The sequence below is a fragment of the Acipenser ruthenus genome, chromosome 2, assembly GCF_902713425.1.
Source record: "Acipenser ruthenus chromosome 2, fAciRut3.2 maternal haplotype, whole genome shotgun sequence".
Lineage (NCBI taxonomy): Eukaryota > Metazoa > Chordata > Actinopteri > Acipenseriformes > Acipenseridae > Acipenser > Acipenser ruthenus.
The window spans coordinates 109385251-109673608 of record NC_081190.1 but is presented as its reverse complement, the minus strand read 5'-3'; the positions used below and the strand labels follow the sequence as shown (position 1 = coordinate 109673608).

The 288358-nt window shown below is 38.8% G+C and overlaps 4 protein-coding genes and 1 long non-coding RNA gene across 11 annotated transcripts in view; 3 read left to right on the top strand and 2 right to left on the bottom strand.

Moving 5' to 3' along the window:
* The window catches only part of LOC117408712 (gamma-aminobutyric acid receptor subunit beta-1), a 100270-nt gene extending 4706 nt beyond the window's left edge, over positions 1 to 95564 (top strand). Inside the window, exons 4-9 of the mRNA XM_034013957.3 lie at positions 45413 to 45633; positions 68762 to 68844; positions 78597 to 78734; positions 80443 to 80595; positions 87273 to 87523; positions 94498 to 95564. Of these exons, the coding sequence (XP_033869848.2) occupies positions 45413 to 45633; positions 68762 to 68844; positions 78597 to 78734; positions 80443 to 80595; positions 87273 to 87523; positions 94498 to 94845 (1194 nt within the window). The 3' untranslated portion in view covers positions 94846 to 95564. The remainder of the gene's footprint in view (positions 1 to 45412; positions 45634 to 68761; positions 68845 to 78596; positions 78735 to 80442; positions 80596 to 87272; positions 87524 to 94497) is intronic.
* Positions 95565 to 130873: 35309 nt separating this feature from the next.
* On the top strand, positions 130874 to 132522 carry LOC131705402 (uncharacterized). The gene is made up of 3 exons (XR_009310364.1): positions 130874 to 131018; positions 131778 to 131848; positions 131992 to 132522. It is a non-coding gene; the product is annotated as an uncharacterized LOC131705402 (long non-coding RNA).
* Positions 132523 to 146609: 14087 nt separating this feature from the next.
* On the bottom strand, positions 146610 to 191938 carry LOC117408956 (COMM domain-containing protein 8-like). 2 transcript variants are annotated; one of them, XM_034014427.3, is made up of 5 exons: positions 191829 to 191938; positions 171467 to 171622; positions 159197 to 159349; positions 150827 to 150982; positions 146610 to 147076 (listed from the first exon to the last, which is right to left on the bottom strand). In XM_034014427.3, exons 1-5 carry the CDS (start codon positions 191871 to 191873, stop codon positions 147056 to 147058), a joined length of 531 nt encoding a protein of 176 aa, XP_033870318.3. In that variant the 5' UTR covers positions 191874 to 191938; the 3' UTR covers positions 146610 to 147055. The 2 variants fall into 2 exon arrangements, with proteins under 2 accessions (XP_033870318.3, XP_033870319.3); XM_034014428.3 differs by lacking the exons at positions 146610 to 147076; positions 150827 to 150982 and adding an exon at positions 152607 to 153265.
* Positions 191939 to 199545: 7607 nt separating this feature from the next.
* On the top strand, positions 199546 to 233742 carry LOC117408733 (phospholipid-transporting ATPase VD-like). Of its 4 annotated transcripts, none has more exons than XM_059006344.1 (23): positions 199546 to 199939; positions 213260 to 213594; positions 213895 to 214089; positions 217655 to 217859; positions 218065 to 218150; positions 218877 to 218983; positions 219359 to 219490; positions 220115 to 220495; positions 220839 to 221059; positions 223100 to 223285; positions 225435 to 226062; positions 226326 to 226429; positions 226558 to 226684; positions 227690 to 227874; positions 228960 to 229224; positions 229391 to 229467; positions 229582 to 229707; positions 230040 to 230240; positions 230419 to 230499; positions 231377 to 231481; positions 231872 to 232059; positions 232495 to 232910; positions 233507 to 233742. In XM_059006344.1, the coding sequence occupies exons 2-23, from the start codon at positions 213317 to 213319 to the stop codon at positions 233542 to 233544; spliced, it is 4332 nt and encodes a 1443-aa protein (XP_058862327.1). In that variant the 5' UTR covers positions 199546 to 199939; positions 213260 to 213316; the 3' UTR covers positions 233545 to 233742. The 4 variants fall into 4 exon arrangements, with proteins under 4 accessions (XP_058862327.1, XP_058862320.1, XP_058862323.1 ...); XM_059006337.1 differs by adding an exon at positions 207392 to 207487 and having other exon boundaries at positions 232495 to 233742; XM_059006340.1 differs by having other exon boundaries at positions 199546 to 199932; positions 232495 to 233742.
* A 342-nt stretch (positions 233743 to 234084) lies between these two features.
* LOC117408734 (atrial natriuretic peptide-converting enzyme-like) lies at positions 234085 to 287399 on the bottom strand. Of its 3 annotated transcripts, none has more exons than XM_034014003.3 (22): positions 287270 to 287399; positions 284243 to 284387; positions 279590 to 280003; positions 274787 to 274997; positions 266077 to 266258; positions 261722 to 261835; positions 260407 to 260514; positions 259769 to 259879; positions 257767 to 257889; positions 257365 to 257472; positions 256040 to 256271; positions 255705 to 255850; positions 254900 to 255007; positions 251688 to 251801; positions 249179 to 249289; positions 247354 to 247477; positions 245907 to 246032; positions 242362 to 242411; positions 241890 to 242064; positions 236566 to 236837; positions 236335 to 236468; positions 234085 to 235914 (listed from the first exon to the last, which is right to left on the bottom strand). In XM_034014003.3, exons 2-22 carry the CDS (start codon positions 284361 to 284363, stop codon positions 235735 to 235737), a joined length of 3264 nt encoding a protein of 1087 aa, XP_033869894.3. In that variant the 5' UTR covers positions 284364 to 284387; positions 287270 to 287399; the 3' UTR covers positions 234085 to 235734. The 3 variants fall into 3 exon arrangements, with proteins under 3 accessions (XP_033869894.3, XP_033869891.3, XP_033869893.3); XM_034014000.3 differs by lacking the exon at positions 287270 to 287399 and adding an exon at positions 285474 to 285712; XM_034014002.3 differs by lacking the exon at positions 287270 to 287399 and adding an exon at positions 285135 to 285253.
* Between the last annotated feature and the right edge of the window lie 959 nt (positions 287400 to 288358).

The following is a 288358-nucleotide window of genomic DNA, read 5'->3' as shown; positions in this document are numbered from 1 at the left end:
GCATCAGTCAGTTTCTCCCTATTTCCCTATTAAACGTAGAAGGCAAGATTTTCTTCTGCATTATTGCTCAGAGATTGTCAACTTACCTATTAAAGAACTGCTTCATTGACACTTCAATGCAAAAAGCGGGCATTCCAGGTTTCCCAGGATGCTTAGAGCATGATCTGGCAACAAATTCAATCAGCTAAAAAGGAGAGGAAGGAGCTCCATGTGACATTCCTGGATTTGGCTAATGCATATAGTTCAGTGCCACATGAACTTCTTTGGGCAGCTTTTGATTCTTTCAGTGTACTGATGACAATAACAAATTTAGTGAAAGCCTACTTTGGAGATTTGCCATTTTGTTTTTCAACTTCAGAATTCAGCACTACATGGTAATGCCTAGAAGCTGGAATAATGGCAGGATGCACCATTTCTCCACTGGCTTTTACCATGGCAATGGAAGTAATTATTAGGGCATCAAAATGGGTAGTGGGAGGAGAGCGCTTGGCTTCTGGAGTGTGACTACCACCAATTAGAGCATACAGTACATGGATGACATGACAACCATGACTACAACAGTAGCCTGCACTAATTGGTTATTGGACAAATTCATTAATAACATTGAATGGGCACGAATGCAATTCAAGCCCACTAAATCAAGGAGCATCTCTATACTTAAAGGTAAAGTAGTAGATAAAAGGTTTTACATTAATGGTGAGGCAATAGCAACAGTGTCTGAGAAGCCAGTGAAAAGTCTTGGGAGATGGTTCGAAGGGGATCTAAAGGACACAGTTTGTGTGGGAGAAGTTAGAAAACATGCAGTAGAAGGGTTGAAGAGCATAGACAGCAGCGCTTTACCGGGCAAACTGAAACTCTGGTGCTTTCAGTTTGGTCTACTGCCAAGGTTCCTGTGCCCACTGACTGTGTACGAGGTTTCTTTGACAACAGTAGAGAAGCTGGAAGCTTTAATCAGTTCATACATCAGGAAATGGTTGGGAGTTCCACACTGCCTCAGCAGAGTGGGACTTTATGGTAAAGGAATACTGCAGCTACCAGTCTCCGCTCTAGCCGTGGAGTTTAAGCGTGCCAAGGTCCAACTGGAAATGACATTAGTAGAGTCACATGACAAATGCGTAAGGGAGGCAGCACCTGTGTTGAAAACTGGAAGAATATGGGCTACAAAGAAAGCCGTGGAAGATGCAAAGGCTGCCTTTCGAATTGATGATATCATGGGACAAGTTCAGCATGGAAGAGGGGGTCTTGGTCTCAGTTCAGCTCCTCCTACATGGCACAAGGCAGCACCAGCTCAACGGAGGAAGCTGGTAGTCAACAAGGTGCAAAAGCAGGAAGAGAGGATGAGGTGTGTAAAGGCCGTTTCCCAGGCCAAGCAGGGAGAATGGATGAGAGTAGTGGTGTGGAGTAGTGGTTAGGGCTCTGGACTCTTGACCGAAGGGTTATGGGTTCAATCCCCAGTGGAGGACACTGCTGCTGTACCCTTGAGCAAGGTACTTCACCTAGATTGCTCCAGTAAAAACCCAACTGTATAAATGGGTATTTGTATGTAAAAATAATCTGATATCTTGTAGCAATTGTAAGTCGCCCTGGATAAGGGCATCTGCTAAGAAATAAAATAAAAAAAGGGAGAGTATGGAACTACGCAAGATTGGCTGGCAAGACCTATGGACAATGAATCAGAGCAGGATCAGTTTCCTCATCAGGTCAACATATTATGTTCTCCCATCACCACAGAACCTAAACCTCTGGGTAGGAGAGGATCCCTAATGTCCTTTTTGTTCATCACCTGCAACATTAAGGCACATTTTAACAGGACGAAAGGTGAGTCCTAGCCAAGGACGGTTTACTTGGCGCCATGATCAGGTGCTGCGATGTTTGGCCTTAGCATTGGAAGACAAGCGTAACATGACCAATAAGTTGCCACCAGTTCCATCAAAGCATTAAACACAAAAGACAACATTCCTCCGTCCAGGAGAGCAACCACCAAGAAAAGGAGTTTAAACCAAGCCTTGCCCAGGACAACTGGAAGCTGCTAGATACTGGAAAATGCTGGCAGATGTTGGTCAATGGCTTATTTTTCCACCTGAGATTTCCACCACTAACCTTCAACCAGATATTGTCTTGTGGTCTGAATCAGCATGCCTTGTTTACCGGGTAGAGTTAACAGTGCAATGGGAGGATGCTGTGGATGAGGCGTATGAGAGGAAGAAACTGCAGTACATTCAACTAGCTGCTGAAGCGGAACAGCTCAGATTGAGAGTCCGGGTTTACCCAGTGGAGGTGGGTTGCATAGTGAAGAACTTACCTGAAGCAGCAGAGAGGAGCAGCAACTGGCTGTGGTTGAGACGGAAAGATTCTGGCTGGGGATGTCAAGCACAATAGAAAGAAAGCAACGGTGATGTACAGGTAAGTACGCTGGGCTGAGTTGAGTGGGGGACGGAGGGGGGTGATGCTGGGACGCCAGAATCACTGTCGAGCTCTCTTGAGGTGTTGTGGGCTAGTCGATGAAACACAAAGGATGGAAGGTGCCCACTTGAAGACCCCAGTGATGTACCCTACTCAGCTCAATCCAGACGGTTGTCATGCTGACGCGCTGGGGAGACCGCACTGTGGTTGATCCCCAGAGCCAGCATCACAGCCGTTGTGTGTGCTGATGTGCTGGGGAGGCAAAATAAGCTGATCCCTGGAGCCAGCATTACACTTCAGCCATCAACACCAGTCAGAAGGATATCTACATCATCAGATGTAAAGAAACACAAATGGATGGAGACGCAGATGGATCACATTAGTTTACTGTAAAGCTGCGTCTTAGTTGGTGCTTATCTTGGCAAGAGCCGAGTTCAAGTCAGCATGAAGTTTTAACATCTACTCTTATGTAATAGAAATCATAAATGATTCTGCAGATGATGCATAGTTCACATATCCTAGTCTCTGTAAGTCACCTTAGATAAAGGTGTCTGCTAAATAAACAAAATAATGAGAATCACTTGAAAAAGAATAACAGAAGCTACTAGATGCAACCTTAGGTTTGAGGAATAAAACAAAAGAAAATTGATTGTAATGTTCTCTTTTCAACTTGACCTTTTCATTTATAATTTTGATTGAAACTGGAATGCAAAGTTGGTTACCCATGACTGAAAAAAGAAAAATGGACAAATGTAGTATAAATGGCTTGTTTGGTCTAAATTGAATCTTGTTAAAGAAAGTGATTTATAACTGAATACTGAAATGCCCTGCTTGTCAGAGGGTGGAAGAGCTGGCATGGGTTCTCTGATAGAACAAGAGCTGACTGTCCTGATATAGTCCAGGACACACATAGGCAGTCCCATCATCTGAGAAATTAGTTTGGAAAAGCAGAGCAAACAACCAAATAAACAGGTGATACTGTATTGAGACAGCTGACCTTCTCTTTGCTGTGGGACCAGTACAGATCTTGAAACAAGCTGTTAGTGGCATGGGATCCTGCATACTGATAATCCAAGAGGGATAAGATATCACCACCTTACACATTGGCAGATCATTCATGGTATCACTTGGGACTACAAGGTGATAAATCTTCCTACACCGGATTACTCATGCTTGGGATGAAAGAAGGCAGACAACCTTAAAACCCAGCAGTCAGGCAGAATAACGTTCCGCATATAGTTTCAAAATAATAGATACTGGTTCAGACATTTCTTGTGTTCGCAATTCTCTGACAAGGGGAACAATTATGTAAATGTATGAAACAAATAAGGAACAACTCGAAAGGTTATACCCTAACATATACCCAGATTAAACTGTAATTAAGGCATCACAATTCTTATAGCTGATTTTAATAATTACCAAATAACAACGATGATTCGTGTTATTTACAGTTATATTTAATGTTAAAAACATCAGCTATCTTTATCCCAATGTTTTATTTTTTGTTACTTGTTACTGTTTAAAAGCTGCTACAAAAGAGTCATGATTGACATTCCATTCTAGATATAGTATAAGTGTTTGTTTTATAGATCTGTCAGTCCTTGATACCTTAATGATTGAAGGCTTTTGCGCAACAACGTTGATTGAACAGTCTCTCTGTAATTGCCATCCACTTTGACAAAGCTTCATACTGTGGGCTGCATCAAAGCCTCTGCTCCTTCTGGCGAAACTATATTTAATTTCTGTAACCTAATTGCTTTTTTCTCTACACAATTACGTAGGAATTATACAGTCAAAACAGAATGAATAAAAATATGTAATAAATGGTTGTAGAACTACATTGTGCACTGCATTAGAGGTCTCCTGTTTTAGCTTTTTGGTAGATTCAAATTCATAACAGCATGTTTTCTTTCCTTATTCTCTAATTTTTATTTTTTTTTACATTATGTCATTAATGAGAAGATTATTACTCTGAAAACCAAAAACTTTACCCTAAAATGGCTAGCAATGATTCCCTCTGACCCTTGCATTATTTGCTTAATCCATGTGTATTGTAACCTGGGTACATGTCTGACTACATCTGAAAGGATCAGTAAATACCTCATAGAACAAGAAATGAACATGGGCCATAAAGTCATGCCGTTTTCTATGATTAAATCCACTCCGAGGTCAAATCATAGAGAAAATGAGCTAGAGTTAAGGTTAGGATTAAAGGTGTGGGATGTTATAAGCATGTACATCATTTGAACACACAACTTCTTTGTAGTTTCTTACAATCCTTCGTGAAAATTCAGTAGTATTTATATATAAAATGTTATCTATAAATACTCTATCCTGATTGGCTATTACAGCAGATCATCATGGGTTGGCACTTCTTTTCAAAAAGGGACAAATCACTGATAGAATTTTGAACAAAAAATGGCAGACATATTGGAATAAACATGACTGACAAGATTTATGTAGATGTTAATCTTTTGGTCAGACACCAATGATTAGTTAAAATAGTGAAAAAAGCAAAAGTATTCAAATCAATTCAAAACTTGCCATTATTATTATTATTTTTATTTCTTAGCAGACGCCCTTATCCAGGGCGACTTACAATTGTTACAAGATATCACATTATTTTTACATACAATTATCCATTTATACAGTTGGGTTTTTACTGGAGCAATCTAGGTAAAGTACCTTGCTCAAGGGTACAGCAGCAGTGTACCATACCAGGGATTGAACCCACAACCCTCCGGTCAAGAGTCCAGAGCCCTAACCACTACGCCACACTGCTGCCCCATTCTGATCACTCTGCTGCATCTCCCTCAACTACAGCGTTTTCCATATCCCATTCTGAAAATAAAGTTTTAAAAATATATATCTTACACTTTCAGCTTTATAAAAAAGATGTGGATGACTCTTAAGAGACTTTTGTGGTTAAATGGATGTTTTGTTGCCACTGCCCCCGTCTTCGTGACACGGGCCCAGTAGTTTTCCACGTTGTCCAGCCGTAAACTGCAAAGTCAGTTTGATAAGTAACCGGGTATTCCATGCAAGTAACATCTTTCTCGCCACTGTGAAGCTGTAGCACAAATCTGGTATCCCTCACTACACCGGGTAACAAAGGACGATTTATATTATAAAAATTAATTTAAAATAAACATAAAAAACATCACTGTCACCTGATACTGTTGCAGGTGTTGTGAGGAAGGGCCTGCGTGATTTAAAGGCAGACTCATTTGTGCTGCGTCATGATGAACATGGTCAGTAATATTTTACTTTAAAATGTAATGAACAAACCAAGAATTACAAGATACCCGAAAAACTTTCAATGGCAATGTTCAATTCAACATCTATAAATCGTTTTTTTTTTTTTTTTTTTAATTAATTATTATTATTTATTTTTTGTTATATGGAACTATTTTTCCTTAGCTCAGTTTTAGGAGAAAGGATATTAAAAAAATACTTTAACTTTTTTTCAATTTAGTTAGTTAACCCATTCTAAGCGAAATAAGGCACTTCAGGGTGTGATTATATATATATATATATATATATATATATATATATATATATATATATATATAGATATAGATATATATATATATATAGATATAGATATATAGATTATTTATATATATATATATATATATATATATATATATATATATATATAAAATAGAGTAAGCAAGTAAAATTTGAAAAATCTCCTTGTCTGCAATGAATGCAAATTCATGGGACCGCAGGTCATCACAATGCACCGGGTACTATGCATTGTGGGTTTTAGTAGCAGGTCATAGTCATTTTTTGGAAGGGCAGGGGGTACCTTGCACTGGTCCAAAATGAAACAAATCTGACCCAATTTCTATTATTCTGCTCGACTTGGTTTTAAGGTTGTCTGTCATATCTCACCCCAGGCATGTTGAATCAAGTGTAGGGATATCAGTACTGTAAAGTAGTTACAGGACAGATAACTGCCTCAATTAAAGTGCCTCCTGGTGGATTAAAACAGAGCTAATAGTCTCTACTGAGTTATTTTGTCGGTCAGCTTGCTACATTGTTTTTTCCAATCCTTTAAATTGGGATTGATGCACATTTATTTCTCAAGCTTGACAGTCTAATGAGGACTGCATATTTCAGGAAAATCTTTGAGCTAAACTTTGTAAACAGAATATGTAAAGTTTTCCTAACTATACTACTGCTTCATCAGTCTTTCTATGTAAATCATAACTGGGTTCTCATTGTTCCTTGAAAAACATTAACAAATAGAAACTATTACAAATTAAAAACCCTCCTGAGGCGCATACTGCATAAAGGCATAAACATGCGTTCCTGTTGGCTGAGATATGACAACTTAAATCACTACAATACTTTTGTCAACCTTACTGAAACTAGAATAAACACCCAGTCTTCTTTTGTCACCTGCAGACTGCATGTTAGAATTCCCAGTTTCCGTGTGATTGTAGTTTATGATTTGGAGCTGGTAGTCAGTGTCTATATATATAGCCTACACAGTCACCACAGTCAATTCAAACAATACAGTATTAGTTCATGAACATGCTTTTTTCCTGCTAGATCTGTTTCTGCTAAGACAATCCTATAGAACCCAATGTGTGAAAGGTTCTTCAATAACAACTCCCTGAACTGATACATTACATAGTAAATAGTTCAATAACAACTCCCTGAACTGATGCATTACACAGTAAATAGTTCATATTTATTTTATTTTTAAATTACAGTTTATTTACAGTGCACTGCAAACAGAACATGCTGCTTAAAGAAGAATTTCATAAATAAATATTTTTTTTACAAATTAGAGAGATAATTTTGACTATTGTGTTACATCACCGTGCAGACAAGAAGAGTGAAGGACAATTCACATTCAATATTCAGTCCTTTGTACTCTGCATTACAGGTTGCCCATTCTAATGAAGCCCAGCGCTGATCAAAACATCAAACCACTTTAATGATATTGCTTGATAATGTTGAATGACATCTATTTAATTTGTATTAGATTTGTGCTTGACAAAAACACACCTTAAAAATGTCATTTGTTTCCTGCATCTAGTGCATGTACCAGAATTGTTTAAATACGAATTTACTTGCCAACTTATGATTCAAAACACAGAATGTTGTTGCTAAGCAACACTCAGTCGGTAGCTCAAACGGATTTGTTGTAACCAATCTTTTAAAAAGATACCAAATGAATAAGTGATATTGTGTTCATTGGAGGTCTGGCAGGGCAGAAGAGAGCCCTACACATAATTAGGGAAATGCACTGTGGAGGATATGAAACACAGGTGATTTACTGTATTGTAAATACTTTATTGTTGTTGTGTTTGTGGTCTGGCAGAGGCGGTGTTAGCAACTCGTCTCTGCCAGACAGCTCGTGCGAATGCATGGTCAGCAGTCAGTGATTATTGACAAATTGACTGTCGGCCATGCAAACTAAATCTCTCATGCAGAATGTGTCCGTCTCCGAATTAATTAATTGGTTGTGAATTCAGGACAAATCACGTAACCATTTTGTCAATGTTTGATAGATTGTAGCCTAGACCCTTTTCTACATTTCCTGCAAGTTTGATTTTGTGCCTGCCATTGGTTGAGGCACAGCACAGAGTTGAATGCAGTGTCAGGTGAATCTTCAAGTGAGCGATTACACACCTAATTATTGTTTTACCAAGAATAAAATTGTAAATGTATTACTGTCTTTTAGAAAATATAAAAAGAAAAAAGAAAATAGGCAGCATAATAAAGATGTGTCAAATATTCATATTTTCTATTTTTGAACCATATATTTAAAATCCTGTATATTTTTTAAACTGCAAGCACAGAATGTTTTGTTACAGCTATTAATTCATTTAAATGAAAAGTAGACAATGCATACAATTCTTAATATTAACATACTGTTTTTAAATCTTTCCCTTTTTACCATACTAATTCTGCAAATATAAAACTGCAAAATAATAATACTCATTAAAATGTGCTGACATTGTGTGTTAAATCCAACATCTTTTGCTCCACAAGCCCGCTTCTTCAAGGAGTGTTTCAAAATACATTTCTTAGCTCTTATTAACACTACAAATATGATTACTGGTCCACTTTTCTTCTGGTGAAGATTTTTTTATTTTATTTATTTATTTTTTGCTTGAATTTTATATTTCACTTTGAAATATGAATATAATTTCGAAGACAATTCCATTGAAGAAACATTTCTGCCACTTTGTGGTACCTAATCAGTTGATGTGCTGTAGTTCAAACTCATTCCAGTGTTCTAGCTGCAATGAGACCTACATCAAAGATACCAAGAGGCTGCATTTTATGTAAAGCATTGTATAGGATATATTTGCATTCTCAGCACAATCAAAGGGGTAGTAAAAAAAACTAAATAAAGAGTATTATAAAGCATTTCATTAGCATTCCTTGTAAAGCAAACTAACCATTGCTTCAGCTCAACTTGCTTCAGTGATGTTTGTTACAGTGTTTACAACTGAGTAATTTAGGTAGGGATGTATGTTTGTAATTGGCCACTTCGAGTAAAGTTATGTGCAGGTCCCTGTGTGGATTGTTCTGTCTGGTAGCCAATAATAAAAGCTGATATTTAATACTGTATAAAGTATACCAATACAAGCATGATGTGCCCTGGATGTTACAATTGTGAATAGATAAGAAACTAGTATTGTGAATAGATGTAAACCAACAATCTGAAAACATATAGGCTGTTCTGAATCCACAGCAGTTCTCCTTCTGCTTGAATATATTTGACTCAGACTTTTATTTACAAGAACATGATGGAGAAGACAGAAATGGGTGATGAAATGGTTTAGAACAGCAGTTCTCAACTGGGAGGGGGGGGGGGGGGGGGCAAACATTCCATGGGGGCGCAGTGAACATTTGAATAATACTGTAATTATAGTAACATAATAATAATAAATTACAAAAATAATCATTTTAAAAACTTTAAATGTGATTCTTACAAATTCACACTCATTAGTATTATTATTATTTAATTTTCTTATTTTTTTTAACCGGTCGAGTTTACGTTTAAGCATTAGTTACCCACCGCTTTGCACACTGCACAGTACACAAAATGAATCGTTCTGTGGTGCTTGAAAAAAGGCAGAGCGATTCTGTAGCTTCATCCTCATCATTAAAAAAAAAAACCCAAAAATTAGAAAATATGAAGAAAGCTGGAGCACCACAACTGCTTGTTTACGTCCGATTTGTACATGAAGAGTCACTTCTGGAGGAATTTCTTTTTTGCAGACCACTTCCAACTCGCACAACCAGCGAACACAAATGCAATGTTAGATAATTTCATTTGTGAAGAAGGTATGCACTGGGATGAATGCATTGGGAGTTGCAGGGACTGAGCTCGATCCATGACGGGGAAGCAGAGTGGTTTAATCACCAGAGTTCAGCAAGTGGCCCCCTGTGCTGAATGGACACACTGCATGATACATAGAGAAGCCTTGGCCGTGAAGAAAATGCCGGAACCACTGAAGTCTGTAATGCAGCAAGCAGTGCAGAGAATCAATTTTATAAAAGCACGGCCACTTAATGCACATTTATTTTCGGTTCTGTGCCAGGAAATGGGATTTGATTTGGGCCTCTCAACTGTCAGAGGGAAATTTCAACATGTTTCCTACGTTTTCAGATTTCATCCAGGATTGTGGCGGCAGTGTGGATTACAATGATCTTAAAGCCCTCATTGTTTGTACATGTCACAGGACTGAAACAACAGTTCAGCAACATCTTCCAGGAAGATGGCAGTTCACTTGTATGGGTTTGTGATCCGTTCGTTACTTCAGTTGGTTCAACCAATCTTTCTAAACCATTTCATCACCCATTTCTGTCTTCTCCATCATGTTCTTGTAAATAAAAGTCTGAGTCAAATATATAAATATGTATATATATATTTTTTCTTATTATAATGCGGACTGTGAAAAAACTAATCATATACACACATATAAAAAACATACTTTGTCAACATTTAGGCTAAACGCTTAGCCCAGCTTTTGTGTGGGCTTGCATTGCTTACAAATGTATTAGTTTTAACATCATATTGTTCTGATTCAGTTTTAGTGGAAATTATGAGGTGTGCACCCTCTGTTGTAATCCCACCAGTTAGTTTCTTCTCAAGGGTACAGCAGCAGTGTCCCCCACCTGGTATTGAACCCACGACCCTCTGGTCAAGAGTCCAGAGCCCTAACCACTACTCCACACCTTATATTTTTCATATATAGAAATTGGCCCTGTAATCCATATATTTATTTTATATGGATTACAGATTAATGAAAATATATGGTGCACCATATATTTTCAATATATAAAATAAATATATGGATTACAGATTAAATATATCCCATATATTTTAAATATATAAAAAAGGGGCCAATTTCTATATATGAAAAATATAAGGATCATACTATATATATAAAATATATGTTTTTTCCATACGAGTGTGCACGTTAATGACTTCAGTATTTACTATTGGAATTTTATTCATTATCGTGCGAAACAGTGGACATATTATGGTGCACACTAATTTTACTGTGTGATACTATGGTAATCAGAATGAATATACGGAAAAATCTTGCAAGGGTCATGTAAGTTAAGACTGTTCACTTGGTGGGCCGCACAGTAAAAGATATATACATATGTATACATTGTAATATACGTGAAAATGTTAATATAAATTGTATGTAGGCCAATAAAGTCAAATATACTACTTTACACAAAAAACTCAATATCAGAAATATAATATAATGGAGGAAATGTATTTTACTTTCAATGGAAATCTCAAACAGTAAAAAAAAAAGATGTCAGAGTATATAATGCTAAGTCTCAATATTTAACTTATATTCCAAAATTTAACATTTTTAAAAGCACTGAAAAAAGACAAGCTGTGAAAATGCAAAATAGTAAACAGTACCACTTTGAAATGTACTTTTTTATGACACTTGACTTCTTTTCTCACACACTTGATAACAATGCTCATTACATGTTCTAATTCTGCAACTTTCCACATAATGTCTGTTGATGCAGAATCCAGTGTAAAAAAATGGGTACTTCTGCATTTCTTTCTTACTCACTCTGCTACTGGCCAGTGTACTCAGTCCTATGTGGTGCACCCTGTTGTAATCCCACCAGTTAGTTTCTTCCAAGGCAATTCTGCACTTTCCATGGCTTCTTGAAGTTAAAGTATTTTTCCTTTCATTGAGACTCCATAGCTTCTTTCATTTCCAGTAAACTCAAAATATGTTGCTTTGTGCAGCGTATCACAGTGACGTTATATGGTGGTGTAATCTATAACTGCAACACTTGCACTGTAAATCAGACATGTTGCCTTGTCATCAAAATTATTCAGTGAAAAAATAATCATCTGGTTAACGATTTTGGAATCTTCTGCATTCCGCCTCCACCTTTCGCTTCTGTGATATTTCCAACTACTTTCTCTATTGATATTTAAACTTTACACAAAGAAAAATAAATCGTTTAAACAAGCCTTCGCTTAGCTATCCTAATCAAAATTAGGAAATGGATCCTGTGTGCTATTTGATTGGCTATTTTACTACCTCTGTGAGCTGTGATTGGCTTAATGGGAATGTCACTCATACAATGCAGACTGCACATGTTGAATACGCGTGTTATATTAAAGAGGCGGGTTGTTTTTAAATAATTCCAAAACAATGCAGTACATCGATGGAATTTTATAAAGTAATGGGGGCCGCCAACAATTGCCCCATGGGCTGCATGTTTGACACCCCTGCTTTAGAGTATTAACTATTTATTTTAACCTATGTTGTTCAGCTTTAACTGCAACCTATTTAATAAACTATGATTTACACACACAAAAAAAGCCCTCCTAAAGCTCATGGGGAATTATATTAAATTTCCCACTGAGGACATGTTTACAGGATATGTACTGTACTCACACAGCACTGTCACCCTGATCCATGGAGCCTGCAGGGTGGCAATGCAGACAAGGACGGAAATTGAGGCTACCCCTCATAAATCAATATTTCTCGAGTAAGCAGAACAAAAAGAAAAAAACGCCATTGCACAGCATGACTTTTATTGTATATGCATTGAAGGAGAAAGAAACTGGCAAGTCTCTGACATTCTCGTGCACAATACATTAAAGCTCACAATACATGTAATGTGCACGGTATGGTATGTATACTGTGCACGTAAATTAATGCATTCTCTGTTAGTAAATAGGGCTGTACATTTAGATTTATCGCGCACGTTTGGCTCACTACTTTACGCACACGCTAACTTTCTTAAATGAGGCCCATAGAACTTTGTGATAACTTCAGTAGCTTGGCAACATTCGCTTCTTAGCTTTGTTCATGTGAACAGAGTTAACTGGGTCAGTGTGTGGATTGCAGCATTGAAACAATTACACCAAAACCCTGCTTCAAAATCCAGAACAGGAAACCCCCCAGAGTGAAGACATTGCCATTGCCCTTGTTAGAAGTTTAAATAGGTCATTCTATGCAGGATTTAAATTTGATCTCCACTCAAAGAAAATGTGCACATTTAATATTACAGATTTTGAATAATTAGGATGTGATATGCATAAAGAAACCGGAAAGTTAGGTAAAACTGACCATGATCTATTATTAGCTATGTTTATTATTTTATTGTTCTTATGATATGTGTATCCAAAGCAATACAAATAACTCCTCAGACATACAAAATAAACACATTTTTTGATTATTTATTGAAATCTTAAAGGATAATGGAAGACAGTCTATCCAGAATTCAAGGGGGTCACTTTTGATTTGATTTAAAAAAATCCAATAAATCATTCTAAGAAAAATACTAGCACATCCCAGCCGTGTGAAACCACCTTTGTCTAGATTTTAATTTGCCAATGACAGTAAGCTCCAATATCTATTTTGGATGGTGTGCTGCTGTTTTATTGGGCCCTGGGGTAGAGATGATGAGATTTTAAAATGGCAGTAGATACAAAGTAGAAAAATCACATTCTGTGTGAGCTATAGAGTAATAACCTCTCACAGTATTGTACACATTGCTCATCTCAGTTGCTGTATTTCCCATTAAAAGGGAATTTTCTTTCTCAATAGACATATGCTCATCTGTCATCTGAGATATGAAGCAGGATTTAAAAAAAACAGTGTTATTGTACCAAACTCGCGGTATAGTAACAAGAGCTTTAGTAGCCAGCTTTAGAGTAATGCAATCAATCTGTTATGCTTTGAAATAAGAACATAAGCAAGTTTACAAATGAGAGGAGGCCATTCTGCCCATCTTGCTCGTTTGGTTGTTAGTAGCTTATTGATCCCAGAATCTCATCAAGCAGCTTCTTGAAGGATCCCAGGGTGTCAACTTCAACAACATTACTGGGGAGTTGGTTCCAGACTCCCACAATTCTCTGTGTAAAAAAGTGCCTCCTATGTTCTGTTCTGAATGCCCCTTTATCTAATCTACATTTGTGACCCCTGGTCCTTGTTTCTTTTTTCAGGCCGAAAAAGTCCCTTGGGTCGACATTGTTAATACCTTTCAGAATTCTGAATGCTTGAATCAGATCGCAGCGTAGTCTTCTTTGTTCAAGACAACAGATTCAATTATTTTAGCCTGTCTGCATATGACATGCCTTTTAAACCCAGAATAATTCTGGTCGCTCTTCTTTGCACTTTTTCTAGAGCAGCAATATCCTTTTTGTAGCGAGGTGACCAGAACTGGTGATAAATGGTTAAAACAAGTGTATAAATCTCATCCATAACAACAAGTATAGAAAAGGCTAATCTATTTTCATATCTACAAATATTGCATTATCTAGGTCAGTGGTATTCAGCTCTGGCCCTCGAGATCCAATCCAGTCCAGGTTTTTACTCCAGGAAGGTTCTAATGTAGTTAATTGAAGCTGCTAGAAGCAATTAACTAATTTAGCAGTCTGTTAAATTTCTGTTTCACGGTGAGTTATATACTCTTTAATTAATTAAAACCCTCCTTTTCCAAGTGCAACTCCTGATAAATTATAACAATTAACATGGATTTGCTTTTAAATTCCCACGCAAACAAAAGAAATAGTCGCAAGAAGCCCTGCTCATTAAGATATTAACATTGTTTTGTAAATCAACATAATTTCGGAAATCACATTAGCACGATTATTTAATAACGAAATTGGCATAACGGCAGCTTGAAAATGCCAGGGGAAGGGGTACTGTTGTTGTTGCGGGGAGACCGGTGAAAGAGAAAGCAAGAAGAGGTAAGCTGTGTAACCATGGCGAAGTGCTTATATTCTTTAATGAAAGGGTGCACACTTTTCTTGGAAGAATATTGCAGGAAGGGTGGTGTTTTAAAATACAAAATACACAGTAAAAAGAAAATAACTTACTTTTGAATTCGACCATAGTTTGTTTTATTCGGACTGCCGTGGGTGATGCGCTGTGGGGGCGAGCGCACACCCAAAGAGCATGCATTTATATTGTAGCTAGTGAGATTAAAGAAGGTGGGGAGGGGCGGTGAATATTAATTTTAGTAATATAGGAAAATACCTATATTAGAAATAATATTAGTAACCAGAAATGAAAATCTAATGGCCATTCTAATGTATTTATTTTTTTATATGTAAAGTATGGAAATTAATGTTTTATAAAATATTTTGAAATAATTACTCCCTACTCACTTGGATGAGCTGAGAGGGTGGGGCTGATGATAGTCATCTGTATATAAGCTCACCTAGTCAGTAGAGAGGGCATGTTTTTGGTTATTGTGGTTTGAAGTAGCAGCAGCAGCAGCAGACAGGAGCGCAGTAACTGTTTTGATGGTTGGAGAGGCTAGAGAGCAAGCTAACCCTCTGTTAAAGCCGAGCTTAACCCTGTATTTGGGCTGACTATTAATTCATTATTATTTTGGACTTTTGAAGAGCTCTGTTTATTCTTTTGTTTATCCTTGTTTTTGTTTTTGTTTGTTTGTTTGTTTTTATAATAAAAATGCATCTGTTGCACCTTCCATCTCTGACTTCACACCGATCTTTAATCATCCATGAGACACAGGCAGCCATTTTCAAAGAAGCGTTATTAGCTTCCTGAAAAATTCAAAGAGAAGCTTTTAACATTTCAGTGGTTATAACAAACAGTACCAGCTTGGCGAGCTCAGAAATGCTGATTAGACCTCCTGTATTTTTCAACATGCCAAGCAATATCACAGTTCTCAAATTGGGAGAAAAACAAGTGTGAGTAATCATGACTGGAAATGAGAAGGAGCACATAACTAGAATGCTATGTGTGACAGCAGACGGCCGCAAACTGCCTCCATATGCGTAACAGAGGTTGTATCTAAATGCGTATTTATTTGATGTTTTAATTTTTCTTCAAATTCAGGGTGGGAAATTTAAGCTGTGTCTTAAATTCGAGGGTGTCTTAAATTCGAAGGAATACGGTATAGTAAACAAGCAGTACCCACTCACACTACAGATGGTCTGTAAATCCAGTGTGTGCACTTTCTTGTTGTTTCTGTCTCGCACGGTGCAAAACAAAGTGTAAAATTGCTTTAGTATAACTGTTTTTGGAATGCTGTTTTGTAAATTGACAAATGCTGTATTACAGGGCTTTGTTTTGCAATCATTTTCTCAGATTTTTTTTTTAATAGTATACGTGCAGCACCATACCTTGGTGTTTTAGACACACTGTTGTACCTGAATTTATAATTCCCCGACATTAATAAAGCAACTGCAATGTAGTACAACCACTCCCTCTGAGATATTATATTTTTAGATATCTGATGGACCACTAGAACCAATTAAATCGGTTATACTGTATTCTTGTACCTCTCATAAACTAATCAGATCAAAGTGCCATACCGGCACTGAACATAAAGATAGGAGGCTTGTTTCTATATAACATTACTATGTGATATCTGGCTAGTACGACGTTGGTAGCAAAATATATACGACAGAAGTAGCGTTTCTATATAAAGTTGCTCACACTACTCGATTGTATTACCTGTTATATTCCATCGTCACCTACTTATCTGTCTGTGGCGGAGTGTCCCGCCCCTAATTATTATTATTTGTATTATTGTTTGCGGCGCGGATAACAGCGCCGCGTATTTCTTATTTATATTTAAAAACCTCGTGAGGATGCATGACTGATCAGCTACTGATTATTTAACTAGCTGACAGTCATGCATCCTTACCAAACGCGTGCAGACTGTGGCCGAGGGGTAATAAGATAATTAACAGCTAGTTAACCCCTCGGCCAGAGTAGAAGAACCTGCAGCTGCCCGTGCTGCGGGGTGGAGTGTACAGAGGAGAGTACGGGGAGCAGAGAGAGCGAGGAAAAATAACAAACATTTAAAAACGACTGCTAAACAGTCTTTGTTTATTCGTTTGGCCCTTGTGCCTTTTTATTTTGTGTTTTGTTGTTTTGTTTAAATCACCACTGCAAGCCAGCCTGTCACATATGGTGTCCTGCGTGGGACAAAACAACGCCTCCAACAGTTGGACCAGGAAGGAAAAGGACGTGTTTTTTTTAAAGGAAAAAAAAAATGAGGAAAAGTAGCCAGAGGAGAACGCAGCAGCAGCAACAACAACAGCAGCAGGAGGTGCAGCAACAGCAGCGGGTCCTTACCATGCTGGTCTTCTGCCTCACCTGCCTGAAGGGTGAGGAGTGGTGCTTCGCGGTTGGTGAGGTCAGGCACGTGGCACCGGACCAACCCCCTCCATGGCAGGAGAGGAAGGAGCCTGAGCATCCAGCAAGGGTGAGAGAGGACCAGCATCCTCCGAGGCGGAAGAATCCTGTCTCCTCTGAGGGGATCTGGGACTGGCTGGCTGAGCCTGAGAGGGATATAATGGTCGCCCTCCCTACTGTGATCAACCTCCTGTGGGCGAGAGATGGGGAGCGCTGGGAGGCCTGGGAACAGAAACACCACCCAGCATCCCTCCCAGACATCGCAGCCATGGTGCTCAACTACCTGGCTGCAGATATGGGAGGGGCCCCGCTGCTGTTTCCATTGCCAAAGGGAGAGGAGCCATTGCTGTCATCTCCAGCGCCCGAGGGAGAGGAGCCATTGCTGCCGTCTCCAACGCCAAAGGGAGAGGAGCCAGTGCTGCCGTCTCCAGTGCCAGAAGCAGAGGAGCCAGTGCTGCCGTCTCCAGCGCCAGAGGGAGAGGAGCCGTTGGTGCCGTCTCCAGCGCCAGAGGGAGAGGAGCCATTGCTGCCGTCTCCAGCGTTAGAGGGTGAGGAGCCCTCGCCACTGTCTCCAGCACTAGGAGCAGAGAAGCAGGAGCTGCCTCTGTCTCCATCACCACCAGGAGCAGAGCAGCAGGAGCTGCCTCTGTCTCCACCACCACCAGGAGCAGAGCAGCAGGAGCTGCCTCTGTCTCTACCACCACCAGGAGCAGAGCAGCAGGAGCTGCTTCTGTCTCCACCACCGCCAGGAGCAGAGCAGCAAGAGCTGCCTCTGCCTCCGCCACCTCCACCAGCAGAGGGTGAATGCCTGCTGGTTCTGCCTCAATCGCCGTGGGAGGACTGCTTGCCCCTCCCACCTCCACCAGCAGAGGGTGAATGCCTGCTGGTTCCGTCTCAAGCGCTGTGGGAGGACTGCTTACCGCTCCCAGCTCCACCAGCAGAGGGTGAATTCCTGCTGGTTCCGCCTCAACCGCTGTGGGAGGATTGCTTGACCCTCCCACCTCCACCAGCAGAGGGTGAATACCTGCTGGTTCCATCTCCACCTCCACCAGCAGAGGGTGAATACCTGCTGGTTCCACATCCACCGTCATGGGAAGGACTGCTCCTGCCCTGCCTCGCACCGCCCAAGGATGCCTGCTTCGCACCGCCCAAGGATGCCTGCCTCGCTTCGCCCAAGGATGCCTGCCTCGCTTCGCCCAAGGATGCCTGCTTCGCACCGCCCAAGGATGCCTGCCTCGCTTCGCCCAAGGATGCCTGCCTCGCTTCGCCCAAGGATGCCTGCCTCGCTTCGCCCAAGGATGCCTGCCTCGCTTCGCCCAAGGATGCCTGCCTCGCTTCACCCAAGGATGCCTGCCTCGTTTCGCCTGGGGCTGCCTGTTGCTCCGCATCGCCTGGGGCTGCCTGTTTCTCCACATCGCGTGGGGCTGCCTGTTTCTCCACATCGCATGGGGCTGCCTGTTGCTCCACATCGCCTGGAGAGCCACCAGTTACAGGGAACAAGGGAGAAGTGGAGCTCCCGCTGCCGCCTCCATGGCCAGGGGCTCCCCTCCCGAGTTCGCCTCCGGAGGGTCCGCTGCTGCTGCTGCTGCCGTCGCCTCCCGAGGGTCTGCTGCTTGTATGAATGTAATGAACAATCGTAGTGTACAGGATACCGCTTCACTTCCTTAATCGGTTTCTCGTCTTTCATGTTTATCGCATATTTGTGTTATGGCCTGTGTCAAGTTTATTGATATTGCTGACATTGCTTCTGATTCGTTCATTTCACTCTAGTCACCCTCGATGCATGTGAAAAATATAACACAGTTCTATTCCTGTGCAGTCGCTCGCTTCACCCCAACTGGTCACTTGTATCGCTCGCGGGTGGTGTAGACGCACCCATACATTCCAGTCACTACTAAATGATTCGCTTGCATCGCCTCCAGTATAGAACCACCTTGATATACACTTCCTCAACACGTCAATGATTCACCATTTCAGTTTGGCTTACATATTGTCCTGTGAATATTAAAAGACCAGCAGTCATATTTGATGTCCTAGATACCAATTTCAGTTTTTTTTTTCAAATGCACGATAGTCTTCAATTAATCAGTGCTATTATACATAAACTCTTGGTGCTCAATGTGGGTTGTAAGTATTATTAAGTTTGTGAAGAAGATGAATAGCCTCATGTAACATTCCAGTATAAACAGCAATGCTTGTCATTGTACTATTTATATCAATTAGGTAAATCCAATGGTATGGGGTGAACAAACATACTATAGACTGAAGGTTTAGCTCAGCTCAGTTTAGTAAGCAGCCATCACAGTACGCTTTCATTTAGCATTCAGCAGTCATATAGTGATAAACATTAAACTCATTTTTAGTATATCTGAGGCTTTTAACTCCCAACCATAATTTCTAAAGGGATAATTGTATGGTTTCTGCTCAAAATCTAGGTCGAACTAGAGGAGGCAAAATACATTTAAATGATGTTGCCAATACAATACTTTTAGCTAGGGATTTGCAGTTTCTCTATAGATGTATCAGATATGAAATTACAGTTCTGCTAAAGACTGAAAATTGTAAACACCACTAATTGTTTTTATACAACCTTAAAGGCTGCAGTATCAAACACAACCAAACAGTGGAGGCTCAACACAGTGAAGCAAATCCTTACTAACAAGAAGGTTGACATCCTAGAGTTTTAATGAGGAACTTGTTGAAACACCCTGTGTAATGAGCCTGTCAGGTTTAAAAACAAGTTTAAAGATATGATCATTGATCCCCAAGTGGCTCAGCTGGTAAATGCTTGACCACATGGTGTGCTGGATTTGTCATACGGTCAGGGCAGTGCATGGTCACTTCACATCAAGTTGTTATTATTATTATTATTATTTACTTTTTAGCAGACGCCCTTATCCAGGGCGACTTACAATCGTAAGCAAATACATTTCAAGTATCACAGTACAAGTAATAATACAATTAAGAGCAAGATAAATACAATGACTTTGGTTCAAGCAAGTACAAGTGTGACAAAATACAATTCAATAATACAGCAGATAACAGTGTCAGTGATAGTTACATCAGGATATGATTAAATACAAAATACTACAGATTAAACACTTGGCAGATTGCAGTACTCTGAAGTACAGGATTAAATGCAATAAAATAGGGGGCAGATAAGAGCAAGTAAAGCACATTTAAGGAAGGGTGATAAGTGTCACAGGGGAAAAACAGAGGAGTTCTACAGGTGCTGTCTGAAGAGGTGAGTCTTAAGGAGGCGCCGGAATGTGGTCAGGGACTGGGCAGTCCTGACATCTGTAGGAAGGTCATTCTACCACTGCGGAGCGAAGGTGGAGAAGGTGGAGAAGGAGTGGGCTCTGGAGGCAGGGGAGCGTAGAGGAGGTAGAGCTAGTCTTCTAGTGCAGGCGGAGCGGAGAGGTCGAGTGGGGGTGTAGGGAGAGATGAGGGTCTGGAGGTAGCTGGGTGCAGTCTGGTCAAGGCATCTGTAGGCTAGTACAAGAGTCTTGAACTGGATGCGAGTGGTGATCGGGAGCCAGTGGAGTGAGCGGAGTAGTGGAGTTGCGTGGGAGAAGCGAGGCAGAGAGAACACCAGGCGGGCAGCGGAGTCCGACATCATCAAAAAGACGCAAAAAATGGGTTTCTAGTCATTTTTTTCTCCGGAAAAAGCCGAGAAAACCATTCAATGGCCGAGTGGGAGCGACTAGAGCCGAGACAAGCCGAAAAATAAAAAAAGGGTGTATCTCATGAATAGTCATACTTGCCCCTGGCATCAGATAACGGCGGCCATAAGGAAACAAGCTGGCTGTTACTGCATCAGCGCTCAGAGAATATCACAGACATTTGCGAGCTTTTTTGAGATGTTATAGTAATAAAGTAATTCCTTGGATCCCATTATTGAGGCGTTTGGTGATAAAACGAGTGATCAGGAGATGATTGATCGGTATGTACGACTATTATTATTATTATTTATTTCTTAGCATATGTGAAAGCTATAGCGAACGAAAGGGTGGGGCGGGGCTGGAGATGCCTAGTGAGTGCTTTGTTGATATGCAGGGCCTTTTAAACCCGTTTGACTGTGAAAAAAATACTTTTAAACAGCGCGTCTAAAATTAACTGCGCGTGTGAAAATAAATTGGACCTGACACGCCTGACACACACTTAATAAATGGACTGCAAAGGGTTAATTAAACCTAAACATCCGGTTTGTTAGAAAGCCTTTATCTCTAAAATTAATATTATACCTTTTGGTGCCAGGCTACTCCTTAAAAAAAATAATATGCTTTACCGGGCTTTCTCCCACTTTTCCAAGATAAGACTATATGAGGTTTTCTCTAAAACTAATAATATATGTTCCTGTACCATGGAGTTCGTCTCGCTTGTTAAGATAAAAAATATAAAGTGAGGTACCCTTAAGTTAGAACACCTGTTATGTCAGTAAGTTCTGTTTTGGTTGCTAAAACATATTTTCTTTTACCATGAGAATTCTAGTCCTTCCACAAGATAAGAATATAGAAGTGAGAGGTCCTTAAGTCCTCATTTGCAACTGCTGATAAGAAACTTAGCTACATTGCATTCCAAGAGGCCCCATCAAGGTTATTAAATTATGTCAGTGTTCCATAGTTCACTGAGTTTCTCATTTAGGCTAACACAGATTTCTGTAATAATACTTCTGCGTGTAGCTTTTTTTTTTTTTTTTTTTTTTAACATTTTCTAAACTAGTACAGTGCTTTACAATGATAGTATTGCCCTTAACAGTTACTTTTCTTCCAATGGTCTTTTGAACACAGTATCCAGTTTGCATCCAGGATATCAGAATGCTCCCAGCAGGATTGGAAATATTTTTCTGGCTCTGTTCTACATCATCTAATTTAACATTTAAATGGGAAAAGGATAATCCCTGTGGATCATCAGGGACACATTCAAATATGATCCTACAAGCTTTACCATATGGGTACATGCAGGACACGGATTTAGTTCTGCTAGTGGCAATTTTTGGCACTATTGGCCATATGAAGAAAGCTCTGATCTATTACAGTATACAGCCAATATGCCGCATAAGCAGGGCTTAATTTGTAAATAAATAGGTACCCGATATTCTAATTAAGGGAGAGGGAATAGCATTTTAGTTTCTACACCTAATGTACTGATCTTGATTTGAAGTAGCTTCCATATATGCTTCAATTTCTCACCTGTTTGGTGGTTTCATGCCTTATTGTTGGTGTTGGTAACTGCTTGCCGACCTTTGCCTAGAAATGTTTGAACATAATCTTCCGGTCTGAACACTGCCAGTGCCGGGCTGACTAATCTGATGAACAGGAGCAAAAATCTCAAGTTTTTTGGCATTTCGCCGTTTGGGGTGTGAAACAAAACCTAGTCATTTTCTTACTCGCATCCTAAAATATATTGTTAAAGAACACTTTTGTCATTCAATTCATGGAACAGGAAAGTTCTTTTTTGCAATTTTTTTCCACACGGTTCATCATTTGTAAACTGCACAGTTCTCACCTGTCAGACAAAAAGGTACCAGATCTGGACCCCTACTAGACTATTCCTATATAAATAGAAATTGTCATTAAACACAAGTCTGAACAAATACACAGCTCCCTAATGGCTAATACAGACATTAAGGATTCACTTAATGTGTTTGGAAACCACAGTACTGCAGTACTTCTGCTTCAGGCCACCCTATCACAGACAAATCCATCCTGTTATATCTCTGACACTTTGCTTCTGTAGCACCAAAGCAAATAATTATATTAGAGAGCCAGGCATCATCATCCTGGATATTTATTGCACACACTTTATCACCTTAACCTTGGTGGTGCAGAATGGTTGGACAAGAAAGAGTGTGCTGAAGAATGAACTGTGCTGTCAAGATATGGCACAGTGCTACAGATTCATGACTACTTCCCAGTAGCATAGCATTAAACTGGGAAAACTGAATTCATATGTGTAATGGGCAGTGTTGTGTGATACATTGTCACTACGGATTCTGTCCCCTGTTGTTGAAATGAGATGAGGTTAAAAGCTCCAAAACCAGGAATGCAGATGAGCCCCTGCATTGCGGTTACAACACTCGCTTGTGGTGCGCGGGGTCGCAGGTTCACACCCAGCCTCCACCTGTTACATATGCTAGGATCCTACAGTTCACAGACAGCATTTGGATAAGCATTATCCTTTTGCAATGCAGTGGAATTCTCTTTTGTTTAAAAGATGAGATGCAGGACTAAATGTAACATACTGGATTGTGGTGTTAGTTTAAAAAAAAAAAGAACTGTCCTGGTGAACCTGAATCCACAGAGTCATCCAAATTATTACATGTTTCCAAAACAGTAATAGGACTTTTGAAAGTATCTACTTGAGTTTAATTCATCAAAGATAAACTAATTTCCAAGAGTGTGTCAGGGAGTCATAAACATACAGGTGGTTTTGGTGGTAGACTGAAGCAAATTTACTATCATGTGTTGATCTGATCTGTGCTTTATGTTTATGGAACTTTGTAGGCAAAGTATACTCAGCTGATTTAACAATGATTTATTCAAGTCACCATTTACCCAATTGGAGCAATTAAACATTGAGGTTTTCGTGAAAATCAGTTGTTTGTAATCAAGACCTTTTTTGTCTGGATAAGTGGTGTGAGCCATTTCCCAAGGTATTGATAAATTAGAAAGGGGTGTATTGATAAATAAAGCTACAGCTACATTATTCATCCTTGACAGTACTCTTGCAGACAAGTAACATGCACTCTTTGAGGATGTATAGACCTACCTTTAGAATAGAAGAGGTAAAAGAAATGTATGCTGTTGTTGTTCATCCATAATGTGGTTAAACGGGTATATACTACAACACGATCTGACAAGAACACCTTCACACCTTGCTTTGACCTTGATGGAGTGATGCTGGGGCTGGATAAAATGGACCATGAAATGCATTGCTTTGCAGCTGAGCAAGCAACATCCTTTTACCGTTCAATTGGTTTGAGGTGCGTTGTGAAAATGCAATTGATGTGACCTGCAGGAATACCGCAAAAGATAAATCATGTGTTAATCAAGGTGTTTCTTAAGTTTGTAGGCCACTGTGCAATGCTGCTATGGGAAAAGACATTTCTAACTGATTTGACTTTAGAAATGTTTTGAAAATGGATGGCAAAATTATTCAAAGAGTACAATATGAAATACAAGAGGCATTGTCATGTTACTCCTTATATGCCACTGATGAGTGGGCTTGTCATAACATAATGGTAGCTATAATATAGATTGTAAAAGTGTGAAATCTACAAAAAATATCTGTGGTTTACCATGGTAAAGTCAAGGTAAAATTCAATTTCAGGTTACTGAAAGAAATGAAAAAGTAGTCTGCCTTGAATCAAAATTATTTAGCCAAATGAATGCTTTGTGCAAAAAAAATAAATAAATTTGGATTTTTGAAAGTATACAGAAAAGATGAGAACTTTGTAATTAGAACTGTATTATATATTAGCCTTTGAGCGAGATTCAGGGGATGGGAGTTGGGGCCCTTCATCGCTGTCTATCATTACCAATTTCCAATTTATTTAAACCCCAATCACACACCTTCCCTGTCTAGTGTTTTTGGTTTTTAGCAAATGTTCAGACTCCGTCCAAATCATGCTTAAACCTGCTTTTTTTTTAGCAATGTCTAAACTTTGTCACCTTGCTTTCTCGTCTGATTCGTATAATTTAGAGCAATTAATCTCTGCTCCTACCTTCTCTGAAGATACTTCTCGTAGAAAATGAAATTCTACAAGTGACCTTTCAATATAAGTTCAACTTGAAGGTCAGTATGAACTCTACATGCAGCATTCAGGCCTTAGGAAAAAAGATTATAGTCAAGGCCTAAAGATAACCTCCCTATAGGTCATGTCACCGGTGGTCTCATTTTGATAGTAAGAGTTTGAAAGCATACGCAGCCCTAAGGCTGGTCCTACTTTGTGGTTGATTTTGTGGTTGATCCAAACATCTGCTGTTTCAGATCTTTACTTTCTAGCTTAAATTATCATTTTCCTTTTGAAATTCTTTCAGTGCCTTATCCAGTGCTTCAGTGAGTGGCTTTGAGTTGTTGGTAAATATAACAAACAAGACTATTTTAAAGCAGGCTCTTTGGGTAATATATTATATTGTGGATCTGACAGGTGTAATTAGTAATTAACATCCAAGCAGCAGCAACCCACAGTACGTTTAATGGTGTGCTTGTAGCCAGGCCTGCCTTTAGCTGTATTATCTATGAAGAGTTTTCCATGTGGCATTTCAGCACCACAATCATGGCTATAACCTCATGTTATGCGATGCACGTTACTACAGTTTAACATAATCCGCAAGGAAAATGATCCTTGCATGCTTATAATCAAATAAACAAAGTTCCCTGGGAATCAGCTCTGTACAGTAGACTACTTAAGGCAAGTTGAAAAGGGGTCAGGCTCGGAACAGTACAGTATGTTATGTAAATTAAATCTTCACCTTCATGTTGAGGAACACATGCATGCTGGGAACAGGAAATAACCAGATTAAGCTCCGACTGCCCTATCTGCTTCCATTTCTCGGGTTGGGAGATGCTACTCACCAAGACATACTGAACTTACCTCTCTATTTACACCCTGAATCGTATCTAAAAATGACTGCCTGCCTATTAAATGAGTTCTATGAGCAGAGGCTGTTACTTAAACATGTGCATCCAGCAATATGTGTAGATAGTGTGGAATTGACATTACTTAGTGTGGCTGGCTGTGATCCTAATCATAAATATTTGACATTATATTTTAACTGGCATGGAAAATGATACAAAGATGAGGAAAGCGTGCTCAGATGTATAAAACAGATGTGGATCGAAAATGAAATTGCAAAAGCATGCGTGAAAAAGGGCAGTGTAAACTGCGCCTGCTACTGTGGTACCTGTAGGACTGTTCTTTTTTTAGGTTAAGCAGTTTTGTGTTATTTTTTTTTTTACAAGGGGTTAATGCCAGACTTTAGAAAAATCTGTAACAATGGTGTAAATGTGCTTTGGATTGTTAATTTCGCTACGTGTAGATACTACTATCCACTGTGCAGGTATCGCAAAGTCCCTAAACAATATGTTAAAATAAATTAGTTCTGCACCGTACACCGTACTGTGTTATGTTAGTGAACCAGAGCTACGTTTTAAAACTGAGAGTTAGCAAATGCCTATCGTTAAACTGTACTACAGCTAGTAATCCTTTCCAAGTACTGGTATCTTAAAATTGAAGGGCCACGGTAAATATTGTAACTCATTTTCAGAAGGCCTTTCTTTTGACACAATGGCTGTAAAATAATTCTGACCACCACAAACGGCCTTTTCAGGCTCAGAAATTATTAAAACAAAATTTTAAAAGAACACGTAGACAGGATCGTCGCTTCAGAAATTGCATTGATTTACTACAGCGTTACTCATCACCACAGCTGCTTGTCTCAGGTAAGATTAGCCTCTAATCTACCATGGTAGAGCTACTATTCTTCTGGCTTGCAACTTTGATTGCTAGAAATATCCAGAGCACAATACTGTGTATACTGCATGATTATTGATTTGTACCGAGATCTGGTGGTATTGTGTTAAACTGTATTACAGTATACTGCAGTTTTGATAGAGCTAGGCTGACTGAGAAATATGTCTGGTTTTGGTCTGTGGAAAAGGTGGCAACCCTATTCCTCCCCCAAGGAGCAAACACCAGCCATATCATTATAATATGGCCTCCAAGATGCCACAATCAAAAGCATAGCTCACAAATACAGTGGCAGTATTAAGATCTGCCTGCCACTGTTTAGATTTTTAAAATAGACCCCAAGAAATGTTATACCAGGAAGTAGAAACAGCATTAACTTATACAGCATTTTCTTGGAAATACGTGCGCATTCTAAGACAAGTAAAGCCAACTGAAGAGTTTACTTTTTTTTTTTTAAAGCCAAGTTTTTCTATGGTATTTTTTTTTCTGTTTTGAAACTCCTGGGAAGGCTGCAACTTCAGCAACACCTACCATCAACAACTGACTTAACCCAACCTCGCCAGCCCCTTAAGAGTCTACTGTTGCAATCCTGAAATGTGCTTAATATGGTTTGCAAAGATTTTTGGCAGAAGAATTCCTCCAAATTACCAGTCAGTAGTTAATCACAAAAGAAATTCAAGCATTTTTTATAACGATTATGAGCTTATACTATAAACCAAAATTATTTAATTTGTGTTATTAAAAAAAAGCAATGCTCTTCAAATCTTAAATGTTATCTTATGAATGACTGGCAGATCCTCGTTGTTACTGGTTAAACAGTAATTGTGTTACCATTCTCTTCTATTAGGCTACCCTAACTACAAACCTTTTTACTTTTGTAAACATTGCTTGAGGTTATTTGATGGATATTAAAATATGGATCGGAGATTTCCCTTAACCTGATTGGTCAATACGAAGGACCTTAAATGTTATCTTTCAAACTGTGTTTATTCACTGTTCCATATCAATCCGCCCAAAAATACGTAAATACAGTATTTGTGTATTTTGCCTTTTTTCTGCTTGTTAAAAGAAAATCTTTGTTCTTGTACACGTCCTCTGAACATTGTCTGTCAATGTAGACTATTCTGCTTCCTCGATGTCTTATCTATCTATTTCAATTTACTATAGCAAATAAAGTAAAACAGAAAATCTAAACAATCAAGAGTAGTGTTTGCTGTCAGTGGCAATACAGTAACTACAATAGTCTCTCTCGGTTTGAATGACGAGTTGAAATCAAACAACTGGACACAGTCTGATTACTTTCAGCAATTTTATTTACGCAATCAAAGTAACAGCACAGGCACATCACATCTCTTCTCTAACGCCAGGAGAAGGAGGCTTTGACTTTATGAACACACACTGTGAACAAGTTACTGAACAAACAACAAGATCAGGATTAACACATACTGCAGATAACTAGATAGTTTCAATTACTAAAACTTTTTATTTTATTTATTTTGCTATTAAATGTTAGGACCTAATGGTATTTTAAATACTGAAACTTACATAAATACATGCACTCAAATCCAAATAAAAAAATAATAAAAGTTTGCTGCACTTGTATTCTTAACATGTTTTACAAACAGTTTACAAACCATGTTTGCTTTTCTATACGAGGTACCTGAACTGAAGAGCAGCTCCATGTGTAAGTAGAAGCTTCTTTTATTATTATTTGGCAATTGGAAATACCCACGGAGCGTCCACTGCTGGGATGAAGCCTGTGAGGCCACAGATGGAATTCTGAGCAAACCGCATTACTCATGGAATAATGAGGAAAATGTTTGTATTCATTAGCAACAAAAACTAGTGCTGCATAAAATCACACAAAAAAAAAAAAGAAAAACTGTAAATGTTATATTTTTTTTATCGTATCCATTTTCTAATAGCAATAGAACCCTCATGAAAGGGCTTTATCATCTGGTAAGGCCCTTGTTGTTATGTTAGTTGCCCTCGCCTTTGGCTCGGGACATTTAACGACACAAAGCGGGCCTTACCAGACTATAAAGACCTCTTCTTCGGGTTCTATGTTATTAAGGTGGAGAAAACCAAGATACTTCCCAAAAATGTAGATGCACAGCTAAGCATAAATATGAAATAGTTTTTAAAGAAACTTCTTATTATAATTCTATACCAACATTAGATATTGCCCTGTGTTGAGTCTTGTCAAGGACTTATCAGCATAATCACAGCCTGTGATTACAAATCATCCTGTGTCAGATCTCCCAAAGAGCACTTCTCATCACATCCCACCCCTCTATAATGGTCCATGTCCTTCATGGCCTCATGATAGAGGTATTAGCTGAGGTATTTACTCTGAATCTGTGTCAGTCCAATAAAGACTCACCTGTAATAACAGGCTTTTCTGAACGACTGGGGAAAAATAGCTCTACATTGGAATGTCATCACAAAGCCACTGAGAACTTTAAAAGCAATTCCTCCATTCAAGAGGAATTACCAATGCTGGTAATTCAACATTGGTTCTTTTTAGAATGAGCTAAAACATCCGGATTCATTTTGAACCATTAAAGAAAATTGATGATGGGATTAGATAAGGCCTTTCTACTATGAAATTCTTCTGTCCTGGATTGATTTTTAATGTTTCTGGGAATCCACAGCACAGCAATATAAACCCACAGTGTAGTTAAGTGATAACTAAAGTGAAGCATTAAATGGGTTAGATAACTGTATTCCAAGTGAATAGGCACCAATGCCCCTTTTGTTATAGCTATTATGTTTCAGAGTCACCCTGCACTTTGAAAACTTTTGGATTTGATATCAATCCTCACAGAAGCTACTCAGGGGCACCTGGCTAATTTAAAATGGAAGTTGGTGATTTAGCCTGGGTTCTAAATCAGCAGCGTGTTGTAAGAACATAGGAACATAAGAACGTTTACAAATGAGAGGAGGCCATTCAGCCCATCTTGCTCGTTTGGTTGTTAGTAGCTTATTGATCCCAGAATCTCATCAAGCAGCTTCTTGAAGGATCCCAGGGAGTCAGCTTCAACAACATTACTGGGGAGTTGGTTCCAGACCCTCACAATTCTGTGTAAAAAAAAATGCCTCCTATTTTCTGTTCTGAATGCCCCTTTATCTAATCTCCATTTGTGACCCCTGGTCCTTGTTTCTTTTTTCAGGTCAAAGAAGTCCCCTGGGTCGACATTGTCTATACCTTTTAGGATTTTAAATGTTTGAATCAGATCGCTGCGTAGTCTTCTTTGTTCAAGACTGAATAGATTCAATTCTTTTAGCCTGTCTGCATACGACATGCCTTTTAAGCCTGGGATAATTCTGGTTGCTCTTCTTTGCACTCTTTCTAGAGCAGCAATATCCTTTTTGTAACAAGGTGACCAGAACTGAACACAATATTCTAGGTGAGGTCTTACTAATGCATTGTAAAGTTTTAACATTACTTCCCTTGATTTAAATTCAACACTTCTCACAATATATCCGAGCATCTTGTTGGCCTTTTTTATAGCTTCCCCACATTGTCTAGATGAAGACATTTCTGAGTCAACATAAACTCCTAGGTCTTTTTCATAGTTCCCTTCTTCAATTTCAGTATCTCCCATATGATATTTATAATGCACATTTTTATTGCCTGCATGCAATACTTTACATTTTTCTCTATTAAATTTCATTTGACATGCGTCTGCCCAGTTCTGAAGTTCTGTCTTTTTCAGGAATGTGTTAATTAAACAGAAATAAAATGTAGAATCAGTATTACATTTTTTAATGCATCATTTCTACTATCCTGGTTGTGAAGACCACTGCTTCTGATAGGACTTGATTTGGTTTGTTTCTGGCCATCATTGTTTGTGTCTGTTGAGTCACTTTTGAATCGTAGGCATCTCTGTGTCTATTTCCATTTAGAGCACTTTGAATCTGATCCTATAATCACTCATATTTAAAGATGGATAATGTGGCTATATGTATTTTACCTTTTTAAGTGTCATATTTACAGTAAATGCAACTACTGACTTCTGAGAACCGGTGACACAATTCTAATCGTATTCTTGTTAATTTAAATTACGATGTCTAGGAGTCTTCCACAGTACCAATGTTTGACAAATATCAGCTTCAGATGTGGTACTTTATCCCATAATGCTTAATGCTGCATATCATATATCAGCTGTGATATAATGCACTGACGAGACCACATTTAGAATAATACATTCAATTTTAGTCACTGCATTACAGAAATAACATACCAAGAGTCAAGCAAAAAGCAACTGGACTAATGCCACTAAAAGGCCTAAATTATAGATATAAATTGAATCTATATATCCTAGAACAAAGAAAGGTTAGACAACTTTATTGAACTGTTTAAATGCCTAGAATGAGTCAACATAGTTAATCATCAGCATTATTTCAAGCATAGCACAGAGACCATGACTACACAGTTAGAAATTGAGTTAGAATTTTTTAAAAATATATATGAATTTGAACAGCTTGGTAAAAATGTCATGAAATACTAAAATCGCTGGCATTGAAACATTAAAGACGTTGAGAAAGACTTTTAGTCAAAATGTTTGTCACTGAATTTATTAAGTTTATATTAGTATTTCTAAATGTAGCACCTTTGAGTGTTTAATAGTTATGCTTAACGGATGAGAAACATGTCAGGTTAAAGAGTTGCTTCAGCAATTGCCAGCAAAAGTTCCCTCAAAATTGTCTCATGCTGCATGGCCCATTTGCTGTACGAAGGCTACCCAGATTAAATATGTTTTTAAACATGTAAACTACCTGCAGTACACTAAACCCTTTAAATGATGAAAAAAATACAGGTGAAAAACACAGTACCTTTCAATTGGGCATTAACTATTGTTTCACATTTACTATGATACTAAGCAGTACATAATACACGTTTCTATTAAGATGCATGTAGAAAAATAAATTAGATACATAAAGAAAATATATTTTGAAACATGTGCTTCTGTGGTATACCACTGCTAGTAAAGTTTCACTTTTATCAAACATTCTACAAATCTACAGGTAACTAACAGTAAAAATCAGCTTATTTTAGCAATAAAATGGCTATAGATTTCCAAAAAAAAGTGCATGCCTACAATAAATATTGTTAGCAAAAATGGGATTACTTAAATAATATTTTAACCTGGAGGTAAAGGACGCAATCCAGGCAGGTATTCTGGTCTCGAATGCACGGTTTATTTTACAAGAACGAGCAGTTCAATAAAATAAATGCAATTAACAATAACGAACACAGGATAAATAAAAGAGTTTAACAGACAGGCAGGTAACACCCACCCCCCACCCCCCCACTCAATGCACCCACAGTCCATCAATACCCATGGGGGCTCTCCTGCACATGCATGTCTGCGATTGGCTGCAGTCCTGTTGTCCACGTGAAGGGGACCCTTAACTAAATAACCTGGGCTGGCTGTCGTGTGAGAGAATGGTCGTAGAAGTGTCACTCCAACAGCTTGGGGTGGTAACTGACATTTCTATTTCCTAAGCCATAAAAAAAAAATCTTGTAGTGTTGCTTCCTTTTGACTTCCTGTTACAAACCACTTATATTGAACTTGTTCAGCTGCCTCATGTCGGTCAGATACCGTCTCTAACCATGCACATTAATTTATCACACCTGGAATGTCAATGTGCTTGAAACCAAATTACACACCTGAAATGCTAATAAAGTTTTTTTTTTGTTTGTTTTTAAACAAAACAAAATATTATTTGAAGGAGTCTGTGGTATTTTGTTTATGTGAATAGGGGTGTTTGTGGGAGATGAAAATGTCATGCAATTTATTGATACTTATTTGTATATACATAATAAAATAAAATAAAAATAAATAAAATGTTAACTGAACTAAGCCCCTAGTTAAGACATTATGTATTCTGCTGTTTTAAAATGAATAAAGGTATTATTTAAAAACACACCAATAATCTAACCTTGAGAAAGCCTGGCAAGCATGGTTCTGGCTCAAAGATAAAGTTGGTACCATGTTGCCAGTCTTGGCTGGGGACCCACAGGAAGCAGGGATCCATTTGGATTTGGAAGGAAATCTTCATTGACCACCACTGACCCAGTGAGCCTCAGTGGAAACTTACCTGGCTGGGCCCTTGCTCCAGGGATTAGCAGCTTGATAATATTCATTGCATGGGGTCTGCAGGAGAAAAGAGATAACTGGCTTGGCAACAGGAACAGAGGTTCCCCCCTGATCTTCAACCCTCCTGATTATTAAGTTCACTTCAAATGAAAGCTGCGGGACATTAGTTTTGACAAATGTTGAAATCTAAGCGAAATGTTTTATCTGTATGAAAAATTAAATTCAACCTTCAACCTTCAACCTTTATAGAATTAGGTTTTCAACTTGTTTTTTTATTGTTTAGAATTGCATCTAGTGGGACTGTGATATGCTGCAGAGGCAGCAATACAAAGGAATAAAAGACTGCTGACATGTGGTGAATATGAAATGAAGGGATTGAGGCATGTGTAATGTGGTGTCATTTAAAGGAGCCAAAGGATAGCAATTATGGATCACATCAAAGAAATCGGCCCTTCACAGGTAACAGGAATGTTAAGAGCTAGCTCAAAATAACTCTTGTTCTGGGTAGTGTCTTGCTAGTTTTATACTGTTAAAATGATTTTATTCCTCTCTGAAAATATGTCTTTGCTTCGTAAAAGGGCCCTTTATTTCATAGAAATGACATTATTATAAAACAGATATGTTGATTTTCTCTGTAACAACAGTCTGCATAGATAGAATAGTTTATAGTTTACATGCACCCAGGTGTCATACAGGTGTCATTTTCCACTGAAAAGCACAGATGCGTTTTCTGCTGATAAAGGGGGAATGTGACACGGTATTGTGTCACGTGTGTTGGTAACCGCTGTTATGCATGACATGCATGGGAGTTGGAGTTGAAACACCGCTCAGGTGTGCAGGATTTATTAACACAAAAGAACAGAAAGTAAGCAAATGGGTCATGTGACGCTACCAATGATGGTAGCACACAGAGGACACATACAGCAGGCTGTACAAAAGGCAAAATAAACACAGTACAAAAACTACAAATAAAAGGTGCCATACAGGGCGAGTGCTAGCCTTACTGAACGAGGCGTCCCACTCCAGGAACCGGCTACACTACGTAACCCTCGCTATACACTACTTGGGATCACAATCACCTAAACTAACCTACTTATGAGCCGGTATTCATACGACGACTCCTGCTGCTTCATACGGCCTTGGCTGGGCATTGCCTTCACAAGTACCGTGTTGCATTTCAGGGTTGCGTAGCTGTAGTTCCTGCAGCGCGGACTCTCTCCTCCTGAGTATATGCAGCTCCCCTCTGTAGCATGGTGGTGCAGTTGCCCAGAGCAATCCCCACCAGATGCTTTAATGCTGACGGACACTCAGTCAAGACCCGCCCACCTGCTGACTGAGGACCAGCACAGCCAATCACTTGTTGCCCTTCCTCTCAACCATGCCTAGGCAGCAAGTCTCAAATCGAGCACCAGTGTGTAAACAATCAATTAATCAAACAATACAACTCCAAAATGCACAAATAATAAACCCATTTCCCCATACAAGTTACACCAACACTAATGTTCCAATGGACAGGGAAAAATAATGACAACAGTACTTGGTAAGAGTCTGCTTTTCTGACACTAAACACACCTTTTTACCTTTTTAGAGACAATTAGGGATGATGTAAGGATAGGATATTTAGGATATTTTGCACTGCGGCATATGTAAGCTTAAGAACTTAATATAAAACATTATCGCCAACTTATCATCAGGAGTGGGAAGGCGTGCCCTGTGGATTTCTAATATCTGCGGAATGGTTTCCATACTGGTCTGTGCGTTTTTCTTTAATATAAATAAATATTTCCAAATATTCTTTGAATATTACAATTGATACTTCCTTTATGTCCTTATAATAAAACCAGTGAGTTATTAACACCATACAGTCCAGTGGAAGCCTTCTTGTGACACAATGTATGGAGAACATAGACAATAGACAGGTAAAGGAGATTCAGTGGAAGAAAAAAACTACTCATTCATATGTTACTGTATTTTATTATTTCCAAAAGATTTGTTTTCCCTCACAGCACTGAAAGCAAACAGGATGGTCTGTTATTTTTTGTCTCTGAAGGCTATCCACAAAGATGTCTCTGTGTTTTTGTTTTCATCCACTTCAGTATGAGACTGTAATTATCCAGGTTTGCTGGCTGGCTGCTGAGCACCCTCCCGCTGGCAGCACATCTCTCAAAATATAATAATTGAAGAGATTTGTGAAGATAAGGACTTGTCATAGTGTTCCTTTTCCCATCCCTGTATATATAATTGTGTGGTACATGATTAACATGTCAATCTCTCTGTCTTTTTAAGCAATACAACCCCCTTGCAGTGTCCATTACGAAAAACTCAAAAGAGACTTCATGTTGAATCTTTGGTCTCATTTTATAAAAACTCTTCTTTGTAGTACATTAATTACTGATTGTTTAAAGTGACAGACAAGTACCCATTAAGACATTGATAAATGTGTTTTTCCATTATATGTTAGACTGGATTGCTTGCCTGCTTGAACACAAGATTATTAAGTCCTGTTAGTTTTTAGAGGGCATTCTACCTGTAAGATAATGTCCACTGCAGTGGACTTTAATGCTTAAATATATTATTATTATTATTATTATTATTATTATTATTATTATTATGTATTTATTTGGCAACCTTTATCCAAGGTGAATTACAGGTGTTACAGGTCAGTAAAGGGATGCAAGCTTAATATTTAAATACAGTATAGTTTCCAGTAAATGCAAATAACACTACTAAAATACAATATGAACTAGGATGCAACAAGTTAGGATTACAACAGGACTGATCCTTGAGGTACACGTGTATAGAGGGGGTGAGGAGAAGACAGAGAGCCACACCAGGAAACCTGACACTTAATAGGATCTTAGCTGTGGAAGAAACTGTCATTAAGTCTGTTATTCAGAAATATCAAAATGCTTCTTTGCTGGGGAAAATTGCTGATATTTTATTTGGTGTCCATTATCAATTATCCTCCAATGCACAAAAAGCTAGTTTACTGGACTTCAAAATCAACCATGCAGATCAGTCACCACTGAGTCATACTTTTTAATTGAAATGTTGACTCAAATACCTATTAAGAATACATCAATTACACAGTACAGCTCCGTTCTTTGTTTGGTAATCTGCTCGTTTTCCAAGGTTAAACATGTCTATACAACAACCTGAAATATGCAGTGTTGCTGCTTGACAAACTGTGGTTTCTATGGTTTCAGCTTCCTGCAGAATATTATGAAGTCAGAAAAGCCTTCTTTTGAATGACATCTTTAGCTTTACCTCTGATATAAAAGGTCAATGTATTGGGATTTAAGTCCATTTTTAGGGGTGGGTATAGTTGTCTATATTCTTTGTTGAGTGTGACATTAGTTGACAGGTATTATAGGGGAAATTCAACAGCATACTGAATAAGTGAACATAAATATCAAAGGACAAAACAGCAGTGACAGTTCCTTATAAATAATCTGACTGACATATAAAATACCGGCTCTTTTGGTGATTGTATGATGTTTGATTTCTAATGGGATATACTAGATTTAACAAGGTTTAATGACAAGGTTAGGCAGGTAATAACTGGATATGCATAGTTATTAGCTAAGGGTATCCTGGCACAAACAGGGTTTATTTTAGTATTAACTGAACTAATACAAACAAGGATTAAACGGGTTCCACTTATCGGGTGTTCAAACTAATGTCTTGATCACCAGTTGATCGCAAAGGTGTTACAGCTAATGAAATAATTCCATAAATCTTACCTGTCATGCACTTCTATTCGCTATTTAGGTCAGCGTATATGTGTTTTACAATAGAAACTTGGTTCCTATTGATTTTCAAGGAAATCTGTGAAACAGAAGTAGGCCATGAAAGCCATCAGAAATATAACTGTCGTCTTTTTTCCACCATCGTCTGCATCTGACCTGTTCGCAATGTAGTAGTAAAGCAAAGATATAATTTCTTACATTTACACAAATACCATGGGTATGTAATACATTCAGATTACATCTGTGATATGCTTGGCTGTGCTGGATCCACTCTTCTGAGTCAAGTTTTGTGTTCTCCGTCTGTTTGTCCTGGGTTTAGTTATGTTTAAAATTAATAAGGTATAGCATTCTCCATGGATATGGGGGAACTGGAACATGTGGTTTCTCACATGGCTTATACAGAAAGAATGGCAGTGGGAGAAAGCCTGTGAATTCAGGGTTGTGACTTCATTGGTGGCGTTTACATGCAAAGTCATGACAGTTTTCGTCGCGACCTGTTTGCCATACTTTTCAGGAAATGCCTTGTAATGCAGTTCTGATTTAGAAAAAAAAAATTTCTGTCTGTACCAATGCAGATTACTCAATTCATAGTCATTTAGGGGAGGGGATATTTAAATGTCCGTGTCTGCGTACTAAGTAGGAAAAGAAGGACTCTGAATATCGTGAGGAGAGCTTCATGTGTTGCAATGAAGATAAAAACATTTAACAAGAGAATTCATTCACGTGCTGTCGCGCACATTCTGAATTACTACACGCATTAGCTGCTTGTTTGTCTGATTACCTTTCTAACACACACACACACACACACAAAATTATATAAAATATAATTTCTACAAGTTTTACTACTTAGAATTTATATTTGTGTGTGCGTGTGTGTGTGTGTGTGTTTGTGGAACATCTAAAAAGTTCAATTTCATCAACATTAGAACTGCCTTTTACAATACATGTGTGGTAGATGCGTCCCGAGCCGTAGGCGAGGGCGCTAACGAAAGTCAAGGTCATCTACCACACAGTAGAGCCCGCATCTAGAGGGCTCTATCGCTATTAGAAAACGATGTATTTCTTTATTTTATCTTTTAAAAAAACTTTAAAACCTATATTTACCTTGAACTTCTGATATTTAGCCGGGTAACCTTCCGCTGAGGAAGAGTCCGTAACATAATTATAATAGAAAAACGACATACACGTAGAGAAATTATTATTTGGCTAACATATTTATTTATTGGGGTCTTACTCTTTCTTATTATAATTTATCGGGACATGTACAGTTGTTGAATAGTCTCAGTAGTATTGCGGCAGACTCGAAACTTCAAGCTGGCAGGGAGTGGATTGGCTGGTGCGGAAAGAACTGAAGCAGGGTTGGTAGTTTAACTGGCTGGTTTTGAGGGAGGGTGTTGTTTGCATTCAGCTGATGACAGAATTCAGGACCAATCATGTTTTTCCTGTTGATTTGCTGTCCAGTAGCTGCGAATTGAGCCGTCATTTTACGATGTCCTGTCACAGGCATGATTTTGCTTGTCTCTAGACTAGTGTCAGAAAGTATGTTTAAGTAGCATTTTATGTTATCAGATTATTTGTAGACTAGAATGTTAAGGGAAAAAGCCGGTATTTATGCACGGATTGATTTAAAATATAATTCACAGTTAAGCACTTCAACGTTCCGGCAGGCATCTATGCAAAATAGAAGCCCGCTAGTCGAGTGACACACACGCAAGATAAATCATATTACTTTCTTTTTAGATTAAAAACTACTTTTGTTTTTTACAGTTTTGTATGTTCATGTACCTGTTTACACACAAGTTTCCTTTGAAATGTTTATTTTATTATAGTTTTTCATTTTTTGAAGTAGTGCTTTATATGTGGTAGGTTAGAAAATTAACCCTTTTATGTTTACAGTGTATATATAAATACAGTGTTTTGGCTGTGCAGATGTTTGATCTGATGTGCTTGAATAAAACTTTTGAGTTGTATCTGATAGTTTGTCTTTCATTTTAATATTGATGGTGTTTAAAATGTACCAGCGGTTGTAGGTATGAGTATAACCGCGGCGGTTCTAGGAGGTATGACACAGGCCCGGTTTCTGGGATGGAACGCAACCACTTAGCAACTTGCAAATTGGTACTGCAATTTAAAGGCCTGTAGTGTCAGATTGGTAGTCCCTAACTGATTCAAGTGTTTTTGGAATGATTCCTGCAAATACTGATTTATAAGAAAAAAGAGAGATCGACAAACAGCATTTTGCTTTATATGCAGAAACGGGCAACTACAAGAGGGTGTCAAACAAGCTGTGAATGTCCTAGGAGGCTACAGAGTACCTCTGGGTATGAATCCAGATGCTCACAGTACCTGTTCTTAGATGTCCGAAACCACTGTATCGCTGTATAACTGTATAACCTATAAATATCACTTTTTATTGTGTATTTGAGGAACACAACCAATTACAAACTTCATTGCTGTGCTATCAGAATATCAGTGTATAACTTTGCTGGGTATTGCCGTGTATGCTGGGTATCAAAAGGCCTTCACTTTTACAAAAGGCTGTCAAAATTTAAAAAAGGCCGTCAAAGTTACAAAAAAATAGGTGTGCTCCGAACCCAATACTTGTCTTTTTAATTCTGTGCATCCAAATACTTGTAGTTAAACTTGTGGGCAGCAGTGTGGAGTAGTGGTTAGGGCTCTGCACTCTTGACTGGAGGGTCATGGGTTCAATCCCCAGTGGGGGACACTGCTGTTGTACCCTTGAGCAAGGTACTTTACCTAGATTGCTTTAGTAAAAACCCAACTGTATAAATGGGTAATTGTATGTAAAAATAATGTGATATCTTGTAACAATTGTAAGTCGCCCTGGATAAGGGCGTCTGCTAAGAAATAAATAATAATAATAATAATAATAATAAAAGTTTTAAGAATTAAGCCTACTGTTTGTTGTTCTGTCCTAAACCAGCAGTTTGTCACACAAATTTATTAAATAAACAGGGGGGGTCATCAGATTATTCTCCATTTTATTGTAAGGTACCATTATTAAAAATTGTAAAGGGGTACTCGAACTGAAACCTCCAGATAGAGGGGGTACAGTTTCAAAAAAAAGGTTGAAAACCCCTGACTTACAGTATAAACTATCAGGAACAGATAAGGGAAATGTTGTCTAATACAATACAATAGGATTTATTTGAAGTTGTTGAAGGGTACTGGTCTCTTAAACCCAGAAGTTCTGATAAACCCCTATGCCTCACTATATATTGATGGACATTACATAAGCAAATGAGATGTCCTTTTTTTTTTTTTTGGTATACCATGTTCCTAAATGTTTTCTGGGGAAAGTAAAAAATACATTAATTTTGATTCATGTACTAAGGGTTACTCTTAAATGAATTAACGGTCCAGTTTATGGTAAACTGTACGTGCATGACTTAGAAACTCGGCTGTCAGCTAAGCAGAATATTTCAAAAACTGGCCTGCATTCGAAAATGCAGAATTTTGGACGTTATCTTAAAACCAGAGCAGCCCAGAAATTGGTATGTTATCAGAGCGGCCCAGAATTTGGGACGTTATCTAAAAACCAAAGCGGCCCAGAATTTGGGACGTTATCTAAAAACCAAAGCGGCCCAGAATTTGGTACGTGAATGAAAACATGGGCAGTCTATATGTACAACTGTGATTACATTAGATCTAAACTAATACATCCTCTAACAAAACAGTAATAGTGTGGAAGACATATATTTGATATTAAAATATATGGCGTAAACGATTATAGATATATGCTAAAAAGTACGCCATTACAGAAAGCCAATTCTTACATTCGTGCATAACATGATAATAAAGTAATTACCCATAGTTTGTTATATCAGGACAGCGTAATACCACATTATATTTTAATGGTAAGGTGTTGGAAAGCAGATCTCTCTCTCTCTCTCTCTCTCTATCTCTCTGATTACAATGTTAAAAATGCCTGCAAGCTTTTCCACTCGTGTGACGACATATTCATGTGGCAGACATGGACCAATCAGAACGCGAGACTGTTATGCGGTTCCATCCCAAAAACCGGGCCTGTGTCATACCTCGGTTCTAGTGTTGAAGTAGTCCAGAAATGTACAGTTTGTGTTTTGTACAGCCTTTCTTCTGGAGATTACGTGATATTAAGTCAGAAGAACTGTTGAAACCTCGTAAGCCACAAGCACGATTCCTGCTCCGTTTTACATGGGTTTTACAGCTATTTTTATCGTGAGAAAGTGATTGACCCTGCCCTTAAAGTCGCGCTGCCAAAAGGACCTCCTTTTGCTGTTTCACGATGTATTCACGTGACAACGTCACACAGTCATGACTGTAGAGTCGATTTTCAAGTGCATGTAAACCAAGCCATTGTTTGCTCATAATTAAAAAGTCAGAGAATAAAAGGAACATAATCAAATTTGTTAAATAGGATGCTCAAATTACCACTTATGTTAAATTAAATACGTTTTGTATCATAAACTAATTCTGCTATTTAAAAAAAAAAAACATGTTGAAACACATAATATTTAGAAAAATATTCTTATTAAATCAACAAATCACATTTTGGTCATTTAAATACTTTAACTTTTCAAATGATGCATTTGCAAAATCACAACATGAAGGGGACAGTGCATTCACACGCAAACACTTCACAATTATGTTTGTGTTTTACCGTGTTTCATCAAAACGGACCCCGAAAGTTATTTCCAGGAGAGAAAGCATAGGTGCCCTGATCAGTAAGCAGCCTTTCAACCCTTCCCATACTATCCTTGTATAGAATCATAGAAAGGCTTGATTGAAGTGGCAGTTGATGATTGATAGGTAGCCTTAGCAATCTCTGAAACAGGCTCCAGCAGTATTATATCTTTTTTCTGCTTTCCTGATAATGGAAATGGTCGGGATATGACAGAAATCAATACTGTCCTTTTAATCAGTAAGCAAAAACTAAATAAATACATACAATCTTGTGGTTTAATCCATATAACATATTGTGACAGTCTGGCTCGCAGTGGTGATGTGGATGACGTCACGGACCAGGAAGTAACTCAAACCAAACAGTGGATGGGCGGTTGAAGCTGAGTGTTAGTGCACTCAGCGTATTTAATAAACAAAATATTAAACAACTTAACACAACACAAAACAAAAGGGCACAAGGGCCAAACGAATGAACAAACAAACAAGTAAGTGATGTGCTGGGAAATCCAGCACGTCTTAGCAATTGTTTTGTTAATGTTGCTTTTTCTCTCTCCGCTCTCCCGTACTCTCCTCTACACTCTCAACCCCGAGTGCAGAGTGCTGCTGGTTTATATACTCTGGCCGAGGGATTTAACTAGTTGGTAATTATCTTATTATCCCCCGGCCAGAGTCTGCACGCGTTTGGTAAGGATGCATGACTGTCAGCTAGTTAAATAATCAGTAGCTGATCAGCCATGCATCCTCACGGGGTTTTTAAATATAATAACAAAAGACGCGGCGCTTTTACCCGCGCCGCAAACAAAAATACAAATAATAATAAATAGGGGCGGGACACTCCGCCACACATGCCCCCCCTTGTGCGCAGCACACATGGCCTTTTCGGCCACCTCCCCCCTTAGTCCCCAAAGTCCCGGTCAGCAGTCCCGGCGCAGGAACAGGGGCAGCAACGGGCCAAAGGTGGCGGCCACGGTGGGATGTCCTCCTCCCACCCAAACAGCCGTAGTGTTCCAATGGCCCGCGCACCGGCCAGCTCCTCTGGCCAAAAAATTTTTGGGGGTGGTCTCCAGACCTGCCCCCCCTTCTTCATGGCCGACAGCTCCCCTCCGTGGGGCTCTGGCCACCCTTTCTCCTGCAGCGAAATTGCTGCGGGGGAAGCTGGTCTCCTGACCTCCCCCCCCTTCTTCATGGCTGACAGCTGCCCTTCACGGGGCTCCAGCCACAGTATTTCCTGCCGCGAAAGTGCGGCTGGGGGAGCTGGTCTCCTGACCTCCCCCCCCTTTTCCATGGCTGGCAGCTCCCCTTCGTGGGGCTCTGACCACATGATCTCCGGCCGCGAAAGTGCGGCTGGGGGAGCTGGTCTCCTGACCTCCCCCCCTTTCTTCATGGCCGGCAGCTCCCCTCCGTGGGGCTCCGACCACAGTGTAGTGACCCCAGGCGAAGCAGGATCCCTGGCGACCCCAGGCAAAGCAGGATCCCTGGCGACCCCAGGCGAAGCAGGATCCCTGGCGACCCCAGGCGAAGCAGGATCCCTGGCGACCCCAGGCGAAGCAGGATCCCTGGCGACCCCAGGCGATGTGGAACAGGCAGCCCCAGGCGATGCGAGGCAGGCATCCCTGGGTGGTGCGAGGCAGGGCAGGAGCAGTCCTTCCCATGACGGTGGATGTGGAACCAGCAGGTATTCACCCTCTGCTGGTGGAGGTGGGAGGGGAAAGCAGTCCTCCCACAGCGGCTGAGACGGAACCAGCAGGTATTCACCCTCTGCTGGTGGAGCTGGGAGTGGCAAGCAGTCCTCCCACGGCGGCTGAGGCGGAACCAGCAGGTATTCATCCTCTGCTGGTGGAGGTGGGAGGGGCAAGCAGTCCTCCCACGACGGTTGAGGCAGAACCAGCAGGCATTCATCCTCTGCTGGTGGAGGTGGGAGGGGCAAGCAGTCCTCCCACGACGGTGGAGGCGGAACCAGCAGGCATTCACCCTCTGCTGGTGGAGGTGGGAGGGGCAAGCAGTCCTCCCACGACGGTGGATGTGGAACCAGCAGGCATTCACCCTCTGCTGGTGGAGGTGGCGGAGGCAGAGGCAGCTCTTGCTGCTCTGCTCCTGGTGATGGTGGAGACAGAAGCAGCTCCTGCTGCCCTGCTCCTGGTGGTGGTGGAGACAGAGGCAGCTCCTGCTGCTCTGCTCCTGGTGGTGGTGGAGGCAGAGGCGATGGGGCGGATGCTGGCCACTCAGAGGGAGGCTGTGGCGGTGCTGGCTCCCTCTGCTGTGGCGGCTGGGCTGGTGTGTGCCGTGCTCCCTTCAGCAGCATAAATTGAGGCTGCTGGGGAACACCAGCATCCTGCCCTTCTCCCCCCCAGAAAAATTCAGGGGGTTGAGCCTGTAACTCCTCCCCTTCTGGCTCTTGGGACTGCAGCTTGGGTCCTAAGGCTGTGGAAGCGCAGACTTCCACCTCTTGGGCTATGGACGCACCGACTCCCCCCTCTTTGGGCTGTGGACGCACCGACTCCTCCCTCTTGGGCTGTGGACGCACCGACTCCTCCCTCTTGGGCTGTGGACGCACCGACTCCCCCCTCTTGGGCGTAGGACGTTCGGGCTCCTCCCACTCGGGCGTAGGACGTTCGGGCTCCTCCCACTCGGGCGTAGGACGTTCGGGCTCCTCCCACTCGGGCGTAGGACGTTCGGGCTCCTCCCACTCGGGCGTAGGACGTTCGGGCTCCTCCCACTCGGGCGTAGGACGTTCGGGCTCCTCCCCAGGCTGTGGAGGCGAAACCAGCAGGCATTCTCCCTCTGCTGGTGGAGACGGTAGCGATGGCTCCTCTCCCTCTGATGCTGGAGATGGCAGCGATGGCTCCTCTCCCTCTGATGCTGGAGACGGTAGCGATGGCTCCTCTCCCTCTGATGCTGGAGACGGCAGCGATGGCTCCTCTCCCTCTGGCGCTGGAGACGGCAGCGATGGCTCCTCTCCCTCTGGCGCTGGAGACGGCAGCGATGGCTCCTCTCCCTCTGGCGCTGGAGACGGCAGCGATGGCTCCTCTCCCTCTGGCGCTGGAGACGGCAGCGATGGCTCCTCTCCCTCTGGCGCTGGAGACGGCAGCGATGGCTCCTCTCCCTCTGGCGCTGGAGACGGCAGCGATGGCTCCTCTCCCTCTGGCGCTGGAGACGGCAGCGATGGCTCCTCTCCCTCTGATGCTGGAGATGGCAGCAGCAGGGTCTCTCCCATATCCGCAGCCAGGTAGTTGAACACCATGGCTGCGATGTCTGGGAGGGAAGCTGGGTGGTGTTGCTGTTCCCAGGCCTCCCAGCGCTCCCCATCTCTTGCCCACAGGAGGTTGATCACTGCAGGGAGGGCTTCCTCATAATCCCTCCCCGGCTCCACCAGCCAGTCCCAGACTCCCTCAGAGGAGAGTGCATTCGTCCTCTTTGGAGGATGCAGGTCCTCCCTCACTGGACGCTCTGGCTCCTCTTTCTCCTGCCATGGAGGGGGTTGGTCTGGTGCCACGTGCCCAACCTCACCAACCGCGAAGCACCACTCCTCACCCTTCAGGCAGGTGAGGCAGATATCCAGTGTGGCAAGGTAAGGCTGATGTTGCTGCGCCTCCTGCTGCTGTTATTGCTGCTGCTGCTGCTTTCTCCTCCGGCTACTTTTCCCCATTTTTAATTTGAAAAAAAAAACGAACAAACAAAAAAAAACGCACTTTTCAATCCTGGTCCGGCTGTTGGAGGCGTTGTTTGTCCCACGCAGGACACCATATGTGACAGTCTGGCTCGCAGTGGTGATGTGGATGACGTCACGGACCAGGAAGTAACTCAAACCAAACAGTGGATGGGCGGTTGAAGCTGAGTGTTAGTGCACTCAGCGTATTTAATAAACAAAATATTAAACAACTTAACACAACACAAAACAAAAGGGCACAAGGGCCAAACGAATGAACAAACAAACAAGTAAGTGATGTGCTGGGAAATCCAGCACGTCTTAGCAATTGTTTTGTTAATGTTGCTTTTTCTCTCTCCGCTCTCCCGTACTCTCCTCTACACTCTCAACCCCGAGTGCAGAGTGCTGCTGGTTTATATACTCTGGCCGAGGGATTTAACTAGTTGGTAATTATCTTATTATCCCCCGGCCAGAGTCTGCACGCGTTTGGTAAGGATGCATGACTGTCAGCTAGTTAAATAATCAGTAGCTGATCAGCCATGCATCCTCACGGGGTTTTTAAATATAATAACAAAAGACGCGGCGCTTTTACCCGCGCCGGAAACAAAAATACAAATAATAATAAATAGGGGCGGGACACTCCGCCACACATATCTATATTCTTTTGACTTTCTTTTTTTTTCTCCTTGACCAGGATTATACTCTCACAATGTACTTTCAACAGTCCTGGAGGGACAAACGGCTCTCCTACTCTGGGATACCTCTCAACCTGACGCTAGACAACAGAGTTGCAGATCAGCTGTGGGTGCCTGATACCTACTTCCTCAATGACAAGAAATCATTTGTGCACGGTGTCACAGTAAAAAACAGAATGATCCGGCTGCATCCTGATGGAACAGTGCTGTATGGCCTCAGGTTTGTACCACAATTCAGTACTGTTTTATAGATCGGTGTGTGGGGGTTGTGTGGGCACATCTGAGCTTGGATCAGAATATAAAACATGGAATAAAATGAATTACAGTGAAAAACAGACACCATTACAAAGTGTAAAAAACCTTGGATGGGTATTGCACAGAATTCACATCTATGTGTAAGTCATGACTATCGTGATTTGCAGCATAGAGCTCTTCTATAACTTCCAAAGGGGTTAGTGTTTTATATATAGCTTTCCTTTGTAGTTGGTGCCTAAGAGACTAGTTGAGATAGCTGTCATATCTGTAATAAAATTATCACTATTAGCTTAGAGAGGACACTTTTTTGCAATGCAAAGCCAATAAGCTTGTATTTATTACAGGCCTTGTACTTTCAATGGTGTTTTGGAGAAAAGCCATGCGTTGAGTGGAATGAACTGATGTTTTTTTTTTGTTAACGATAATATTTATTCTGTTTGTCACTGTGCCTGGCTGGACAATTGAAAGCATTATATTGACTGTTTTTTTTTTTGTTTTTGTTTTGTTTTTTTTGTTTTTTAATTAAATCAGGTAAATTAGGGTCGGAGGTGATGTTGAAATGAGTCTTTGAGAGTTCGGAAATGATATTGACGTTACTGTAAGAACTGTTATGGGAAATGTTTAATATGTTAAAGTAATATGTTACTAGTGAAATCATATTTACTGTCATTTCTGAACAGTTAATGTTAGCTACTTGTATAGTATTATTTGTTTATTTAGCAGACGCCTTCATCCAAGGTGAGTTACAGAGACTAGGGTGTGTGAACTATGCATCACTTACAACAACATCTCACCCAAAAGACAGAGCACAAGGAGGTTAAAGTGACTTGCTCAGGGTCACACAGTGAGTCAGTGGCTGAGCCAAGATTTGAACTGGGGACCTCCAGGTTACAAGCCCTTTTCTTTAACCACCAGACCACACAGCCTTTCTTTATACACTGTTAATTCAGTATTTGACTTGCCGTGCCTGAGGGATCGACTCAGGGATTGATTATCTTAGGCTAGATAGAGCACAAGGGAGTGAGAACAACGATGGTATCTGTACCTAGTGTATAGATCTGCTTGAATTAATTAGGAAAGAGTTTTAACAGCCTCACCGGAATCATTATTAACATCCCTTAATATTTTGCATAAATTATGAATAATAATCATATGAATATGTTATAGTTTAAAGCTATTCACCACAATTTACTGGTAACTAATGGAGTTTAAGCATACAATACACTGGGGTTTTCAACCATTTTTTAATTAAGCTGCACCTTCCCAATTCTTTTTTACTTGGTGCCCCCGTGGAATTATACATCACACATCAGAAATCAACAATTAGTCAAAATTACTGTACATCCCATGCATGTTATTATTATTTGTTTATTTAGCAGACACCTTTATCCAAGGCAACTTACAGACACTAGGGTGTGTGAACTATGCATCAGCTGCAGAGTCACTTACAATTCACCCGAAAGATGGAGCACAAGGAGGTGGGATTTGAACTGGGGATCTCCTGGTTACAAGCCCTTTTCTTTAACCACTGGACCACACAGCCTCCTAGAACACTGCACTTAATTCCAACGTTCAAACATCAAAACAAACAACACACACACTACCTGGTACCTTATTGATCAACCTATTAAATTCACTCTTTATTAAAATCTGTATGAACTTGACATTAGTTTCTCCAAAGAAAATATTACCAAACCGCTGCAATACACATTCTTTAATTTGAACTCGGAGGGGGCGCCACCTCAAATTCTGCCTAGGGGGCTAGTTAACCTTGCGTTGGCCCCCGAGTGCCACTGCATCATTGGATGCAATCAATTCTCCATTTCATGTTATCATTTTTTCAATAGAGAAAAGCCACTGTGATTGAGCGTCGTAGTTGTGCTTTTGTTATTAAAGAGATTTCCAGAGTATGTTCAGTTATTCCATTGTTTCTTATTTGTCACAACAATGTGTAATGCCTTACAAAACTGAAGAGCAAGAATTGTGTTCTTGTAAGTTCATTACGTCTTGACCCTGCCACTCATACCCGGTAAGGACAAGCTATGCTCTATTATGCAGTGCAACTACAAAGAACCAATGCAGTTGAATGCTGTACATAGACCATGAAGATAAGCTGTCAACTTACTCAATCCATGGTGGACAGTGGCATTGTTTTATTGGTTGCAGAGGGTTTTTAATTTGAAAGTTGTTCATTACAATCACTTTACGACAGTCTCTTCCAACTTGGAGACACTGTTAGGACCAGTTTGAGGCCATTTTCTTTGTTAGTTGTAATAAAGAGAGTCTAATACTTAATATTCTTTTTTCCGGTGTGTTCTTAACATAGTCCTTTGATTGTGCATGTTATCAACCTTTGTTCCTCTTGCTCTCAGACTCAATCATGCTCGGTTTACCTGCATTGCCTTGTCTTGTAATTAACAAACATGACACCTTGACTTGGCAGTGCTTATGTTCACTGAGAAGGCAGCTGTTCCCACTTGACTCATTGTGCTAATGCACATTGAAATTGCCAACAATTCGCTGCTTAGTAACAAAAATCTACAGATTATTAACATCAGAGCCCAAAGAACAGCAATTTGTTTACTGACATGGTCTTGCTTGTTTATGCCAACAAATAGCTGCAACAGCTTTTATTTGCCTGCTCATTATATTGGCCATGTATATGATAGTGATGAAAAAAAAACATCCATACTATTACAACAAACACACACTGGTATTCATATCTATGTTTGTTCTTACTGTATATCAAAGCTATAGCGAGTGTATATCTGTATTTGCAGCTCTAACCTGTGTGCTAAGTTCATGCAGAACTACTTCACATACAGGACTGATTTAGCAAACATGAAACAAGGCATGGCTTTGTTTTTATGGCTCACATTTCACAGTGTGCTGGGTAGTAAGGAATTGTAATTGGAAAGATTCAGTGCTGTAGTGTTGAATACAAAAAGTGGGTAAACACCCCTGTTTGGAGTTCAACAGATAGATTGAGCAGATAAACATGAACAGATACATTGTTATTAACCCTCAGCCAACCAGAGCCCCCACATACAGTTATTTCCCCTCTGTGGACAGTCACAGACCTGACAGTGTGCTTCACGTGAACAGTTCTGTGAGCGTCCTTTCACGGGCTAGGTTGAAGGCTACTAGCACCACCCTGCAGGTCCAGTGTGCCTAACGGAACATTAACAGAACATAAACAACCAATCACAGAACACTCACACACACAAAAAGAACATGCAGGTCAGTGGCCACGCCCCCCTGCTCGTGCCACAGTTATAACAGAGCTCTGAGGTGTCAGTCACACGCGCAGCAACACAACACAGACGTTCACCGTTGAAATATCCTGTCTTACCCAGAATTTGTATATCACAGGAGAGTAGAAATGAGTAAACTCTGTATCCCTTACATGAGAAGTGGGTAAACGCTATATTGCCCAAATTAAAAGTGGGTAAATGCTGTTTACCTGTGTATACCCTCGACTACACCACTGGAAAGATTTGAAATGCAAGAAAGCACTGCATTCCTAATCATGCTCCATATTATTCCCTTCCTTGTTGTTCCACTCTGTGACTTGTGTGTCCATCTGCAAAAGTGGAGAACCCTCTAGTTGGACCTGCTGAATGATTCAGTTAGATATGATAAGACTATCCCAAAGAGTGTATCCTTCCTTTCTTTGCCTTTCAGTGCTTTAGTTCAATTGATCAAGATGTGATCATCCCCAGCGCTTTCCCCTTCAGTACCTTCACTGTCCCGAGGCATTTATTAGAAACTTCTTTCAGGGCAAGCAGCTGCAGACGCATATGTTCCGTCTCGAAAGTCTATATATGCATAATGGTGCATTTCTACAGTCAGAGTTTGAACCTTGTCCTTGTTAAACATCATTGTTGTTGATCTTACAATTGAAAGTATTCATGTTCTTCTTCAAGGTGACACATTCCATAATGAATAAATACATTGTGTCATATGGTATAAGACTAATCATGGACTAAAATGTGAGCAAGGCCACAAGGAAGTTAAATACGATTAAATAAGCAAGTGATACATATTATCTAATGATTTACATTTTATTTTTAGAAGTCTTCAACTATCCTTAAAACTGGTTTGTGCAAGTCATCTAATTGTAGACACTTAATTGTTATCCATTCACAAGATGACACATGTAGCACAGCATGATGTCTTTGAATCATGTGTGATAGGCTTAATGATTTATACATTGGTGCATCAGTTTACCACGATTTTTAGTCTTAAGTTACAATGGCAGGCACTGACAGCATGTGGTCCAGTTTAAGCAACTCTGAGTATTGTGTGATTATTGAGAACAGTAATGGTTTTGAGTCATTCAGCAATCCCAGTGATAAATTTTGCTTTTCACTTTTTTTTTTTTAACCTTTTACCAAATAAAAAATAAATCATTAATATTGCCATTTAAACATTTTCTCCTCAAGCTACAGTAATTGCTCACCAGTGAAAATGTGTGTATTTCTCATAAAACATGCAGTGACTTACAAACCGCAATATCCATTTAGTTGAATTTAATTTTTAAACTTTTTTTAATATAAAAGATTTACATAACATTCTGTGGGACGCAGGTTTAATTTAACTTATTTAACAGAAATGCATGCTAAATTTCATGAGTTTTATACTTAACTACAAGAGCCAGAGTGCTAATGACATTTTACGCCCACTTGTGTTACTGTACTAACCCTCTTCAGAGAACAGCACTGATAACAGCCTACTAGAGTGAGACTGATGCCTAGCACATTTCATAGCAAGTTATATAATTCTAGAAATAAATACATTATGTAGGAAAAACTGTAAAGAGAATTGTAAAGAGGGAACATTTGTAATTAAAGAGAGCAAAACAGTTTGTGTTGGTTGGGTATTAGGTTTTTTTGTTTGTTTTCAAAATACATAATATATGTTTTTTAATCTTCTCTTTTATAGTGGTACATTTAATAAAGAGCATTATACTCAAATAGCTTTTGTTTTCTTGCACTACTCAGGCTATTTTATAATCATGGAAATAACCTTGTGTATTGAGAACATGGTTTATTAGGGGCATTTTTCACAAATGTAGTGAACGCATGATTTTAAAAAAATAAGTTTCCGTGGCAACTGACCAGTAACGCACGGTGACCTGCAGTATCAGGTACCGCACCTAACCCAGTACTGGAGAAGTTTTCCAATGGAAACCACTGTATGTCATCTTTTTATGTTTTAGACTGATATGACTAATCAACAAAGTCTGCAAAATAATGAATTACCGCAGTGTATTTCATGCTTTATAATAAGTCTAATAATAATGATTATAAACAAAATGCATGTTAATGTATTTTTATTGAAGCGTTTCCCATTGGCCTTCCAGACCACATTGCTCAGGTACTAAAAGATTTTATTGCCCTTGACTTTCTACAGAATACCGACCCATTCTAGCAGCGTACCAGCTAGCCAATCTTCTATCATAACCCAAACCAACCCCACGAAACCCCCCATGGAACCCTCACTTGTCAATCATGACCCCCGTAATGTGCTATAGGCATTTCCCAACCGAATCACTGCCACAGAGACACACACATTGGTGTGTGTCAATGTGGAACCACCACAAGCTGGTCTTTAGCCCACTTTCCACTTTTATATTAGCAAGTTACATTATATAATGACTGTTCTTTTTTTTGTAATCATTTTTTGCTTAAAAACTACAGTGACAATAAACAAAACGAAATGTTGATATTTTACTTTTTGTAAAATCCAATTGTTGGGTTCTGTATGCAGCACATGAACCAAAGCAAAGGCCTAAGAGACCAAAAACACAGGGAATTCAGTTTTTCAGCAGCCTTTTGACTTTTTTACTGCTGCAAACAGCTTTGTGATATAATAAACTGAATAGCAGTTATTGACTTGAGTGGAAGCAGATGTTGAAGGTTTGTGATTTGGAACTGTTTTGGTTCCTTGTTTGTGACAAAAGGTTGCTCATGTTAGCGATTGTCGGTCGTGAGTCACTTACAGTTCTATTTGTTCCTTCTGATGGTGGTATTCTGCAAACATTACCATTCCAGGAAATAACTGGCAGACTGACTTGTTGGTCAACGCAGTCACTATATTGAGGGATGAAATACTTGAATGGGTACCCACTACCATGTCCCCTAGTAATGTCTTCTGCTTTAATGATTATTGCTGAATAATTGAACACGTTTCATGCAGTAGGTCTAGTATATTATTATTATTATTATTTATTTCTTAGCAGTATATCTTATGACATGCCATGTAACTGCATACACTACAGACCAAGGAATTTTCTCATTTTATTTAGGATTAGTAAAGTCTAGCTTGTATGTGCTGCCCCAAGTACACTTTGCAACAAGCTGATGCTTTTTGTTCTTGATTGCAATCACAGGAGACACAACAGACCTGCCGGCTTAGGTTGGTGTTTGTCCTTCAGTTTTTAACTCAATGGGTATTTAATAATTTGCTGTTCCTTTCTGGAAGATTGTTCCTATGTGCACCAACCAAATAATAGATTAAGAAAACTACTACACATTTCATTGTTTAACATCTTTATACATACCATACTAAACTTTTGCTAGGGATCAATATTTTCAACAAAGAGTAGTTTCATACTGTGCCATTTATTAAATGGCTGATTGTGTTCCCAAATACACTGTGCAAAATGATGCATGACAAGGTTCATAAAGCAATTGGACTGTAAAATACACACAAATAACATTATTCACTCCCAGAACTCCCCTTTAGAAATAATGTATTATTTTACCTGCAAACCCCTGTTATTTTAGAATTATTGTTATAATCCTTATGAAAGTCTAAAAATAATTAAACAGAGAGTAGAAACTAATATATCTTTCCAGTACACTAACAGATAGTGTCAGGTGTAAGCCATAAAAGGGTAAACTGATTTTAAATTGCCTGGATCCCACGAGACAGACTAAAATTTCTCACCTGTGACTGTGACAATCTTCTTTCCTCACACAATTCTCACTGCTTCACAGTGAACTCATAAATAATTCACACTTGGCAAGTGTAACAGGATGGTTGGATGGATAAAGACTCAGAGACAGTAACTGCTGGTTTGAAATGCTGGGGCACATGTTTATTAAACAAAAATAATAAAGCAAAACACGGCCCACAGAGCAAAATAAAGGTTCGAACAAAACACGTACCCCAAAATTAACAAACAAAAAAAGAGCCCTCACCCAAGCAGTGCTAGCATCTCTCCCAGGCAGTTCCAAAAAAAAATGGAGCTCCTGCCTCTCTTAAATACCATCGGTGCGTTCACGATACACATGCTTTGCTAAGTCTGCGCAGATTCTTCAGAAAACCTGTCCAAATTCATCGTAAGCCGGAAAAGACGTCACCAGGTCACACATCCACGGGCTTAAAAGTCTGCACAGCCGCGCAGCTTCTCAAGAGGTACTGCGCTGTAGCAGCCGCGGCTCAAAACAATAGATGAGCATTGACTGACAAAGAAGTGTGTAGGCAACCAGATACAATCCTCACTCCATGTCCTACTGCCACCTAGTCAGGGGGTGTGAATCGCCTTCGTGTCATGGCATTAATTATCTTATGAATGATTTGTAATACAAATTAAAATGATTTGACTCTTTTTCCACACATCAATCAAATATTCATATATTTATTCTAAAGGTTTAAACATGTAAAAAAATAAAATAATGCTAAACGGTTGAAATGAACCTAAAACCGCACTGTTATTTTCAGCAGGTGTAATTGGTTATTGATGAAAGGCTATCAGGGACAGGGAATAACCTACTTTGAATTAAGGAGAATAAATCAGCTTTAATAACAGGTAGTTGAAGTGAGATATGTGACCATATGTGCAAGTATTTTAACTATTTTTGTCCCAGATCAAAATACAGTACTGTCTAACAACCCCTTTGTGAGAGGGCGGGGGGAATCCTGCCCGTTATAATACTCATTAATTTGTCTCACATCACAAAACATATGTTTATATTATCTCTTTATAGCAGGGACTGTTTCTACTACAATGCATTAGTAAGACCTCACCTAGAATATTGTGTTCAGTTCTGGTCACCTCGTTACAAAAAGGATATTGCTGCTCTAGAAAGAGTGCAAAGAAGAGCAACCAGAATTATCCCAGGTTTAAAAGGCATGTCGTATGCAGACAGGCTAAAAGAATTGAATCTATTCAGTCTTGAACAAAGAAGACTACGCGGCGATCTGATTCAAACATTCAAAATCCTAAAAGGTATAGACAGTGTCAACCCGGGGGACTTCTTTGACTTGAAAAAATAAACAAGGACCAGGGGTCATAAATGGAGATTAGATAAAGGGGCATTCAGAACAGAAAATAGGAGGCATTTTTTTACACAGAGAATTGTGAGGATCTGGAACCAACTCCCCAGTAATGTTGTTGAAACTGACACACTGGGATCCTTCAAGAAGCTTCTTGATGAGATTCTGGAATCAATAAGCTACTAACAACCAAACGAGCAAGATGGGCTGAATGGCCTCCTCTCGTTTGTAAACTTTCTTATGTTCTTATGTTCTTATGTACTACACCTTTTCTGATCATGCTGTAAATTATGAAGCTGGTGGAGCACAAAGGGAACTTCGATTGCATCCACTTTTTCTGCGATTAGAATTTCTCTCAACACCACCTCCATTTTGGTTCTGCTCAGAACTGTTGTTTATCTACCAAAGCTGTCCATGCTCCGTCTGCACAGACTGTGACGTTACATGCAGACTCCCGTTTGCAATCTAGCCGGCAAAAAAGTGTCGTGAACGCACCCCATGTGACCAGGGTTGATTGACAATTATTAATTCAGTCAACACCTGGGCACATTCTGCACATACATTTGGCAGGTATAGGAATTAACCCTATCCCTGCCAACCACCACCACAAACACAAGAGCTGGAATCTTAACTTCCAGCCCTGCCATATCTAACACACACTTTTTATAACACAATATATAATTTGTGTACACATTGGCCATTTTTACTACTAAAGAACCCTGGCAATTACTCTTCTTTATTATTTATCTTTTCTAGTTTAACCCAGTCTCACTTATATCCTGGCTCTGAGAAATCAAGACAGGTTTACAGGGGAATATACCATCTTTTCAAGACTCTTAGTACTTAAAAAGGGGTCTCAATGGCAAACAGAGTAATGAAGTTCCTGACAAGTTTTGACACCTGAACTATGAGTATGTGTAAAATAAATCTGAAGTTATATTAGATCAGTGTTTCCCAAACTTTTTGATTGGCGACCCAAATGAACACAGGAATAATGAACCCATGACCCAAAATTATTCACTGTTCGGCATTTTAACTGCAATACTTAACCAATCAAAAAGCGACATTTCATTTATTTGTAACTATACTACACTATATAAGCATTCAGGCTTTGATAGTTTTACACGATGCTAAAATGTTTGCTTTTATCAAATTAATTATTAGTACAAAATGGTATTAAACTAACATATAAATTTAAATTGTTTCAATTTAAAATTGTTTTCATTTTCAAGTCAACATCAAGCATTGCAAACAAACCGACAACCTGTTAAACATCAGGCCAGTCAGTCACTACTTGACTCTTTTTCCACACATCAATCAAATATTCAGATATTTATTCTGGTGGTGAATGGCAGTACAATTGAAATTGCCTTACCAGCGCGTTGAGTGGATTTTACTACAGCAAGGAAACACAACGTCTTCAGAGGTAAATTGTTAATGTACCATTTATTGAGAGGTCACATGACAGATCGATGAGCTTTGACTTCAGTTGGTATGGCAAAGAGAGATTTGCTATGTCCACAGCAAAAGGATCAGCAACCCAGCTGTACTCATTACGTTGGTTTCCAGGAAAGTAGTCCTGAAACTACTGGTCAATTACCCGTTGGCAATGGAGACATCAAACATTCTTTTCAATAAATTCAGACAGAAGTGGGAACATTTCATAACAGCATTCTGTCATTCGTTTCTTCCACAGTTGCAGCTTTACTTTGAATGCCTCAATTTTGCAGCTAGTCCGGGGAGGACTTGAGGCTGGCAGGGGAGAGTGTAGCGTGCCCGGGGGGAAGGCAGCAGTAGGGCTGGTAGGTGAAGTAATCACACACAGAGACATAAGCCCGATATACACTCCTTGCAAAGAAGCCGGCTCTTTTGTACCGCAGTATCGGCGCTATGCTTCAGTGCAAGAGGTCCCGGGTTCGCGCCCGCCCTCCGCCTGTGTGTGGATTGCCTTGCCCTTTGTGATGTGCCTGTCTGCGTTAACCAAGATTGTTACAATGCTATTTACTATAAAAATAAATCTCCAAATGTCCAGCTTTTATACACTAGCTACTTTAGATTACCTTCTGGTAAAACAGTGGATTTGAAAAAAAAAAAAAAAAAAAAAAAGCATACATCATGTTTCGGGCAAAAAAATGATATTTTTTTTTTATTAATATGCTTATGCCAATAAAGTAGTCCCATTTATAACTTTGAACTACACACTAAGTTAAGCTGAATAAATTAATTTAATCGAAAAGATACACCAAGGGGCTGAGTTGTGACGACACTAAGTTATTATTTTTTTCCTCTCAGTGCAAAACACTGTGAGCAGAATAAAATAAAATAAAAAATAAATGCAGTGCCGTCTTGGATTTCAATAAGTTTTTAAGGTTTGTCGGTGAGGAGTGGATAATGTACAGAAGTGTCTTTTTGTGTTTTTCTGTAGTTTACAAACCGCTAAAAAGAAGTGATGAAGTTGAGGTGAGTGTGTATATTGACAGATTCCCCAGTTTTGTTTTCATTTAGACTGCTGTTTATTCCAGCTCAGAGACTAATGTAGCTTGAAATTCTATATTCTTCTCTTTGGGCATTTCTTACATTTCTATAGAAATCTCTTAGTATTTTATAAAGAATTTCTTAAGATGTGCATTTTTCACAGTTGAGACCATTTGTTTTTTTACTTGTCTACTTTTCACAAAAAGGTACACTGAAATGTTAGCAAACACAAACACCCTCAGAGCAAACTATTAAAATAAAAATGGCAAAATAATTGTATAAAATCTTTATCACTTGTGACAGGGAGGACTCTGTCGCTGGGTCTTGCGAGAATGTGAATGAAAGGCCATCTGGGTCAAAAACGTGTGTTGTTAGTACACGTTTCAAATAAATTACTATGTGTAGTACTGCGATACACTACACGTTCTATTTTGTTAACTACACATACCAATTTTACGACACGTACAAATTTGGGCCAATCAGTTCTTTAGAAATGAAATAAGAGCCAATGAATTTAAAGAAAATAGTATGTACTAAATGATCCAATGAAAAGTCGCCTCACATTTTCCATGCTCTTCCAAAAGTGATCAGGGAATCTGAGCCTTTGAATATTTTTAAAAGCCATCTCAAAACATACTTTTTAAAACTTGCCTTTCCAATTCTTTAACTTCTGTTTTTCAATGCAGATGTGTTCTTCTGCTTGTTCATTTTCTAATGTTTTGCATATCCTTGTATACTTTGGGGGTGTACAATACAGTGGCATTGTGTTATAAAATAAAACTGTTAGTTAATACCCACTGACACAACCTTTTAACGATGTTGCTGGAATGTTGCAATTTAGTTATGTTAATGGTAGCTATATGGTTGTATGGTACAAGGGTTCTCCATGATTGCATCTGAAGTAGCCGAAGATGTTAGTGATGTTACATAATAAATGCTGGGTCTCAATAGTCAGCGGGGCTTCTGGCAAATATTGTAAAGAAACACCCCCGGTGCTATACAAAATAAAATTAATAATAATAATAATAATAATAATAATAATAATAATAATAATAATAATAATAGATTGTGATGACCCTTACTATTTTTGACAGTAAAGCAGGAGATAACAATTATTAACAAATGCATTATACTTGATAACAAACAAGGTTCCTGCCTGGGCCAAGACCTCGCCATGTAAAATAACAAATGCCAAACCTATGCAAATGTATGCTTGCAGCTCAGAAGATAATCTCTCGCTGCCATATTTGCAATATTCCTTATTTTAAATTGATGTCTTCTTGTCTAAATGATACACCAAAGGTTATTGGCTATTGTACCAATTACTTTGTGCATAAGAAGCGATTACAAGCGAATACGTTGTCATGACAAGCCACTAATATAAGGAATGTAAGGAAGCCACCAAGGTAGGAAATACGTAGCTTGTGACATTTTTTAAGAACACATACAGCAATACAAGGAGTTACTTCATTACTCTGTAGTAGGTAGTTTTTACTTTTTTACAGTACAAGTCCGCTTCTCATTCACACTGTAAAGAGGCTGCAACCCAGCGTAAATTTTTGCGGCCAACTCTACACAATGCTACGTCATGCATGGGAGGGGAGGGTGATGAAGTGCATGAGCCCCATAAAGTATATATTGTATATATTGTAGCGTCGGGTCTCGCATTACCGCCAAGTAGGACTTTTTTGCGTGCTGCATTGAACATGTGTATTTCTGTGTGTTGCTGTACAGATGTGTGTGAGCTGTCCTGTCTTCTCTGCCGTTTGTATGTGTCACCCTGCGTGGGTCTGTGAGTGGAAGCGAATTTCGTGTCTAGGCAGTGCTGGAACGCTGCCTAGGGTGTCACATGCACAGTGCAGCTGTATGAGAGACGGGTCTGTGTTTGCTGCACTGTGATTTGTGTTCAGTTCTGCCAGTCAGTTGCAGCTCAGGTTGTGTTGTGGGTGTGTTGTTGGTGTTGCATAACTGAGCTTTATCCTTCTTCATGCTGTTCCAGTTAAATAAAAATAGCGTTTTTTCTGCTTTGAACTACTACCTGTTTCTCTTCATTTATTCTCGCTGCGGACCAGATACGCCTCCGCTACATTGGTGTCAAAAATAAGCGGAGACTGCAGGAGCAAGGGAAGGGCGCCATCCAAGAGAGAGCTGTGGCGACAACGAATGCTGCGTCAGTGTGCATTCCTGGGGGAATGCAGAAGGCTGGGGCAGACCAACGAGGAATTCCTGCTGGACCTTGTGGTGAAAGTCAGGGGCGCTTACCCTGACTCCAGCCAGACCCACCTTGAGCTGCTGTCCAGGCAGTTCCTGTGGGGAATGACGCTTCAGGAGCTTAACAACCGCCTCGCTGAAGACAATGAACTTTGCTGGGGGGACTTGAAGGTGGTGGACAAATGGGAAAGAGCACAGCTGTGGGTGTGGTGCCAGGTAAAGCCGCGGCGCTCAGAGAGGGAGTGGGAAGAGTTTACCCAGGCGGTCATCACGTTGCTGCATATAGAGAGTCCGCAGCCGCCGCCAGAGCGCTCCTCTCCAGAGCCTCAGAGGAAGAGCCCTGCGCTGCCAGAGCCCCAGAGAGAGAGCGCCACATCGCCAGAGTCCCAGAGAGAGAGCGCCGCGTCGCCAGTGTCTTCACCATAAATGTCGCCTGAGACTTGTATTACACTTTTGAGGAAAACAAAAAGTAAAAATAAATGGAAAATCCAGTCAAATTGTTTTTATTGTGGATTGCTTCTGAAACCTGCCTACATTTTGGACAGGAGAAGTTCTTTTTTTCTTCTCTTGCAACCGTGCAACTGCCTGCAGAAGCACAATCTTGATTTGCCAATTTGACAGGAGTACCCGTGAACTGTAGCAGAACTGTATCAAGTCATTGTAACTTTTTCCTGCTTGTGGGACTACAAAAAAAAACCAGACAGCAAGGACACAGAGTGTGTGCAGCGCCTGCCTGACTCTTGCTTGTTATGTATGGCCGTCGCTCCAAAATCCAAGAGCTGAAGACGCCGCAGCATTTCAGAACTAGTCTCGCCGATGGACATTTATTCAAGGGAACGTTGAATCGTCACTGCTGAGCAGTGCCAATAACTTGATTGAGATAAGTGGTCTGCTGCTAAGGCTTCACACATGATCTTTTGTTATTAAAAAAAAAAAAAAAGTCTGGCTATTTAGTATTATGTGTATATGGTTTTGTGTCGCTGTTCCATGTTTTGTCTATGTCCTGAGTTCCTGTGCATGTGAGCGAGTGCACCTGTGGGGTGGGGGAGCGTGATCAAGTTGTGGCCCCTGTGTGCTTGTGAATGTTGCCCAATCGTGTTGTGTTTGTGCCTCGTTCAATTTGTGGGGTCTAATAACGTGTCTTGTTATGTATACATTGTATTTCTTGTTATGTCTAAATGTCACCTGTTTCCGCAGGGTTTTGGGATATAAACGGGCTGCTGTGGTGTGGTGTGCTGTGCTGTGGTATGGTGTGCTGTGTTGTGGTGTGCTGTGGTGTGCTGTGCTGTGGTGTGGTGTGGTGTGCTGTGTTGTAGTGTGTTGTGGTGTGGTGTGGTGTGCTGTGTTGTGGTGCGCTGTTTTGTGCTGTGGTGTGCTGTGTTGTGGTGTGCTGTGGTGTGGTGTGGTGTGCTGTGGTGTGGTGTGCTGTGGTGTGCTGTGTTGTGGTGTGGTGTGCTGTGTTGTGGTGCGCTGTGTTGTGCTGTGGTGTGCTGTGTTGTGGTGTGGTATGCTGTGTTGTGGTGCGCTGTTTTGTGCTGTGGTGTGCTGTGGTGTGGTGTGCTGTGGTGTGGTGTGGTGTGCTGTGGTGTGCTGTGTTGTGGTGTGGTGTGCTGTGTTGTGGTGCGCTGTGTTGTGCTGTGGTGTGCTGTGTTGTGGTGTGGTATGCTGTGTTGTGGTGTGCTGTGGTGTGCTGTGCTGTATTGTGGTGTGGTGTGCTGTGTTGTGATGTGGTGTGTTGTGGTGTGCTGTGTTGTGCTGTGGTGTGGTGTGCTGTGTTGTGGTGTGGTGTGCTGCGGTGTGCTGTGTTGTGGTGTGCTGTCCGTGTGAATAAAATCTTGAAGGAGAACTTGCTGCAGTCGTCTAGCTCCATTTTGTTTACTCCGGAATGCTACAAAAATAAATAAATAAATAAATAAATAAATAAAGTTGAACACGTTAACTACATTTATGTTACATGTTGCTGAAATTGTTTAGCCCTGCTAACTTTCTGAATAGTTTAAAGTTATTCAGCTTAACTTTGTGTTTTTTGGTGCTATTCCAGTATGTTTTGTTTTTGATTCATGCAATGCCCTATTGTTCAGATATATTAATATCCTTGAAGTTATTTTCAATGTGTCTTTAACTTGTTTATTACGGTTGATTATTATGTCTGAATAGCATGCTTGCTTTTGAATTTTAAAGTGTTTAATCTGACCAATGGATAATATTAATAATACATTTTATTTATAAAGCGCTTTTCTCAGACCCAAAGCACTGTACAAGAACAACAATACAAACATACAATATACAAAGTTACATATAAAATATCAGTTCAATAAAACAAATCAAAAGTTACAGTAAATCAGTAAAAGCTATCTTAAAAATGTGTGTCTTTAAGCAAGATTTAAAAATATCTCAGAATCTCGAATATAGATCTGGGCAGCATGTTCCATAGTCGCAGGGCAGCACTACAAAAAGCTTGGTCTCCCATAGTACGGAGCCTAGTCCCAGGTTGAATAAGACACCCGGCATCCATGGATCTTAAATTGCACGTTGGAAAGTATTTTTGTAATACAGTGGCTCTCAAAAGCATTCACCCACCTTGGACTTTTCCACATTTTATTGTGTTATAACATGGAATCAAAATGGATTTAATTAGGAGTTTTTGCCACTGATCGACACAAAAAAAGTCCATAATGTCAAAGTGAAAAATAAAATTTACAAATTGTTCTAAATTAATTACAAATATAAAACAGAAAATAATTGATTGCATAAGTATTCACCCCCTTTGCTATGACACACCTAAATAAGTGCTACCAATTGTCTTTAGAAGTCACATAATTAGTTGAATGAAGTCCACCTGTGTGCAATTAAGGTGTTTCATATGATTTCAGGTTAAATACACCTGTCTCTGGGAGGTCCCACAGTTGGTTAATACATTTCCTAACAAAAACTACATCATGAAGACGAAGGAACATTCAAAGCAAATCCGGAATAAGGTTCTTCAAAAGCACCAATCAGGGGTAGGATATAAGAACATTTCCAAGGCATTGAATATCCCCCGGAGCACAGTAAAGTCCATTATTAAGAAATGGAGAGAATATGGAAACTGTGAATCTGTCTAGAACAGGCCGTCCTCAAAAACTGAGTATCCGGGCGAGAAGGGCACTAGTCAGGGAGGCCACCAAGAGGCCTATGGCAACTCTAAAGGAGTTACAGTCTTCCACGGATGAGCTGGGAGACACTGTGCATACGGCAACAATAGCCCGGGTGCTTCACAAAACTGGCCTTTATGGGAGAGTGGCAAAAAGAAAGCCATTATTGAAAAAAACTCACATCAAATCTCGGCTAGAGTTTGCCAGAAGGGGGAGACTCTGAGACCAAGAGAAGAAGATTCTATGGTCTGATGAGACCGAGATAGAGCTTTTTGGCCTCAACGCTAAGCGCTATGTTTGGCGCAAGCCTAACACCGCATATCATCCTGAGAACACCATCCCTACCGTGAAGCATGGTGGTGGCAGCATCATGCTATGGGAATGCTTCTCTGCATCAGGACCTGGAAAGCTTGTGAAGATAGAGGGCAAAATGGATGCAGCAGAGTACCGAGAAATCCTGGAGGAAAACATGCTGAAGTCTGAGAATATGTGGAAAGCGTTGAAAACTGCTGTTCACCAAAGGTCCCCATCCAACTTGACGGAGCTTGAGCAATTTTGCAAAGAAGAATGTGCAAAAACTGCAGTGTCCAGCTGTGCAAAGCTGGTAGAGACTTTTCCAAATAGACTCATGGCTGTAATTGCTGCCAAAGGTGCTTCTACCAAATATTGACTCAAGGGGGTGAATACTTATGCAATCAATTATTTTCTGTTTTGTATTTGTAATTAATTTAGAACAATTTGTAGTTTTTATTTTTCACTTTGACATTATGGACTTTTTTTGTGTTGATCAGTGGCAAAAACTCCTAATTAAATCCATTTTGATTCCATGTTATAACACAACAAAATGTGGAAAAGTCCAAGGGGGTGAATACTTTTGAGAGCCACTGTAGAGCTCTCAAATAACCCGGGGCAGCAACATTTAAGGCCTTATAGGTAAGGAGAGAATTCTGTAGTCAAACCAATACCTCACTGGGAGCCAGTGCAGTTTATACAGTACAGGTGTTATGTGCTCACAAGAAGAGGTATGAGTTCAAATCCGAGCTGCAGAATTCTGCACATACTGAAGCCTATTTAGTACTTTAACAGAAACCCCAGTCAAAAGAGCATTGCTCTTGAGAAGATTAATGCATTAATTAATTTCTCATCAGAAGATGAGGACAAAAATGATCTTAACCGGGCAATGTTACGCAGATGAAAGAATGACACTTTAGTTATATTTCTAACATGAGCTTCAAACGATAAGGTGGAATAAAAAAAGGACTCAGAAGCCAGGAAACTGCAGTACAAGCACAAAACGCACACTTTTAATAAACAAAAATAACACAAAAGTACAAACAAAAAGGCACAAGGGCCAAAATAAAGGTTTAAACAAAACGTAGGCTGGGCATTCTCCTTCCCTACTTACAAAAATGTGTTCGGGCTGGGCAGTGCCTTCACTGAACTTTTGAAGACACTGTAGCAACACAGGTTCACTCACCAAACTCCTCTCCTCTAAGGAAGCCCTGTGCTCTCCATTTATAGGATGTGGCTGCTCCCAATTAGCACCAATTGTTCAATTAGGAGCAGCCACATTCTCACATTTTTTGGCAACCACCGCCAAAACACACACCACCACAATATTTACAGGCAGAGCTCTCACTCTGCCACAACTCCCAACTCAACTTTCCTCAATTGGCGCGAAGCACTGACTCCACTCACTCATCGTAACAGGAAAGTAAGAAATCTATTACTTCTTCATTTCATACACTATATCTGTTTTGTGTGTAAATTGCAGGTTATTAATTAGGTTGCAGTTAAGGCTAAATTACATAGTTTAAAATAAATATTTAATACTCTAAAGATTTTTATTAAAATGTTTATTACAATTTTTATTTTATTTTAACTGTATACCATTTCATGTGTAAGCACAGCTACAATCAATTATCTATCATTTCTGGACTTTATCCGTTCAAACACATTTTCATAACCAACAATAGTGAATCAGTGAATCAAACGAACACATCTGTTGAATTGATTCACTAAACTGAATGAATCAAACGAATCGAGTCAGTAAAAAGAATCAAACTGCACATCACTAGTTTTCAGGCCAGAAAAAGAGGTTTATAGCGGGCCTATCAGTGGTTAAAGCCTGGTGTCCAACTTAACTAATTATCACTCACTTTAACTCACAATTATCGCCCTCTAGTAAATACATTGTGAATGAAGCTCATCTCATTATTCAGAGCGGGGTGCCAAATTTAAATACATTATCACGCATTACCATACAAATCACATATTCATTCTGATTACCATAGTATGGCACAATAAAATTAGCTTGCACCATAATATGCTCACTATTTTGCGCAATAATGAATAAAATTGCAATGGTAAATACGGAAATGATTAACTCCTTCCTCCCACCTGAACTGAATGAGGAGATCTCAGTCCATTTGAAGTTTATGATTGGATAAACTAATAATGTCTTGTTAGTAAATCCAATGGCTTTGATAGTTTCAATATCAACATTTCTTAAACATGGATTTCAGTTGCTTTCCCTATGCTCTTTAATTATTGTCTTTTGATAAGACTGATTTTGCGTAAAAGTTGGATAGTGGTATTTTTTTATATATATACTAATACATGTTAATACAAGCTCCGATGGCTACATTGCAAAGGCATGTCTGTGAGGTGTTGGGTGAGTCATGCCATCAGAGCCTGTGTCAACATGCTAGGGAGGGAAATTGACTGGGATTGGTTCTGGGTTCCCTACATATTTTTCAGTATGGTACAGTATGTGTTGCATTATTTATTTTTGTAATTCATTATGTTTAGCTGCTATTCATCATTATGTTGATTGTTCTGTGGTGTATTTTTAAAAGCCATCTGTTATTGGGCTTTAATCTTGCCAACAAGTGCGTTATCATTTAAAGACATTCATTCCCAATCACAAGACTGCTTAATAATGGAAACTAGTAAGCTGGCTCTCGGAGGGAAGATGCAGTAGAATCATGATCAAAGACTGTTTGCAAATGCTCCAGTAAGAAGCAACCTTGGCTGGGTTTTAATAGATTCTCTTTTGATGAACATCAAACCCATAACTATGTGTCTAGAAATCTTTTTTTTATTATTATTTTTTTCATTATATTTTAATTTCTGTAGTACTCAAAACCAGGAAACACAAGGGGGAAAAAAAAGAGAATGAAGTTGAGCAATTGTATTCTTTGTCAACATAAAATAAACCAACCATCTTCAGGCTTTTAAAGAGGAGACACAACCTTCCCTGATGCAGCTACAGACTCAGAAAAACCCTCATAGCTTAACACACAGAACTTTAAAAAGACTGCTTTGGAAAACACTAGTGTTAATATTATTTACTTCACAAACTATTCCTTCAGCCTAGCACTCTGACTGGGCTTTCTGCAACCTTTTCATAACCACCAGACTAAGCAGGTGGAGGTAGGGTACCTCACCCTGTCACATGTAGATACACAAACATTTGTTCTAGATGATTATTCCTGTTACACAGAAATTACCCTTCAGTCTTATTTTGTGCCATCTGGAGTAAGACTAAAGGCACATATTAGACTAGTAACCTGTGACACTTTCCACTTGTCAAAATGTTTTCTCATACTGAACATGTGTTTTTAATTATCATCTTGTTTCAACGCATTAGGTTCCTTGAAGACAGCAAAGAATTGAACTGGTTTTGCAATGCCACAGGTAGTTTATCCATAACTTCAAACACTTATAATCAGTAATCCTAATAGAAACTACATTTTAACTTTACTGAAGTTACAAATACCACATGCCTCTGGTATTCTGTACCCCAGGCACTAAAAGGTAATTATAAGGTTGTTCCAAGATATTACGCTTTTTAATTTATATTTTTTGTGTTTGTGTAATATGTATTTTTTGATATGTATAATATGATGTTTGTATTAGCTTTCTATGCTGAGAGCTTCAGCCTCTCAGGACCCATCTTAACAAATTAAAAAGCATATCCATGATATAAGGGACACTTTATAGGCAGTAATGCCTATAAAGTAGCTAGCTGGCATAAAACATCCTACTACATCTAGACAGATGCAAGTCAACAATGTACCATCTCCATAGCCAATTCATTTGTCATGTTATTTCAGTAAATAGTAAATACATTACTCTGTCATGCTTTTTCTGTCATTGGAAGCAAACTATACTATCTGAATGTTCCAGTAGTCCCTTTTCTAATGGAGCTTTCTGATTGGATGAAAGTTCTGAGCTTTATAATGTATTATAGATGGCTGAGGATCTTTCAGCCAGGTAGAGCGCCGATTTTGCGTTCTGTTTGCCACAACACCTCCCAAACAAACTCTATTCATTGTCATGTATCATATTGAATTCATGCCATGATATATTTTGAATATATCAAAAGCAATAACTTACTTTAACTTAGTGGTGTTTTGCTTCATACTATCCATGGAGAAAACAAGGACTTGTTATCTTCTACGATTCCATCATTATCCACCTCAAAACCGAAATATTTCCATACTTCACTTGTGCATAGACTTTGGAGTTTCTAGCCATTCCGAAAGTAAATATTACGTTGCTCTGTGTATAAATGCTGACTCACGACACCTCTAAAAGTAGGTGGTTGCAACAGCTTTCAGGAATAAATGAAAATATTATCTTGAGATTGCACTTTTATTTCAAACAAACATCTCACGAAGTAAAAGTATACATAGAGTATAACCGCAACTAAACATTGTGTGCCAAACAAGCACCTTTTTTCTGCTGTGCACATGTTTCTTTTGTCAGAAAGTTAGGGGGCATGGCACCCCTGCTACTTAGTTGTTACCCTTACAAGAACATTACAAGGTCACTGTAGAATGGGCCTTATCTAAAGGGGAAAAAAGCATTACAGGTTACATTATTTGTCCTTTCATTTAGTTTTGTTTTATAGCTCTCTCATGTCTCTGATGTTACTTTCAATCATCAGTTTTTGAAAAATACATCACAGCCACTTAGAAACCTTATAACCCATCTATAACCTGAGGGTTTCACTGCGAATCATTTTATCCTGTGTAAAAGAAAATAGCCCTGTACAACTTGACATAATAAGTAATACTCCCTGCATTGTACTGCAGATAGTAACCTTGTAGGAAATGTAGTAAGGGTTAAATGAAGATTTCATCAAAGATGGAATAAATGTATATTTTTATATACTGTATGTCCAACAAAAGAGCTTTGACATAGGCAAATGGCTAGTTTTACTACAACACAATGTTGCTGCTTTTACTTTCATTTATACTAACACACTTCAGAATTATGTCATGTGCTATCTACTGACACCCTGGGAATGCCCAGGTAACCTACACAAATTAGCAACATTATCATGCCATCCCAGAGGTCAGTTAAGTTTTGCTTCCCTTTTTCCTAAAATGTTGAAGAGTACATCACACAGCATTTTTTCATATCTGCATATCAGTCATAAGTATTGGTTTGGTAAGACGAGCCTCGAGCTTTGATGCATTGTGAAGGCTGCAGTCAAGACTTTCAGCAAAAATCTTGCATACAGTAGATGGATATCTACATTATCTCACACACACACACACACACACACACACACACACAATATTGTATTTCTGCAGTATAAAGACACATATTTTCATTTCAGACAGGAAGTCTGCTTCTGGCCTTGTAATTTTTGTGGAGGTTTTTGTTGTTTGCTGTGGGATGGGGGGTGGGGCATTTTATGACATCAATAATAACAAAGCGTGACTGTAGCAGGGCGGAAGAAAAGCCCTGCTGTTTAATGGTATTGTTTATTTATTTTTAGATCGGGGTCTCCCCCTCCGCCCCTGTGCCGTGTATTGTGTATTTATTTTGTATTATTTTTATTGTATGATATTTATGACGGCGAAGCGCCGCCGTGTTATTGTTTTGTTTATATTTAAAACGTGTCCTGGCAGAGGCGAGATCGGTGCTCGTCCTCTGCCAGGAGTAATAATTAAAACTCGTGCAGAAGGTGGCCATCTCCCGAATTAATTAGGTGATTTAATTTGTTGCTAATTGGGAGATGGTCACCTGTTATAAAAAGCCTGCAGCTCTCTAGCTCGTGGTGGGAGTTCAGAGGAGGAACGAGTGAGCAAAGAATCAAAGAGCTAAAACGAAAGTAAACTTACCGTAGGTTCAGTGAAGGCGATTGCCCAGCCTGACCAGTTTGTTTGGTGTCCGTGATTATTTTTGGTTTTACATTTTTATTTTGCTCTGTGAGCAAGTGTTTTTGTGTTTAAATATTTATTTTATTTTTGTGATTAATAAAAAACGGCAGCCAGCCGATTCTTTCTTTTGAACTGCAGTACGTCCCCGGTGTCAGTTTTATTTTTCCCTTCCTGCTTCTGCCTGACGTCAGACCCTCGGTCATTCCTGTCACAGTGACCAATATTTGATTCAAACTATTGAGCAGTATACCTTTATAGTAAGACCATATTTAAAAAGCTATATGGCTGAATGGTTTTAGCTGAGGAATGAAAGCCTACAAATCCTAGTTTTGAGTCACAGCTCAATGCATTATTGTACCTTAATGCATGTAGCTTCACCTCCGTGTGTCTCAGTGGTACACGGCTGAACAAGCAGCCTGACATTGTAAGCAGCATTACACACTGTATGCTGGTCTGATCTCATTTCTAGGGTAGGCTTGTTGGTCCAGCGGTTAAAGAAAAGGGCTTTACTACCAGGAGGTTCCCGGTTCAAACCCCCAACTCAGCCACTAACTCACTGTGTGTAACCTTGAGCAAGTCACTTAACCTTCTTGTGCTCCATACTTCAGATGAGATATAAAAGCAAGATCTCATTGTAAGTGACTCTTCAGCAGCAAATGTTGATGGATAGTTCACCCCCCTAGTCTCTGTAAGTTGCTTTGGATAAAAGCATCTGCTAAATGACTAATTTGTGATAATTAATCATTTCTTAGGAATTTAACCCCCCCCCCCACTCTGGTCTTTCTTTCTTTCTCCTTCTTGTTTTCAGAATTACCACTACAGCAGCTTGCATGATGGATCTGCGCAGGTATCCCCTTGATGAGCAGAACTGCACTCTGGAGATAGAAAGCTGTAAGTGCCTTTAGTCGAACAGCATAACAATGTGCGGCTGATGTAACTGTATGTAAAGCACCTTGGAGGAAATTAATAATATTTTGAAAGCTTAAGTATGTCTGTTTAATGCTGTGTCCAAATACATTTTCTAATCAACCAAAATAGTGCAGAGGCAGGATAAGTGTTCACTTTGGAGGCTGTGGGTGCAGCTCCTGGATGGGACTACAATTTTCAAAGTTTAAGCAGGCAGTGGCAAGCATAGTCCCTTTGGTTAGTGTTGATTTTTTCTGGCAAAGAGAGGCTGACAACACAATGACAGTCAAGTTTTTAGGTTTATGAATACATTTGCATGTCTATTCATATTTAACTTAGGGCCCGATTTAATGACCTTTTAGCTGGTAAAACCTTATTTTAGCTTTAGCAGATTTAATTTACACTGCACAGTATCACATGCAGCTACAGGCATCTTAAATGCAAATGTTTTATTACAGTATCGGAATTATTCTCCATTTCAACATTCATTGTAGAAGTTCTTTGTGATGAAAAATATGGTTTTATGGATGATTCATTGAAAAGCAATTACTAATTGATTGCTAGCAGCCCGTTTCTATGTTCTGTTGCCTCTGGTAGATCTGGTCTTTCTCAGCATGGCTGTAGTTCTTGAAAAAAGAATGTGTTGTAGGAGACTGATCTGTACTGGTCATTAAAAGAGGGTACTGAGGCAGAATGGCTAGCAAAGAGTACTGAGGAAGAAAGGGTCATGCTCTGCTTACAATACTCAGCAACCAGTGAGATTATAGAGATATCAAAAAAAGACAGGCACACCTACAGACTCATCCACACACACAACCATTAACCAATCCACACTGAAGTCTGCATCCTCAGGGTTGTACTGTTATTGCCTTTTGTAGGTCTGTTCTTATGTATTGCTGGAAATATATGCATCTATTTCAGTCTGCTGCTCCCTTTGCACCATTAGTTCTTCCATTAACCCTTTGTATCCTGGATAGACCCATAGTTTAGCATTAGAGGACATTGTCGGCTGTTAGTTGACCACGATGGAAAGGTTAGAGCTACCATATAGACAAGGTCAGCTACCAAGGTAATTACCTTTATTGTTTTATTATAACATTTTAAATCTCTCATTTACAGATGTTTTTACTTTTTCAATATGTTGCTTTCTTTCTGTTTAGCTTTTTTAACTCTGGATATTCTGTCACAAAGTTACACACTGTGTAACAGTGCGCTGCAATGCAACCTCCTGATTGGTGGATGAAAGTTCTGAGGATTCTCGTGGTAATGAAAACATTGACTTTGGATAAAAAAAAAACATGTTTGATAAACCTTCCATTTGACATGGCTTGACTCTTTATTTTAAAAAGAGACATTTTATTTAAAAAAGCCATTTGGTATTCTGTCTGCTTGTGTTGTTTACAGTGACATAAGCTCTGTGAACACATGTGGTATGCACCTGAAAGCTCCTTATATTTGCATTGGTGTGTATTTGTGGGTGCAACTGATGAGTTAGGGCTCTCAAATGCCATTGCATGGGTGTCAGTTGAGTTTCAAACAACTGTCCTTACCTGCTGTCTTCAAGAACATCTTGTTCACAATTTGTGCAGGTCACTCTGTTTAACTGTTTTGGAAGCTAATCTAAATGGTTAGTCATTTCATGAAAATTATTATATTATAAGGTGAGGAAATTACACATAAATGCTTCTTACTCATTGCATTTTTATAATTGCTTCTATCATCAGTATTTGCAAATTGCATAGGAGCCCATCTTCTGCATCCTACTTTGATTGCCTTGTACTGAAATCTGACAAGGGGTCAAATATAACTGGAAATGGGAGTTTACTTCTAGGTCTCATACATTCTATTGGGTGTATTATGCAAGCCCATAAACTCACTGTAGAATTTGTTATGCAGCATACATACACAGAGAAAAAGTACCTTTTTTACCATCTCTAAAGGTGCAGTCCACATTATGAGGCTGGCCTCTCTTACTTTTTTGTCCGCAGTTTCTAGAGTGATGTTCTCTTTAATAGTTGGGGACCAATATAGAGAAGAGGGCAATTTCAGTAATGAACAGTAATTTTAAGCTTGAATTGGGCTCTAAAATCAGAAGACCTGGGTGGCTTTGTAGAGGACTATGAGAGAGCACCAGCAGACAGAAATAGAAGTCTTCTCGTGCATGAAATGCAGCACTCAGATTGGCTGATTGCCAGCATGGTTTATAATGTTTATAATGTTTCCTTCAGAGACTTCTTTAAAGTTAAAACAATGACAGAAGGCTCAACAATACAGTGAAGCTAATATATGCCAGGGGCATAGTGCAGGTTTTAAAACCTAAGAGACACCACATTGAGTTATTTATGGACTACACTTTCAATCCATCACTTTCTAACTACCTTAATGCGCTCTCTAGACCCTTTCTCTGATTTACTATACATTAAATTCAATTTCTTGTATTTTCATCAAGGCAGGAAATTATTTGGCGGGAATAGTTGGCATACAGTATGTGTGTGTAAAGAAATGCAAATCTGTTTTAAATGTCTTTGTTTAGAAACAGTACCAGGAGATTAGAAGATGAATTAACATGTGCTCCATTTAGGAGATGGCATATACACTCTCAGTATGATGGCTGTCTTTGTAGAATGAGATACAACGCCTGTAGCACATTGCAAGTGTGCTAATTTAGGAGCTGCCATGAATGGTTTCTGTACAGGACTATGCATTCCTGCACATGTCTGATGTGCTCTCTTTGGGGATGATGAGGCAGTTCTATTGAGCATACTTATGTGCATTATCATATGTGAGATACTGAAATTGAAGAAGGAATATATGAAAAAGACCTAGGAGTTTATATTGACTCAGAAATGTCTTCATCTAGACAATGTGGGGAAGCTATAAAAAAGGCCAACAAGATGCTCGGATATATTGTGAGAAGTGTTGAATTTAAATCAAGGGAAGTAATGTTAAAACTTTACAATGCATTAGTAAGACCTCACCTAGAATATTGTGTTCAGTTCTGGTCACCTTGTTACAAAAAGGATACTGCTGCTCTAGAAAGAGTGCAAAGAAGAGCGACCAGAATTATCCCGAGTTTAAAAGGCATGCCGTATACAGACAAACTAAAAGAATTGAATCTATTCAGTCTTGAACAAAGAAGCTTAAGCGGTGATCTGATTCAAACATTCAAAAACCTAAAAGATATAGACAATGTCGACCCAGGGGACTTTCTTGACCTGAAAAAAGAAACAAGAACCAGGAGTCACAAATGAAGATTAGATAAAGGATCATTCAGAACAGAAAATAGGAGGCACTTTTTTACACAGAGAATTGTGAGGGTCTGGAACCAACTCCCCAGTAATGTTGTTGAAGCTGACACCCTGGGATCCTTCAAGAAGCTGCTTGATGAGATTCTGGGATCAATAATCTACTAACAACCAAACGAGCAAGATGGGCTGAATGGCCTCCTCTCGTTTGTAAACTTTCTTATGTTCTTATGTTACGGTAAATGTCAGCATTTGCCAAATAAGGTGGGAAATGTCAGAAATTTGCAAGAAATAGATTGCTTTTCAGACATTTACCGGGTAATCTTATGATTTACCAAAGCTTATTGGTAAATGCAGGTATATCATTGAATAATGTATTTATTCCTCCATATAAATTGTCAATTAACAAAATAATCATTAGTATCGAAGAATATATTTATTTCGCCATACACATTTTCCATTTTCAAAAATCACTGATGTTGAACAATATAGGTATTTCTGCATTCAAATGTTCCATTAACAAAAAAACATTAATGTCGAACACTATTTATTTCTGCATCCACATTTTCCATCAACAAAATAATTATTTTGATGATTATTTAGCAGACGCCTTTAAGCAACACAACTTACAGAGACTAGGATGTGTGAACTATGCATCAGCTGCAGAGTCACTTACAACAACACCTCACCCAAAAGACAGAGAACAAGGAGGTTAAGTGACTTGCTCAGGCCAGGGTCACAGGTTGATTTATCAACGAAACGAAAATGCACCGAACCGCCTTGCTGTTTACAGTATTTATGCCAGACAAGCAGTAGGCGTGCTCTTCTTCTCCTGCTCCTGTGAATCATGCTTTGTAAGTACGCCTCTGTGTGTGTTTGATGTAAAGAAACAAATAATAAAAAAATGCACCGCCTTGAATCCTGAGCAGGACGACAGGCTGTATTCCTGGCAAACAGCTTGTAAATAACATTGCACATTGAAAAAAAACTGACTGTATATAGTTTGCGCTTCTTTGGAGTTTCATAATGAACTGGTATATAATGAATATTTAACAATATTCAATGACGTTAAAAAATTAATAAATAAACGATCAGTGGTGACGTTAGACACAATTTTGGAGTAACGATCAGCTTGACAATAGCGGGTGTGCATGTTGTGGTTAGTAAATCAATTTATTTGTAATTATTAGAACATAAGAACATAAGAAAGTTTACAAATGAGAGGAGGCCATTCAGCCCATCTTGCTCGTTTGGTTGTTAGTAGCTTATTGATCCCAGAATCTCATCAAGCAGCTTCTTGAAGGATCCTAGGGTGTCAGCTTCAACAACATTATTATTATTATTATTATTATTATTATTATTATTATTATTATTATTATGATGATGGTGATGTTTTAGGCAGGGATTTATTGTGTTTCACAGATAGTGAAGGTTAGGTGGTACAGTATTAACAAGATGCAATGCGTGATGCAGCAGCTTTGTCACTGAATAAAAAAAGACGGGTTTTTTTGTAAACTCGTGTCTAGTTGATATAGATTACATTGCAAAGTACTGTAATCTGTTTGGAATAAATATTTTAGTTACACTGTAGTATGTTAAACTCGCTTTGGGCTTGACTGTTGTGTGTGTGCTTTTTTTTTTTTTTCCTGACGCTACCAAGGCGTGATTACCGCTCGCATTAAATTGTTGTGCACAAGCTTTTACTAAACAGCAATTACATTAAAATAATCATGAGCGAAAATGTATCTGGCGGTACAATCATCGATATTTGTGTGTCAAATTAATCGATTCCTATTTTGAGGCTGACAGCCCTATTGTGTACCATATCATTTATTTCGTTTTCTGTCTGTGTTGTTTCTTTAAAACGACTCAGAAATATTGCTTACACTCCTTGCTCTTTTGAAATGAAATGCTGGTTTAATCATTTAAAGTTTAAACGCAGTGTTTGGGCAGCCAGAGCAGCTACACATAGAACGTTGTCAGTTTACCGGAAACAATTAGAACATCCTATATTGGACTGCAAGTATAGGAGGCAGAACTCTGACCCCTGCTGGGCACCACCAAAAATTATACAAACCCGACGCCTATGAACAAGGTTTATAGTAAGCTACTTACTGTTCAGTATATGGCAGCTGTATCTTCACATATGAGGCAAGTCTGTGTTCCATCGATTTACTGATTATTTTGCTACATACTGTAGTAGCTTAGATTTTATGATGAAGGGTAGGGCAGCAGTGTGGAGTAGTGGTTAGGGCTCTGGACTCTTGACCGGAGGGTTGTGGGTTCAATCCCCAGTGGGGGACACTGCTGTTGTACCCTTGAGCAAGGTACTTTACCTAGATTGCTCCAGTAAAAACCCAACTGTATAAATGGGTAATTGTATGTAAAATAATGCGATATCTGTATAATGTGAAACTATGTATAATGTGATATCTTGTAACAATTGTAAGTCGCCCTGGATAAGGGCGTCTGCTAAGAAATAAATAATAATAATGATGAATACACAATGATGCAGCAAGATCAATAAGATCAGTCAACAGGTGATCTAGAGCCGATTTTGTTTTTTAAATTAATTGTTATTGACTTATGTTGAGGAAACACACGTGACGTGTAAGAAGCAGAGAGCACGAGGTTGAAAAGACGAAACGTTGTTCTTCTATTTAGATAGCAACGTTCCTTTTACAGGATTGTTCCTGAACAGCAGGCCCCTTTGATTACAGTAACAGTTATTAATTTTTTTTTTTTTCTTGGCAGTTGGTGTGACATAGGCACGTTTCTATTAATGAAATGCTATTTTATGTAGACTGTACAGCAGCTACAATGGTATACTGAACATATCTTCCATATTGCCTTATCTTTTGTTGATTTTCTCCATACACTTTAGTGACGCTAAGAAAATATAAGATTAGTAAAACAAATCCTTTTCTTCTCAGAATCTTTTAAAATGATTTATTTACATGCAGGCACGGATTAAGTTTCCATTCTTTTGGAACAATGGACAGAAGCTGCTGCAGGCTTTCAGTTTTACAGTACCAAGGAACCATGCCCTTATAATATAAACACTCCAAAGCCTTTTCCTTTTATATTACCCGGTTACACTGGCCGTTAAGCACATAACAGACCACAATGTAACATTTGATTGAATTGAATATCTTTGCACATTGTGACATTAAAGCGCTTTGTGATGGTGGTCCACTATGAAAGGCACTATATAAAATAAAGATTGATTGATTGATTGATTTACCGTAAGTGATACAGCAACAGTGGCAGAATCACCAAATTAGTGCACCTTTTAAAAAAAGAATAATGTATTTATAAGAAACAAATATTGCGTTGTAAGGTTATTTTCCAAAATATATTTTTTAAAAATATGTTTATTTTGTGGCGCTCCATAAATGCTTGTGGGATTGTGAATTGGATTACCTGAGTCAAATAGTACTTTATTTCTAATAACACCGTGTAACAATTTATTATTATTTTTTTTGTTTCCTGGGTAGTAAGTGTTATTTCCTAATTGCTTATGCCTCAAAAGTATAGAAAATGGCTATTATTCCCCACAAACTTTGCTTTTGTGACCAGGACAGTGATATTTTGAAATTTACCTATTTTCCAGAACATTCCAGATAGATTCAGTGCTGAGTAAACTTGGAGTAACTTCTAGAACTTTCTAAAACTTTCCAGTAATATAAATAGTAGTATAATACAGGGGCCTTAAGCCCACCAGTTCAGTTTAGTTCCAGCTGCCTAAGTGGATACATATCTGCATTTTTCTGAGATGGCATCAAGAGGCTGCAAGCATCCGGCAGATGCATTTTGCTATGTCTGCGGCCAATTTATCAAGACAAGAGCAAAAAAGTACTCCGTGGAAGCATCTGCTAAGATGTGTGAGGCCTACAAGGCATATTTCGGCATGCCTGTCGGGGATCCAGACAAACCCTGGACACCTCATTTCACCTGCGAGCACTGCAAAAACACTCTGGAAGGTAAGATGGACAATTGTTGCTCGGAATTTTATGTTATAAAATTTTTAAAATTTTTAAAATTGTAAAAGTTTTTAATTTTAAAATGTTTTACAATTTTCAATGTTATTGAAAAAATATATCATATATGAAAAATGTTGCGAGAATCTCTTGCACATTAGTCATGGGTGAAATAAATGTATTTTTATAGGATGGTACAGAGGGGAAAAGAGAGCCATGAAGTTCACTATCCCAAGAATTTGGCGTGAACCCACTGACCACTCAAGCAACTGCTACTTCTGCATGGTGGACCCTTCCAAACGTCGGACTGGCAAGAATGCACCTGCTATCATGTATCCGGACTTTCCTTCATCCATCGCCCCGGTGCCACACTGCCATGAGCTCCCCGTACCCACTCCTCCGGAGAGAGAGCAGCCGTCTTTAGAAGAGAGCAGCAAGTCAGAGAGCGAGGAAGAAGTTGTAGATCCAGATGACAATTTCAGAGGTGGAGCTGAGGAGAGAAACCCATACTACCCCAACCAAAAAGACCTCAACGACTTGATTAGAGATCTTGGTCTCACCAAGTCCAATGCCGAGCTTTTGACGTCTAGGATCAAGCAGTGAAACTTGTTGGATGAAAGTGTGCAAGTCGCAGATCAGAGGAAGCGTCACCAACCTTTTTCCAGCTTCTTCACCCGTCAAGATGGGCTCTGCTTCTGCCACAATGTGAGCAGTCTGTTCGAGGCAATCGGAATCGCCTGTAACCAGAAATCTCGAAAAACTACTCACTTCTAAATCTTTTGTAGTCATTTTTGTATTACTTTAGTATAAATACATGTTAATTTGGATTCATATGTTGTTTTTTTCTGACTTTATGTGAACGAAAAGACACAAATTTGCCCGTTTTCTCATTGGAAATAGGTAAATTTCAAAATATCACTGTCCTGGTCACAAAAGCAAAGTTTGTGGGGAATAATAGCCATTTTCTATACTTTTGAGGCATAAGCAATTAGGAAATAACACTTACTACCCAGGAACAAAAATTGTGTTACATAGTGTAATCAATTTAAATGAATATTTAAATTGCTGATTATAATTTTTCTGTAAAAAACAAACTGTGTCTAGGTTTGGCACTAGCCTGCCCAGGGTGCCAGTTCAATCCATCAATAGAAAGAGACACTGGGGAACAGGCTGTGCATTTAATTACTGCAATGGTGTTTTACATGCATGCTGAATCAGAACATTCTGCATAATGTATGTACCTATTGACTGTAGATCTCTGAAAGCCAGCAGCAAGGATACACAATACTATAGCACAACAACATAGAAATTTAGGTCACCAACCCACAAAATCTGTCAAGAAATACATGTTGTTATTGCACTTCTTAAATATACATTTAAAATGTACACAGACTAGAGTCACTAAACAGCTGAGTTGAGGCTGGCATATGTTTATATTTCGTAAAATGTAACAGGCATTTTATTTGGTTAAACTAGCACTTGTGGGGTCTCCAGTTAAAGCGCTGCAGCTGGGAGCGCAGGATGAGTCATGCAGCCTGGACAGCTCCAGTTCACGTCTGGGCTGTGCAAAAAGGCAGAAATTTGCTGGGGTCTCCGAAGGGGACGTCACATTGGCTCTGATGCTTCCGGGGTGGGGGATGGGAAACCGGCATTGATTCCTTCTCCTCATCACACAACAGCGAACCCTACTGGCCAGACACGAGCACATTCAGAGTGGATAAGAGGCAGGGCTGATCTCCGTTCTCCGGGATCGGTAGCCCGCCCACCTCTGCTCTGGATTGCTTGGCGTAAAAGCAATTCTGGCTTTAGGCTTGTGAGAGCGGAGGACGCTCACACGCCCTCAGAACATCTGTGCTGTGTGGGGACTCGCTGTGGTGAGGAGAAATAACATAATTGGTCATTCCAAATTGGGGGGAAAATAAATAATAATAATTGGTCACTCTAAATTAAAAAAAAAAAAAAAAAAACACTTGTTATTGCAAGTGATAATGCATTGTTAAATTCTAAATTTGTTGTGGTGGTTTTAGGAGACACAGGATTTTTTTGTGATGCTGTTAGGTGCAGTGTACAAGTTTAATAATTTGGGAGAGATGGAATGGGTAGAAGCACTAGCCTAATTTTCTAAATATATTTTGCACCATCTGGGGTCTTCTCACAAACCACAAACAGTTCTCAGATCTTCCAAATGTTTTTTTCTTTGCTATGGATTACATTTGTGATCATAAATCTTTTATATGAAAATAAAGAAAACTACAAAGCAGTATGCAATACAATATATTAACGTAACTTTATTCAGCAGTTTTTATTCGACTTTATGAAGCGAAATGTGTTACTTCTATAGGGTAAGCCCAAACCTTTAGCAACAATTGTATGTTTTCCCAAGATCAAAAGAAAGTGGTCTTTCCAGGCAACTGGATATGGTCTCACAGTAAATGGTTTTTGCTCCTTTTCAAAACATGGAGGTTTAAAAACAATCAGTTCCCAAGTGGCCTTGTTGTCTTTTTCATTTAAGATGGCTACACCACTGATGATATTGAGTTTTACTGGAAAGGGGGAGAAACCGCAGTCACAGGAGTTGCCAACATTGAATTGCCACAGTTCTCCATCATGGATTATAAAATGTTGTCCACAAAAGTCAAGTTCACAACTGGTAGGTATTTATTTTATACAAGCACTACATTATGAAGCTGTTTTTTTTTAATAAATAGAGGATACACCTTGAACGTTTAAGGAGTACTTTATTCCACAAATGAGGAGGGCTTGTGGGTAGTTTATCCCATGGGTGACATAGCCACAGCACTCCTTGAACATTCCTGGAGTATTGTGCTTGCATATCAAGTACAATGCATGGAAAATATAGCTGGATTTGTCAACAATCGTTGTAAAAAATAAGAAACTTACTAGTAAAAAATTAATAAAACCATTCAAATAAGCCACAGGGTGAGAGATGAAAGTAAACTTTCATGATGGGGTTGTCATCCTGATCTAACAGACTTAATACATTAATTTGCAGAAGTAATGACTGTTATCAGTCAGGTCATTTAGCTTTAAAATAGACAGAAGTGTTTAGTGTGTCTCCAATCGATTCCTCATCAGGAACAGAGGAATTAAAAGACTTTGCAATTAAATAAGACAATCTCCCTAGGGTAATGGTGATTACAAAAGGCACCATTTCACCATTAAGATAATGATACTGCAGGTATTGATACACTGTGTGTTCAAAGTGGGGACCTAGTTCATATATTACACTTTTGTACATAAAATCTGTCAAGCAGTTTTCTTCTAGGCAGTATTTTAGTAATTATTGCTAAGAGACTGAAAAGTTATGAGATACCACAGTTATCTAATGTATTCTTCTTCATTTTCTATTTCAGTCGTCACGTCCTGGTTACTTCTTATTGTAAAAAGTAACAGTAAAACCATTCTTGTTGTCGCAGTAAAGCTCTGATACATGTCTTCTATCTGAGTTCACATGGTACACCAGAGAATAACAGGAGTCCTTTTTACATTCTGTTTTGAGATGAGAGGTCTTGTTATTGTAATGTCTCTTCTGTGCCCTGCTACACTCTGCCCCCAGAGAAGATAAGAAAACCATGTGTGTTTTATTTTATGTAGTAAAATAATTGTAAAAAAGTGGGACCTTTGTATCCAACCAGTGGGGGCAGATGTTGCAGGGGACATTTAAAAAACTTGCCAAAGACATTTAAAAGGTTAAGACATAGGTGCAAAATATTGTAAAAACAGTGATGTCACAAGTCTAAAATTGGATGGCTTATTAATGACTGAACTGTGTTTTTGTATAGTGAATAACAGCACACTGACCTTAAAACTCTTCAATTGAATTCAAGACTAAATGTATGCTTTAATAAGGGATTACATATTTGACCCGTGCCGTCCCAAATGGGCTCTCCATAACCTCAATATCTGTGCTTCTTAATAAAACTTAACCCACTGTCAATTTTGAATTAAAAGATGAATCCCCTTGAGGCTTGCTTCCTGACCTCAGTTGCCTTTTAATCAAAACTAAAGCCACCATTCAAGTTTTACTGCCATCAAAACGTTATTTCGTCTTAAATTACAAGCAGCCAGTCTTCAATCAGTTCTTCAATCAGGGGTGAACGCTTCCATGTGGTCCAGATACATAATCAGCTTCACTTGAGAATCATGGGGGCGACTCCTTCCGGAAGTTTCCATTTGTTCAGAATTCGAACCGTAGAGGTGTACAATAAAAGCTCAAAAGGCATACTAAAACTGGTATATGCTGCAGTATTATACTTCCAAATAAACCGGGTAACACAGATCCTAAAGATATGAAAAGAAAAAAAAGAATAATCTTTGATGCTCCCTTTTTCTTTTAGGGTCATATCCCAGGTTGTCACTCAGTTTTCAACTGAAAAGGAACATTGGCTACTTCATCTTGCAAACATACATGCCTTCAACTCTGATAACAATTCTGTCCTGGGTGTCCTTTTGGATCAACTACGATGCCTCTGCTGCTAGAGTTGCTTTGGGTAGGTGTCTGGTTATTATACAAACCATTTAACAGTGATTCAATGTTTGTATACTTGGCTTATGGTTTTACCTTAGAATTTATGATTGAGTGTTTGAAGTTATTGACAGTGTACAACAACAAATAAATAACTGCTGTATGAGATCACAGTATGGCTTGAGGTTGCATCTAAGAACCAAGAACCATGGGATTATAATCCTACTTTATCTGCCTATTTACTATGCCACCTGGGGGTAAACAGCTTTGCCACTAGAGTATGTTCTGCCAGTCTCACACTAGTAGTGATAAGAAGGTGGCTATGGAGGTTACTACAGTGGCTACAGCACTACATTCTTCTCCATTGATGTAGCCTAGCTGTTTTTGAGCAGTTAGTATTTTGCTTGCTGTTAGTCTGCCATTTTGCATCCCATTAAATCCACCAAGTAGGTTTAAAATATAGCAACCCCAAATTGTATGTGGTTTAGTGGGAATGTTAAAAAAATGAGTTGAATTTGGAGACAATTATTCTCTATCAAAGTAAAAAAAAAAAATGTAGCTGTGCTAGTATCATCTTATTTTCATCAGTGCAGTGAAAGTGGTTAATTTAACTTTTGAGATTGAATTCTGTGTTGACAATAAAGGTTTTACTGCTCAATCTGTGTGTCTTTGAAAATAAATCATATGCAGTAAAACAAGATTCAACTCTATGTACTGTCTTTGGCAACCCTACATGGATATCAACACCTAACATTTAAATTGGCCAATCAATAGGATACCTAACCATTCTCTCACCCCAAAGTAAAAGAAATAATGGTTTTCTCATTGTCCACGCCCAAACCAATCTGCCAACTGAATAACTGGGGCCACTTATCCCTTGGCACACTCTGTACTCTTCTATTCAAGAGGTGGGGTGCTGCTTTGGCTCTGTAAGGATGACAAAAGGCAGCAGTTTTGTCATGTTTTTGTCAGCAGTGTCCTCTGGGACCAATGACTTACAGGGATTGCCTACCAGTGAGATTCTTCCATCAAGCTGTAGCTTTCTCACTTTCTCACTTCTCACTTTCTCATTCCTCACTTGATTGAGCAGTGTTTTGCAGGGGGTTTAATAGAACATGCTTTCGCTTAACCTCTTTCTTTTTAGAATGTGATTATTTTCAGACATTCACAACAGGTGTGACTAATGTACTCTTCTTCATTTTATATTATGATGAGTGAGTGAACCAAATTAAAAAATCTAATGTTCGTATAGATATATACAGTATTGTTTTTTTTTTTCCATTTACAGAAATCAGGTTGAATTGTGGCAGCATACTGCCCCAAGTGGTTACACTGAGAAGCAATTGTTTTTCAAGGCAGAGATGTTTTTTTTTGTCTGAACCAGTTAGTAATTTATGTACTAATTCTATTTCAAATATCACAAACATACTCTCTAATAAATTGTAACAGTCCAATCTAAATAGGTTATTAATAATAATAATAATAATAATAATAATAATAATAATAATAATAATAATAATAATAATAATAATAATAATAATAAAGGGGCAGCAGTGTGGAGTAGTGGTTAGGGCTCTGGACTCTTGACCAGAGGGTCATGGGTTCAATCCCAGGTGGGAGACACTGATGTTGTACCCTTGAGCAAGGTACTTTACCTAGATTGCTCCAGTAAAAACCCAACTGTATAAATGGGTAATTGTATGTAAAAATAATGTGATATCTTGTAACTATTGTAAGTCGCCCTGGATAAGGGCGTCTGCTAAGAAATAAATAATAATAATAATAATAGAACTTCATACAAATACAGTTTGTTTAGACAAAATACATTCAGTAATTCTGCTGATAATAACCATAATGTTTTGGGGCTTTCATTTTTAAAAGTAACAGACTTGTAAAAAAAAAAGTTTCTTTAAAAGCCATCAGGCCTGGGGAATTAGAAGGCATTTATTTCTGTCTTCTTTCTATGTTGAGAAGGTGCTGACATCCCGTTACATTTTGAATCATTAGTTCATCCCCAAAGCCAGCATCACATTTGAAGTGAGAGCTCAGAGAACCCTGGGCTAAACTTGAGTTAGATCAAACTCACGCTTGCAGAAAACAACCAATTTAACTTGAGTGCAATTTAATATCAAAGAGACAGCATAATGTGTGCATTTATCCATGGGAGCAAGTGGGAGTTAAGGTCTCCACACACTAGACGCGATGCAATTTGTCCTCCAATAAAATGGTACTTTCGCTGCGACACTACCTTTCACACTAGTGGCAACAGGCACACGTGATGTGATAGACGACTCTCCTCTGATTTATATTTTTTCTAATAAAAATGTAGAATACAGAATAGCTTTTCAGAATACTTATTTCAGTAAAGGTAAACAAAGCATACACACCACCTATATCTAGTTCCCAGGAAATGGACTCCCAGATGTTCTCCCGCATTGTCATGTCTTTATAATTTTTGTGTCCTTTATTGAACAGCTACAAGAGTTTGATACTGCAAGAATTGTCTTTTCTTGCGCTTTGCTGAAGGCACGCAAGGGAAGCTGTTCCTCAGTGGTCAAATCGCAAAAATAGACACCAATCCTTTTTTTTTTTTGCATCGCTTCAGTGTCACCCATCGCATCGCAGACAGTGTGAACGGCTCATATCAAAAATATATTATTAGTTTTTTTGTCGTGGTGCGGTGTGTCAGACGACACATTCGATTGTCGCATCGTGTCCGGTGTGTAGAGGTTACAGTAATAGGCAAGGCCAGACTTTCAGTTTCAATGTCTTTATTTTTAACCAAGAAAATAATCACCAGTATAGCTTAAAAGTATGCAAATCAGATTTGGGACAAATCAAACTGCCTACCTTAAAATAGGAAATAGTTCAGAAGTTTAGGTGTCATACTTGAACTGGTGTTGCGCTAATTAAACAAATTAGTGTCAGTTGAGTAATCTATCAATATGCAGTGATTATAGGTCAAGTTCAAGAGTAGTGTTTGTAATGGCCAAGTATACAGTTTCGAAGCAATGTGAATAAAAACTGTATAATTTTTTCATTTGATGCTACTGTGTAATAGTACTACAGATTCCATTCTGTTTGATTTAATGACTTGAACAAGTTAAAAAAATAATGGTGATAAAAAAGAAAAAGCACTGTAGAGGAATATTGAGAGAAAATAATTGTTAATTCAGGCTTCTATGGAGAATCATGATTTTTGTAATTTTGCTTCTAGGAATAAATAAAAAATACAGAGTGGTTCCAAAAACACTGAGTGATTCGCTATATTTCATGTTATATTCTGTATCATTTCCAAATAGTCTGGAGGTTACATGTAAGCACTACTTACCGGTAATTTTAACTGAATGCTCACTTTAATGGATTTTTTTTATTGCCCTGTATTTAACCTTAAACCTTCTTCCCCCACAAAGTAACACTAAATCATAACTATTGACAACAGATCAGTTATAATCCTGAACATTTATAGCAGACTGATAGGATTTCAGACTGCTGTGTATTGGTTAGCAGCTTTAAATAGCTATAAATATCTGTTATTCCACAGAGGAGTCTCTTTCTGCTGCTGTATGTTCCAGACAGGGGAAGCCTGAACTAGGGATCATTACCCTGCCTGCCTCTGTCTTTGGGACCCTAAGCTGTAAATCATATTTAAGAACATAAGGACATAAGGACATAAGAAAGTCTACAAACGAGAGGAGGCCATTCAGCCCATCTTGCTCGTTTGGTTGTTAGTAGCTTATTGATCCCAGAATCTCATCAAGCAGCTTCTTGAATGATCCCATGGTGTCAGCTTCAACAGCATTACTGGGGAGTTGATTATAGTAGTCGTTATAGTAGCAATAACAAATAAAACTAAATAAAAAATAAAATATAGACTGCTTTTTATAATACTGGTGACGTCATTATAAACACCAAAGAACTTCCTTTCTCACATCACAGCCTCACACTAAAGCCATTTTTCTAATAAGTGTTCTCCAGCAGGTTAGGCCTAGCAAAGCTCCTATAGAAGATTCTGGCTGTGAACCCATCAGTTCAATGAGTAATTCTGAGAAAACAGATCCCTGCTCCCAGCTGAGAAGTTGTGCTGAACGTGATTGAAACGTTTTGAAATAAAATGCTAGTTTCAGTGTTTTTGTCCCAGATTCAATCATTATTTTGCCCTTATTTTTGTATTTTATGATTTGATCTTATTGATGCTTTACTTGGCTACGTATGAAACACTTTTATATTAATCATCAATTTGTCCTCTAAACAGGGTTACGAGAACATCTAGACCTCCGGGAGTATCTGCAGACCAATTAAACGCATCTATAATGCTTGAGTGCAATAAAAATCTGTTTGAATTATTAATAGCTATTCATTTCCCTTTCACTAAACTTAAGGTCAATAAAATATACATATTTGAATTTGTTCAACCCTTAAACTAATCAATGAGATTCTAGCCTAACCAACAATGCTGAAAAGAAATAACAATTAAAAATCAAATTAAACTTCTTACCGCAAAAAAAAGCAAGCAAACATATTTTTTACCCAGACACAAACCACGTTCTACACAGTGGAGCACGGGACTGTAACCCCTGGGCCATTCGGAGGCTTACAACAATAACGAAACAGCAACCTAAATCTTAAAGATACTCCTGGCATCATAGATGTTCATTGAGTCTTTTTCAGTGGAGAACTGTTTGAATCATATAGTTTGTAATAACCTGAAAAGCTGTTTGTTTTTTTCGGGTATGCAACAATCGTCATCACACATAATCTTTAAAACATTTCTGTGACGTCACCCTTTTATCTTTTGAGCGATGAATTCTATGAATCTTTCAACTAACAGTAGCTGCGGGGCAGGTATATTGTTGATTAACGAATCCACAGTTCGTGCTACGAATCCACAGAAAACGATTGATGTGTCAACAAAACCAGAACAGTGAATACCATTTTATTATGCAACAATCATTTCAACAATTACTTTTTTATAGTATTACATATTTCAAACGTAACACTTAGAAAGGGCCTTGCAATTTCAATTTAACATTTCACATTGTTAAAGAAAAGTAATACAGTTATACATTAACATACTAATAAAAAAAGTTTTCATAATTACAAATTCACTTTCACATTAACATCCCCCCTTCTAATTTTTATTTAACATTTCTTCTGGACAGGTTCAGGAGCAACAGCAATTACATCATCACTTAATAAATCTCTATCAATTACACAAATTTTACATGTAAACTTAGCTTTTGCATTTCTTTCCTTTAACCATTGTTCAAACAAGCTTACAGCCCACTTCTCAAAAACCAATCACTGTCAATGATATTTAAGTCTTCATGTGTTTAAGCTTCAGTAAAACGTGCAATAAGTTTACTTTCCGTTGCTGGTTCACAGTCCTTTGTTTTTTGCATTCTTATTTTACTAATAAATTGTTTATGTTAGTGAATTCAAACAGCCCAACAAAAGTGATTGTGTTCTGTTATAGAACAGAGACTTTATTCGCTAAATTAAGTTTTATACTTCAGGATTAACAAGGTGAATTCATTTTTATTGGCCTCATTCAATTGCATCTTAAGAGACTGACCGCAACTAAATGAAACAAGAATGCTGAGCTTTCAGAATAAGGCATGCTTATTATTGTGCAAAGTGTGCAATTTCAACCATGACAAAATGTATTTTCTGGTGATATAGGCAAGGACTAATGACAATTTTAAATGGCTTAATAAATAAACTATCCCCTACTTAACAGATCATAGCATCCATTAGAAGAAGAAAATAAAGTTATTACTAATTTTGCTGATGTACAGTATGTGACTACATCACCTGGAACTAAAACAATAAGCGCACAAAGCAAAAAGATAACTTCAAAACATATGCTGCAACTGAATATCAGTACATTTATAATAAGATCCTTCAAATTCTGATAATCACTGTAAATTCTGTCTGTTTCTTATTGTGCAAACATTAGTGTGATTTACACCAAGAATTACTGGTGGTAAAACTTTGTTGAATTATATACAGAAAAAAAAATGTGTGATGAATGATTTGTGACTAAAGGACAAGCTGCTTGAATTAGAAATGAGATCAGAACATGTCATGATTCAGCTGCTTGTTAATCACCTTGAGTGCTCTACCAGCTGCTGTGCACCTTCTGGCTTGCATCATTGGTTTGACACTGTGATGATAAAAACGTCCAAGATCCAAAATAACTTACGCTGGGCTGCTTTCTTCAGTGCTTGGGAACTTGTGTTAAAAGGCCCAGTTGAATTCAGACAAGCTTAAAGCCAGGTAAAGGGCAGGTTTAGAGGAAATGGTAAGAACTTTGTATTGGAGCAATATAACCTAGAACCACTCAGAATGATTGCAAACACCTTCAAATAGGAAGGAGGATATAAAAGCATGTTTCAGATAGCATTCAAATCTGGATAAAAAGCACACTAACTCCCGTAGTGTAGCCAACATATGACACAGTCTGTTTTAATGACCTACCCAGTGGCAGTACTGTCATCCCGTAACTCTACACGAATTCCACTGGTGTCTTGCCCGAGGTGTAATTTTATTATCACCATTAATAAAGCTACTAAAATAGACCTCAATGTGTCATTGGCTTTTTAACAGAATACTGTTTTTAATAGGATTTTGTTAATTACAATCATTTGTATGCAACTTCAGAATTGTGATAATATTCTTAATGTTACTCTCTTCCAACAGGAATTACAACTGTGCTCACCATGACAACCATCAACACTCATCTCAGGGAGACTCTGCCTAAGATCCCTTATGTAAAAGCCATTGACATTTACCTGATGGGGTGTTTTGTTTTTGTTTTCTTGGCCCTCCTGGAGTATGCCTTTGTAAACTACATATTCTTTGGAAGGGGCCCTCAGCTCCAAAAGAAGGCAGCAGAAAAAGCTGCAAAGGCCAACCATGAGAAGAGTAAACTAGAGCCCAACAAAGTACAGGTAGGGTTATTTACTTTAACTTGAATGCATTATCAGATGAGGGGTCGGACAAAACTATCTCTCTCTTTCCATCTGGTCTACTGTATCTTAATACACTGTACTTCATCTGGCTTTTACATTTTAGGACTTAGTCAGTCCTTGCAAAGTACCAGTGGTCCTATATATACAGTGCTTGTTAAGCATGGATCGGAAGGAGACCGACGCATTGCTACATCATTCCCAAAGTAACATCACTTCCCCCCCCAGTCAGCAAACAGTGCTTGTGCTCTTCTCCTCTTCTCCATCTTTACAGCAGCCCCTGAGCTTTTATACCGGGGGCCCTCAAATATACATTTACCAGGAAGAGGCCAAAAGATGTATCAAAATACTGTTGCCATTTCTATGTATCCCATTCTCCATTGTATGTACAGATATGTTCATTAAATCATGTTCTACTAAATATTTTGGGCATTTGATCTTTGAGGCTGCATTCAGAGTTCCTGTTGGTGATGAATTCAGAACCTCACTGAAATATTCAGTCTAGGGCTGAAGGGCAATGTTGCTGTGGGCTGCCTGTTTGCTTCTTAAATTAGTGACAGTATTGAAAATTAGCAGGCTGTGAGATAAGACTAGCTACAGTGTTTCACAGCAGATAAACTAGTCATAAGGTACCTATTTACGTAGCTGCTGTATTTACAACCCCTAGTTTTACACCCTGCAAAAGTATTGGTTAGTGCAAAACTCCAAAATTATTATTTACATAGACAGGGCTCCAGATAAGGTTTTGGGTCATTGAATAATTTACTCTCCAATTTAGGCACTATGTGAGTAAAATGCATTTTGGGTGATGATTAGTTCAATAAATTCTGTACATACTTTGATGCTAACTTATGGGGTATGCATTAATGACAACCTTACATTTTATCTGTCATGTTACTTTGAACTACTGTAAAAAAAACTTGGTCTTACAATAAAAACAAAAACAACAATTATTCTTATTTGCTTTATTGACTACAAACAATATGGCTGTGAAGCAAATAAACACAGAAGCATCACTTTTTTTTATTCCAAAGCTGCAGGTAGAACATACTTAACAAAAGGCCTGCATGCACATGCAATATATTTCCTGATTGATTGCCTTGCTATAGCAATATAAGTTTACATGGAATATTGTATTTATTATATAGATTTACTTTCCAAAAATTCGGTTGATAGATAATTAAATTAGTAGGTTAGGTTGAAGGGGACTAAGATGGCACAGAGTGACTGGCTTATTCACCAGTGACAAACACTCATTGCAAGAGAGTGGAATCAACCGTATGTGTATTTTTCTTTTTTATTGAAACCCCAGACCTATTGGTCACGTGTTTCTGGCAATTCCCAGGCAAGCTACAAGCTGTCCCGTCATTTCTCTAGCTAACGCATGCAGTATATTCACAACTGACCATTGAGATGCCGGGAACCAACAAAGAACAAGAAACTTCTTAACATGTAAACTCAAGATGTGCCGCAAAATTGCTATGCACATTCATTACACATTAAATTTAAATATAATGTGCAATTCATATTTTTTCAATGCGTAAAACATCTTTTACACAGCTTATCTGGAGCACTGTAGATAGAGTATAGTAATAGAAAGCAATAGAAAGCCATCAGACACCAATCTGCCAAAATGGAATTATATTTCCTTATTTGCATACATTTGTCTGCTTGTGTACATTGTATGTAATTGCATTTTTTGCGGCATTGTCATTCTATCACTTTACATTTCTAATCTTACCATTTGAAGCATGCCAGTCCTTCACGGCTGCCTTGACTCAGAGCTTGAGCCAGAGAGCAAACGCTGCTAACACATTACATTTCCAAGGCCCCTGCAGCCACAGAAGGATTAAGGCAAAGGGGTGTTGAGTCTGTCCACAGAGCCAATGCTGACAGGTTTAGGAATGGATAAGATAAAAAAAAAAAAAAAAAATCTTCCAACCATAAAACTTAAAACCATAGAGGTAAAACCACAGAGGTTATTACCCTTTTCCACCATTAAAATTACTTTACTAAAATTGCCTTACCAAGAAAAGCGACATCTGTCTATCAAAACTGTCTTTTCTAAATTTTCTAAACAGTAAACAGTACATAGTGGCCAAAAAGCATGAGTTCTTGAAGCATCCCTCTACCTTCTATCATTGTAAAGTCAAGTGTGAGGTGCAGCACAGCTGCCAGTTCTGTGATGCAATAAAGTTCTGATAAGATGATCTATTTTCAACATTTGCATAGATGAAGTAGCCCGTTGACCTTTAGTAGAGTTCCTACGCCATTCGAATTGGCCTTTTGAAATTGGGTGGAAAAACTGGACAAATTAATCCAAACTATAGTATAAAAACAAAGCCCATATTGTGATTTATTATACTGTAGATTACTACATCCACTGTAAGATGAAATGACTTGCTGGACACTCAAATGTACCAGTGTTCCATTAGTGACACACACATTCCTCTGGTAACGGTGAGTCTGGCATTGCAGAAAGTATGACTTTTACTTTTAAGGTACTGTAGAACTATGAAAAACTAAGGCAAGTAGACAAATATTTCAACTAGTGCCTTCTTCAATGTTTCTTACTTTAGAATGATGATTTAGCATTTTGAAGTCATTTGCTGTAAGGATTGATAATGTAAATACAGGTATCCTTTTGTGAAGGTTGTTTAAAGCATGGCAAGGTTAGAGCCACTCATCAACCTCTTGCAAGGTCTGTAGTAATCCTTTTTTTTTAGAAATGTCCATTTAATTTCATTCATTTGCTTGAACCTTCAAAAAATACCATATTCTTTCAGTTTGAAGCACATGAGTTGATTATGTTGTTGCGTGATTTTCTAATGTGCATTCTAAGGAAATGAATAACATTGCAGTATCTTATCAGAATTCTGAGGCTTGCCAAGATTCTCAGATTCAGCAAAGATCATTCAGAGGTTTGGTAAAGGCAGAAAATGTGTGCAGAAATTAACAAAAAAGGTTATTTGATGTGCAATCTCTTTATTTATCTAGTCACAGTAGTGTCACCTGGAGATGTCAGTTAAAATCCTAGTTATTATTATTATTATTATTATTATTATTATTATTATTTTAATAAATACTGTTTCCATCCTTAAAGTTTCATAGTAAAAGCATAACCAAGTGTAATGAATCATAGTGAAAGCATAGGTAAATATTGTAAATCCCAGGGAGGTATTGTAAAGCATATTTAAAAACATGGCAAATCATGGCAAATGCATAGTACAAACACAGGAAAAGTATGGGAAAACATATATTACCAAGCAAATTTACTATGGTAAACTTTTATAAGGGCCATGTTACCTAGCACATAATTTCCTTATATGTAATATTTAACATCTATAATGATAATTCCAAATGTATAATGTTGTTGTCCTTGCATCATGCATAATACCTGCATGTTGAAAGGCAGTCTGTAACCACTGTTTTAAAAGTGTCATATAAACATATAAAATCTTCATGGGTCTGTAAATGAATGAGAACGTGAGAATGTGTGTGGCCAGTAGAGGTAAAGGGAGTTATTATCTTGTTTTTGTGTTTACTATACTGTAGTTTATATATGATTTAAAAAAAAATACCACATGACTTGTTAAGCTGGTAAAATATCATATTTTTATTCTTACCCATACTTCTTGTCATTAAATAAAGGCTCACAAATCAAAAGAGCAAAAGCTGCCACATTTATGACAAAACCTTTATAGGGCTTACTTTTAACATTACATTGTCTCCTTTTCACATCTTTACATGACAGATTTTATAATAAACAAAACAAAAGAAGTATGGTCCACACATAGCTGTCAAAGCTAAATTTAACTCCTGAACTTTTACATTGCACTTTACTAGCTTTATCATAAAGCACTTTTAGTATTTAGTACATCACTCCCCTTCATACAGGGATTTCAGTAGCCCTGTTCTCAGTCCACTTCTTCTGTGGTAAATTCCACTGCAGATATGTTTTCTGAGGCTATGCCTTATCCCCCCGAGACCTGTTGTGATTGACTTCAGTCTCCTAATTTATGATGTCACAGAAACTCTAGTTGGAATTATTTTCCTGTAACTCACTGAAGGCCATTTATATATATATATATATACAGTACTGTGCAAAAGTTTTAGGCAGGTGTGAAAAAATGCTGTAAAGTAAGAATGCTTTCAAAAATAGACATTTTAATTGTTTATATTTATCAATTAACAAAATGCAAAGTGAGTGAACAGAAGAAAAATCTACATCAAATCAATATTTGGTGTGACCACCCTTTGCCTTCAAAACAGCATCAATTCTTCTAGGTACACTTGCACAGAGTTTTTGAAGGAACTCGGCAGGTAGGTTGGCCCAAACATCTTGGAGAACTAACCACAGTTCTTCTGTGGATTTAAGTAGCCTCAGTTGCTTCTCTCTCTTCATGTAATCCCAGACAGACTCGATGATGTTGAGATCAGGGCTCTGTGGGGGCCATACCATCACTTCCAGGACTCCTTGTTCTTCTTTACGCTGAAGATAGTTCTTAATGACTTTCGCTGTATGTTTGGGGTCGTTGTCATGCTGCAGAATAAATTTGGGGCCAATCAGATGCCTCCCTGATGGTATTGCATGATGGATAAGTATCTGCCTGTACTTCTCAGCATTGAGGAGACCATTAATTCTGACCAAATCCCCAACTCCATTTGCAGAAATGCAGCCCCAAACTTGCAAGGAACCTCCACCATGCTTCACTGTTGCCTGCAGACACTCATTTGTGTACCGCTCTCCAGCCCTTCGGCGAACAAAGTGCCTTCTGCTACAGCCAAATATTTCAAATTTTGACTCATCAGTCCAGAGCACCTGCTACCATTTTTCTGCACCCCAGTTCCTGTGTTTTCGTGCATAGTTGAGTCGCTTGGCCTTGTTTCCACGTCGGAGGTATGGCTTTTTGGCCGCAAGTCTTCCATGAAGGCCACTTCTGACCAGACTTCTCCGGACAGTAGATGGGTGTACCAGGGTCCCACTGTTTTCTGCCAATTCTGATCTGATGGCACTGCTGGACATCTTCCGATTGCGAAGGGAAGTAAGCATGATGTGTCTTTCATCTGCTGCAGTAAGTTTCCTTGGCTGACCACTGCGTCTACGGTCCTCAACGTTGCCCGTTTCTTTGTGCTTCTTCAAAAGAGCTTGGACAGCACATCTGGAAACCCCTGTCTGCCTTGAAATTTCTGCCTGGGAGAGACCTTGCTGATGCAGTATAACTACCTTGTGTCTTGTTGCTGTGCTCAGTCTTGCCATGGTGTATGACTTTTGACAGTAAACTGTCTTCAGCAACCTCACCTTGTTAGCTGAGTTTGGCTGTTCCTCACCCAGTTTTATTCCTCCTACACAGCTGTTTCTGTTTCAGTTAATTATTGTGTTTCAACCTACATATTGAATTGATGATCATTAGCACCTCTTTGGTATAATTGTTTAATCATACACCTGACTATATGCCTACAAAATCCCTGACTTTGTGCAAGTGTACCTAGAAGAATTGATGCTGTTTTGAAGGCAAAGGGTGGTCACACCAAATATGGATTTGATTTAGATTTTTCTTCTGTTCACTCACTTTGCATTTAGTTAATTGATAAATATAATCTATTAACATGTCTATTTTTGAAAGCATTCTTACTTTACAGCATTTTTTCACACCTGCCTAAAACTTTTGCACAGTACTGTATATATTAATCACAGCACATAAATGAGCAGGATTCATTAAATGGAGGGTTAAGATTTATATGTCTGGTAGCTTAAGATGTAAGCTGATAGGAAGCTCGGACTCATTTTTATTCTGTTTCATATTTAATTACATTTCTCATTGCAAACTCCTTCATCATTTTTCATCATGATCATGATTCAGTCTCTCCCCCCCACCCCCACCCCCACCCCAACTGGAAAAAAGAGGAAATAAAAGTAATGAAAAGAGAAAGTTGCTCTATGAAACTGCACACATCAGGTATCACACGCAGAACAACTTATTTATTGCAAGGTTTTAAACAGAATACAATCCAGTGCTTTCATACTGTATACAGAGGGTACTCATAATCAGCTAATAATCGCACCGTACCTGACAGGTTTAAAATGCTTGCATTGTATAAAATCACACATGTATTGGATTATAGCCAAATGCAATCCAAAATGTCAACAGAAAGCTAGGGAAGTATGAGTATGATGATTTGGTTAAGGTTGGAGCAAAGGTAAGGAAATGACCATGTTCACCATGTAGAGACAGATGAGCAGACAGATATGGTCAACGCATAAGGCTGTCCATGTTTTAAATTAGTACCTAAAAACATGAACCAGGGATTTAAAATCAATTTTGTTAATCCAGGTAAGAAGATACTTGTGTGTTTTAATTTTGAGACATACAGTGATAGCTGTCTGTCTGAGCATGTGATATTCCTGACCCAGAGTTAAAGGGGCAGAACCTTTGATTTATATTTTGTCTGTATTGTGTTGTTTTGAAAATAAAAGTGAGCTCACACTGTTTTTAACTATGTACAGTATGTATTTACCAATTCCTTTTTTTATAAAACATTAATATATTATAGTATATCATAGGCCCATAGAGGAAGGAGTCTGCATTTTTTTAAGGGTTTACATTTATTTATCAGTTATTCCTGATAGTGGTTGTAGCTGACACAACAACAATTCCATGAATCCAAAAGTCATGCATTTCTATTCTCTACATAAGTCTTAATTGTGCACTTTTGAAATAAACCCACATATTAGCAAAGATGTGTATAAATGAACTAGATTTAGATTAAAGAAATCGCCTTTATCTTGGGTAGTGCTGCACTTCTTTTGTCACTTCACTTGGAGATTGACATTTTTCCCACCCCTTCAATGCCCTCTCTCCGGTCATTAACCAATCGGCTGCTTCCTCTATAGACTGACACATTTCCAGCCTGTAAAATGCTTTGATTAATTGTCACGTTGGTTCTCATCACAGGTTGATGCCCATGGAAACATTCTTCTAACCACCCTGGAAATCAGAAACGAAGTCAGTGGCTCTGAGGTTTTGACAAGCGTAAATGACCCCAGAGCCACTATGTTTTCTTACGATAGTGCCAGCATCCAGTACAGAAAGCCAATGACAAGTCGAGATGTCTATGGGAGGAATGCAGCAGACAGACACGTGGTTCATAAGAAGGGTCGCTTACGGAGAAGGACGTCACAACTTAAAATCAAGATCCCTGACTTGACTGATGTTAATGCCATAGACAAGTGGTCCAGAGTCATTTTTCCTATCATATTTACATTTTTTAATGTCGTTTACTGGCTTTATTACGTGCACTAGGTTGGTCACGTGTTTGTTCTGCATTGTATGTGTTTCATGATTAACTTATTTCTATGTATTAACCCCTAAAGGACTGTGATATATAACTGCAAGGTCAAGCTAAGGTGTTCAGCCTTTTTGTTTTTGCATGTATGCACTGGGTTTTTTTTTAATTTATTTTTTTATCCAGACCCATTTATAAAATCTTTTTTAATAACTTAAACTTTCATATAACATGTGTTAGAATTCCTACAGGGATTTAATTTGTTATGGCTTACAGCCATATCCATGCTCCTCCATAAGACTCCCATGTTGTATTTGAAAGGGTTATAAAATCATAATCTCTTCATGTAAAGACAGAGCAGTAAGACACTCAACCCTTGCTGCAACCAACCCAGTTCACTTTAGATTTTACCTGGTCTGTCCCTTGTGACAAGTAGACATATCATTCTTTTAATCCAAGAGAACAAAATATGTGCTTTTCAACTATTGAGCCTGAATCTTCTTTTCCATTCCAAAGCTCATGAGATGAGGGCTGTTTCGTTCTTTGGACTAATTTTAATAAAAGTCATTGGCTTCACTACTTTCAAAAATAAAAGAAAAAGTAAGTACTTAGTTAGAGTCACTTTAATTGGAATTTAAAAATCAAGTTTGTATTAAATCTCAAAGTGTCTGTGAGCATTACGTAAGATGTGATTTTCTTTAAAAAGAAATCAGGTATACAGTAACTTATTACTTCACCTTTCTTGTAATGTAATATATATATATATATATATATATATATATATATATATATATATATATATATATAATCCTTTTAACACATGCACCTTCGAAAGTGACCCGTCCTTATACCACTACACAAACCCTATCCAGAGTGATGCATACCTCAAGATTAAATTGTATTTCTAGTGCTAATGTTCAACATGCTTCTGAAGCTACTGGTATCTTCAAGACTTGAATAATCAGACTTTAAACCCTCCAGCCCTCCAAGGTGATTAGTTATGATTAAAGTAGGATTGCTTGCAAATACCTCAGATGTTCCCTTCGTTTTATGACAGTAGAAACAAGCTACTTAATATTACACTATGTTCAGAAGTGTGAGTCCCCTGGTATTGATTTGATAAGTCTCTTTTCTGAGTAGCATTGTTTAATTAAAAAGGCTGGTGTTTGGAAGAAGGGAGCTAAAACTGAGTAAATGTGATCGGGACCTAATTGAATTTAGGGCATAGCTCAGAATGAAACAAATAAGATTCGGAATTGCATTAAATATTTCCAGTAACTTGCTGGGTTATTGACACAATTAAAGGATCAAAATTCCTCTGAATTATATTGTATTACAGTTCCAGAACTTGGTTAAGTATTGCATTATTGAAATGTATTTGCTTACGATTGTAAGTCGCCCTGGATAAGGGCGTCTGCTAAGAAATAAATAAATAAATAAATAAAATTATTCTAGATCAAAAGTAATTTCAAGCAGTTGACAGTTGAATGCAGGTGAAAAATTAGTTCTCAAGGGTGAATGTAACAGACCCATACAGGCCTCAAATCTTACTGTTCCCAGCATACCTTGTAAACACAAATGCTTCAGCCTAGCCAAGAGTATCCTTAACAGTCGTGCATCACACAAGCCAATACTGTCTGGGCCGTTCTGTATGAGCCCAGTTCAATTCAGCCTAATTTATAGCCATTTTGAACAACACAAATGTTATGTGTTCTGTCTCTCAAAAGCAAGGTGCACCCCAGTCCCATCTATTGACTAAAATTGACTGTGATTCACTATATTGATAATGATTTGTTCAAGCCTGGCCTAACCTTTCCCCTGGGGATATCCCCTCCAAAATCCCCTCCAAGCCTTCACCCATATGCAAAAGGGCATATTTCAGTAACGTGTTCATGGGCTACCACATGCCAAAATAAATGGCCAGACATGAAGGCTGAAAAAATGTGTGGGTCAACAGCGTACTAAGTTACAACTGCTTTTGTGTTGGTGTATGTGTTATCAGGTAATAATAAATTCAACAGCAAGAAAACAGAAACAGGTTTATTTTCACAAGACACTATAACAAACAGTATGCTCTGTTTCTCATGGCTGAATAGTGTGCCTTTAAACAAGAATCTCAATATTTTCATAGGGTTAAACTAGTACGTAGAATTTCAAAGATTAAACTTTAAAAAAAAAAAATTGTTGTCATGAACAACTTTAATGTTCTATATAGTTATTATCAGACATTCCAGCCTTATGATGACAATCTGTAAATGAGGTGACAAATCAATTCATGAGTTCCGTGTTTTCAACCAGAAAGGAATCAAGAGCAGGTAACAACAAACTCATGAGAAGTTGCACATTTTCATTTTCTGCCAGAAGGCATGATATGTTTGTTTAAATTCAGACCTGGTAAAGATTTTAAATTACCAGGAGCCTGCAACCTTTAATGCAACCATAGACCGCATTGCATTGTTGGCTAGACTTATTAAAGGTTTGTTTTCTGGGCTTTAGTTTATTGACCAATTCAAGGTGCTGTAGTTATTGCTTCCATGCACGTACGTGTGTGTGTGTGTGTGTGTGTGTGAACAGGCACGCATTTGTGTAAATGCTTGAATATTGAAGGATGGGAGTACAGTCAGAGATGCATTTCTTATGCTGGTCGAATGTTGCAACACGTGTCTGATTTGCAAGATCACAGAGGGAGTTCAAAAGCATAACCCAATTAATGCATGTAAAATTGCTCTTGAGAATTTTTGATGGTGGAGATTTGACACCAAAATGTTTACACGTGCCAAACATAAACAAACTTTGTTTTATAAGTATGTCATCTTAATATTGTATGGTTTAAGTATCTATCTTGACTCTATACAGGTCATTTTTATTATACATTCTTGACTGCCATTTGTAATTTAAAATACTGTTAGTTTTGGTGTTCAAGTTTCATCACTTCCAAAAACCTTTTTATATAGAAAGGCATTTCCATTGGTTGAAGAATGTGAGTAAAACAGAAATGGGAAAAAACAATTGATTTAACTTGTACACCAAAGCTGTCACTGTGTGGGTTCAGTTGTATGTACAATGGTCCATATGCCATGTCTTTACACAAGCAGGGACATTTTGTCGCCTAAATAAAAAGACAAGTGTGGTCCCAGCTCCCTGAGTCAGTTCAGCACCTTTCATATGCAGCACTTTTCAAGTATTTTCTACTAGTAAAATGGGATTCCCAAGCAAAAGGTTAAGAGGCAGTAATTCCTGATGCAGCTGTAGAGATCTGTGTAAATACTGTAAATATTTTACAAAAACAAATGTGTTATATCATACAATGTTTACTGCATTACTTTATATTTTGTATTTATTTGAGTTCAAAGATCTGTAAATAAACAATTCAAGTAAGTAAGAACTTTGTTTAACACTGTTGCTGTAACCAAAATTAATGTGTTATGTCATTTGTACCATGCATTCATTGAACACGTGTAGCTTTAGTGGCCATTCTGAATTTATTCTTATACTTATGATCTCTCTATTGAGAAAAGCATTGCTGGTCTGTATTTTAAGGGTAAACTCTGTTCCCCTTGTACATCGTGAAAACTGCAGTTCTGAGAGGTATCTTCAATGTATACCTTTTCTGTAGAAAAAATATATAGAAGCGCAGTACTTGGAACACCAAACTTTAATTCTAGTATGTATGACTTTAGTTGTTGAACAAAAATGCATTCTATAAAGAAAAACAAATCACATCCATAGTTGTTCTCTTACCTCTCAACCTTCTTACCAATGCAATGTCAGAGACCTGCCTTAAAAGTTGGGGGGTGGGGGGGGCATTTGGTTGGATACATGTATGACAAGTATCTGTAGATGCAATGAAAGTAATTTGGTACAAATAGTGTTGTGCACAGTAGGTATATATATATATATATATAGTATAGTAGCAATCTCAGTTAACGCAGGCAGGCGCATCACACAGGGCGAGGCAATCCACACACAGGCGGAGGGCGGGGGCGAACCCGGGATCTCTCGCATTAAGCACAGCGCCGATACCGCTGTACAAAAGAGCCGTCTCCTTTGCAAGGAGCGCATATAGGGCTTATGTCTCTGTGTGTGATTACGTCACCTACCAGCCCTACTGCTGCCTTCCCCCGTGGACGCTACACTATATATATATATATATATATATATATATATATATATATATATATATATTTTTTTTTTTTTTTTTTTTTTCTAACATCATTATAACGAACCCCACTGGGCCCTGGAGAAATATTCATTATATCAATATATCAGGTTGTGCACTATAATTGGGTTTGTCAATTTACTGTATCAAAATGATAGAGAATCGCCCAAATTGAATTGAACATCTTTATACATTATGAAAGCAGTTCTTTCAAGACAACTTCACACTGATCAAAATTTAAACTGTATATTTAAAAGAAAACAGTAAAGAAATGAAAAAAAATAAAAAGTGCACTTACATACTGAATACAGTAATTACGTGCCCTTTCTCTTGAAAAAACAAATCCAGCATCGATTGCTTCATATTTTTCATGCTTTTCTCAATGCACGCTGTTTCAGTCTTGTCCTCCCGCCTGTTGCCATGGTTGCGTTGATTCGCTCTACAATAGGATATCTATGAATCAGCCTTATCTTCAAATTAGCCTACCAAGGTCTTTGTTTTCACTGAGAGAATTCACACTGGAGAAAGTTTGGTGTCAGTCACTATCGAGATTAGCTGGGTAGATTCTGTAAAAGTGATTGTTCTAATAGGGCTAATTTCCATTGGAAAAAACGGTTCTTGCTGAAAAAACGGGTTCGTCAAGAAGGGTTCGTTATATGAAGTTAGACTGTGTGCGTGCGTGTTTGTGTCTATATATATATATATATATATATATATATATATATATATATATATATATATATATATATATATATATATATATATATATATAACAGTGAAGCCACAGCAAGAGACTAGAGAATGGTAATAATCCCCCCTATAACACTATTAGTATTTTATTTCCGAGGAGATTGAAGAATGTCTTTTATAGCTGCCACTTATCAAATGTAGGATGGAAAACCTTGAGAGAGACAGACAAGTGGAGAATCAAATGCTGTTAAAATCTCCTTAACATCCTGTATTCTTCACTTCAGATCTTTAATACAGCAGTCTTATGAATTTATGTGGACTGAAATGTAAGAGGTTTCATATATTTTTCCAGAATTTTGTTTTGCATTGTGATGTATTGGTGTTTTGTTATTATTATTTTTTTTACGACTATACACAAAGTGCCATCTTATTTAAAAATAAATAAAAATCATTTCATCATGAAAAATGTTGTTTACATTTGAGACCGTCTAAGTATTTATTTAAGCCTTTATATCAGATGTAGGTATTTCTTACTGTAACTGTTGCATAAAAGGGACTTCAAATAATAAAACTTAAATACAAAAAGACTGGTGTATTTATTCTATTTGTTGCCTTCAGATAATGTTGAAAGTGTACAGTATAACATATTGTAGCTCTGTGTTTGAAATAAAAGCAGGCTCCACATAGGCAGGACGACCCAAGCAAGAGGTTTATTTAATACGGATGAGTAAACAAATACGGACGGACCACGCCAAGGTAAAATAAAATAATCAAAACGTATCTCCCTGTCACTCTCACTCTGTCTGTCTGTCACCCTGTCTGTCAATCACCCTGAAATTGCAAAGTATTGTGCAGGAAAGTCTAAGTCACACAAATGGTGACTTACACTTTCAGCATCAACATTGTTTTAGAAATTCAGATTGATTGATAACGTGTTTATATACAGTACCAGTGTATTCATTTAAAATATAAGATAGTTGACAATTAAATGTTACTGGCAGTGGTATTATTAATCCACCACATATGTGCAGTGTAATGAATAATGTTACAATACCACGTTCTTGTGTATTTTAGCTGTTTTAATTATTATTATGATTATGTTTTTGTTTTTTTTCTTGTTATAAGGTAGTTGCCACAACTCGTCCTTTAGGGTTGTTGTGTGATTATTATTATTATTATTATTTATTTCTTAGCAGACGCCCTTATCCAGGGCGACTTACAATTGTTACAAGATATCACATTATACATTATTTCACATTATACAGATATCACATTATTTTACATACAATTACCCATTTTTACAGTTGGGTTTTTACTGGAGCAATCTAGGTAAAGTACCTTGCTCAAGGGTACAACAGCAGTGTCCCCCACTGGGGACTGAACCCACAACCCTCCGGTCAAGAGTCCAGAGCTCTAACCACTACTCCACACTGCTGCCCACACTGCTGTGATGAAAGTAACAACGCTGTGTATTATATTATTATTATTTGTTTATTTAGCAGACACCTTTATCCAAGGCGACTTACAGAGACGAGGGTGTGTGAACTATGCATCAGCTGCAGAGTCACTTACAACAACGTCTCACCCGAAAGACGGAGCACAAGGAGGTTAAGTGACTTGCTCTGGTGCAATCTACTTGAACCAGCCTACGCATACCGTCTCACCCACGTGGTCGGTGATTGACAGCAATCACAGCAACATGACAATTTGTATTGCTCATGCGAAGGAACTCACTGGAAGCATGTTTGCACACGCGTTTTAAGAGGTGACGGTGAGTGAAATAATCAATATATGTGCTATTTAGGGGAATGTAAATATGCTATGTATGATAATTGTTATTAAATACGATAATTTTGAGGTTTTGGGTTTGTCTTTGTATTTTTATTCACTTGGCCCGCGCCAAGCGCCAGGGTATCGGATCAGGCCCACCATACGAAACGAGTTTGACACCCCTGCTCTATAAGATGGGAACCTTGCCTACAAATGTACTAAGTTGTTCCATCTTTAATGGAACCACCATAGCTCTGCTCATGAGTTTATTAAGAATCCGTGGAAGTGAAAGCAGCTGCAGGGGGGTAAAGTCAAATAGAGTTACATAAAAATATCTGACTTATGGTAACTGATAGCCATTTTTTTAATCTTTTCACATCTCCGTTGTTAGATTACAGACCAGACATCCTAATTAGGCTATTATAACAGAATCTGTTTTATTAAACTAGATCGGTTGCCAAATTCAGTGACCTTTTTCTGGTGATCATCAAAGCTCTACATCCACACTACAGGTGTACTCATTAAAACTAGGTCTGTGCCATTCTTCAATCCTTGGAAGGTCTGGTCTTTGCTTTTGAATTCTCTGATACGGTACAGAAAGGCATCTAAAAAAAAATGCTGCCTGAGGCTTTACTTTTTAGATGTCTTTTTTTTAATTTTTTTTTTTTTTTATTAAATATGAAATCAAAGTGTTGACATAATCAAATTGTGTTTTCATTCTGCAGTCTTCTAAAGGTATACATTCAGGGATTTGAAATCTGTCATCCAATATAGGACTTTAAAAATAAATAATAGAACAGCTGTGGTTTTGTTTTTCACTGAGCATCAAAGATGTGCCAGTCTTGGCTTATCTCACATTTTCCTTGATGTCAGACACAGCATTCTTTTGTTTTTTGGAGGAGGAGGAGGAGGAGGAGGGGGCGGCATTTGCAGACGATTCTGTGTAAACATTTGACATTTTTGTATTATTTGTTGTCGGCTCTGCAGCTGAACCTTGCATTAGCTGTATCAAACATAAAAGTAGGAAGTTGTGTTCAACTCTTTTCATTATTTTCTCTTCCACTTCAGTATAACCAGTTGAGTTGCTCTGTGGTTTTGTGCCATAATCAATTGTGTGTAATGACATACAGTCCCTTTGAATGTATCATGCTCTAGGTGTTGTGCAATCAAACATCCTCATGATTGCTCAAGGTACTGCCTCCAGGTGGTCTTTATATCCATGTGATTCAACACAAGAAATGCTTATGTAAAATGGGTATTCACCTGAGTGGTCACTGTAGGTGGCTTTATTATACAGATGGTACTGAATTATAGAGATGTAATGGGACATATTTTCACAGGGTTTGCTCCAAGTAACTCCTATTTTATGAAAGGAGAATAACACATTTTACAAATCTAGTATCAAACTAAAACATTATAGAAATTAAGAAAAGGAACTCTCTGAAAATATGCTCAAATGTGTCTAAAACATAAAAAGGGTTTGGGTGCTTTAAAGAAATTCCTTCTATATAGTTCTTAACTCCCTGTCTTAAGGCAGCAAAGCAAATGAAAGGATCGCTTACCCCTTTCCATAGCAGATTCATAGCAGTTTTAAATGCAAAATATTTCTTTAAAATGTTTTACTCCATTTCCTTTTACACTCATCATATGTCTATACCCTTCAGTCTTATATCTTCTGGTGAAAAAATTAAAATGAAAAATAAATCACATTTAAGAATAAATATGCAAATGCTTTCTTCCTAAAACTAATATCATTTTTAATTAAGAAAAAACAACATGCTTGCATTTCAAAAACGAAATAAAACTGAAATTAAATTATTTTAAAATGTCTTCCTGAATCCACAGTGGTGCGGCATAGTTTTTAATTCATTAGAAATTGAAATCCCTCTTCTTACCATATTATCTCATCTTGATCGTCAGCATGTGGTAAATACAGCTGGAAAGCGCACTTTGATAATTGCTTTATGCACTGTGAAGTATAGAGTGCTTGTCACTCATGGTGCATACCTGTCCCTTTCCATGTCAATAGACACACGGGAGCCCTGAATGTGAATAATAGTTTATTACAAACAATCTGTTAAATATAACTAATGTAAAAACATCTGTAAACAAATACATTATTATTTTGCACAAAAAAGCATGTTGCATCATTGTTAGCACTATTAATATTGTTAGAAATCTGGATTGTGCCCAGCAGACTGTGTCTGATCTGGAATTGGTGCAATATTGTTAAATGAGTAGCCCATTTTCCTAGGGCTAGCGCATTACATAGAGTGTGGTTGTTTAAATGTATTAAGATTTTTAGGGGTAGATGTAAGGATTTGCGCAAAGTGCCTTGCGGGTGCAAAAACCCCATAATGCTGCCGTAAATCACGTTTAGCCGTTGTAAAGTTTGATTTTACTGGCCGCTAAAAATGCGGTGTATGTAAAGAATGGTGCTCACTTGGCATTCTACACCCGCAATCAAATTTGCACTTTGCCATCAATAATCCATCACAATTATATTGAAATGCATTAAAATGAAGAAAAGAGCATGGAATTGGGCAGGATCTGAATACTAAGCGGGCGCAAACATTATAATGTGATGTAAGGAATTTGCCTTACACATGGGCAATTGCTGACCATCCAAACACTTTACACCTTTTATACAAGGTACAAACCATTGTAGAAGCGAGTAACTAAGAGCTCTATAAAAGCACACACCTGCAGAGACCTGTTATTGGCTTCAGGATGGTTGCTGAGGTACACTTCCTGATGCGGTGATGCTTGGCTCTTGTTGAGGAGAGGCAGGAACACGTTTGGAGAAAAAAGGGTAAGTCGAAGAAGACCCTGCATATTCAATCCCAGGGTAACTTTGTTTGGGATCCTAAAGCGTTATCGTCTCACTCTGCAGGTCATTCTAGACCTAATAGCTGAATTGAGGAATGAGCTAGACCCCAGCATCAATCTAGGGACCGCTATCCCTGTACATGTGAAAGTGCTGTATTCTCTGCACTACCTAGCCTCTGGTTCCTTTCAGACCACAGCTGGAATGTCTGGAGGGATAGTCCAATCCACCATTTCCAGAGTGCTAGGCACATTTCTGGATGTCATTACTGGATGGCAGACTAATACATATAATTTCCTGAGGATACTAGCATAACTGATGTTGGCCGAGGCTTTCATGTTGAGTGACCTCGTTTCATGCTGAGTGACCTCGTTTCATGCTGAGTGACCTCGTTTCATGTTGAGTGACCTCGTTTCATGCTGAGTGACCTCGTTTCATGCTGAGTGACCTCGTTTCATGCTGAGTGACCTCGTTTCATGTTGAGTGACCTCGTTTCATGCTGAGTGACCTCGTTTCATGTTGGGTGACCTCGTTTCATGCTGAGTGACCTCGTTTCATGCTGAGTGACCTCGTTTCATGTTGAGTGACCTCGTTTCATGTTGAGTGACCTCGTTTCATGCTGAGTGACCTCGTTTCATGTTGAGTGACCTCGTTTCATGCTGAGTGACCTCGTTTCATGTTGAGTGACCTCGTTTCATGTTGAATGACCTCGTTTCATGTTGAGTGACCTCGTTTCATGCTGAGTGACCTCGTTTCATGTTGAGTGACCTCGTTTCATGCTGAGTGACCTTGTTTCATGTTGAGTGACCTCGTTTCATGTTGAGTGACCTCGTTTCATGCTGAGTGACCTCGTTTCATGTTGAGTGACCTCGTTTCATGTTGAGTGACCTCGTTTCATGTTGAGTGACCTCGTTTCATGCTGAGTGACCTCGTTTCATGTTGAGTGACCTCGTTTCATGCTGAGTGGCCTCGTTTCATGCTGAGTGACCTCGTTTCATGTTGAGTGACCTCAGACATAAGGACTCTCAGCTCCTTCACAGAAAACTTTTCGTTTCCGTGCACTAAGAGGACTTTGCTGCCCTTCCTCTGACATTTTTTTTGGTTTGTATTTTCGTTCTCCAAAATGTCATACAGCGACTGCTGCTCTCTGTGCTCCTAACTCTGCAAGTGCGCCCACTAAATAGACCAATGCACTCATTGAGACTGTCATTATCATAACTGCAGGTCATTATGTGTGTGTGTTGAGTGTGCAAAATAATTGCCTGACCGCAATGCAAATTTTGCATCCGCAATTATTTGCACTGCACCTATACTTACATCTATGCATTAATCAGGTCAAATATATATATATATATATATATATATATATATATATATATATATATATATATATATATTTGACCTGATTAATGCAAATATAGCAGTACAAACAGGGTTACAATATTATCAGTAATGGCAAGCAATTAAAATGTTATGTGTGCATTAATGCGAGCCAGTTTACAGAATCCTAAACAGTGGAGATTGTAATCAAAGCACCAAGCACAAGATATTGGTCAGCCTGCACTGTGCGCCACCTACTGGTATTTCACCCCAACTTTGCATTTTTAACTATAGTAACAATTTTGTAAGTAAACTATGTGTTCAATACATGTACATACCACAACTTTGTGTAGCTATAGCTTATGCAATTGGAAATAGTTTATCTAGCATTTGTTTTAAATAAATGTAAGATTCAGTGTTGAGAATAATTAAAATAGCTAACAAAATAATGCCATAAATCTTACCTGGGGTGCACTATATAGGTCTCAAATGTGCAAGTGTTGAAAGAAGACATCGTCCAGCAAATTTTAAACCTTTAAAAGCTATAATTACTTGAAATTACGGTGGTCTGGGGGTAAAAGAAAGTCCTCATTTTCTATGATTTGTATGTACGAGTTCCAGCCAATGTCCTTGGCAACTACACATAGCCTGGAATCATTCTTTGAATAGAACATTGGGTACACTTCACTTATACAGTAAGTGAGATTAAGTGTTTTGAGTTGTTGGCATTTAAGCTAAACATGAATGCATATACAATGTTTAAAAGTTTCAAATACATTAATGTTTGCCATCATTATGAACATATCTGTTATTTCTGTACCTTTGAATGTGTTTAAATGGGTTTTGGATGATTTACTAGCTTTGCAGTAACATGGTTTGACCCCCTATGACACTGCTGAGGCCAAATGTATAAAAGAGTATCAGATTACCTAAAGGTAAGGCACGTATGAACTGAGAGCTTTCGGATACTATATATATATATATATATATATATATATATATATATATATATATATATATATATATATATACGGTAAAGAATTGAAGAATTGTCTACAACACTTGCTTGTTTCAAACCCCACAACTAAATCTCACTGAATAAGGATAATAAAAATACATTATTATGATTAGGAAAGATGAGAACTTTGGTTTAGTCATACAGAAGCCTGTGAATGACATTAATATGGGTGACCACATGGTGCAAGTCAAAATATAAAAAGGGTGAATTGACAACTGACACATGAGATCATATCACTCCTGTGTTGGCATCTCTATACTGGCTTCCTGTTTTTTCTTCATGTAAAGCTCTTTGTGGCGGCCCTCGTTAAAGGCGCTATACAAAAATAAAGATGATTGATTGATTGATTGACATGTGGATATTGATTTCATCTCACATTGCCATTGTTAAGCTGTTTGTGTCTATCAGCAGACCCTGTCAGTATATCAATATATTTTCCTAGAGGGATAACAGGTTAAGAAGGTCTCCGGCTAGGACCTTTGACATGGCCAGTAACCCACATCGGAATCAATGAATTATTTGCTTTGCATTGCCAATTTGTACTTTTTGTGTGTCTTCATATAACAAGCTTCTAAAACAGCAAATATGATGTGATGAAGCCTTGATATGTCTTTTCTGAAGGTCCTCATTATACTGGGGTTTTGACAGTGAGACATGCAGTGCATGCAGCCCTTATCCTTTTATCAATAGCTCATTCTGCTGTCACCAAGCAACATCCCAAAATGAGGTGTTTGACAACCTACAAATCAACCTGTTTTTAATCATTCTGACATTTTTACAAAGCAACTAAAATGCATGGATTCTGACAGCTGTTTTCTGTTAGGTGAAAAATGACAGTTGTCATTTCTTTTGTAGCTTGTTATTGCTAGTTTTGCCTTGGAAAGTTAAATAATTCAGGCTCTAAATCATAAATCTTTAAAAAAGTAAAAACAAAAACAAAAAACATTGTATGTAAAGGAAAATACTGGCTATGTTGAGTTACTGGTCAGATGTTGAATGTATTTTTATGTTTCACTTTGTCATTTTGCGGTTTCCTGCTGCTCTGGCTATTAGTGGAATGTGTTTGATAGCATCACTATGGTTGTAACCATACTAGAATAGCCTTACACCACATGGGGTAAAAAAAAATAACCCTTCCTTCTAGGTATTTTGTCATCGGTTTATAGTAATAATCATAAATATAGAAGGAAATAGAAACTGCTATTCATGTCTGCCTCCCTTGTAATGTTTGTTGCTGTCATAGACAGTTAACAAACAAGTGTATAAGCATGATGGTCTTTTTTATTTTATTGTTAGCTGTACATGCATGTTTACAGATGTTGTTCATTTTGTGTTAATAGTCATTAGATATTTATTAATCTATTTATGGACACCATGTTGAAAATAGAGTGGAATCTTATTTATATAGCACCTTTCATGCAAAAAGTATCTCACAGCACCATACAATACAAAGCAAAGAAAAACACAATAAAATACTTTTGTATGAGGATCCCAGGGCATTTGCTTTGTCTTGTTAAGCCCTAACAAGACACAAGTTCTGGAATTCATCAGCTACTAGGAGCCAGATTTTTATTTTTTTTATATATAAAAGAAAGTTAAAATGATGTGAAATGAAACCTGATTTCATTTTCAAAACATTTCTACAGTAAGTGTCTCTATTTCAGAACAGTGAGTAAAGGAATTGTCCAAGGATCCAATACTGACAGTTCCCCGACCCCAAGCCTTTATTAATAAGTTTATTTATTTGGTTAAAAGTCAGGTGTGGAAAAAACATATTTGGAGAGGAGAAGGAAACAATTACAATTTCTTGTGTAGAGATACATGCATATTTAGAAAACAAGAATGGTACAATAAGTATGCCCTTCCAGGTACAGTAGGAGATGACAAAGTCAGTGGTAGAGTTGGTTGATGGAACCAGCGCAGTGCTGGTGTCATGGTATAGTTGCTGCTTCTGAAAATATCATCACCAGAGAAATCACATTCATTCCTCCTTTCTGTACCTAGCAGCAGATACTAGCTCCCCTACAATGTGTCACAGACGGTTCTGGTACGTTCCTTTTGTGCTATAAGTTATTAGATCATTTTGCATGGTAGGCCTCAGTTGCAAGGGTGTGCAGTTCTTTGATGGACCCAGATTCAGTTAAAATGTTTTTGTCCACTGACGATGGGAATGAGAATGCAGAGATGGGAGCCCAGCTAACAAGATTTAAGTTTTTGCAGGTATCAGGCTTTTAAAGACTCACCCACACCTATGAGCCGAAACTGACTCACTGAGAGCAGAAACTGATCCAAGACTGTCACAGCTACTGGGAGCAGGCTGATCTTTGGGATACAAATTGAAACCATTTGTGAAACTGCAACAAATATTGTAATGACTGTAATGTATTTTAGAAAATATTTTCAGCAGATCTGCACAGGCCTGTCGTGTTGTTTGCAGAACGAGTCTGAGCTGAACCTGGTGGAGAGTTTGAATCCTGTTGGGAACGTGCTGAGTTTTTAGACATGAATTGGATGCTTTAAACTAACCAGTATTGATTGAAATAATGATATACTCTTTGTCAATAATTATAGTAATACTGTATATACACCTTTCAATTAGATCTGTAAAACCAGTAGAAAATATTATTAGCAGTCTATGAAAGCACCTGCTGGAAGGAGTCAAACTTGACAGGCTGTTATCATAAGGCCTTGTTAACATATTCCAGTTTTATGAGAAATTGGCCGAAGGCTAGGATGTCTTAACACCTGCTTCAACTGGATTTTGTATGACCAGAGAAAGGGGTCAGACTTAATTCAGTAAAATAATATTACCATTTCTAGGAGCAACTGTCATACTAAAGTAACTGAATTAGAAATAAATGTTATAAAAGCATTTCAAGTTAAACAACATTATTGTTGAAAGAACATATTACAGTTAAAATGAAAGAAGTTCAGTACTAACTGACACTCAGAATATTATAATAATTGTACTGTGTTTTAAAGAATATAAAACCAGCATAAATAATATTGCAGCAAATTATGAACAGGTTACAATGATTTGAACTAAGAAAACTGAACAAGTGTTAATGTTAGAAAAAAAGCTTGTCTATGTGCCTTTGTCATTAGTGCACATACACTCTTGGAAACCGGTCAGACTATTGCGCGTGGAAGCCTGTAATCTTGAAAGAAGCAGACATCTGGGAGAATTAAACACGGAGGCTAGGTATTGCAAATTAGCAAAAACAAAAGGGTATTGGCAGTCAAAGTGAGATTTACTTGTATTCCGCAGTTTTCAAACCAAGGTCTTTCTATGATAAGAAAACCTGGCAGTCGTAGTGAGCATTCCACGAATCAGGGTAGTTGTGTCCAGTATCAGTTCTTATCAAATAAGTAGCGACTTTCTTTAGGAGAAAAGTGACTTTATGCGGTGAATTTGGAGAAGTGCTTACAATGGTGTTTCATATTAATCAAAACAATAGTCTTGGCAAGAAAATAGGGTGTCTGAATCCTGCTTGAGCAGACAACTTTTAAAAACAGAGAGAGGTCAGGCATAGTCCGAGAATTGCACAGTTAAATAAGGCTCTTATACTTAACATGTTTATTATAGCTTAAATTTAAATGAAAATAACTAAACTGACCACTGTATGCTTATTATATTATTAAGGCAGTCTTTGTCCCATACTTTGTTAACACGCATTTGCATATGAAGTTAAACTGGCCCATTGACAACACATTGAAAAGGTAACATAATATGCGGCTAAGAGGGACATATATTTTTGACCCAGTATAATCAAATAGAGCTTGTATTACATATTAAAAATATCTCTCATATCATATACTTGTATTATATTATAGCAAGGATTCTGTGAACTTTGGTCCACCTGACTTTTTAGAAAAAGGGGGAGTTGGAAAAAGAGAGCGATGTAATCATGTTCCAATATTTTTTGGCAAGAAGTTATATCCAATCAGTTTTGAAAAAGGCGTTGACCAGATCTTTCTAGAATGTATAATTAACTTAAAGATAAGAAATGTCAAGGCCGTGTGATGATTAGATTTACTTGGGACTTCTGATGTATTTAATGGAGGGAAAATCCTATATAAGACCCTATTCGATATCACGCGACTTGCTAACTACAAGTTGTGTGGTCCATGCTCTGAGGATCTCTGAAAAACTAATTGCTGTTTGGTCGAAGTCAAGTCTCTGCCTTTTGAAGACAGTTCTTATTTTTCAATATATCCTTTTGACGAAGTGCACGCCCCTGTGTGTATTTTGTGTGTTATGTGTTGTATGTTGCGTGCGTGTGTTAATGTTGGTGTATAGTCATTGGTACACGGGATATAAATGGGTGTGTGCAGCACGAGTATTTAAATTGTATAATTATATCACTTCACGTGCATTTAAAGTATAGTATGTGAGCACGGGGTTGCACAGAATTAATTCACGTGCTGGGATTCAAGTGAATAATTAATTAGTAATTGAATCCCAGCACAACAGTATATATAGATGCACATTTCTTTCACTCGGGGTTGTGTGTTTGGTGAGTGGAGAACGGGATTGGAGACGGAGGTAATTGTAAGCGTAAAATAAGAAAAATAGAAGCTCACCGTGTTTGTCTGTGTAGTACGTTTTGTTTGTCTGTTTATTTTGGCTCAAGTGCTGTGTCCTGTTTTTGTGTTTAAAACCTTTTATTTTCTGTTCTGTTTATTTATTAAATGCTGAGCGAAAGCATTCGCTCAGCTCCACCAAACTCTACCTCTCGTTTATTTATTTCCTGGCTCTGGTCTGACGCCACCCACTCCGGCCGTCTTTGTGACAATCCTACACTACACTTCAATATACTGGAAGATAAGCATATATTTGAATTTAATATCTCTTTTATATTGATGCATTGCTATAAGGTATAGGATTTATATTTTAGCTGTAGAGAGTGATATATTGAATGTTCTAGAATGTAGCGGTGGGCGCTTTAGCTTTTTGCATTTTATAGCCTGAAGGCTAAGCATATGATAACCATTTGTATTACTGTATTGAAGTATTAATGCCGTTAAACCTGTAAAGGCACTGGAAACGCCCAGACTGCCTATTAGCAGGGCTCCAAAGTGGCTTGCAACCACTTGATCAATTTTTAAAGCATTTAATAAACCGAAAAGAGCACTACTACTGTTCTGATTTGTTAAAACTTCAAATTAATTGAGTGTGATTTTCTTGAATATTAAAAAGTTGTCTGGACATATAGCACACCCAGTGCACGAACAAAACTACTTACAAGAGTTATCTGTCCTCCTTAAGAGTGTGCTCAGAGCATATACAGTATATATATAAAAAGAGTATGTGTGAAAATTCTGACAAATTTCAGGTCCTGAACTTTCCCATCTCCAGAGACTCTTTCCATTGCACTGAGCTGTGGTCTGTAGTCTCCTTATTAGTTATTCCTTTCATGGCAGTAATAAGAGAAACATGTGCAGACACCTGTCAATCTGTTTTTAGGGTAGATACCTTAGTGGCTCTGGGTGCAGGTGCTACGGTTCACGAATGAAATTACCTGAAGCTGCATTACTTCAGTTCTCCTAATATCATGGGAATCAGAATGTACTTGTCTGCCATGTTTAATTATATGTAGTTTGGGTAAGTTGCTCAGATAGAAAATAGAAACAGTTTATCAAACACAAAAATGGAATTGCTTGTTATATAACCATAATGAACCCTCAGAAATCTATTAAAACAGCTAGACAGTTGATGAGAGACTATCCAAACAACACAACTTTGAAAGGTTCAGTTGTCCCAGCTGTTTCTTATTATTAAGTTCAAACGCATTCTCTGTAGTTGCTGTTGCATGACATGCACTGCTACTGTTCATGCTGTTATGTTCAGAAGGGCATGGTGAGATCACAGGGATTGAAGACCACTGGGGACTGCAGGAGGTGACTGCTACTACACATGTCTACAACAGCCAGCAACAACATTGTTGTTCTAATTTTAGCTAAAAACAGTATTTAGGTTGTTTTTCTTTCGTTTGTTTGTTTTTTTGGGGTTTTTTTGCATTTGACAACAGCCATTATTATCCTGGGAGGTGAGACATTGGAGATAAAGCTGGCAGTTGCATTACGTGGAAAGCAAAAAAACCACAGTGTAGACTGGACTTGTAACAGGAGACAAAAAAATTATTGAGTACTACATGAACAAATTCTTTAGGTTGGTATTTAACCATAAAAGGTCAGGACAGTTAATAAGAATGAGATGAGGAGATATGACAAACAAAAATAAAGTAGCACATTAGTTATTAAATTAGATAGGATATCCTATTAACCAAGGGGTATCAATTAGGACCACCATATTTGATATAGTATAGCATACTGTAGTAGATATTCCTAAATGCTTAGGGACCCAAGTTCATGGTAAGGCTACAGAGGTTCAGTTTGTGGAAAGGCTGCCTGGCAGCATGGATAGCAGGCAGGGATTGAGATTGCAGTTCAGCGGTTTGCATACGCACATTTATTAACAAATCAAAATAATTCAACAAAACAACTAAACAAATAAACAAAATACACCCAAATAGTACCAGGAGCACAACCTGCTTTTCTGGCTTGTATTGAACTAGTTAGCTAAGATGGCATTAACTGAGGAGCTGTCGTCAAGTCAAATTGGTAATTAATGACTTGACGACCTCCTTCGACTTGATCACATTCTTACATGTTTCTTAAAGTAGCCCTCCAATCAGGACAGACTACTCAGTCCAAGCCCTTTCTGACATGGCTGGCTTGTCTGCCAACTGGAGGGGAACCTGACAGTGCAGGGATTTCAACTAAATAATCCCTGTTTTACACAAATACAGTATTTCAATGACATCAAACACACACACACACACGCACGCATGCATGCACACACACGCATGCACACACACGCACACGCACACACACACAGTTTTTAAGCCCCCAGACATTTCTGCCCAAATCTAATTAATATTCTGACACCACAAAAATAATTCAGACATTACATTTTTCAGTTTGACATGTTCTTTAATAGGTTCCTGGTTTTTGGTACAACAGGAAGGTACATTTGGAGGTATCATGTTGCTAACCCTGAATTAATTAAAGTGAGATGTTTAATTTTGCTAATTTCAGAAATATTCCTTTTTTGTGATTTTACATTTTCCTTAGTGATTTGTGATTAATCTGTGGTCTATTTTTATATTTTAATCAACAAGCAGTTTCAATACCAACTCCCTTTCCCTTATTTAGAAGTTTAAGGACAGGAGTACCTCTTTGTAATCAAATGTACCTTGTTGCTCCTAAATGTTATCATACAGTATAGCACCGTAAGCTAGGTATTACATTACCATGCTATGTCAGTTACCTAAAAAAATGATCTAGCTGCATAAAGTCCTGAAAGTAATTCATTGTACCACACATTTCCTTTTCCCACTAGCAGCTATGATGATGGGTCTGTTATCTGCCGCACACAATTGCTTCTTTGATGTGCTGCATTGATAATGAGGTTGAAAACATGCTTCTCAAACCATTTAGTTAAGGCTAATTAGCTTCTTAAGGTACATGCAGTATAACTTAATTGGATTGAATTTAGGACTTGTGAAAGAAGTCAGATATATATCATGACTGACTGGTTTTGCTAGGCATACTGCCCAACCAATGTACACTATACTTACCATGAAAGACAAGCTCTTAAGGGGGAGTTTGGGGGAAGTTCATTCAACACATGCATTCAACCTTTGTCTTCCACACCTGTAAACTGAGAATAGATAAAGCACAACCCGAACCAATTTCACAGAACTCACTTACAAATCACTACCCCTAGGTTTGCTAGTTCAATTACAATTTTTAGCACTGCAATAATTTAAATCAATCACCAGATACTGAATGGAACAACTTAAGGGTGAACTGTATCAAATGCCACCGTCAGTTTGCCTCCATGCTAGCAATTCTTCATAACCAACCTCCGCTATTTGAACAAATCACACCTATATGCACACAATTTAGTTATTTCTAACAAAATAATATTGCTGTTCCATCGGATTTGTACAGTAGGAAATGGATCTCAGTGGGATTGAGGACTGCTGAAGAGTAAAAAGCATCAAATGTCATTAGAATTGATTTCCCCCCCACTACTACTTCATGTTTTCCATTTGAAGCATGTGACAATGTGATTTTTCACTCTCTCGCTCTCTCTCTCAATCTATATATATATATATATATATATACTAGCTGAAGTAGCCAGCATTGCCCGGGGAAATTCAATATTTCATGCATGACAAACATTAGCCTTATGGTTTCCTATAACTTACCGATCTTGGGTGTCGCACAATGCGCTCGGACCCCTTTCCCTTTTTTTAACTTTTTTTTTTTTGGTTTTTGCCATTTTTAATTTTACATATTTGTTCTTTTTATTTCTTTTTTTTTGGTTTTGTGGGTTTCTTTAATTTGAGATACACGGCTACTGTAGTGATCCAGCAATGGGGTTACTAAATAAAGTACACCGGGGGTCAAAATTTTGGATCCAAACATAGCCCTCGACCTTCCTCTGGATGAAAGAGGAGGCCATGCAAAGTTTGGTTGCACTGGCTCCTGCAGGGTCCGAATGCATAAAGGAACAGACAGACAGACAAACTTTCTTCTTTATATATGTATGTATATATATATATATATATATATATATGTATATATATATATATATATATATATATATATATATATATATATATATATATATATATATATTCTTTGCAAAACACTTCATTAATGCATCAGTTAGGGTTGATATTAAGATGACAAAAGTAGGGAAAAGTGATGTTCAGGTTTTTAACCCTAACTCTGCATTCCCTCCCACCCCCTTACAAGCAGTGGAAGAGGTAAGGCAACACAAGCAACCACAGACAGCCATCATCTGTTAAGACGAACAACCCCCCACCCCCCACCCCCCACCCCCCACCCAACAAACTGACGCACATCAAACATGTGGATGCCACACTAGACATGACAGTGGTATTCATAGAGGTACAGTGTGATGTTGGTGCCACTATTATGCATCTGTCTCCAATTAGACCTGCATAAGCAGTGCCCAGATATACCCCCCCCCCCCCCCCCAACACACTGGCATGGCAGTAGACCTCATCCATCTAGTGGACCATGATGATGGATGTCTCTTGTGTTATCTGCAGACAGTTGTATGTTGTTCATCTTAACTGATGATGGCTGTCTGTGGTTGCTGGTGTTGCCTTGCCCCTTCCACTGCTTGTAAGGGAGTGGGAGGGAATGCAAAGTTAGGGTTACAAACCTGAACATCGCATTTCCCTACTTTTTATCAATTCTAACTGATGCATTAACAAAGTTTTTTGCAAAGAATTTCCTTCCTTTTTGAGAATATATTTATAGCTAGAAAACATGTATATTGTATTATAGAGCACAAAAATAAAACGGACTATATTTGTAAACTTGGTGTATATATGTTAAACACTGACACAGGTTTATATATAATACGCATGATTAGTTTTCACTGATTCACACAAAATGTTTAGCAAACTTAGCCACACCCCACACCCGTGCCAGCGCTACGATTTAGTGGGCCCTTGTGCAAGACTGTGAAGTAGAACCCCCTCCAGGCAGGAAGACTCCGACATGTTCAACTTGTTCGATATGGAACATAAACAGATTTTAGCTTTTTGGCTGACAGCGATTTTGGTTTGCTGTTTGTGCATTGTGGAGATTTTGTTTAGACAAAAAGTTTCAAGCAGTAGTAACATCAAATATGTAATAAACTATAACATTAATATTATGGGTCAAATGTATAAACACATGTCGCGATACAGTACAGACCATTGTAAATCGAGGCTACGTTTATTGTATGTTGCCAGTATTGCATGTACAGTTGTAATTTATCTATTAAAATACTGTGAATTAGCAGTACAGCTATGGCTAAAAGTTTTGCATCTCCCTATATAATTAAATAATTTTGCTTCACTGAGTCGAATGAGGCCTGTGGAATAATGCTACGTTAACATACTGAATTACATACCACTTTGTAGTTTACCATACTTAATGAAAAACTGTGACATTTAAAAATGTGACATTTCAAAATCCTATTATGGCTTCCAGTAGACTTTTGCGATATCATTCTGTAGTTTATTTGATTACATGATGTTAAATTAAACAAACAAAAATTCCAAACCGTTTTAGAGCTGGAGACTGACAAAAAAACCCCAGCAAAAAACTGCCAAAAACCCAGATTTTAATTTTTTCTTTCATTATCTGGATCTCGGAATCCGCATAGCTGAGCAGAACGAAATGGCCCACATCAAGAGATCTAACCAAAGGGACCACACATCCAAATTTTCATGCAAATTCATTGAACGGGGTTAAAGTTCTTAAAGTATAGAAACTGGGGTTTAACATTAAACTGCCTACTCAACCCTAACTATAGTGGTGCTACTGCACCACTATACTACAGTATATATTTATATATATATAACTGTAATATATTATATATATATATATATATATATATATATATATATATATATATATATATATATATATAATATATATTACAGTATATATTTATATATATAAATAGAGAGAGAGAGAGAGAGAGAGAGAAAGAGAGAGAGAGACTGGGTTGGGCTAGCACAGTAACATTGTCACATGATGCTGTATTCAATCTCCACCTGCTGTAGCTGCTGATGAGTTAATATTATTGACATCAGCATAAGACCTTCACTTTAAAGACCTTGCTCTTAGGTTGAATGGTAAATCGTTTGTCTTTGAACGGTATGGTTTAAAGATCGCACCCCGCCCTCGCCTTTCCATTCTCAATGGACCAACAGAACAACCCAGTATGAGTGAAATCATAAAAAAAAATAACTAAATTGAAAAGAAGACAAATATTACCTGTAATATGATTTCAGTTAGGACAATCTTGCGTTAAATAACCACCTCTATTACAGTACAAAATCTTACAGATTTCCAAAAACATTGAACCCAAACAATAGGTGAATAAAAAATAAAAGTAGTTGGAGCACAGCCACATCCTTTGGAGCATCCCAGTGCTGCCTGCTAAAAACAACAAACAATACAAAAATAAATCTATGCGACGTGTTCATCCTGGTGAACAGAAATGATTAGGCAGAGGAGCATCATATACTCCCCCCCCCCTTCTCCCCCCCAGGACGAGGCTGGGAGTGAGGTGGTGATAGATAGATAGATAGATAGATAGACCTTATAGGTTAATTGGAACTTGCTGGTAATAGGCTTGTAGATTAACCAATGAATGAATGTACCAGGCATTTTTACTATAGATTTCCTGCCTGAAACCTTGCAAGCTTTCTATTCTTTGTAGAATGATGAACTCCACACAGTGTGAACATGGAGATCAGGAGTACACAGTGTGAACATGGAGATCAGGAGTACACAGTGTGAACATGGAGATCGGGAGTACACAGTGTGAACATGGAGATCAGGAGTACACAGTGTGAACATGGAGATCGAGAGTACACAGTGTGAACATGGAGATCGGGAGTACACAGTGTGAGCATGGAGATCAGGAGTACACAGTGTGAACATGGAGATCAGGAGTACACAGTGTGAGCATGGAGATCAGGAGTACACAGTGTGAACATGGAGATCGAGAGTACACAGTGTGAACATGGAGATCGGGAGTACACAGTGTGAACATGGAGATCAGGAGTACACAGTGTGAGCATGGAGATCAGGAGTACACAGTGTGAGCATGGAGATCAGGAGTACACAGTGTGAGCATGGAGATCGAGAGTACACAGTGTGAACACGGAGATCGGGAGTACACAGTGTGAACATGGAGATCGGGAGTACACAGTGTGAACATGGAGATCGGGAGTACACAGTGTGAACATGGAGATCAGGAGTACACAGTGTGAGCATGGAGATCGAGAGTACACAGTATGAACATGGAGATCGAGAGTACACAGTGTGAACATGGAGATCGAGAGTACACAGTGTGAACATGGAGATCAGGAGTACACAGTGTGAGCATGGAGATCGAGAGTACACAGTATGAACATGGAGATCGAGAGTACACAGTGTGAACATGGAGATCGAGAGTACACAGTGTGAACATGGAGATCGGGAGTACACAGTATGAACATGGAGATCGAGAGTACACAGTATGAACATGGAGATCAGGAGTACACAGTGTGAACATGGAGATCGGGAGTACACAGTGTGAACATGGAGATCGGGAGTACACAGTGTGAGCATGGAGATCAGGAGTACACAGTGTGAACATGGAGATCGAGAGTACACAGTATGAACATGGAGATCGGGAGTACACAGTGTGAACATGGAGATCGGGAGTACACAGTGTGAACGTGGAGATCAGGAGTACACAGTGTGAACATGGAGATCGGAAGTACACAGTGTGAACATGGAGATCGGGAGTACACAGTGTGAACATGGAGATCGAGAGTACACAGTGTGAACATGGGGATCAGGAGTACACAGTGTGAACATGGAGATCGGGAGTACACAGTGTGAACATGGAGATCGGGAGTACACAGTGTGAACATGGAGATCGGGAGTACACAGTGTGAACATGGAGATCAGGAGTACACAGTGTGAACATGGAGATCAGGAGTACACAGTGTGAACATGGAGATCGGGAGTACACAGTGTGAACATGGAGATCAGGAGTACACAGTGTGAACTCCTGGTCTCATGTTGCTTGGTCAGGAGGAATAACTGACCTCTTACCCAGAGATCATTGATATCATATTTTCCGGCGCCAAAGCCCATGTCACTACTTCCATAAAGCCCACGTCACCACCAATCATTGTCCAAATTTCTCCTGCATCGCTTGGGACGGAGGCACTATAGGAGCTTGCATTTTTGTTCATTGTTTTGTTTTATTTATTTATTTATTTATTTATTTATTTATTTATTTAGCAGACGCCCTTATCCAGGGCGACTTACAATTGTTACAAGATATCACATTATTTTTACATAAAATTACCCATTTATACAGTTGGGTTTTTACTGGAGCAATCTAGGTAAAGTACCTTAAGAACATAAGAACATAAGAAAGTTTACAAACGAGAGGAGGTCATTCAGCCCATCTTGCTCGTTTGGTTGTTAGTAGCTTATTGATCCCAGAATCTCATCAAGCAGCTTCTTGAAGGATCCCAGGGTGTCAGCTTCAACAACATTACTGGGGAGTTGGTTCCAGACCCTCACAATTCTCTGTGTAAAAAAGTGCCTCCTATTTTCTGTTCTGAATGCCCCTTTATCTGGTCCTTTTTTCTTTTTTCAAGTCAAAGAAGTCCCCCGGGTTGACATTGTCTATACCTTTTAGGATTTTGAATGTTTGAATCAGATCGCCGCGTAGTCTTCTTTGTTCAAGACTGAATAGATTCAATTCTTTTATCCTGTCTGCATACGACATGCCTTTTAAAACCGGGATAATTCTGGTCGCTCTTCTTTGCACTCTTTCTAGAGCAGCAATATCCTTTTTGTAACGAGGTGACCAGAACTGAACACAATATTCTAGGTGAGGTCTTACTAATGCATTGTAGAGTTTTAACATTACTTCCCTTGATTTAAATTCAACACTTCTCACAATATATCCAAGCATCTTGTTAGCCTTTTTTATAGCTTCCCCACATTGTCTAGATGAAGACATTTCTGAGTCAACATAAACTCCAAGGTCTTTTTCATAGTTCCCTTCTTCAATTTCACTATCTCCCATATGATATTTATAATGCACATTTTTATTGCCCGCATGCAATACTTTACACTTTTCTCTATTAAATTTCATTTGCCATGTGTCTGCCCAATTTTGAATGCTGTCTAGATGATTTTGAATCACCTTTGCTGCTTCAACAGTGTCTGCCACTCCTATTTTTGTGTCGTCTGCAAATTTAACGAGTTTGCTTACTATATCAGAGTCTAAATCATTAATGTAGATTAGGAATAGCAGAGGACCTAATACTGATCCCTGTGGTACACCACTGGTTACCTCACTCCATTTCGAGGTTTCTCCTCTAATCAGTACTTTCTGTTTTCTACCTGTTAACCACTCCCTAATCCATGTGCATGCATTTCCTTGAATCCCTACTGTGTTCAGTTTCAGAATTAATCTTTTATGCGGGACTTTGTCAAAAGCTTTCTGGAAATCTAAATAAACCATGTCGTATTCTTTGCAGTTATCCTTTTTCAATGTTGCATCCTCAAAAAAGTCAAGTAGGTTAGTTAGACATGATCTCCCTTTCCTAAAACCATGCTGGCTGTCTCCCAGGATATTGTTACCATATAGGTAATTTTCTATTTTGGATCTTATTATAGTATCCATAAGTTTACATATAATAGAAGTCAGGCTTATTGGTCTGTAGTTACCTGGTTCGGTTTTGTCTCCCTTTTTGTGGATTGGTATTACGTTTGCTATTTTCCAGTCTGTTGGTACAACCCCTGTGTCAAGAGACTGTTGCATGATCTTGGTTAGCGGTTTGTAAATAACTTCTTTCATTTCTTTGAGTACTATTGGGAGGATCTCATCTGGCCCAGGGGATTTGTTTATTTTAAGAGCTCCTAGTCCCTTTAACACTTCTGCCTCTGTTATGCTAAAGTTATTTAAAATTGGATAGGAACAGGTCGACATGTGGGGCATGTTGTCCATGTCCTCCTTTGTAAAAACCTGTGAAAAGTAATCATTTAATATATTTGCTATTTCTTTTTCTTCATCTATGATTTTGCCATTTGTTTCTCTTAGACATTTAACCTCCTCTTTGAATGTTCTCTTGCTGTTATAATATTGGAAAAACATTTTGGAATTGGTTTTAGCCCCCTTAGCAATATTGATTTCTATCTCTCTCTTGGCCTTTCTAACTTCCTTTTTGACTTGTGTTTGCAGTTCCAAGTACTCTTTCTGTGTGCTTTGTTTTTGGTCCCTTTTAAACGCTCTGTAAAGTGCCTTTTTTCGCTGAATATTTTTTTTAATTGATCTATTAAACCATTTTGGCCATTTTGGTTTAGATTTAGATTTGTCTACTTTTGGGATGTAATTGTTTTGTGCCTCTAGTACTACATTTTTAAAAAACAGCCACCCTTTTTCTGTGGATGTTTTCTCTATTTTACTCCAATCTACTTCTACTAGTCTCTGTTTCATACCTTCGTAGTTTGCTTTTCTAAAATTGTAAACCTTAGCTTTAGTCATTACTTTTGGGGTTTTAAAAAATATTTCAGATGAGACCATGTTGTGGTCTGAGTTTGCCAATGGCTCTCTGACCTCTGTTTTAGTTATTCTGTCTTCATTATTTGAAAAGACTAAATCAAGGCATGCCTCCCCTTGACAACTGCGTTAGGAAGCAGTCATTTGTCATTTCCACCATTTCAATTTCGTCCGTCGTGCCCCCCATTGGGTTTTCCCATTTTATACAGGGGAAGTTGAAATCCCCCATTTGTATGGCTTCTCCTTTTCTACACACATTTCGAATGTCATTGTACAACAGATTATTTTGCTCAGCGTCTGAATTTGGCGGTCTATAGCATGCTCCTATTATTATGCCCTTTGAATTTGTGTCCATTATTCTGACCCATATTGATTCTGCATTGTTTTCTTTGTCCTAATTTAACACCTGGGCTTCAAGGCTATTTCTTATGTATAGCGCTAACCCTCCGCCTCTTCTGTCCTGCCTGTCTTTCCTATACAGTGTGTACCCACTAATATTATATTCGTCTCCATCACTCTCAGACAACCAAGTTTCTGTAACACCTATCACATCGTAGTTACTTGTTAGTGCAGTAGCTTCAAGTTCTAACATTTTGTTTCCTCAAGGATCCTTTCTCCAAGTAGATTGGTTCCCTTTCTGTTCAAGTGCAGTCCGTCCCACATGTATAGATAGTCCTTGTTGTAGAAAGTGCTCCAATATTCAAGAAAGGTGAAGCCTTCATGTGTGCACCACGATTTCAGCCATGCATTTTGATTTTGTATTTCCAGCTGTCCATATGGTCCTTTGCAAGGCGCCGGCAGTATCCCAGAAAATACCACAGTTTTGGTCTTGTCTTTTAATTTCCTTCCTAGCTTTCTGAATTTGTTTTGCAGGGATCTTGGCCTATCTCTTCCAATGTTGTTTGGACCAATGTGGACGACTACTACCGGGTCATCTTCTGTTCGTTCTAGGAGCCTGTCCACATTCTCAGTGATGTGCTTGACTGAGGCTCCTGGAAGGCAGCACACTGTTGTAGTAAGGGGGTCCAAACTGCGAACTGAACTTGCTGTGTTTCTCAGTATGGAGTCCCCAACAATCATGACCTCCCTTCTTTTTGCTGGCTGGTCAGCACTGTTTATAGGGTCCTGGGTGTTGTTTCTTTCGTTCTCGTGATGTTGGTTTTGGTCATCTAAATGTTGAAGTGGCTCAAATGTGTTGGCTGTCTGGATTTTTGGTGGTTGTGTTTGATGAAGTTTCTTTTTTTCCCTGCTTCTGCCTATCTGAACCCAGCTGTTTCGACTCTCTTCCATCTCCGTGGAGGCTTTCAGTCTGCTAGGGGTGCAGACCTCCATGAATTGTGGGTGTGTCAGCTCCTCAAGCTCCTGTTGCTGTCTCATTTCCTCCATCTCCTTTTCTAGCAGGCTTAATCGCTGAAGCAAGTCCTGGATGGTGCGGCACTTTACACAAACTTGGTTGAGCTCTGTTGGGTTTTCTCGGGATTTCCCACATCATGCAGTTGTCACAGATTACTGGCTTGAAGACAATTTTTTTTTTTTTTTTTTTTTAGTTTAGTGTAGCTTCTGCAGCTGTCAACCTGCTTTCAACTGCTTCTAACTGCGTTGTACTTGTCCACGACTGTACTTCTCCCACGATGTCGCTTCCACACACTGTCGCTGGGAAGTCTGCCTGCCTTTTGTTTGTTTGTGTTTGTGCTGCGTGCTCCGCTCCTCCTCCGTGTCCCAGAACGCCGCGGGATTTGAATCAGCTGCTCCGAGTTTCAGCTTATCAGAAAAATACCTGCAGCTGCAAGGCTTTAAGCTGCAATGTTTTCTGATTAAAGCAACTCCAGATTTAAAGATGTAATTCCTCCTTTCTGCTTCTAACTGCGTTGTACTTGTCCACGACTGTACTTCTCCCACGTTGTCGCTTCCACACGCTGTCGCTGGTCAATGGTACAGCTCAATGGTACAGCAGCATTGTCCCCCACCTGGGATTGAACCCACGACCCTCCAGTCAAGAGTCCAGAGCCCTAACCACTACTCCACACTGCTGCAAAGTGTTATATATATATATATATATATATATATATATATATATATACATATATATAATATATATATTTCTCCTTTATAGTTCCAGTGAGTTACGCTTATTTTATTAACAGCCCCTTCACTGGTGGTTAGTGTGTTGTCCTGCCCCTTTGTAGCAGTGATTTGTGTTTGTGTGATAAAAATAAATAAAGTTCCAAATCATCGACACAGAAGACAAGGGCTCCAGGGCTCCAGCATAACCACACAAGACCGACACAGAAGACAAGGGCTCCAGGGCTCCAGCATGACCACACAAGACCGACACAGAAGACAAGGGCTCCAGGGTTCCAGCATGACCACACAAGACCGACACAGAAGACAAGGGCTCCAGGGTTCCAGCATGACCACACAAGACCGACACAGAAGACAAGGGCTCCAGGGTTCCAGCATGACCACACAAGACCGACACAGAAGACAAGGGCTCCAGCATCATCCTCTTTAACACAAGATCAGAACAGCAACACGAGATGGCAAATGGTTTACTGACTATTTGAATGCGCGGACATGGGCGCCGCCATCTTTCTCTGTGGGAGTGGTTCAGCAAGCTTTCCTGCACAGCGGAAGAGAAGAGAAAAATAAATAAATAAAAGAGATTTCCTGCCTACACTGATCAGAGGCAGTGTCCACTGTGTTAAGGTATGAAGGTTTTTTATTTCACAGATACGGTAGCTGGTAACACAAAAACACAGTAACAAGCAATCAGTTGTACTCTCTGCATGCAGTGGCCGGTCTGGATGGCATCACTGACTCCTGTCCGGAGGAGGCTGCGCTCAAATACACCGCTATCTATATACCAATGTTTTCACCCTCTCCTGAACGTCCTGAAAGAGTCCTGAGGGGACTATTCTTGTAGCCTATACTGCTGCAGAGGATAAGCAAACCTTTGAAGGGTCCCCCTTTTACGAGGTGCTTTGGAGCACGTAACTCGGAGATCAACTTGTCTCTCTGCCTGCAGGGGACGGTTCGGATGACGTCAGTGACTCCTGCCCTGACAACAATGCACTGAATACATCGTTGTGTAGGTACCAATGCTGACACTGTGGGAGGGTTTCACCCTCTCCGGAACGTCATATAATGAGTCCTGATGGGATGATTCCTGTAGCATCTAATGATGCAGAGGATAAGAAACCTCTAAAGGGTTCCCCTTCTGTGAGGTGGTCTGGAGACCCAACAGGCTAGATAAGAAGTTCGCCTGCATACAGGTATGTTGATGCTGGGATGAGGAGGTTTCACCTCTAGCAACTTAAGAACCCAGACTTAACATGTACCAGACAGAAATAGGTGAGTATGGTTCTTGTACTTCCTCCATAAAAGCCCATGTCACTACCCATCATTGTCAAAATTTTGAAAATAAGAACAGTAAAGAGGGGAAAGGAGCATATTAGTAGATGTCCTGTATTGGGCATATTTTAGTTTTGCCCCTATATTAATCATACCTATCCCATTGGTTTGGATGGATACTGAAACTGGTTTCCTTCCAATGCTGCAACAGAACTTGATGCAGGATGAGATGCAGATTAAATGTGTCTGTTTGGAGACAGATGTGCCCTGGTTTTGTGATCCTTCTACTGAGATCACAATCACTAGAAAAGCAGTGATATTTTCCTTTCCTGTGCCGTGGTCTGAACTGTGGTAACCTAAATAGTTAAACACCGGCTGAGGCTCCACTGAGGCACGATGTGTTTCTTTGGGGTCTTGGGTAGTAGCCCCACCACGCACCCTAACCACCCTAGGGTAGGACCTGCAGAGTGACCCTGCAAGTAGCATGTTGGAGATTGCAGCAATGTGAACATTGATGGAGGGTAGGTAGAACCCCTGTGAAGCAGGTAGCTGAGGTATGATAATAAATGTCGATAGAAAGACTCCAAGACATGCAACGTTCTTGGATCGCACCCGGGGGTGACTTCTGTATTCTTCTGTATGATCTGAAACCTGAAGTTTCCGCCCTTTAATTTAAAATGTGTTTATTTATTTATTTATTTATTTATTTATTTATTTGACCAAGTTGGCTCTATAGCTCTTTAGTAGTTGCCATTCAGTCTTCAGGCAGCTATCCTCAACTAGAAAGTATTGTGGAAACATCATCCTGTTGTTCTGGACAGCATATCGCTGCTCCACTGTAGTCCCATGAGGAGCTAAGAACAAGAGTGGCTCTCTCACCATTTGCTATCCAAATATAGCTGGTCCCGTCAGGGATGAGTATACCTATATATCCCAGTCGACAAGAAATGGATTGGATTGTGTGCCATGGCTGATCCATGCTGACAACAGGAGCAATTGAGGTGGTAGATGCTATTCCTCTGTATTGAAAGAGAGAAACAAAATAATCTTGTAAACTAGTAGTTGAATGCATACGTCTGTTTTTTTTGTTTTTTCTCTTCTTAGCTTCTGAGATCAGATAAAATCATGCTTACTCCATGTGGTGTAGCAATAGGCTGGATCTGTTACTCGTGGGATACCCTCTGTGCCGAGTACATCTGGAATGCTATTGTTGAGTCCAGCAAGTAGTGCTGTCTGGATTGTGATGCCTAGTGATTGAAGTATGCCCTTGTTTTAACAGGCAAATGGTTTCCAGCGCACGACAGATTGCTGGAAGTCAGGATGATCTTAGTGAAGATATTAGTTGTGGTAACTACCTCTCTTGCTCCTTGCAAGTTGCCACCTTGTGGTTCCTGTTGTAGCTTCCAAAGAAAGCTTGATGTTGAGAGAAACTGGAAAGATATAGTTACAGAAAAAAGGGGACCCCCCCCCCCCCCCCCATGCATGTCACCTGTGGTCTTGCTTCTTACTAAAAGAGCTTACTGCTGCCAGTATCCAGAAACTGCCAAAATAGTTGTGCTGTTGGTCTGGCCCCTATCTGGGAGAGGCTTGACAGCTGACGGCTTGTGACCATCCTGTCCTATGTGCAACACACTTTAAGATACATTCTTACAGTAAGGGTATAGAATTGGACTCCCAGAAATGCCAAGAATATGCTGTGGAGAAGTGATATTTCCCTGTAAACAAATAAGCCTCTGTCCTGGAAGACAAAAGTAATGAGTCTTCTTACTGGGCTCCACAGTTTTAACCTCCATTCTTTTTTTCTCTCTTTTCAGAGAGAGAGAGAGAAGCTTGTCCTCAAAATACATCTGGTGTATGTCTTCTGAATGTACTTCATCTCTACCTGGTGAATACTTCACCTACAAGAGATCCCCAAGAAAATATCCCTTTTGGTGGTATTGGCAGGTCGTGATGGAGCACAGTATTACTGTAATCTCCTCTTTTTTTAATACCTGGAATGGACAATTTATAAGAGCATAGATATAAATCTCCTTGTAGAAGTGTGTGCATAACCAGTTCTGAGAGTGCCGACCTGTTTGTCACTGGTGTAAGCCAGGTCAATTTCAGTTCCTGGACCGTAGGGGTGAATGTATATGTTGCCCACCTTGTCGAGAGCTGGGTAGAGGTATGAATATCAGGAAGTAAACTCATCTACTGTATTATGGCCATAGAAAGATCCACCTCCCTAGCTCTGATGGAAGTGGCTTCTCCCTCCGCAGGGAAGTAGAATCGCTAGTGCCTAAAAGGTAATTGTTTGTTAAGGATCCCACACTGGGGGAAGCACCTCTCACAGCTGCAAAGCAGTATAGATCAGCTGTCTCCCCTCCCTCCTATGGAACAGGGGATCCTTCTTACTAGTGCTGAGAGGGATCCACTTGAGAGGGGCAGATTACAGCAGCTTGATTTGTGCGTCTGTTGTGAATGTGGTATCTTTTTCTGATAACCCCTCCTAATGTACTGATCTTCGTCAGAAGCTGTGACATGAGTGTCAAATGTATACCCTGTAATCCTTAGGTAAGGTACTTACACTCTGGTGTATGGCTAGTATAAACTAGTTAGTACAGATGTCTGCCTGGCCGCGGACAGCCTTCCCCCAAGCTTAACAAGGTGTCTTATAAAGTTACAGGCAATATATATGTTAGACCATTAAAGTTGAGTGGATGAAATCCTTCTAACATCATTAGCATATCTGTATGAAATCATTTAATAATATTTCATTATTATTTCATTTGACAGACGTCTTAACAAGACGACTTTATAGGGTTTCAGATCAAATCTATGTTTAGTTATTGCAAAAAAAGAGAGGATGAAATTCTTCTTAAAACAGCATCAACGTATCTGCATGTAATGATTTGTAATGACAGAGTATAGGTATCCAGACTGCCTTCTACCATTTTTATTTATTTACAGGTACAAGAACCATACTCACCTATTTCTGTCTGGTACATGTTTAAGTTTGGGTTCTTATGTTGCTAGAGGTGAAACCTCCTCATCCCAGCATCAGCATACCTGTATGCAGGCGAACTTCTTATCTAGCCTGTTGGATCTCCAGACCACCTCATAGAAGGGGAACCCTTTACAGGTTTGCTTATCCTGCAGCAGTATATGCTACAGGAATTGTCCCATCAGGACTCCTTGACACTCAGGAGAGGGTGAAACCCTCCCACACCGTCAGCATTGGTATATACACAGCGGAGCCTCCTCCGGACAGGAGCCAGTGACATCATCCAGACTGGCCACTGCATGCAGAGAGTACAGCTTATCCACTCCCACAGGGAAAGATGGCAGCGCCCTTGTCTGCGCATTCAAATAGTCAGTAAGCTATTTGCCATCTCGTGCTGCAGTTCTGATCTTGTGTTAACACTAGAAGGACCAGAGATATACTCATACCTAGAAGCCACGCAGCAGTCTTTCTGATGGTTGTATTCAAAACACTGTAAATGTATAATGAACGGAGAAACAGTCAGATGTAATAGTTGTTTTTGTTTGTTTGTTTTTTATTATTGAGTATGTTACATAAACATCTGAAAAACCGAAGCATATATATATATATATATATATATATATATATATATATATATATATATATATATATACGCACATACACACACACATGAACATTTATTTTACAAATCAAAACAAGAAAATGTAAGTAAATAAACATCTAAACGGACATCGGTTGCTAACTGAAACAATAGCAATACATTTTCAACAGCAATTGGTTTGTTATTAGATGAGCAAAAGCAACTGAACAACGTAGATAAATAAACTTAGAAGAAAATGTTTTATAGAAGTGCACAGCACAAGAAGTTATAAAAAAAAAAGTCTAATTTATTTTTCTTTTTTTTCGACAAAATGGTATTCCTTTACCTTGAGTCTGTTTACAATCAACACAGATAGTGCGCTTCTCCACGCTGCCTTTCTGCACAGCTGTCCGAAGTTTTATTTTTATTGCACTTGCCAATCTGGCATTGGCGTCTCTTGCGGCTCTCAGCGGAGTTGCCAGCTTCAGCTGTGGGTACACGCTTGGCAGTCTCACTCTGTTCCAAATACTTCCTGCGAAGTTCCTGTGCTAACTGTAAATTATATCCTCTCCTTGGTAAATTCTTCTCTGTGCATTCTTTGTAAAGTACCCAGGAGTTGATGGCTGCTAGATCCAATACATTGTAAATCACTTGAAGAGACCACCGTCGGTAGCCAGCTTTCACGGAATACTTCCGTGCCATCTGATCCAAAACATCAACTTCATATTTACTTGCATTGTAAAACTCCACGGTCTCTGGTATTTATTTTCACGAGTCCCGATGCTAATTGACTGACCAAAGCAGTGCAGCTGGCAAGCAGGCGCCAGCCTTCAAAAGGCTGATTGAAAAACAATAGTCATTCACTCAGGCAGAGAGTAGAGACTAATCTGATTACAGCTAAGCACATTGCGGACTGGTAAATACAAATAATAAAGTAGAATACTATTCTGTATAACGAAAATACAATTGTTTTATGTGTGGCCATCAATGTGACTGCTCCCGGGGCTTTTAGGTATAATGTAATATTATTATTATTATTTATTTCTTAGCAGACGCCCTTATCCAGGGCGACTTACAATTGTTACAAGATATCACATATATCTCCTTTATTTCTGCACTCCCGTGTTTCATGCTTCGTGAGAATATTTAATACATACGGACAGAAAGGTACATGAACGCACAGCCCCATATGTGTTACACGACTGGAGAAAATTACATTTTAAAACCAAAAACCGCAAAAATGCGGGGCTTCTAGTGCTAAAGAGGATGACTGCCTTGTGTGGTCATGCTGGAACCTGGAGCCCTTCTGTGTCAGTCTTGTGTGGTCATGCTGGAGCCCTGGAGCCCTTGTCTTCTGTGTCGGTCTTGTGTGGTTATGCTGGAACCTTGGAGCCCTTGTCTTCTGTGTTGGTCTTGTGTGGTCATGCTGGAACCTTGGAGCCCTTGTCTTCTGTGTCGGTCTTGTGTGGTCATGCTGGAGCCCTGTAGCCATTGTGTTCTTTGACGGTAGGGGTTTAAAACCCTAACAAGTTAATAAAACATATAAATCAATTTACTAAATAAAAACTCATTGTTTTTCTCTTTATATGTATGTCATCCTTTAGAACATCTTTACTCAGTGGAATGACAGGGACAAGTTCAAGGCATTTTTTTTTTAAGAAAACAATGGTAAAAATGATTTTCTAATAGCCATAGTGCCCTCTCGATGATGGCTCTAACATGTGATAGTTGACCTTGACTTTCGTTAGCGCCCTCCACCGGCGTAGATTTAGCTAGGGACCGTAGGGACATGTCCCTACCAATGTCAAGGGACCGTTGAATTGTCCCTACCAATAATTTAAAATCTGAAACGTCTTTTGTCAAGTCGTTTTATCCGCTCGGCTCCACAAAGGGTTAACTCTCTCAAGATCCCCTCGTTGCACCTGCAGTCTCCAAAAAAAAAAAAAAAAAAAGCTAATTTGATTGGCTTAGGCCCTAGGTTCTCAACCGGGGGCACGGTGAACGTTTGAATAATAACAAACTAGTAATAATAACACTGACGTGCCAAACGATACTCCCGATTTTGACCCTTTGAGTGCAGCGAGTTATTAAAGAGAGAAAGAGAGACCGGTAGCTTTAAAAAGAATGGCACCCTGGGATTTGTGGGTGTTTGGTGGGGTTTTGGGTTGCAATCAGCAGACAATACAACTACAAATTCCATAATGCATCACTGTAACACGGACTCAGTGCGCGGCTGACGTCAGGGACCAAGCAGTCTGGTGTTGTTTTTATTGAGGCGCGAAAGTGCACAAGGATTCGGGAGTGAAAGGTAATTTTCCGAGTTTAAAATAAAATTTAAAAAAATCATTCTTAAACTGTATATTGTGCCACAATTTTCACATTTACTTAAAAAATAAGAATAAATATAATCAGTTTCATTCGATATTTAGTTTGTTGGTTAATGCGTTGTCACTTTATTTCTATCCAACTCCTTCCTCCCTTTGTGACTAACTTACTCCTTGCTTGATATTTTTTGTATCGTGTGTGTAAAAAGCGAACACGAACAGTATATATGTATTTGATTGAATGGACAGTGTGACTATCCAGGAGGCTAAATAAACGCACTATATAGTCAGTAATAATAAAAAAAATGTTAAAAAGTCAAATAAAAAAAAAGGGGGGGGGGGGGGGGGGCAGATATAAAAATAAATTTCAGTGGGGCTTGAGTAAAAAAAGGTTGAGAACCGCTGGCTGGACTCTGGAAAGACGCTCATCTGAAGTTGCCGCTTGCCGGTCAGTCTGATATGAGTGTGAGCCACTGACTGAATGAAAGCCAGGTGCCGGGGCTGAAGGTATTGTCAGGTCGTCAGCAACACAGTTTGAGTGAATAAACCTACCTACCTACCTAATGGATGTTTATTACGTTAGCGACCCATTGCTAGTTGCTAACCCCACGTCCTTAGTGGTAAGCTAGCTTGTTTCACAGCTAAATCATTATGTGTGTGTGTGTGTGAGTGTGCATGTGCGTGAGACTTTTTTGATATCGTTAACCAAATAACGTTAGCTAATCACTTCCATTTGGCTTTAGGTGACTAAAGCAAAATGGCAGCCAAAAAAAGAAAGATGGACATAAGGACGTTTTTTACAAAAAGTCAAAGTGTAAGTAGGATGGAAGATGTCATTAAAGTAATAAACACAATTGATAATGATTCTCATAGCAAATGAAAAAATTATTTACTAATGAAGTTAGCAGAGTCATACTTTCTCTCTGAACAGCATGCATCAATTTATCATTTTATCAGGTGAATGAAGCAGTGCAACCTGGTAAAAGCAGTACAGAGGCAGGTGGAGCAACAGGGTCACAGGTGAGGTCTGTAATGGCTTGGTGATTATAACAGTGAAAGTGTTACTCAGTTTTTAGATATATTATTGTTTGGGGCACATTGTGATATGATAGTAGTCTAATGCTGTATAGTAATACTCAGCAAATAAAGTTAGCATAGCCATATATTTTATCTTTATATGGCATGCATGAATTTATTATTTTATCAGGTGAATGAAGCAATGCAACCAGGTGCGAGCAGCAGCACAGATACAGGAGAGGCAGGCAGAGCAATAGTGTTGCATGCTAGGAAGGATGTAGACAGCAACAGTGACAGTAGCAGTGACAGTGAGAGTGGCAGTGACGGTTCCAGTGAAGATCAGTGTAACAGCGAAGATGTCCATTTTATGGACATTGTTGAAGACAAGCCAAACCAACCTGACCCTAAGTATACAGAAGTACAGAGATTGTCAAATAAGGTCCTGCGTTTTCAAGACAGCTGGTAAAAGCAATATCCATGGCTCCACTATAGCCCCTCCTTGAAAAGAGTTCTGTGTTTCCAGTGTGTCCAGTATGTTTCCAGGGCCACTTTATCATAGTGTTTTGAGTGTATACCAGTCAATCAAATTGTCCTCGATTCATGTCCAGCATTCATTTCAAGCCACCAGAAGTGACCGTTTAACAACTGTCTCCTAAAAAATTTCTTCCCAGGGGGGCATGCCCCCAGACCCCACTGACCCCCCTAGCGAATCCACCCCCCTAAAAAAATGTGTCCCCACCAATGTTCAAACCAAACCTACGCCCTTGGCGCCCTCGCCTTCGGCTTGGGGTGCATAACTCCCGTCGCAGTCAACTATCACACGGTAGAGCCATCATCGACGGGCACTATCATTCCAACATTTGTAAGCACCTTACAGCTCGTGAATATTCAATTGCACAATAATTGTCCAGATTTATTGGATGCATGCATGGACAGTAATAACTGTTTGCAGAGCCAATGACAAAGAAATTAAAGCTCACTTTCTTGTGATTACTCATTTGCCAGGGACAGTCATACTTGAGGATATAAGAGCAAAAGAGGGCATTAAAATAGTCTGTAGGTAAGATTTTGCCAGCTAGTCAACCTTTAAGATGGATATTATATATAGACTGGAGAAGGATCTGACTTTTCCAACAGGTAATTTTTTTTAATGGAAAAACAAATCACTTGAAGAGAGAACACCTGTAGGCTTCAACAGCATCCTAATTATGTTCCCCATGGCTTGTTCTGTGCCAGCAGTAAAACTCATTATTCTGTGTTGGCTTGATAAGCCATATGTGAATATACCCCAAGCGACTTGATGCCAGATATGTATTATGAGAGATTTCATTCATTTCAATCCTACAACAATTTCAATACCCCTCATTATATCAGGGAAAAAAAAACGATGCAGGCCAAGGGTCTATCTTACTGGACCTAATAACATTTTGCACTTCAGGAAATAACTGAAATTAAAAATAATAAAAATAAAAACAGGTCTACAATTTATGGCATTAACTAATTCTTCTGATTTTACATACTCTCATGCTAATAAAACAAGGTTTTTAGAAAATCTTTATTATTATTATTATTATTATTATTATTATTATTATTATTATTATTATTATTATCATAAAAACCATTGTTTTCTGGTTTTGTGTGTTTTGAAACATTCCGAGACCCCATTTCAGCCCAGTGTGTGTAACGTAAAGAGTAAATAGACTGAAATGTGAAAATGCAATTTCTTACTTTCTAATGGCGTTTGCAGTCATTTTGAGTGCTTCTGGGTTCTGTTTCTCTAATACTGAAATTGAGCTTATCTGGAGAATTCTAAGTGCTTTCCTCATTCAGTTTAAATCATGTGACAATGGAAACTTTTAACTCTGTAATGCCCCACCTACACTCCCTTTACTGAACATGCTGTTTTATGAGAAAATGCAGTTAATCCTATGGTTTCATATGTAAGCCCACATGCTTTTATCCTAGTGCTCCTGGTTGAAGATAAGTTTAAATGCAAGACATTGATAATTGGATTTCTTATACATTTAAAGATTTTTTTTTTTCTTTTTCTTTAACTCTTTTCTAAAAAAAAGTATATAAACTCAGGTCAAATGGATTTAATCAAATATTTTTAACAGATATGAAACAAAATCACAGAAAATGTGAACAAAAATACAGATCAAAGAATCATGATACTGTTAAAATGTTATGTAATGTTATGTAATGTTTTCACTGTTAAAATGAAAACATTACAAAGTTAGTATCGGTATGACCTCCCTGAGAATTAACACAATCCTGGCAGCGTTGACGCATAGACCTGATCAGCCTCTGGACAGACTGCTGTGGGATGTTCCGCCACTCTTCCTGTGCAGCTGGTTGGCTTGAACAATGCAACAGTCAGCATAACGCTCACCACGACGTCTCCACACACGTTGTCTTCCGTCAGGTCTGTCAAGGGCAAAACGTCATTCATCGGTGAATAAAACACTCCACCACTCTCTCTGCCGCCACCTCAGATGTTCTCTGGCCCACAGAAGATGGTGATTTCATCTCTCAGCTGTCAACATGTTACCCCTGAACGGCCTCCTACCATGCAAATCATTTTCATGCAGACGGCGAGCTACAGTCATTCTGCTGATGCGCGGGTTATTTCTTCCTGGAATTTCTTGTGCTGTAGCCACTGCAGTGTGAAAACGACTATGCAGATGGATCAGCCGGATGTGACGGTCCTGGGCTGATGTGGTGACCCTCTGCCTTCCAAGATGTGGCCTGTCCCTCACAGAGCCGATTTCCTGGTTTCTCTGGACTAGTCTGCTCATTCTCCGGGCAACTTCTCTCAAAGACAGATCGCCTTCAATCATGCCGATAGCAACCAGGCGATCTTCATTACTCAAGCGGGGCATGGTCGTATCTTTTGCTGTTTTTGCGTTAATTAAAATCATGTCTTTACGAATGGCTATTTATACAGATTCTTAATCAACTCATTTTGGCAATTTTAATTCAACTCAAATACCAAACACACCGGTCGTTTTTATGAAATCACATGACTTGAGCTCAGTATTTTATTATTCCAAGGAACAATACTACTCAAACAATCAGCAAACCTATCTGCTCACTATTTCAAATGTAAATAACATTATGTATGTGCCCAATGAGCTATTGATGTAAGACTTAGACTATTGCGTTTTCTTTGTGCATCAGTATATATACACACACACACACACACAGTACAGTATACTGAGAAGATGTAGATAAAAGAGGATTACATAGACTGATGCTAAAAGAAAAATAGTGGTTGGTGGGTTAGCTTAGCAGTAACATCAATTTAGCTTAGAGGTGAAATATGCAGGTGTTTCGCACAGTCCCGCTATACAAGGCTTACTCCCACTAATCATTTCTAATAAATTCAGCACTTTATTAGAGTAAGCAGTATCAGGGATTAGATCAATTTGAAATCATCTATATTGGGTTGCCTGCACTCTATGAATAAGCTTAACTTTCTAAATATCTGCGCTCTCACAATGGCAAAAAAGAATCATGACATATATCAAGGATTATGCAAGGCAAGACCTGCCCAAATACTCCTGTAACTGGCCATGATTGGGGACAGTTGTGAAACCAATTTGCTGTGCCACAGTATATAAAATCAAAGCGAAGACGTATTAAGCGCCAGTCTGGAAGCTGATTATGTGTGGCATCACAATATGAATAGCCCTGCTTTTGATAGCTGCTGATGAATTAGAGCTGGCAAGCAGAATATAAAGACAGCTGCTTGTGTTGTGCAAAATGTCAGTGAGGCCTAAATAAGATAAAGGAGTCAAAGCTGTTCTCGACACTTATTTGTATTGGAAAAACAGCCAAATTCAGCTTTTAACATAAAACAATAGGACTTTAGAAACAGAGTGGGTTTGCAAGGCAATTCATTATTGGTTATAGGGCCATATATTCTGTTCTACATTCAATATGATGTACTGGCATTTTCTGGAATGTCACCATCATACTAATGACTATGGTCCCAGCAGGGTCTCTCCATTTCCTTACCGCACAGGTAGAAAATGCTCTTAATAACGAGGACATGCTACAAGTTGTCTCTTTATTTGTACTACATGTTTAACAACCCAGTCTCTGAATGTCTGTAGAAACCCATAGTACATGTTTCGCACTTCAGACTGTGTTTACCACATCCTATACCTGATGGGGTCAATCCCATTACACAGATCCCAAAGTGTTGGCCACAACAGATCGTTTGTAAACATGGAGGTTGAAAGAAGTCTTGTGGCTGTTTTCATTTTTGTTGTCCACACTATAATTGACACCCTTATAAATACTGATTTTAGAGTAAATAACAAGAAGGGAAAAGCAACTGGCAGCGAAAAACGTATTTTGTTTGTTGTGTCGGTGGTCATTCAAAATGAAAACAAAGCTGTACACAGTACATTTTGTAAAACATTGTATTTGAGCTAATATTTGTTGTTTTATTGCTTTTTACGTTGGGGTTTGCTAGTTAAAAGCAAATATTGTAGTGTTTGACAAAAACGCAGTATAGTTTTACAGTGGCCACAGAGTATTGTAATTACTCTATATGATACTGTAGTGCTAACAGAAGTGATGAAATCAAGTTATTGGCAGAAAATGTAGTTATTGGCAGAAGGTATTTGATAAATGTATGTCGGTTTTTAGCTTACTTCACCTTTGTAAGTACTGCTAAGAAAAATAATGTGTATTTCTACATTTTGTCTTCCCCTTAATGTGAAACGTAGTGTTCTCATCCAGCAGCTAAAGCTTATGTAAATACAAATCATTAAAACAAAAAATCTAACTAAATGTTAAACACTGAAGATTTTATATATGTATATAGAGGAACGGTCAAGCTTCACCCCCTCTGAGCAGCTACAGCAACCGGTGTATGTAAAGCCAGAAAACCCAGATACCTCTGAAGTGGACAGCAGACATGCTTTGGTATTACACTTAATTTGTTGTAATTATTTTGCTCTGTGAGCACAGTGTTTTGTTGTTTAAATCTTTTACTTTATTTTTGTATTTAAAATAAAGACGGCGCAAAAGCCATTGCACCCTACCTGCAGTACCTGTTTCAGTTCCTGCTTCTGGCCTGACGTCACCACACACGCTATCCTGACACACGTGGTGTCTTCGTGGGATCCACCACAGCCTCCGGCTCAGGCCAGAGAAAGGTACTGCAGGATTTCTTTTTTTTTAAAAATTAATTTTGAATGGATGACCAGGAGGTGAAGGACAGAGGAAAGAGGAAGATGGGCAGAAGGCACCAACAACCTCCCCAGCGTCCAGCACCCAGGGAGGGCCGCTGGGATGAGTACTACCGCCTGGTGGAGACGGCGAGTTGGTGCCCGCTTTGTGAGGAGAGGGGCCATTCGATCCTCAACTGCCCCTGGCCAGGAAAGGAGGAGGGTCGGCCGGAGGGCAGCTGGAAGGCTTGCCTCAGCGTGCTCGAGGCGAGAACCTGTGCCCTGTCTGCGGGGAACGGGGCCACTGGGTGGTCAGCTGCCCCACTCTCCAGGAGGAGGAGGAGAAGGTGGAACTAGCGCCCGGACGGGGCGACCGCGAGCGTCCAGCGCCCAGACGGGGGGACCGCGGGAGTCCAAAGTCCGAGAGGCAGCTGTTCCCATTTCCACCAGCAGAGGAAGAGTGCCTGCTACCTCCACCAGCAGAAGAGGAATGCCTGCTGTCCCCATGTCCACCAGCAGAAGACGAATGCCTGCTGTCCCCACTACACGCTGCTACCACCTCCACCGCTTCCGCCACTAGGAGCAGAGCAGCAGGAGCTGCCTCTGCCTCCACCACCACCAGGAGCAGAGCAGCAGGAGCTGCCTCTGCCTCCACCACCTTCACAGCCAGGAGCAGAACAGCAGGTGCTACCTCTGCTTCCACCACATCCACTGGCAGGAGCAAAGCAGCAGGAGCTGCCTCTACCTCTGCCACCGCCCAAGGATGCCAGCCTCGCACCGCCCAAGGATACCAGCCTCGCAACGCCCAAGGATGCTAGCCTCGCACCCCCTGGGGCTGCCTGTTGCTCCGCATCGCCTGGGGCTGCCTGTTGCTCCACATCACCGGGGGCTGCCTGTTGCTCCACATCACCGGGGGCTGCCTGTTGCTCCGCATCGCCTGGGGCTGCCTGTTGCTCCGCTTTGCCAGGGGTCGCCGCCAGCTCTGGGGATGTGCTGGGGCTGGAGGAGCTAAGCCGGGAGCCATTAAAGGCTCTGCTGCCAGTCGGTAAGCTGACAGCCTTTACGCTGTCAGCTAGGGAGCCGCTGGTTGTGAAGAGGGGAGGGGAGGTCAGGAGACCACCTTCCCCAGCAGCACTTTCGCTGCGGGAAATACTGTGGCCGGAGCAACAGAAGAGGGAGCTGCTGGCTACGAAGAAGGGGGGAGCTCAGGAGTCCACCCCCCAAGCAGCTGTTCGGCTGCCGGGATTGCCTTGGTCAGAGGAGCCGGCCTGTGCAAGGTCAGCCTTGCCCGTTGTGGGCCAAAGGAAGCCTCCCCTCCCACCCCAGAATGTGGACTGGGACATTTGGGACTTTAAGGGGGGAAGGTCATGTGTGCTGCGCACAAAGGGGGGGGGGGGGTATATGTGACGGAGTACACCCCGCCCATGTATTATTTGTATATACAGTACTGTGCAAAAGTTTTAGGCAGGTGTGAAAAAATGCTGTAAAGTAAGAATGCTTTCAAAAATTGACATGTTAATAGATTATATTTATCAATTAACTAAATGCAAAGTGAGTGAACAGAAGAAAAATCTAAATCAAATCCATATTTGGTGTGACCACCCTTTGCCTTCAAAACAGCATCAATTCTTCTAGGTACACTTGCACAAAGTCAGGGATTTTGTAGGCATATAGTCAGGTGTATGATTAAACAATTATACCAAAGAGGTGCTAATGATCATCAATTCAATATGTAGGTTGAAACACAATCATTAACTGAAACAGAAACAGCTGTGTAGGAGGAATAAAACTGGGTGAGGAACAGCCAAACTCAGCTAACAAGGTGAGGTTGCGGAAGACAGTTTACTGTCAAAAGTCATACACCATGGCAAGACTGAGCACAGCAACAAGACACAAGGTAGTTATACTGCATCAGCAAGGTCTCTCCCAGGCAGAAATTTCAAGGCAGACAGGGGTTTCCAGATGTGCTGTCCAAGCTCTTTTGAAGAAGCACAAAGAAACGGGCAACGTTGAGGACCGTTGACGCAGTGGTCGGCCAAGGAAACTTACTGCAGCAGATGAAAGACACATCATGCTTACTTCCCTTCGCAATCGGAAGATGTCCAGCAGTGCCATCAGATCAGAATTGGCAGAAAACAGTGGGACCCTGGTACACCCATCTACTGTCCGGAGAAGTCTGGTCAGAAGTGGCCTTCATGGAAGACTTGCGGCCAAAAAGCCATACCTCCGACGTGGAAACAAGGCCAAGCGACTCAACTATGCACGAAAACACAGGAACTGGGGTGCAGAAAAATGGTAGCAGGTGCTCTGGACTGATGAGTCAAAATTTGAAATATTTGGCTGTAGCAGAAGGCACTTTGTTCGCCGAAGGGCTGGAGAGCGGTACACGAATGAGTGTCTGCAGGCAACAGTGAAGCATGGTGGAGGTTCCTTGCAAGTTTGGGGCTGCATTTCTGCAAATGGAGTTGGGGATTTGGTCAGAATTAATGGTCTCCTCAATGCTGAGAAGTACAGGCAGATACTTATCCATCATGCAATACCATCAGGGAGGCATCTGATTGGCCCCAAATTTATTCTGCAGCATGACAACGACCCCAAACATACAGCGAAAGTCATTAAGAACTATCTTCAGCGTAAAGAAGAACAAGAAGTCCTGGAAGTGATGGTATGGCCCCCACAGAGCCCTGATCTCAACATCATCGAGTCTGTCTGGGATTACATCAAGAGAGATAAGCAACTGAGGCTGCCTAAATCCACAGAAGAACTGTGGTTAGTTCTCCAAGATGTTTGGGCCAACCTACCTGCCGAGTTCCTTCAAAAACTGTGTGCAAGTGTACCTAGAAGAATTGATGCTGTTTTGAAGGCAAAGGGTGGTCACACCAAATATTGATTTGATGTAGATTTTTCTTCTGTTCACTCACTTTGCATTTAGTTAATTGATAAATATAAATTATTAACATATCTATTTTTGAAAGCATTCTTACTTACATTCTTACAGCATTTTTTCACACCTGCCTAAAACTATTGCACAGTACTGTATATGTTTCTATTATTATTATTATTATTATTGTATTTGTAGGCGGGCGGACGAAGCCGTCTGTCCTAATCATTATTGTGTTTATGTGCGGGCGGTCGAGCACCGTCGTCTTTTATTATTTACTGTTTGAGACCGGCGAGAGAGCCGGTCTTGTAATGTGTAGTCGTGGGGATGGGGTTAAAACCCCATACCTATAACTCTCGTGGGAATGTGGCTGGAGCCTTAATAAGGTAATTTATTAATAGGCAATTAAGGCTCCAGCCATGAATATAAAAGACCCACTCTCGGCTCAGAGCGGGGTTGGATGTTCAGAGGCGGAACTAGAGTGAGAGCGAGAGCGAAAGCGAAAAATAAACAAAACGAAACAAACGTATAGGATCAGTGAAGGCATTTGCCCAGCCTGACCTGCATTGGCTGTTCGATTTTTGGGTTTGTGATTTGTGTTTTGTTTAAGTATTTATTTTGCTCTGTGAGCACAGTGTTTTGTTGTTTAAATCTTTTACTTTATTTTTGTATTTAAAATAAAGACGGTGCAAAAGCCATTGCACCCTACCTGCAGTATCTGTTTCAGTTCCTGCTTCTGGCCTGACGTCACAACACATGCTATCCTGTCACATGTACATAAGAACATAAGAAAGTTTACAAACAAGGGAAGCCATTCAGCCCATCTTGCTCATTTGGTTGTTAGTAGCTTATTGATCCCAGAATCTCATCAAGCACCTTCTTGAAGGATCCCAGGGTGTCGGCTTCAACAACATTACTGGGGAGTTGGTTCCAGACCCTCAGAATTCTCTGTGTAAAAAAGTGCCTCCTATTTTCTGTTCTGAATGCCCCTTTCATACATTGCTAACAGATAAGTCCACATACCTTCTGAACAAGGACTTGTATCCTCCTCTGCCAGATTGATCCATTACCTCAAAGTATTTGAACGTTTTTCTGCTGTTGCCGCTTTTGTTGTTGGCGTCCTTCACTTTTTTGTACTCTATTTTAAGTTTGTTTTTTATTTTGTCACGACACTGGATTGCCGTCCTTTCAATTCCCTTGTCTTCAAGATTTTGCACTGCAACCAAGAACTTTCTGACCAAATATTCATAAGTGCTTTCATCTCCTCCGCATCCCAAGGTAAAGAAATACTTTGTTTACTCACAGCTCGACTCACTAATGACCACCATTGTTACAGTGAAATCCAAAAACACACTGACGTTGGAAAACTGGGCAGAAGAGATGACATCGCCAACTGTCTGGAGCTAGCAGCTATTGGGAAGTATTAACCTAGTAACTATTACTCTGTGGTAGGGCTAGTTCATATACTCTTAGTAGTAGTGGATTTCTCTGCATAACCATTTACTTGTGTGTGTTAATAAAACCTGATTACTGTGACTTGAATGTGTGTGTCATGCCTGGTGCTGCCCCTCTCAGTCTCTCAAGAAATATTAAGGAAACAATAGGGGTAGTACCTGTAGTCCATGGTTTCTTACAACTTATTGAGTACTAAATCACGATGAAATAAGGGTATGGAAAAAAAAAGTGTGAGATACATGCAGTCATGTGTGTGACTGTCACAAAACTAGACAGCTGAATAATGAATCATAAAAAGAAGACGGGCAGAAATGCCAACAACAGTAATCCAAAAGAGACCCAAATCAATCTTAGCTCTAGCTCTTAGCCCCCCCCCCCACCCCCCCGCCCCCCCCCCCCCCAAGATAACTATACGTTGCATTAAGTCATCCAGACATGACGACAATTGTCTCTTTTGAGCAAATCACCATGGCAACACGGGGGGGGGGGGGGGGGGGGGGGTTAAAGAATGTGCAGTGCCCCACATTGTTTTATAAATCGTTTTTACTTTCAAGGACAATGTTGGAAATATCCCTGATGTTCCCTGTATAATAATTGAAGTAGCAGAATAAGAAAAGCAGCATTTTGAAAAAAAGGTTTTTCTTTAAAAGGTTTTTTGGTTTACTTTTACTTATATTAATATACAGGAAACACCAGTGATGTTTTTTGGGGAATATAAAAACTGGACTGCACAAAATGCTACCGATATATCAATTTATAGTCCACAAGATTGCAAGTAAAAGAAAGGACTTTTTCCAACACTGTTTTACTAAGGCCCATCTCAAGCTGGAGTACATTTAACCACTTCAGAATGATTGATACAATAGTGTAATTGAGGTGAAATGGAGGTGCATTTAAAAGGTTTGGAGCTCATTTAGCACATGGCCTCTGTAAAATAAGAGGGTTAAGGTGTTGTTGCATACCTGAGAATCAAATCAGAGTTGTACATTTCTCTTAAAGTGAATGTGAAATATTCATAGATACATTATGGGTAGTCTGAGACCGAGGTTCAATTACAAATCATTTAAAAAAGAAATCAATTGATTCTCAACCATAATTAATCAAAACTAATTATCCATACTTATTATCTATGTTATAATTAAAGAATAAGTTGCGGAGTTCCGTGAAATATAGCGTTACACGTCCCCACGTGTTGCTACAACTGTTTAAATAACGTACCTGTAATTTGTCTTTTCACTGATAACATCCTGACATAACTTTAAAGTCTGTTTCAAAGCTCTTTTCAAAATGACCGTTCTAGTGCACTGATAGTGTAAGGATTATTGCCCACATTGTCAAACAGGTAACACAGCAATAACAATTCATCGTATGGTATGCAACAGAAAAGCCAGAGCACTTGTTATGGGTTGTTTTATTTATTTATTTATTTATTCATTTATTTTTAAATCACTTTTCCTGCAGTAATTTAGAGGAAAAACCCCCCAGTGCACTAGAGCGGCCATTTTGAAAAGAGCTTTGAAACAGACTTTAAAGTTTTGTTAAAAGTTGTCAGGATGTTAACAATGAAAAGAAAAATTAAAGGCATGTTATCTAAACAGTTGTAGAAACATGTGGGGATGTGTAATGCTATATTTTTTGGAACCCCGCTACTTACTCTTCAAATCTGTACAGCAATACAAAATGGATTTCTTCACAGGCCCTTCATAATGTAATCACACAAGATGAGAGATTCCTCTTTTCTTATTCATACCTGCTTGTGACACTCTGAATATCTGTCTTTTAGCCTCATGGCCAAATGTGAAATACTTGATCCACTCTTGTCAACAAAATTGTGATAAATACAAAGCGAAATTCAATTCTGTTTCTGTTCTGAAGACTACTGGTAATCATCATCAGGTTTTATCAGTAATTATACACACCTGTACGGACAGTATGTAGTAACAGATGAGTCTTCACAAAGTTTAATGAAATCCAGGCATGTGGATCTAGAGATGCAGCTATCCTGAGCACAACTGAAGTTCATTAAATATATTAACCTGCAATAGGCATTTAAACACACCACACACACACACACATAAAAACTTGGAAATCCATGGTCCTAAATCATCTAGCACCATTAATGAACCGTTTACTTGCAGTACCAAGTATGTATTATATCATCTGCAAAAAGTGAAACTTGCTATATATTGGAGAGACTAAAAGACATTTAGCAGATCGCTTTGTAGAACACCTCAGAAGCATTAAGACCAAATCCACCTTGTCACCTGTATATACATTATAATACTGATGGACATTCTGTTGATGATGTCACTGTCTGGAATTTACAAATGCTATGGAACACACAACAGCTAAAAAAGGAGAAAGAACACAAGCTGATTTTCAAACACTAAATAAATTCTTTAAAAAAACAACTAATGAACTCTATGGCATTTTAGCTGATGAAGGACTCATGTCTGAAACATCCTAAATACTTATGTATTTATGTTGTACTTTGTGCACCTTTACTGTTATTTTAAAGTTTTGGTTTGTTTGTTTATATTTAATATTCTAGTGTGCATTGTATATATATATATATATATATATATATATATATATATATATATATATATATATATATATATATATATACAGTATATACATATATACACAGTGCCTGTAGAAAGGCTACACCCCCTTGAAACTTTTTCACATTTTGTTCTGGCAGTGCCTCAGAGTTTCATGTATTTAAATGATGATTTTTTTCCACTTATCTACACACTGTTAAGGGGAAAAAAGTTTTTATTGAGAAAAAAATTATATATTAAAAATACAAAACTGAAAGATCATAATTGGATAAGTCTCCACCACCCTGAGTTAATACTTGGTGGAAGCACCTTTGGCAGCAATTACAGCTGTCTCTACCAACTTTGCACACCTAGATTTGGCAATATTTGACCATTCTTCTTTACAAAACTGTTCAAACTCTGTCAAGTTCCTTGGGGAGCGTTGATGGACAGCAATCTTCAAGTCATGCCACAAATTTCCGATTTGATTTAGGTCGGGGCTCTGACTGGGCCACCCAAGGACATTTACCTTTTTGTTCCTTAGCCACTCCAGTGTAGCTTTGGCTGTGTGCTTTGGGTTGTTGTCATGCTGAAAGGTGAACTTTCGTCCCAGTTTCAGCTTTCTTGCAGAGGGCAGCAGGTTTTCCTCAAGGACTTCTCTGTACTTTGCTCCATTCATTTTCCCACCTATCCTGACAAGTGGCCCAGTCCCTGCCGATGAGAAACATACCCATAACATGATGTTGCCACCACCATACTTCACAGTAGGGATGGTGTTCTTTGGGTGATGTGCTGTGTTGGGTTTGCCCCGAACACAACACTTTGCATTTAGCCAAAAAGTTCCATTTTAGTTTCGTCAGACCACAAAACCTTTTGCCACATGGCTACAGATTCTCCTGAGTTTTTTTTGCATACTTTAAACGGGATTCAAGGTGGGCTTTCTTGAGTAATGGCTTCCTTCTTGCCACCCTACCAGATTTGTGGAGTGCTTGGGATATTGTTGTCACGTGCACGCTTTGACCAGTCTTGGCCATAAAAGCCTGTAGCTCTTGAAAAGTTGCCATTGGCCTCTGGTAGACTTTCTGATCAGTCTCCTTCTTGCTCGGTCATCCAGTTTGGAGGGACGGCCTGATCTAGGCAGGGTCTTGGTGGTGCCATACACCTTTCACTTCTTAATAATCATCTTGACTGTGCTCCAAGGGATATTCAATGCCTTTGATATTTTTTTATACCCATCCTCTGATATGTGCCTTTCAACAACTTTGTCCTGGAGTTCTTTTGAAAGTGCCTTGGTGCTCATGGTTGAGTCTTTGCTTTGAAATGCACTACCCAGCAGAGGGAACCTACAGGAACTGCTGAATTTATCCTGAAATCATGTGAATCACTACAATTTAACACAGGTGGAGGCCAATTAACTTGGTGTGTGATTTTGAAGGCGATTGGTTACACCTGAGCTCATTTAATACATTTTAATTCCAGGCTAGAAGGCAACAAAAGGTGAAAGTTTTGAAAGGGGGTGTAGACTTTCTATAGGCACTGGATGGATAGATAGATAGATAGATAGATAGATAGATAGATAGATAGATCTATTTCGGTATGTTTAACATACCTTTGTCAAGGGAAAGTGTGCTTGAAAACAAACATTGGGGGTAATTATAGGCTTTTTGATGCCATGGTAACCACACATTTAATTCTCTTTAAATCTAATGTCTTTGTGATGTCATTCACTATGTAGCTAATGATGTAACGATCTACTGTTCCTTTCTATTTAAACCTTTAGGCATCATGGTATCGAGTCTTCTTCTTTTCTTTTCTTGTTCTATATTATAAATTACTTAATTTATTTTTTTTCAAAAACCACAAACTTTAGGTCCTCCGTGGTGTGTCTGTTCCTTGGAAAGTGCTGAACTATTGGTTCATTTACTTTTTTATTTTTTATATTTGATAGGTGGTTCTGTATTCTTTTATAAAATGATGCACCTGTCTCTCCTACATATTTTATTACATTTTATGCAAAATATACCATGTACAAGGTTGCTATCCTTACATGACTGATTTTTTAAGAGCATTTATTTTATTTATTTGTGATTTCACTTTTATCTTTACCAAAATAATTTTCACAATTTACATGTGCTTTTACAGGTTGCAATGCCCCTTAATGTATCTATGACCCCTTATTAATATATAATGTAGTTAGCATACAAATAATACATAATAAACCATTTCCAGATAATGTCAACTACCTGATGAGGTTTCAACTGACCTAATTTACAGCGTATTGTGTCTTCCTATAGCAAATTGGAATACAGTTCAACACATTATACTGTTTTTAATTTAGCTCAGAATTTCGAGAGTCTTAATCTAAACCATTTATATGTCAATATTCTACAGCTATCAAAATAAACTGGCCACTCTTCACGAGAAAAAACACAACCACAGCCACCTTAGCATGTTATTTAAAGATATCATCTTTAATAATGAAAGATAAATAAAAAATACTTGGTTTACAGAACATGGGAATACATACAATTAAACACAATTCTGTAAAAGGGAATTCCAAGAAAGTAATTTCTCCTTGATTACAACAGCAATTTTAGTGGATTAAAAGCACACTCCATTTATAGGACAGACTTTGGAGGAAAATAATGGCTACACTGATATCAAAGACATGTCATGCAAGGTCTGTTAAAAAAATGTTCTGAAATTCATGATGATGCCTCTTGTATTTTTCTTTTTGCATAATGTGTCAGGTAAATAGCAATAGGATCAATCCTGTGATAGTCCTCTGGGTCTCAGTTGACTGTGCCTTGCTTATTCAGAAAGCATTGATGGTGTCATTACTCTCCTCCTTTGCTTCACTGTCAGTGCTCAGCTTTATTCAGTGCACAGTCTCTATTTGAAATGTCACAGAGATAGATGCTGTTGATTACCTTTATCTCCACTCATTTCAGCTGTAGGACGACCTGTCAGATTCAAATAGGAAGTGGTTAAAAAATTAGAATCCAGATAAACTAAACGAGACAAGGGTGTGTGCGGCTCGCAAGCTGGCACTGCAGACCTATTTTTTCTAGAAATATATCAGCTGTATTGGTGTAAAATTAAAAGAATGGCTCAGGGAATGTAGCCTAAAAGTGCCTTTTTTTAGCCATCTCCCGGAAAGAGTTAGAACAAGGAAACCTGTGTAAATAGAAGGAAGGGAACAAAGATTAGCAATACGGCCAGGCTTTTACAGACGAATAACCGAGTACAGCTTTGTGGAGCCAGCCATCAGGAAATTGCTTGAAATGACAAATGGCTGGCAGCTGTGAGAGTACGATATAAAGGAATAAGACAACAGGGTGGGGAAGGTGGTAAAATTCAGTTCCTGTTAAAGAATATCCATGCATCAAGGGCACAGCAACATTAAACTTACTCAATACCTCTCCTCACACCTATTAGAAAATGGCAGCAGATCCTTCATGGTGATGTTCTCCATTTGCACAGCCCCGTTTCTAAAATAGGCTGCTGCTGACTTACCTCTTCTCTGTGCAATAAGTTGTAGTAAAAAACGACATTTCCAGATTTTAACACAGACACTATGTTCAAAACTACCTTTTATCCTACTTTATCGTCATCAATAACATCAGGCTCACTTAGCCAAACTGAATTGTTCTCTGTGTGTAGTTTACGGTTTGTTTCTATGTAAGCGTTTATTTTTAAATTGTGGACAATAAGGCGGCAAGTTTCAAGTTTTGTTATTTTATGTAAAGATAAAATTTGGGGAGAAGTTGCGGGCAAATGGAAATCTGTGTCTTATCTTGCTTTAACATTTTGTATTCATGCTTTAAATCATTAAAAGTACAAAAAATAAAAGTCTGAATTAAGCAAACTAAGCAAGTCACCGTGCTCATTAACAGGAAGCAAGTTTGCCTTTTGAAAACATACTTTAATACAGAATTTATCTGTGAGTGAAGAACAATTTGAACAGAAGCTGAAACAAACTAAGAGAACCCTCTTTTCTTTTACTGAAAAGAAAGCAAGAAGCACCCATAGATTACATATTATTCTTCCCAGAGTAAGGTTTTCTAAGGGCCTTACTGGGTAGCTACACAGTTCTCTGGATACTCTGCTCTGCTGTTTAAAACAAAAAGTAAACATTTACTACAAACAAAAAACATACTTTTGTTTCACTATTTAATGACAAAGCATGACTCATTTTATTTAGTAAGCTTGATAATGCTATAAATCACACTGTGTAAGAACACCAGTTTCACATTTTCCTTTACTGTTATTTTTTTTTTAAATTTTGTATTTTTTACATATTGTTCCTTAGAGAGTAAGTAACAGGGTTCCGAAAAATATAGTGTTACACGTCCTCATGTGTTGCTACAACTGTTTAAATAACGTACCTGTAAGTTTTCCTTACATTGTTAAAAATCCTGACAATTTTTTTACGTATAACTTTAAAGTCTGTTCCAAAGCTCTTTTCAAAATGTCAGTTGTAGTGCACTGGGGTTTGAGATCTGTCCTCTAAATCAGTGGTTTCCAACCCTGGACCCCCCCCCCCCTGCTGGTTTTTATTCCAACTGAGCTCTCAATTACTTAACTAGACTCTTAATTGAACTGACAATTTGCTTAATTAGACCTTTGTAATTGTTTTCAGCTCTTAAACAGTTGCAGAGTTCAAGTTACTTATAAAATGTTATAGCTAATCATAAAAAAAATAACAAGTATGTCTTGCTGTAGCTTGTGATTCTTTCAAAACTGCACACTGAAATTTCAATAACTATTTCCTTAGCTTTAATAAAATATAACATATTTCCAACAAAGTGCTATTAATAGATTAATAAATGTTGTTTTACTGTACTGGAACACAATGTGACTATTTTGGTTTATAATATATATATAGATACACACACACACACACACACACACACACACACAAAACAAAAATACTGTATTTTAATTCTAATCATAAAATTATGATTAATTTCCAATTCACAGGCTTTTACTGGTCCAAAGCATACACAAACAAACAAAACAGAGAAAAAAAATAATAATCTTGAGAAAGGGAGAAGGACATTTACAAACACAAATTGCAGTAATTCTTTGCCGCACTGCAGAAGCAATTTAGTGAGAGCGGCCAAATAGCTCAGCACATCTGAGTCTGGTAGGAGACAGGCAACAGATGCTGCCCCTTACTCCTGGCTGAATGGTATTGTATTATTCATGGTACCACTCCCGCTGTGGATTCTGCTCAAGTAATTGTTGCCCTGCTATGTGTGGTTGCATGTCGGGCGGCTGTTTACCAAAATTATTTTTTTTCCCCCTCTGTGATTCACTACTTGCTTATGTAATGTGTGGCAGTGCCATAAGAAACAGTACAACTGTTTAATAAAACTTCATGCAGTCTCGCTATGCATTCCCTAAAAATCAATGTACACTCACATTTACAAAGTAAATGCTAAACATGAATCTCTAGAACATATTCATACTTCGAGTGAAAAATCTGTATTTTTATACTACAATAATTGTTATGATTGAATGTTTAAAGTAATGGATCTAACCTGTCTAGAGTCTTTCAGCTACTTTGCGCAATCACAAGACAAGCCATTCTTGTATAAATCTTTGGTTATTTTTAGAATAAAACAATTGATATTAATGTAACTGTTAGCCTTTCACGGGGCCCAGAACAGTCAAAAACATGTGTATCAGACAATAGTACTGAGAAATATGCATCACTCAAGTATCCTTTAATTATAGGTCTGGGGTTAGCAATTGAAATATCTCCTAAAGTAATAAGATACTAATAATTTAAAGAAACTGTGATCAAAATAAAGTGTGTAGAGCTGCAGAGAGAAGCTGTGCATCCCAAGCACAATTACACAGTTACAGTAGCTAAGGTATATGGAAGGATGCTATGTAAAAGCAACTAATGAGTGATTCTTTTGTTTTTCTGTTAGGCATCAGCCCCAGCTGAATGCCAGCTGCTGAGATGTATAGTGCTTCAAAGGCAATTAGTATTTCTAAATCAATAGGCATTAGTCACATTCACAATACAGTCTTTGGTTCTTCATCACAAGACCATCGTACGTATAGATGAACTGGTAAACAAATAAATACAAATCAAGATACAGTGTACATTATCTGTTCAACGCAAAGTGTGCTGCACATGTACAATTCTAGGGCACTGTTGCCATTTGTAATGGGGAAAAACAGAGAATAGGCCATTAAGGAAATGAGATCCATGGATATAATACATCCACTGTGAAACAACTTGGGTGACATGAGCGAACCAGACAGGCACAATGGGTGCAATCTGCCAACTGGTTGACAGAATGTGTATGGTATACACATAGATCTCACCTTTAAAGTCTGTTCTGGGTCTGTTACCATGGTCCTTTACAATGGTCTGAATTTGGCTTTAAAGCTCAGCTGCTGATCAGCCATGCATGAAAGCCTGTAGAAGGGGCCACATGGACTATCTATGTGATCTCTAAACTGGTGATCTGACTTTAATGATTTAAATGACAACAGTATTAAGATCTACTATCACTACAGTATTTCCAAACTTCACATCATGCACATGTTGAACACAGCTGCATTAAAAGTTATTAGGAAGTAAGCAATAAATGGAAACAAAATGCCCTGAAAAATCTTCAGAAGCAAATTAGATCTTTGTGCACAATAAAATTACAGCAGTTCCAAACATTTTGGTCTCGAGGAAGATGTACCTTATTTGCTGCCTCTAATGTGTTTATCAGACTGTGCAGCTCTTCCCTGTTCATTTCTATGGACACAGGCTTAAGTGTTCCATTTTCTTTGACATCCAAGTCCAGGTTTAACAGTGGCGTCTGAAGTGAAGAGATCTTATCGCTCGACAAAGCCAACTGAAATAGATACAAAGCAGAACAATGTGATCCACAAAAACTACACATAAAAGAGGCTTTTAAAACACAGTGAAAGGCAAACAATAACCAACAGTTATTGGTTTTGTTTTTTTAAATCAGACTGTTATGATGATAGTGTTACCCATTTGTACTAAGTTTAGGCACTGGTTCTAACAAAACCAACATTCTAACAACTAAATAATGTTTAAGGTAATTTATGTTAATTAAATGTTAATAACTATCTTAACATGCTAACAAATATATTTCAGTGTTTGTTCATTATGATTATTTACCCATATTATTTTTTCGCAAAATATTCACATGTTCAATCTCGAAGTTGCAGCTTAAAACACTGAATCCTGTTTGCTGCTGTCACAGCTTTTACTGTCATTATCTAGCATACAAAGTCACAGCAGCTGGAATCAAGAAAATGACTTCTTGAATTGTAAACAAATATTGGTTTGCAACAAAATTCACATGTCAAGTTGAATGGTTAGAGCTCCTTTAAATACACATTTTTTAAGTATAAAAAAAGTATTACAAAAATAAATAAGACAGCACTTGCAGCGATATTTTCTTTACTGGTTAAAATTCATGTCAGCTGAAAATTCAATCAACAGAATATATCTCTGGTGTTATACCACCATCTATTGCAAACTGTGTTTCTCTTGCTTTGCAGCAACACTGGGATATATCCCAGACTGCAGAAATCCATTTCAACAAGCTACTCTTTTTGATGTGCCACACAGCTTCAGCTCATCCATTTAATGAATAGTAAAAAGCAAAAAGCAATCCTGAATTAATGTGTTAAGTGGATGTGGCAACACTTCATTGATTTAGTTATTGCTTCATTTTGTTACTAACCTAATGGTGCGCCCCTAAATTTCATGCTTTGTAGTTAAGTTTCTGAACTGATATTTCATTCAAAAAATGTAGGATCCAGGCAAAAGTAAGTTAATCACTTACTATCAAACCAGTGTCTTTTCATGTAACATTTCTACTCAAGCAATTTAGGTCTGCTGAAAATGACACTTGGGACATATTTAAAATGTCAATTTATATATACTGTACTTGGGATACAATGGTTATGATTTTCCCAAAACAAAACTGAACTGAAACGGACATTTTAATAAAATAACAAAAAGAATGATACAGACAAAAGATAAAATAGTAATAATGGTGTGTCCAGTTACCATGGCTATATAATTTTGGTTTTACCAAAAACTGATGAGATGTCAAAAACAGCTGAAAGAGTTGATAAAAAACTCAATTAATCAAAACCGACTTGCATCCCTAACATACAAATGGACCAGCAAAAGCAAAAAAATGAGGTATGGCTGAATAAAGTTTAAATCAATATCCAATTGATCACTCCATTGACATTTCTTAGGTCAAGTGGCTTTAACTGACAGAGCTAGATTGTGCTACTTCATCCCCACCTACCACCTCTGGTACAGAAAGCATCCAGCAGGAGAGTGTCCGTGTCCAGCTAGGGGGCTAAACAGGATGGTGAAATTAACAACATCTGTACAGTAGGCCTATACAGTAGTAAAATTAAAAGAATACCTGTGGTGCACTTTCTTTCTACTTCAGCCCACCAGTAACACAAAATAAATCATGCTGCTGCAGGGCTCTAAACTGGCAACAAGAAGGGCAAGGCCACAATGGCCTTCAGTTCAATAAATTTGTAGAGGGCACAAAGGCCACTAAACTTAAGTCCAGCACACAGTGTAGTTTGTTGTGTAATTTTGCTTAAGATTAATATATAATGCTAATTAATGGCTACAGATGGCTACAGTGGCTCTTAGGCCCAAAAGAATTGGTCGCCAAATCCAATTTGTTGGGTGCCACTTTAAGAACAAGGTGGTTGCTATCATATTCAACTGCTTAAAATATAGCAATTTGTTAAGACACTAACATGATACAAAAAAACAGTAACTTATGTTAGTACTCACTTTTTTGTTGCCTCATTCTGTTGGATAGGTAATCTCTGCAGCTAATGACTGCAATGAACTCTGCATTTTATATTTGAAATTGTGACAGGATAGTCAACGAGGTGCAAAAGCAGCAGGAGAGGATGAGGCGCGTAAAGGCCATTTCCCAGACAAGCAGGGAGAATGGATGAGATGGGAGAGTGTGGAACAATGCAAGATCGGCTGGCATGGACAATGGAACAGAGCAGGATCAGTTTCCTCATCAGGTCAACATATGATGTTCTCCCATCACCACAGAACCTAAACCTCTGGGTAGGAGAGGATCCCTCATGTTCTTTGTGTTCATCATCTGCAACATAAAGGCACATTTTGACAGGATTTAAGGTGGCTCTTAGCCAAGGACAGTTTACTTGGCCCCATGACCAGGTGCTGCGATGTTTGGCCTTAGCATTGGAAGACAAGCGTAACATGACCAATAAGTTGCCACCAGTTCCATCAAAGCATTACACACAAAAGACAACATTCCTCTGCCCAGGAGAGCAACCACCAAGAAAAGGTGTTAAAACCAAGCCTCACTCAGGACAACTGGAAGCTGCTAGAGCCTGGAAAATGCTGGCAGATGTTGGTCAATGGCTTATTTTCCCACCTGAGATTGCCACCACTAACCTTCGAGATATTGTCTTGTGGTCTGGATCAGCACGTCTTGTTCACCTGGTAGAGTTAACAGTGTAATGGGAGGATGCTGTGGATGAGGCGTATGAGAGGAAGAAACTGCGGTATGCTGAACTAGCCACTGAAGCGGAACAGTGAGGATGGGGTGGCCAAGAGTTGCATCACACAGTGACGAACTTATCTGAAGCAGCAGAGAAGAGCAGCAACTGGCTGTGGTTGAGACGGAAAGATTCTGGTTGAGGATCTCAAGCACAATAGAAAGAAAGAAATGCTGATGTACAGGTAAGTAAGCTGGGCTGAGTTGAGTGGGGGACGGAGGGGGGTGATGCTGGGACGCCAGAATCACCATCGAGCCCTCTTGTGGTGTCGTGGGCTAGTCGACGAAACACAGAGGATGGAAGGTGCCCACTTGAAGACCCCAGAGATGTACCCTACTTAGCTCAATCCAGACGGTTGTCATGCTGATGCACTATATATATATATATATATATATATATATATATATATATATATATATATATATATATATATATATATTTGTTTAATTTATTATTATAATTTTGCTATGGTGTGTTTTGGATCGCCAGGGAGTTTATTTATTATTTGTTACTTTATTTGCCCCGCAATACCTTTTTGATGGTTACTTCTTCCTGGTCTGACGTCGCCCCACAAGCCAGCCTGTCAGAGGCACCCACGGCAATTGCCACATGGCCAACGTTAATTTCCAGCCCTGCTGCTGCATTTTATTTTACACATTACTGTAGAGTGTGAAAATATTAAAAGATTATTTTTTAATTAAAACTAAATGATTTTAGTGCATTTTGTTTTTTACTGTGGCCTTTAGTACACAATTAACAGAAAACAGAACATAAACTTCCTTCTTGATTTTCCAGAGTCAAATTTGTGAAGTATGGTATCAAAGTTAACTGATTCTGCTTCTTTGCACTTGATTGAGAGGAGAGCTAAGGTATTCAATCGTTCATTATGACGGAAATGTGCCAATTATAAAATGTCTTTAATTGGCACATTTGTATAATTGTATGTCGAGATCAGCCAATAGCTTTCGGCTTCACGAAGAAATGGGGAGGATGGAAGCCAATAGGGAGTGAGAAGAGTCAGGACTAAGGGAACAGGACGCAAGCAAGAAAAGAGAAAAGACAAAAGGGGAGATCTGAAAAGTTTTACTGCACTGCACACATACAGTTTAGTTTTGTGAAAACCAAATGTCTCTAGCCCTAAAGGTGCTTGAGTAGGATAGCTGGCACAGAAATAGTACTTTTACACATATTTGCAATTTTATTTCTGTATGGGCCCCCCTCTGGCGTCGGGGCCCGGGTTGTCCGGGTGCTGACGCCGGCCCGGTGTACAGGGCATGGTTGGTTCCAGTTCCTGTAATACATTATATCAGTGTTTCACTCCATCACACTTTGCTGAAGGTTCCCATGTCTAGCGCTCATCTCTTATACTATGTCCCTAAGGGTGGAAGCTCTCTCTTGCTGCCGGACTGCTTACCGTCATAAAAAAAAATGATGCACCCACACTTAAAGGGGAGGCATTCTACTAAAGCAGACTCATTACATCCTTCACACAATTGCAGTGTAATTTATGTAATTTATCGTCCAAAGCCTAAATTGGACCTTCTTCAACAGGGAGGACCACAACAAAATTGCCTTTTTAATTGCTCATGGTACGAAAAAACGAAAAGGTTGACTGCTAGTATTCGCAGTTTGGTTTTTCAAACCAGCTCTTCATCTTCCCAGCGGATTTCTGTGGGCTACAGTGATTAAAAAAATCTTCCACGGGCTGTAAAAATATTTTTTTCTAAAATTACATCACTCAAGATTCATCAATCAATTAAGTCCATGATGTTTTTATTAAATTCAGTTGCTTGCCTTATGTGCTGTGTATACTATATTACATTTCCATCACATTTTTATGTTTATTTTTGGTAAAAGTGAGCAGATTTGTTGTACCAGTAATTAGAGTAACGACTTAACACGTGTTTGATATGGTTACTGCGCAATCGCAAACACTGGTATGTTATTGCAGAAACTCTTGGTTGCTTGTTTAGTAGTTAATAGCCAATTCAATTTATTTTTCCAAAGCAAAAACCCCCAAGAGAAACTTGACTTTTAACAATGTCCCTATTTAGTCCATGCCAACACGCCGCCTTCTGTTCACCGTCACTGATGCGTGTACATGTATTCCATTTACAAAGGCCAATTCAGGCTTTCATACCGTACCTTTAATTGCCAGTCAAAGTCCTGCAACTGAGCCAATGAAATTGTGTTTGTTTTTTCAACCAGTATCTGTCTGATTTCCTCCACTTAAAGGCACCCACACTTAAAGGGGAGGCATTCTACTAAAGCAGACTCATTATATCCTTCACACAATTGCAGTGTAATTTATGGATCTCAAAGTCTAACGCAATACATTGGAGAAGTTCCTCTATCCATGTTTATGCCATTTTTGGCAATGTATAATGACAGCCCCATACTATGTTTGCTCACATGTTGCACTGCCCTATTTTGGCTTATCTAGAAATTCCAATATACAGAATTCCCTGTGTTAAAGGAGCAGACAGAGGTCTCAAAATGGATCATACACATTCTTGGCTGTTAATTTGGTTGGTTCATTATTATTATTATTTATTTCTTAGCAGACGCACTTATCCAGGGCGACTTACAATTGTTACAAGATATCACATTATTTTTTACATACAATTACATTATTTTTACATACAATTACCCATTTAGGTAAAGTACCTTGCTCAAGGGTACAGCAGCGGTGTCCCCCACCTGGGATTGAAACCACGACCCTCCGGTCAGTCCAGAGCCCTAACCACTACTCCACACTGCTGCCCATGCTTCAGGTCCTGAATTTAGTTGTCACCTGTTATTACTAGCCAATGAACTCAAAAATAGATTTAATTTTTAGCTACAACTATCACAAAAGTTCGACAAAAAAAAATCCATTATATATATATATATATACATATATATATATATATATATATATATATATATATATATATATATATAGGCTCTATATCAATGATATTAGGAAACCTCAATGGCAGTTTTAGATGCTTTTGCTTTTTAATTTGTTTTTATTTATAATGTTGTCACTCAGTTTTAGCAGGGAAGCCCCAATATATGTTTACTGGCAAGATAAATCGCTGGCAGTATGACATAATTCACCCACCCTTGGAGGCAGGGTTATAATAAAAGAGGCTGATTATCGTAATATTTACAAAAAGCTGGCATATGCCTCCAGGATAAAGGATTTTCCATTGAGAAGCCGTATTGTTGTACTTTGCCTCATGCAACATAAAAGAAATGTATATAACCGTTTTGCGTAGTGTTGATAACATGAGGCTATATAAAAATAAAACCTTAGTAAATATAACATTCATGAAATGATCCCACTTCAACACCGCTGACAAATGATACCAATGTACAGTTCCAAAAGATTTTAAACAATGTATGATTGTATACAGTGGAACACCAATGTCCTGCTTATAATCTTCCACCAATGCTCCATTGTCAAAAACCTTATCACACAACAACTACATTAATGCTCATCTTCACTCAAGATGTTTCATGAGCCTTTTCTTGGCAGGCCTGCAAGTCATGCTTATGGCTGTAAATTGAATAATTGACATTTTCAAAAGAGAAATAGCTCAGGATTTTTTTTTTCTTTGTTTGACTCTTTTAGCATTACAGTATACTGCCCAACCACCTTATTAGAGAAGGCCTTCTTCCACATGGCACGTGACAGAATCACCTGAAATAGATAGACCACTGTCCAAATAAATAAATACATTTATTTTCATTATGCTGCTTTACATATACGCATATTCTAAAAAAGTCTCCTGATAGCCTTTGTTGTTTCAATGTACAGTAATTTGCACTGGATACTATTATGTATGTAGTTATATTTAACATTTTGCTATGCAAGCCTGCTGTAACCAGAGTCAGACTCGAGTCGCAATTTTTCAGTGGCTCGACTCGAGTCCCTTCAAGAAAAGACTCGACTCTGCTCAAAAGACTCGTCTCGACTCGAGTCCCTTCAAGACTCGACTCTGCTCAAAAGACTCGTCTCGACTCAAGTCCCTTCAAGAAAAGACTCGACTCTGCTCAAAAGACTCATCTCGAGTCCCTTCAAGAAAAGACTCGACTGCTCAAAAGACTCGTCTCGACTCGAGTCCCTTCAAGAAAAGACTCGACTCTGCTCAAAAGACTCGTCTCGACTCGAGTCTCTTCAAGAAAAGACTCGACTGCTCAAAAGACTCGTCTCGACTCAAGTCCAGGCCCAAAAGTCCACTTGACTCGAGTCATAGTCTTTATGATCAAATAAATTACACAATATGCTTTAAGCTTAGATCTCTATATCAAACATCAAATTAAATGCCACAATTTCCTTTCATATGGTTAAGGTATCTAAAAAAAAAACTATTAGGGAGTTTCGCTGTTGAGAAATGGTGAAACACTCAGGCTGCCATCAGTAAAATTGTAAACAAATGGTTAAATGCATTCTTTTGTATTGTGCAGTGGCGGCTCATCATAAGAGGATACGGAGGCTAAGCCTACGTGTCATTTTGTAAAAGTAAAAAAAAAAACGTGGGCTCCTGAGTGGCGAATCCAGCAAAGGCACTCCATGTGGAGTGCGCCCTATAGCTTGGAGATCGCAGGTTTGAGTCCAGGCTATTCCACTGCCGACTGTGAACGGGAGTTCCTAGGGGATGGCGCACAATTGGCTGAGCGCCGCCCGGGCGGGGAGGGCTTCAAGTTTTAATGCATTTTAATGCATTTGTATTAGCAACACGATGCATGCTTGCGGCTAGCCCCTACCACTCAGAATTAGACTTAAGGTTATGGTTCACGTGTGGCTCCTCGCTTAAGCTTCGATTTCCATACAGTATGTTGTAGGTTTATTCCTCGCTTTCAACTGAGGAAAATCTGGGAATAAAAAATAACAATAAAGGTCGTCCAAAGCCTAAATTGGACCTTCTTCAACAGGGAGGACCACAACAAAATTGCCTTTTTAATTGCTCATGGTACGAAAAAACGAAAAGGTTGACTGCTAGTATTCGCAGTTTGGTTTTTCAAACCAGCTCTTCATCTTCCCAGCGGATTTCTGTGGGCTACAGTGATTAAAAAAATCTTCCACGGGCTGTAAAAATATTTTTTTCTAAAATTACATAACTCAAGATTTATCAATCAATTAAGTCCATGATGTTTTTGTTAAATTCAGTTGCTTGTCTTATGTGCTGTGTATACTATATTACATTTCCATCACATTTTTATGTTTATTTTTGGTAAAAGTGAGCAGATTTGTTGTACCAGTAATTAGAGTAACGACTTAACACATGTTTGATATGGTTACTGCTCAATCGCAAACACTGGTATGTTATTGCAGAAACTCTTGGTTGCTTGTTTAGTAGATAATAGCCAATTCAATTTATTTTTCCAAAGCAAAAACCCCCAAGAGAAACTTGACAATGTCCCTATTTAGTCCATGCCAACACGCCACCTTCTGTTCACCGTCACTGATGCGTGTACATGTATTCCATTTACAAAGGCCAATTCAGGCTTTCATACCGTACCTTTAACTGCCAGTCAAAGTCCTGCAACTGAGCCGATGAAATTGTGTTTGTTTTTTCAACCAGTATCTGTCTGATTTCCTCTTTTCTGCCCTCCAGGCATTTCAATATTACATCTTGATAACTGGAGCCGAGTCCAGTTAGGGATCGAATCACCTAAAAAAAATTATATGATTAATGTAATTTAATTAACAAAACACACACACACACGTATATGTCTGTATATAATATCATTATATATATTATACCTTATACGTCATCTGCCCAATGTGGGCAGATGACGTATAAGGTTTTCAAAAATAAAATTAAACTTAAATGAATACATTTGGTATTTTTGGTTTCTTAATGTAAATATATATATATATATGTGTGTGTGTGTGTGTGTGTGTCACCTCCAAAATTATTGGTACCCTTGATAAAGATTAGCAAAAAAGACTGTATAAAATAAATAATACCAGTACTGAGCTATATTGTAATTTTCCAACATGTGGAATATATTTGACTTTATTAATGATTCAATGGAATCAACCAAAAATACACATTTCTCAAATTATAAATGTATTTTAAAAAAAAATGAAGTGTCACAATTATTGGCACCCTTGTTTTCAGTACTTTGTGCACCCTCCCCTTGCAAGGATAACGGCACTGAGTCTTTTTCTATAATGTTTAATGAGATTGGCGAACAAATTGGGAGGGATCTTAGACCATTCCTCCATACAGAATCTTTCCAGATCCTTGATATCCTTCGGTCTGCGCTTATGGACTGTCCTCTTCTATTGAAACCACAGGTTTTCAATGGGGTTCAAGTCCGGAGACTGAGATGGCCATTGCAAAATGTTGATTTTGTGGTCAATTAACCATTTCTTTGTGGATTTTGATGTGTGCTTGGGGTCATTGTCTTGCTGGAAGATCCACTTGTGGCCAAGTTTCAGCCTCCTGGCAGAGGCAACCAGGTTTTTGGCTAAAATATCCTGGTACTGGGTAGAGTTCATGATGCCGTTGACCTTAACAAGGGCCCCAGGACCAGTGGAAGCAAAACAGCCCCATAACATCAATGATCCACCACCATATTTTACAGTAGGTATGAGGTTCTTTTCTGCACACGCATCCTTCTTTCGACGCCAAACCCACCGCTGGTGTGCGTGGCCAAATAGCTCTATTTTCGTCTCATCTGACCAGTTGGTTCCAGTCAAAGTACCAATGCCGTTTAGCAAACTCCAGGCGCTTATGTTTGTTGGTTGCTCTCAATAAAGGCTTTTTTTCTGGCAACCCTTCCAAATATTGGCATGGAGGTGGCGTTTAATTGTAGATTTGGAGACTTGGTGACCCCAAGATGCAGCCAAGTTCTGTAATTCTCCAACTGTGGCCCTTGGATTTCCCTTTGCCTCCCGAACCATCTGCCTCACTGTGCGTGGGGGCAAGATACACTTGCGTCCTCTACCGCAAGTTTACCACTGTTCCAGTGGTTTTGAACTTCTTAATTATTGCCCTAATAGTGGTAAGTGGTATATTTAGTTTTTTAGCTATTGTTTTGTACCCATTGCCTGATTTATGAAGGTCAACAACCATTTGCCTCTCTTCATTTGTGAATTCTTTGCCTTTCCCCATGGTGATGGATGACAAATGGATTTCATATGCGTGTTACCTCATTTTTATACCCCAGTGAAACAGGAAGCCATGGAAGGCCACAATGCAGTTCCTTAAGAATGAGATGAACTTAAAGAAGTAGAATGTTAATGAAGAATACATTTTGTTTGATTTTATTTATAAGAATCTTTAGGGGTGCCAATAATTCTGACACCTATCTTTTTGAGAAAAGATGTTATTACGTGATAATAAAAAACTTTTTCTCTGAGCAATTGTATTAGAATAAAAGAATATGGTTTTCCAATATATTTGAGCATAAAATATAGCTCATTACCTGTGTTGTTTATTTTTTCGCTCATCTTTATCAAGGGTGCCAATAATTTTGGAGGTGACTGTATATATACATACTGTATATAAGACCTTGATTCATAAACATAATACCATAAAAGTGTCATTCGGTGTAACCACACCTATTTTTTTTTCTTTTTAATTATTTAACTTATGTACAGTTTATATACACATGACCATTCATATATTCCTATTTAGTTAGCCTAAAATCAAGTGCTAAACAAGCATAGAATCACATTTCCATATTTGTGTTTTTTTTTTGTTTATTAGCGATGACCCCACTTTAAAATGCTCTCATAATCAAGACCTGTGAATTTAAATGAAGTAGTAATACAGACAAATTATTTTTACCACATTTAATTGAGTTACTTTGTTTGTTTCTATACAACAAGTTTAACATGGTTATAGCACTTCAATACAACTGATATATTGGTTGCACTGTATGACCAAAGCAAGTTACCCCAAATGACTTCTAATTGTCGTACTCAAACCATGGCCTATTTCATTAAAATACAGACTTCAACTGTTATGGATTTATAATCTTAAAGGAAGACAGACACATTAGTAGTGAATAATTGCTATGAAACTTTATTGGGTTTTTTTTTTCAAAACATTGAGTTAACATTTGATATGGTCAAGAAAATTCACAATTTGAATTTTAGATTAATTGTTCAATATGTAAATGAAGCTTTCTGAAAAAAACGTTGAACTACAATATGAATGGAATGTAGTCAACATTGGTGCACTGAGGAACACAGAAAGAACAGAAATTTAACACATGAGAAAAACAACATTTTGCATTAGGCACTTTTGACAGCACATCATCCTGCTGCTGATAATGAAAAGTCAACATCTACCAGGCTTTTGTGAATTGTAGCCAGCCAGTGCTGCACAGTTTGGAATATCTGGAAGTGGAAGGCTCTGGCTCAGTAATTACTGCAGCAATGTCTGACTTGTAATAAATTATGTCAGAAACAAATTCATTCTAATCATCTAACTGATGCATGCACTTTACTTCAACTGCTTTTTCCACCTCCTTAAGGACTTGCCCTATGTATGGTAGTTCATCATACATCACAATAATAAATCGAAAACCCTTCAACTGGTGAATTGCTTGTTCTCGTCGGCCACCAGGTGGCGTTACCGGTCGCTAGGGGTGCTGATCAATTGTCACTATAAATGTACAGGTCCTACAGTTGTATAAGTATGCAAAGTTTCACATTTGTATAAAAAAGGTGCACAATCTTGCCTATGTGTTGTGCTTATTGGCTGGACTATGATGTGTAGTCAGATTCTCTATCATATAGAGAAAAGCACAAAAAGGCACCTTGATCCTCTTTCAGTCTGGTACACTGTTCTTGCTGCAGGATCTTGATTAATACGGGCTCTGTATCGTGCTGCCTTTTCCCTGCTTGACAAGGGCATCTGAATTTGAAGAAAAATAAGAAAATTGTATATAAATCTGTAATGTCAAATTTGGCTAGTCATTAAAAAAATAATGTCTATTGGCTCTTCACAATAAGTAATCAATAAATCTGTGAAATTCAGAGATCATGCTTGACATCATGTGGTGTAACCATCTGGACACTTTGGTGTAACCTTACAGGTTACACCCAAGGACATTTTCCATCTAATGCTAATGTAACAGGACATTAGGCCTCCTATACAAAACAATGACCTTGAACATATTCTGTAACCATAAGCGGCGCGTGAGTGTTTAGTTTGGGGAGGCTATTCCACACTCCCCCCCCCCCCCCCCCTGTATTTATTAAACCGGACGATGCACAGTAAGATATACACACACACACACACAGTATAATATATATATATTTAAAATATATATATTGTAACGTAGCCTATCTCTCGTCGGCTTGTTTGCCCTTAGACCCAGACACAGAACTTTGATTTTTGAGCGCTTCTGTGCACTTGTAATTTTCACAACACAAACAAAACAAAAACGTAGAGCCTACCTTCACTTTAACAGGACGGCTAAGCCGTTTACCTGTCAACACACTCTTTAACAAAACAGTTTACTTTTTTGTACTTTTTTTTTTACTTTTTTTTTTTTTTTTTAAACAGCCAAACACTTCTCATAGCAGCTCCCTGGTGATCTCTCTCTAATGGAGCTGGAAGCTCTCTTTTATAGTTTGTGGCTGTTCCCAATCAACACCAATTACCTTGTTTGGGAACAGCCACATTCTCACATTTTTTTGGTAGGGAGAGGAATTAACCCCGTCCCTGCCAACCACCACCAAAACACACAACACCCAGACTTTATTTACATGCAGAGCCCTTTCTGTGTTACAATATATATATATATATATATATAGTACCAGTCAAAAGTTTCTATGCTTTTAACTGTATAAACTTGTCTATAAACACTTAATATTTCATTATATGATACGTGTACTTATATAAGCTGATAATCATAAGTGAATTGCAATTTTATTTTTAAATGAATGTAAATCTTGTCAATTTCAATGAAATGGTCACCCAAAGCAAGGGGATTTCAATCTGAAGCCCAAGTCAGTTAAAAGTCTGAAATGTGTATAACACGGTGTTAGAACACTGGCCTAAGATGTTCTCTGAGTTAACTAGCATGTGACCTAATTAACCTTTTGTCACCAATTATTGTTAACAGGTGAGGGTCCATGATTACTATAAATATAGGTAGCATAGGCACAAGTTTGTCAATCCTGAATGTAAGGGAGCAGAAAATGGCAAAATACGCTCAGTTAAGCAAAGAAAAGAATTACTTTAAGAAATGAAGGTCAATCTTTAAGACAAATCGCAAGAACTTTGCAAGTGTCTGTAACTGCTGTGGCCAAGACCATCAAACAATTTGAAGAAACTGGCACTCATGAGGACCGAACAAGGTCAGGCAGGCCAAGGGTGACCTCAGAATCAGAGAACAAGTTCATTCGAGTCACAAGTCTGCGAAACCGGCGATTAACTGCCCCTGAAATATAAGCTCAGCTAAATGCTACTAGAAATACAGGTGTTTCAACATCAACTATTCAGAGGAGATTGCGTGAAGCTGGCCTAACTGGAAGAATTGCTTCAAAGAAACCATTGTTAAGAGTGCAGAATAAGAGGAAGAGACTTGCCTGGGCCAAAAAACACAGAAACTGGATGTTTGAGGAGTGGAAGTCGGTCTTATGGACTGATGAGTCAAAATTTGAAATATTTGGGTCCAACCGCCGAGTATTTGTAAGACGCAGAGAGGGTGAGCGCATGAGTTCTGCATGTGTGTTTCCCACTGTCAAGCATGGAGGAGGCAGTGTCGTGGTCTGGGGTTGCTTTGCTGGTGACAGAGTTGGTGATCTTTACCAAGTCCATGGGAAGCTCAACCAGCATGGCTATCATAGCATACTTCAGAGGCATGCCATTCCATCAGGATTACGGCTAGTTGGGCAGTCCTTCATTCTTCAGCAAGATAATGACCTGAAACACACCTCAAAGTTGCAAGAACTATCTGGCGAAGAAGGAAAGTGAAGGACAACTCAATCTAATGTCCTGGCCTGCCCAGTCTCCAGACCTCAATCCCATATAACTTGTATGGGACGAACTGGACAGAAGAGTCAAAGCAAAGCTACCCACAAGTGCCCTACATCTCTGGGAATTGCTGCAGAAGAGCTGGGAAGACATGTCAGGTGATTTCCTGCTGAAACTTGTTAACTGAATGCCGTGTTTGTGAGGCTGTTATTAAGGCAAAGGGTGGCTATTTTGAGGAATCCAAGATTTAGAGACAATTTTCAATTTTCTTGAACATTGCTTTGATACTCATTATGTTTTGTTTTGTATATTGTAACATGTGTTTTCATTTTCAAGTATTTACAGAAACGTATACGACGTAAAACATTGTCAATTATGAAAAAAAACCTAGTTTCCAGCAAGTGTACTCAGACTTTTGACTGGTACTGTATATATAATTAAGACTTGCATTCTTTTTTTATTACTCTGTTACTAGTGAGTCTGAATACTAAGTTTCATTCATTGTGTTGAGTTTGAAAAATAGTCGGACTGACGGACACAAATAAAAGTTGTAAACTGGATTCATTCTCCTACGTCTTTTTGAGAACTTGTACTGTATAATAATTTATAGCACAAAACAGACCTCAAAACCACTCAGACGGCCAAATAAATGAAGTTTAATAAAGCACTAGCTTGTACTTTAAAAATTTTAAAACTTTAAAAAATGTTATGCCTATTTAAGCAAATTAGAAAAACAGTAAGGATAGCAAGCTGCACTGTTTTTTCAAACCTCTGAAATCTGTTAACTTGTTCTGCAGTCCTACACCAATTTCGAACACCATTTCCTTCACTTCACACCAATTTAAATCAATTATTAATACTGGCTGTTAAGCTTCTAAACACACACTTACTATCGAGGGGCATTCAACGTATTTCATAAGTTACATTTGCAAAAAAAATAAATAAATTAAAAAAAACTGCACTCTTACCATAAACTTTTGACTATCCATATGGGGCTCAGATCGGTGGGAAGAAAGGATGTTAAACCAGCCAAGCATTGTCTCCTCAAATGACATTGAAATGCCAACTAAATCCTGTATTTTGGACCTTAAAAGACCCAGCTTTCACTGGAAAAATCTAAAGAAGAAACTTCAGAAGCATTCATAATCTGGCACCACAAACAGTGTTCTGAAAGGTGGCATTTGTTCAAACAGTCGAAGGAAGTATGTTCTGACTGTAGCGTCACAGTTACCAAATTCTCACAAAACGATGGTGCGTGAAAACAGACAGTATGGTACGAAAATATTTTGCCACAAGTTCTGTAAATTCAGATTCAGATCAAGCAGTTTGTATAAATAACAGCAATTTGAATAAATGTAGAAATTGTGAAGAGGATGTTCCAGGCAATTGAATGCGCGAAAAGGATTCAGAGTTTTTGTCGGCTGCCTCCTGCTGCGGTATGGGCGGCTCAGATCGATGGGAAGAATTGACGTACGCCCTCTAGTCCCGCGGGCGGAACACGGAACTGCACGTAAATATTATATTTCATAACTCATTTTTAATATTATTACAAAAGCAAAAGAGAAAAAAAGCTAACTCGATATCAAAATCGTTGTTTTCCTACCGTCAAACAGCGAAGGAATTTTTCGAATCCGTCATTTCACCGCTGAGATATCCCATTCGCAATGTGTCTAGTACCCCCATGCATTCAAAACAAAAGCAATCGACTAGCTTGCGTTTTGCTGCTCTGGTCTTACAACCTTGATGACGGTGAAGTCTCCCTGATCACGTTGCAGGGGAGGTCACAAGCTTTCCATTCATACCTTTACTTTGTTTGTAGCCCAATCCATCACAGAGTAATCGATGTGCAAACAAACACGCCCACCTCTTGAATGAGATAAGGGGGGGAAAAAAAAGCCTTTCAAAAGGCAAATGCATGTGGCAATGGATAGCATGTGAGGTGCCAGAAGATAACATCCCTTTTAGAACTTAGTGTATCAATTGACATAAAGATTTACACAATGTTTATTTTTGGAGAGGTTTGGGGACCCTTGGGCTTAGCTTTGTAAAAACTCCTTTGATCCCTTTGTTCAAACAGTTCCAAATTTGTACCCAGTATAGTAGACATGTTGGTGAAGCACTGGAAACAAATCTGTCTCTTTCCATATGCTACAAGTTGAAAAAATGACTATAGAACATAAAAAAATGAAAAGCGTTTGTTGTTTTTTTATGTATTTTTTCTGGATATCTCCTTCCAGTGTGGTACTGAGTAAGACTTTTATCACAGCCCCCCAGGCGGAAATTGTCTGTGAGGGGCTGGGGTTTTGACAGGTTAAACCAGCCAAGCACTGTCTCCTCCAATGACATCGAAATGCAACTAAATCCTGTATCTGTACTACAGTGTTGATTTTGATATCCCAGCTGCACAAGCGGTCTGGCTGTTGTGCAGTAGGAAAAAGAGAAATATGTTTTTAGACCTGCTTTGCGGTCTTGTGGGGAAAAAAGTCGATTTTCTTATCTCACAAATATTTTTTGTGTTGGTCAGAACAATTTCTTGTGAGGGTTTGGGCAATTTATGTTGGAGAAACTTAGCCTCCCCAAGCCTCTTATACGCGCCGCCTATGTCTATAAATCACATTTCTGGTGAGATATTGATTTTGAAAATATTTCTTTGTTATCACCTTATTCTAGGAGTTACACTGAATGACATGTGGTGATTTACATGTCCTGTAATGAGTTATGAATGTGCATTTTTTAAATATTTATAAGAGACATACTGACCTTGCACCACATGTGCTGGGTCCCTTTCCGACTTCCTCATATACTGATGTCATAGATCATGGAGTCCTCAGCAAATATGGTCTAAAATGGCTATTTGATGTCAAGTTACACCATAGGACATTGGGGGACATCGATTTCACGGACAAAAGTGTTTCTAGTATAAACCTCATTGTAAATTAGAGTAATCATACAACATTTCTCCATGTATCAAAAGACCCTCGCAGAATTATGCCTATGTACTGTATTCATTGTTTTATTCTGAGACTGATAGTTTTTTTCTAACTTTATTTGCATGCATAAGTTTTCAGACAGTTACACTGAATGACACTGTTACACTTTTAAAGCCCAAAAACCACAGGTATAGTAGTTGCTTATTAAATAAAATATTGTAGATTTAATTGATATATAGTACAATTTTATATTAATTTCTTAAGTGACATGATTATTTTACAATGATTGTGTTTCTTTAGAAATAACAGTCAATACTGTTAAACTACAAATAATTTTCAATCTTACCTGTCCTGTATATTGTGCAGCCTTTATTTGAAAGCTTTCTTGAAACATGTTCGATAATCAGATCATCAGAATCAATACAGGGGATATCCCTAGTAAGATTACTTTACATTTTGTTCAGCTAATCTTAAACAAGTCCAAATTGATTTAAAGTCTTTACTTCTTAAATGTCTCTTAATCAGACAAAATACTGTGATAGAATACCATACGCTTTCATTAAGTCTAACAGTATTGAGGATGAACTAGTCAAAGAATGATTAATGTAGGATCTTTAGAGTGGAACACTTTGAATGCTCACAGATGTGCACTAACAAGGTAATTCTCAACGATATAATCAAAAATGCCCAAGGACTAGTTTCTTTTCAGCAGTTTTAATCAACATGGGTAAAACAACAGTTCCTTGTGCAGGTTCCAATTTGAGGATGACAGTCACAAGGAACTAATTAAAACAAATAAAATAAAAAGAAACTGCTTAAAATGCTATTTTCTAATCCATCAATTTACACATTTCAAAAAGATGCATGCATGTAAGATTGACCTTTTCAGATATGAAGGATTCTGTATATACAGTGGGTTCCATGAAAAAAGTCCTCGGTACCACAGTAAACTTGCAGTAACTCGAGGCATGTCACGATATACCACGGTTAACATGAAGAGCAGCTTGCAGTTTAAAACCAATACTTTAATTTTTCCAGCAGCGTGCGCCAGGGAGCTTTTAGGAATTTAAAGGGCTGTATACCATTGTTTCTTAACAAGATGATTTCTGTTTTAGCTTTGTATCCCTGTGTCAATAAACAAATTAATTAAAAAATGCAGTGCATTTGTTGATACAGCACTCACACGATACACCTACAGAGAGAGAAACAAATCTAAAGCAGAAATCCTCTTGTTAAGGATCAACGGTATACAGCCCACAGTACCAGAGGTTTTGTGATATATATATGTTCAGATAAAATATATGAAATGCTATTAGCATAACATAAGGGACTATGTAGTTGTATAGTTTATGAAAATGTGTGATCAGTGTAATTGACCTGTATGGTAGCTAGAGAGAAAAACAATGTAGCAGTTTATTCTTTTTAACAGAGGCGCCTCCTCAGCCGAGGCAAGTTAGGCATGGCCTCACCAATAATTCCCAAAGGCTAAAAAAAACCACATTATTTTTATTTAATTGAGAAACACATTTAAGCATATTAAATACATTAAAGGCCACAGAAGCACTAGTGACATTATTTAAAAGTCACAACTCACTTTCACCAGCAGCAAAAGCGCAACGGCAGAAAGCTGGAGCAATGTAGTGCTGCCGCACTGCTGCGTGAAGCACAAACCTCGAGTGCCTCACAAAGCTGCTCGTTACCATGGCAAACTCACCAGGCTGGGGCAAGAGTATATAACTGCACAGCGTAGCTCACACAGGGTCGCTCTCGCAGCGTAACACACAGGGGAGCTCACACAGGGTAGTGCTGCATTCGCATCTCGTAATTTACATAGTGCTTCACTGATCCTCAACACCCCTACCACGTGACCATAACACCCCACGAACCTTAGGTTTAGGGTTAGGTTATTGTTATGAAGTAAACTTCGTTTTAGTACCTAAATGTATCACCCTTATGTTATCGGGCTGCAGCACATAATTAATGATGACGTCTATTTCGAGTTGCACACGCAGCACTAACCTGTGTGAGTTACGCTATGGGAGCCTTCGTTCTGCAGCAATGCCCCTCTCGGCTGGGGAATCCCTTTCTGAAGGCGTAGCTATGGTAACCACAGCTTGGCGAGGCACCTACTGGATTTGGAGCAGTTACAATTTGTGCGATTTTATTTTTTTTCAAAAATGTCTTTAGTTGAATCTCATATTATATGCGACCTGAGGAAAATAAGTTTTACATTAAGAGAGACGTTCAATTGTTAAGGACGGCAGCACAGGAGATTTTGAAGAAAGGTGATAAACGAATGCAGCAAGGAGTGCATAAAATGGCAGGAAGCGCTGTGAACAGACTTGTTGGCCATGTTTTCTAAATAATAAGGTAAAGTTTCATCTCTCAATGGTACAACTGCCATTTTTTGCCTAGTTATGACAAGCTGCTTTTTTTTTAATTAATGATTTTGTGATATTGTATTTGTTTCTTTATAGTGAATGTTCCACGCTGGTGTCACGTAATGACTTGTAGAATTAAATAATACGTGGTTTTAAGTTTCTGATTTGCCAATTGATTATAAAAACTTGTATCCGGTTTACAGTGCTAATGTTGCTTTTTTAATTGATGGAGGTATATTTTACATAGCGAGTATTTGTTGAATTTATTAAAATGCTCTCAGGGGAGTCATATGAAATCAGCTTAACAAAGTAAATTTACTTTTAAATTAATGAAGTTATACATGTACTCCTGTTTCAGCACAGTTTGCATAGTTATACTCATCCATAGCTTCAAAACACCCAAACAAATCATAATTCTAAGGATTACTCTAGCAAACCAGGTCTTCAGTGTTCGTTTCTCGTTTGTCTGCTTGACTTAATTAACTCATGCCCTTATCAAATTCAGTACCTTTGGGGTTATCACTATGTATTTTTTTCTAATGCATGAAGATGTGTTAAGTAATAAAATTAAGACTAAGGACCTTTGAAAGGTAAAAGAACCTGCACACCTACCGATGTAAAACTTGGGCACCTGCCATATCTAAAACCATTAACATATGCACTCAACATATGGACCTAATTTGGTAACTATATTTAGAACACAACACCCAAACATATGCATGTGGATAGATACCATAGTTCAAAGCTAAAGTTTGTAATAAATAAATAAATAAATAAATAAATAAATAAATAATGTTATAGGTCACATTATTTGCAATATTTTAATACCAAAAATGAGAAGGGAGAAAAACAGCACTATGCCCAGGTTTGTTCTTCACTGGAATTCAGTGATTAAAAACCTTCACACTGTCACTGCATCTGCAGAGCCACGTCACTTTCAGGGATGAAAGGTGAATTCACAATTTGTACAAACGTCATAACCTCACAGTATTTAAAAGCTTGAATTATTTATAGACTAATATTCATCCCCCTTGTATTATATCACCAGGCTACAATATGTGTGCCAGCATTGACAAAAAAAGAAATGCGTTTCCAAGCAACATTATGCACTGACACAATTTGATTTTATTGGAACAATGAAATGCTGTAAAAGTTATGTTTTGACAACATCTATCACGCTGGTTTGCCAATGGCTAGGTATGTTGTGTTTTTTTTTTTTTTTCCTCTTTCAGTTTAGATACTGCACAGAGAAGTATAACTTTAAGATCAGCAAAAAGGCAGTTTTTAACAGATAATTACGGGCTAAAGGCTTAACCGTACAGTAATATTATTACAACGAAAACCTTGCCTCCTGCATTGCAGTCTATAGGCCATTGCTGCTTCTCAAGCATGACCAAACTTGAAGTAACAAGAAAACTTCTTGTAACCTTGGTCCATAATGTCTGAAATGATCCCGACAGCAATAACACAATATAAAAAATTGACAAAGTAGCATTACGTGTTAATAAAGCAGCCCAACACACTACTCTTACCTCTTCATCGGATAGGTTTCTTCCAACAGCCGTCTTAAAAACAGAAGTTAAAGTGTCAATCACTTCCATCCATTCTGTCAGGCTCCAAAAGCTATCATAGTCCTGGAACCGAGGGCGATCACGTCCACAGACACTGTCTATTAATCTGTGGAGCGACTGACAAAAAGAAATACAATACTCTCTTAATTAGACCGAAGCAGTTTTAATCCTCAGTGTTATCCTGCCAAATCTCAAGCATAGATTTTATCAATTAGCCATACCAAAAAAAAAAAAGAATTTTGGATTTTGCATTTCAGGTGCAAGCAAGAGCTCTGGCAGTTCAAAGTGGGAAATGTACTTATTTTGTTGAGTTTATATCGGAGATTACATCTTGCTCAGAACTACAACTTCACAGTTCACTGCCGAGATGACACGTCTAAGGAAACAAGCAAAGTGAAATCAGAATGATTTGAAATCAAAAGGATAAACGAAAGGTAAGACATATAAACTAATTTGAAATATGAGTGGGTTTAGTTAGTTTTAACACAACAGGTTCTATATTAAATCAAACGGTCAGATTTGTATTGATTGCTACTCAATAATTGTGTAAACAAGGGCAACCGAGAGAATGTTTGTTCTGTGTAAAATAATTAACTTGTTCTTTTTATTTAAATTAAAAGCTAACAACTTAAAACTCCTTAAAGGGAATTACTGTACTCAAAAAATATGAGTATCAGCAAATGCCATTAAAACCTAGTCTCTTACAGTCATGTTTTGCTGTTTTTATACAGTACATTAAGCAAACAAATGTTCAACATCTTTTTACCATGTTGTGATTGGAAGTCCTATTCGGTGGGTTCAGTTGGATTTTATTTTTATCCAACGAATGATTAAATAGGTTGATTAAATGGTCCCTTTGCTTTCCAGCCAAAAGTTCCTGTGCTTGTTTTAATTGGCCAGTCTGTTACTGGCTTAGAAACATTTCAATTAAAATTGAAATGCAGCATTGGTTGATATACTGGGTAAGACTTAGAAAATGCAGAACTGAAGCAGGACATGTAACCCTGTACTAGGCACAATTATATGATTCAAGTGGCAAATTCACACAGCCTTTACTAAGTGTCACTGGCACATTTTTTTCTGAAAACAGAAAAACACTTTGAGAACTTTAGATACAACCTCCACCCACATTAACAATTCTCTTGCAAGCACTTAAGGTTTGATCATTGTTTTTCTTAGGGTGTAGGGTTTTAGTATTTCTAAATCATACCATGTTTTCCAATAGATTTATGGTTAGATGGCTGCTGATCAGTCTTCACTTGGAGTGAGGATGTGTGACACCTCCCTATACAGACAAAGAGATGTACGCAGAAATGGAATACTGGATCCAATAAAGGACCAGTATACGTATTGCCCATGAATTTATGTGTAACAATGGTTTACTGTGGCCCTAAAGAGGGAGCAGGAAAAAAAATACATAAAAACTAAAAAACAGAACAGATCTTGTTGGATCTATAACTTGAAAAATATTTTAGACATTGACATGATTCAAATGATACAGAACATGTAAGTGGTAAGTTTCTATCAGTATGGTCATAAAACCTTACCATAATTAATTACTTCTAAATAAACAAAAAAATACTTATGCAAAGGAGATGTATTCTGTATCTGACAATGACAAGCAAAGGGCAGTATTAAAATACGTTGTGCAAAGACTTACCTTTTAGATTTTGAGCTATGTATTTATGAAAGAATGTAAAGGTTTTTGCTTTCAGCAGAGTTGAAGACATTTTCCTTCAATAATGGACACATTTGAAAAACTGATAGCTTTTATAAGAGTACAAGGGAAATCTCTGCCTTGCTTATTATTAGATGCCTCTTATCGTTGCCCTGCAGGGTTATTTGCTACACCATGTATTTGAATGTGCATTCAGATCCATTACAGCATGACTACTGCATTTTCTTTTTCCAGGAACACAGCACTCATAATTGGAACCAATTGTATATAGGAATAAAGATTTTATTTTATTATATAATGTTCAAGAAAGTCCACCATTCATTCCATAAAAGGACATTTTTAAAGGATTTGTGAAGAGCATTTCTTTAATAACTATGCTAATAAGAATACTGTGTATAAATGCTACAGACTATTTTAGACAATGTAAGAGTTAAAAAACATTAGATAATAACTGCATGTGTCTGCTTTTTGTGGAAAACTATTTAGTGATGTATATGTGTAGTCCAGCAACAGGCCAAGATAATGACGGCTGGTGATCTGAGCTAACTTTAAGGAGCAATGGTCCTTCAAGATCACAGAGGAAGTTGCTGAGTTGGCTATACATGATGGGTTGCAGATCAGATAGGGTGTGCAGCCGAACAGAGTTTGGGCAAGGAAGTTATTAGCCAGATTGTAGAGAAGAAAAATAAACTTTTTAGGGGATATTTAACGGGACTGTGTGTCTAGAAACTCATTGCATACCATATTGGAAAAAAAAACTAAAAATGATGTGATGTAAATGAAACAATGGTTAATAATACTGTATTGAACCACCATACAGGTGTTTGTTATGCACATATGCAAATGGCCCAAGCACAAGTGGTAAACTATGCATACAAAGGAGAATACTGTTTGTCGTGTTTGGTGCTTCTCTCTGTGTCTCTGGAAAATATTAAGGAAACATAGGCCTTGTTTTCTTACAGCAAGCATGAAGTTTCATCAAAGGTCCCGCAATTTAAGGTAACCATTTCACAGAAATATCCTTATAAACTGTTTAACTGTGATATGTGTTGTTTTGTTATTCAGTGTTATCCTGATTCGAGATGTAATACAATAAGAGAAATAAGAAGGCTTCTCACTTCTACATCTTTTGTGCTGTACTGCATATTAATTTTGTTATAACTGTTTGCTCCATGTGCAGTCAAACAGCATCGCTTTTTTGTAACAATATAATTAATAGGTTCCTTGCTCCCTCTAGTGCTTTAAAAGGGTACTACATTAAGATGGCATCTGTACACTGCAAAAATACATTTTTATAAAAATTAACTGAATTTACTTATGTATTTCGGATAACTGAATTTTCTTCTTTTCTAAATAGTAATTTGTCAGTTGTTTTTTGTATGTACCCTCACCCAACTTTCTACTACAGTATTCTCTTCATCAAGCTTTTCCCTCTTTTCAATGAAATTGATAATTAACTAAAGGTTGGTAATGATTATAAAGCAAATACAGCTGGATTACTTTTTACTTGTATAGTAATAATAAAGCTGTATATATTAAACCTCTGTGTTCAATACTGGTCTGTTCAGCTCTACCGTGCATGCCTTTCTCGCTGCAGAAAAGCTTCCTTGTTTTACAATTGTGTTCACCAGTCCACACTTTTTCTATGTTTCTTCCAAATTAAAAGGTTTCCTTCATCTGTGGATAATTGCATTCACATTCTATTTTCCAGAGAAAACTGATAAAGGCTTTAAAGCCATCTTAACTGCAGAAGGAACAAAGTGTAAAAAAAGAAACACACACACACACAAACCTTTTGTGATAAGGAATACAAATCACAGGCTGTTGTCTCTACTGATATATTGTCGAGCAGGGTTATTGGATTTGCTAATAGGATATGTTGTCATTCCTTCTACATAATACTGTGGTTCACTCATCTGAATTAAAACTTGCATGTGGATTTTCCTTCTTGCATTATATATCTTAGTAAATGAAGAATGTGCTTTTACAAAATTGACTAAAGTTAATGTACTGAACCAATAACGCTATTAAAGTATACTGCAGTACACAGCTCTTTCATAAGAAAAAAAAAGCTGCAGTATTCATCGTTTACCCTAGAATCGTTTACCCATGCCTGGAAATGCTGCCAAATTTGCATAGAGAAGTGAAACATCATCCAGAATACACAGCTTCTACAGTTCACAGAATGCCAAGTACTGCAAAAGGCAAAATGGTGGAGCCACACATCAACCACTCATTTATAGCACTTCACATTGGAAATGTATTTGCAGAATTGATTATGGTAGATGATTAAATAAACATGTTTACATCACACATTCAATTAGCTGCCAAGACCTCACTAGACAAATATTTTGTCGGCTTTATATTGTCTGTCTGGGGAGACTTAAGAATGTTTTATAGCAGTTTATACTGAAAGACAAAAAGACACACGGTTGCACAATCACTTAAGATCCTGTAGATATCGTGCAATAGGGAGAGGGAGAGGGAGAGAGGGGGGAGGAGGGGGGGGGGCAAATCGCCTGCTTGCGAAAAAGCCACGCAAATTGACTAAAAACATGTCTTTTTGTGCATTGCAACAAGTTCAAAAGCCATACCATTTGTTCACGAGACTTCAACAGTGAAGACCCCCTTGGTAATGTACCCTCACATAACTTTCTACTGTAACTATAGGCTGTACCGAGCTTCTTTTATTATGTGACTCCATTTATTCAACATTTCAAATTATTGCCATTTGCAGGTGACTCTAAAATGAGTGCTTTATAATTTAGTTGTTATATAAGCAAGGTTTACTTTTAAATAAATCATTAAAAAAAAAAAAAGATAGCTCTTTGTAAAGCATAGAAAGATATTTCTTTTATCCTTTACACTTGTTATTTTCATGTTAGGGGATCGGACACCTGATTGCTTTAAGCTTAGAATTTTCAGTCGTTAAGCAGCAGGGTAGGGGTCAATTCCTTTTTTCAATTCCAATTCCATTTCCACTTCCTTTTTAAAAATCAATTCCAAAGTCCAATTCCAATCTCAGATGGAATTCTAATTGAAAGAAAAGGAATAGACCCCAACCCTTCTTAAGAAAAAAAACTTAGAAAAAATTCTTAAAATGTTTTGAATAGCAGTTCTTCTTATTTTGTCTTAAGTACAAACTTAAGAAAAATGTTGGATTTAAGAAGATTTTTCTCCTTAAGAATGTTTCAAGAATATGGCCCCCAGGACTGTGTGACACAGCACAGCAAACATGACAAATGAATGCTACTGTATAAGGCCTAGCCTACTGTAATCTGATTCCTGTTACTGTATAAGATGGTCAATGCAGGATAAAAGTATATAAAAACTACAAACATAAATCTGAACAGAGAGAAATGGAGAGTATCTTTTTTCTATTTAATAAAGTACTGTAGTCAATTAGTTTTACCTACAGTAGGAGCAACATTTTTAGTAAACCACTAGGGAGTGTATGCGAGTCAGAATTGTTTTGCTACAAGTAGAAAAAAAATGCATTCATTTTCACATCTCAGTTTTGTTAATTTTCCTCAGAATCAATATACAGTGCCGTGAAAAAGTATTTGCCCCGTCTGATTTTCTGCATTTTTGCACATTTTTCACATTGTATTTGGTCAGATTTTTTTTGTGGGTTGTAGTAGTATATAAAGGGAGTCTGAGAGAAAAAATGACACCAAAGTTTGGTGCTTCTTTCATTTGTTTGGTGTGCAAGGTAATCAAACATGCAATCTTCAGGTGTGAAAAAGTTATTGCCCCCCCTAGTTAACTCAACCCAATTAAAGGGATAATTAGGGTCAGCTGTTTGAGTACTTTGGTTAACAACCAGGCCTGATTTGGGCCAGCCCTGCCCAATATAAATCTGACTAACTTTTGCCCTTACCATCAGAGTGGAGTTGTCAGCACACAGGTTCTAGAGGCACATCATGCCACGAACAAAAGAAATTCCTGAAGACCTCCGGAAGAAAGTTGTTGATGCCTATCAGTCTGGAAAGGGTTACAAAGCCATTTCTAAGGCTGTGGGGCTCCACTGAACCACAGTCAGCCATATTGTCCAAATGGAGAAAGTTTGGGACAGTAGTGAATCTTCCCAGGAGTGGCCGTCCTGCCAAAATCTCTCCAAGAGCAAGGCATAAAATCGTCCAGGAAGTCACAAAGAACCTTAGAACAACATGCAGGGATCTGCAGGCCTCTCTCGCCTTGGCTAAGGTCAGTGTTCATGACTCCACCATCAGAAAGACACTGGGCAAAAATGGGATTCATGGCAGAGTAGCAAGGCGGAAACCATTGCTCACTAAGAAGAACATGAATGCTCATCTCAAGTTTGCCAAAAAGCACCTGGATGTTTCTCAAGAGTTCTGGAGCAATGTTCTGTGGACAGAGGAGTCAAAAGTGGAATTTTTTGGCCGACATGGGCCCCGTTATGTCTGGCGAAAACCAAACACTGCATTCCACAGTAAGAACCTCATACCAACGGTCAAGCATGGTGGTGGTAGTGTCATGGTTTGGGGATGCTTTGCTGCATCAGGACCTGGACGCCTTGCCATCACTTAAGGAACCATGAATTTTGCTCTGTATCAGAGAATTCTACAGGAGAATGTCAGGCCATCCGTCCGTGAGCTGAAGCTGAAGCGCAGCTGGGTCTGCAGCAAGACAATGACCCGAAACACACAAGCAAGTCTACATCAGAATGGTTGAAGAACAAGAAATTTAAAGTTTTGGAATGGCCTAGTCAAAGTCCAGACCTAAACCCCATTGAGATGTTGTGGCAGGACCTGAAACGAGCAGTTCATGCTCAAAAACCCACAAATGTCACTGAGTTGAAGCAGTTCTGCATGGAGGAGTGGGCCAAAATTCCTCCACGGCGCTGTGAGAGACTAATCAATAACTACAGGAAGCGTTTGGTTGCAGTTATTGCTGCTAAAGGTGGCGTAATCAGTTATTGAGTCTTTACTTTTTCACACGGGAGCATTGGGTGTTGCATAACTTTCTTTAATAAATAAATGAAATATCAATTTTTTGTGTTATTTGTTCACTCAGGGTCCCTTTTATCAAATATCAGGTTTTGGTTGAAGATCTGATAACATTCAGTGTCAAAAATATGCAAAAATGCAGAAAATCAGACGGGGCTGTGGCCGAGCGCTGTTGAGTGGCATGTGAGGTGACGTCACGGACCAGGAAGTAACAGAAACAACACAATGGATGGCAATGGTGAAGCTGAATGCAACGGCGCTCAGCGTTTTATTAAATAATAAAACAAAACAAAAAGTTTAAACAAACAACAAACAAAAAGGCACAAGGGCCAAACAAATAAACAAATATGGTTTAGCAGTTGTTTTTAAGTTTCGTTTTCTCCTCGCTCTCTCCGTTCTCACTCCTGATACACTCTCTCCGAGGGTAGAGAGCTGCAGGTTTATATACAGTGGCCATCTCCCGATTAGCAACAATTAATCAATTAATTAACTCGGGAGATGATCACCGTCTGCACGAGCTTAATAAGGATGCGTGACTATCAGCTAGTTAAATAAATCACCAGCTGATCAGCCACGCATCCTCACGAGGTTTTTAAAAAACAATAACAAATACGCAGCGCTTTGATCTGCGCCGCAAACAAGAATACAAATAATAATACAAATATATATAGGGGCGGGACACTCCACCACACATGCCCCCCTTGTGCGCAGCACGCATGGCCTTTTCGGCCACCTCCCCCCTTAGTTCCCAAAGTCCCGGTTAGCAGTCCTAGCCCAGGAACAGGGGAAGCAAGGTGTCTCCGGGGGCGGCCACGGCGGGATGTCCTCTTCCCATCCAAACAGCTGTAGCGTCCCGGTGGACCGCGCACAGACCAGCTCCTCCGGCCAAGGAAATTTTGGGGGTGGTCTCCGGACCTCTCCCCCCTTCTTCATGGCCGGCAGCTCCCCTCCGTGGGGCTCCGGCCACCCATTCTCCTGCAGAGAAATTGCTGTGGGGGGAGATGGTCTCCTGACCTCTCCCCCCCCCCCCCCCCCCTTCTTCGTGGCCGGCAGCTCCCCTTCATGGGGCTCCAGCCACAGCATTTCCTGCCGCATGGCAGGACTGGTAGCGACCCCAGGTGAAGCAGAGCCCCCGGCGACCCCAGGCGAAGCAGGACCCTCAACGACCCCAGGCGAAGCAGGACCCTAGGGAGGCGACGGCAGCAGCGGACCCTTGGGAGGCGAACTAACTTACATAATTCTAGCTAGGGTTTTTGTGACGTCATCAATTACAAGACCGAAGGTCGAGTAATTTATAAACTGTCATACAAACCCGAGATGGAATTATTTTCCTGTAACTCACTGAAGACCATTTATTATTTTTTGTAATACATGGATACCCTTGTGATGCTAATATTAAAGAAGAAGAGGTTCAGCCGTACAGTTGTACACAAAAGGTTTAAAAGATTAACAAATAAAAATAACAGATTTTTAAATCTTTTAAACCTTTTGTGTACACTTTTTAAAAACCTTTTCTTTCATATGCCTTCAATTTTGTACACTGCAGTTTATATATATAGTATCTATGTTAAATATTTTAGATGCATTGCTTTTACACTACATTTACAATAACATGTTAACTAAAATCTGTAATTATGAAGGGTATAAAACAGACGTTGCACAGTACATCTGTGAACCACATGGGTTGTAGAGTATCTGAAATATCATTTTGATCTGGCAGTGCCATGTTATATTATTTTACACATGCAGTATATGCTTGTAACAGGGGTGTTCTGTTACTGTGTGGGTATCCACTGAGAAACGATGGGAGACACAGAGGATTTGCGCTTGAAAACGCCGCTCAGGTGTCCAGGTTTTATTATTTACACAACAATCAGGCAGTTGCAGTGGTTGGTGGCCGCCACTAGGGTACCAGCAATGGTAGCCCTAGTGCGGAAGGATATATATGTGCAGGTACATGAATATACAAAAACAAACACTGTACAAAAACAAGAAAATAAAAGGTGGCCAAGCTCAGGCCGTGTGCTACTCCCTTCAGATGAGACATAAAACTGAGGTCCTACTGTAAAGGACTCTGCAGCAGCAGGTGTTGATGCATAGTTCACCACCTAGTCTCCAAGTCGCTTTGGATAAAAGCGTATGCTAAAAATGACTAATTTATAATAATAATATACAGGGAGGTCTTGCACCAGGAACCTTCTTCCTGCCACAAATATAAACTTTGGTGGGATTAAGAATTCCCTAATTTAATCCCTATTCTAACGCTGCAGTTATCCCGGTATACCTGCTGTCGTTCTTTGATGGCCCTTGGTTTTCAGCCACTTCCTGTAGCGCGACACATTCTAAATACCTTTTGTCAAAATAACGTAAACAACCAATTTTAGTTTATGGCACCTGCAGTGAAAACAAGAACATTATTTTTTATAAAGTGATTAACACAGGCATACGTGCTTATTCTTCAGTGTGCCATGCGTTTTCATTTAGTTTATGTTCAACATGAATCTACAATGGTGTGTAATACAATAATTTTGTAGCTGATCAGTTCTGGTGGGATTTAGCCCAGACTGAGCAGTGAGAATCCACCAGGTTAAACCACATCAACAACGTCAATAAATAGAACCTGACACAGTGAGTAAAGAAAGAAAGAAAGAAAGAAAGAAATTCCAAAACCTACATTTATTTTTCAGGATTTATTATTATTATTATTATTATTATTATTATTATTATTATTATTATTATTATTATTATTATTAATTAAACTAAATATAAAAGCACACAATGCATATTAATATAAAAGCACACAATACATATAATATGGCTACTTAAACTATAATTAGCCACAAATTCTACACCCAGAAGTGTACTGAAATTAGCTAGCTGTTAAAAAAAAAGAAATAAATAAATACTAAGAGTGAGAGAATGGCTATTTAAATAATTACTAAATAGCATATATTTAAATGGTTTAATCAGTCTTATCAATTATTTAACAAGGTGTCCCAGTTTTGAGCTTTGAAAATCTGGTCACCCTAGATTAAAAACACAGTGATCATATCTTCGGTTTACTCACCCTGGTTCCGTGAGGCTTTCAGCTTTCCAGACCCTTTTCATAGGCAGGTGACTAGTGTTAATTGATCAACAATTATGCAATTCACACCTGGCCACTTGCTGCACATTCCATTTCAGTTAGGCAGGAAGGGAAGTTGAATCTCCCTGTCCTGCCATATCTAGCACATACTTAAATGTAGACAATTATACATTTTTATTTAAAAAAAATAAAAACAAATCCCACCAAACCATATTTATAATGAAACAAAACTCTGTTTTACAGGGGCAGGCCTCAGCCCTACTATAATGCTATTTCATTTTCATCATTATGTATTTGTTATTTGTTACAGTGTGTAAACTGCATAGATTCTTAATCAAATATCTTCCATTTGTTGTCAAGCAACAGAAATAAAAATATGTTTTTAGAAAATTGCACAGGGAAGCTGCGCGGAGCTCAAAAAGCCGCAGCTCGAGGCTACTGCACGGCCATTGCTACACAGACAGGCGCTGAGCGAAAGCTTGTGCTTGTTGACACCGAGGAGGAGAGTACCCACTCAGCAGGATTAACTACTGCGAAACCCTTCAACTGCAAGACGGTGCTCCTGAGGACGTTTGAAGAGGCAGGAGTCGCCGTGAGGATGCCGGGACTCCAGGAGCCCAGAAGTAAGTTAGTTTAGGGGAGGTTGATCCCAGACAGTGTATAGCGAGGCTTTTCGTATCGTAGTAGGTTCCTGGAGTGGTAGGTCTCTTTAGTGAGGCTAGCGCTCACCTTGTGTGGCAAACTTCTATTTTTAGCTTTGTTTTGTTTTGTTTTCTTTATTAAATGTGACACTAGGGCTACCATTACTGGTACTCTAGTGTCAGCACTTGTTTTATTTAAATCTGTGAGCCTCTGTGGCGTGTCAACACCCAGTACTCTGTGTCTGCCTGTGGCAGGGCAGAAGCCCGGCACATGAAGAGTAGGTTTTGTGTGTGTATATATTGTAAATAGTATTGTGTAAATAGTATGTATTTATTGTAATTAATCAATGAAGTACCTGACGCTTCTGGTAGAGCCTGCCTGTTGTGTGTGATTACTAGGTGTGGAAATCTAATCAGCAGGTGTTCCAGCTTGGTGTCAGGTATAAAAAGGTCACATTTATTCAGCTCAGGGCTGCTGCAAAGGCCACGCTACACAGACAAAAAGAGCATAACATCTTGCTGAAAGCCTCAGATTGCCATGATTTTTACTATATTGTATTCCTAAAAACAATACGGTAAATGGCATCTCTCAAGAAATAGAAAGTTATGGCAATCTATAGTACACAATGGTGAAAAGAAAATTAATTGTTCCTAAAATACAGTGAATGTATATACTGTATATTGTCAGATTTGCACACTCAGATCAGCGATCTTCAGAGCATGGACCATACAACTTGTAGTTAGCAAGCTGAGGATTTTACCTCCGTTTTTATAGAGTTTTTGCTTCGCTTTTTTATGTCAGAAGTCATAATTAAGTCTTAAACATTAATATGCTTTGACAGCTCATGTCCTTCAAGTGAATTACGTTTTCAAAACACCCAGTAACTCCTACTATTAGATTAATTAGCCATCATTAATAGAAGAGTCTTCTGTAAGCATTTTCTCAGACGTATGGCATAACATGGTCCTATGCTATGGCTCCCCCTCACTTGTTTTTACCAGGTCTTCATTAGTTTCTATGATTTAATGAAGCCATATATAGTTCACCACTGACTCCCCTTTCCTGTACCAGGAGGTATTTCTTATAAGTAAAAGATCACCCATTATAGAAACCTTGGATTTCAAAACCTCCCAAACATTGAAACTCGCATTAGTTGCCAAAAACTTATTTCCTTCAATTACCCACATGCCTGGAACCGTTTCGTTTCAAGCTAAGACAAGGTTAACAAATTAATTACCTTCTCTTTGGCAGATCCTACTATATGCCTGACACAGACTGGTACTATTATGCTTTGACTGAAATTTTTACTGTAAGTTAATTTCTGCACTATATTCTCTTAGTTTCAAACTCTTACAGTTCTTCTGTTAAAATAAAACATTTATATCTAGAATACCTGTGTTTAGCTTAAAGACTACTTTCAGATCAAGCTAAATAAGAAACTTGACTGTGAACATTTGAGTTAATTAAATGAGATTCTCATTTCTGCTTTTCTCCTCAAGGTTATAAGCCTTGGCACCAGTAGCTCAGACAAAGACAAGCTTAGCTCATTTCAAAGGTGTTTTTTGGTCAGCGTGACCCCAACCTAGCTCCCTTTTTACTCTTACAGATACAATATTTGTCACTGGTATAACAGAATAAACAGGAATATAGAATGCTCTAACATAGGAGGCTGTGTGGTCCAGTGGTTAAAGAAAAGGGCTTGTAACCAGGAGGTCCCCAGTTCAAATCCCACCTCAGCCACTGACTCATATTTATATATATATATATATATATATATATATTAATCTTATAGCACACAGAACTCTTTTTCATTTGCCATTTTTTGAAACTGTCGCGCAAATTCTAGTGAGACAGTAAATAAGTGCAAGGTATTTTTGTCATTTGTAGTGAATATGTAGTGATTTTTGTATCCGAATACGTCAAAAAATATTTGTTTGAATATTCGGATATTTGTCCCAGCACTATACATAATAAACCGCTGTTCAATACAGTGAATGTATATACTATATAAATAGCTGTTCAATATAGTGAACATATATACTGTATAGTACACATGGAAGGTTGCATCCGTGTCATGCTCGCTGTACTACTGTAACTGTGGATTATTTGGTTTATTCACCACCCGCTATTCGTAGAACGGCACCACGGTGGTTGGGTTCGAAATACGATGAAATAACACAGGTGTTTTCATGCTAGATTATGTGCAAAGAGGAGACATTTTTTAAAAGGTGACATATGAGGAGGAATACTTTATTTCTGTTGGCTGCTACATTGCCACGGTCATCAGTCTGAAATCAGTAAAATGTTAGCAGTCTATACTAATCCCTGTTTATAAGTCATTCTGCTCTCATTAAGATCGTACTGTAATGATGCATTACCGCTCGGCAAATACCCCTTTGTCAATGAGGAGCCGTTTCAGATAAAAGTGTGTCAAGGCAGAGCTAGAGAGACAGCGTTGTATATGTAAAGGGCTAAACACACACTACAGCGTTTAGTCGCTGCGTTTTTTACGGCAGCCGAGTCACAGCGATTTTCGCATTCACACATGAGCGTTTTTCTTCTTCAAATGTCCATTGGAATGTCTGTTTCTAGCAGTGCATTGTTCTTTATAAGCAGCACAATACATATCTCAATATGCAATACAAACAGAAAATAAGGGAAAGTGAGGAAATCGAAATTACAGTTAACACTATTTTAATTTAAAAATAAATAAATTGCTTTACCTGTGAAAATGCGTTGTATTCTTAAATACAAACGAGTTGAAGGGGGGCGGTTTCCAGCGGTAAAAACAAATAGCAGGTATAACATACCATGAGCTAATATATATATATATATATATATATATATATATATATATATATATATATATATATATATATATATATAATTTTTTTTTTACTGTTGAACCAAAACACCTCCTTGTATATCGTGTTTTCTATCAGCAGAATTACCACCAATGAGTTTAATTGAAGTAAATCCATCTGCTTTGAGTAAACACTGCGCTCAGAAACGACATAAACTGCAGTGTGAAGTATTGTGGTTTAATGAAATTAGATCAAATTGGCTACTTCTGCCTCAATTTGATTACTTATTTTTTTACATACCAGTATTTTTTTACGCAGGTCAGTGGTATTTTATTATAGTGAACCCGCATTCATCCCCTTTTTTCACTCCTTCATTGGAACAACAATGCGGCAGCCTGCACCCGATTCATATTGCCTCCAAATGTAGAAGCGTTTTTCGTCCATAAATCAAACCTGTTTTGATTTAAGTGTGAAAGGCAGTATTCAATTCCACAGGTTCGATTTTTCAAAACGAATATACGCTGTAGTGTGACTAGCCCTTAACATGTAATAATAATAATAACATATGTAAGGAGGCCACTGGATATATTAAATGATAAATTAGCCACAAAAAAAACTGAAAGCTCACGGAGGGTCATTCCAGTACAGATCTTGCTTTATTTAAAATGTTCTCATTAATTTTAAACCCTACACCACCATGCAGGCCTCACCATGTTTTACATTAACTGAAATACAACAGTCACTGAGGATAGCACAGGATCGCCCAACCCTAGGGCATAAAAACAATTTAACCCAAGCAACGAAAAAAAAGTTTTTTATTTCTCCTTTGCTTTGTGTCTACTTCAAAGTGAAGTTAAATAACCAAACTGAAGCTACTGTAGGAAGGAGGTACTGTAGCCCTGGATGCCTGGAAACCTAGGGTTACTGTAGTGCACTGTATCTCAGGAGAGTGCCCCTTATAGAACATCGGTCTGGAATGTAGATTGTAATATTTAAAACGGTGTATTGGCTTAAGATGTCAAACATCACACTTCACTGGTACTTCATGGTTTCATTCGTAACATAATTGGAAAAAAACTTGGGAAACACTTGTTACCTCACTACAACTGTGAAATAATGAGAAAGTCAAGACAGACTATCCCAGTGAAACTTTGAAATAAATAAGATAGGAAAACCCCCTACATAGGCATACTCCTTGACAGCTGCCTGATACATCTGTTCTACTGCCAGACAATCTGAACTGCTTTGTAATACTACTGCAGAAATATGCCTGCAAGACACTTTTTAATGACTCCACAGCCTTGACACCAGAAATAAGTGTGTCAGTTTTGATCTCTGGAGTAATGGATCTCCATTAAGGTTTATGGTCCAGCGAAACCACAAAACTCAATTGCATCTGGATTGAGTTTCAGGTTTGAAGGCGTTGGGAAATAATTTGGGATTCTTGCACTGGCTTTCAACCCACAGCAGAGGAATACATTCAGTTTACTACCAACATTGATCTCACTTTACAGTAAGCAGTGTTTGTTCAGTCTTCCCTCCCCCTCTTACAGCATGTGTTTACAGAAAATATTGCAGGGCTCCTGTGGCAAAAGTGGTTAATAGTGTACAGGTGCAGGTGATTACAGAACACACAGACAATTGTAATCCAGGTGAAAAGGTTTGTTTTTATTAGTTGTTTTTGTCCAGTGCCTGACGGCGAAACAAACAGGTAATAATAATGATGGTAAGTAATACAGTGGCGTGTATTACTTACATTTATAATCCCCCAAGCTGGTCCCGAAATAATAGTCCCGTTCTTGTATCCTCACATTAAACACAAAACACATACACAAGTCTGGTTAGTGCGTGAATTAGTGATTGTGGTGCAATACAGTTTTACAGTGGTACAAGTGAAGTGCTGTTCCGGGTTTGTACTGGCCTCTGGCGACAGCTCCGGATCGTGTTAGCCGTCTAGTGAATACACTCAACAATAGACAGTACAAACAAACACTCACGATTATTTCACCAGCAGTACGGGTCCTTCCAGGTAAATGACACAACCAAAACAAAGGACCAGATAACATCGCTTCAACCCCTATTTATACCATCACTCATGACCCCTTGGTAAACGATTGCAGCTGCTTTTTATGATCTGCAGCTGCCACATCATTTCCCCTCCAGTCAATGAGTTAGTGTACCGAAGCTCCGCCCCTTTTCTACATGACCGTCTTCCTTTTAACCCTCGGAACGAAGTGTCAGGCCAAGTAGTCCAGAGTACTCTGTTCCCGTTACTTGGTGCCCTCACAGGTCGAGAGGGAGATTTACCACCAAGAATCATTGTCTTTCTGTCACGGCTCCCCTTTGACTAGAAGACAAGTTTGTACAGTTTAACCCATTGTCTTCCAAGAGACATTCACTGTAAAAGTACAACATATCCATGTCACTGGGCATACATGTTATGCTGACAGAGTTATGTATTCTATAGTTTGTGAATGTAATAAAAGAAATTTAAAAAAAACAGTGCACTTAAATACAGTACATTTTCTGGAGCCTCATTACCATAAATCACAGAGAAACAAATCCACCCTACAGCATACAAACAAAACCACGGTAAACCTAATTAAATAAAAAAAAAAAAGGGTTCAAATTCACCCTTGTGGCTACTCCCTCTTTTAAGATTTTTATAACTTTTTTTCTTAAGCATAACTTCTGTCATTACATAATGAATAATTGATAGGGCTGTGATAGGGACAAATTTTAACAAATTCCCCAAAATGAAATATAAAACTAAAAAGTAGTCAAATTGATCACTTGTAGTAGACATAGACTCTTAACTGTATTTTTTTTTTTTTTTTAACTTTTTTGGTAGGATCATAGACTGTCCTGTTCTCAGGCTTCGTCCCAAATTCTGGGCCACTTTGATTTTCAGATGACGGCCCATATTCTGGGCCGCTCTGCTGTTCCGAATTCAGCCCAGTTTTTGGGATGTTCTGCTGTTACAGATGACAGCCGAGTTTCTAGGTCATGCTCAGTTACCATAGAAATGTACACCAGAACTGGATTGTGAATTCATTGAAGAGTAACACTAAATACATGAATCAAAATTAATGTATTTGTTTTACTCTCCCCAGAAAACATGATTTTTTATGAAGAAACATAAATCCAATTTAAATGTTTAAAAAATTTTTTTATTTATTTATTAAAATGAAGAAACTACATTGCACTGAAACATATACATGAAACTTCATTAAAGCAGGCGTTTTCCTTTATTAAATAATATTAAAGCACATTTTTGAAAAGGAACATGGTATTTGCGGTCCACAATGGCAATGCTTCCTTGCTGTAAGTCAAGCAGGGTTCGTACTCACTGCAAGAAATCCAGTCCCAGGATGCAGGAGTCTTGCACAGCCGCAATCCAGACCTTGTGGGGGTTCGTCATCCGTATTTGACCATCAGCCACCCCCTACCTTCTAGGGGGGCTAGCTCGCCCGTGATGGTCCTCAGTTGCACTGGGGTGGGTCGGGTTGCCTTTCTCCAGTCAGTGTTGGCTCTGTGCAGCACGTCTGGTCTCACATCCCGTGTCTATCAAAGCGGCACAGGGGATGCCTTCTACTCGAACAGCTGTGTACAGGAAGGTGCCCTCTTCCGTCCGTCCAACAACTACTGAGTGAAAGGGGGGAGAAGAGGGTGCTCTGCGGTTGCTGATGGGCAGCTGAGTTTGTGATTCCCCCGTAGACAGAACCAAAACTGTTTTGAGATGGCTGAGACACAGTGGAGGTTTCTAGGCACACAGTTGGCAATTAGATGGCCAGGCTGTCCGCATCGCCAGCATACTCTCTCCCTCCTGCACATAGGGGTAGTCGCTTGTATTCGTAGTGGGGGAGGGTGAAGGGCTCCTCTTCTCGAGATTCAGCTCACTCGAACGGGCTGAAGGGGGTCGCTGTCCTGTAGCACTCTCTCTGCGGCCATGTCATAATTTAATGCTTCGTCCAGGATGAGGTGACCAGCCAGTCTGGCATGCGGACATAGGGCAGGGGGCACCAAACTGCACAGAAACGTGTCCAGTGCAATGCGGCAACTGACGCAGCTGGGTTCGATAAGCTTGTCTGGCTAACCGGGCGATGTCAGCTGCCAAAGCTCCTAGCTTCTCCCCTGGAGCTCTCCGGCAGAGTTGGAGCTGGTTTTGCAGGGCCAGATAGGACTGTCTGTCCCCGAACCTCCGCTTCAGCGCTTCTATCAGCGTGGTGTTGTTAAGCCTCTCCTCACTCATCAGGTCCAGGAGCACTTTGGATGCAGGTCCTTCTAGGCTCTGGGCCAAGCAGATGGACTTCCGGCGGTCTGTCCAGGCAGAATCTGCAGCAAACAGCTTGAATTTGGCCAGAAAGGCTTCCATCAAAGCGGGGCAGCTTCTGGTCTTGGGAATGGTAGGTTGAAAACCGGCGGAGGTTCTGGGTCCTGATTGCTTTCTTCGAGGGCCATTCTCATGTATGCTGTTTCTAGTCTAGTTGTGGGAGGGGGGGCAGTCATTCTCGGGGTCAGTCTCAATCTCGGGGCAGGGGTTAGAGAGGGGGGGTTGCCAGCGGGCCCGCTAGCACTTTTCTCGGTTCCAGCCTCCTGGTCCGGGGGAGGGTAAGGGTAAGGAGGGGTCATGCTGTGGAGGTGAGTGCGCAGTGGATGCCATTTCTTCATCTCCCAGAGTGCCTTCAGGCCCGGTGTCCTCCTCAACCAGTTCATCACCCAGTTTCTGCTCCCCACAGGTGCTTCAACTCTCTGTTGGTCCAGCAGTGTGTCCTCAGTCCACGTCACTTCTGGCACCAGTGTAGCGCTGAGCTTCGGGGTTCCAGGATACAACAAGACAGAGACAGGTTGCGGTTCAAAACAGTCATAACCGCAGTATTTATTATTTCTTGTATCTGTGATGGAAATTCAATCGTTTCCTCGAATAGACTTATTAGAAACTGACAGGAGGCAGTATGAGTAAAACAAAATAGATTACCTTTATTGATTGCAATCAGGAGCGTTCAACCATGCATCACAGAGTCTGTTAGCAGTCAGTTAGAATCGCACCCCCCCCCCACTATTTTGGTGCGGGTTATATAGTTTTAGCACCCAGACCCAGCCGAGAGAAGATCCGGCTTTTCTTCCGTCTGCTCTCTATGTGGTTACCCACAGAAGTTTGTTTACCCCAAAGTTGATTGGCTGGGGCAGTTGCTCCACTTTATTTGAGGCCTGATTGGTTGTTACCGGGCAGACTTTCTAGAACCTTCTCCGGCTGTGCGTGTGGCGCTGTGCCAAAAGACACTTTATAACATCCTTATTATAAAAGTATATAAAATAAAATAAAGAGATAAACATGCACAAACTGTTTTTTCTATCTCACTTCAGTTCCCAGTGTCCTAGAGATACCGGGCAGGGCTAGTTCTTACCCTCATTGTTCCATCTATAAGCTCTTTGTAGTGTTAATGCTGTGTCTAGCTTTATTGAGTTATTTAATGCCATTTAGGCAATACCTTATAAGAAAATAATCCACTACATATCTTCTTTTTTTAATAGTGGTTCGTACTCCTTTCTCTCATTCAACTCTCCCCCGCCACAGCTTCCGCTCTCTCTCTTTCTGTCATCTCACACACACCGAGTCCCTCCCCGTTCCTCACTCATTGGTCCAACACTCCCTATCCCTGACTGCCCGTGTCAGACCTGCTCCCACCCCCTTCAGTGATGTGCTCACACACAGGCAGTCTCGCTCTAGTCACACAAGCACCATAACACAGAGAGCGCAAACAGCTCTGAACAAGAAATACAGTTTACAAACACACATTTATTTACAATTATTTACAGAGTACTCCCCTAACCCCAGTCCATAATCAGGTCCATTCCTACATTGTCTTGCCAATCAGCGGCCCCAGCTCTACACTATATACAGTCTAACTTCACTACAATGATCCCTTCTTATAACAAACCCCCTTTTTTAACAATCCAAGCAGCAAGAACCGTTTTTTTTTCCAATGGAAATTAGCCCTATTAGAACAATCACTTTTACAAAATCTACCCGGATAAAACAACCTCGGTAGTGACTGACACTGAACTTTTCTCCAGTGTCAGTGTGTTATTTTCTCAGTGAAAACAAAGACCTTGGTAGGATAATTTGAAGATAAGGCTGATTCATAGATATCCTATTGTAGAGTGAATCATGTGTGAGGTATGCAACTGTTGCCATCTTCACACAAACTGCAACCATGGCAACAGGCGTGAGGAGGTAACAAGATTATATATAGACTAATTATATATATATATATATATATATATATATATATATATATATATATATATATATATATACTGTATATAGTAGCGTTTAAGTTGGTATTCCCGGCAGGTGAACAGGATTTATTTACATATCAAGCCAACACACTTAACAGCTCACGTGACACTACCAGCAATGGTTGGGCACTGAGCACATACAACACAGTGTACCAAGACTTTGGTAGGTACTACAGTATCTAAACTAATCATCTCTGTTCAATAATAACTATCGTTGCTGAGGATGATCATGGCGGATAAACGGCTACGGTGGATATGAGACGGGCAGTTACGTGATGGATTACTGTATATTATTTACAGATAATGGTTAGGGTAAGGTTTGAGTGGCTTAAAAATACCTGTTGTTGTTGTTATTGTTAATAAAGAAGCACAACTTGAGCCTACTGTAACTAGTTAGGTTAATAACAGCCTATGTTAACTTCTTAACTGTAAATAGTAAAGAATCATATCATCTTTACACACATAATCCCTCTTTATTTAAACAGCCGTGGTGTACGCGTTTTCCTGTACATCCCCGTTGACAGGGATATCCATCTCCTGCAGCAGGGTCTAACGTAGCGTTACTCCTAGTTCTATACAATGAACAAGGTTCGAGTTTGACATACATGTAATTCTTTTGTTCTATTCATTTAGACCATGGAGCCCCTCCGTAACATAAAGAGACTACATCTGTATCTGTAACAAACGTTTACTTTAACACGATGGGCACGTATTTAACAAACAGTAAATCAAGGCTTTTCCTTTCTGTTCCGAATCAGAATTGCTCTTGGCTTGTGTAAAATAATATGACTATACTACATGCATTTTCATATAAGAAGCTTTTTTTTTTTTTTTTACTTACTTTGGGGTATTCCTGGGCTGGCAGTTTTTCGGGTAACCGAATCATTATTTTCTCTAACTTGTCTCTTCCTTTTTCAATTCAGCAGCAATACCAGTGAATAACACTGAGCGGGTCAGCTGACACTCGCTAAGTCCTGTGACTGACCATATGACACAGGTGCGTTCACGGAGATCATTCTGCGCAGATGCTGTGCAGAATCTGACCAATTTAGTCAATGGGTGCGTTCACGGAGGTCATTCTTAGAAGATCATGGGATAAATTGGTCAGATTCTGCACAAAATCTAACAGAAGTATACTGTGTTATTTTTGTTTTATTTACTTAATGTAACATTTACATATGTTTTAAATGTTAATTGTAAGATGGAATTTTCACATCATTGCTTTGGCAATACTTGTGAAACTCAGCCATGCCAATAAAGCAGTTGAAATTGAGAGAGAGAGAGAGAGAGAGAGAGAGAGAGAGAGAGAGAGAGAGAGAGAGAGAGATAATATAATGTGGTATTTTGCTGTACTAATATAACAAACTATGGATGACTATTACTTTATATAAATTGTCGTGTTATGCACGAATGTAAGAATTGGCTTTCTGTGGTGATCTACTTTATTCTTTCAAATAGCATATACCTATAATCGTTTGTGTGATTTATTCATTAGTTTATCTGTAATGTAATCACAGTTTTACATATAGACTGCTCGTTCTTGGGGTTCTGGGCTGCTTTGTTTTTATATTGTCTCAAATACTGGGCCGATTTGGTTTTCAGATAACGTCCCAAATTCTGGACTGATTTGGTTTTCAGATAACGTCCCAAATTCTGGGCCGCTTTGGTTTAATATATTTTATTCACCTATCACACCCAAAAACAAAACTACAATAAAGGCCTATATCAGCTATTTCACCTATGGGTTTTAAGAGCCCAGTGCCCTTCAACAACTTAACATAAATATTATTGTATTGGTAAAATATTCCTTATCTATTCCTGATAGTTTAAACTGTAGGCTATAGATAATGTTCAAAAAGTTGGATTATGCAAATATAATGGTTAAATTCCAATTCAGGCACTTACAATCTGGCCTACCTACATTTCCTCCAGTAGTTCAATTGGCTAAGCAGTTCCTCACTCCTTCCACTTTAACTGCTGTGTCAGTGTGCTGGCACAGAATACTGTCGCGTGTGAAGAGCTTTGGTATCCTGTGGGATGAAAGGTTCTATATAAATCCAAAGTATTGTCTTTCATTTAAATAAAGAGCTTTTTAAAACTAGGGGTAGGGTAATTTGGGGAGTTCGAAGTGTTTGAAGACCCTTGGTCAATCACCCTCAAAAGGTTCAGAAAGGGCAATCTGTCTGGTATGGTAAAGGGGGTTCTAAACCACTCAGGGTCTTGCAATGTGGTATGCTGGCAGCATAACCAGCTCTCTAATTGATCCTGGTCGTGGAGGGCCGGTGTCCCTCCTGGTTTTTGTTCCAACTGTACTGTGTTTATTGGAAGTTTAATTGGTCCAATTAAGTAATTTATGGTACAGTAATTTGGGGTAGTTTCCAAGTGGGAAGAACTATAGCCTATTGTAAATGGTTGAGTGGCATGTGTTTACATGCTACTTGTAGTTTGCACAAGAATGTCTGTAATCTCTCGATGTAGTCATTACTACTGCACAATGTATTCATTTTTTTCACCATTATATTTGCATAGACCGACTGTTTAAACAGTAGCCTATCTATAGCCGACAGTATAAACTACACTATGTAACACAATTTTTGTTCCTGGGTAGTAAGTGTTATTTCCTAATTGCTTATGCCTCAAAAGTATAGAAAATGGCTATTATTCCCCACAAACTTTGTTTTTTTGACCAGGACAGTGATATTTTGAAATTTACCTATTTCCAATGAGAAAATGGGCGAATTTGTGTCTTTTCGGTCACATAAAGTCAGAAAAAAACAACATATGAATCCAAATTAACATGTATTTATACTAAAGTAATACAAAAATGACTACAAAAGATTTAGAAGTGAGTAGTTTTTCGAGATTTACGATTATACTGTAAATCACTTTCACGAATCAGCCCCCAAATGTAGTCTCCCATCATGTTCTCGTTATACTGTCCTTGGTAGCGGCGTTCAAAGTCCAGTATATCCTGGTGGAAGCGCTCGCCTTGTTCCTCCGAGTACGCTCCCATGTTCTCCTTGAATTTATCAAGATGAGCATCAAGGATATGGACTTTGAGGGACATCCTACAGCCCATTGTGCCGTAGTTCTTCACCAGAGTCTCAACCAGCTCCACATAGTTTTCGGCCTTGTGATTGCCCAGGAAACCCCGAACCACTGCGACAAAGCTGTTCCAAGCTGCTTTCTCCTTACTAGTGAGCTTCTTGGGGAATTCATTGCACTCCAGGATCTTCTTTATCTGTGGTCCGACGAAGACACCGGCTTTGACCTTTGCCTCAGACAGCTTAGGGAAGAAGTCTTGAAGGTACTTGAAGGCTGCCGACTCCTTATCTAGAGCTCTGACAAATTGTTTCATAAGGCCCAATTTGATGTGCAGTGGTGGCATCAGCACCTTCCGGGGGTCCACCAGTGGCTCCCACTTGACGTTGTTCCTCCCCACAGAGAACTTGGTCCGCTGTGGCCAGTCCCGCCTGTGGTAGTGCGCCTTGGTGTCCCTGCTGTCCCAAAGGCAAAGATAGCAGGAAAACTTGGTAAAACCGCCTTGGAGACCCATCAGGAATACCACCATTTTGAAGTCTCAAAATGAGTCTGCCGGATGCTTGCAGCCTCTTGATGCCATCTCAGAAAAATGCAGATATGTATCCACTTAGGCAGCTGGAACTAAACTGAACTGGTGGGCTTAAGGCCCCTGTATTTATACTACTATTTATATTACTGGAAAGTTCTAGAAGTTACTCCAAGTTTACTCAGCATTGAATCTATCTGGAATGTTCTGGAAAATAGGTAAATTTCAAAATATCACTGTCCTGGTGTCACAAAGACGGCCGGAGTGGGTGGCGTCAGACCAGAAACAGGAACACAAACGACAGAGAGATGTGGAGTTTGGTGGAGCTGAGCGAATGCTTTCGCTCAGCATTTAATGAATAAACAGACAGAAAATAAACGGTTGTAACAAAACACAGGACACGGCACTTGCGCCAAAATAAATAGACAAACAAAACGTACTAAACACTTAACAAACGGTGGATGCACAGACAAACGAACAAACACGGTGAGTGAAAACACTATTTTTACTATTATTATTCTAACAATTATTATCTTTACCTCCGTCTCCAATCCCGTTCTCCACTCACCGAACACCTAACCCCGACTGCATGCTACGTGTCTCTATATATACTGTTGTGCTGGGATTCAATTACTAATTAATTATTCACTTGAATCCCAGCACGTGAATTAATTCTGTGCAACCCCGTGCTCACATACTACATTTAACCAGCACGTGAAGTGATTTGTGCTCTCCTCGTGCCTAAATACAAATCTACACTTTTTAAATATACGTGAAACACAGACCCGTTTATATCCCGTGTACCAATCTATACACCAACATTAACACACGCACGCAACATACAAATGCACACAGGGACGGGGCACATTGCCACACCTGGTCACAAAAGCAAAGTTTGTGGGGAATAATAGCCATTTTCTATACTTTTGAGGCATAAGCAATTAGGAAATAACACTTACTACCCAGGAACCAAAAAAAAAAAAAAAAAAATTGTTACACGGTGATCAGGCATAGATAAGGAAAACTAGCGTAGCATACACTGAGGCAGAAAATCGGTAAAAATAATAATAATAATAATAAAATCAGCTAGGTACATTTTTGAAAGAATTATTATTTTTTTTCAATAATATGCCCACTTGCATTTTTAAGATTGGCATATAATCGACATGTTTTCGTATTTTGCCATTTCTTTGTAACATTATTAGGCTGTATATAAATTTGACATGTCTGGTGTATTGAAACTTCGCGCCAAACAGACATGTTCGCTCTCGTTCTCATTGGTCAGTTTCCCCAGTTACTCTGTGTAGTTCCAGAATTGGATCCAGCATCTGTTTGTGATCCGGAATTCGGATCTGATCCCATTTTTTTGTTCTCGTCAGTGCAACCAACCCCTGGAGCAGCGGATAGTCCCGTATATTATTTAGTGGACGGTTTGGTACTGTACATACTCAAAGATGAAACGAAGAAACCAATCTGTAACGCATTTCTTTCAGAAGAAGCCAACTCTGGGTACGAATGTTTAGTGATTGTATTTCTTATATTAATATTGTTTTTCTGCTGACAGTCCTGTGCAATATGTGATGTTTCGCTGCGATACGTTTTCATATATCAGTGTTTTTCTTGCGCAATGGCAACGCCGTCCCCCTCCCCCGATATAACGATTCATAGCTGTTAATTTTTAGTACTTTTCATGTGTTGTATTTGATGCCATGGTCTAGTATTATTGGAGGTAATTCTATTTATAAATTTACTGTTTGACAACAGCATTTTCTTTTTAAAAGTTATGTTCCAAATGTTATCGTTAGAGAAAAAAAATCCAAGGAAGTACTGTTTTAATACTGATTTTTATTTATTTAACAGCTTGTTCAGTGGTAACAACGCACTGGATACTGAAGTAAACTGCAGCTACGTTCCAGCAGGAATGTGACAGCGCGCCTCGTTCACCCTTGACCTCTGTACACCAGAAGCAGTTTAAAGTATATTTACCTAAATTTATAGCAACATTGTCTGTGTTGATGATTATACAGTATATGATGTGTATTGGTTTTGTTGTCAAACAAACAAACAAACAAACAAAAAAAAGCATTGCATGTTTTTTGCTCCGCCCCAAGTGTAAAACCAAAAATTCTCCGACATCATATAGACAATCCGTGTTTTCCACAGCAAACGGATTCCTCGGATCCCTGTTAATGACGAGAAAGTGTTTAACTGAGTGCATCCTTTCGATATGTTTGATTGGTCTCGCAGCAGTATGGTAAAAATAGACTGAATGGCCTTGCCCTGCTATATGTCCACAGAGACATGTCCCAGGAAGAAGTGTTACAGCGTTTCGATAGATCAGACCATAGGAGGATTGGCAATCTCTATTTAAAGTAAATCCTTTTAAATCAGTGTTTTTAATCGTGGCATCATACAGTCTCAGCAGTCCGATCAGTCTTAGCACTAGTATCAGCAATCTTACCAATCCCAGCATTGTCAGCACCAGTCTCACCAGTCCAGCAGTGTCAGCACCAGTCTCACCAGTCCAGCAGTGTCAGCACCAGTCTCACCAGTCCAGCAGTGGCAACATCAGTCTCACAGTCCAGCAGTGGTAGCACTAGTCTCACCAATCCAGCAGTGTCAGCACCAGTCTCACCAGTCCAGCAGTGGCAACATCAGTCTCACCAGTCCAGCAGTGGCAGCACCAGTCTCACCAGTCCAGCAGTGGCAGCATCAGTCTCACCAGTCCAGCAGTGGCAGCACCAGTCTCACCAGTCCAGCAGTGGCAGTACCAGTCTTACCAGTCCCAGCAGTGGCAGCACCAGTATTGCCAGTCCCAGCAGTAGCAGCACCAGTCCTAGCAGTGTCAGCACCAGTCTTACCAGTCACAGCAGTGTCAGCACCAGTCCCAGCAGTGTCAGCACCAGTCTTACCAGTCCAGCGGTGGCAGCACCAGTCTTACCAGTCCCAGCAGTAGCAGCACCAGTCTCACCAGTCCAGCAGTGGCAGCACCAGTCTTACCAGTCCCAGCAGTGGCAGCACCAGTCTTACCAGTCCCAGCAGTGGCAACATCAGTCTCACCAGTCCAGCAGTGGCAGCACCAGTCTTACCAGTCCCAGCAGTGGCAGCAGCAGTCTTACCAGTGCAAGCAGTAGCAGCACCAGTCCCAGCAGTGGCAGTACCAGTCCAGCAGTAGCAGCACCAGTCTTATCAGTTCTTGTTGTAGCATCAGTGTCACCAGTTTCAGCATTAACTTCAGTAGCAGTGAACCAAACGCATGTCTCAATGAAAGGATAAACCCATCTACTTATTTGTATTTATAAGTTCTATTCTTCTTGTCCTTTTAATATCACATATTTCTAACAGTGTGAATAGAGTCATTTAAGGTTGGTGTTGTTTTTGTTGGGAGATTTGTTTAAAAAAATATGTGTCATGAAATTTCAAACATCATCTAAGGTGGACTGTACTATTAACATGTATTTCATTTACTGTACTATTAAAATGTATTTCATTTTATCTAGGGTATGACATACACATATCTTTGTAAATTTGCCATGTTTGTAATTATGTAATGATGGAATTGATTGATGTTTAAATTGTTTGTATTTAAGGTATTTTTTCTTCCGTTGCTTGTACTCTCTGATGAAGGCAAAGCTGGCCGAAATGTCAGAGTACTCTTTTTTATGTAACAATTAATAAAATATTGCCTTTTACATTGTGAGTGTTGCGCTTTTCTGCTGTTTTTATATGTATTTCCAGCAGACATTTATAAACACCTTCTTCTTCTTCTTCTTCTTCTTCTTCTTCTTCTTCTTCTTCTAATTGTAATATCTGTGCTTTCTAAATAAACATACATTTGCAATCACACTGTTTACAATGTTTGTAATCACTTATGTCATGGTAGAACATGGGAAACCATTTGTCAGGGCTGGATATGCTGTGTATTGTAGCCGTGAGAAATGGTTTCCCTTGATTTCTTCTCAAAAGTCACATTATATGCTTATAGGCTATGCAGTGTTTATAAATGCCTGCTGACATGTCAGGAGTGGAGAGATACATGGAGAGTGGCATCATGCATTTATAAACACTGCCTAGCCTATAAGCCTATAATGTGACTTTTGTATAAGCCTATAATGTGACTTTTGTATTACTTGTATTGTAACGCTTGAAATGTTTTTGCTTACGATTGTAAGTCGCCCTGGATAAGGGCGTCTGCTAAGAAATAAATAATAATAATAATAATAATAATAATTAAGAAACCAAGGGGCAATACACAGCATATCCAGCCCTGAAAAATGGTCTCCCCATGTTCTACCATGACATACAATATAAGTGATTCCAAAAATTGTAAGCAGTGTGATGGCATACTTAGGTTTATTTAGAAAGCGTAGATATTACAATAATAATAATAATAATAATAATAATAATAATAATAATAATAATAATAATAATGTGTTTATAAATGTCTGCTGGAAACAGAAGAAATGCGCAACACTCACGATGTAGGACACTATTTTATTAAATGTTAGATAAAAAAGAGAGTACTCTGACGTTTCGGCCAGCTTTGCCTTCATCAGAGAGTACAAGTAACTGAAGAAAAAATACCTTAAATACAAAAAATTCGAACATCAGTCAATTACATCATTACAACATGGCAAATTTACAAATATGTACTCCTCATGAAAGAGCACGTATTTATACAAGCATGTGTTTTATTGGATTGACAGCTCTGGGCGTTTATTTAGAAAGAGCAGATATTACAATAAATAATAATAATAATAATAATAATAATAATAATAATAATAATAATAATAATAAGTTGCATTGCTGCCTTGTTGATTTAATGCGATCATTAATTTACAACGTCCATGCTTTTTAACTTACTCTTTCAATGTTACGTTGTGTATTTTTGGTGCATTATTAAAAATAAATAAATAAATAAATAAAGTTTGAAGTTCAGTGCGTGCTTATCTCAGGAGCAGCTGATCAATGGCAGTAGCGGCTGAATCGCCGTGAACCCGCTTTGACAAGATCAGCAGAGCACGTGTAGTGACTGGAAAAAGATAGGTCTGCACATGCGCACAATTAGCAGGGTCACTGAATTCTATGGGGAACCGAATTTGATACTACACCTGGTTACACAGGGATCGCAGACTCAGCGTTTGATTTAGCAGCCTGGTGCTTGTAGATGCTTCAGAGAGTTGGTCTGCAGTTCAGTACAAATATTGGGGAAGCTGAGAAGACTGAGTTGAAATGGTTTCGTTTGTTGGCTGAAAAGTCTGGGGGTTTCAGTGGCTCGCGGCCTTAAATAACACTGAGTGCGGAAGAATCTGAGAGGAAACTGACTTTCTTTAGCTGAGCAACATTTATGGTTTTTGAATGATCTTATGGACGAAAGGTAAAAGGTACGCATTTTCTTTCCCCATTCAGGTCAGTAAAATCATAATCATTAACAGCAATAAAGGACGGTTGTAAATCGTGAGTTGTATTGATGCTGTAGCTATTGCTTGCTCGAAACGAAACAAGCAAACGCATTTTTAGATGCCTTATAAAGTCATGTCTTAATTCGTTTCCGTTTTGAAGTGACCGCTGTGCTTGCTCACTGTAATACAGTAGCTACTTTGTTTCGCTGAAACTAAAGTTACTGAATAAAATACACGATGCAAGAACACTGGAGGAGAGCTATACTGTTACTACTGGGGCATTCATATAAACAGTATAGTTTTTGTTTTGTTTTTTAAAAATCAGGAAATATATACATTGCATTTTGAAGAATAGTTTTCATTGTACGTCTGCTTTTTTAATTAATGTATTTTTTTTTTTTTAACAAAGCGGTTGTTTACGGAAGCTCAGCGCCACAAATAAACAATGTGTATTGCTTACTTTGCAATAATTATTGCGTTCTGCTTGCTGGCTAGTTAGTCTACCAAGTAAACCGTGATTCGTTTAGTTGAATTTTGAACGAGTCTAAAAAAATGCAAATAATAATAATAATAATAATCCTGTCAAAATTGAGCATCTTGACTGAAGGCGCGTTCACACGCATGAGAATTAAGTTTACGCCACTATTTACGAATTATCTAAACTTGGTACAAAAAATAAATCAAAAATATAAATTTTACATCTTCATAAGTAAAATAGCAGTACTAAACTTTCTCATGTTATTAGCTTGTTAGAAAAAAAGTTTCTTAAATAAAATAACAGTACAAAAAACGTATTTTTTTTAAACAAACCTTTTTTTAGTAAACAATAAATACTAGTGAATGGGTAGAAAAGTTTAACTTACAACATGTAAACAAATCAAGGTACTTTTGCCATCCTTATATGTACAGTGGATACACAATATCTGCTATAGGTAATGCAAATGTTTAAAAAAAATAACATTGGAATATTGCAACATTATGCTGTCGTTTTCCGTCAAGTGGAGAGGCGACATCATATCATTTAATAGTTTTATAGATAACTGTTTTCTCTGTTTTCTGTTTTGAACACGGTGTGTTCAATAAACAGAGCGCTCTCTCGTGGCGCCACATAACATATGTTAGCAGTTATTGAACTGTTAGGCGTGAGCAGTTTCTCAATAGCAGAGAAGAAATTGCTGTATTTTGCTTGCTTCTAGTGAGTTCTGCAATTTTTGTATTTTTTTAATGTAGTGACTACTGTGTATTTGTTTTTAATGCAAAGTTAATGACACCTTTTTTTTGGTTTAGCATCTTGAGCCGCGAGTCAGATTTGTCAAGTTATAAATAGTGCATGTTTCCTTTTCTAATAAAATCGTCGCTTACCATACAAATACCATAATCAGTTTTAAAAAGCCAAAATGACAACAAAAAATATTACTTATTTATCACACATGTGTTGGTCATATAAATACATATTCTAAAAAAATCAATTTGCAGCTACTGCACTGATAATGCAGGTTGGCCATTTTGAACCTTCAGCATGGCAGCGCTGAGCTTGACTTGCTACTGTTATGTAGCGCACTCTGCGTGTGCATCATTTAATAGAAAGCGCCACATAAGGCGGAGCGCTGTGCTTATTGAACGTACCCCTGGGGCCTGTTTCACAAAAGTCCTGTGATTGCGATGAGATTGCGAAATACAGTAGCTGATCTCAAGGCCGGGGCGGAGCACTGTCAAAGCAGGCCGCTGTGACAGCCAGTCCCCATGGGAGGCCTACCAAGCGAAGTTTAAGATGGCAGCACTTGCTAATGAATGGGGACCCATAGAGAAAGCTAGGCAGCTGGCAGCTGCACTAGATGGGGAAGCGCTGCAGGTCCTGCTGAACCAGATGAGGAAGCGCTGCAGGTCCTGCTGAACCTGAGCGCCAAAGAGATGCCCAGCTATGATGATTTAGCTATTGCGCTGGAATGTCGGTTTGGGAGAGTGGAGCCTGCTGTCGGGTTGCACCAACTCTTGGACAGCGGCTACCGCAAGCCAGGGGAGAAACTGGGTGTGCTGATGGCTGACGTGAGATATCAAGAGGACCTGGCCGTGGAGGCGTTCATCCGAAGCCTGACTCCTGTTGCGCTGTGCCAACAGGTCCAACTCGCTGCTCCAAACTCTGAAGCTCGCCCATTCATAAGCCGAATGGGTGGAGGCAGTGCTCGGGGAAGGCGAGGGTAGTCGGACTCCTGGGGAAGATCAAGAAGTAGAAACGAAGCCTACCCACCAGCAGCCAGAGGCCCACCAAGCTCAGGCCTATGAAGAGCCTGCTTGGTCCACTGAGGTCGTTAACCTTATTAGGGCTGCCCTTTCGCCACCATTCCATGTGCCTGAGCCCCACATGCGGCTGTGTTGGAACTGCGGTAAATCGGGAGCCAGTGGAGTGATCAGGAGTAGCATGGGAGAAGCGAGACAGAGAAGACCAGGCGAGCAGCGGAGTTCTGGATGAGCTGGAGCGGACGGTTGGCAGACGCAGGGAGGCCAGCCAGGAGGAAGTTGCAGTAGTCTAGGCAGGAGAGTACTGTACAGTTTTGTATATTTGTATTCCACCAAGACTGAGAAAATTCTCAGTGAAAAAAAACATTGCATAAACCTGGGTATCTGAGGACAAAATGGGCATTTAACAGTAAGGCTATCTAACACCAGACAGGGCTCTGTAATAATAATAATAAAGACTACAGCTCTTAAAATGTGACTAGAAACCTTGGTAATTTCCCCATGCATAAACACTGAATACAATCTACTAAATCATGACATATTAATCTAGATCACCTACTGTCATGTCACAGTCAAGAATTCGTTAACTTAAACTTCTTTTATTTAAAGCTATATATAGAAACGTTTTTTTCATACAGATAGTGTCTAACAGCAAGCCATAGCTGTGTCAATAAAATTGACAGGTCCCTTTGATCGACATTCTACTGTTTTAGCATATCTCCCTTCTTTTTGAGCTATTGAATATGCTCTTTTAAGGGCCCTTTCATACCTAGTCCTTTCCTAAAGAACTGATTTAGGATTCACTTCAATACAAACTAAAATGTTGCCATTTTGCTTCGATTTAGTTTCACACCGAGGTAACTCAAGTACTGTACCACTTTACTGGGTTCTTCACGTAATATAAACCACTGTTCAATACAGTGAATGTATATACTGCATATAATATAAACCGCTGTTCAATACAATGAATGTATTGTATATAATAAACCGCTGTTCAATACAGTGAATGTATTGTATATAATAAACCGCTGTTCAATACAGTGAATGTATTGTATATAATAAACCGTTCAATACAGTGAATGTATGTGTTTTGGTAAAAGTCTGAATACGGTCAATCTTAAGTTTAGCCGGTAAATGTCAACATTTACCAAGTAAAGTGGTAAATGTCTTAAATTGTGATTTACCAAGGCTTATTGGTAATTGTAGGTATCTATTCTTGAATAATGTATTGTTGAAGAATGCAGACACAGTCCCAGAGACAGAGAGAGAATGAATTCTAACAAGTTTGATTTTGCACTGCCTGACTCTGAGGGGGGAAACAAATTAGAGGTCCCCCTGAATTGAGCCGAGACCATCTTTTCCTGTACCCTCATTTGGTGCATACTAAATAACTGAACTCTAGTGCGAATTTCACCAAACTAACTACCGGTAGGTATGAAAGGGCCCTTAAATATGGTGTCAGAAATTGCACATACTCTTTATATATATATTATTATATATATATATATATATATATATATATGCTCTGAGCACACTCTTAAACTCAGGGGAGACGTTTAAGAAGGACAGAGATGTTTTAAACTCCTGTAAGTGGTTTTGTTCGTGCACTGGGCGGGCTATATGTCCAGACAACTTTTTAATATTCAAGAAAATCACACAGACTAATTTCATTGTGAAGTTTTAATGAATCAGAGCAGTAGTAGTGCTCTTTTCGGTTTATTAAATGCTTTAAAAATTGATCAAGTGGTTGCAAGCCACTTTGGATCCCTGCTAATAGGCAGCCTGGGCGATTCCAGTGCCTTTACCGGTTTAACAGCATTAATACTTAAATACAGTAATACAAATGGTTATCATATGCTTAGCCTTCAGGCTATAAAATGCAAAAAACTAAAGCGCCCACTGCTACGTTCTAGAACATTCAATATATCACTCTCTACAGCTAAAATATAAATCCTATACCTTATAGCAGTGCATCAATATAAAAGAGATATTAAATTCAAATATATGCTTACCTTCAAGTATATTGAAGTGTAGTGTAGGATATAGTGAAAATTAAGAACTGTCTTCAAAAGGCAGAGACTTGACTTTGACCAAATAGCTATCTGTTTTTCAGAGATATTCAGAGCATGGACCACACAACTTGTAGTTAGCATGTCATGTGATACTTGACTGGGGTTTTACCTTGGTTTTTATAAGATTTTCCCTCCATTAAATACATCAGGAGTCCCAATTAAATCTGATCATCAATCTGTTTTGACAGTTCTTATCTTTTGAGTTAGATATATTCTAGAAGGATCCGATCAACTCTTTTTTTTTTTTTTAACTAATTGAATGTGAACTCGTGGTTCACTGTCTTCCATCCCTCCTTTCCCTAAAATTAGGTGAACAAATACAATACAGTATATGTTTATATATGAGAGATGTTTTTAATATGTAACACCAGATCTATTTAATTATATTAACCTGGGTCAAAAATATATATGGCCCTCTTAGCTGCATATTATGTTACCTTTTCAGTGTGTTGTCAGTGGGTCAGTTTAACTTCATATACAAATGTGTGTTAACAAAGTATTTGACAAAGAGTGTAGGGGTTTATCATAAGCCTTTGAATAAGACCACTAAGCATACAGTGGCAAGTCCAGTTATTTTCATTTAAATTTAAGCTATAATGAAACATGTTAAATATAATAGCCTTGTATTAACTTGTACTATGCTTGGACCAAGCCTGACCTCTGTCTCTGTTTCTAAAAATTCACCTGCACAAGCAGGTTTCAGACACCCCGTTTACTTGCCAAGCTTAGTGTTTTAATTCATATGAAACTCCACTGTAAGCACTTTTCCAAATTCATCGCATGAAGTCATTTTTGGCTGATTTCAAGACACACCTGGACCGGTATCTTTTCAGATAATAAGAAAAAGCTTACATTCTAACTTTTATAACTCGGCTCTCATTATTTTCTTATAATATAATGAGATACATACTCTTGTCTTTCTTAAAGCACCTTCCGTTGGTTATCATTCAAGGTTGGCAAATCCCGCTTTTAAGAGCCAACACCAAATCCTGCTTTGACGTGCCAAAGACTAAGCTTTATTTTTTGAAGGTCTAATGCCCTTCCAGAATTCTACTGTGTGTCTGAGACAAACATTTAATTATTTCACTTTTAAACTCTACAGTTTCCCTGTAAATAAATACCTTTGTTTCTTACTGCAGTAAAACCTTTATATAAACTAAACATTTATATTCTTTAGTTTAATTGATATTGTAATGTCTAAAAGACTTTTTGTTTAGTTGGAGAAACTGAACTAAATTAAATTAAATGAACCTTATCTCAAATGTGTCTTAATAATTTTTTAGTAGTAGTTTTTTAATAGTTTACAATACTGTCAACGCCATGCTTCTGTTATAATAAACTTTTAATATGTTCTTTCAACAGTTTATTTCCAATTCAGATACTTCAATAATTTTATTTTACTCAATTGCTCTGTTATGAAGTAATTTAAGCTTTTAAGGGAAGGTCCAGTTATTTATATCTAAATACATGCTATCATTAATATATTAGAATGCCGTAATGTTATAGTGACTGTACTAAGGGACATTCACTGTTAATACAAAATCCAGTTAAAGCAGGTTTTAAGACAACCTCTGCTTTTTGCCAATTTTAGGGTTGATTAATATGAAACACTATCGTAAGCATTTTCCAATACTCTATTTTAAACCAATATCTAACTTAACGTATTAACACGTCCTATCTTTCCATTCTCATCTCTTCTGTTACATGTAGAAAATTATTATTGTAATATAAACTCCTATCTTCTGTTATCCGAAAGGTATTTTGTTTGTTAATATTAACAAGATCGCTCATTATAGAGAGGATCTTGGCTGTTAAATCGCTGATCAACAGAAAAAATCCCCGCTTCATCAACCAACACCAGTGAGTCATCTTCAACACTGCCTGTACTACAGGCAGGTAAGGATGAGGTTACTAATCGGTTCACTGTATATATAAAGTTACAGTTTATACTTTAAATTATGTTATAACATGTTGTTCTAATTCCGATACGTCAATATAGCGATCTCTTATAAACTGCAATTCTATTTTACTTCATTGATATACACAAGGCAAGAGGCAAATTTTTAATTAGGCACCACCTTAGCAGCAAATGCAACCTTGAATATTAAAACTTAGACATTACATTTACTTAATGTTATTATATTAGGTTTCTTATTTAAATACTTTTTTTTTTTTAACAATAATCAAACCTAGTTCGATTGCTTCTAGCATATTAACTGTGATCCGTAGATTGTTCCATTCTGCTCTCGCTGGATCAGAATGTTTTGAGACTCTAAAGGGGCGTTCACACCAGAGGTGGCACGGCAAAGCAATTATTTTCAATGAAAGCTGTCACGCGCAGCTGCAGAGGGAAGCGGCACCACAGTGCGGGAAAATATTTTCAACTTTTGCCACGTGGCGCCATGACGTAAACTACCAGCAACCAATCAGGAAGTAGGAGGCTGCTTTGCAAGGAAGAAATACAAAAAAATACAAAATAAATACAACGGAGGAAAAGCTTGTGCTTCTGATTTTTGTTTTTCCAGAGTTGTATAACACAACATTAAATAGGTTTGAAACCTGCCTTCATCAAACCGGAGCTCCTGTATCAGCCGATGACATTCGCTGTACCTTTTTCTTTTCTTGAGGATGTCACGGACCCACAGCGATCATGTAGATTTTCTTTCTTTCTCCGGTAGAGCAGGGTGATTGCAATTCTCTTTTTTTGTTTGCTGTTCATTGTTCCAGGTATTGTGTTGTCAGATGCACAGTACCATTTATTGCCACGTTTACAGTTTCCCCCCCAAAAGTTAGATATGATGGGATGGTAGTAGTTGCATTTTTTAATCATGTGTATAATGCTCAATAATACCAATGTATAATGACGCCTTTAACTCACACTGTCTTTGCCTATACCCAGCAAACCAGACAAAACTCACAAAGAAAAAGAAAATATCTCAATTTTTAAAAGCAAAACAACACAATTGCCTGATATTTTGGGTAATTGTGGGGAGATTTTGATGGTATGTGGGTGGGGTTGAAATTAGGTTTTATAAAAAAAATATATAATGCTAAGCTGTGTGTCTTCTCTATAAAGAGTTTTCCCTTCCTGCTGGCATTTACTGTTTGTTGCTTGTACATGCAGACCGCCGGTGACTTTCCCCTGCTGCGTTCGGTGTGAACCGTGATCTGCGGCGACTGCAGAGCGATGCGCATGGAGGTGGCATGCGCGCCACGTCTGGTATGAACGCCCCTTGAGTCTAATTAAAAAAGATGCTTTTGCCTGATAAGGGAGGTTTTGAACTTTCAGCAGGTCAGTCTGACCTTCAACGCAATTAACTTCTCCACACAGGCCTTGCACAGATCTGCTAATAATATTTTCTACTGGTTTTAAATTCGGTAAAACACATTAGTCATTTCAACATTTGTTGCAGTTTTACAGATATTCAATTTGTATTCCAAAGATCAGCCTGCTTCCAGTAGCTGTGACAGTCTTGGGTCAGTTTCTGCTCACAGGTGTGGGTGACAGTCTTTAAAAGTCTGATATCTGCAAAAAGTTAAATCTTGTTAGCAGGGCTCCCATCTCTACATTCCCATTCCCATCGTCAGTGGGCAAACACATTTTAACTGAATCTGGGTCCAACAAAGAACCGCACACCCTTGGAACCGAGGCCTTCCATGCAAAAGGATCTAATGACTTATAGCACAAAAGGGACGTGCCAGAACCATCTGTGACAATGGCCTTTACTTTTGTGTTTAACATAATCATTTTTTTAAAATTTTGTTTTAACAAACCGTGCCTAACTGGACTTTGGGGTAGACTGACCTTGGTTCAACAGCAACTAAGGGATTATTTTGCCTCTATCTCCAATCTAACAACCTTCCCTGTAGCGTTAAGGTGACTTCATGATTCTTCCACTCCATTGTTCTGCTTTGGTATTTCAGCTGGCAGTGGTGCTATGGAAGAAGGTGGTTGGTCTGGAAATGTTATTGCTGGCTCATCAGCTTCTGGTACATTAATTACTGCAAGGGTTCACTGTCTCACAGGTCTTGACTTGCCTCATTTTCACTGTGAGACAGCAGGACAAACTTAAAAAATGTAGCTCCATTGTGTCTGCAACTTATGACGTTGGCATTTCACACTTGCGTCTATTGAAAGCTGTTGTAGTAGGTGTGTGTGTCTGTTAGGTTAGTGGAATAACTCCTGAAAACATACATTTTTGCTTTTAGCTGTATAGCTTTGTTTCTTAATATATTGCTGTCAGTACCCGATAATCCTGTTCTGCTTCCATGATATACATTGATTGCATCATTATCTTAAATGTTGTTCACCTGGAATGTCACAGTTTATTTAAGGTGGACTATTGTTTGTTTATACCTGATTTCAGTATGTCCCAAGATTTCGCTTAATATCTTAATGGCTGAGCAAAACTGCTTTTAAAAGTTGTATACTGTGGTTAGGTTTGCAAGGCAATAATAAGCTGTTCCTTGTGACTGATGTATTTAAACTAGCGTTCTGTAAAGGAACTGTATGATTAGGCAATGGTATAGTAAGCAAACTTGTTAAATTTGCAGGCGACACAAAAATAGGAGGAGTGGCAAACACTGTTGCAGCAGCAAAGGTCATTCAAAATGATCTAGACAGCATTCAGAACTGGGCAGACACATGGCAAATTAAATTTAATAGAGAAAAGTGTAAAGTACTGCACGCAGGCAATAAATGTGCATTATAAATATCATATGGGAGATACTGAAATTTGAAGAAGGAATCTATGAAAAAGACCTTGGAGTTTATGTTGACTCAGAAATGTCTTCATCTAGACAATGTGGGGAAGCTATAAAAAAAGGCCAACAAGATGCTCGGATATATTGTGAGAAGTGTTGAATTTAAATCCAGGGAAGTAATGTTAAAATTTTACATTGCATTAGTAAGACCTCACCTAGAATATTGTGTTCAGTTCTGGTCACCTTGTTACAAAAAGTATATTGCTGCTTTAGAAAGAGTGCAAAGAAGAACAACCGGAATTATCCTGGGTTTAAAAGGCATGGTGTATGCAGACAGGCTAAAAGAAATGAATCTATTCAGTCTTGAACAAAGAAGACTACACGGTGATCTGATTCAAGCATTCAAAATCCTAAAAAGTATAGACAATGTCGACCCAGGGGACTTTTTTGATCTGAAAAAAGAAACAAGGACCAGGGGTCACAAATGGAGAGTAGATAAAGGGGCATTTAGAACAGAAAATAGGAGGCACTTTTTTACACAGAGAATTGTGAGGGTCTGGAACCAACTCCCCAGTAATGTTGTTGAAGCTGACACCCTGGGATCCTTCAAGAAGCTGCTTGATAAAATTCTGGGATCAATAAGCTACTAACAACCAAACGAGCAAGACGGGCTGAATGGCCTCCTCCTTTGTAAACTTTCTTATGTTCTTAAATATCTTGTGAAGTGCACATTTGTTTTGCTCAAACCCCAAGTGAAAGCATCAGAAACTTAAAGTACCACAAGCCTTTTTAAATGTTAGGAGTCCTAATTGTTAAGGTTATGCTGTGATGTCTTAAAAGGCTGTTGGCATTAACCTATGGTATACCCACAACAAATCACCCTTTTTATGTGATGAAAGCTTTAATATTCTCAGCAAATAGACACATCTTATTGCGATACATTTTCACTTCATGAATATTTCATTCATGTACCTGCTAGATAAAACAAAGCAGACATTGCAAGTATTTTTTAAATGACCCGTTTCCATTTGCAAGTCCATGTAAATTTAATCTCTGTATTATGTGCCTAAATGAAGACCTTTTAAAAGCATTAGATGTCGAGTTGGAATAGTTATCAGTTTTAACTTGGAGACTGAATTGCTTAAAAAAAAAGAAGAAAAAAAAGTACATTTTCTACAATGATTGCGGTAAAACGTGACATTTAGTGTTTTTTTGATGCTTCAAATAGATTATTTTAAAAATCCAGTGTAGACAAAGTAAACAAGTTAGGGTTGTGTGAATTAAATACATGTGAACGTACATGCATTGATTGCAGCTAGGCACGTAGTCAGGTTTGGTTAAGATAGCTGTTTAGATTATAAAGGCTGTTTTTCTATTCTGCTAACACAAACGTAAAATAAGAACTACTAAAAGACTTCATAAATTCAGTGAACTAGATGTCTTCAAATTCAAAGACCTCTGGTTGAAATTATTACAGCACTTCCCTTAATGAACCTTCATTAAGGGAAGTGCTGTAATCTAAATACAGCAATACACCGTCACATATCAAATACACTTTGCTCAACAACATGCACGATACATAATAAACCACTGCTCTATCGCCAGCAGAATAACATTAAAAATAATAATCACAATAACAGGCATTGAAATATTACAGTGAAAATACAAATTGTTACACTTTCAAGTTCTAAGCAAGTTACAAGCTTACCAGTGCCATTAAACAATAAAACAAACACACTTTTTTTTTTTTACTTGAAATATTACAAATATATATATTCATGTTAGTTCAACGCAGAGTTAGTCTTCGTCATCCGGGTGGCTATTGTAAAATAGAGTTACAGCATTCTCCAGCCAGATTCCACATATAGCTACGGCAACTTCATTAAGGAATCTAAATACAGTAATACGCCATCATATATCAAATACACTTTGCTCAACAACATGCACGATACATAATAAACCACTGCTCTATCGCCAGCAGAATAACATTAACAATAATCCTCACAGTAGGCATTGAAATATTACAGTGAAGGCAGTTTTATGAGACAGGTATGTTTTATATAAATTTAAAGCAAAGTTGCCTGTGTTAATGTTTATATATGGTACGTGTATTGATTTGGTTATTATCAAACAAGCAAAAAAAGCCTTGCATGTTTTTTGCCCCTCCCAAAATGTAAAACAAAAAAACTCCCGACATCATAGAAAATCTGTGTTTCTCCTTGTTATTCTGCAGCAAATGGATTCCTATGATTCCTGCTACTGAACTACATAATCTAATTGGTAATGCGATATGAAAAGGAGGCCTAAGTCTGCTTTGCGTTCATATATATGTAAAGGCCGGCCCTGGTCTTGGATTGCAGGCCCTGGACCGGACTGAAACAGCTGCTTAAATCTAGGCCGGCCCTGGGCTGCCTTTTCTTTTTTGGAACGTTCACATATGAGAAAAGGCAGCCCTGAAATTGCAAGTGTGAACGGGGTCTTGGGCTTATAGTCCTCTTGATTGACTCATAATTGATGTTTGAGAAGGTTTTCAAATGAGGAGACTATTAGTTACAACTTCAAAGTAAACCAATTGCCCAGGTGAAGAGACAAGAGCTGTAAGATGAGGAGTTACTTGTTTGGAAACACAGAATATTTTCAAATAAATATTTTATAAATGTAATCTCAAATATAAATATATTTGTCTGGGCTACATTAAATTATCGGTGCTGTTGGTCTTAAGTTGCTGATTGTATCACAAGGCAGTCATTTTTAATGTAAGGTTTACCTGATTGATAATAGTAAAGCTCCTGTAAGTTGCGTCAAATGTCATTTACAGTGTATGATTTGGGCAATCCTGATTTTAGATCAAAATCTTATAAGACTTTCGACTCCACTTGCTTCTATGCTATTCCATAGGGACCCTTCTTACAAAGGAAAATAAAGGCTCAATGAAGGCTTCACTTTTTTTTAAATAAAAGAATAAACACAATCTCCAGGGTATTAATGTTCCAGCCAGGTTTATTAATACTCACTCATTGTTGTAAATTCTCTAAGGAAGTTCACTTGCATCAGTAAGTGAGATGGGAGCAGTGGGGATCAGATGACACAAGTGAACGAATTGTAAGAGCAATTCTCAAACTGTTTATAAATGTCAGCAAGACCTACAGGGTGTGTTCTACTCTTGCATACTTTCTGGAGTGCATTTTAATCAACTATGCTGTATAAAAAACATCTTTAATTGTGCATCATGCTGTTAATTGTAGAATTGTCTGTGGCATACTGAAAGAATGCACAGAGGTTGTTTTGTTTGTTTTCTGATTTCTTTTTAGGGGTTTAGTGCTGGGAGGGAAACTTTACTGAGGGATTAACTGGAAGGGTACTACTGTGAAAAAAATACTCTGTATTACCTAACAGCAAAATCAAGGCCTGGCTTACAGGACATGCACAAGGGTCTATTTTATTTCTTATTCCCAAGATGCACAAGACATTTTACGTAGAGCCATTTTAGTTTTCAGGTTACAGTAGGTTATATGTGGATTTCTCTTCCTTCTCTGTTCAAAGAAATAGTCCATTAATGCAGAGTTTAAAAATAGTATGTTTTCATTATCTGGAAGAGAGGATCGGAGCGTCAATATAAAGACTGGGATGTGCCTATTGCACAGGAAGAGCACTGCTGCACTCTGCTGTATTGCTAGATGAACTGCATTTGTCATAATATCTTGTTTGAAGTGTCTGTGTATATTGCATGTACGTCCACAGGTTTTTTTTAGTGGGCTTGCTATTCACTGTGGTTTTGCAACCCATACTCCCGAAATGCGAAAAATGTACTGTGAGGTGAGCGATCATTCCAGGGAAAAAAATCAGGGTTGGGAACAGGGTTTGTATAAAATAATTCTCGTGATGCTATTGTACGGGGGGGGGGGGGGGCACCAAGGTTCAGAATCCATACTTGTTTTCTTCCCTTAGGCTCAGAGTACTGATAAAATCGATTTATACTTTCAGTTGTGTTTCTTTGGATCATATTCCATAAATAAATAATAACTTGATGGATAGGAAAGCAAGCCTTCTCGATTGAGAGATTTCTTCACTGAATGTGCAGAAGTTTAAACTTCACCCTTTTTAAATTTGATGTGATGTTTAGCTTATTCTGGTTTTCCAAAGGACTGTTCAACCTAAGAACATGCTTAAAACAGCCTAAAACAGGCCTTAAAGTTTGGTGCAAAAGGTCTCTACATGTTGTGCTCTGAACAATCAGCATCTGTTTGGGATGCTTACAGTATTAAAGTGTTTCTCATTCATCCCTTAGCTGAAGCTGAGCTCTTGTTTTACCTACACAAGCCTGCTGGACAGGTGAAAGAGAACCATGGAGGACCGCATGCGATGGGCCAGGATTCGATGGCAGAGACTAGTATCTGCTGAAACCAGTTACAGCAGAGAAGATGCATTTTCCTCCACAAGATGCAGCACAACTTACCAGCCATCCAAAAGTGGAGGCAAACACAGGACTGTAATCCCCTGCCTTGCGCGGTTCAAGGAGGAGTACGAGAAAGTATCAAAGTCTTACATGAACAACAGCATACGAACAACAAAGTACACACTCCTGAACTTCATTCCTATGAACTTGTTTGAACAGTTTCACAGGTATAGTAACAACACAATTCATTGCTGTTCATGGTGGCTTTGCACTCTTACATCACGGAAAAGTGTTTTTTAACTCTGTTTGAAGTTTAAAATGCAGAAAATGAATGCAAGGTGTATTAGCAGTTATCTGGATTATAGTTTAAACTTTAATAATAGTATTGATTTATATGATGATGAGAAACTGGGAGCTTTTCATTGTATACATGTTAAGCTTGTCTGCCCGTCCATCTGTATGTCTTGAATTTTGTATTTCTAGCTGTGAAGGGAGGTGTGTGTTGCTAACATACTTGTTTATTTCAGGGCTGCCAACCTTTACTTTCTCTTCATTGTGGTCCTCAACTGGGTCCCTCTGGTAGAAGCCTTTCAGAAAGAGATTACAATGATTCCTCTGGTGGTGGTTTTAATAATCATTTCCTTTAAAGATGGGCTTGAAGACTACAGACGATACAACTTTGATAAGCAGATAAACAACATTATTACCAAAGTATACAGCAAGTAAGTGGTTTAAACAGTTTAATTGGTTTACTTGTGTTTTCTGTGCATAACATGATGCCCAAGGGGCTACAAGGCAATAAAATTGAGATGCCATTGGATCTGGAGGGTTTTTGTTTTACAGTTTAGACTTTGTTTAGTTTATAATATTGTTTTTTGTGCCATTACTGGAAATGACAGTTGATAACAAATATGACCGATTTGATAAGTGTCAAAAGCAAAACCAGGACAAGAAATCTAAGTAACTTTTTTACACCAATTGCGTTGAGAATCTGTTGTTGGTGACCATGTGTCTACAAGCTGTTGAGAGGTGGAGTAATATTGCTTCCAGTGGTATATTATTAACAGACTGGAACACTGCTGACACAGTCTGTCACCCATGTCACGTGAAACAAGTTCAAGATTAGACGAAGCAGGAAATTACTATGTTGTTCCAATAGACTGTAAGACACAAATTAGCTCTTTAAAATGGCAATGAAGGAAATTTCCAACTTCCACTATGAATGGAAAAGAGAGAAGAAAACAGCTTCTGATAGGAAAAGAATTGTGGACTCCAGTGCACGGAACAAAGATGTCTCCAAATGGATGAAGAAGAACTATTCTGGAAACAAGATTCGGACCAACAAGTACACTTTTTGGTCTTTTCTTCCAAAAAACCTTTTTGAACAGCTTCACAGATTTGCAAATATTTATTTTATTTTTATTGCTGCCTTGAATTTTGTGCCAGTCGTGAATGCCTTCCAGCCTGAGGTCGCAGTGATTCCCATAGTTGCTGTTCTCCTGGTTACTGCACTTAAGGATCTCTGGGAGGATAGCAGGAGACTCAGGTCTGATAGCAGGATCAATAACTGTCTCTGTCTGGTATACAGCAGGTACTGTACAGTGTGTTTGGTATTTTGTTTAGCTTCATCAAACTTTATTGATTTAATGCTGAATAAATAAACTGTGATGATAAAATGGCCTTTTTAGGTTGTCTTCTATATGCAAAGTATTACCGCTTAACAACTTGAGTAAAAATGTATGGCCTTGCAAAAAAGGAATGGGTGGGGGTTACTACTGCTTGCTGAACTGTTGAAACTACAGAGGAAGGGACTGATTCACAGTCACATATGAAATAATATGCTCTTGCATTTAAGCAACTATTGTTATAGCCCCAGAATATATGTGCATGCATACACACAACGTGGTGTCCCCATGTTGAGTTTAAATTAGCTGCCATATATTCTAATTAACCTTAGAACTATGGGGTAAGTGTCCTGCTGTCGTCACCATGGTGACATTATTTCGCTAACCATGTTTCATTTACTTACCTACCAGGTGAACCATCTGTATATGAGTGGAATTTCCTCTAGCTAAATCAACAAACTGAATATAATCTAGAGTACACAACTTCCTTATTGTCCTTTATGGGTTTTATGGTTACATAAACTGCATTGGTTGCTCTTGCCAGCAATGAAACTTTAGAAATGATTTTGTTTTTCCTGACTAAAGAAGTGAATGCTAGGCACCTTCTATAAGCAGCCCTCTTTTGTTCAGCGCCACCTTATTTCAACCCTTTGGTTTGAGGCAGTGGAATTTTAATGTCCAACACAATTCAAATTAGGTAAATACTAATCTAATGAATGAATACAGTAGCCTTTTCTTAATGCACTGTGCATGATATGTTGCTGGTATATTTTGTTTAATACTAAATATTTGCAGTGAGAAAACGAGAAAATAAATCTGGCAAACGTAGGTTGTTTATAATGGGACCTGAAAAGTTGTACGAAATTTTCATGAGATTGAAAAATTCTTTCAACAAAGAAATAAATCACAAGGTCTAGCAGTCAATCTCCAAATATATACTGATAATATTTACTCAAAGGGTTATACAGATTAAATGGACGACCAGAACACAGTGCTTGTGGGAAAAGAGAAAGACTTACTGTAAATTGTAATGTGTTTTTTTTCAGAATGCTGTGTACTTTTCTTGCAATGTAACCTATATAACACTAACATGTATAGTTATTGAAAGCCTTTCTTAAAACCTAACCCAGCATTTTGAAAGCTGAATGTGAAGGGCCAAGGTCACTAGTTCCCAATCTGATGAATTTTCAAAGAATTATTTGTCAGAATTATTTGAGGTTGGAGATGAATATAGGGTGGGTAGTTAGCTACCAGAAACTTACAGTAAGCTCTCTGCACAACAGAGAATGTCACTCAGTCACTGTGTTAGCCAGCTTCTATTCTCTCAATGTGATTCCTGTTTGGAAGTTTTAAGTACAGCTTGCATTCCTGCTTGTTCACCTATCCGCTGTAAGATTTGACTTGATATTTGCCGTTTACATCTGATATTGTTTAGCCTGTTTTTGTGTTTGTTTAACGATGCTTTACTTAATTATTGCCAAGCTTTTTGTTTCTATGATCTTTTGTCTTGAACAGACTATGTTTTAAAATACATACATTCTGCTAGATGACTTGTGACCTGGCATGTTTTTTGCTTTAAATAAGACTATGTATCAGTGGAGAACACACGGCAACAAAATGTTTGTTTGCATGGAGTCATCAGTGTCTCTAGGAAGTGGTGTGTATAAAGAGCCAGGATAGCAGAGGCATGTCCCTGCCAGGGGATATAGTGGAGGGGGTGCAAGTACACTTAAGAGTTTGCATATATCTAGAGAAGCGCTAGTACAATTGCATCAAAAGGACCTTTTTTAGTACAATTGATAATAGCCTCAAATTTGCACCTCTTTGTAGTATTGTGTTGAAAATGTCCATTCCTTCCTTTTAATATCCCATGTATTGATAAAAAAAAATGTATCAGTGGGTTTAGGTTGTGAAAGAGGGACATACAGGATAAAAGAGGAGGCTGGGTAATGTTGTATATTGTTTAAAGAAAATAAAAACCGAAAATCCAATAATACTGTAGAACAGTTAATGCAAACCTCTTCAATAATACTTTAGAAACGGCCAATGCAAACCCTTTCAATAGTATTATTTATTATTTGTTTATTTTGCAGACGCCTTTATCCAAGGCGACTTACAGAGACTAGGGTGTGTGAACTATGCATCAGCTGCAGAGTCACTTACAATTACATCTCACCCGAAAGACGGAGCACAAGGAGGTTAAATGACTTGCTCAGGGTCACACAATGAGTCAGTGGCTGAGGTGGGATTTGAACTGGGGACCTCCTGGTTACAAGCCCTTTTCTTTAACCACTGGACCACACAGCCTCCTGTACAATAATACTGCAGAAACAGCGAATGCAAACCCTTTCAATAATACTTTAGAAACAGCTAATGCAAACCCTTTCAATAATTCTGTAGAAACTGCTAATGCAAACTTCTTCAATAATAATGTAGTACAGCTAATACAAACCCCATCAATAATACTATAGAAACAGCTAATGCAAACCCTTTCAATAATACTGTAGAAACTGCTAATGCAAACTTCTTCAGTGTCTAATTTGCAGTGTTGTAACACACTATGATCATATTGTTGAAAATATACAGTATACCTATTTGGTTAAGGATTTTTTTTTCTATTAGTTTCATGGTACTTTATTGTGATGCATTTGTAATATTCCAGGAAACACCACCAATTTGTTGATAAATGCTGGAAGGAGGTCCATGTTGGAGACTTCATCCGACTCTCCTGCAATGAGATCATTCCTGCAGACATGGTTCTTCTCCACTCTTCTGATCCAGATAGTATCTGTCACATTGAAACTGCAAATCTGGATGGAGAGACCAATCTTAAGCAAAGACAGGTAGTGAAAGGATTTCCAGAGCAGGTACGATGGCATGGTTTTTGCAATATTTTTTTTAACAAAGCATTTGCTTATTCATACTCTGTTTGTCCTATACCAGAGAAAAATGTGAACCAGTTTTTTTTTTTATTGATTTAGTATTTCTTACTTTAAATACATTAGGGAGTTGATTGACATAAGGAAAAGCACCAAGTTCTGTTACAAATATATTGATCTGCTTTGTTTACAGGGCTTTGAAGTGAATCCTGAAAAGTTTAACAGCAGAATTGAATGTGAAAGTCCCAACAATGACCTGAATCGGTTTAGAGGCTTCATGTAAGTAGATTTGTTGCATTAGGATTCTAACTGTCATTGTTGTTGTAGGGTTGTGGTTCAATTTCTTAAAATTATAACATTAATTGTTATTGTCATTTATTAAGGATTTATTAATAAAGTATAAAGACTCAAATGATAAGATTACATTTATTTGATTCCAGTACAAACTTACATGTTTTAAACTTCTGTTACATTTGGTTATGTAAGGTGGTCAGAGCTATGAAACTCTCACTTCATCTCCACTCAGAGCTATAAAACCCTCTCACTCCAGTTACTGGTGCACTTGGTATACATGATCACATTTCTTTATTATTATTATTATTATTATTATTATTATTATTATTATTTCTTAGTAGCAGTATTAGTATTATTATCGATTTACTGATCAATCACATATAATTCTATTATGTATTATAAAAGTTATTTTATATAATAAATGCATGTGGATAGCATTCAGTCTTGACATTTGTTTTATATGCTATTTATGCAAAAATATGGAAATGACTTGTTCGCAACATGTATGCAAGACCCAAGAGTAAATATCACGGCTGTTCTGCAAAATGGTATGAATACATTTGAAAGTATCTTCATTGTAGAGTACCGTATCTCGTGGCAAATTGTTTGGTTCTTTATGTGATGCTGCGTGGGGAAGAACAAAGTTTCTAGCTCGCTATTATATAAATAAAGATACTCAGACAGAAACTGTGTTTGCTGAATTTGTTTTAGGGAACATCCTAATAAAGAACGCGTTGGCCTGTATAAAGAGAACCTGTTGTTACGAGGGTGCACGATAAGAAATACAGAAGCTGTTGTTGGCATTGTTGTCTATGCTGGTAAGTTTTTTTTTTGTTTTTTTTTTGTTTTTTTTTTAATTCTACAATTATCTGTACACCATAACCATTGTAGACATGTGTGCCCTATATCAAAGGGAGATTCCAGACTGACCTATTATGTGTTCATGTGGGAGTAAATTGCGTTCAAACACCATGATTTATGATCCAAGTAAAAGCCACATATATAGAGTCAAAACTATGTTTTGTTTGTGTGCAGGATTCCTGTGAATTCAAAGTGGTATCGTGATGAACTTAAACCGCTTCTCTGAGTACCTTTTTGATTTTGTGATGCGTGATTTAAGAAATGCTTCAGCACTTCTTAAATCGGATTTCCTGCACAGAAACCCTTGACAGATCTTTTCCTGTTTTTAAAAGGACATGAGACCAAAGCGATGCTTAACAACAGCGGGCCTCGTTACAAACGCAGCAAGATGGAGAGGAGGCTGAATGTTGATGTCCTATGGAGTGTTGTTCTACTTCTCCTGATGTGCTTGACCACAGCTATAGGTAACTGTAAATTAAGTACTGCATATAAAGGGGCCAGACCTATCTTTGACGATACTGAAGGATACTGGCAGAATTAATGTTGCAACTGTAATTGTACCCCTAAAGGGCAGCAGTGTGGAGTAGTGGTTAGGGCTCTGGACTCTTGACCGGAGGGTTGTGGGTTCAATCCCAGGTGGGGGACACTGCTGCTGTACCCTTGAGCAATGTACTTTACCTAGATTGCTCCAGTAAAAACCCAACTGTATAAATGGGTAATTGTATGTAAAAATATTGTGATATCTTGTAACAATTGTAAGTCGCCCTGGATAAGGGTGTCGGCTAAGAAATAAATCATAATAATAAAGTGCAGATTAAAAAAGAAAGAAAGAATGTATACCTGTCTGAAGCAGTGAGGTACACCTCATGTGCTTTTTATATGTGGGGGAAATGTATGATATAAAATCAAGAGAGCCTTTTTATAGTAACCAAAAAGGGTGAATCTTAAATACTGGGCGACCATGGATTTACATTTTGAGGTGGCGGTTGAGTAGTGGTTCTGATTTCATTGTCACTTTTGAATAATATTCACTGAAAGAATAGCAATCCAAGCTGCTGTAATATTGCTTCTTTTTTGTCTTACTTAAGGACATGGGATATGGTTGAACAGCTTTGCAGATGACCCTCCATTTGTTGTGCCAGAGCCTAATGGGAACCAAACTCATCCAACATTGGCAGGCTTTTACATGTTTTGGACAATGATCATTGTGCTGCAGGTGTTAATTCCAATATCCCTCTACGTGTCTATTGAAATAGTGAAACTTGGGCAGATCATTTTTATTCAAAATGACATTGACCTGTACAATAAAAAACTGGATTTGTCCATCCAGTGTAGAGCTCTCAATATCACAGAGGACCTCGGCCAGATCCAGTACATTTTCTCTGACAAAACCGGCACGCTCACAGAGAACAAGATGGTTTTCCGCAGGTGCAGCATAGCGGGCGTGGAGTATTCTCATGATGACAATGGTAAGATCAGAAAGAGAAGTGTAGTGTTTCTGTTTTGTGTTTTTCCCCAGAAACATGAGATGTTCAAAATGAGGGCTTCATGCCACAGCCAAACTCTCCAATTCTTATTGGACACGAATGTCATAGAATGCTGTGCTAGGGAATTAAGCTACAGTACTAGTGAATTCGCTGCTTGTGTGAAAGGTGCTTTATAATGTGTTTATGTACAGTTTTTTTTTTTAAATGGTGTATTCTAAATAAGTATGCTTGACATCATGCTGTTTTTTTCTGCTTTTAAAAAAGTAATAAGCAATGTTAAAAGTCCCTTGCTGAAGCTTCAACAACTGGTTACATTTTATAACAGGAAAAAGGCTGGAGCTGTACCAGGATGTTGACTCGGATGATGAGGAATATCAGACTGGAACTCTGAACGCCAAATCAAATCTGAAAGCGCAGAGCTGCAAGACACTGAGCAGGCCTCGGAGCTCTTCCCTGAACACCCGTAACAGCTGTCCATCTCTACCTGTAGGAGATGGGCAGACAGATGCACACAGCCCTCGTCACATAGCTTTCAGTAGCAGAATGGTTAGTTTTGCCTTTTAGACTGGCGTTTTCTCAGTTGAGGAAAATATGCATTCTGATTCCTATCTTCTAGAAAATGTAGAGCCGCATTCATGTTCACGATTCAGATGTTGTCAGCTCTTTGCACTCTGTTCTGTTGCAGCTGCACTATGAGTTATTCTCTACTGGCTGTTCCTTTCTCCTAAAGACAACGAAGATGCAATTTTGCAACTATTCATTATGGCTATATTTTTTCTACAAATAGCAAGCCTATTTTTTCATTGATTCTGTAACATTCTGGCCCATGTGTTTTATTATATAGAGGGTTATTTACCGTAAAAACTGTTGTACAAGTCGATTTTCTAGGCATTTTGCATGGCCCTTAAAAGGGGGGAGCGACTAATACACCGGTGCGACATATGCGCAGGTGTGTGTAATATTAAACCACTGTACCAGTGCCACAATGGGATTACTACACACAGCCACGGGTATGTCTCACACAAACTTAACTGTCAACAACCCGATTTATTTGTTCAGGATCTATGGCATTCAGTTCATGTTGCTAGGTAGAAACACTAATCCACTGATCTAATTAAAAGTTGTAATTTCTTGACTGACCTCAAGAAATTAGTGGTTAAAGTTCTCAATCTTCGGAATATGAAAACATCACAGCTATACTGCTTCACTGTCAACACAATAGCTGTCCATCTCTATGAACATTTGTCAACATTCAGATTGAACCCTGGGATCTGTAACAAACAGCTATTGGTTAGAAAGCCGAGTAAACTTATCAAGTCTTCTGTTCATTTTAACTGCAATGCTGTACTAATGCAGGTGACTTTGAGACTGGATAAAGTAGGACAGTCGGACAAACGAAAATGCTACTCAACAGGTTTGAAATTGTGCGTTGTTGAATTTGCCGAAATGCATGGCAATCGCAATGCTGAAAAACAGTACGTGACTGGAGACGAAACAAAGACAAACCTAAAATGGCAAAAGAAAAACGAGCTGATAGAGAAGGAAAGTGTTCATGGCCCGATGTAGAAAACATTTTGTTTGAATGGAGTGCTTTGAATACTGTAACTTGTCCTACATGTCTGTGCAATGCAGTGGTACACTTGTATAGTATGTGTGTGGTTATGGTTCTGATTAACAAAATGAAAGTATTTGTACAGCTGGAAATTCAGGTGTGCAACACTAAAATGTTTTGTTTACTGGTTATTAGATGGTGCCCTGTTTTGCTTTTTTTTAATTTAATTGATACTGTTTTAATACTTTTCTTTTAAATTTGAATTAATACAACAAATTTGTAAAAGCTGATGCAGCTGGAACTATTGTCTGATTTTGGAAAGAAATGTTCAGTAAAGCAAAGAAGATAAGTTCTTTAACTTGTTTGGGTACATGATAAGCTAAAATAAAATAGGTTAATATGGATGTGTGTGGGATATATAACTTGATTTTACTCAATAGTTTTTAATTTTTTAGAAATTTTGAAAAACTGAATAGTTTCTAGAAGTTCAAAGAAAAGCAACGCTGTAAAATTATTAATGGCATAAAACGTTGCAAGCAAGGGTTATTTTGAAACTAAACCTGTATCTTTTTTTCTTTTGTTAGTGTTGAGCATGTAGGGAAACAAGTGTAAAAAAAAAAAAAAAAAAAAGTATTTTAAACACAAAAAGGTGTTTTCTTAAAATTGAAGTCTCAAAAAGGGAGGAGCGGTTTTTACGCCAGTGTGACCTATACTATGATTTTTACAGTAATTTCCCAACGTGTGCATTTTATACATCTGACTGATCTTTACTGGTAAGTGGGTTTCGGGGTATTTATTGAGAAAACGAGTTTGAAGACAGCTAGGTGACCTGCAGTCAGCTTGCAATCTATGTTAACACAGACCTCGGTCATCTAGGACAGGGAATCGGAGGTTGGGAAAAATCCTGAAGTTAACAGTTAGCATCATCAGAAGGTGATGAATATGATAACATATCAATATTTAAATTCAAACATGACATGAGGACACTACAGAGAATAATCCAAATCATGTTCTTGTTTTTTTTTTCTTTACAGGAACAGAATGTGGTGCCTGACCCTTGTCTCTTGAGGAAGTTCAGTCTGATCTCCTCACCCTCCCTCATGCTTGGTGAATCTTCTGGAGGTGGCTCTCTAGAAACAATGTACATTGTGGACTTCTTTCTTGCTCTGGTAGTCTGCAATACTGTTGTGGTGTCTTACCCTAACCAGCCAAGACAACAGGTATGTTCCAGTTTGGCATACAATGTGTGTAATGCGATTTGAAATGTATAAAATTGTGGATTTTTGTAAGTAATACAAAAACGATGTTAATAATAAACATTGAAGCATATGATAATGATTGAGGCATCCACACAGGTAGACCTGCCTGTAACTGTGGACATCAGTATTTTACAAACTTGTAGGACTCAGACTCGACCTTGTGTGACTTGGACTCGAACATTTTGGGCTCCGTGACTCGGAGATATTAATGACAAGTCCTTTAATATTTTCTATTACACAAGTAATATTACAGTTATTAGGAAACTGTGCACAATAAAAACCCACACAATAAAACATTATCCAGTCACTGGTTAGCCCTGTTGTCTTTGCAGCCAATCATTGTAAGAATAAGAAATTGGAAGCGAGTTAGGTTGCAGTGTAAATACACGCCCACACAAATCCAACTGCAACCATTGCAGACCAAGTTTTGTTTTTTCTTTTTTGCATTAATTTTTATAAGGAGTAAATGTCAGCATGGTAAACAAGCAAGTAATTTGACTTTTACGAGCCTTTCTTACTACTTTAAACCGTGTTAAGTTTTTTAAGCACTATAGAAATGCATTTCTAAAACTGCATTCTTGAAAAACACCTAATTTGATTTTGTTGCGCTCCTTGAATCTCTGGAATAATAATGTATTTGTTTGCACTGAAAACAATAGAACATTGGTCATCTTAATTGAGTTTACTGAAAACAAAAACAAATGAAAAAAGAATAATCATATAAGTTATAATCATACTTTTAGAGCTTCTTCATTCATATCAGAAAGTTGCAGTGTGATTAAATATTCTGTGCTTTGCTTCTAATCTCCACTCGTTCCCAGCACACGGCATCACTGTTTTCAAGCAACGTCAATGAATTCACCTGGCAACGTCAGTGTAAAACTAGGCACTAAAGTCTCAATCGAAAATTGCCTACCAGTATGAGACATTGCCTTCCAGATATGAGACAAAAAAAAACACACACAGAATAACTTAATACCGCTTAATTTATCAAAATGAAAATAATTTAATGGATGCGAGAAAAAACACATTAACAATATGCTGTGCAGTGTCAACCTAGAAATCTGTCTGTGTGAACTTCATTTTGTTATTCCATTATGAATTTACACAAAGGGGAAATCCATAAATATATGTTTTTTGTGTAAAAGATAAATACATTTATCTGTAATCAAATGAACTGAAGCACAATCTCGTAAATGCATCATTGTATTACAGGCTTAATAAAAGTGCAAATGCAATGAAAGGGAAACATAACATTTCTGTTTTGCAAAACAAATAATAAAAATAATATTTGATTTACTATTTTAAGAAAACTGTATATATACAGTTCCGGCAATGTCTAAATCAGATTGGCAGATTTTACCCGAATTGAAGTCAGTGGACTTCTTGTGAATTGTTTTTTCTTTGTAGAGAAATGTTTCCAGTTTAAGTTTGCCAAAAAAAGTAATGGTAAATGTACCTCTTTTTGACAATACGAAAACACCCATCAGATTGCAATTGTTTACACATGTACCAAAATCTGACAGCGTACCACTTTCTGACATTACACAGGTCAAGTTTTGGTTTCACGTACCACATTCTGACGATGTACCACTTTCTAACACTACACCGGCTCTATAGTCCAGATCACGGCTTCTATCAAAGTGAAAAACAACGTCCACAAACTTGAACTTGAAGCTTATCTATAAACTTCAGATACATTCAAACAGTATTCCAATTCCAAAAGAAAAGAAGATAGTGATAGAAAAGTTGAAAAAAGCATGCAATTAGAATAGCTAGAAATATATATATCATTTTTTTTTTTTGTATTTTTTATTTTTTTATTTTATTTCTGCATTTTTCCTAAGGGATATTAGACAACATATGTTAGGTAAACTGCCCTCCCCACTACCACACCACTAGTTGATTTGAGTTTGTTTCAAGGACTCTGATTCGGACTCGAGACTCCAAGTCAAGGACTCGTGACTCGGACTTGGACTCGAGGTTTGAGGACTTGACTACTGGTATTTTAATATTGAAAAAAATGAATAAATAAATAAAAGTAAACTGTTTGTGAGGTTCTAAAATTCAAAACCCATACTAACCACCTTCCTGTTCCCCCTCTTTACAGACCCAATTCCCAGACACTGTCCGAACGCCCCTGAAATCCCTGGAAGAGATGAAGCAGTTATTCCAGAGGTTCTCTGTTCGTCACTTTAGCACTCCTTCCATCCTAAATGGCACGGACTCTCTGTCAGACAGTCCCAGCAGCTTTACAAGCAGACTTAATATTTTTAAAACCAGGACAAAAACACCCACTGAAGTCAAAGAAAAAGAAGAAAAGGCGTCTGGATCTTCTCAAAAAGACAAGCCTAGTGAGAACCAGTCACCTTGTAATACACAGTACCAGCCAGAGGCAAAGGAAGCTGCTGGCAGCATTCCTTCTAGAATTGAATCTCCCGCTACGCAGCCCGGTGCTGGGGAACTGATTTATGAAGCAGAGAGCCCAGATGAAGCTGCTTTAGTCCACGCTGCGAGAGCCTACAAATGCACTTTACGAGCTCGGACCCCTGACCAGCTCACAGTCCAGCTAGCTGCTGTTGGAGACTTGAACTTTCAACTTCTGCACATTTTGCCCTTTGACTCCGTGAGGAAGAGGATGTCTGTAGTTGTCCGGCATCCAGTCACCGGTCAAGTTGTTGTTTACTCAAAGGGTGCAGATTCAGTTATAATGGATCTTTTGGACAGCTCACCCAAAGGTAGAGTTTAGAGGACACTGTGCCAGTCAATAGTGTTATACAGGGATGGGTGGTCTCTTTCAGGTGACTGTTGGGTGGGTGGTGGTTAATGGGCTTTTCTTTTTCGTTTCTTGTCTAAAATTTCTAGATTGCTTACACCCAATTGTTCTAGGTTTTGAATGGTTCTAGTACTCCAAGATAGTTACTGAGGTAACAGTAGTTCTGTTTCTACTCCTTTCAGTTCTAAGAAATGCTGACTTTTAACTCCTCCTTTTATTTTGCAGATGATATCCAAGAAAAAATATTAAGGAAAATTAAAGAGCAAACACAAAAACATTTAGATGACTATGCCAAGGAAGGACTACGCACGTTGTGTATAGCCTATAAGGTACTTTTAGGGTTCTAAATAATCTGTATAAAACCAAACATTGTCTAACAGCTGAATTACGATTAAGCATTATTTATACCATTCTGTGTGTGGAACACCAGCTAGCTTTTTTTCTTTGTTATTGGAAGGTACTCAGTGACGCTGAATATGAAGAGTGGTTGAAACATCATTTCTTAGCAGAGACCAATATTGATCACAGAGAAGAGCTTTTGCTGGAATCTGCAGTTAAACTGGAAACCAACCTAATATTATTGGGTATGCTGCAATTCATTTTTCACCACAATTATAGTAAAGGTATAGTTTTATAGTGAAATATTTTAGCACTTGACAATTTTATTAACATAATTGTTAAATGGATTGAAACAGGTAGTGTAATTACAATATTTTGTGCATGAAGATTTTTATTTTTTTTATCAGGAATATGGCGTTACACAATACCAGTGGTAGGGTAGCTAGCTGTTGAAGATCACAGTAGAGTATCTTACAGATGCCAGAGGCTGTTTAAAAGGCAGGGTTCTCAGGAGAAGTGTACAGAAAGAGGTTGAGAAGAGAAGCTTTGCTTGAAACTAGAGACACTGAAAGAGACAGGAAGGGGAAAGACTGGATGATTGCAGGTACAATTGGAACATAAGAGAAGAACACAAGCAGGAGAGGACAGAGACAGGAAAGTGGCAAGATAGTGCCTCTTTGATTCGAAGTAAGTACTGTAGTTTTTTGTAACACATAATAACAGCATTTTTAATGACATTTTCTGGCGAAATTGGGTTCAACTAAAATTACAAAAAAAGCAACCTATAAGCACTGTATGATGTTGCTATGTGCTCATTGACCTGTGTTTTGTTTTGTTTTATTTTGCAATTTTTTTTTTCTTTTATTGTGTCAGTTGTATTATAAGTTGAAAATTGTCTTCCCTAGAAAGCCATCATTTAAAATGATGCTTCTAAATAGTTGCTGTATTAAACTAAAATATGTTTAAGCTACTGTAATAGAAATCAGGGACCATTTTTGGCCATTCAAAGACTATAGTAACTATCAACGACCGCTTTGGGTTGTGGTTGCTTTTAAGTCTGACATAAAAAAATCTAACCCTAAGTGGATCTAGCAGGGCAGGAAAGTCCCAACGTGAACCCACATTAGCACTTGCTGCACGGATTCTTGGAGGGGGTTTGTCTTGCATTAGTTATCTACTTTTCCATATCAAGCTAAATAGAGTGTACTATCCTCTATATAACACATTGTTTGATCCCGTCTTTATGCAAGGTGCCACTGGTATAGTGGATCGCCTCCAGGAAGGTGTTGCAGAGACCATCGAAGCATTGCAGAAAGCAGGGATAAAGATCTGGGTGCTGACTGGGGACAAACAAGAGACAGCCATCAACATTGCCTATTCCTGTAAGCTGCTGAGTCCTCTTGATAAGGTCTTCACTGTGAACTGCAATAGCAAGGTTAGTGGGAGGTGAGAGGGATTCATGCCGATGAGATTTGTAGAATACAATGTAATTATAGCAGCATTTGAAGGATTGTATAAATATCACCGTATTCCTTCAAATTTAAGACGCCCTCGAATTTAAGACGCAGCCCAAATTTACCACCCTCAGTTTTGAGGAAAAAATAAAACATCAAATAAATATGCATTTACAAAGATACAACCTCAGTTACGCTGTTGTATCATACAAAACTGACACGAAACAGTGTTGTTGTAGATTAACCACAGAGCTTGTTTATCGTGCTGCACACTGTATAATACTTAAGATGGGTCTCTGTCGTACACACAACACCACTCACTTATGGCATCACACATCCCGGCAATAGCAAGCATGACATCAGGCTACATGTAACCTAGCAACCACAACAGCCAGAACCTGTTTTTCTCCCAATTTGTGAACTGTGGTATTGCTTAGTCTGTCTCGGCAGTAAGTCATGTTGCTGCTTGTGTATTCTGGTAGACGTCTTTTGTTGTTTTTTTCTCAGCAGTAAGTCCTGTTGCTGTTTGTGTATTAGGCAGACATTTTTTGTTGTCTTTTCTTAGCAGTCAAGTCACCTTGCTGTTTGTGTACTCTGGTAGTCATGTCTTTTGTTGGCGATTTTTTAATACACTCATCATAATACTGTACTCTAATTTAAGACACAGGCTATTTTTTCAGAAGCAAAAAATGGTTAAAGCACATTTTAAATTCGAAGGAATACAGGTATTATCGAAATGGTTAATACAATTTCAATAATATGAAGTGATGCAGTATTCATAGCTTCCTTCTTTATTAACACTGTTTATTTTCATAATGTAAATTGGTGCCCTCTGCTGCAATACACCAACATATGTGTATGTGTTACTGGAAATTAGTTTATTCTTTTTTGTGCTACTGTAAGGTTATCAGATATGCAAGGGTAGTGCCATTAAAATGTGTGCTTTCCTGACCACTTTTTTTTTAAAGGGCATATTTGCTTGTATTTTAAACCCCTACCTATCATTAATTTATTAGTTACCAAAATTCTAACTTGGATTATATCTCATTATTTCCATTGTTTTCAGGACTGCTGTGAGGCATTGCTTAATACACTTATAAAAGAAATCAGAGAAAGTGTCCCTGGGCCCAGTGGAGGGCCAGTGCCTGGCTTTAGCTTGGTGATTGATGGGAAGACACTGGAGTATGCTTTGCACGAGAGCCTGGAGGAAACGTTCCTGGAACTAACCAAGCAGTGCCGAGCAGTCGTGTGTTGTAGATCAACCCCACTGCAGAAGAGTCAAGTGGTCAAGCTAGTGCGAGACAAACTGGATGTCTTGGCTCTTGCTATAGGTAAACATACCTGTTTTTCATTAAAACAATGCTTTTGTCCTATAGTAACCCTGGTAAAGTTTGAAGTCTGCTTGTATCTTGTGTCTTGATATCTGTATGTGTAAGCAGGACATAACATGCTTTTAACGATGTAAAAATGAATGTACAAACTTGTCATTCTCTGTAGGTGATGGTGCCAATGATGTCAGCATGATCCAGGTTGCTGATGTTGGAATAGGAATTTCAGGACAGGAAGGCATGCAGGTATTTTGACACAGTTAATTCACCGGAATTGCCTTTAATTTAAACATGCAGTCATTACACAATTTACCAAGTATCGTGTTAATAGGAATTTACAGTGCTTTCTCTTTCTTTCAGGCTGTGATGTCCAGTGACTTTGCCATATCAAGATTTAAACATTTAAGCAAGTTACTGCTTGTCCATGGTCATTGGTGTTACACAAGATTAGCCAATATGGTTCTTTATTTCTTCTATAAAAATGTTGTAAGTATAAGGTGGCATACCTGAACCTATGTGGAATTGACTGCTTTTTCAATACTTTTCCCAACTAGGATGGATTTCTCTGTTACAAGAGGTATAGTGGATGTGTTTGTCCAGGTGTCTGTATGCATGTCACTTTGGAGTTTCTCATCAAAAGAGAACTGCTTATATGATAATGAAACTTGGTTGGAATAGTATAAAATTCTGGGGAAAAATGTGCAACTGCTGCTAATAGACACCATGGTTATTTGTACTTATTTTTTTAATCATATACAGTATTTGCCAATGGGGTTACTTTTATACCAATCGTCTTCTATGTCCTGTTCCTTTTCTAGGCCTATGTGAACCTGCTCTTCTGGTATCAGTTCTTTTGCGGGTTTTCTGGGAACACGATGACAAACTATTGGATTCTCATTTTCTTTAACCTCCTCTTCACCTCGGCACCACCTATAATATATGGGATCTTGGACAAAGATATTTCTGCTGAGACACTCACACAGCTGCCAGAGCTTTACAAAAGTGGTCAAAACTCTGAGGTAATGAAATATGATGATGATGATGACAAAATATATCATTCATAAACCAAATCATATCAGCAATACATGTTCTGTTGTTTAGAAATGTCCCCAAATTGCTTTTAAAGGTGCCTGAAAATTGCTTTGTGTTTCACTGATTAAAGGAGAGTAACATTTTCTGCTCATGTTCTCCTTACAGGCCTACTTGTCATCCACTTTCTGGTTGATAATGTTGGATGCATTTTATCAAAGCCTTGTCTGCTTCTTCCTTCCATATTTTGTAAGTATATTTTGGGAAAGATGTTTGTAGAATTTTACAAAAAGTAGGGACCAACAAGTACTTATTAACTGAAGGTCTCTCAAAATGAATTCCTCATTTTGTAACATTTAACACCAATGTATCTTCTTCAAGAGAAAGTTAAACACTTGCTGCCCCTCTACATTATGCCTATTTTCTTCATTAGTTTTAATCACCAAGCACTGAGAAAGCTGATTTAATAGCTCTAATGAGCCTTTACCATATAGTGGCAATACCAGCAAAGTTTTTGGTAAAACTGCAGATCAGTGCACTCAGGAATTGGTTTTCACTGCAAGTGTGGTGAATTGCATTGACAGTGGTTGCATCCTGTAATTCAGAATTATCGCAGCCATAAAATGATGACAGTAATAACCCATTTACTAAAAGTATCAACATACAATATATTCCAGTGAAATTATGTGTGGTCCAGTGGTTAACGAAAAGGGCTTGTAACCAGAAAGTCCCTGCTTCAAATCCCAGCTCAGCCATTGACTCATTGTGTGACCCTGAGCAAGTCACTTAACCTCCTTGTGCTCCGTCTTTCGGGTGAGACGTAGTTGTAAGTGACTCTGCAGTTGACGCATAGTTCACACACCCTAGTCTCTGTAAGTCGCCTTGGATAAAGGTGTCTGCTAAATAAACAAATAGTAATTGAGCTAGATGTAAATCTTTGAATTGTTTGTTAGTGGATTCTTTTGTTGTTGAAATGTAATTTCTTTTTTTACAGGTGTACGCAGATTCTGATATCGATGTCTTCTCTTTTGTTGTTGAAATGTAATTTCTTTTTTTACAGGTGTACGCAGATTCTGATATCGATGTCTTCTCTTTTGTTGTTGAAATGTAATTTCTTTTTTTACAGGTGTACGCAGATTCTGATATCGATGTCTTCTCTTTTGGAACGCCTATAAACACATCTGCTCTCTTAATCATTCTCCTCCATCTTGTTTTAGAAAGTAAAACCTTGGTAAGTATCACATGAACCAATAGAGACTAATAATATTTTGCTAGCATTGGTTCCTTCAGGAAAATGTTAAAATAATTTAAACTGGTGGCACAGTTTTATAATGCCATAACTTAATTTAAAAAAAAAAAATCATAAAAGATGCATTTTTAGAAGGAATGGCTTGGAACAGAGCCATTGGTCTAGAAACTACTCAAAGTGTCAGCAAGCTGAAGGATAATATAATAACAGTACAGAACAACTGTCCTCGAAATTCTCTGAAAACTGCCTTTCCTGGAGGTGAGACTTGTTCTGCCACGCCTGTCTTGTACTAAACATTAGTTTAACACCTAGCATTTGGTAAGCTTCCTTGGATCATTTTGCATGTTCAAATTTTAAAATTTTCAATTTCAGACTTGGATACATGCCGTTATCCTGATTGGAAGTGGACTATTTTACTTTGTGTTTGCTCTGATCTTCAGTGCCACTTGCGTAACCTGCAACTCTCCAGCCAACCCTATCGGGATCATGGAGAAATACATGTCTGATCCAGTCTTCTACTTGGTCTGTGTTCTGACTACCATCGTAGCACTTTTGCCCAGGTAAAGACAAAAACACAATAATCATGATGTCCATTTGTAAAGCCTTGTCAGTGTTTCATATCTCATTGCCAACTAAACCTCAACCCAGTGATCGCTTTCACAAATGTACTTGCCTCGCATAATCCTGGAGTTTTGCAGTTTTACTTCCACTACTTCCCTATGTTTAAATAAAAAAGCTACTATTTTGACCCCTTGTGATATCCATTGCTATTTTCTGATTTTAACATGTCTGCCAATTCTGCTTTCAAATCTGTAGGGATGGCAAAACATGAGCACATATTGAGGCAGATGCTCTAAAACCTTGGAAGAGTGTGTTTTATTTAAAGGCTGTCCGACATTTGTGACTTGGTGACCTTAAAACATGTCGGTTTCATCTGTATTGTAAGGATAGTATGAATAGCTTTGTAATTTTAAAATGTTGCTCCTCTCTTCCAGGTTTGTGTATCGCTGTGCTCAAAGCATTTTTTTCCCCACACCCATCTTGAAGGCTGCACAGTTTGATAAAATGACCCCAGAACAGCGCAGTCGTGAAATGAAGGCCTGGAAAGATTCCCAAGTCTGCGATCTGTATGGGCACACAAACCCCATTGGGGCCAATGCTACTGGTGACACCATGCCTGTAAGAGAATGCAGCTCACCATTAACTGGCTGCACTGGACCTGCAAGTCATGTAGTGAGATCAGGAGCTTCACAATGGTCCAAATCAGACGGCAAAGACACATCGGAACACACCAAAACACACCAAAACAATACAGTGCCTGCCAGTGACATGACCGGAACACCTGTTCTGCAGAGGTATAGATCGGTACCTGGGGCCTTGAATTGTACATATGATGAAGGAGAACATGAAGGTGAATCTTTCAATAGGACGGATCGTAGCTGCAGTGTGCAGGAAATACTGCTTCAAGCCAACACTGCTGAATCAACACCCTAGTTTATGGAGTAGGCCATTGGGTGAAATTTCATATCCCTACATACAGAAGTTCCACTTTACTGAAGATTAAATGAAAGAGTTGAAATAGAAATGAAGTAGCCAGTAGTGGCTGGCCCATATTGGCCTTTTTGTTTGCAATCCTTAAGATTTGCACAAATACTGTTAAGCTTAAATAGTACTGTATGATCCCAGAGGAGTGTTTACAGGACGCGTGCAAGCCTTAGAGCAAAGAAAAGATATGTGATGAAGATTTTTTTAAACGTTTTATAACAGTTGCAGAATACAGTTTTGAACAGCTTGTGTTGTTTTCTAGGTATATGGCCACCTTGTGTAGCTTCTTTTCATTCTTTTTTTTATGATGTACCTCACAGGCTGAGATCTAAGAAGTAGGAACAAATAACTGATGGTTTGGAACTTTTCTATGCCAAAGATATTTATGTATATGTAAGCACCATTATGTAGTAGGCATTATCACGTCAACTTGACTAATTTTTGTTTTGCTTTTCTCATCAGCGATCAACAATAATCAACCTTCTCAAGTGAGACCCTGACTGGCTTGTATTTGCCACGTCAGTGTTTTACTAGAAAAGCTGCACACGGATATGGCAAACTTGTCTTGGAAGGCTGGGCATTACATGTTTTTTTAGATCATGTTTTTTAAAAGTATGTATCTTTTAAAAAGCGTGTGTTTGTTTTTTTTTAAATTTCCAAATATAATTTATTGAGAAAATAAAGTGAATACTCATAGATTTGCAATGTGGTGATTCCCCCTCCCCCTCTGTTTTTCCTGTGGTCTTTTCAATTTGTTCTTATTTAGCATAGCCATGTGCATTATTCACTGATGGGTGTCTCAATGTGTCATTATTCTTGCTACCTGGTAAAGTTTTTTGTTTGTTTTATATAATCATATCAACCATTATCTATCCAATTGTATACTAGACAAAGGTTATTTATTTTTTTAATGCTAGAAGCATCCCCTCCCCCTCCCCCCAAGTCTTCTGGTATGTTTACCATCATTACATCTGCTTAAAATCAAATTCAGATTGTCATTTACAGTAGAACAATAACTAATTGTAAAAATACCAAATTCATAGTCAAGACACGATACATTATATTTCATGTGTGCACATAGAAAAGCAGTATAAAAATACTTTATAAAATTACAAACATAAGTAATCTTTGCATGGAATGTTACAGTACCACACTACAGCAGAAATGAAGACGTGTCTTCAATAGAAAGGTACAAAGCTGGGTTATACAATGTTTATGTGTGACGTAAGAGAAGACACGAGACAGAGACTTTGGCATTAAGTAATTCGGTTTGCTGTGTCTATTTCTACAATTAACTGTATAGACCAATCTGCAATAACTCCCAACCCTTAATCCATAATCACAAACTCATGTTTGCTTCACTTTTGCAAGTTTCGGTTAAGCTTGATTTTTAAACTACCAAGATCAGTTTAAAAGCTTGATTGAAAACATTGTATTTTAGTCAACAGTACAAATTCCTGACACATTTAAAGTCGTGATTTGATTTATACTGTAAAAGTACAACTTCACAAATGGATGCGTGTCTGTCAAGCTTAATGATATTTGGAGGGAGGTCTGGGTGGAGACCATATATATAACCATGTCAGATTATCCCCATTTTGTTGTGTGTGTGTTAGTAATGATTTTAATGTGTTTTTTTTTTATATATATATATATACTGTGTATCTGAGATAAAATGGCATATGTCCACATTTTATGATTAATGATTCAAGCCTTACTGAATGGCATCTCTGTTGTGATGAAATTGGACAACCTGCATGTCCTCAGTATTGCAGAGATGGCTTTTCTGTTAACTTTTTTTTTTTTTTTTAATATAGGACATACCCTGTTTTGCCTTGCGTATACAGATATTTACCAGTTTGTTGCTTTCCTATTTTTACATATAATCCTTTAGTCATTCAGAGATGCATAAGGCTTGAGAATATCTTGCAGTAGTCTTTACATTCGGAATGGGGATCTGGGCCTTCTGGCTCCAAGCCTTTTGAGAAGCAGTCTCTTTCCTGGATCCCTGCTGAATCTTACACATAATCTCATTACATGCCTGTTTCACACTAAGAAATCAATACAATAGTATTTTTCTTCCCTTCTATTAAAACAAGTCTGTGATAATCCTAGTATGATTGCTATAGTATGTTTAGATAGTGTGCAGAGGTTTAAGAAAATCCTGAATAGCAGATTATGATTTTTTCTTTAGAGTAATGATAAGCCTGGGTCACTTTCTTTGCAATGTTAGTGACAGAACTTGCCAAACTGTTAAACAAGCAGTGTGCAGTCTTGAATAGAATATAGAAACAGAAATACTACTTGTATAACAAGATGCTATAAACGTTGTTCACAGTTATCTATTATAACAAAACAACCCTTAACTTTATGATCAAAAACACCAATGTAACCTCTGTAAATAATTGACCGCATTATAAACAGCCCTACCCAAGAGGCTCAAAGCCAAGTTACCAGTTCCAATGGAATGGTAAAATAGCACAGTGAAATTAAAAGTTTATAGAAAATGCTAGAAGCTTCTGACAATTCTTGAATAGAGGCACATGAGTCGAGCATGTTGCTTGTATGTATACCTCCTCCCTCCATGATTTCCCAGAATTGTCTTAAAAGTTTTTCAACCACTAGCTGCCAAAGCTCTTTTCTCAATTTGTTGTAAAGAGCCCCGCCCATCTCTACTGTGTCACAGGTTACTAGAGGAGAAACGTGTGGAGATATATCTGTCTCTCGATCCACTCCACAAAATGAGTCACGTTGCTGTAAACGCCAGGTCCCAAGACTTGGGAAAAGCAAACTGATCCCCAGGATGTCAGCCCGTACAAGGTCCATCGCCCTGCAGATTCTTCACAAACCAAGGGCCCACCGCTGTCGCCCTGGAAGACAGAAATCCAGGTCTCAGATAGAGAGTCACATATAATCCTGCAGTCAGGCATGGGGTCAGGTCATTTGAAGAGAACAAACAGAACCGCTCACTTACTTTAATTTGTTTAGTACATTTCTAAAGTATAAAATGGAGGACCCTTATTTTTACTGATGACCAGCAAGTAAACTGAGTGCATGCTACGTGAAAGGTTCGCTAAATAATATGTAAGTATGTATCGTGCCTTTCATGCTGTAGTATCTCAAAGAGCTTTACAAGTCAATAAAAACAAAAAGGTTGCATATGAAAATGCAGTGCATTCTAGAATTACAGCACATTTAAATTGTCAATAGCTTAAGTTTTAAAAGCGACCATTTTCTTTATATCTTGACAGAAATTCACATCTTTTTTAGAAATAACTTGCATAACTCACCATACAAGAATCCACTGTTCCAGATTCGTATCCTGCACATAGCATGCGAGATGTGATGGTTTTCATGTCAAAGTAAGACTGACACTGATCCATTGAAATAATCCGAACCTCTCCTTCTTGCAGCTTGAAGGGCACTGTTAAAAAAAAAAAAACAGACACACACACAGTAGGTTTGCTTACCCGATCTCATCAAGAACTTTCGGAAATACTTGAAGAGCCAATCAAACTTACTTCTGTTGCCCATGTGGCCCCATCCTGTGATGTAACAGTATGTATCTGGCTGTGCGTGCTGGTCTTTGTTAGGAAGACACACAGGCCTCACATAGCTGGTCTCATTAATCTCCTCGTCCAGTTCCACTATGCTGATGTCGTAATCCACCACTGCTCTGCTGTACCTTGGGTGCAGGATAATTCTCTTCACCTTCCTGGTCTGCATGAAGGGTAACGGGTGGTCCAGGTTGTTGATACCGAACACCACTTTCCAAACATCAGCATTTTCCCGGCTTAACACAGAGAGAAACAGAGTGCCAAAATGTAACCAAATATCAATCCTTTGATAAATACAGTATGGGTCTGCACTTAGACAAACAAAATTGTAGACCTTTACAGACATGCAAATAACAAGTATCAGTTTGGTATTCGTATTCATTTTGCTATTATATGACACTGCATGTAAAGTCTTCTACTGGGTACTAAAAGTATGATGAGGCAGACCTGCCAACCTTGACATTTTTTTTTTTTGAGTAGCACTCTTTCACGCGGACATCTCGGGGGGGGTCCAGGGGGCTTCTCCCCAGAATTGTTTTAGGGTGTAAAACAGCTAAATGCTACACTCTGGTGAGTTTTGAGTATGATTCGCTATGATTGTTTCAGTTTAAATTAATTTTGTTTACCTTACTATAGATGAAACCTTTTTAATTTATACCAACTGAAAATTATTTCAAGTACAGAAAATAGCCATTTTTGTAGTATGTTTGTATTTTATTTACTGTCAAAACATAACAAATTGAAATGTATAAGCTTCTAAAACAGAGAAACAAAGCACTTTCAAAAAAGGAAAGTGAGGTGTTTGGAACAGAAAGGAATCCAACAGGTCAAACTGCACTTTCAGATCTTGAATGTTTAGCTTCATAGGTGGCTGACTTGGCTTTCCTGAGCAAGGTGTCACTCAAGGTTTGTGTGCGACACACTTGCTGCTTCGCTGACATCATGAGTTTGTGTGTTACCAGTGTACTTAGCATGTCTGTGATCAGGCTGGCTCTGTGTTGGGTTTTGTTTTTGGTCACCAAGCTGAACACTCTTTCACAGTCAGCATTACTGTGGAAGATGACCAAAATGCCTAGCGCGGTAACATTACAGTGATACCCGATTCTTTTGTTCTGGACAGAAATATAAAGTTTCCTTCTACAGGATTCCTGCTGATCCAGACAGGAGGGTAAAATGGATTTAAGCGATTAAAAGAGAATAAAAAAAAAAACATTTGTTTGTAGTGAGCGCTTCATAAAAAGTTAATATCAGTAAGCATATATTGGTAGTTCTGATAGTACGTTATTAGTAGTAGTAGTATTAAGTCCCACTTTAACACGCTTACTTGTATGGCCGTTTTTTTCAAAAATATTTAGCTATACAGTTAAACAGGATTACACTTACGCGGGTCTGTGATTCCCAGTCCTTACATAAAAAAAATATTTTACCGTTAACGAAATCCATAATGCTACATTAAATGTTAGCTTGCGTGGTTCAGGGGGCGTGGAGCTGGGGGCCTCTAATCTTCTAATTTTCTAATCTCCTGTCAATTAGCATCTATTTTCTATTTAAGCCCTGATCACCTGCACCTTTTCTGTCTAGTGTTTCGTTTTTGTAGCAAACGCTCAGATGCCGTCGCTAAATATCTAAACTTCGTTGCCTCGCTCACTGCAGGTCATTTCTCTGCACATCGCTGCCAAGATATTATCAATCATTTTCCTACCTGCTCAGGTGATCCTTCTTTTCATTCAGCTTCTCTTTTCGGCTTCAAGAGCTCCAGCATTAGCCTTTCCTGTTCCATCCAGTCTCCACCTCAGCAACAGCGCCGTTCAAAGCGCAACTTCACTACTCAACTTGTCTGCAACTTTATCAGAAAGACTGGTCCTCTGCTAAACTTTCATGCTCCTTCGACAAGACATCGACATTCCAGCTGTCAGCGATTGCCTTACTTTAGCTCAATTAAATCCACCACGAAGCTTTGTCTGCGGAATCTTTCTTTACTCCTCGCCTGCAATCAGACGCCCCTCCCCTGCTCCCACAGAGCCAGCACCCCGATCCCACAGAGCCAGCACAATTATCGTTCCATCAGAAGATCCTACCCTGGACCTCCATCAGCTACGTTCAACCTTTTAAAAGACGTATCCTGCCCATTACAAACTCAATTTCAACCAGTGGCGGCTCGTGGTTTGACTGGTCACCACATGCTCCAACGATAGTGCCGTACTGCAACTTTTCCACCAGCGCCTTACAGACCATGCGTTAACTTATTTATATACACGACAAACTGTCCTAACATGTCTAGAATATTTATTATTTAAATCTAAGGGAATAAGCAAACGTTGTTCTACATAGACAAGGTTTTTTAATCGTAATAACCTCATATATTCTACCCTGCTTAACTCAAGTCAATGGTTAATTCCAATCATAACCTCTGGATGGCAGTATAATACCACAAGTTCTGTCTCTTTTTTTTTTTTAAGCCGGTTTGCTATTGTTGTTTATTTCTTAGCAGACGCCCTTATCCAGGGTGACTTACAGTCTTAAACAAATACATTTCAAGAATCACAGTGCAAGTAATAATACAATTAAGAGCAAGATAAATACAATGATGAATACAATGACTTTGGTTCAAGCAACTACACGTGTGACAAAATACAATTCAATAATACAGCAGATAACAGTGTCAGCTACATCAGGATATAATTAAATACAAATACTACAGATTAAACACTTGACAGATTATAGTACTCTGAAGTACAGGATTAAATGCAGTAAAATAGGGGGCAGATAAGAGCAAGTAAAGCACATTTAAGGAAGGGTGATATGTGTCCCAGGGGAAAAACAGAGGAGTTCTAAAGGTGCTTTCTGAAGAGCTTGTTCTCACTCTGATGGATTCTCGGGAGTTCCCCTCCTGCCTCTACCTTTTTGTCTACCTATATAAACTGACATTCTTCAATTTCAACTCTACCTGCCCCTTTGAGGACCTGGTCATGAAGCCACGCACTTATCAGCTTTCTGAGATGCTCAGAATCTAGTGTCACATTAACTTTCAGCTTCCCTGCATCAGGCATCCATTCCAGCGACCTCTTCCTGTTCCCGGATACGTGCTTCCTCATCTGGCTCCTCTCCTCCAAACCGACAAATTTCACCAAGGCACTTTATTCAACCTTTAAAGTTATTATTTCATCAACGTGAGCTGCTGGTCAGATACGGAAATCATGTCCTACAACTATCAACATTTCAGTCAAGTGCCCTCCTATCCTGCAATAGACAATACACTCATAGACTGCTCCCGACCAAGTCAATAGGTTTTACAGCAGCCTCAGAGCAACGCCTTCTTCATCCTCTCAGGTTCTACAGCGGCCTCAGATCTATGCATTCTTCATCTCTGCCCCATCTCTGGCTTCATCTAAATCACCTTAATACTCTAAGTCCAATATCCACCGCATTCAGCAGATCTCTGCTCTCTGCAGCAGACCACCACACTCTACCAGTGGCTGTCCACCGTTCACTATTACAGATCACTGCTTCAGCAGATCTCTGCTCTCTACAGCAGGCCACTGCTCATTATTGACAGCACTTCATTGTTACTTCTTCAGATCTCTGCATTGTTCAGCAGATCCCGTCCTCTTCTGTTAATTGCTCCTCACTACAGCAGATCTCTGCTCCCTCTTCAGATCTACTCACTATTATAGCATGCAAAGTTGCTTTAGTTTACAGTCTAAATCTGTACCTGCACTACTCCAGAGCTTCCAACGCTTCCGCTTTCCTCCAGTACGCAGATCGTGGAAGCATTTCGCAGTCAAGGCTAATGCTAATCCCCATCTAATCAAAAAAAAAATACGAGGTGCTTGACTTTCTCAGCAATCTATTCATATGTCCACACATCCTCTCAAATATTACAGTATTAATACATGGTGAGAGACGCGGTGAGACTGGAAATCTGTCTTGTTTATGAGTTAAGGAGTTCCACTACTAGGAGAATAACTGGAGTTGTGAAACCCAGTCTCTGAATGTGAGTTCATCTTTTCCATTTCAAGCAGACATGATAGTAGCAGACCGCAGATCGATCCTGTATTAACTGACACATAGGATAGTCAACATCTCATCTCTGCCCTCCATTCCAGAAAATGGAGCACAAAGCGTGCTGAGCTTACCCAGCAGTCGATTTACACATGTTTGTTCAGTTCCAGCTGCTACCTCAACTGTCAGTTCCAGCTCCCCTTCTGCCTCTACTTTTAGTATCCAAGTTCCGTCAGCTGGTCCCGTCTGCTGCGCGCCTCTTCGGTCTCCTCAGGAGCTCTGAATCCACAGTTTCTTCTACTTCTAATTTACTCCATCATTCAGTTGTGTACCTCCAAGACGGATCTATTTCAGCGCGGTCAGTTCATTCAGCTGTCAAGCAGATTCCCCTATCTGCCCCTTCTTTTCAACGTCAAGGTATCTCATCTGCATCTCGGCCTTCTTCGGTCTCCTCAGAACTCGCAGTTTCTTCTGCTTCTAATTTACTTCACCATTCAGTCGTACCTCCAAGAGGGATCAATTTCAGCGTGGTTAGTTCATTCAGCTGTCAAGTAGAGTCCCCTATCTGCCCCTTCTTTCAACATCAAGGTATCTCCCCAGCAAGATGCAGTTATCTAAACCGAGCATGTTTTTTTTTTAAAAACGCAAAGGTTTTTTTTCCCCCAGACAAGAATGAATGCATAACTAATGCATTCATTAAAAAACAAAGGTACCCTGGCCAGTTTGAAATAAATAATTTCCTCACAAGTCACAGTACTTCACACTCCCTCCAGTGTGTCCGAAACTGGCAGTTGAAACACAAGCGAGTCAGCTCAACAAAGCCTGATAGGCTACAGTAGAATGGCAGTGATTATACAAACAAACTTTCTCTAACTACAGGCAACATCATAGACGATGAGCGAAATATGGATTACTATTATTGCGTATCATCTCTGATAAAAACGTACCCGCGTATTACCAACTCAAAATGCGTAGCGGATACGCAAAATGCGTAGAGGTTTAGCAGGTCTGGATGAGATACTGTTGAGGTCTTTCATTGGCTGCCAGGATTTAATTGTCCAAGCATCATGTCTTACCACTTGAAAGTATGCTTTTTTCCACAGCCCAGACACATGCTAGGAAATGCAGTACCCACTCACAGGTCTGGTAAACTGAGAGGCAATGAAAGCTACAAATCTTAGCAGTTCTGATGTCATTAACAATGTGCACAAACTGTTTTATGTTTCTACTAACCATTGTGGTTAATAAACGTGCACCCCCTGTTTCCCAGTATTCCCTGTTCTCACCCCTCAAAGCAGTGTGCTACTGTCAGCAACCACTTCTTGCCAATGAGGACGCAGCCGCAGATGTGGCCGCTGGGATCACTCTGCATGGAGCACTGCCAGGGCCAGCGGCCAGGCCGACTAGTCCTGCCTCCCAGAATCCTCTTGGTCATTCGAGCTGCAGGTCTACGCCCGCAGTCTGGGGGAAAAAAATGAAGAACAAATAACATTCTGCAGTAAATGGACAACATTTGCACCCCAAGAGGAGACCCTTTTAGAGGAGATAAACAATCTATTCAGGGATAACAAGATGTTTAGGTGGAAAAGAGGTTTTCTTTTTTGTAAGATGTTCAGAAGCTGTTCACCGAACAGGTGAGGAGTGAAATAACTTGGCAGGAAATCACTTTTTTTCATTTGGACTATCACAGATAAGAAAGTAAAATAATTTAGAAAAAAAAAGATCTCATATAATCTGAAGTATTTTCAATGGCAGTACCTTCTTTGACACAATGGAGAGACACTTTGCTTCGGCTCCAACAGGCATGCCTGCATGCAGAAAGAAAACACATTATTTCAATACCATCGTGAGAGAACACAAAGGAGACGACTATGAGCACAACAGTAATGAAACACCTACAGTGTCAGGCTGGCTGTTGCTTTGAATCTGTTTAATAAGAGCTGTCTGGAGGTTGTTTGCCACTTAAAGTAAAACAGAACGTGTTCATTACCTAGGAGCTGCTGTATTCCGGCAAGCACCTGAAACTCCCTGGAGCTAATTGTCAAGGAAACTGGGGTAATTTCCAATGCCTCCCTTTGGTAAGTGGTGTCATGTGTCTCCTATAGAGACAAGGTCAAATCTAGCAGCCAATAGTAGGCACTCAGTTAGCTAAATACAAAAAAGATAAGGTGACCATATGGCTCCGTGTTCAGCGGGACAGTTTGGGACAGTCCAGGCTTTTCAACTCACAACCCAATGCATTCTGGTACATTTTACCTGTTTCGGGTACCATTCTTTCCTTTAAGAGAAGCAGGACCACCCTTACCAGAATGCATTGGGTTGTGAGCCTGAACTGTCCCGCTCAACACGGAGACATACGGTCACCTTAAAAAAAGACTCACATGGAAGGACAGACCTAACAAAACATCGGTCCCATGTGTACACTTGGACGTGTCAACAAAGGGAGTATGTCCAGACTACCAGGAGGGCAGTACAGGGGAATAAGATTACAGGTGTACTGCACTTGATTATTCTGTGTATGAAAGTATGTACACTTCTCCATGGCAACAGAATCACTCCAGCAGCTGTGCTGTGACCATGAAGTGGAAAATAATGACTGTATTCTCTCACAGCTTCGTAGGGTGCTGTACATACAGTCTGTGTATTGCTATACATACTATACATCCTAAATTCTTTAACCAGGAGAAAACCCAATAAGCCTCGTTTACAAGGGGGTCTTGACGTAACACTAAATTGATCAGGTCAGTACGGAGAGATAGCAATTACAGTAATTAATCAGCTCAGATATTGTGAGAGACATTCAGTGGCTATTGCTAATATTCTTAACAGAAAGAATTTCCTAACGGCAGTTTGTTTTTTAAAACGTTACGTTCCCTCTGTGAGGGTCAGGCGAAAGCGTTCAGGCAAAAAGGCAGGAGATCAGGTAGCCATTGAAATAAAACCATAAAGCAACTCCCTGTCGCTCCTTCTTAAGCCCAGCCTCTATAAAATTGAACAAGGCGGCTTGTTGTAGCCTTTTATACAGACCTGCCTCATTTAAACTAAACTGAATAATTCATAAATTGGACCATCAATCGTGGCCCACATTTTTCTTCATTCTATCCACATTCTCAATGGAAACTGGGTATTTAAGTCAAGGCTCTAACTTAACTCTTTCCTGGGTTCATTTAATATACACACATTTAATGGGCAGCAGTGTGGAGTAGTGGTTAGGGCTCTGGACTCTTGCCCAGAGGGTTGTGGGTTCAATCCCCAGTGGGGGACACTGCTGTTGTACCCTTGAGCAAGGTACTTTACCTAGATTGCTCCAGTAAAAACCCAACTGTATAAATGGGTAATTGTATGTAAAAATAATGTGATATCTGTATAATGTGAAATAATGTATAATGTGATATCTTGTAACAATCTTGTAACAATTGTAAGTCGCCCTGGATAAGGGCGTCTGCTAAGAAATAAATAATAATAATAATAATAATAATAATAATAATAATAAAAAAAAAAACATTTATACCAAAAATAAACACATATGAAAATAAAGATAATACTGCTGTTGGAGTAAGTGGTGGTATTATGCACATGTATACTGTAGAACAGGGGTACTCAATTGGCAGACCGCGGTCCGAATCCGGACCGCAAGTACAGTTTGACTTGCATTCACATTGGAAATGCTGTGAATTTTTGACACAACACAGTTCTTGTGAGAGTGTGGTGCGCGAGGGTACAGTAGGTGTTGCTGTCATAGTAAGTAGCAGATACTCAGTGCGAGCTATAAACAAAATGTACAACAAGTCAACAGTATTAGCAGCTCAAATGAAGTGAAACTCAGTGTGTTGGCTGCTGTGGCGTCAACATATCCCTTCTCTACGGCTAATAAAACAACTGTCATTAGAAATTTTTTTGAAAGTACAGAAGAAAGATACCATTTTCATACCTTATGGTTCAGAAAATCACACTTCACAAACACCAAGAAAATAATGACAAGTACCGGTGCTACAAAGCCCATTTTTGTTAAGAGGCTTTTCCAAGCTGATTAAAAAATATTACAGGTAAAACCTGGCCACGACAGATATCGCATCATTCCACCGTCCACCAAAATGTGCTGTGTGTGCAAAGATTAGCAATGAGTATGCTGATTGTAGTGGTGATTACAATTGTCAGGCTTACAACACATGAAGTTAAAATGTTGGCTGTCTTAAGTATCTGCAGGTCACATTATGTGTGCGGATATTAATATCAGTGTTCTGTTCTGACTGATGCAAATCTTTGCATCTCTGTATTGCTCTTGCTGAGGTCAGCCCTTGAGGACCGGCCACCTCTCCCACTTACTGTACAATACTGTAAGTATTAGCCGATTTATGAAGGTAAAATCACTGTATTTTTTATTATTTGTAATGTGTCTATTTTTAATTCACTTGAAAGAGAAAGCACAGTGATTTTTCAGTTCAGTTCTTCTTGTGCTGCAGTTTTGTTTCCTACAATTTGCTTTGTTTTTGCAATGGTGAAACACAATGTTTGGCTCTGCTAACACAGACACATAAGAATACAATAGTTATACAATTCTCTGGTTATGGCAGGGAAAGAACTCATGCATTAACAAATCAGTAAAGGCGGCAGACGAGTAAAAATGAGACAGTTTTGATTCCACCAAAAACTCCTTTAAACCCAGTGAAGAACTCTCAAACCAACAACACGTGTAAAACTATGTTTGTGTAGCTCTGTTTGTTTGTTGGTATGGGGATAGGAGAGAAAATGTGCTCTGGACCGTCACTAAAATAATGTAGACCTGCTGTAGAATATGTAAGTGAATGAAAAATGAAAGTATTGATACAAAATAAATAAGCTATTTCTCACAACAATAAACAGTATTTACAATACAGATTACTTCCTGCATTGTTAGAAAGAGCAGTTTTTTTTTTTTTTTTGCAAAGTATCAACAGTGACACTTAGTGGTAAAAAATGGAAATACACCACAGGATAATGTACAGTAAATTGAATCCATTCCGCATAATAGATTAAATGTTTCGAAGGGGTTCTGCATGACTAACATATAAAATTATAGATGTGGAGCTATAAAGACTTGTGTCTACCAATCTCAATTAGTTATTTCAATGACAAGCCCTGAATCTGTGGATGCTAATATAAACTAACTAGCCTCCCACATTGTCTGACGTTTTCTGTTCACTTTAAGAGTGTGCAGTTTGAAGTATTTTTGTGTTGGGGTTTTGTGAAAGAACGGTTCCCAGTGACACAATACAAAGAAAGAATACTTCAGTTCCCAATGTTGTATGCAAGTTACTTCTCACCCTTTCACCAGAAGTGCTTGGAGGGTGGAGCCTTTCTTGTGTCTCCAATCAGAGCTCAGGTGCAGCCACTTCCTGCGGCCTGGTTGGTCGTGTTGGTCTTGTACAATGCTGGTGGTGGACAGACCCCTGTTCAAAGCAAAAGACACGGACATGTGAGAACCCGACAAAACCATCTTCCTGTTTTTGGGATAAAAGTACAAAGATGCCCTTCTGCACAATGACCATGATAAATGTTTACATTATTTTTCAAAATGCTGCTCCACACCAGGCTTTACCATTACTTTACTCTGCTTTACCACACTTTGCTAAACTTTAACCACGGTATACCACAATAAGCAAAGTTTTTGTCTTTCTGTTCACAAAAACTGATGGAAATAGTCACCAAAGCTCCTGGGTTTACAAAATAACCCTAAAAAAGGGTCTACCCATTCAACCTCTTCATTTCCCGCTCCTCCCCACTCAAATCCAGTTTTGTACACAGTGTGCATTGCCATTGTAAACTCTTCACTGTCAGCTCACACATGACAAAGCCTTGCTTGCACTGACAGCTAATAAGCTGTGCAGACCTCTGAGCACCCCCTTGGCCCCTAACAAATGTGGAGCTACATTCCATTGAATAAAAAAAAAAGAAATGGTTGTATTTCCTTGTATACCCTGAACTAAACTCAACAGATCCATATGGGAAAGAAGCACAGTTCACAAAGCTCCAGGGTTCTGTTTTGCTTTCTGTTTGGCGCAGCCATTGTTTTTAACAAGCCCCAATGCTTCCTGCTCTATTGTAGATGGTGTGTAGGGCTCTTTTTTTTGCACTAATGGGCACTTGTGGAAGTCGCCCCAGTGGAAAGACCTTTAGTTCCTTTTGTGTGAAGTGAAGGTTCTTTCTCTCATGATTTTATTCTGCTCTCTAGCCTCCATTCTCATTTTCAGGAGCTTTATTTGCATGATAAAGGTTACTGCTCAGCAGCAGCAGAAGTCTCAGGGTCAGACTCCCTTCCGGATTATTTTATAATCATTATCCGGACAAAGTGCACCTACTTAGGTGAACCTCCACTAAAACGCACCAGTACAGCTGGATTTTCTCTTCTGGCAGCTCTGCTATGAATGTATTTATTTATTTATGTGTTTGCCTGCTTATTTCTGTAAAGAATGCATGATGCTAGTTTTACTTTCCCTCAATAGGCCTTGCCTTTTACCGAATATAGCCATCTTACTAATGCTACAAATACAGTACATTATTAATGTATTTATTCATGTATTTATTTGTTGCTGTGCCTGAGATGCATGGAATAATAATAAATAAAGAGTAATGTTTCAGAATAAAACACGTGGGGACATCAATGCCAGATGCTTCATGGTGACTGGCTGAAAACAGCAAGATGTCTCATTGTGTATAGCAGAGATTCAATTGGCTACAGTCATAGATTCTGCTACAAGCTACTGACCTTACCCTAAACCCATCTGCTTGCAGGCCAGCAGGCTCAGCTCCTCTTGCCAGTTGTCAGCACACACATGATAGTCTGAGGCAGACTTATGGATGGTCAGCAGGGATGAGGGCGTCTTCGACAGAGTCACTGCACAAAAAAAGGACAAGTTTGTCCTGTACTACTACTGCATTTAAGTTAGTGTTTCCTGATCATCCAGTTGGATGTTAAAATATCATACTAATTCATTTCTTCAGCTGTTGGAGGTAGTTTTCAACATGGGTATATATTAGATACCAACCTTTTTAAATATGTTAACCTATTTTAAAAAACAGCTTGGTGCACTACACCTTATACATGCTGAGCTTATATGAATGACCTAATAAAATAAGACTCGTTCAAACAGGGAATGCAATGACGCTAGTAAAGAATTAATTAAGTCTGTACTGTGTCTTCTGGTAAGAGCCCTATGTATAAACACATACTTTCCTTGTAGACCACTGCAATTGACAACCTTGTAATCCTCATCTATTTCAGTCACACTTCATTTAATCCTATCTAGCTTTAGTCTTGGATCTTTGTTTATTTTTCGCCTTCCTCACATTTCTTCTTAGCCTTTTTTGTTGTTGTTTTGGAACCAGTATAATTGACTTCATCCTTTGAAAACATCGGTTCCCACCTCTTTTCATTAGGCCGTTTATTGTAAGTGCAAGAATAGATAGCATAAAATTGAATACAAGGTTGTATTCAAATCTCAAGGGCTGTGATCACTTTCACAAAATTGTTTTGAGAATCACTTTCATGGTTCAGCTATCATCGAATTCCCTAGACTGGCATACAGCCATGCAATTTCACACCCTCTGTGGTTTTATATTATATTGCACACAATACAGGTTCCATTAACATACTGTTCGGGTTTCAGTAAGGTAACAGTGTGGACTACAGTTAAAGGATTTTTTTATACCATCTTTATTTTTTGAGTATATTATTTTCTTACCTGTTTAGTATCATATTATGTGTTCTCTTAACACTCTCTGCTGCTGTTCCTGTTTAGACCTGGTTTACTAAATATTCAAGACATTTTTTTTCTAAATGCTGAGATTATAAAGTAAGGTGATTTTAGAAAGGTAGTAAATTAAAAATCTATTTAAAAAAAAAGTTTCAGGGGGGACAGAAACAGTTGCACACCCTAGAGGAATTCAGATTTTACAAGTGTTAAAAAGAAAAAAAATACAGGAAGAATGGAAATAATGATCTAAGCAGAAAGATTAGCCACTTAATCCCTCAATCACAATATAAAAACAATATAAAAAAGAGCGTCCAGAGCCCATGATGGGGGAGCCTGAGAGTCCAGTGCCCAAAAGGGGGGAGCCCGAGCGTCCAGCACCCACAAGGGGGGAGCCTGAGTGTCCAGCACCCATGAGGGGAGAGCCTGAGCGTCCAGAGCCCATGATGGGGGAGCTTGAGAGTCCAGTGCCCAAAAGGGGGGAGCCCGAGCGTCCAGCACCCACAAGGGGGGAGCCTGAGCATCCAGCACCCATTAGGGGGGAGCCTGAGTGTCCACTGCCCAAAAGAGGGGAGCCCTGGCGTCCAGCACCCACAAGGGGGAAGCCAGAGCATCTAGATGCCCTTTATAGGGGGCCCGATCGTCCAGCGCCCACGAGGGAGGAGCCCCACTTCCACTTCCCCAGGGTCAGCTCCCGACGCTGACCAGCAATTCAATTATTTTTCTGAAATGATAAACCAACTGAAAGAAATCTGAATAGGTCATAACCCAAAGCACTAGGAAGGGTTACAAATACAATGAAACACAACAAAACAACAACATAACACCTGAAAAGCAGAACTTACCACAGTTCCATTCGTCTGAGCTGTCAGAACAGTCTTTTATGCCATCGCACCATAAACTACGGTGTACACATTCATGATTGTTACACACCTTCTCATTGTCTTTACAAGAAGCTGTTAAAAATGACAAAAAAAATATTATTCATCTATACTTTACATACTTTAATATGGATATGAGCTGGTGACTAGATGTAGACAGTGAATAGCAAGCACCCAGTTTTTACTTGCAAATGTGTAATAGTTCCATTTGAACTACAAGAAATAGGTTCAACGCATCCACACTGAGGCATTGTTCCGGTAGATGAACACACATAGCTCTTATGAGCAAGCGCATGGCAGTCAAGCTAAATCTTATATTGTAAGTACCACTCTTCTCATAGTCTTAACAGTAACCAATTCTGATTATACTTTCCATAAATAACCTTGATGGCTTACAATGTTGTGGATTGTTTTATTGTTTTTTATAAGGTGAATAAAAAGAATATACTGTTATGTCTTGACGTTTTTTCTCCTGTAGGGTCCACACGAAAAAGCATTATGCGTCACGAGGTGAAGCCGAGTGCCTCCAACCCCCAAGAAGTCTGTATATTGGACGTACACGGACACCCTGTCAGGCCTTATTGCATTTATAATCCAAGTCAAACATTGGATTTGAAAAAAACGTGTTTAGGACAAAAAATGATTTGTTTTTTTATTAAATATCCTTACGCCAATAAAGGGACAAAAAAGTAGTCCCATTTATAGCTTTGAACTAGTTAGTTGAGTAAATTAATTTAATTGAAACGTGCAAAAGTAATGAAATCTTTATTTTTGGTATGTGTTGTACATTGCCATTGAAAAGATCCACCAGGAGGCAGAGTTCAGCCGGTACTGAACTCATTTTTTTTTCTCTCAGTGCAGGACGCTGATGTTTGAGCAGAACGGAGGGATGGGAGAAATACAAATAAATTCAATGCTGTCTCGGATTTCAATAGTTTTGTAAGGTCTGTGTCGGAGGGGTGAATAATGTAGCTTGAAACTGTATATTCTCCTGGGGCATTTCTTACATTTCCATAGAAACCCCTTACTATTTTATTAAGATGTGCATTTTCCACAGTCAGCTCAAAGTTTCTGTTTCAGCCAGTACTGAAATACTGTTTTTTTCTTTTGGTTTTGCTATTTTCCACTTCATTTAATTGTTCTTCATCCAAATCGGCATGTCTACTTACTACTTTGGGGATTTTATTTGCTGGTAGTTGGTCACTCCATTTTATAGTTACTGTACCTCTGTAACTGTAAACAAGATGGCTGCTGGTACTTTAAATTCTGTGAGGCAGAGCAGTGATAAGGTTCCAACTGTCCGTATCCTTCCAATATACGGATAGCTGGAACGTTGCTCGACCAATCACATTGCTTGTTTCATGTTCCATTGACAGACCTGGATTATATTTTATATATATACACACACACACACACACACACACACACACAGTGGTTATACTTACACAATCCTTATTTGTTCCAGTATACCTTAAGGTATACCATTAAATACAGTGTACTCCGTTTATAAGAATTACTGATATAAGAATCAACTGCATATAGTGATCAAAACCACTGGGACAAAATCATTCCTATACCAACCAATGTAAAATCTGCTTATAAGAATCACTTCAGGGCAAACTGACTGCATGTAATTTGATACTGTATCAAATGCAATGACGTGTACAACCAATAAAGCTGTTTTTGAATTTGAGTTTGATCACATCTCGCGTGATTAGGCACATACACAGCGTGTGTAGTATATTCCCTGGTCTGCAGCGACTCCCAGTAGAAAAAAAGCAAGTCGTGCATCTTATGTGTGTCGGCAGGAAAAAGAAAGACGTTCGACTGCTTTGCACAGGTATTTTTGTGTTCTCTGTTAGTGAAAATGTATTTTAATAAAGTGAATACACATTCATTGAAAACATAAAGGAGTACAGCACTGTTATTGGGTGATATGCATTGGGTGGGGATTGCAGAGCTTTTCATCTCCGCTTAGTGAAAAACTGAGATTTGCATCGCAACTGAAAAAAAGTAAGCCACAGATGCTTAAATGCAGTGTTAGTCCTGACAGTAAAATACTGTACTGTAATGTCATTTTAATTCAAAGGCTATTACACGTAACACCACACAGCATTTAAACTAGGCACCCTCACGAGATGATCGCTTCGGAAGTATACTGAAGTAAAATAGGATTCTGCAGCCTTGAGTAAACATAATCGTAATCATATAACAAGTTGCTTATCCACGAATACTTGTTTTGATTATTTTGATGTATTATCCTCAGTGATTCAGCACCATTGACATTTGTATACTGTATTTAAACTGCTGATGCGCGGAGGCACGCTTTTGCTAATTGTAATCATATCGGTCCACTTTTAAGAATCAACCGCTTATAAGAATCAAATCATCGGGGACAGATGTGATTCTTATAAACGGACTGCACTGTATATGAAAGTGTCAAGATGGTTAGAAAGGAGTAATGATGACTTACAGCAATTCTTTTCATCTGCCAGGTCCGGGCAGTCAGGGAATCCATCACAGATCATTGTATGTTTGATGCACCCTTTGTTTGATGGGCATTCCCACAGCCCCCGCTCCGTGCAACCTGGTAACAGAAAGGGCAGCAATTTCCATCAAAAAGCTTTACGCCACTAATTTATTTTGAAAGCCTTTTTTGAAAGCCTCAGTGTTTGTTAAACTTTACCAAGGCCATTGTTCTACTGGTCTTTCCTCAAAAACGGGTGTGATCCACTGACTTAGCAGGAACTACTTTACAATCTGTCATCCGGGATTTTAAAGTTACTTCCAAGACATTTGCTCTGTATTCAATAATATGAAAACTGTCAGAGGGAAAATTCTGGACTGGGCTGCAAAGTTTCCTAATTTTGTCCTTATAAAAGTCTCCCATAGTAAAAGCAAGCCCAGAGATGTATGGTAAAGCATATTAAAATAACTAAGGTAAATGCATTGTATAACCATGTGAAAATTATGGAAACATTTCTAAATCACTGTGCAAAATAAATCTGTATGGGTGCTAACACAAATTTAGGGTACAATTACTGAGGGAATAAGTGAGCATTGCTTTTACAAAAGTTTTACACATCAGCCAGAGCTTCTCTTTGTTTTATCAACAGAGTTTCAGAAACGAATGCAGTAGATGTTATAAAAACATACATTTCCAGTAATGATTGGGCTGAATGTCTTCAAAAGATTAACTCTATAATTGGGAATTGATACACAGGGTTACTTAAGCAGTTTTAAGATTGCCCAGTTAAATTGCGTCTGGTTTGAATTCAAAATAAGAAGCTACTTTGTTTACATTATCAATGAAACAGAATCATCTTCTCAATCAAGTTACGGGAGAAAAAAACAAAACTTCAACACTTTTTCAAGTCGGCTCAAAAAAAGGGACATCACGTGATCAAAAATAAAAACCGACAACGAAGAGCCCTAATTATACTGCATACTTTTTGTCATAAAATAATTGACATTATTTTAGTCATATAGCACCTCTGGTGTACACACTGTGAGCTTTAAAACATGATTTCCTTAATAAATGCACACTCATTGCAAGCAGTTTCAAAAACTAAAATTGTGACACCGAAAGAGACTTTATTAAAAAGCTTAGCTAATACTGACTTGGTGTTGCACAGTTTATTCCGTTATCTTCTAAGTGAAAAACTACTGAATTAATGAATCAGTTTTTCTACCACTATGTATCTACTGTTTCATAATATCTCAATTAGTTGGTGTACTTTGTGCTTTTCCAATAAAATGTAAATAAATTGTAAATTTGAGTTACTGTAAATGGCCAGCATTATGCCCCCAGTCCATCATATTAAACTGTGCTGAGTCCCAAGCGGTCCAACAGCAGACAGACCAGGAGTCCTGCACACACTGATCCTCAATCAGGCTGTTAAAACCTGCTTGGACAAGGACGTCTATTAACAAAGACATTGCCATCTGATCATCCGTGGTAGCGGGTCACGTCTCAAAAAGCCCTTCCTTCAAAATGTCGTAATTCTGTCTGTTTGATGATGACATGTCCCCTTGCAACAGTAAAGTCCTCTGTGGACATCAGGTAAATGAGGTTTTGACTGCTGTCCTGCATATCAACATCAGGCTACAGCAACGGAATGTATCAATTAGAATCCCCAGAGCACTGGATGTTCTTTGATAATACTATTAGTCTGGGTCGATTCATTCCATAGCCAATGTCACAGTGTGTGGCTGACTGAAGAACTTTGTTTATAGTTGTTTTGTTTTCTTTCTGTTCGCAAGGACAGTCAGTAGCTGGATTTTATCATGAAAAAAAAAAGTTATACATTATCCAGGGTAAGCTAACCTATAAGACCATCAATTGATTTCCGGTTTGACTGTGTAATCTGTTTATTGCCAATAAATCAATAAATAAAAGGGCTGTGTTTACATAAAGACCAGGATTCTGTTTATCTTCCTGAAATGTTACACATCCTTTGAATTCCGGTAGCCCATATTAATGTCAGATTATAACCGGCACATCAAAATGAACAATTTGTTTATCTCTCAGCCTTTTTTTTTATAACCATTTATTCCATCTGTCCTTCATCTACACAGGGAACAGCGATCAGATCAGGAGAAGTGGCCACTTATGGAAATTGCATGGATATTCTTTTATGTAATTGTTTTTACTAATCCCAACAGCACGATCCCAACATCAAAAACCGATTTTTTAATACAAATTAGCCCTATTAGAGCGATCACGTACAGGATCGACCTGGATACAACAATCTCAGTACTGACTGACACTGAACTTTCTCCAGTGTCAAGTGTGTTATTCTCTCAGCGAAAACAAAGACCATGGTTGACTAATTACAAGATAACGCTAATTCAAAGATGACCTATTGTACGAATCATGCATGACGAATGCAATCGTTGCCTGTCCGTCATCTTCACACAAACTGCAACCAGGAAACGGGCGTAAGAAGCAATCTACGCTGAATAGTTTTTTCAAGAGAAAAGACATGTAATTGCTGTATTCAGCATTGGTAATGTCACATGACCCGTTTATTTACTTTCTGTTTTGTGTTTAATAAATCCTGAGCGCCTGTGCCAGTGTTTCAACTCCAACTCCTCTGTTTTGCAATGCGGTTACCCACACATGTGACAGGAGTACCTTGTCACAATACCGTTTAAATGTTGATCAGTGTGAAGGAATCTTCATAAAAGTATTGATGTTCAATTCAAATGAGCTGTTTTTTCATTATTATGATACAGAAAAATGCCAAACCCTGTTATAGTGAAGTTAGCCTGTGTGTGTATATACAGTGCCTTATAGATATTTCAGTTTTTTATTTTTCTTAAAAATATTTCCCAACATAAAACCAATGTCACCTTACAATAATTGATTTTGACTTTCAGTGTTTTAAAATAAAATATCAAACAGAACGAAATTTCAATGTACCATTTGTAATTCAGTAATATGAAAGAATTGGTCAGGAGTCTGAATACTTTTGCAAGGCACTGTATATATATCTGTATATATATATATATATATATATATATAGACACACACACACACACACATATGATAATGTTGTAATACTTAAAACCAGTGCAAACATAGCAGGGGTGCATAAGCTTTGTGAATTTGGCCTTGTGCCACTGGGAAATATGCTGGTCTCATCCCCAAGCCTGTGAAATGGTAGAGAGGTTATTATGTACCACAGTTTTCCTCATCACTGTCATCATCGCAGTCCGTTTGTCCATCACACCTCCTCGAGGCTAAGACGCACCTTCCAGAATTACACTTGAAGTGGCTTGGTGAGCACTCTGTCAATGACAAAAGCAGATGTGTTTCATTATTGAAATTAATAATGCTGCTGAAAACCCTGGTTGTCCATCACTGAATGACAAAAAGCCCTTGCACTGTTGTGGTTACTCAGGAAAACTTTTCAGTCTGTGAGAACGTTCCACATCTGGGGTTCACGTGGTGGGAAGGAAGTATAATTTTGCCAGCTTTCAAAGCTGGCCTTTTTTGTTTCACTGTTTACATCTTGGCAAGTTTTTATACTTTCACAATTCAGCTGCCCACAGGCCTGTTGAACATACAGTACCTCTATTCTACTCTCTACCGTGGAAGCAACACAAAAAACCCTTCAACAACACTGTATTCTTTTCATATCAACTACAGCAGTGAATTTTTTTATTTTATTTCCACTACTATAACAAAATTTTAGAAAATCTGGTTCAATCATCTGTTTAAGAACTTAACTTGCAATTTGAAACCTGGACTTGAAATTCCCTGAAGCATTCTTTACACCTCTGCAGGGTGTTACATGTTAAATGACACTGACTCCTGTCAGTTCTTGTCAGCTTCTCAGTTTTTCACCAGCGCCTTATTCCCTGCATTCATTTTAAACAACACTCCCCAGGTACTCTATCGGTTTCTTCATAACCACTGCAGGTAAAAATGTTAAGTTTCCTAGGAAATTTTGTACAGCTCATCAACTGGTAAATCAGCACTAACCCTCAACGTCTTGGTCAGGCATCAGGCATGTGTCATTTCCTGAGCTCTCCTCTGGAAACTGAGTGCAGTCTGTGTCCTCCGGCCACTGCAGGCCCACGATGGCCAGGACAGACTCACAGCGATCCTTGGAATCTTTACATAAAGACCTTAGAAGACATACATCATTTTTTGATTAAATGTTTGAAGCTATGGATAATGTAGAGGTACAATGCAATGCAGTGACAAAGAGAAATCAACATGAAAATAAAAAAAATATATACCTAATGAAAAGTAAATCAAGTATAGAGCTGGGTTTATTTACATCTGCATACAGACTAAGCTCTGAGCTCTGCTACCTGCAAGGTGGCACTCTCTTGTGGGTCTCCAGGTCACACTTTGGTACAAGGACAGTGCAGGCGAAGAACATGAGGTATTTGTAACAGTTTGTCTGGACCAGGGCTGGGAAGAGGGACGACTCCCAGCTGATAGATGTCTCCTTCTGAGTCTGGTGGCCCAGGTAGTTTGGGTAGCTGGTGAAGTTGTAGGGCAGATTCATGCACAGCTCTAGAGTAATGGGTTCACAGCGACCTGTGGAACCGGGTTAATCAGAAGTTATATAAACTGGAACTATTGGCATTGAAATACACGGGAGCAGTTCAGAACTTTAACAGCCATGATCTCAGCTCATTGTAATTGAAATGGATACAGTAGTTTTATTTGGTGGTGGGATGAAGAATGTGTGTTGCCTTCACTGAGTGTAGGTGCATTCTAGGTACCAGTATCAAAAAGCCTACCGTGAACGAAGCTATCGTAAATACAACTTGTTCTTTTCACTAACCTATGAAGGATGTTAAGTACAAAACATTAATATGAGGCCTAAGCAATTATTGGGCATCATGGTCCAAACTGAGCCTTTATTTGGTTGAAGTCAATTATATATAATTGTAATAGTATTGCCTTTTTTTATTTTTACCATATACAAGTGTTTTTATTCACAAACTTAAACAACTTAAAAACTATGTCTATATGTGTGGAAAGAATATGCATGCCAGTTATGTGGCCGCAATATGGAAGCCATATAAGTTGTCTATATAATCAAATATGAAGACTGCACCTGAAATGTACTGTATGATGTGTTGAAAGTGCTGCCATGGCAGGCGATTAGAAGTACCACATTTAATTATTTCCCTACAAGAGTTTGCTGAATTTCACTGGAGAAATACCCTGGTCATCTGATGCAGCATTAATGGAGAATGTAAGTGAAAGGGACGTGGACATGTGTGATTTACACAGAGCTTCTCCAATTTTAAATTGAACTTCTCTATGAGACAGTGTAGCCAGATAGGGTGCAGATATACAGTATAAGAAGGAAAATCACAGTGTACATCAGAGTAGCAGGATATAGTTAACAGAGCTACATTTATTTTGCCCATTGACAGAGTAGAATTTGTGAAAGGAATATAATCTACACTAAATACTGTTTAACGATATATTAATCGCACTGATTTGCTGACCTCCTGATAAATGTCCCTAAATACGATAAAAACTACAGTTAAAGGAGGTACATAATAGAGTAGGTTAAAGAGTGCTGTCTTGTTAATATCTGCCACTGTTTAGATCCGAATAGACCCCATTTGGTACTGTATTGGTTACATGTTTCAATGTCTAATGCCATACTTACTACAGTTTGTGCTGTTCCTGTGGTTGTGACAGGCAATATTCTCACTGCAACCACCAGGGCAGAAGATGTCCCTGCAGCCAGGGTTTCCTGCTGCACACAGACTCTGATCTGTGCAGAACAGAAGCAATGGTTTCACTATTTAATGGTAGAAAAATACATTTACATCTCAATAGTGTATGCTGTCAATTTTTTTAATACAAACAATGTTTGTGCGACTACTGTAGACAGTATTTTCCATTTTCTGGTTTTGCTTTATACACCACTATGTATTACACTGTAGAAAACCGTAAACAGATATTCACTTAGAAAAATGTGTCGATGATCTACACAGCCATATAAGTAACTGGCCATACAAGGGGCCCCGGTGCTCCAAACAGGCCTCGCTCCTCAGTGTTTCCTTACTCTGCTCTGTACTGCAGTGCTCCTCATCACTGCCATCCTTGCAGTCCTCCTCACCATCGCAGCGGAACGCACTGGGGATGCACTGCCCATTGCGGCACTCCATGAGGCCCTGGCTGGAACAGGCTGGGGAACGAGAAACACATCCCATTACACCACCAGGTTACAACGTCAGCATTTCAGTTCAGTTAAATGCACTGTCCCCATCAGGAAAGTGCCAAGCCCAAGTATTCAAAGGTTTTTTTCACAGTATATATTGATTTATCACTTTAACTACAATACCACATATAGGGGTTCTCACAGTATTTAAAGAAATGTTGTTTACTTGGTCATATAGTATGGTACAAGGCCACAAAACTTACAAACACTATTTTAAGACTGTTAAAGTAGAGGATATACAGCTTTGTAGTTCAGCAGGAAGAACTATCACTGGCTATTTTGGCACCAGAATGGAACTTTCTTTTTCTAGAATGTTGATGTCATTACACAGTCAATGTACCGTGCTTTTCTAGATTTTGGAAATGCATGTAAAATGCGTCAAATTCAAGAGCCAAATTGAAGAATCATCATCTTAATGAGACAGAAGTACACTTCCTTATCTACTGTAATCCCGTTGCAAGTTTCATGTTAAGCAATGTTTATCGCACACAACTTCAGAACAAATATTGCAGGGCCAATGAAACTCAGCATAAAAAAAAAGCCAATAAGGGAAACGGCACAGAGCTACATCAGTGCTTCCCCACGATTTTTATGAATTAATTCTTTAGGAATTTTACAATCTCAAAACAGGTCCATCTATTTTTTTTAATGTACATTATTTTTAAACACAAATTACAACTATAGTATAAAGTCGACATATCACCTCCAGACTGTCATTGATAAAACAACTAACACGCCAGCAGCAAGCCAAACTCTCTGTGCAGTTCAATATTTAAAGTCTAAGGTTGTGGTGCTTATGACATAGCATCTGATTCCACTGTTGGAAAGTATTTTAATACAAAATACTTCTCTCATAATATTTCTAGTAGTTATAGCCTCGCTTTGCTGAGTAAGGAGGGGTAACCATAAAGCAAAGCACATTTGAATACTACGTAGTTACAAAAAAAACTTCAATTGAATTAGTGGTAGCGGTAGCCTGTTGGCACAGCTTTAGCACAGGGAATTTTAATGGAAGCATTTAACAAATAATTATATTTAACCATCCTCAGAGATAATAAAAAAAAAAGCTGAAATGACCAACAGAACACTCCAGTTACATCAACTGTAAACCCAGATGGCCATGATTAGGCAAGTCAAATTAGAGCCTTCATGTGATTTTACTCTAAAATCTTACAAAGTCCATTGGTCCCTTTTAATGCAATGTACGTTTAATAACTGGTATGTTTTTATGATGCATGGTATCCAAAATATTAGCATAGCCCTCCTTAATTACCATAAAATTATACCCACAGGCACAGAGTTTAGACGTTTGTTGTAAATCCTTGTCAAAATAAAAAAGGACAGGGTCAAGTGAATTTTTTCAGGAATAATAGAGCTGCTGTCATACTATTTATGCTGTAAACTTAGCCATTGTGTCCTGAATGGCATCAGTTAATAATATCCCTGTAGCATTTAAAGCAAAGAAATAATAGCAGCGTCAAACTGGAATAAAGATGGCACAGAATCATTTCACTCAGCATAGCCAAAATGAGGTGCAGCATATGCTTTCCTATAGGGTTCTGCTTACACTGCGCCTGACAGCTGTGTGTAACTGAAACTTAGGAGGTCAAGTCCAAAGACACACAGTAACTCAGTAAATCAGGTCAGGAATTGAAATCCAAGGTCGTTAGCAGCTTCATAGCCCCCCTCTTGAATGGTTAGAATACATTGCCTTGTTCAATTGAATTTGTCTCAGTTTAAAACAAAACAAGCCTAGCCCTGCCAATGAAGATCAAAATGAGTTTGTTTTGCTTTTGCTCCCGACACATACCCACACAGTAGCCTCTTATCTCTTAGACTAACTTACAGCAGTTGACCTCGTCGCTCTTGTCGACACAGTCGTGGTCCCCGTCACACACCCAGTCTGAGGTGATGCACCTCCCGTCTCCACACCTGTGCTCCTCCTTTGGATCACACTCTGCAAAGGTTACACACAGACAGTAGTGGTTATATACAGTATTACAGATACTACATCATTGTGGGCCCTATTCACAAAAGGACTGTTTTTTTCTTTCTTGTATGTTAAATAAATGCTTTGAAAACTGAAAATAAACCTTCCATTAAAAAAATTAAAAAAGGTTTTGTTAACTGCAAATTTTACCTTAAAGTTCTGTGAATTGGGCCCAATAATTCACTACACGTGACTCCCCACTCTACCTAGGTTAGATGTGAGCTGCTTTCATAAGGACTGCCTTTAAATCTAGATTGCAGTGCTTAGAGATACTCTGTCTCTGTGCCACAGTCATATAAGTTCAGTAAGGTCAAGCAGACAAATGTTCCTTCAACTAAAACTAGATTTGGGGAATGGAAACAGACCTGATTGGTAAAGTGTACGGAAGATTAAACTATGAAACAAGGCTGAAGACATAACACACATTACTAAAGTCAAATTGATGTGTGACACTGCAGCTTAACTATAAAGAATATCTAGAAGAGCAGACTCACCACAATCGAGCTCATCGCTCAGATCCCCACAGTCATCATAGCCATCGCATATCAAACTGTGGCTCAGGCACTTGCCAGTGCCACACTGAAACTGGACCTCAGTGCAGTCTGAAAAGAAGCATGGTCATGTATGTTAGCCTGCTATATCTTTATTCAACCCAATCTACCAATCATCATATTTATCCTTAACATAGATGTATGCAGTACAACACTTTAGGTTGCCATGGCATACCCAATACACATGTAAAAATTAAAATCTATAATTTCAAATGTGTGAGATAAACAAGCCTCTGGATTATGTAAAGAAGCGTGTCTTATACTGAATGCGTGAAATTGGACACGTCTGTGTATTGAGGAGAGATTATTTTCTTTAAAATCTGCTAACAAGTTTAAAACACTCAAAACCATTGTCAGCCTTTATTATCTCTACCAGCACGACTCCTACAAGCTAGCATTCGACTGTGACCCACATTGCTGTTCTAATGTCACACACTCTAGCTGAATACATGTGATGACAGTCCCAGCTGTAAAAGTTCTTCCTCTCCTGGCTCTGCTTGCTGGATACCACACTGGGTGTGTGCTTCAAGCCTCAGGCAGTATGTACCTTTCCTTGCCAGCATCAGGACTGATATTTGAAGTCTGGTACAGCTTGTCTTACCAACATAATTCAAGAATGTTATTATCATTAAAAGGACAGAGTGTCTATCCTGTGCACATTAACCAATTTGATTAGTATTTTCACTAAGAAAAGTAAATGCAAGCAGTTCAGTATAGTAGAACTTATCCACTTCACATATGATGAAACTTTGGGGACATACTGTATGACCTCCAATATTCCCTGCACTCTCAGATGCAGCTTTCTGTAATACTGTGAAAAACAGGACCCCAGTGAAAGCCACTAGAAAGGGAAAAGATCTGTAGGTACCTGAGGCCACTCTTGCCTTGCCAGACCATCCTATGTGAGATGTCCTTTTTGTCTATTTTCCTATGTGGTGTTAAATCATTTCTAATCTTATGTTGGAAGGCCTTGGCCTGCTAAGCATGGGGATACGTCTTACTAACCACTTAACACCTCTGACTCAGCAATAAATCCAAAACAGGACTCCACGCTCTAAAGGTACGCAAATATGTCCTAAAGCCAGTTTGGCCGTGTGTAAATATTTTTCTTGGTCGTCACAGAAGCAACATAGGAGGCATTAAGACATGAATACTACGCAAGTCCCTGTCGCACAGGCTACAATAGGTGGCTTCTCAATGACCCCTGAAGACTGTGAGCATTCCCAGTTTGAATGCAAAGGTTCCCCACGTGACATACTGCAGTGTGCCTCGTCGCTCCAGTCATCACAGTCATTGTAGCCGTTACACAGCAGCTTCTTGGAGATACAGATGCCCGTGGCACATGGGAAGCTATCCTGTCCACCACACATAACTGGAAGAGAGGAGAAAAAGAGGAGCAATTGAAACACGGATTCATTGATGATATGTTGTAAACAACCAATTTTGATCAATAAACCAGTAGACCACACTTCTTAAGATCCTTAAAGGGCATCGGGGGGGGCAGATTTTTTGGCGCTGATGTCGGGTTCAAAACAAAATATTAATCTCAAAATATGTAGATGTGGTCTAACTGCAAATATACTGTGTATTAAATGATGTACAGTACTTTTATTCACGCTTACTGTGGGAAAAAAAAGAAAAGTTGGGTTAAGTGAGGCTTTTTTTGTGCAGACTGGGCACCTAACTTTACAGAACAAAATAATATGCATATACTTGAGAGGGTTTTCAAATATATTAAATCATATTATTTTTTAAGAGTGGACTAAACAAAGACAAATTAAGAGAATAAATGAAAATGGAAACTGTTGAAGCAAGTTATGATTTTATTAAGTGGTTGAATCATTAAGGTCATTGTTAGACCATTTCTCTTTCACATTCCAACAATTAAGCACATCCTCTTGCTACCATACTTTTCCCCTCTCAACTGGACAAAGAGTGGTCCAATCAATTTTTGGTCATCCATAAAAAGAAAGAGCAGAGTTAACAAGAGGTGGAAACTATACTGGAGTGCTGAGGAGCTGTTTGGAGCGTTTACCCCTTTTTATTGCAATTCTCACAAAAGCAAGAAAACATCCCTAATATATGGGAGTCAGAGTCCTTTGTGGTGCCTCTTAGAAACCTAAGAAGTATAACACTATTGTTTATTGGCTTTCCAATTAAAAAGTGGCTTGTAATGAGCCCCCTCAATTTTATTTCTCCAATGGACAATTTTAAGTGTCTGTGTAAAATATAAATAGACCTCCCATCAATAAATTAAAGGGCTCCCCCTGTGTCTTACAAAAAGACACATTTATTAGAGGACATTATCTAGCTTGAAAATGAAGGCTGCAAGGACCTCATGTTTCACTAGTTACTGAAGATAATATTTGTTGTAAGTTAGATGCCTGGGGTGAGCAAGAGATTTGCTTTGCATGCTTCAATATAATCTACAATATCTGCTGATAAATATACGCAGGTTTATTACACTTTCGAAGTTCGTTTGCGTGGCAAGGCAGAGGCCCTGCTAGTGATTTTTCACTGATATCTTCTCTGTACTGCAGGTACTTTAAATGGCACAAATAACCATTGCATCCTTTTGTGGAGGCACAAGTTTTCATAAATAAAAATATTAGGTACAGAAATTGAGCACAGTACTGTAAGGAAATGTTTTTTGTACTGCAAAAAAATCATCATCGTTATTCAAAAAGCAGTTTAAGGTAAGACTATAACAAATAGGCCAAAAAGACAACAAAACTGCAAACGATATAAGACTATCCTTTTGGATAATTCACAAGACAATTAACTTTTCATTTGGGATGTTAGTAAAGTTGTACCATTTTTCAAATTCCAATAGAGTTTATGGGTCATAAGCTGCATTACTGTGTGTTGCTTTTCTTGTTTTTGGATCCGTTTCGTAGGGAAAGTACTGAAACGTTTATGTGTTATAATGGATAAATAAAAGAGTTGATTAAAATAATATTTTATTAAAATGATTTGTGTCCCTTTGTTAGAAAGCATGTGAATTATCCAGAATTTTTGGTATTTTCACATTTCAGGGAAAATGGAATTATTTGGTATGCAGAATGCCTTAGTGCAACTTTCCTTGAATGATGTGACAGGATGAGCTTGTCCAGCACTGGCTCGGTTAATGCTTACAGTTAATGAGTTTAATCCCATCTACAATCACATGAATAATTCAAAGTAATTAAAAACATGCACACTGATTCTCAAAGGATGGAACGTGTTACTTATTTTAAATGTGCATTATTAACGCAACTTCAATTTAACCTCTGTGCATCCTTCTGGTCATCCTTCTGTCAAGGCTTGTGATTATCAAGTGAGTCAATGTGATTATCAAATTATACCAAACAAAATAAGCTGTTATTATACATTGAACTTCAAATGAAGTCAATATATGAAAATATATTTCAATCATTAGTACCTATTGTGCAGGGTGAAACTACATGTATTATTATTAAGATAATGTATCAGAGTAGAAAATTCTCTTGGCTCTTCTGGAGTGTGGATTTGGATGATTTCCTCATCACTCATGCCTCTGCTTTCTGAGGGCCATCAGTCTCACTGCCTAACATCCCTCGGAGGGCATGTGGCTGAGGTCACGTCTTACTACATTTACGTTGCTTTTTGCTTTCTCAACAAATTCCTCCGGTCTTCTGCGGATGGAACTTTAAATCTGCTGGCCATTGTTGTTTGCTATGGTATTGATGCTGTTTTGTTGTGTTCATGTACTGGCTATCGGGTTTATTAAAAAAAAAAAAGGAGGTTGGCAGTCTTATTATACACTGGTCTCGCACCATCACCTAATCTTATTATACACTGGTCTCGCACCATCACCTAATCTTATTATACACTGGTCTCGCACCATCACCTAATCTTATTATACACTGGTCTCGCACCATCACCTAATCTTATTATACACTGGTCTCGCACTATACACTGGTCTCCTTTACACTGGTCTCGCACCATTACCTAATCTTATTATACACTGGTCTCGCACCATCACCTAATCTTAATATACACTGGTCTCGCACCATCACCTAATCTTATTATACACTGGTCTCGCACCATCACCTAATCTTATTATACACTGGTCTCGCACCATCACCTAATCTTATTATACACTGGTCTCGCACCATCACCTAATCTTATTATACACTGGTCTCGCACCATCACCTAATCTTATTATACACTGATCTCGCACCATCACCTAATCTTATTATACACTGGTCTCGCACCATTACCTAATCTTATTATACACTGGTCTCCTGCCATCACCTAATCTTATTATACACTGGTCTCCTGCAATCACCTAATCTTATTATACACTGGTCTCGCACCATCACCTAATCTTATTATACACTGGTCTCGCACCATCACCTAATCTTATTATACACTGGTCTCGCACCATTACCTAATCTTATTATACACTGGTCTCCTGCCATCACCTAATCTTATTATACACTGATCTCGCACCATCACCTAATCTTATTATACACTGGTCTCGCACCATCACCTAATCTTATTATACACTGATCTCGCACCATCACCTAATCTTATTATACACTGGTCTCGCACCATTACCTAATCTTATTATACACTGGTCTCCTGCCATCACCTAATCTTATTATACACTGGTCTCGCACCATTACCTAATCTTATTATACACTGGTCTCCTGCCATCACCTAATCTTATTATACACTGATCTCGCACCATCACCTAATCTTATTATACACTGGTCTTGCACCATCACCTAATCTTATTATACACTGGTCTCGCACCATCACCTAATCTTATTATACACTGGTCTCGCACCATCACCTAATCTTATTATACACTGGTCTCGCACCATCACCTAATCTTATTATACACTGGTCTCGCACCATCACCTAATCTTATTATACACTGGTCTCGCACCATTACCTAATCTTATTATACACTGGTCTCGCACCATCACCTAATCTTATTATACACTGGTCTCGCACCATCACCTAATCTTAATATACACTGGTCTCGCACCATCACCTAATCTTATTATACACTGGTCTCGCACCATCACCTAATCTTATTATACACTGATCTCGCACCATCACCTAATCTTATTATACACTGGTCTCGCACCATCACCTAATCTTATTATACACTGGTCTCGCACCATCACCTAATCTTATTATACACTGATCTCGCACCATCACCTAATCTTATTATACACTGGTCTCGCACCATTACCTAATCTTATTATACACTGGTCTCCTGCCATCACCTAATCTTATGATACACTGATCTCGCACCATCACCTAATCTTATTATACACTGGTCTCGCACCATTACCTAATCTTATTATACACTGGTCTCCTGCCATCACCTAATCTTATTATACACTGGTCTCGCACCATCACCTAATCTTATTATACACTGGTCTCGCGCCATCACCTAATCTTATTATACACTGGTCTCACGCCACCACCATGTATAACAAGACTGTAAAACACAGATGTTTATAGGAAAATGATCATTGGTCATGTATTACAATAATAATAACAACAATAATAGGGATATCCATTCTTCAAATAACACTGTTATTACAAGGAGTAGCTACAGACACAGTGACTCACATGACTTTCCTTTCTCCGTCTGGGGTCTGAAGCAGGTTTGGCTGCCATTTCCTGCCTTGGTGTCGTTGCTGAACTGAGAGCACCTGAGGAACGCTGGCCAGGAAGCGTTCACCATGTGGAGAACCGGCTCACATCCTTCCTTTGCAGCCTCGCAAAACCACATGCAGGGAAGAATCACTCTCCTTTCAGAGAAGGAGGACAAGTCAGTCGCTTTGACAACACTTTAGAATACTTCAATATAAAAATATTAATACAGCATCAAAGACAAGTTATAAACAACAATACAAATGTGCTCTCTTAATTGCACGCATTTGTGTTTTAACAGAATTGGACCCCAGGACAGGCACATTTTCTTAAATTCCAATGCGCAGGGTGACAGCAGAGGTACAACAATTCCAATTTAAGTTTTTCTTCTGTTTTTTGTTCTAACTTTTTTTTCTTCTGACCTTAAGAAATGAGAAATGGTTAAATGTGAAAAGTTACAGAAAGGGGGAAGAGGTAGCCAGCTATCTGGAGTCATCGATATAGCTCTAGTTAAATTCAATACTGCAGGACTTGCAGCTGATATAGAGGGTCTATCTTCTACATGTTCTACTGGTTATACAACCCACTGGGGATCAAATCCCAGTACTTCCAACTGCTCAGCTATCCTGAGTCACTATTTATTTGCTTCTCCCTTCAAAACGCTGAACTGGCAGATGGTTTGCATGCAGCAATTACTTAACGAGGTGACGATGTAAGACAGTCCACTGTCTATTTGGAGATTGAACTGTGGCCTCGGGTTAGAGTATGTATATATATATATATACACATATACTTACACACACAGTGCCTATAGTAAGTATTCACCCCCCTTGGACGTTTTCACAGTTTGTTGTGTTACAGCCTGAAATTTTGATGCATATAAATGGGTTTCTTTTCCTTTGATTTAAACAACCTACTCAACACTTTGAAGAGGCAAGAGAATTTTTATTGTGAAACAACAGTTAATGAAAAATAAAAAAAAAACAGAAATATCTTGGTTAGATAAGTATTCACCCCACTGAGTCAATACTTGGTAGAACCACCTTTGGCAGCAGTTGTGAGTCTTTTGGGGTAAGTCTCTACCAGGTTTGCACATCTGGATTGTGCAATATTCGCCCATTCTTCTAGGCAAAATTGTTTAAACTCTGTCAAGTTGGATGGGGATCGTTGGTGGACAGCAATCTTCAAGTCTTGCCACAGATTCTCAATCGGATTCGTCTGGGCTTTGACTGGGCCACTCTAGGACATTCACTTTCTTGTTTTTAAGCCACTCCAGTGTGGCTTTGGCTGTGTGCTTGGGGTCATTGTCCTGCTGAAAGGTGAATCTCCATCCCAGTCTTAGGTCTTTCGCAGACTGAAGCAGGTTTTCCTCAAGGATTTGCCTGTATTTAGCTCCATCCATTTTTACCCTGACAAGCTTCCCAGTCCCTGCTGATGAAAAGCATCCCCATAGCATGATGCTGGCACCACCATGCTTCACAGTAGGGATGGTGTTACCTGGGTGATGTGCTGTGTTGGGTTTGCGCCCAACATTACGCTTTGCATTTAGGCCAAATAGTTCAATTTTTGTTTCATCGGACCACAGAATCTTTTGCCACATCTTTTCAGAGTCTCCCACGTGCCTTTTTGCAAATTCCAAGTGGGATTTTACATGGGCTTTTTTCAGAAATGGCTTCCTTCTTGCCACTCTTTTATACAGGCCAGATTTGTGGAGTACCTGAGCTATTGTTGACACATGGACAGTTTTTTTCCATCTCAGCCATGGAACACTGTAGGTCTTTCAGAGTTGTCATTGGCCTCTTGCTGGCTTCTCTGACCAATGCCCTTCTTACCCGACTGCTCAGTTTGGGAGGACGGCCTGCTCTAAGCAGATTCTGGGTGGTGCCGTATACCTTCCACTTCTTAATTATCGACATGACTGTGCTCCAAGGAATATTCAATGCCTCTGAAATCTTTTTATACCCCTCCCCTGATCTGAAAGTGTTCTTTGTTTGATCCTCTGAACAGCGGCCAATTCCTAGTTAAAAAATCTTATAATGTGGGACTGTGACGGGGTTATTGTTTTCATTTGTATTATTATTATTATTATTATTATTATTATTATTATTATTATTATTATTTATTGTGTATGTGTGTTGTGTTTATGAGCGGACGAAAGCCGTCCAACATTATTATTATTATTGAAGTGTAGCGAGCATGGACGGGGGTAAATTCCCCATCCCAATAAAACCTGTGGGAATGTGGCTGGAGCCTTAATGAGGCAATTTATTAATGGGTAATTAAGGCTCCAGCCACAGATATAAAAGACCCACTCCGGGCTCATGGTGGTGGCAGAGTAGGAGAATCGTGGCGAGAGCGAATGCTACCAGCCAGAGAGTAAAAGGTACTCGTTCTAAAGTAAACGTGCATTACTGTTTGTTTTGTTTTGGCTAATGTGCCCATTTCTTTGTGTATGTTTTGTTTAAATCTTTATTTTCATATTTATTAAATACGAGCACAGCACCGCCGTTTTTCCCCGTACAACCTGTGTTTATGTTTCATTTCCTGGTCTGACATCACCACCCACACACCACACAAAGCCATTTATGACATATGGTGTCCTACGTGGGATTTGAACCACAGCCTCCGAGTCAGACCAGGGAATGACGGTGTTGTTTTATTAAATTTTTGAAAAAAAAGATGGGCATAAGGCAGCAGCAGCAACCTCCCCAGCGTCCAGTACCCAGATGGGAGCAGCACGAGCGTCCAGCGCCCCGAGGGAAGCAGCACGAACGTCCAGCGCCAGACGGGAGCAGCACGAGCATCCAGCGCCCAGACAGGAGCAGCATGAGCATCCAGCACCCAGGAGGTAGCACCACGAGCGTCCAGCGCCCAGGAGGTAGCACCGCGAGCGTCCAGCACCCAGGAGGTAGCACCACGAGCGTCCAGCACCCAGACGGTAGCACCGCGAGCGTCCAGCACCCAGACGGGAGCAGCATGAGTGTCCAGCACCCAGACGGGAGCACCGCAAGCGTCCAGCACCCAGACGGGAGCAGCATGAGTGTCCAGCACCAAGGAGGTAGCACCGCGAGCGTCCAGCGTCCAACGCCCACACGGGAGCAGCATGAGTGTCCAGCACCCAGACGGGAGCACCGCGAGCGTCCAGCACCCAGACGGGAGCAGCATGAGTGTCCAGCACCCAGGAGGTAGCACCGCGAGCGTCCAGCATCCAACGCCCACACGGGAGCAGCATGAGTGTCCAGCGCCCAGACGGGAGCAGCACGAGCGTCCAGCGCCTAGCGCCCAGACGGGAGCAGCACGAGCGTCCAGCAGCCAGACGGGAGCAGAACGAGCGTCCAGCACCCAGACGGGAGCAGCACGAACGTCCAGCACCCAGACGGGAGCAGCGTGAGTGTCCAGCACCCAGGAGGTAGCAGCGTGAGTGTCCAGCACCCAGGAGGTAGCACCGCGAGCGTCCAGCACCCAGGAGGTAGCACCGCGAGCGTCCAGCGTCCAGCGCCCAGACGGGAGCAGCATGAGCGTCCAGCGCCCAGAAGGTAGCACCGCGAGCATCCAGCGTCCAGCGCCCAGACGGGAGCAGCACGAGCGTCCAGCGCCTAGCGCCCAGACGGGAGCAGCACGAGCGTCCAGCAGCCAGACGGGAGCAGCACGAACGTCCAGCACCCAGACGGGAGCAGCGTGAGTGTCCAGCACCCAGGAGGTAGCAGCGTGAGTGTCCAGCACCCAGGAGGTAGCACCGCGAGCGTCCAGCACCCAGGAGGTAGCACAGCGAGCGTCCAGCATCCAGACGGGAGCACCGCGAGCATCGAGCCCCCAGCGCCCAGACGGGAGCAGCACGAGCATCCAGCGCCCAGACGGGAGCAGCACGAGCGTCGAGCCCCCAGCATCCAGACGGGAGCAGCACGAGCATCCAGCACCCAGACGGGAGCAGCACGAGCATCCAGCACCCAGACGGGAGCAGCACGAGCGTCGAGCCCCCAGCATCCCGACGGGAGCAGCACGAGCATCCAGCGCCCAGACGGGAGCAGCACGAGCGTCGAGCCCCCAGCATCCAGACGGGAGCAGCACGAGCATCCAGTGCCCAGACGGGAGCAGCACGAGCGTCGAGCCCCCAGCATCCAGACGGGAGCAGCACGAGCATCCAGCGCCCAGACGGGAGCAGCACGAGCGTCGAGCCCCCAGCATCCAGACGGGAGCAGCACGAGCATCCAGCACCCAGACGGGAGCAGCACGAGCATCCAGCACCCAGACGGGAGCAGCACGAGCGTCGAGCCCCCAGCATCCCGACGGGAGCAGCACGAGCATCCAGCACCCAGACGGGAGCAGCACGAGCGTCGAGCCCCCAGCGCCCAGACGGGAGCAGCACGAGCATCCAGCGCCCAGACGGGAGCAGCACGAGCATCCAGCACCCAGACGGGAGCAGCACGAGCGTCGAGCCCCCAGCGCCCAGACGGGAGCAGCACGAGCATCCAGCGCCCAGACGGGAGCAGCACGAGCATCCAGCGCCCAGACAGGAGCAGCGTGAGTGTCCAGCACCCAGATGGGAGCAGCACGAGTGTCCAGCACCCAGGAGGTAGCACCGCGAGCGTCCAGACGGGAGCACCACGAGCGTCCAGCGTCCAGACGGGAGCAGCGTGAGTGTCCAGCACCCAGGAGGTAGCACCGCGAGCGTCCAGCGTCCAGCGCCCAGACGGGAGCAGCACGAGCGTCCAGCGCCCAGAAGGTAGCACCGAGAGCATCCAGCCCCCAGACGGGAGCAGCACGAGCATCCAGCACCCAGACGGGAGCACCGCGAGCGTCCAGCACCCAGGAGGTAGCACCGCGAGCGTCCAGCGTCCAGCGCCCAGACGGGAGCAGCACGAGCATCCAGCGCCCGGACGGGAGCAGCATGAGCATCCAGCGCCCAGACGGGAGCACCGCGAGCGTCCAGCACCCAGACGGGAGCAGCGTGAGTGTCCAGCACCCAGGAGGTAGCACCGCGAGCGTCCAGCATCCAGCACCCAGACGGGAGCAGCACGAGCGTCCAGCGCCCAGAAGGTAGCACCGAGAGCATCCAGCCCCCAGACGGGAGCAGCACGAGCATCCAGCACCCAGACGGGAGCACCGCGAGCGTCCAGCACCCAGGAGGTAGCACCGCGAGCGTCCAGCGTCCAGCGCCCAGACGGGAGCAGCACGAGCATCCAGCGCCCGGACGGGAGCAGCATGAGTGTCCAGCACCCAGGAGGTAGCACCGTGAGCGTCCAGCGTCCAGCACCCAGACGGGAGCAGCACGAGCGTCCAGCACCCAGGAGGTAGCACCGCGAGCGTCCAGCGCCCAGACGGGAGCAGCACGAGCATCCAGCGCCCAGACGGGAGCACCGCGAGCGTCCAGCACCCAGACGGGAGCAGCATGAGTGTCCAGCACCCAGGAGGTAGCGCCGCGAGCGTCTAGCATCCAGCACCCCGACGGGAGCAGCACGAGCGTCCAGCGCCCAGGAGGTAGCACCGCGAGTGCCCAGACGGGAGCAGCACAAGCGTCCAGCACCCAGACGGGAGCAGCACAAGCGTCCAGCACCCAGACGGGAGCAGCACGAGCATCCAGCGCCCAGACGGGAGCAGCACAAGCGTCCAGCGCCCTCCTGAGGGTCAGCTCCAGCTGTAAACGTGCATTACTGTTTATTGTTTGTTTTGTTTTGGCCAATGTGCCCATTTCTTTGTGTATGTTTTGTTTAAATCTTTATTTTTGTATTTATTAAATACGAGCACAGCAGCTCTGTTTTTCCCCGTACAACCTGTGTTTATGTTTCATTTCCTGGTCTGACATCACCACCCACATGCCACACGCCACACAAAGCCATCTGTGACAGGGACAAACAATGTCAAGTGCCATAACAATGTATCAGTGCCAGGACAAGAAAAGAAAACAACCATACATTTTGTCACAGAATCAATGGCTGTACGCTCCTTTTTCAGGCAATGGAGCTGCTATTTAATACTGCTTTTTTCTGAATCATAACACTTAGTTTTCCATATTTTCATACTAGATTTAATTTAAAAAGTATATACCAAAGCAAATTATAACAATAACAAAAACAAGAATAAAATAGCATAGCATAAGAGCAGCTTTAATGTTTTAATCCATTGGTAGGACAATACCATTTTCACATTTTGGCTAGTATTACCACAAAGGTATGATCCAACACACATTGGCAATCCATTGCAATCCATGGCAGCGTATCAGCACCAGTGTGTTAACATATTGTATGTATAATACTGTGCTTGTTCCAGATACATTACTGTTACTGCTATCATTATGGTATCCCATAGGTACAATTTAAACTGAACAAGAATAAACACTTTAAATATCAGTGTTCTTTAAGGATCTCTTAAAAACCACTCAATTGTATTACTTTTTTTATTGCACTAGGCTATGTTTCTAAGTGGGAATGTGCAGTAGCAGGGTATTCATTTTATATGCGTAATTACCTCTTAATCACTTAATCACATCCAGAGACAAGGAGTGACCCTACTACATCTCCCTGACAACATTTGTTTTTCCTATTTAGTGTTCAGTCTGTAAAGTAAAACTTCAACAGAACTAACTAGGTTCAGTCAATTTGTATATCTGTAATTGTATAACAGGCATTAATAAACCTATTTTATGTTCCTGTGCCAGTTGGGATGTTTTATATAGTGGTCTGAGTTTCCACACTGCCTTCTTCATATTTTTGGAATCTCAGTATATCAGCTAAGGGGGGTCAGATAAGTAATAACATGACATATCCAGCAAAAAAAAAAAACACCTGAAGATTGAAGATTATTTAAATTGAGCTGCACTGTGTTTATTTCTTCTTACACAGGACTAACTGCAATATTTAAACAAAACAACGCTAGACGTTTCCATACTGGTACTGTGTCTAAGAATGTAACAGCAAAATTTGTTGGAGTTATTAGCAAATCAAATGCAATTGAAGAAACTGCAACTCATCTGATTTCATACTAAAGTATTCTATTTGTTCTTTTCCCTGTCCCTTCAGAACATCACAGCTGGGTGCAGCTCCAGCTTATTGAATCCTGTCTGATCTGAAAGAACAGCAGTCAAATCCTATCTAGTTTTATTAGGGCAATATGTCTTTGGAACATGGCCTGTGACTAGAATCTTAAGAAGACTAATAATTATTCAATACAATTCAAGATTTGTATTATTATGCAACTAAAGAAGCCCTACGCTCTAATGTAAAGTTAACTTTACACTATAAATGCCTGATATCAGTTTAAAAAGCAATAACCATCCAAAGTGAAGAAAATCATGCTATCAAATAAAGGTTAAAATGAATTGTTATTTACATGATAAAGTAGGTCATTGGAAAACATGTTTTGTACTAAGTTTAGTTTTCTATGCTCGATACAGCTTATTTTAGTTACAGTATAAGCTGCTACACTGGTAGCTCAGAAACCTGATGTATGCAATTGTTAATAATTGTGCAATTTGTACTTATCATTGAACTTGAATACAAAATAAATAAAGGCACTGTTCCAAAATGACTTGTTACAGCTGACTCCTAATTTGACCTCTTATCGATAGAAATAACAACTTTAATTAAGCCCTGTTTTGTTTAAGTAAAATGAAAACAAGCGGTAATGATGCAGACAAGTTCAATATTTTCACTGTGATCAACATCACTGGTAAAAGCAGACATCCATTTAATCTATAACAGGAACACCACTGTAGACTATATCAATATTGTACTTAAGTTTTTTAAACCGATGTTCCAATACATAAATGTTGGTCAATTTACCGGGATTCCCCCATTAGAAAAGACAGACATTTTTTAACAAAATAATTAACACATACGCAGTTAAAAACAGGTAAAGTCATTTGTCCAGAACTTGTGAATAATTATGAATGTTTTTTTTTTTTTTTTTTAAAGACAGCGGTTCATCAGGGGAAGAAGACAGAATAGTCTGAATGTTCAGTTGTAGTTTAGTGTCTGCATATTACAGAATTTGCAGGAAATGAGCTAGTAACCTTGAGATTTGAATGTTTTAAAAGGCCTGTATTAAAAATAACAGCTCAGAATGGCAGATAGAACTGTGCAAGCCTTAAAGAGTTCTTGCACCAAAGCAATAAGCCATCAGCAGAACTACTGAATTCAAACCATCAGAAGAATAAGGCTTTGAAACTTCGGATTGTGATCTAGTCTCCTATGTCCTGCTATAGTTAACAGTTTTGACATGTTGATGGAAACTCAGTCTAGGTTTTTATTTCATAGAGCTAGAGTGGCTTGTTTATGAAAGTCCTTAAATAGCAGTGAAATCTGTTTATATAACAAGCACTGTACATTTAAATGAAACAATAAAATCTTAATTTGGTTAGGTTTGGTGATCATTTCTGCTGGTGGATCTTTACCTTAATTCAGTGTAAGTTGTGTGTTTACAGTATTCGGTATAATTGTTAGTACTATGATCCATAGGTACTTTACAAACAGAGGAGACATGTCAGATGCAGGCTGAAATACACAAAGGATATTGAACAAGATATCATTTAACCCTTGTCATGTAATACTAAACCTTCTTGGTTGGGTGTTGCTCTTTGTCTGAACTCTAATGAACAACAAGAGCTTCAAGGTCAGAGTGTTGGTTCAGATGTGTTTGCGACAGTAAATGTCAGGGGTTCTTATCGCTGGTGTTTCTGCCTCTAACATACCTTTTGCCGTCTTCATTCCTGCATTCTGGAAGTGCTAAGTTGCAGCCAAACAGCATGATGTGGTGATAACAGTTGAGGCGGTTCAGATAGCTGAAGAACTTGAGGAAAACCTCAACTTCAATGCCTTTTACTATGGAAAGTTGGGATGTGAGACTGGTCTGGTTGTAGGGAAGGATTTGGCACTGATTCACGCTGATATCCGTACAGGTATCTAAAAAAGTTAAGAAAATTGAGACTTGAAATAAGATTCATATTAATTGCTTTGCTTGTTTTATTTAAGTTGTAGGCTTCGAGTTAATGAAATAACCCATCCATAGCAGTGTGTACATTTAAATAATGACAAACCACTGAATAACCTTGAGGTTTCTTACAAAGAAAAATGCAGCAATCCTTCATTCCAGGAAGCTTATCACTGGCTTTTAATTAGCAGTTACAAAATTCCATACAAAATACTCTAGTTTCTTAATAGTGTCCTGTTATTTACTATAGTATGTACTGTAGTATAATACAGTATTTCCATATGAGATAAGGGACACATTCTGGTCTCAGCCTTTGAGTACTTAAAGTTCCAAAATGTTAGGGACAAAAAAAAGTTTGATATGTGATCCAGTAGTTGTCAAATAAACAATTCAAGTGCAATAAGCAACACGCTAACAATATGACAGGTGGAAAACATCACCACTAGTGTGTTCAGCACAAAGATTAGGAATATATCAAAGCTTTGTATTTGGTGTATTGTTTTCCCGCTAATAGATAACACTTATTTGGTTAAGGTGGTACACGTGACAATGTTGTTGGTTACCACTTTTGCTGCTTTCTAAAACGCTAATAAACCCAGTTCTTGCAGTATCTTGAACACCTTTTCTGTGTGTTCACAAGGCAAACTGGACTCACAGAGGGTAAATTTGGATAGCACTTAAACTGTCCTATCAACTCAATCTTACAAGGGGACTAGCAGAGTGTTTTTTTTTTTTTTTTGATTAAGTGTTTTCCTTCTCAAGGTCTTCGTGAAATCAAATTAGAACATGTATAAGCTTCTTCATAGTCTGGTTTAGCAACAAAGTTGAACCTACTGTGAAGTAAAAAAAAAATAATAATAATAGTCTAAACTATTAAAAACCTTCTGAACTTTCAAATTGACTTTGCTTTATTTTCCCCACAACCTAACTTGTAAAGATAACACTCTCTGAGAAACTCAGAAAGTAAGATGTCACTGTAACGGTATATAACTAAAACATTCCTAACATAAACATACAAAACATTAAAATGAAAAATCAGCAAAAACGTTTATTTGACCAAGCACGTATATGTATTGTCTTCAGATTTATCTTTATTATTTATTTTAATAAAATAGGCTGTGATTTTATTTCTAAGTTGTATCATATTTTTGTCCGCTTAAGCATTTTATCTGTGGGAGCAGTTAGACCTTTCTGCTGGGCCCCAAATACATTGGATTTGAACAGCTTTACCCAAGATTTCCTATTGGTCTGATGCCTACTTCTAATTTGCTACAGATCTTTCGCTATGCATATGTATATCCAGGTCAGGTTAAAAGTAAGTGGTTCAAGATCTAAGTAGAATGAAGTCAGCCTCATTGTATTGGAACAGGGTGACTGTTTAAATGACCTGTGTAAATCACTGTAATCCCATTTACTTTGCATATTATCTAGCAATGCCAAATATAGATGTCTTGACCATGTACACATCAATGTTGTCCACATGCAGTCTCATCCACATTAGTGTTGCAGTGTTTCTTAACAAAAAGCAACAGCACTCTAATGGAGGACTTCCCAAGCTGACTTTTTTAAATGTATAAACATGTTTAATCCTAAGGTTTTAATATTAAACAGAATATAAGCATATTAACACTGAAGAACAACATATATACACACAGTCACCTCCAAAATTATTGGCACCCTTGATAAAGATGAGCAAAAAAGGATGTAGAAAATAAACACAGGTAATGAGCTATATTTTATGCTCAAATATATGGGAAAACCATATTCTTTTATTCTAATACAATTGCTCAGAAAGATAGGTGTCAGAATTATTGGCACCCCTAAAGATTCTTATAAATAAAATCAAACAAAATTAAATCTGCATTAACATTCTACTTCTTTAAGTTCATCACAATCTTAAGTAACTGTATTGTGGCCTTCCATGGCTTCCTGTTTCACTGGGGTATAAAAATGAGGTAACACGCATATGAAATCCATTTGTCATCCATCACCATGGGGAAAGGCAAAGAACACACAAATTAAAAGAGACAAATGGTTGTTGAACTTCATAAATCAGGCAATGGGTACAAAACAATAGCTAAAAAACTAAATATAACACTTACCACTATTAGGGCAATAATTAAGAAGTTCAAAACCACTGGAACAGTGGTAAACTTGCCTGGTAGAGGACGCAAGTGAGGCAGATGGTTCGGGAGGTAAAGGGAAATCCAAGGGCCACAGTTGGAGAATTACAGAACTTGGCTGCATCTTGGGGTCACCAAGATGCCAAATCTACAATTAGATGCCACCTCCATGCCAATAGGCTATTTGGAAGGGTTGCCAGAAAAAAAAGCCTTTATTGAGAGCAACCAACAAATGTAAGCGCCTGGTTTGCTAAACGGCATTGGCACTTCGATTGGAACCGGGTGCTATGGTCAGATGAGACGAAAATAGAACTCTTTGGCCACGCACACCAGCGGTGGGTTTGGCGTCGAAAGAAGGATGCGTGTGCAGAAAAGAACCTCATACCTACTGTAAAATATGGTGGTGGATCTTTGATGTTATGGGGCTGTTTTGCTTCCACTGGTCCTGGGGCCCTTGTTAAGGTCAATGGCATCATGAACTCTACCCAGTACCAGGATATTTTAGCCAAAAACCTGGTTGCCTCTGCCAGGAGGCTGAAACTTGGCCGCAAGTGGATCTTCCAGCAAGACAATGACCCCAAGTACACATCAAAATCCACAAAGAAATGGTTAATTGACCACAAAATCAACATTTTGCAATGGCCATCTCAGTCTCCGGACTTGAACCCCACTGAAAATGTGTGGTTTCAGTTGAAGAGGGCAGTCCATAAGCGCAGACCGAAGGATATCAAGGATCTGGAAAGACTCTGTATGGAGAAATTGTCTAAGATCCCTCCCAATGTGTTCTCCAATCTCATTAAATTATAGAAATAGACTCAGTGTCGTTATCCTTGCACAAAAGGTGCACAAAGTACTAAAAACAAGGGTGCCAATAATTGACACCATTTTTCTTTTGGAAATAAATTTATAATTTGAGAAATGTGTAATTTTGGTTGATTCCATTGAATCATTAATAAAGTCAAATATATTCCACATGTTGGAAAATTACAATATAGCTCAGTACTGGTATTATTTATTTTATACAGTCTTTTTTGCTCATCTTTATCAAGGGTGCCAACAATTTTGGAGGCGACTGTATATGATAAAAAATATACAGCTGGCGCTATAAAAGTGTTTGAAAGTCTTGGTATAATCAGGGGGGCTTCGTATTTGAACGTTGCATCAAAGGTCTCCTTCAGTGACAATTCACCACAAAAGAAATGTAGACTGCATCTCCTGGTTAAAAACAAGTCCACAACATGTATGGCTCAGTTAAAAAACAAGACACTTACTACATAAAAATACTGAATCACTATGTATGTAAGAAATTTGACATGTTTTTAACCGGGAGATGCAGTCTACATTTCTTTTGTGGTGAATTGTCACTGAAGGAGACCTTTGAGATATGTATATATACATATATATATAGATATATATAAATATATATATACAGACACACATGATACTGGACTCCATATAATCTGGTTAATTGGGCTAATACTTTAGCCAGTAGTATTATTATTTGTTCATTTGTTTATTTAGCAGACGACTTTACCCAATGCGACTTACAGAGACTAGGGTGTGTGAACTATGCATCAGCTGCAGAGTCACTTACAACTACGTCTCACCCGAAAGACAGAGCACAAGGAGGTTACAGTAAGTGACTTGCTCAGGAACACACAATGAGTCAGTGAGTGAGCCAGGATTTGAACTATTAACTATTACTATTGAGAATAGTTGCTAGTACTGAAGTATTTATTATAATTCCTCAGAAGTTAATGGGACTATTTCATCTCTGCGTGCCACATGTCAGGTTAGCAGATGTCTTTACCCAACAGTCATTTTTTTCAGGCGCTGTACTAACACCACAGGTTTACAGTTACATTTCTTCAAAGCTGTCTCTAAAAAGCTGGCTCCAATTTATGATGCTGATCGGAAGAGAATGGTAAAAGGAAATTTGTTTAAGAATGATGTAATGGTTGGCTAATTAAAGAATAAGATAGCATTGTACCTAACATGAATGTACTCTTGATTACATAAAACCAACCTTATTAAGATTCTAAACCAACACCTGCGATTTTGCAAACCACAAGTTTTCAGTTTCTTTTTAGATTCTTAATGTGATTTCATTACTCCCATTTCTTGGAAGCATTGCAATTCATTGGCTGAAATATAATACAACTCGGGTGTAATCTGCAATTACCAACACACCCTCAATAAAAATATCATTTTAAGTAGTTTCTCTGTAAGGAAAAAACACCATTTACAATTCTAAAACAAACAAAAAATAATTCTGACGATGATTCAAAGTATCTAACTCATTGTTGGTTTTCAACAGCTTCTGATTCAGCACGTCTTGGCAACCCAATGCAATTGCTTTTCCCTGTGTCAAACTATTTTGCTGCGGTTGTGGATAACTAAAGAAGGACAGACAATCCTGACAGCTTGATTATCATACTTACCATTTACTGGATATGGCTTTGCTGGCTCTTGCGTAGTAACCTGTACAATAGGACTAAACGTTGTCAGGGATGTCATCCAGTCCGGTAGAGTAGCAGATGTCGTGCTGGACCATAGCCTGTTGTCTTGCTCTGTGCTATGCAGCCTCGAGTCCTCCCTAGTGGGTGCTTTCGTTAGAAGACTGGGTCTCAAGGTTATGTTTTCTGAGCGTGGCACGAGATTATCCATCACTGTAGGGTGCTGGTCATCACTGGTGGTTGAGAACACAGACTGGGTGCCCAGCTCAGTGTTTGGAGTCGTCTCCAATGGGGAGCTTTCAAAAATGTTTGTGATAGGAATGTGTGATGTTTGGGCACGGTCACTGCTGGACAGAAGGTCATTCTCACTCGACTCAAAGAAGCCTTTTCCTACTACACCTATTAAGAAAAAATAAGAAGAAAGAAAAATTATTACACCTTTATTTATTTATGTATTTCTACAAGTAAATGACAGATTTTGCAACTGAAATGTCCCGTTCAGGAAACAGAATTAGAAATGTAGAAGGAAATATAAAAACATATGGTGCAAATTTCTACAGTATAATTAAAAATAATCCATTGTCCTTTTTTTTGATACCGTTGTCACAGGAAATAAGTTAGTTGGGAAATAAGTTAGCATTTGCCTTTTTGAGCCTTTCTACGCTTGCGTGAATCTTAGGTCTTAAAAGGCAAGGTTAAGCCGTCGCCATTTTCTGCCTGTGAACTTTAATTCAGAACAGACTGTTACTGTGATCTTTCCAATGTGTCTAGTAAATTGTTTTACTCTTAAACATGTCGTCAGGATCTTAATTAAACGCTACATTATATGTGGTAAAAATCGAAAACATGTCGTTGTAATATTAAAAACATTTTTTTCATATTATTATTTAATAATAGGTTAACTTTAGGCTACATAGTTTACAAAGATTACATTTAATCGCTGGCTACTTTATATTATATTATATTATATTATATTATATTATATTATATTATATTATATTATATTATATTATAGGTTTTCTACGTACACGTACTTGCAATATATTTGCGAATATATCAATCTGGATTGTTGGGCACAGTTTTGTGCACTGGAGGGATCTCCACAGAGAACCTTGCCTTTAAGTCCTAAGATTCACGCATGCGTAGAAAGGCTCAAAAAGGCAAATGCTAACTTATTTCCCAGCTAACTTATTTCCTGTGACAGGGTATCACATTTTTAATCAAACAATTCTGTTATAACAGGCTTTTCTACTTGAAGGGGGATTGTAAAATTAATCTGTCTTTGAATCCTGCTGTGCTTTTGGCTTTTAATTTAAGTTAGAATTTTAACTAATAACATGAAATTACACTTGGCAACGCTTTAAAAAAAAACACATTATTATTGCCCAGTTATTATCGACTTCATATATAGCATGGTCATATAAAAAGATTTCATGAGTATGTTTATATTTTGTTTTTTTTTAATCACTTTCTACTGACTTCAGCACATAATTGTGTGATATAATGCTAAACTGCTTCTGTTCAAGCAAACTTTTCATAATCCATTTTATAATCGCCAACCACAGCATTTTAAATAGGCCTGAGACAAGCTTTAAGTTTTAAAATTATTCAAATAAAATTGTCTAGTTAATGCACAGTTTCCTTTTTAATATATCAATAAAAAAGGGTTAGCGAATTACTGAAACGTAAACCATACTTCATGATCCTAACATTGCAGGCCTCTAGGAAAGAGGTGTAGGAAAAATAACAGCACTCAAAACAGCAGACTGTTAGTGCAGTTTTGGAAACATAACTCTGCTCAACACAACAGACCAGTAAACCAGTCCCAGTCTAAGTCAATCCCATATGTCATTTTTGTATCACTTATTTCAATATACTACAGCTATGGCCAAAAGTTCTGTATCACCCTATATAATTAATTCATTTAGCTTCATAAGGTCGAAAGAAACCTGCTGAATAATGTTATATTATCATATTGAATTACACACCGCTTCGTAGCTTTCCATATACTTCAAAATCTAATAGAAAATACTGTTCTACTAATATAGCTTCTGGTAGACATTTGCAACATCATTTTGTAGTTTCTTTGGTTACATGATGATAAATATAGATTATTTGTATTATTAATTATGTCTCAATCCTAAAATTTGAGGTGATGCTAAACTTTTGGCCATAGCTGTATATGACACTAAAATGTTTTATTTAGTTGTAGTGGTCTTGTCCTGTTTACTTACTGCTGAAAGAGAAACCACAAGTCATGCTGATAAAACATATAGGCAGATATTACCCTGGCTTCTATCAGCACTTAATAATGCAAGGAAATTATATAGTAAGTGCATTTCCATGTGTGTAAATGACCTTTTAACATACTGAATATATCTACATAAATTATATTATATATTATATATATATATATATATATATATATATATATATATATATATATATATATATATATATATATATATAAACAGCTGTGTCTGCAAACCCTAGTGACCAAAATTAGCTTTTAGTCTCCCAAAAGGAAAGTGACTTCTAGCATCTGGTGAACTAGCCACCAATGTAACAGGTGTTTTTGTTGTGAAATACAAGAAGAATTTAACAGATCTGACTGCCAATATAAAAAAAAAAACTGAGCATCTCATGCAGCCCAAGAAGTGTCTGTTTTTATGGTTAACTGGAAGTGGGAAATCCATATTTCACGAGGGATGCTGGCGGATAGCCAAGACATACATGTATAGAACAGAAAACGTATATTACTAGACCTACACACAAATGTGGAAATGATTTCCTTCATAGACTTTACCTGCTAAGACATGATATCATTTCCTCTTCCTTTAACAGCTGAACAATAGCAGTACTCTAGACAGATTTTACCAGACCACTTCATAAAATGGGGCTGGCAATGTGGGTGTAGCGATGAGAAGACTCACTACCATATTTGGCTTTAACAACTGTGTTTGATTGTGACATGAAACACCTACGGTATGTACCAACCTCCAGGTACTTTATCCAGCAGGAATATATTGGGACAAGAACATAAGTAATAAACTTATGTTCTTGTCCAAACCAGATATTTCTTTTTTATTATTATTTTTGTTTTTTATTTAGTAGTACTGCACTATATTCCATGCAATCTTGAGGCATTCAAACAGCTGTCATATATATATATATATATATATATATATATATATATATATATATATATATATATATATATATATATATATAAATAATAGACACATACACATGATGATAATGCCCACAAGGAGCATTTGTTTTATTTAAAAGGGTTGATAGTTGCCCACAATCTATTTTTTTTAACAATTCTTGACTGTAAAGCTGAACGCACACTTTTGGCATCAGTCTTCTGCAGCTTTAGTATTTAGTCATACGAATAATTTAAGCTGTGGATAATCCAAAGTATATAAAGAAAATACAAAAGTTAAATATAATTAAGCCAACGGTGTCCTTTTTTAATTGAATGTTTTGGAATTAGCTCTATTAATGGAGATGTTTCATTAGGTTTTATGCTTTGTTCTGTGTACTCTGAACAGCGAAATGGCAAAATTGGGGAGGTACTGTAGGTGGTATATCACTGCAAAATAATCTTGATTCAGTATTTTAGGATTTGGTAATTCCCATCACAAACAACACTTAATAAATCAACAAATATCTGAAAAAGAAAACACATGTACACATGCAGACACACATTCAGGAAAAGCTGCGTCTATAAATAAACTGGAATGACTCCAGAATAAACTATAGCCATATGATGTGTCAAGTATTGCCGAGTGTGAAGTCATCTCCACGATTTTCTATCTGCATCTATTTCGAGATGTACGCTCTGTGTCATGGTGTACTTTAGTATCTGAATACCCACAGAGAGAGGCAAGTTTCTCCTACAGAGAACAGTGTACTGAGCCCACTCTGAAAACAGGTCCATCACCACTCCTAACAGCATTACATATTGTACATCCTAGGTTGTAAATCCAAAGTAAACTCAGCAGGATAATCCATCTCCAATAAATAAACAAGACTATCCTCTCATAAAATGACGGGTGCCTGCCTGTACTTCATTACATGCATTCAGGTACGGAAGGGAACAATAAAAGGCAACGGCTTTTCATTCTGGGCAACTTTCCTTTAACCTACTTCTATCCCAGTGGTACATTTTTCAGTAAGGATAAATACAGTTGCAGAAAACCTATGCAACGTTCTAATTTATGTGTGTACGATATCTCCATCCCATAAAACACATGTACCTGGCAGAAAGCAGCCCCCCTCCCTCTCTCCCCCCTCCAGGGTGTATTGTTAGGTTTCAGTAAAGCAGATGTGAGTGAACAATTGTTAAGTGTATTTGAGCCAATTTACAATTTCTACAATAATGCACATTGTAGGACTGTAGGAGTAGGATACTACTTAGTATTTAAACAAACTGGAAAGCCAACAATGCCTGCATTCTGATTAAATCGAGGGCATAGGAGAAACAGGGATGGAAATAAGACTCCTATCAAATAGCAGTTTCACCCAATTCCTGGTTTTGATATGTGTTAATTAGCCCCAGTGTATAGGTAACAAACAGGTGTGTCTTATTAACAGTTATCTTGTAGGATAATTAGACAGGCAGCAACTTACCTACAAAAGCCAAAAAGATAACCAGTAAACAGATGAGAGCACAAATACATGGAATCAAAATAAACAGCAGGAGCCTGAGGTACTTTGCAGATCCCAGTTTCTGAGAACAAGCATCCCCCATATTGTCTTCATCTGTCCCGGACACCTGTTTAAGACAACAAGGCAACAGTTTAGTCCAATGCCATTAAGTCAATGCACGGATTCGCAGGTACAACTGAAAATGTCATTATGAGCATTCCAAACGCGCGTGCATCACTTCGGGTAAGAAACAGGTCCTAAGAATTCGACCTAATATTGCACTTACTTCTTCGTTACATTTAAAAAGATACAGCAAGCCGCAGTTGAAAAATAGCTGAACACTGCTTCATCTGTTGATTTTGAAAGACATTTTCACATGTCAGTGTAACCTACGTGCAAGATTATAAAAATGTAACACTTAGTTCTCAAAGGCTGCCATCTGTCAATATTTGTCCCTGTGAAATATTATATTCTGCCGTTTTAAATATCGACAAGACACGTTGCCCATCATTTGAAGCATCCAACTGTCAAATACTACTATGAAGATAATTTTTTTGCCACTTTTCCCCCACAACTAACATTATCTGTATGACGGTGTGGGTAGTCATATAGTGGGCTAAAACTATTTTAATCGTGCGTGATAGGGCAAATGCAGTAGCAACTGAGTCAGGTTTAAGTTGTACATTGTACTCAATAGCTTGTTAATTGTTGATAGGAGAGTCTTAAACTCGTAACGTGTACCGGTACCGGTACAGCAACATTGTAAATAACTGTGGCTGATACGAAGCCCATCACCTGCTTTGGGATTATAAATATGACACGTCTTATTGTTCACAGAAAACAAATCGCAATACTAAACACTGTACATCCTTACCTGAAAGCAATGTCAGCGCCACAAACCACTAACAATCAGTAACTTTGATGAGGCACCATGGTGTGACTTGCAGAGATAGACACGGGATAGAAACGGATGCCTCTCTCTGCTTCCCTGAGATAACGAGTAGTTTATACACGGAGGATCCTCGATCAGCACTGTCACTCGACAGAAGCGAGTCGCTGGGTCCTAGAACCTGGCAATATGTTGTATCTCCTTGGCGGGGCTTCTGGAGATGATTATATATATATATATATATATATATATATATATATATATATATATATATATATATATATACACACACACCATGTCAATACAATTATATTATACACTTACTTGCATCTGTATAACCGGAGCTTTTCAATTCTCCACAGTGTCCGAAGGTTGTTTAAAAAAAATAAAAATGCATATGGATTGGCTACTGTCGTCTTCTTTTTTAATTCTACCTTTTAACATTTTTTGTAATTGAAGCTTAAAATGTAGGTCACTAAATGTGTCATTTGAGTTGTTCCTTCCTTCTCTTAATTAGGGTGCTAGGACCCAGAGCGTCCTTCCCTCGACTGTTTCTCTCGACCAAACCCCGAGTCTGCCTATTTTTAACCAGGTATTTGGGTGTTCAGACTTTCCATTCCTACAGCAGTGGTTCTATAAAGAATGGGGAATCTGAAAGCTCATCTTGGGAAGATGTTTATTTTTAGCTATTGAAGAGGAGCAGAAAGTTCATATCTGTTTTGGGTGTGAGAAAGTGTAGTTGGCAGAGGTGAAATACACTTCACACTTTGTGGCTCGCATATTATGCTGTTAAGAGACACTCGGCCACACATTCACCTACCTAAACGTTGGAGAATTTGGAATCTCTTAGAGCGGTTACAGCTATTTGTGGCATAGAATTACGTAAATAAATACATTTTAAAGGGCACCGCAGATACATCAATCGCTTATAGCTTATTTAATTAATCATTTAATTTATGCGCTTCCCGCATTTTTATTTAAAAAATATCTAGGTGTATACCAACATTCATTGTTATTATGCTATATACAGTCCCGGACAATGTTGAGGGTGATACTTGAAAGAGATCAATTGGGGAATACAAATGGCATTATTTGGCCCCGTGTTTTTTTCAAAGACATTTAAATATTTCAATCATATCCAGTTTAAAAACTTTATATCAGATACAGCATGCATATATATATATATATATATGAGACACAGATCAGATTTATCCATGTCTTTGCTGACGTATCATTTATAATTATCACTTAAACACGAATGGGGTTCATTGATCACTAATCGGGGTTGTGCTCAAGTAAATGTAAGTAGTAATTAGCTTTTCCTTTAAAAGGCTTCTATCTGTAATTAATAATAATAACAATAACAATACATAATAATAATAATAATAATAATAATAATAATAATATGCATTGTCCTATAATCCAGTGTCTTCAGTAAGTTAGTATAGCCTTTAACTGCCCATTTTAAACATCTTCTGCACATTGTAGAACTATAACAATAGTCCTCATTGACCCCCTGGCTAAAATATTGTACAATTGGCATCATAACTATATAGCCAGATTTTGGTCGTTTTTATTATCGCAACAATAGGTTTAAAGGCGTATCAATAATAACACACATACATAACATTAGTATTGTAAAGTTTTACACATTCATAATTAAATTGTCTCTGTTTACTATTGCCTGTCAGTACTTTCTACAAAGAATAGAGTGGAATGAAGGAACCCCTTTACATTTTAAGCAGTCAGCAATACAATTGTCATAAGATATTCAAATTAAGTAATACAGAATAATGTTAGGTCTAATATCACAAAACTAATTTATTGTCCGCGATACATTGTTGCATTTGATCAACTACATAAATCACTACATACAATCAGCTTGTGGAATCTGTAGAATGTAAGCTACAGTTAGTTAAACATTATATAGATATTATAAAGTTAAATATTATAAATATAGATATTTTCTTTACAAGCGTCGTCTTGTTTACTAACCTATTAAAAAAAAAACTTTTTTTTTTTTACCACTCAATAATATAATTGACTCTCATCATTAGGTCGGACTATTTTAATTCCCCGTAAAAAACAAACGGTAAATGTTTATATTGTGTTGCACCTACCCGTTACTGGAGTCGGCTTGCTCGTATTGCTCTCCTGGGTTGAGTGAAGTAAACTGTTGTATTGTCTGTTCTCATCCACACATTTCCCTCTCACTTTCTCTCTCCTCGTCATTAGATTCCAGAGAGAGAGAGAGAGAGAGAGAGAAAGAGAGAGTGTGTGACTCATTTGTACTCAAATTCTATAGGCACATGCTGAGTTCGGGGGTCTCTCTCAGCGTTTACTGTGCGCTGCAAATCCCACCTCAACACCCCAGCAAAAAACAGCTTCAATTATTTTTCTAGATATGCTAAAATAGAAAAACACTACCAGAAAATTATTATTTATTATTTTTTTATTATTATTATTATTTCCGTTCTTAATACCTATTAACTGAACACAAGATATTGGTATATATTAACCATTACAAAACGTGAGCAAAGTCAAAAAGATACACAAGGATAAAAAAAAATACAGTAAAAAGGCAAGTCTATATGTAGTGTAAAAAGCAACGTTAAGCATGATGTACGAGAAAGTAATGGTAAGCAGAACAAAAAAATACACAGTAAATGCGTAAAAGTGAATGGCAAGGTTGTATTAGAAGTTTAAAACACTTACTAAAAATAAAAAATACGAATTAATGGGGATATTAGATCCTGTCTGATTTAACAGGCTTGTGTGTGTAAATCATATTAAACAGATTTGCAAGATATTTTTTTGTGACCAGCAAGGGTCTGCTTTAGTACACTGCAAACAGTAGTAAACGTGTTAACTGGTGATCCCAGTGAACCAGCTGGGCTTATCAATGCTGCTTGTTACTTTGTAAGCACATTCTTTTGTGGTTATTTTGCAGGGCAAGGAGGCCAGGTGGCGTATGCCTAGAAAATCTATCTGTAGAAACTTGATATAGATCTTTGTAGCCATTAGCCATTTACAGTACTTGACCGTTAATTTGTTATTCTCATTACGCACCTCCGAGATCTCTAGTCAACATGCTGCTATTGCAACCACGTAAATCTACTAACCCGTAATTCAACCCTCTACAAGATTTAAGAAACAAAATTAATAATCATGAATAAGATGATGAAGACTGTAGCTTTGTCACAGATTAA

Excerpts from the sequence above, each read along its gene's own strand:
- LOC117408734 (XM_034014000.3), bottom strand. Across the intron at positions 251,802-254,899 it reads CAGTGATGAGGAAAACTGTG|GTTGCACGGAGCGGGGGCTG; the intron begins GTACATAATAAC and ends TTCTGTTACCAG. Across the intron at positions 242,065-242,361 it reads TCTCCATTGTGTCAAAGAAG|ACTGCGGGCGTAGACCTGCA; the intron begins GTACTGCCATTG and ends TTTTTCCCCCAG.
- LOC117408733 (XM_059006340.1), top strand. The coding sequence starts at position 213,317 with ATGGAGGACCGCATGCGATGGGCCAGGATTCGATGGCAGAGACTAGTA. Across the intron at positions 217,860-218,064 it reads TGAAAGGATTTCCAGAGCAG|GGCTTTGAAGTGAATCCTGA; the intron begins GTACGATGGCAT and ends CTTTGTTTACAG. Across the intron at positions 226,430-226,557 it reads CGTTGTGTATAGCCTATAAG|GTACTCAGTGACGCTGAATA; the intron begins GTACTTTTAGGG and ends TGTTATTGGAAG.
- LOC117408956 (XM_034014427.3), bottom strand. The coding sequence starts at position 191,873 with ATGATTCGGTTACCCGAAAAACTGCCAGCCCAGGAATACCCCAAA. Across the intron at positions 159,350-171,466 it reads GAAACCTATCCGATGAAGAG|GTGATTCGATCCCTAACTGG; the intron begins GTAAGAGTAGTG and ends AATTTTTTTTAG. Across the intron at positions 150,983-159,196 it reads ACTTTGACTGGCAGTTAAAG|TTGGCTTTGTCGAGCGATAA; the intron begins GTACGGTATGAA and ends TATCTATTTCAG.